The 254535-nt window shown below is 49.1% G+C and overlaps 18 protein-coding genes and 2 pseudogenes across 28 annotated transcripts; 10 read left to right on the forward strand and 10 right to left on the reverse strand.

Moving 5' to 3' along the window:
- Positions 1–12207: 12207 nt before the first annotated feature.
- Positions 12208–16079, forward strand: LOC309967748 (uncharacterized protein). Its single transcript, XM_082848572.1, has 2 exons — positions 12208–12596; positions 15189–16079. Exons 1-2 carry the CDS (start codon positions 12430–12432, stop codon positions 15799–15801), a joined length of 780 nt encoding a protein of 259 aa, XP_082704698.1. The 5' UTR covers positions 12208–12429; the 3' UTR covers positions 15802–16079.
- Positions 16080–16206: 127 nt separating this feature from the next.
- RPS18 (ribosomal protein S18) lies at positions 16207–164861 on the forward strand. Of its 2 annotated transcripts, none has more exons than XM_082848580.1 (6): positions 16207–16248; positions 160536–160635; positions 164147–164233; positions 164322–164423; positions 164531–164622; positions 164745–164861. In XM_082848580.1, coding segments are annotated over exons 1-6 (459 nt in total). In that variant the 5' UTR covers positions 16207–16246; the 3' UTR covers positions 164821–164861. The 2 variants fall into 2 exon arrangements, with proteins under 2 accessions (XP_082704706.1, XP_082704705.1); XM_082848579.1 differs by lacking the exon at positions 16207–16248 and adding an exon at positions 160029–160068 and having other exon boundaries at positions 160537–160635.
- On the forward strand, positions 16261–24276 carry BRD2 (bromodomain containing 2). Of its 3 annotated transcripts, none has more exons than XM_082848564.1 (12): positions 16261–16517; positions 18135–18438; positions 19043–19180; positions 19693–19831; positions 19918–20132; positions 20230–20604; positions 21119–21247; positions 21433–21684; positions 21818–22083; positions 22581–22885; positions 23190–23312; positions 23420–24276. In XM_082848564.1, the coding sequence occupies exons 1-12, from the start codon at positions 16489–16491 to the stop codon at positions 23554–23556; spliced, it is 2412 nt and encodes an 803-aa protein (XP_082704690.1). In that variant the 5' UTR covers positions 16261–16488; the 3' UTR covers positions 23557–24276. The 3 variants fall into 3 exon arrangements, with proteins under 3 accessions (XP_082704690.1, XP_082704691.1, XP_082704692.1); XM_082848565.1 differs by having other exon boundaries at positions 16262–16422; XM_082848566.1 differs by lacking the exon at positions 16261–16517 and adding an exon at positions 18686–18777 and having other exon boundaries at positions 18380–18438; positions 23420–24274.
- LOC309967755 (polypeptide N-acetylgalactosaminyltransferase 1-like) lies at positions 28351–29708 on the forward strand (annotated as a pseudogene). The gene has a single exon. The product of its transcript is annotated as a polypeptide N-acetylgalactosaminyltransferase 1-like (transcript).
- LOC309967751 (HLA class II histocompatibility antigen, DO alpha chain-like) lies at positions 49846–52342 on the reverse strand (the record flags this gene model as incomplete). The annotated part of the gene is given in 5 exon segments (XM_082848575.1): positions 49846–49863; positions 49866–50023; positions 50122–50403; positions 50845–51093; positions 52261–52342. Coding segments are annotated over 5 exon segments (789 nt in total).
- On the reverse strand, positions 73289–100154 carry COL11A2 (collagen type XI alpha 2 chain; the record flags this gene model as incomplete). The annotated part of the gene is given in 67 exon segments (XM_082847710.1): positions 73289–73429; positions 74135–74341; positions 74705–74817; positions 75379–75646; positions 75759–75812; positions 76013–76048; positions 76347–76400; positions 76554–76661; positions 76892–76945; positions 77085–77138; positions 77233–77340; positions 77612–77665; positions 78194–78247; positions 78364–78417; positions 78579–78632; positions 79018–79125; positions 79469–79522; positions 79663–79716; positions 79946–79999; positions 80251–80304; positions 80529–80548; positions 80551–80636; positions 80818–80871; positions 80971–81024; positions 81167–81274; positions 81406–81513; positions 81668–81771; positions 81941–82030; positions 82177–82284; positions 82677–82730; positions 82957–83010; positions 83103–83156; positions 83295–83339; positions 83462–83515; positions 83600–83644; positions 83747–83800; positions 84076–84129; positions 85146–85253; positions 85615–85668; positions 85791–85835; positions 85965–86018; positions 86251–86295; positions 86536–86589; positions 86692–86736; positions 86929–86982; positions 87170–87214; positions 87625–87678; positions 87802–87846; positions 87939–87992; positions 88178–88231; positions 88389–88442; positions 88550–88603; positions 88688–88741; positions 88908–88964; positions 89226–89312; positions 89781–89855; positions 90140–90202; positions 90434–90475; positions 90576–90635; positions 92775–92954; positions 93633–93695; positions 94315–94392; positions 95198–95389; positions 96862–97024; positions 97501–97711; positions 97846–97989; positions 99932–100154. Coding segments are annotated over 67 exon segments (5394 nt in total).
- RXRB (retinoid X receptor beta) lies at positions 103164–108726 on the reverse strand. 2 transcript variants are annotated; one of them, XM_082847923.1, is made up of 10 exons: positions 108395–108726; positions 107476–107723; positions 106825–106981; positions 106281–106460; positions 104984–105156; positions 104461–104590; positions 104128–104260; positions 103921–104012; positions 103497–103602; positions 103164–103385 (listed from the first exon to the last, which is right to left on the reverse strand). In XM_082847923.1, the coding sequence occupies exons 1-10, from the start codon at positions 108633–108635 to the stop codon at positions 103238–103240; spliced, it is 1608 nt and encodes a 535-aa protein (XP_082704049.1). In that variant the 5' UTR covers positions 108636–108726; the 3' UTR covers positions 103164–103237. The 2 variants fall into 2 exon arrangements, with proteins under 2 accessions (XP_082704049.1, XP_082704048.1); XM_082847922.1 differs by having other exon boundaries at positions 103921–104024.
- Positions 109017–113358, forward strand: SLC39A7 (solute carrier family 39 member 7). The gene is made up of 8 exons (XM_082848076.1): positions 109017–109097; positions 109404–109818; positions 109908–110076; positions 110238–110291; positions 110427–110570; positions 110719–110859; positions 111053–111249; positions 112367–113358. The coding sequence occupies exons 2-8, from the start codon at positions 109408–109410 to the stop codon at positions 112637–112639; spliced, it is 1389 nt and encodes a 462-aa protein (XP_082704202.1). The 5' UTR covers positions 109017–109097; positions 109404–109407; the 3' UTR covers positions 112640–113358.
- On the forward strand, positions 113461–115537 carry HSD17B8 (hydroxysteroid 17-beta dehydrogenase 8). Its single transcript, XM_082848160.1, has 9 exons — positions 113461–113529; positions 113715–113932; positions 114035–114151; positions 114264–114356; positions 114459–114544; positions 114636–114720; positions 114892–114934; positions 115102–115176; positions 115360–115537. The coding sequence occupies exons 1-9, from the start codon at positions 113484–113486 to the stop codon at positions 115374–115376; spliced, it is 780 nt and encodes a 259-aa protein (XP_082704286.1). The 5' UTR covers positions 113461–113483; the 3' UTR covers positions 115377–115537.
- On the forward strand, positions 117274–121281 carry RING1 (ring finger protein 1). Its single transcript, XM_082848570.1, has 7 exons — positions 117274–117410; positions 117532–117666; positions 118574–118734; positions 118836–119051; positions 119749–120138; positions 120321–120594; positions 120875–121281. Exons 2-7 carry the CDS (start codon positions 117589–117591, stop codon positions 120974–120976), a joined length of 1221 nt encoding a protein of 406 aa, XP_082704696.1. The 5' UTR covers positions 117274–117410; positions 117532–117588; the 3' UTR covers positions 120977–121281.
- On the reverse strand, positions 138787–159914 carry VPS52 (VPS52 subunit of GARP complex). 2 transcript variants are annotated; one of them, XM_082847712.1, is made up of 20 exons: positions 159559–159914; positions 158639–158723; positions 158433–158485; positions 158177–158252; positions 157920–157987; positions 157453–157628; positions 156919–157069; positions 156536–156636; positions 156292–156424; positions 156088–156145; positions 155587–155720; positions 154988–155143; positions 154411–154529; positions 154010–154133; positions 153624–153719; positions 153406–153513; positions 153114–153179; positions 140032–140143; positions 139696–139814; positions 138787–139490 (listed from the first exon to the last, which is right to left on the reverse strand). In XM_082847712.1, exons 1-20 carry the CDS (start codon positions 159646–159648, stop codon positions 139344–139346), a joined length of 2172 nt encoding a protein of 723 aa, XP_082703838.1. In that variant the 5' UTR covers positions 159649–159914; the 3' UTR covers positions 138787–139343. The 2 variants fall into 2 exon arrangements, with proteins under 2 accessions (XP_082703838.1, XP_082703837.1); XM_082847711.1 differs by having other exon boundaries at positions 159454–159914.
- Positions 164862–165554: 693 nt separating the features above from the next.
- On the forward strand, positions 165555–167169 carry B3GALT4 (beta-1,3-galactosyltransferase 4). Its single transcript, XM_082848077.1, has 2 exons — positions 165555–165610; positions 165790–167169. Exon 2 carries the CDS (start codon positions 165813–165815, stop codon positions 166947–166949), a length of 1137 nt encoding a protein of 378 aa, XP_082704203.1. The 5' UTR covers positions 165555–165610; positions 165790–165812; the 3' UTR covers positions 166950–167169.
- Positions 167170–167504: 335 nt separating this feature from the next.
- WDR46 (WD repeat domain 46) lies at positions 167505–174410 on the reverse strand. The gene is made up of 15 exons (XM_082848161.1): positions 174309–174410; positions 173997–174209; positions 173808–173888; positions 173552–173664; positions 173340–173427; positions 173160–173221; positions 172834–172938; positions 172578–172728; positions 172317–172452; positions 171895–171994; positions 168591–168904; positions 168351–168445; positions 168130–168225; positions 167889–168002; positions 167505–167801 (listed from the first exon to the last, which is right to left on the reverse strand). The coding sequence occupies exons 1-15, from the start codon at positions 174375–174377 to the stop codon at positions 167703–167705; spliced, it is 1836 nt and encodes a 611-aa protein (XP_082704287.1). The 5' UTR covers positions 174378–174410; the 3' UTR covers positions 167505–167702.
- A 400-nt stretch (positions 174411–174810) lies between these two features.
- PFDN6 (prefoldin subunit 6) lies at positions 174811–176115 on the forward strand. Its single transcript, XM_082847094.1, has 4 exons — positions 174811–175114; positions 175384–175454; positions 175536–175660; positions 175907–176115. The coding sequence occupies exons 1-4, from the start codon at positions 175051–175053 to the stop codon at positions 176034–176036; spliced, it is 390 nt and encodes a 129-aa protein (XP_082703220.1). The 5' UTR covers positions 174811–175050; the 3' UTR covers positions 176037–176115.
- A 308-nt stretch (positions 176116–176423) lies between these two features.
- Positions 176424–184493, reverse strand: RGL2 (ral guanine nucleotide dissociation stimulator like 2). 2 transcript variants are annotated; one of them, XM_082847739.1, is made up of 18 exons: positions 184404–184493; positions 183971–184179; positions 182622–182705; positions 182188–182366; positions 182007–182057; positions 181620–181917; positions 181098–181349; positions 180912–181015; positions 180733–180817; positions 180581–180649; positions 180339–180413; positions 179718–179750; positions 179476–179576; positions 179284–179379; positions 179090–179201; positions 178691–178981; positions 177718–177832; positions 176424–177613 (listed from the first exon to the last, which is right to left on the reverse strand). In XM_082847739.1, exons 2-18 carry the CDS (start codon positions 184136–184138, stop codon positions 177402–177404), a joined length of 2325 nt encoding a protein of 774 aa, XP_082703865.1. In that variant the 5' UTR covers positions 184139–184179; positions 184404–184493; the 3' UTR covers positions 176424–177401. The 2 variants fall into 2 exon arrangements, with proteins under 2 accessions (XP_082703865.1, XP_082703864.1); XM_082847738.1 differs by having other exon boundaries at positions 179476–179597.
- Positions 184494–185230: 737 nt separating this feature from the next.
- TAPBP (TAP binding protein) lies at positions 185231–195895 on the reverse strand. 2 transcript variants are annotated; one of them, XM_082847741.1, is made up of 8 exons: positions 195694–195895; positions 195391–195561; positions 194897–195157; positions 188169–188567; positions 187425–187766; positions 187245–187334; positions 187074–187111; positions 185231–186379 (listed from the first exon to the last, which is right to left on the reverse strand). In XM_082847741.1, exons 1-8 carry the CDS (start codon positions 195728–195730, stop codon positions 186368–186370), a joined length of 1350 nt encoding a protein of 449 aa, XP_082703867.1. In that variant the 5' UTR covers positions 195731–195895; the 3' UTR covers positions 185231–186367. The 2 variants fall into 2 exon arrangements, with proteins under 2 accessions (XP_082703867.1, XP_082703866.1); XM_082847740.1 differs by having other exon boundaries at positions 187239–187334.
- A 566-nt stretch (positions 195896–196461) lies between these two features.
- ZBTB22 (zinc finger and BTB domain containing 22) lies at positions 196462–198629 on the reverse strand. Its single transcript, XM_082847341.1, has one exon. It carries the CDS (start codon positions 198612–198614, stop codon positions 196704–196706), a length of 1911 nt encoding a protein of 636 aa, XP_082703467.1. The 5' UTR covers positions 198615–198629; the 3' UTR covers positions 196462–196703.
- A 1314-nt stretch (positions 198630–199943) lies between these two features.
- Positions 199944–204470, reverse strand: DAXX (death domain associated protein). Of its 2 annotated transcripts, none has more exons than XM_082847390.1 (8): positions 204384–204470; positions 203249–203507; positions 202263–203094; positions 201923–202137; positions 201529–201763; positions 200892–201366; positions 200522–200732; positions 199944–200333 (listed from the first exon to the last, which is right to left on the reverse strand). In XM_082847390.1, the coding sequence occupies exons 2-8, from the start codon at positions 203453–203455 to the stop codon at positions 200274–200276; spliced, it is 2235 nt and encodes a 744-aa protein (XP_082703516.1). In that variant the 5' UTR covers positions 203456–203507; positions 204384–204470; the 3' UTR covers positions 199944–200273. The 2 variants fall into 2 exon arrangements, with proteins under 2 accessions (XP_082703516.1, XP_082703517.1); XM_082847391.1 differs by having other exon boundaries at positions 203249–203504; positions 204384–204464.
- Positions 204471–206974: 2504 nt separating this feature from the next.
- On the reverse strand, positions 206975–207217 carry SMIM40 (small integral membrane protein 40; the record flags this gene model as incomplete). Its single annotated transcript, XM_082847605.1, has 1 exon — positions 206975–207217. One exon carries the CDS (start codon positions 207215–207217, stop codon positions 206975–206977), a length of 243 nt encoding a protein of 80 aa, XP_082703731.1.
- A 17309-nt stretch (positions 207218–224526) lies between these two features.
- On the forward strand, positions 224527–226342 carry LOC309967624 (heat shock factor protein 1-like; annotated as a pseudogene). The gene has a single exon. The product of its transcript is annotated as a heat shock factor protein 1-like (transcript).
- The last annotated feature ends 28193 nt before the right edge of the window (positions 226343–254535 follow it).

Below are 254535 nucleotides of genomic sequence, written 5' to 3' on the forward strand. Positions count from 1 at the left end.
GAATAAGGCATATTCCTGCTTTCAAAGAGTTTCGAGTCTAACTTGGAGGGAGTGGGGGTGGTCACTGAATAAATAATTACATACAATGTAACATATTCAAATAAGACCAAGCCAAGTGTGTTTTGGAAGTATTTATTTCATGAGGATGGAGAAATAGGTGGGATGTAATTAGGAAGGCTACTAAGAGTCTTGAAGAAAAAACAGTTAGACCAGCAGAATGGGAGAGAAGAGAAAAGCCTTCCAGGGCAAGGGGTAGGCAAATGGGTGACGGTCAAAGGCCTTCACAGCTCCTTTCTTTGGAGACCTCTGTATAGTTGGGCATGAATGTTTGGAGGCTGCTCATGTTTCCTTGTTTGGTAACGGGCAGGGAGTGGGGGTGGGGTGTCAAGATGAGCTAGAAAAAAAATTTTTTTTCAGGAATTACTCACTTTTTATTTATTTTTTAAATTTTGATTGGGGTATAGCTGATTTAAGATGAGCTAGAAATTTAGGCAAGAGCCAGATCACATAGGCTCTGTTATGCCACATGGAGGGTGTTTTTGTTTTTTGTTTTTGGGGTTTTTTTTGCCAAGCTGGGCGGCATGCGAGACCTTAGTTTCCTGACCAGGGATGGAACCCGTGCCCCCTGCAGTGAAAGTGCAGAGTCTTAACCACTGGACCACCAAGGAAGTCCCAAGGAGGGTGTTTTTTATTTTACAGATGATAGAGACTTTAAACCGAAGGGCGACATAATCATTTTTAACATTTTAGAAAAATCGTTCTGATGCTTCCAATAATGGTCTGGAGCTTGAAAAGAACTGAGGCCAAACTTCTGGTCAAGAGTCCACACATAGACTTTGTGATGTATATGACAACAAAATTAAAAGTTGCACACACATACACACACACTGCCCTCTGGTAGCAGCATAGCAATACTTTAGGCGAGACATGGTAAGAGCCTGAATTAAGTCTTGTACAGAGGAGATGGAGGGAATCAAATATTGATGTAATTAGGAAGTCGAATCTAAAGCACTTGGCTGATAATTAGATGTGGAGGGGTCAAGGAGAGGTAACACCAAGGTCTCCAGCCTAGGTGGCTGATCAATGATGGACTGAGTTGAAATAGAAAAGAAAGTCATAGAAGCAGAGAATTAAGTTCAGTTTTGTGTTGAATTTGAGGTGCCAGGGTAACCAGGAGGCATGAAGTAGATGGGTATGGATCTCAGGTGTGGGCTGAAGAACCTTAATTTGGGAGTCATCTGCACAAATGCTGAAGCAGAGGCAGTGGACAAGATCACCCACGTAGACTGTGCAGAGGGAGGGGGAAGTGACACAAGGACACAGGTCAGATTGGGTTCAAACCCCAAACTCATACCAGTTATTCAGTATCATCCAGGATCCAGTCAGGAAGGTATGATCATTCTAGGTATTTCAGACTGAGGGGATTTAATATAGAGATTGGTTACAAAGGTATTTTTAAAAAGGCAAGACATGCAAGAGGGAAAAAGAGAGAGGCTGGAGGTGCAAATAGGACAGAGGAAAACCTGGAAATCAGAAGCAGCTCTCGCCCCTGAGCTGGAATTCATGTCTACACCTGCTGTTGTCCTGGAGGAGACACCATCACAGTCACTTCTGGATCTACCAAAAAGGCGCCATCTCCATCAAAGCTGGATCACTGAGAAGGTATTTCCTCTGCCCAGGAAGCTGGAGTCCAGAATCACCCATTCTTGCTGCTGGTACCAGGAGCTGCCACTCTCTTAGAAACTAAAGCAGGAAGCTTCTTGGTTTCTCCTGCCATCTGATCTCCCACCCATACCTCCTACTGAGAGAATCTAACAGGAAGCCAACCGTCCAGGAAGGCTGGAAAATACACGGCCAAGCAGTCCATAACACAGTATAGGAGGCGGGGCTTGGCACTGATGCTAGATAATAAGCAGGTCACTGAAATACACTAATTTGTAAGAATCTGGTGGCACTAGGAGCACCCAGAGAGCTAAGAGAAGAATAAAGAAGAAGCGGATGTAGAGAAATAGAAGTGTTCCATGAAGAAGGGCAAGGTCAGCATTATCAAATGCTACTCAGAAGTCAAGGGAGGACGGGAAAGTGTCCTTAGATTTGGTAATTATGAGATGGGTGACAAATGTGTTGAGAGCAGTTTCAGCGTTGGAGTGGGAGTGGACTCCAGATTGTGGTGGGCTGAGAAGTAAGTGGGAGGTGAGGAAGAAACTGTCAGTGTATATGCTGCAAGTTTGATAGAGAAGAAAAAGAAAGACATAAGGGGTGGGGGAAGAGGCAGTGAGAAAGATCTAATGTGGCAATTAAGTAATCTTAGAAATCAATCTATGTGAATATGGTCCTTTCAAAATCCATACTCCCTTTTGAGAAACAAATAACAGCAGCCATAACAGCCCCAAACAAAAACACCCCCATGACCTCCTGCATATTCTGAAAAGGGTACATATGTGTGTGTGGGTGTGTGTATGTGTGGTGGGGGTGGGCAGGGTGCCAGGGTTAGGCTGGGCTTGGAAATCATTGTGTTACACTCCAAGAAAAAAAAAGTAGAACATTTTCCTAATGTCTCATCCTTTGTGGATTAATCCGTCAGTAGCTCCTGCGGTGGGGAAGATTCAGCCCTTAGGAAAGTATTGATAGAAAGGAGGTCTATTGACATCACCAGAACTGCTGGTGGAGACAGATGACACACAGCCACCTGGAGTTCTAAACCAGTGGTGAGCAAATATTTTCTGTAAAAGACCCGATAGCAAATCTTTGTTCCTCGGAGTTTTGTTCTTAACCTTTTTACTAAGGAACACTGAAACTTAAATTTCATATAATTTTCATGAGTCAAAAAATAGAATTCTTTTGCTTTTTTTTTTTTCAACCATTTACAAATGTAAAAACCGTTCTGAGTTCTTGGGCCATATAAAAATATATGGGCTGACTCTTGCTCAGAAACCACTGTTTGCTGAACATTGTTCCATGTGTGGTCAGAAATGGGATGGGGGACCCAAAATAAACGCACCCTCCAAAGAGCCCCATTCCTTTTTGGGGGTGGCAATTGGTTAATTAATGTATCATGTCCCAGATACAACACTGTTTGGAAGGATGTCTGCAGGAGGAGTGGGCACAGGAGGAAGAGGACTGGTGGGAGGGCTAGGTACAGTTAGAGCAGACCCTGCAACCACTCTGGGTGGAAGGAATGAGGCAAAGGGGGTCCAAGTTCTCCACCGAGAGTACAGTGTAGACAAGTCCAGCATGAGGAGAAATATAACTACCCATCATCAAGATGAAGGCAAGGTTGTGGTTAACTCCTTTCTCTCCCAGAACAAATGGGAACCAGTTCAAACATTTATAACTACCCTTCCCTCTATGTAATCCTCTTCCTGTCAGGACCCTGCAACAATCTCCATTAATACATATCTCAAAAACAGTCTCTCATCAGTTTGGGAAAGTGGGAATTGTGGTCAAGAGAAGGGCAAAGCACCAGTTATGCATGCCAGTAACTCAGTGTCTTTGGTCATGAGACATGAATGCCTCTGAAAATAAAGGCATCACACCTGTAAACCCAGTAGGTCACAGCTTTCTAACACTCAGCTCTCCATCCCTTCCTAGTCCTGCCCCATCTTCTTTCTATTGACAGAGCCAAGTTTCCTGAAAAAGCCATGGGCAACCATCTCTCTACTTTCATACTTTCCATTTAATCCTTAACACTCAACAATGAAGTGGTTCAACATCTTTGTGTTGCTAAATCAAATGGACTCTTTGCAGTCTTGGCAACATTTGACACTGTTGGCCATGCCCTCCTTCCTAAAACGGTCTATTTTTTTTGGCATCCCTGACCGCACTCTCTCCTAGTTTTTCCTCCCACTTCTCTGGCGTCTTGTCACCTTCATGGACTCCTTTTTTCCAGCTACCCCTTAAGTGTTGGTATCCCTGGAGTTTTGTCCTCATCCTCTTTTCTTCTTATACTATACCCCTGCTCTCAATGGCATCTACTCCCACTTGTCTTCCGTTACCATCTATTTGCCGATGTTTTCCAAATTTCCCCCTTCAGCTCAGATCTGGCTCTGATTCCACACCATCCATACACCCAACTGCCTTTAGGTATCTCCACTTGGATGCTGTACAGCAGTTTTAAAACTGTACTCTCCACAAAATAGGGTCCCTCAAGAAATTGTTTAAAATGTAAATTCGATAGTAGCAATTTTTCATTTTTAAATTTATTTCAACACAGATGTAATAAAACACAAAACATGTTTACACAGTAATTTTTATGTAATAATTTATTATATTTAATAAGGTCATTTTTGGTTGTAAGCAACAGAAACCAACTCTAGCTAACTTAACTTTTAAAGGGACGATTTATTGGACGGATACAGAGCTAGCTCAGAAAATCAAAAGATGGGTGGAATCAGCTAGGCTCAGGAAGAGGAGCCACAGGGTCCTTAGCAGCAAGGGTTGAGTTGCCATTAATATGCCGCACCTTCAAAGTCCTCTAGCCTCTATCTTTCAAATTTCACGTTGCTGAGAGGGACAATCAGACGGGCTCAGCTTACATCAGGTGTGGACCTCGGGATCAATTAGTGATGGCCAGGTACAATATCACCTCTGTGTCTTAGAGCTATTCCCAGAGAAGCGAGAATTACCACGAACCAACCACCTCAGTATAATTATCTTAAACATACGGCATCCCAGACAACTGTATTAGATCACCTGAGGCATAAACGTGAGGGTAAGTCTGTGCATTAACACTCAGAAAGCATCTCCCAATTAACTGCCCAAGTGATACATGTCATCTACTTGACCTCTGGTCTGTCACAAGTCTTGCCACAAATTCAAAATATACTTATGACCTCAGTGTTGATTAATTATATAATTATAATATTTGTATTCCACTAACTGATTTCCTTTGGATCTATGACTAAGTTTAATTTTTTTTTTTTTACTATGGAAAATTTCAAACATACACAAAAGAATCTATTAAGCCTCCACGTACTCTTGTTTAAGTTTCAACAATTTTCAACATTCTAAAAGTCTTCCATTTTTGTTTCATCTATTCTCCTGTTCCACACACTTTTTTTTTTTCTGGAGTATTTAAACAAATTCTATCATTATATTTCACCAGGAAACATTTCTACAGGTATCTATAATGACTTTTTCCTTAATGTAACTACCATCCTATCACCACAAGCAACAAAATTAAAAATGATTGCTTAACTTCCTTTAACCCAATCTGTGTTCATTTTTCCCCTACTATCTCAAAAATGTCTAAGGGTAAGTTTTAAATGAAAAGCAGTCTTGTGGTTTTCAAACTGTGCCTTCATATTTTAAAATTTAGTGAGTTTTCTATTTTACATGATGTCTCATAAACCTCTGTTGAATGTTCAATAATGAATTTTTAGGCAAATTAAGTTCAGGAATTACTACACTAAATGTAGCTCTATCTCAAAATTTACAAAGCTAAACTCACGACCTTCCCTTCCCAGCATGTTTAAGCTCCCGTATTCAAGACCTCAGTGTGTAAGTTGACCGTCCACCCAATCAGATGAGTCACAAATACGGCAGTCAACCTTGACAACTTCATCTTACTCAAACCTTCTCAACCAACTGTCCACCAAGTCCTATCAATTCTACCTCTTCCATATCTCTTTAGTCTGTCCTCCATTCCCACTAGTTCAGGCCCTCATTGGTTTGCTTGTCTTTGTCCTGGATCACTGCAATTTTCTTAGAACTGCTCTTTCTCCAATCTTATTCTTATTTTCCAGTGCTGCCGCAAGGATCTTTTTATTAGGCACATTTGATCACATCATACTTTTGCAAGAAAGCCTTCAATGGCTCTCTACAATCTGCTTTCCTTGGCATGATCCTTAATGATCTGGATCCACTTAACCTATCTCTATACATCATTTGAGACGAAATCTCACCTCCCTCAGGGAGCCTTGGAACCCAGAGTGGAGATGAGTGACTTCTTCAGTATGCTTCCACAGCACTGGCCTGTCCTTACCATCATTTGTATTGTATTATGCTCTTCTGTTTATGTCTGCTTCGGTCACCTCACTTCCACTGCAAGGTCTCAAGGATCTCTTCCTGGTATTTTTCCATTTTCAGCATCTACCAAGAAGGCCCACCAGCAAGTGACTACTCATTGGATGAATAAATGGGCTGTTGGTTACTGAAGGTGTTGAAGCTGGGCCTAGAAGAGCCTTCAAGCATTAGATGAATGATAGGTCATTCCTTCTAACGTGGATATTTCAACAGTAAATCTGGGGTTCCCTGGTGGTGCAGTGGTTAGGAATTCACCTGCCAAAGCAGGGGACACGGGTTTGGGCCCCGGTCCAAGAAGATCCCACATGCCTGCCACAGAACAACTAAGCCCATGTGCCACAACTACTGAGCCTGTGCTCTAGAGCCCACAAGCCACAACTACTGAACCCTCGTGCCACAAATACTGAAGCCCGTGGGCCTAGAGCCCGTGCTCTGCAATAAGAGAAACCACCACAATGAGAAGCCCGCGCACCGCAACAAAGAGTAGCCCCCGCTCACCGCAACTAGAGAAAGCCCGCGCGCAGCAACAAAGACCCAACACAGCCAAAAAAAAACAACAACAGTAAATCTTACCAGGCATGTCTGTGGGCCACTCTACAGACATCTTCACTCCCACTGCCTTCCCTGTGCACCCCACTCATCTTCCCATTTTCTTCCTCCTCCCTGCCACAGCCTAATTCAGAGAGTAAGACTGCCCATCCAGCTCCCACCTTTACCCTCATTCCCAGCTCAGTGATCTCTTCACATCCATATTCATTGTTCCCTTTTAGCTGTATTATTTGAATACAGCAATCCTGCCAACTACACTACAAGGTTGGAATTTATTACTGCCATTATATAAACAAGAAATCTGTGGCTCAACGAGGTTAATTCATTTATTTATTTAGCAAATATTTACTGATTACCCTCTATGTACCTCGTAGTATGCTGGGCACCAGACACCTACATGACCAAACTTATAATCTAATGAAAACAGAGGCATTAAACAAGTAATCATACGAACCTACAAAACCAAATTGTAAAAGGTACTGTGAAGGAAAAGAACTGAGATCCATAAGAGACACTAAGTGAAACGGGGAACCTAGTGATATTGAGATGGGATCTGAAGGGTGAGTAGGAGTTAGCCAGGCAGAGGGGGAAGAAGAGGAAGGCCCTGAGGCAGGCAAGGAGCTGGCTCCTTCAGGGAGGTGAAGACCTGTGTGGCTGGCATATTATTAGTGAATAAGAGAGCACAGACAGCAGATGAGGCCAGAGGCAGGAAGAAGCAAGACCACGTGGGACCTCGTGGTCCACAGCGAGGTTTGCATTCTCCTCTAAGTGTGATTAATTCTAATGCTATGACTTTATTCCTTTTCATTCCATGGGTGAATGTGTGCTGTGATTCCTACCTGACCTACCTCCAGTCTCTCCAAAGCCAATCCATGGTGCACACTGATGCCAAGTAACTTCCTATAAAGGTAGCTCTTCCTTCCCCTCTCAAAACTTAAACAGCTCCCCCCTTTCTATGAGATTCAATCTGAATTACTTGGCCTGGGTTTTTCAGGTTCCCCATACTCTGAATTCTATCCCCAGACTACAAAACTGCTCTCCAATATCGGTAATGATCACCAACAACCTAGTGAGATTTCCCCTTTCTTCATTCTCTCACACCCTCTGCAGGATCTTGTCTCTTCATTCAATCAGAACAGGGGTTTTTGGGAATTCCCTGGCAGTCCAGTGGTTAGGGCTCCGTGCGTTCACTGCCGGGACCGGGTTCAATCCCTGGACAGGGAACTAAGATCCCGCAAACCGCACGGCATAGCGAAAAAAAAAAGAAAAAAAAGAACAGGGTTTCTTAACCTGCAGTCCACATGCCATAAAATTCAGGGGTCCATGAACTTGGATGGAACAAAAAGAGTCACCTTTATTTTTAAGAACATCTAATTAACTGAAACTTAATTTTATGAATGTAGAAAAAAGTCTTTGTAGTACTAGCAGTACCTGTAATGTCATCAATAGAAATCACCATCAACGAATATTTTCATATAATAGCCATCTCAAAATACCTCTAAACTATGAGTTTAGACCTGCAATAAATCATTTTATTTATTGTATTAGTATTCTATTATTAAGGCAACACATTATTACTAGATCATCACACATTTCTTTTAATATTTTGATAACTGTGTATTTTATTTATGCATTTACAAATGTTATTGTCAGACAAGGTCCAAAGGCTCCACCAAACTGCCAAATAAGTGCATGGCACAAACAAGCTTAAAAACTCCTGATTAGTCATTCATTCAATAAACATGAAATCCTCACTGCAGCCCTCTCTTGTTCTGGCTTCCTCATATTATGTTGTTCTGCTTTTCCTTGTTTGATGCTCTTACACTGGTTTCTCTTCCTATTCTTGCTGTGTGAGGATGCAACCCAGAGCGTGATCTTTAACCCACAACTAAATTGTTCCATACTTCCTCACTTATAAATCTCACCTACTTACCTGCATGATTGATTCAAACTACACCTCAAAGGTGACTTCCAAATCTACCTCTACTAATCTTTTTTTTCCTGGAACTTCAATCTTTGATTTTAAAATACCTGCTGTGGGGCTTCCCTGGTGGCGCAGTGGTTGAGAGTCCGCCTGCCGATGCAGGGGACACGGGTTTGTGCCCCGGTCCGGGAAGATCCCACATGCCGCGGAGCGGCTACGCCCGTGAGCCATGGCCGCTGAGCCTGCGCGTCCGGAGCCTGTCCGCAACGGGAGAGGCCACAGCAGTGAGAGGCCCGCGTACCGCAAAAAAAACCCTGCTGTGCCTAACAACCAGAATAACATACCACCCAGAGACAGACTGCCTGGGTTCAGATCCCAACTCTGTACACTTATTAAACACGTAACTGTGAGTAAATTATTTAATATCTCTTGCTTCAGTCGCTTCATTTGAAAAATGGGAGTGATAACAATAGTATCTACTTTATAGGGTTATAAACATTAGAAGAGTTCCTACATGTAAAGCATTTATAATAGGGCCTGAGACATTTCAAAAACTCAATGAATTTTAGCTATCACCAGTCTCACCTCCTTCCAACTCGTGGCATTTTTATTTGGTGTTTATTAACAGGTATAGTGATAGCCACTGGGGATATGAAGATAGGATTCCTATCTAATGACATAATTCCAATCAAGCCATTGCTCAAAAAATTTCAGAGGCTCTCCACTAGGTCCAAACTTAACAGCACCGGAAATCATCATACTGCCTCAAATAAATGTGACTTCCAATCTCCTCCGGCTCTACTTCTTGTAGCTTATATTTTACTCGGGCCAGATTGGACTGCAGTGCTCTGTGAAAATGACCTGCTCTGTTCTGTCTTTCCTCACACCATCCCAGTGTCTCAAATGTTTATCTGACAACAATAACTTTGTCTATGATTATTTCCCCAATACTATGCATGGAGCCCCCGCTCCAAACACATACATTACAATCTTACCTAAGTCACATACTTATGTAAACATCAACTTCCTTCAACATTTGCTCACTTTGTGAGCACCTCATATTGGCCAGGTCCTGAGCCAGGAGCTGGGGGCATTTAAAATAAAAACAAAACAAAACAACATAGCCCTGTTCTCAAGATCAAAGTCTAGTAAGGGAGAGAAACATGTGGCATCACATATATGCCATTCACTGTGAAAGGTGCAATCATAAGATAAAGGGACACCAAGGGATGAGCAGTCAACTCAATTTGGAAGGCAAGGATAGGCTTTTCAGATGATGGTATTTGGGCTTAGATGGACTGGAGAAAAGCATATTTCATGTAGTGAGAGCAGTATGTGTAAAATACAGTGTAAAACTAAATGATGTATCTGGGGAACAGTTCAATACGGCTGGAATATAGGGCCCAAGAGGAAGTGGCTAGACATGACACTGGAGAGCTGGGCAGACCTCTCTGGCAAGCACAGGAATTTGGACTTTATCACACAGGCAATGAGAAATTAATACGGGGCTTAAACAGTAGCATATGGCTAGAGTTGTATTTTGGAAAGCTCATTCCTGGCAGTATTGTGGCAGAGGCAGAGAGAAAAATCTAGAGCAGCACTGTTCGAGAGAACTTTCTTCAATGATAGAAATGTTCTATAATTTGTGCTATCCAATATGATGGCCACTAGCCACACATGGCTAATGAGAACTTAAAATGAGGCTAGGGCATCTGAGGAACTAAATTTAAAACAGTATTTAATGTTAATTTAAACAGCCACTTGTTGCTACCATAGTGAACAGTGCAGCTTTAGAAATAAGGAAATCAGTTAGGAAGCTGTTGATACAGCTCAGGTGATAGGACTAGGGCAGAGTGTGAGTCAATGGCTGTACTAGAGGCACAATGATAAGCCTAGGAGATATAATGTTGTGAGAAAAAGAAATCAAGAATGGCTCCCAGATTCCAGGCTTTTTGATTGAATAGCTGCCATCAGCCTGGATAATACAGACGGAGCAGGTCTAGGGTACATACAGATTGTATCAATTTTGAAAACGTTGAAGTGTCTGAGGATTATCCAAGTGGTAAAATTCAGTAGTGAGTTTCGCTCAGCAGAGTCCTCTGAACTAAAAATACAGATCTGAGAGGCTCTGAGCCACTGAGATTACTTAGAGACGATGAACAGAACTAGAAGCAAACTGAGGCAAAATCCTGGCAAACATCAACAGGGCCGAAAAAGAAGAGTCCACAAAGGAGACCAGAGGAACAGTTGGACTAGCAGGAAAAGAAACAAGTGAGAAGTAGTCACAGAAATCAAGGGTGTAGAGAACTTCAGGAAGGAAGCGTGATCAAATGTCAAATACTTCAGAGAGGTCAAATAAGGTGAGAACTGAAAACTGCTTCCTGACTTTGCCAATTAGGAGGTTCCTGGTGACATTTGCCAGGACAGTTTCAGTAGTGGAAGAAACGAGCTAGAGTGGGGAATGAGGCAGAGAGAGAAACATTAAGATGACAATTTCAGGTCTTGACTGCAGGGGAGCTGAGAGTTAGATAAGCGAGTCCACAAGGGAATACAATATTGATAAGGTTGTCTTTCTTATCTTCTTTTTAGGCTGGGAAACCCGTATTAAGGGATGTTAAAAATACTAATTGGTAGAAAATGGAGGAGAGCTTCAGAGTAACAGATAAGATTGACCAGGTCAAAAGGAAAATACATTTCTTTAATCCGAAGAGAGGACTTCGAGTACAATGGTGGTAAAGGAACACAGACACGGCCCAGTTTACAGGTAGGAGATGGAAAGCCAAGAACTCTCGCGCAAGCTGGCCTTTCTGTTCCGTTCTGCGGGTGGGGGGGGGGAGTTATGAACTAGAGTGAACATTTGAACCACACTGAGGGTCAAGGGAGGGATTACTGCCCATGAACAAGTAAAAGGTCGCCTTTAGGTGGCAACCATCCCTAGATTAGACTTTTATGGGTTTTATTCAACATGAGCAGAGGGTAAAGCCTTAGAAAAAGCCTAAGTGTTTTAACTCAAATGGTCGAGACGAGCCCAGTAAAGAAGTAAAAGTGATCAAAAGGCCGGAAAGTTTTGCAGCAGGCAAAGGAGTCCAGGCTCCGGCAGGTCTCAATAAAGTAAGGAACTCCAGGTAGACTCAGGGGAAATGAGAGATTAGAAAGCGGCCTAAGACAATGAGACCGAACAAAACGCCCACACCAACCGCCCGCACCTCCTCTCCCCGCCGCAAGCACAACGAGGGCGGTGACAACACTCCCGTCGTGGAACCACACTACAGCCGGGAAGAGACCCCACCCTGCAAACCCTCACAACTCCAGGTCCAGGCCCCATTCTCCTCCACTGACAACAGCACGGCGGCGCGCGTTCCCACTGCACTCCGGCTCGGGCGTCCCAAGCCGCACCCTCCACCTGCGGAAAAGGAACCGAGGCAGGGCTCCCCCGGCTGCCCCGCGAGGCCGCCCGCACCGGGGTAAGGCCTGCTGAGGCAGGAGGTCGGTGCGCCGCGCCCGCTTCCGCCCCACCCACTGCGCGCGCTCCGAGCCCCGCCGCGGGAGTTACGGAACCCGCCCTCACGCCTGCGCACTGCTCTCCCCGCGGCCTCCCGCTCTCCTTTCCCCTCCCCCAATCCGGTCGCACCCATGCGCCTGCGCTGTGCACGTTCCCGGGCTGCGGCAGCCATGCTGAACCCGTACGGAGAGGCGAGTGGGGGGGATAGGGTCGATGATAGCGGGATGGGAAGCCGGGGATATGCAGAAGCAGCGGCATTAGAGTGCTCTGGGTCTTTGGAGAAATGCCTGGGCCATGCGGCCCCCTTGGCCCCTTGAACGACCCCTAGGAACCTACGGAAAACGCCCCCGTGGCGGGGGGGGGAGGGAGCGGCTGGCACGTGACCCGGGTCAGCCAATCTGGATGTTGCTGACGTGGCCGCGCGGCCCCGATGCTCTCCCCACCCCCCAGCTCAGTCGGGAAGGGAGGGGCTGGGGGCTACGCCCCCTCCCCCAAAGCAACCTCAGTTTCCGGGGGGGTGACACCCCGGATTACATCCTCCCCCCGCACCAAGACAAGGGGAACATTGGAGCCCCCCTGGAAGGTTCCAGGATCCAGGTGAGACGGGGCCTTTGGCGGGCGGGGGCGTTGTCAGTCATTTAAGTGCCTAACCAATGGTGGGGAGTCCGGGAGGGAGATTCTTGGGGTGCAGAGAAGAATCCTGAGGGTGGGAGGATTTGTCCTTCAAACAGTTTACAGCCAATGGGAGTGTGTAGGGGGGCGAGCAGGAGAGGGTCCCTCGGGTGGGGGAGGGGAATGGCCAACCTCTGTCTCAATACCAATTGGAGGGCAAAGGGGCGTGGGGGCGGTGTTCCCCCCCCCATTCCATTCGTCCCCTGGGGGTACAGGAGCTTGGAGCCAGGTGAGAAGGGATCCTTTTGGCGTTTGGAGGGTGGGGTGACCTAGTGGGCTGAGGAGTGGGAGTGGTGACTGTAGTTCTTACTCGTAGATGGGAATGCTGAGAGTTGGCAACCCGGGTTGTAAACTGAGATTGTTCCCAGGCGCCCACTCCCTTTCTCCGCAGAGACTAAGGAGCATTTCTGTGCTTCCTTTGTATCAGCGGTAGGAAGCTGGCAGTCGCCACATGGCACGGTGGAGGTTACACTTCGAGTCGCTTATCGAATTTGTGTGCATTCACGTGGACATGACCTGCGGAGCCTTCCGAACAAAACCTTCTTTGCCGCGGCGGGGGTCTTAGCTGAGCATGTGTCCACCCCAGGCTGGGGAGGGCTTGCAGGCTGGAAGCTTGAGGTCCTCTTGGGAGCAGAAACCGGCCCAACCGGCGTCTTGGGAGGGGTTGGAAATCGTGGCCTGAGACAGGAGAGAGTGAGTCTCAGGACCTGGAACGATTTCACAGCTCCCAAGGTTTCGGGTTTCTCCTGGGTGGCGTCTTTTGCCTCCTTCATCCCCTCCCCCATTCCTGAACAGTTCTTTCCTTGTGTATTGCGGGGGAGGGAACGGAAAGGAGGGAAGAGTTACTTTTCCAAATTACTGAGTAGCAGTAGCCTCCCCTGTGACTCATGTAGGGGAAGGGAGAACTGGGAGGGAGCGGAGAGCAGTGATTTTCCGGAATGCAGGGAAATAAGCCAGAGTACTGTCTGGCTGCCCTTTTCCTTTCTAATAAGGCCCTGTATACTCTCGACCTCCTAAATTTTCTTCCCTGGCCAGCCCCTTGATGGGCCTGTGTGCAGACTTGCAAGGCCCCGGGTGGAGAAAGGCAGATTGGGGAGGTTGGGCCATTAGGGGGAGGGGAATGGGGGAGGGGAGAAGGCCTTTGCAAAGTTGCTGTGTCATTGCTCTCTTTGCTGCAGCCACCCGGGCGGGCCCGCTTGTACTTTTGGGGCCGAGGTCTGATCGGAGGTGGGTGGGGGGGAGGAGAGAGACTGCTTTCCCGGTGCCCACTACCCCTCCTCCGCAGGGTTTGCCGGACTCGGGTGGTCGAGAATTGATGGCCATTTTAGACACAGTAAGCGAGGTTAGGGTTCCAGGGCCGCTACGGAGGGAGGGTGACCTAGTTGGAGTTCAAGGACCTAGGCCCTCACGAAGCCCTGGGTTTGCGGGGGGAGGGGGCTCTTATGTTCCTTAACTTACATTAATTTCCTTATTCAGATATGCATAGTCTGTTTTCTTCCTTGGTAGCCAGAAGAGGGGACGTGGAGGAGGGGAAGGCCCCCCACTAAAGCCCAGGTGGGGGAAATTCTTTCACTCTCCGGTAAGGGGGCGGGGGAGCCCCAGAGGTGGCTTTAGAGATCTTGACCTTGTGCTTTGGCTCTATTCACACTTAGTCTGTAACCCTAATCAGATTACTGTACTAGATTGTGGGAAAGATGTAAGTTGAGTGGGTTGGGGGGAGGGGGCGAAATTGAGTTCCCAAAATGGCTCCTGCCCCTCCTCGGAGGCGGACAGCCCGGGGGGAGGGGGGAGGGGAGAGGAGGGGGAGGGCTAGTCTGAGCCGCAGCCGCCGCCTCCTCCGCTCGCCCTCCTCCCTGGCGCTGACCGATGGACCAGCCGCTCCGTGGGGAGGACTCCGAACCCTGGTGGGGGGGATGGGGGGGCCCTTCCGCCCCCGCGACGCCAGGACCCTTAGAGGGTGTGGGCCTGCCTTCGGGGTGGGGGGAGGGCGGGGAGCGTGGGGAAAGGTCTGAGCTCGCCAGGAGGGGGAGGGCGTTCACCCTGATTCGCCCCTCGCGGGACTTGTTTTTTCCGCTCTGAGCCAGACACCGGAATGAAGTTTGGGGAGGAGGTGGGTTTCATTTTAAAGGGTATATGGGTGCGTTTGGAGATTTTGCTCCCAGTTAAGGGTTGCCGAGGTTTTGTCGAGCAGGCAGATATTTGTATTGGTACCTGAAGGTATGAGTGGGAGGGATTGGAGAGGTCCTTGGGGTGCAAGTGTTTGGAACGTATTCTGTTTGGTTGCCTTGTTGGTGAAAAGCCTTTAAGAGTTCACAGATGGTAGATTCTGGGGAGAGTTTTGCCTTTGTCTTTCGATTGTTTGGCTTGGGGAAGGAAAGGGAGGATTTTAATTATCAATTCTGTATTTTTGATTGCGGAGAACGGGAACGTTCGGTTCCTTGCTGCGTTTGGGAGCCCTTAGCTGTTTGCCAGTGCCAGGCCGCGGCTTCTAAGATGGCGTCTCCTTCCTCATTTCAGATTCTTCACTGCGGCGGCCTCCTCACTGCCGAGAACAACAAGCCGCGGGCGTCCTGTGACCACACCCCGGCGGGCCCAGGCTGACTACGCCCACGCGGCCGCCTCCAGTCCTGCCAGTCTGGCCAATGGAGGAGCTACAAACGGCACGACCTGCCCGAGCTTGGCAGTCACCAGTCGCACTGGGCTTGGACGCCTGGGAAGACTTTGTTGGAAGGGGAGGCGGGGAGAGGGTGCTGCACCCCTGCCAACCTCGCTCTTTCCCTGGAGTTGCCGAACCACAGCGCAGCCAATTGGCTCGGAGATGTGGCGGGTTGCCGCTTCCCTGTGGGTCTATGCGGCATTCTTCTGCCTGGTGACTAACGCGTTGGAAATGAGGCTTATGACGTCATCGCATCCGCCGACCAATAGAAAACGCTCCCGCGGAGAGGTGTTCCTCCCCCTTCGACTGCGCTTCTTCACGCGCGTGAGCGAGCGCGCGCGCGCGGAGGGGGTGGGGGAAGTCGCGAGCGCGGTGGCGCGCATGAGCGGCGAAGCTCCGCCCCCCTGCCTATATATAAAGGGCTGGCGCGGGGCTCGGCGGCGCCATTTCGCGCTGGAGTGGAGCAGCCTCTAGAACGAGCTGGAGGATTCTGCCTACCTATACAGAGCCTTCGAGTCGTCCGGGGCCGCCATTACAATCCACGTCCATCCGCTTGGAAATGGCCTTCGTCTCGGCCTATGACCGGTCCCGGCGGACAGTACAGACCCCATAGAAGCCCCCGAAGCTCCCCTTTTTCGAGCCCCGCCCAGTCCTCGGAGTCTGTCCACCCCCTCTACTCCGCCCTCAAGAGGATTTCAAAGATGGAGGCGGCGGCTCCCTAAACCACTTTTCGTGTTCATCCGCCTCCATCCGAGATCGAAACGGGACCTCGTCCGCGCCGGACGGTCCTGGCAGGAAGAGGGGATCCTTGCAGACCAACAGCGGGCAATATTGACGACGGTGTCTGGGATCGGGGACTGTCCTGGGGTTTGAAGAGTCCGTCCCCCTTTGCTCGCCCGCCTCAGCTGGGGCCGCCGCCATTTTCTCGCTGTCCGCCTCCTGCGGAGCGCGCCAAGCTGCCGGGAGTTCTCCGAGAAACAGCGGAGGAGACTGCTTTCGTGCCGGCCCGGCGGGGGGGGTTGTTGCCTGGAGGGCCGAGGGCAGCGGCCCCCGACCCCCCCCCCCTCCACTTCCCGGGTTATGCTGGACTGGAAGGTAAGGGGAACCGAGGCCACCCGGACTTTCCGCGGCTGAGGGCAGCGCCGGTTCCCCGTGGTCAAGATGCTGCAAAACGTGACTCCCCACAACAAGTACGTTCCCGCGAACGGCGTGTGGGAAGGGGACGTTTGCGAGTTGCAGCGCGCGGGTGTGGGGCGTCGGATTCGGAGGGAGTGCGGGACCGAGTGGGGCGCGTTGTTGTTCCGTGGCGCAACTGTTGGCTCGCCGGGCTCGCGCAGGGGGTAGAGCGGCGGTTTGGGACTGAGGCAGTGGCCCAGATCCTGAATATGGAGGGAGCACAGGTTGTCAGTTTATATGTTGTTTCTTTCTCTGTGGTTAGATCTTACCCGAGTCGGGCAGAGGGAGGTGGCGGCAGAATGTAATGGGGAAGGACTTTGGTTGAGGAGCAGGTCCTGCGGGTCGTGGGTTTGGTGTCTAGCGACGGTTTGTCAGGCCTTTTGGGGGAGTGGGTTCGTGGCCGTATCTTGTGCTTTACAGGGTTGCCATGGTGATAGAGCTCGAGGACTGGAAACGGAGATTTCCTGAGTAGGGTAGAAGGTAGAAGGATCACTCTTTCCTGATGGTTGGGGTAGGTCATTAAGTTCCTGCTAGTCTTTCGTTGACTGGTGCGGTTTTGTGTTGAGAGTTGTGTGTCTTGTTGCAGAGGATTGGGGTTTTTGCTGTGTTTTTTTTTTTGTTTTTGTGATACAATTGGGAGTTTCATTCAGGGTAGGAGGGTGGAGCTAAGGATCCTCTAGTCCAGTTCTGCGGATGTAAACAATGAGATTTCGGTATAACGTCTTTAGTCTTGGGCCTTGGGAAGCACCTGGTCTCGAGGAGCACCAGAGAGAATGTAAACTTGGTGCATTATTGGCGTTTGATCTTCAGAGTTGATGCTGTAGTGGGAACTGTTAACGGCATCGCAGTTTTTGTTAGGGGTTGCAGGGGAGGTCTGTATCACTTTTCTGAGGGAACTTGCTGACCTTGACTGTTCGGACAGCTCTATTTTTTGAGTTCTTCAGAGGCAGGAGACGAATTTGTGAATAATTTCTGGAGGCTGGTAGCTTGGGGTATTCCAGGCTGTGAAGTGTGACAAATGCTCCCTTGTCTGATTTTTTTCTTTTTTTGAGTTGATAGGGTTTTCCGTTAGATGTCTGATCTGTTTGGAGTTAACTATCCAGAGCTTGTGGAGGATGCTGATTTCTTCTGCACAGGTGGATTCTTAAGTGTCTGTTTAATTAGCATTTTATGAAATTTTTCTATTTTGTTTCCTTTTCACCCGCTTCTCTCAGGCTCAACCACCATGGCAACCACCAAGTCCCTAGTGAGGAGGAAGCTTGGGGCTTGAGTTTCTCGGCTCCACCCATTTTGCTTAAGTCCCATCCCAATAAGGCTGCGATTCTCAAATGGCTGTGCTTTGTGAGAAATTACCTTGGGCTTTTTCACTTTAAATTTTAAAAACAGATGAAAGAGTCCATCAGACTTGAGAATTCAGAATGTAGGACTAAGAACAGAAGAGGTGGTAGGAAGTAGAAGAACAAAAGCTCCATGGATTGTTTGGATACTGGTTTCATTTTCATAATCTTGACCACCTTTCACTAGATTCCAAGCCTGGATTTATTGAGGGTACGTAGTGTAAATTAGTGTAAATTGTACTCTCTCAAGTTCCACAAGATTATCACATATGGTTTTGTTCCTTGTCTTCACAGGCTCCCTGGGGAGGGGAATGCAGGGTTACTGGGGCTGGGCCCAGAGGCAGCAGCGCCTGGGAAAAGGATTCGAAAGCCCTCCCTGTTATATGAGGGATTCGAGAGCCCCACAATGGCTTCAGTGCCGGCTTTGCAACTAACCCCTGCCAACCCACCACCCCCGGAGGTGTCCAATCCCAAAAAGCCAGGACGGGTTACCAACCAGTTGCAATACCTGCACAAGGTGGTGATGAAGGCTCTGTGGAAACATCAGTTTGCATGGCCCTTCCGGCAGCCTGTGGATGCTGTCAAACTGGGTCTGCCGGTGAGTAGAGAGATTGGAATGGGGAGGTATGGAAATGAACAAGAGTGTGTGTGCGTGGAGGTGGGCTGTCTAGTGTAGCTGCTGCGGCCCCTAGGAGTTCCCATTTCTACCCTGTAGGGCAGATAGCCACCAGATTTCTGGATTCTTGGTCCTTTGTGTTTGATCCAACCGCTTGCTATCTTAGCATCTCTCATTGTGCCCTCCATGTGTCCTTCCTTAACTTTTGTGCCCTGGCTCCATTTTACAGATTCCCACCCCAGGTTGGGAGAGGACCACGGTGGCCAAAATTCTTAGCTTCTTCCTCTCCCTCATGCAGCCCATGGATAGCCAGCCCCAGAGGTAATGTCACAGGATGGGAAGCTTTTCCAGAGTGGGTGGGAGGTGGGTGGTTAGAGAAAGGCAGTAGGGGCCTCCCTATGGGTGACAAGAATCCTGTTCCATTTTTTTCCTATCCCATAGATTTAATTGGGGCCGCAGTTTAGGAGACTTTGTATTCTTGACGCATAGGGGGTGTGTATGTGCGTGTGTGCTGGGGTCGGTAGTTTGCTTAGGAGAACAGGCGTTTATCTTTTTGTAGCTCTGACCTACCATTTCATTTTTTTAGGATTATCACAAAATTATAAAGCAGCCTATGGATATGGGTACTATTAAGAGGAGACTTGAAAACAACTATTACTGGGCTGCCTCAGAGTGTATGCAGGATTTTAATACCATGTTCACCAACTGTTATATCTACAACAAGGTGAGTGTTTTTGTGTTGTTAGTAGTTGGGGGGAGAGAGTGCATTTTTTATCACTACTTTATCAATGAAAGGTTTAAGTGTTTTACTGTAGGTGTTCTCAGTAGTCAGGATCCTAGAAAGTCTGAGTTCCAAAAGGTACCACTAAAAGCAGTGATGTGGTTTCAGAGATCCAGAGTTAAGAGATGTTTAAATAGAACACTTTTTATTCTTGTGGATAGTGGCCCTGTTTTTCAGAGAAATCTCCAGAGATCTGAGTAGAGCAGGAACTTTTTTTTTTTTTAATCAGCTCTCATTCTTTTACCTCTGAACTTTATTTCTTTGTTGCATCTTGAGGGGCAGAGTTGGAAGAGAAAAGGGAATTTAATGGCCCAATACAGGTGATTTTCAGTACTTGATGGTGAAGTTTTGTAAGGGGGGGTGGTGGTGATGCCTGGGGCTAGGAATTCCTCAGAGAAAAATGGTTTTGCTTGTCTTTTGCTGGCATTTGAACTTTTTCTTTGTGTTTCCTGTAGCCTACTGATGATATTGTCCTGATGGCACAAACGCTGGAAAAGATCTTTCTACAGAAGGTGGCATCAATGCCACAAGAGGAACAAGAGCTTGTGGTGACTATCCCTAAGAACAGCCACAAGAAAGGGGCCAAATTGGCAGGTAGGAAGAGAAGGAGTTTTGCCAATGAAGACCTAAAGATGGGAAAGATAATCAGACTAAACTTTTTTTCTCTCCCCCCACCCCAGCACTCCAGGGCAGTATCACCAGTGCCCATCAGGTGCCTGCTGTCTCTTCTGTGTCTCACACAGCCCTGTATACTCCACCACCTGAGATACCTACCACTGTCCTCAACATTCCCCACCCATCGGTCATCTCTTCGCCCCTTCTCAAGTCCTTGCACTCCGCTGGACCCCCGCTCCTTGCTGTCTCTGCAGCTCCCCCAGCCCAGCCCCTTGCCAAGGTATACATCTGTGGATATCTTTGGGACAATGAGGATGGAAAGGTCTTGAATGGAGTGGACCCAGGGTAAAAGGCTCCTGTCTTGTTTTTCTCTGCAGAAAAAAGGGGTAAAGCGGAAAGCAGATACTACCACCCCTACACCTACAGCTATCCTGGCTCCTGGCTCCCCAGCTAGCCCTCCCGGGGGTCTTGAGCCTAAGGCAGCACGGCTTCCCCCTATGCGTAGAGAGAGTGGCCGCCCTATCAAGCCCCCACGCAAAGACTTGCCTGACTCTCAGCAACAGCACCAAAGCTCCAAGAAAGGAAAGCTGTCGGAACAGTTAAAACACTGCAATGGCATTTTGAAGGAATTACTCTCTAAGAAGCATGCTGCCTATGCTTGGCCTTTCTATAAACCAGTGGACGCTTCTGCTCTTGGCCTGCATGACTACCATGACATCATTAAGCACCCCATGGACCTCAGCACTGTCAAGGTACCCACTGCATGGGGCAGATGGGATACTCAGGCAGTGATTGGAGCCTAGGGATCAATAAAACAGTCACTTTTTCCGGGCACACAGCGGTCTCGGCATTTTATTTTTACAAAATAGTAACGGGGCAGAAGGTCAGGTACTTGTTAGGAGTCCATATTTTCTGGAGTTTGAGACAGTGTGGTGGGTTTTGTGTTCAGAGCATTGCTATTCATCTACAATTAGGTCCTACCTATTGGGAATATTGGGTTAGGATAGGAAAGTTAAGGGATGGCTGCTTAGAGGCCACCCACCCTCTCTTTCCCCTTAGAAATGATTTTTTTTCCTAGACATAGGTATTTCTTCAACCCACCCAAATTCCTTTGACTTCAAACTTGAGCCCCAGGGCATAGATCCTTAAGGCTACCCCTGCCCCGCCCCCGTACTCTCGAGAGGGCTAGCCTTGCGGTGTCTGGAGCTGGCAGGGAAAGGTGAGTCTTCCTGCCTGTGCAGCTTCTGATGCTGCCTCCTTCTGCAGCGGAAGATGGAGAATCGTGATTACCGGGATGCACAGGAGTTTGCTGCTGACGTGCGGCTTATGTTCTCCAACTGCTATAAGTACAATCCCCCAGACCATGATGTTGTGGCCATGGCACGAAAGTTACAGGTGAGTGTCAAGGTCGGAGTTGGAAGAATAAATGGGTCTGGGGAGAGAAATTTTGCTGTCTGTGGTGCACAACCTCAACATGGGGCTCTCCCAGTCTCTACAGTTGTAAATTGGAGCTGCCATATGGCTGGGTATGATCAGGGCATATCCACTAGCATGGTTTTGAGTCTGCTGTCTCTTTCTAGGATGTATTTGAGTTCCGTTATGCCAAGATGCCAGATGAACCACTGGAACCAGGGCCTTTACCAGTCTCTACTGCCTTGCCCCCTGGCTTGGCCAAATCATCTTCAGAGTCCTCCAGCGAGGAAAGTAGCAGTGAGAGCTCTTCTGAGGAGGAGGAGGAGGAAGATGAGGAGGATGAAGAGGAGGAAGAAGAGAGTGAAAGCTCTGACTCTGAGGAAGAAAGGGCTCATCGCTTGGCTGAACTACAGGAACAGGTATTATTTTGATTTGTCACTGTTTACTGGGTGAGGTTTGTGCGCTGTTTTGGCCCTAAATTTTTTTTGTTTCAGTCTTTATTGCTTTACCTATTTATTTTTTCCATTTCACATGATTCTTTTTCCTCTTTAGCTTCGAGCAGTACATGAACAACTGGCTGCCCTGTCCCAAGGCCCGATATCCAAGCCCAAGCGAAAGAGAGAAAAAAAAGAGAAAAAGAAGAAACGGAAGGCAGAGAAGCATCGAGGCCGAGCTGGGGTTGAGGAAGATGACAAAGGGCCTCGGGCACCTCGCCCATCTCAGCCCAAGAAGTCCAAGAAAGCGAGTGGCAGTGGGGCTGGCAGCGCTGCTACCCTAGGCCCTCCTGGCTTTGGACCTTCTGGAGGAAGTAGCACCAAGTGAGTACTATCTAACATGGAAGCAGAGACAGCTCAGTTATGTCTCTAATCTCTCCGGGGAGGATGGTTTCTCCCACTCCTTGCAAAGGTTTCTCTAAATCAGGGTCCAGCGAATTTTTTCTGCAAGTGGCCAGGTGATGAAGTAGATTTTTGAAGACTGTAGTCTCTCAAAGCTGCTTAACTCTGACAGTGTAGTCTGCCTACCCCTTCTCTAAACCAGTGAATCTGTGGTTTTTCGTGTTTTCTTCTGTGGTCGGGGGTGGGTTAGTGCTTTAGGGAGCAAAAAAAAGTGGACCTGTGCCAGTGTACTTATATTTAGTTCTCAAAGTCCGAGATTAATAAAAGTGTTTGACGTGTGGAAGCTCTGCTCCCCTGATACAGTGTCTAGTAGCCCACTCTTTTGCCTTAATGGAAAACAGTTTTTCAGGCATGAAATCCAGGTCACTGGTTTGAATAGTGAGAATATCCCACAATTGACAATTTTCTTTTGCCCGTAGACTCCCCAAAAAGGCCACAAAGACAGCCCCACCTGCCCTGCCTGCAGGCTATGATTCAGAGGAAGAGGAAGAAAGCAGGCCCATGAGTTACGACGAGAAGCGGCAGTTGAGCCTGGACATCAACAAGTTGCCCGGGGAGAAACTGGGTCGAGTTGTGCACATAATTCAAGCCAGGGAGCCCTCTTTACGTGACTCAAACCCAGAAGAAATTGAGATTGATTTTGAAACGCTCAAGCCATCCACACTTAGAGAGCTTGAACGCTATGTCCTTTCCTGCCTACGAAAGAAACCTCGGAAGCCCTATAGTGAGTATGAAATGAGGCCCACCAGTTAACTCAGCAAATCCTTGCGAAGTTCTGAGGAGGATTTGTTGCATCTAGAGGGGCAGAGTTAACTCAGTTAACTCAGCAAATCCTCACGAAGTTCTGAGGACAGTGAGAGAAGGATAGTTAGGCATATGCTTGATGGACTTGAGGTCATCAGCTCCTGGGATGATAAGGGTTGGATTAGTTGCTTCCCAATGTTCAAGAAAGGAATTTGGCAACAATAGGGGACAGAGAAACTAGGGTGCTTCTGGCTATCTTAATCCTGGTATATTTGTTTTTCTAGCTATTAAGAAACCTGTGGGAAAGACAAAGGAGGAACTGGCTTTGGAGAAGAAGCGGGAACTAGAAAAGCGGTTACAAGATGTTAGTGGGCAGCTCAATTCTACCAAAAAGCCCCCCAAGAAAGGTGAGTGTTCAGTAAGCCACTGTGAATTCACTACATCCTGCCCTCTTGACTCTTGAAAAATGGAAATCAGACTGAAATAATCTTTAAACTTCAACTTTGTTCTGCAGCGAGTGAAAAAACAGAGACGTCATCGGCACAGCAGGTAGCAGTGTCCCGCCTCAGTGCTTCCAGCTCCAGCTCGGATTCCAGCTCCTCTTCTTCATCTTCCTCTTCTTCAGACACCAGTGATTCAGACTCAGGCTAAGGGGCCAGGCCAGATGGGGCAGGAGGCTCCGCAGGACCGGACCCCTAGACTACCCTGCCCCACCCCTACTCTCCCTTTGCTGTGACACTTCCTCATCTCACCCCCTCCCCCCACTGTAGGAGAGCTGGCTCTGCAGGGGGGAGGAATGCAGGGACAATTACTGAAGGAGGGACATAAATGGACAAAATACAACTGCGTTCCCAGCCCCATGGAGAGTGACCTCTTAGGCATAGAGCCCCTATTCAAAATGACTGTGGTGGGGCAGGGGTAAAGGGTGGGAATGGGCAAAGGCCCTGATACAGGGTTACCTGAGGCCGTAGCTGCCCTGTTCACTTGTAAGGGCCCTGTTTTGAGGTTGTTTGTTCTAATTTATTTTAAGCTAGGTAAGGCCGGGGCAGGGTGGGGCCGTGGTCCCCTCAGCCTCCATGGGGAGGGAGGAAGACGTTCTTTTTTTACGTTGACTTTTTTTTTCTACTCTGTTTTCCCTTTTCCTTCTGCTCCATTTGGGGCCCCTGGGGGTTTCAGTCATCTCCCCATTTGGTCCCCTGGATTGTCTTTTCTTTGTCTGTTGATTCTAACTTGTAAATAAAGAAAATATTATTCAAGTTTTGAGTTTATTACTTTAATGACATTTCTTTTTCTAGTGCTTCAAAATGAATGTGATACAATTGAGATTTTGAAGAAAGTACTCTGAGGTGAGGAAAAAGGACCATCCTGTTTTAAATAAACCAGTAGGCTGTTGCTGTAGTGATAGAAGTGCATCTTCCCTTTGTAAAGTGAATCCCCCAGAATAACCTTAAAGTTTGCAATTTGCTCTGGTTTTAGATGAAGAAAATAAAATTCTCTGGCTCATTCATATCTTAACCAAGTTTCAAACTCAAGATTTGGAATAGGCTCAAGTTTTCCTCTGGTGCTGGATATGTGGGTTGTTTCCTGACACTTAGCAAGATGTGAAAGGGATGGGAGGTAGCCAACAGTAGGTACTTCTTGCATTGGGCATCTGCCTTAAAAAGGCAGTTGTGTCTACTTTTATAATTTGCTGCTTTGGCCTCAAGTTGCACATGTACATAGCTTTGCAAAGTTGGTTAATACAATGCCAGTTCAGAGAATTCCAGTGATCCTTACCAAAATGAAATCACAAGAACTCATTTCCAGGGCTTCCCTGGTGGTGCAGTGGTTGAGGGTCCGTCTGCCGATGCAGGGGACACAGGTTCGTGCCCCGGTCCAGGAAGATCCCACATGCCGCAGAGTGGCTGGGCCCGTGAGCCATGGCCTGTGAGCCTGCGCGTCCAGAGCCTGTGCTCCGCAGCGGGAGAGGCCACAACAGTGAGAGGCCCTTGTACCACAAAAAAAATTTCCAGAAGTCCAGCCTCTTCTCGTGCTGTATAGACAGAAGGGCTCTATAGTTGAGAAGTATGAGATGTCTGGTTTCTGGAATTTGGGGGGCTTTACACCCTACAAAAGGGGACGGTTTAAAATAATGTGCTGTAGTAGAAAACCTGAATTTTTAAATGGAAGGCTGGGAATGTAAACCTAATGGTTTATTCTGCTGTAACGTTGCTGGAAACAGGTGGAAAGTGGAATATGGTGGAGATGGTAGTGATGATTTTGGAGGTAGCAATAAACTGGGCTCTAGCAGTGACTCTCAACCCTTGTTGCATACTTGGACTCCAGAGCTGCTAAAAGCTTGTAATGGGTTTCTGTCTGAATCCTTTTTTTGGCCATACCCCGCGACTTGTGTGATCTTAGTTTGCCAACCAGGGCTTGAACCCAGACCTGCAGTGGAAGTGCAGAGTCCTAACCACTGGACTACCAGGGAATTCCCTGAATTCTTAAGTTGAGGCCCAGGCAACGCAAAAGCTCAGAGATGGTAATACCCAAGCAGGGCTGGGAATCACTTGTTACCATTTTGCAAGGCTCTTAGTTTTTTAAAGGGGAGGAGCCCCCTGATTGGGCTTTTCAGCCCACTTAATTGTAGATCTCAGTGAGTGAACTCTTCAACTCCCTTTGAGCTCTGTTCATCTAGAGAAAAGTGATGGAAAGGATTTGGAAAGTTCAGTAGTACTTAAGAGTTGTGGGTGTGGGATAGGATTTATTTAAGTCCAAAGGGATAAATGTTGATTTCAAATAGATGTGTGTCAATCTAACACTATATCTCATTTAAATGGGCATTTAAGGTGTGAGATTAGTTTGGGGAGGAGACCAGGCATACAATCTTGGAAGACTGTGGCTGCATCCCCTTCTGTTCACGTCATTTAAGTATTTTAAAATTGTGGTTTGGGAAAATAAAGACTTCAACTCTCAGAAGATGAGTTTCTGACATTGTACCTGTGGAGGCAATTTAATATTCCCTATAGACTGAATCCAGAACAGTCTAAGTGCTATAAAAGTAGGTGGCCTGGCTTATTCCCTTGACTGCAGAGCAGGCTGAGCCTGGGCAAGAGTGCCTCTGGACCTGGTTTACACCTCCCTCTTTACCACCTCACTAGACAGCTTACAAACGTTCATGGATTTCCTGATGGTAAGTCTGTTGGTGAAGAGTCCTTTCCCTGGTTCCTGACCCTTGAGGTTGCCATTTAGCCCTTTGATTTACCTTTTCCCTTAGTCGAATTTACTGATCAAAACCTTAGCTGTATCCCATCCTCTCCTTGAGGCATTGTAATAGTTTCAGGAGTCTGATCCCCATTTTGGTTGGAATTATTGTCTTCCAAAGTAACAAGCACAGTCCCCAGCTCAACCAGAAGGAACAATTATGGAATCCTACCGTGGGCAGTATTACCTCCCATGCTCTTTCCAGCTCTTGTAAGCATGGGTTCCACTGTCTCTCTTTTTTTTTTTTTTTTGCTACCTCTTGCCGTTTGCTCCCCTTTAATGTTTCCATAGTAATCATTTATTCAGAGTTCCTTTGATTGTCTTATTTTTCAATAAACACCACTGATCTAGACGTCAAACTGCTCAGTCAGGAGGTGTGGCAGTGAAGATATAAAGGCAAGGCCCTTGCCTTGTCTTTGAATCTTGCTTTATCAGTGCAGTTAGCTCGTGGTGCAGTTACTGGGCTGATTTGCTCTAAGATGAAGGCATGACAGTCTTCCAGATGATTCTTTCTAATTGCACCCAAATGTGTGCACCCCAGTCCAGCCCTGCCAGCCTTGCTCTTGGATTCTCTCAGCACTATCCTGACTGAAAAGCCCTGCTTCCCTGAGGGGTTCCCAGGACAAGAATCAAACAAAGCTGGTGGGAGTTACTCTCTGAGGCTGGCCAAGAGTAACACAGGGGAGGACTTGCTGATCAATGAGAAAAGGACTCCCAGAGAGCCAGGAAGGGGACTGGGAATGGTAGATGGAACTGCTATATGATGATTCCATGATCTCCGTCTTTGCTTCTTTCCCCTTTCCTGGATCGTCACCCTAGTTCAAGCTCTGCAGAATCCCACTAGCAGGTCTTGCTGTCCCCATAGTTTACATTCTGGGAGCAGGAAAAGGGGTGACATTAGACAACAGATCACAGTTTTTAATAAAAATTATAAGTTTTAGCAGTGCAATATGCAAAGATCTGTAAAGAATTTAGGAGGGTTCTGATCTGAGAGATTCCTGAGAACTGTTCAGATATATCTGGGAAGGATGAGTAGTGTTTGTGTCAGGGAGGGCGGGAGTGAGCACTGCCAGCAGAAGAAAGTGATGATAGTTCCGTGGTGGTCTAGTGGTTAGGATTCCGGCCTTCCACTGCCGTGGCCTGGTTCAATAACTGGTCAGGGAACTGAGATCCTGCAAGCCATGCAGCATGACTCAAAAAAAAGAAAGGCGCGGCGAACGGCGGCCCGAGAGTAGCGCCCGCGCTGCGGCCCGCGGGACCGCACCGCGACCGCCCGGGCCGGCCCCGAGGAGCGCCCGCCGCCGCGCGCGGACCGAGGAGATGTGGGACATGAGGATTTGGGATATGAATTCATTTGAAAAACCACTTTGGGGTTATGAACGTGATTTCTGATGAAACTGGATTGGAATAATTTTCATGATCTTTGTATATTTTTATATATATATATATATATTTTTTAATTTTGCATTTGACTTAAAGTGCCATGAGAAAATTTGCATATTGCAAGGTGGTCCTAGCCACCTCCTTGATTTGGGTACTCTTGGATATGTTCCTGCTGCTTTACTTCAGTGAATGCAACAAATGTGATGAAAAAAAAGAGAGAGGACTTCCTGCTGGGGATGTTCTAGAGCCAGTACAAAAGCCTCATGAAGGTCCTGGAGAAATGGGGAAACCAGTCGTCATTCCTAAAGAGGATCAAGAAAAGATGAAAGAGATGTTTAAAATCAATCAGTTCAATTTAATGCCAAGTGAGACGATTGCACTCAACAGATCTTTACCAGATGTTAGGTTAGAAGGGTGTAAAACAAAGGTGTATGCAGGTAATCTTCCTACCACAAGTGTGGTGATTGTTTTCCATAATGAGGCTTGGAGCACACTTCTGCGAACTGTCCATAGTGTCATTAATCGCTCACCAAGACACATGCTAGAAGAAATTGTTCTAGTAGATGATGCCAGTGAAAGAGACATTTTTTTTTTTTTTTTTTTTTTTTTTTTGCGGTACGCGGGCCTCTCACTGTTGTGGCCTCTCCCGTTGTGGAGCACAGGCTCCGGACGCGCAGGCTCAGCAGCCATGGCTCACGGGCCCAGCCGCTCCGCGGCATGTGGGATCTTCCCAGACTGGGGCACGAACCTGTGTCCCCTGCATCGGCAGGCGGACTCTCAACCACTGCGCCACCAGGGAAGCCCGAAAGAGACTTTTTGAAAAGACCTCTAGAGAGTTATGTGAAAAAATTAAAAGTACCAGTTCACGTAATTCGAATGGAGCAACGTTCTGGATTGATCAGAGCTAGGTTAAAAGGAGCTGCAGTGTCTAAAGGCCAAGTGATCACCTTTTTAGATGCTCACTGTGAATGTACAGTGGGGTGACTGGAGCCTCTCTTAGCCAGGATCAAACATGACAGGAAGACAGTGGTCTGTCCTATCATTGATGTGATCAGTGATGATACTTTTGAGTACATGGCAGGACCTATGGTGGATTCAACTGGAAGCTCAACTTTCGCTGGTATCCTGTTCCCCAAAGAGAAATGGACAGAAGGAAAGGTGATCGAACTCTTCCTGTGAGAACACCTACAATGGCAGGAGGCCTTTTTTCAATAGACAGAGATTACTTTCAGGAAACTGGAACATATGATGCTGGAATGGATATTTGGGGAGGAGAAAACCTAGAAACTTCCTTTAGGAGTTGGCAGTGTGGAGGAACTTTGGAGATTGTCACTTGCTCACATGTTGGACATGTGTTTCGGAAAGCTACACCCTACACGTTTCCAGGAGGCACAGGGCAGATTATCAATAAAAATAACAGACGACTTGCAGAAGGGTGGATGGATGAATTCAAGAATTTCTTCTATATAATTTCTCCAGGTGTTACAAAGGTAGATTATGGAGATATATCATCAAGACTTGGTCTAAGACACAAACTCCAATGCAGACCTTTCTCTTGGTACCTAGAGAATATTTATCCCGATTCTCAGATTCCACGTCACTATTTCTCTTTGGGAAAGATACGAAATGTGGAAAGTGTCTAGATAACATGGCTAGAAAAGAGAATGAAAAAGTTGGAATTTTTAGCTGTCACGGTATGGGAGGTAATCAGGTTTTCTCTTACACTGCCAACAAAGAAATTAAAACAGATGACCTTTGCTTGAATGTCTCCAAACTTAATGGCCCAGTCACAATGCTCACATGCCACCACCTAAAAGGCAACCAACTTTGGGAGTATGATCCGGTGAAACTAACCCTGCAGCATGTGAACAGTAATCAGTGCCTGGATAAAGCCACAGAAGAGGACAGCCAGGTGCCCAGCATTAGAGACTGCAATGGAAGCCGGTCCCAGCAGTGGCTTCTTTGAAATGTAACCCTTCCAGAAATATTCTGAGACCAAATTTACAAAAAAAGAAAAAAATAAGGATTGACTGGGCTACCTCAGCATACATTTCTGCCACATTCTTAAGTAGCAAAAAAGGAAAAGTGCTTTCCTCCTGCAGGATGTAAGGTTTATCAGCCATTAAAACTTAAACTGCTCTCTCTTTCACTAGCTGTGAACCGGCCTTCCTGTCCAAGGACGTGAAACTACATAGTAGCGAGATTGTGCACACTGATGTTTACAAGATTAAGAGTCTTTCATCAAGAATCATTGTAAAGAATATTCAGACTGAAACAATCTACGAAATGTGCTTTCCAGAGAGCAGCACCTTTTATGGTTTGCTTGCACATCAGTCATTTCTGCTGAATGTGCTGTTATAATGAAGAGATGTCCAAGATTTTTTTTTCTGATTAGAACTGGTACCCAGTATATTAAATATTGATATAAAAATAAATGAAAAAGAACTGGAACCAGATTCAGAATCATGAAAACATTTTTACAACAATTTAAAAAACTATATTAAACAGGGTTTAAAGGAAATTAAAACAGAACTATGAGAAGTACAATTTGTTATAGTATAGTATCAAATTTCTATATAGATTTTATACCTCAGTGGGGGAAAATAACTGATTCCAATGACATTTCATTCTGTTTCATCTGTGATAGTCATGGACGCTTATTTTTTCCTTGGGGTGCTGAAATTGAGCTGAAAAAGTGGCTCCTTGAACGTAGTTTTAATTGCTTTCTACAGTTTTTTTTTAAATTTGGTTTGTGGGCTGTTGGAATTGTAATTTTTAATTGCCTTCAAAAAATGGAGATTTAAAATAATGTGTGGTTTCACTGAACAAGTTTGATATCTCAGTTGCTCTTGGGTCAGCTGGCTTATAGACTTTCTCTCACACACAGATTTCTTATTAGATTTTCAACTTCCTAACTCGATTCAACTGATTATGTTTAATACCCAAGATTCATACTACTGTACTACAGATTTGTTTTCACAGCGATAAATCTTCTTTCTTTGTTTATGATTCCACTCAATAGACGGCCTGCAGAAGTGATTTATTATTTGGGTATTTGGAGATGATACGTTTGATGGTTTTTTGGAAAAAACTTTTTTCACTCCATACTCAGATGTGCTTCATTGTCAAGTGCATATTTAGATTAGGTTCTTGAATTGTAATGTTGATCTGCTGCTTTTTTTTTTTAATAAAATTTGACTGAAAATGAAAAAAAAAGAAAAAAAAAACAGTGATGGTAACTGTCTGAGAGCAGGTGGTGCTGAAGCAGCAGAAAAGGATGCGTGCTTCCAGATAAAGCCAGAAAGTTGGGAAAAGCTAGATCAAGGAGATCACCTAGGCCACAGTAAGAATCTGAATTTTCATCCTGAAGACTTTTAATAATAGCTCTCATCTATTGAGCACTTACTGTGTACCAAGCAGTGTACTAAAAACAAACTGTAAACTCATTTGGTCCTCATTATGGTCCTTTGAGGTAAATCTCTTTTTCTTTTAATTATTTATTTTTATTTTTGGCTGCATTGGGTCTTCGTTGCTGCGCACAGGCTTTCTCTAGTTGCAGTGAGCGGGGGCTACTCTTCATTGCGGTGGGCCGGCTTCTCATTGCGGTGGCTTCTCTTGTACGGAGCACCAGCTCTAGGTGGGCGGGCTTAGTTGCTTCACCGCATGTGGGATCTTCCCGGACCAGGGATCAAACCCGTGTCCCCTGAATTGGCAAGCGGATTCTTAACCACTGCGCCACCAGGAAAGTCCCTGAGGTAATTATCTCCATGTAACAGATGAAGACCTGAGGCAGAGAGTGAAGGAATTTGCCCAAAATCGCAACACAGCCAGCGAGTGCTGGAACTGGGATTTGAACCCAGCAATCTGGCTCCAGGAACTGCTACACTAAGAATTCCAGTACTGTGGTCTGGTGGGAAGCTAGGAGATATACCTACTTGGAAGAAATTGCAGTGGGAAGAGTCACACTGGGTTAGCGGGGCATTGAGAATGAATGCAGAGTGACACTTTAGAAAGCATCGGCGGTGGTGGGTCCCAGCAAGTGAGCATAGTGGTTTGCAATGGAACTATGAAAAGTTCCATAATGAAAAGACGTGGGTAGATTTGAAAACTATGTAGGAAATAAAATGGATGGGACTATTCTCTGAAAGTTCTTATTTTATCTTCACATACCAAAGGAAGAGCAGAGGGGTGTGTGTGTGTGTGTGTGTGTGTGTGTGTGTGTGTGTGTGTATCCCTCAGAGCTTTCCAGTAGTGGAAGTTTGATGGTTCCTTGACTAAAGGAATGCCACCTGGCTGACTGTCAGGTTTAAATGCAGCCGCCGCGAGGCTCGCCTAAGGGGCAGGAGTCCTAAGGCCCGTGTTAATCGCCACGGAGGGTCTTTGGCGCCACCTGGTGAGCATATTACCAATGACAGCCTCCTGAATCTCCGTTCTAGATATTTTTGTGCCCACCCTCTCATCTTTTGTTTTTCATTTTTTTGTCTGCGCTGTGGGGCTTGTGGGATCTTAGTTCCCCTACGAGGGATTGAACCCGAGCCCTCGGCAGTGAAAGCGCGGAGTCCTAATCTCTGGACCACAAGGGAATTGCCTCCATCCTCCGACGTTTAGGTCTTTCTTGCCTTCTTACCTCCAGCTTCAGCTCTTGAAACATGAGCCTTCACTTTTCTGACCCAGAGACCATTATCTCCCTTTACCTCTGAAGCATCCCTGGTTCTTTGATACCCCAGTTCCTAGCGCTCATCCTCTGTAGACAGCCCCTCTTGGTCGGCTTCTCTGGAGTCCCTGCCTCAGCCTTCCATGAGATGTTTGTCATGTTACCGTCCTTGCCCTCTTCTCCTTATTTGCACAGTATTTCTAAGCAATTTCATCCATTCCTCTGGAGGCAACTCCCACTCATAAAATCTATCTCTTGTCTAGACCTTGCTCCAGAGTTCCAAATCTGTTTTTCAGGGACCTCATAGCAATGTCCCATAGGCCCCTGGCACTCAATGCATACCCAGAAAAGATCCTGTCTTTTCCCCCAAACATTTCCCTCTGTGAGTTATCCGTTTATGTAACAAGCATTCGTACAGAACTCATTAATGTGCCAGACATTTAGAATGCCTTTAAAATTAAGTCCTCATAGGGAATTCCCTGACGGCCCAGTGGTTAGGACTCCACGCTTTCACCGCCTTGGGCCCGGGTTCGATCCCTGGTCGCGGAACTAAGATCCCGCAAGCTGTGCTGCACAGCCGAAAAAAAAAAGTAAGCCCTCATAATACTCCTACGAAGTAGATACCCATCACCGTTTCACAGATGAGAAAACTGAGGCTCAGAACCATGCTGTTCTACAGCGGATAAGTAGCAGAACCAGTATTGCTAAGGTATCATTACCTTCCCTGGTGACCTGCCTGCTGGTCTCACCCTTGCTCTCCGCTTCTCTGCTCAGCCATTGAGCCCTCCTGAGCCTTCTTCTTCTCTCCTTTCAGTGCCCCCACCACCCCGGCTGGACTGTCACAACTCTCTTCTTCCTAGTCTTTTTTTTTTTTTTTTTTTTTTGCCGCAGCACATGGCATGTGGGATCTTAGTTCCGCCAGCAGGGATCAACCCACGCCGAGTTCTAACCACTGGACCGCTGGGGAATTCCCCTCTTTCTAGTCTTCTAGCCACAGTCCCATTTCCATGGAATCCATCCCCCACACTGTTGCTGCCAGGGAGATCATTTAGAAAAGAAATCTGGTCATGTTGCTTATTACCTTTAAGGATTAAACTCCTTTGCAAGGCCTCTCTCTAGCCCTTGTCACCTCTATAAGGTTATATCCATCATCCACCCTTCCTTGAACCCTGTGCTCAACTCGGAGCTGAAGAGAGGCCTTCCCGGATTCTCCCATACTGTTTATTGCCACTGGACCTTGGCACGTGCTGTTCTCTCTGCCTGAAATATGCTCTTTCCCCCATCAGCAAATCCTACACAATCTCCTACATAGTGTTAACTCCACTATGAAGACTTTTTTTTTCTTAATTAATTTATTTATTTTTGCCTGCGTTGGGTCTTCGTTGCTGCCCGTAGGCTTTCTCTAGTTGCTGCGAGCGGGGGCTATTCTCTGCGGTGCGCGGGCTTCTCATTGCGATGGCGGAGCACGGGCTCTAGGCGCATGGGCTCTAGGTGCACGGGCTTCAGTAGTTCTGGCTCGTGGGCTCTAGAGCCCAGGCTCAGTAGTTGTGGCGCACGGGCTTAATTGCTCCACGGCATGTGGGATCTTCCCGAACCAGGGCTCAAACCAGTGTCCCCTTCATTAGCAGGCAGATTCTTAACCACTGCACCACCAGGGAAGTCCTATCATGGGCACTTTTCATAGTGACCTCTTTAGTCCACAGAACATCCCTGTCGCATATGTATTGTTCCTATTTTAGAGATGAGGAAATAGTAACTATGTGTATAAGATCGTAGAGCTGGTGAGACCGTGTAGTGCTGATTTCAAAGTTTATATTCTTTCTTCTATGCCCAGAGTTTCCGGTTATATTATAGATATGAGCAAAAAAGGAATTCAGAAGTGAAATTTTTGTTAACTCCACCAACCGGAACTGAAGAATAAGGAGATACATACACACACACACACACGCACATGGACAAACACACGTTTGTCTATCTATCATCTATTGATCTATCAACATCTTTTTTTTTTACATCTTTTTTTTTAAATAGATCTTTATTGGAATATAATTGCCTCACAGTACTCTGTTAGTTTCTGTTTCACTACAAAGTGAATCAGCCATATGCATACATATGTCCCCATATCCCCTCCCTCTTGAGCCTCCCTCCCGTCCTCTCTAGGTCATCGCAAAACACCAAGCCGATCTCCCTGTGCTATGCTGCTGCTTCCCACCAGCCAACTATTTTACATCCGGTAGTGTATATATGTCAATGCTACTCTGACTTCACCCCAGCTTTGCCCTCCCACCCCATGTCCTCAAGTCCATTTTCTATGTCTACCTCTTTATTCCTGCCCTGCAACTAGGTTCATCAGTACCTTTTTTTTTTTTTTTAGATTCCATATATATGTGTTAGCATATGGTATTTGTTTTTCTTTCTGACTTACTTCACTCTGTATGACAGACTCTAGGTCCATCTACCTCACTACAAATAACTCAATTCCATTTCTTTTTATGGCTGAGTAATATTCCATTGTAGATATGTGTCACATCTTCTTTATCCATTCATCTGTCAGTGGACATTTAAGTTTGTTCGATGTCTGTCTATTGTAAATAGTGCTGCAATGAACATTGTCTTGCATGTCTCTTTTTGAATTATGGTTTTCTCAGGGTATATTCCCAGTAGTGGGATTGCTGGGTCATATGGTTGTTCTATTTTTAGTTTTTTAAGGAAACTCCATACCGTTTTCCATAGTGGTTGTATCAATTTACATTCCCACCAACAGTGCAAGAGGGTTCCCTTTTCACCACACCCTTTCCAGCATTTATTGTTCCTAGATTTTTTGATAATGATAATGGCCATTCTGACCGGTGTGTGGTGATACCTCATTGTAGTTTTGATTTGCATTTCTCTAATAATTAGTGATATTGAGCATGAAATGTCTATTTAGGTCTTCCACCCATTTTTTAACTGGATTGCTTGTTTTTTTTATATTGAGCTCCACATGCTGTTTGTATATTTTGGAGATTAATCCTTTGTTGTTTCATTTGCAAATATTTTCTCCCATTCTGAGGGTTGTCTTTTTGTCTTGTTTTTGGTTTCCTTTTTGTGCAAAAGCTTTTAAGTTTAATTAAGTCCCATTTGTTTATTTTTGTTTTTATTTCCATTACTCTAGGAGGTGGATCAAAAAAGCTCTTGCTGTGGTTTATGTCAAAGAGTGTTTCCCTCTAAGAGTTTTAATGGTGTCTGGTCTTACATTTAAGTCTTTAATCCATCTGGAGTTTATTTTTGTGTATGGTATTAGGTAGTGTTCTAATTTCATTCTTTTACATGTAGTTGTCTAGTTTTCCCAGCACCACTTATTGAAGAGGCTGTCTTTTCTACATTGTATGTTCTTGCCTCCTTTGTCATAAATTAGGTGCCCATATGTACGTGGGTTTATCTCTGGGCATTCTATCCTGTACCAGTGTTCTATATTTCTGTTTTTGTGCCAGTACCATACTGTCTTGATTACTGTAGCTTTGTGGCATAGTTTGAAGTCAGGGAGGCTGATTCCCCCAGCTCCATTTTTCTTTCTCAAGATTGCTTTGGTTATTCGGGATCTTTTGTGTTTCCATACGAATTGTAAAATTTTTTGTTCTAATTCTGTGAAGAATGCCATTGGTAGTTTGATAGGGATTGAATCTGTAGATTGCTTTGGGTAGTATACTTATTTTCACAATATTGATTCTTCCAATCCAAGAACATGGTATATTTCTCCATCTGTTTATGTCATCTTTGATTTCTTTCTTCAGTGTTTTATAGTTTTCTGAGTACAAGTCTTTCGCCTCCATAGGCAGGTTTATCCCTAGGTATTTTATTCTTTTTGTTGCAGTGGTAAATGGGAGTGTTTCCTTAATTTCTCTTTCTGAGTTTTCATTGTTGGTGTATAGGAATGTCAGAGATTTATGTGAATTTTGTATCCTGCAACCTTACCAAATTCGTTGATTAGTTCTAGTAGTTTTCTGGTGGCATCTTTAGGATTTTCTGTGTATAGTATCATGTCATTGGCAAACAGTGACAGTTTTACTTCTTTTCTGATTTGGATTCCTTTTATTTCTTTTTCTTCTCTGATCGCTGTGGCTAGGACTTCCAAAACTATGTTGAATTACAGTGACGAGAGTGGACATCCTTGTCTTGTTCCTGATCTTAGCGGAAATACTTTCAGTTTTTCACCATTGAGAACGATGTTGGCTGTGGGTTTGTCAAATATGGCCTTTATTATGTTGAGGTAGGTTCTCTCTATGCCCATTTTCTGGAGAGTTTTTATCATAAATGGGTGTTGAATTTTGTCAAAAGGTTTTTCTGCATCTATTGAGATGATCATATGGTTTTTATTCCTTAATTTGTTAATGTGGTGTATCACATTGATTGATTTGCGCATATTGAAGAATCCTTGCATCTCTGGGTTAAATCCCACTTGATCATGGTGTATGATCCTTTTAATGTGCTGTTGGATTCTGTTTGCTAGTATTTTCAGGATTTTTGCATATATGTTCATCAGTGATATTGGTCTATAATTTTCCTTTTTTGTGACTTTTTTTCTCGTTTTGATAACAGGGTGATGGTGGCTTCATAGAATGAATTTGGGAGTGTTTCTCCCACTGCAATTTTTTGGAAGAGTTTGAGAAGGATCAGTGTTAGCTCTTCTCTAAATGTTTGATAGAATTTTCCTGTGAAGCCATCTGGTCCTGGATTTTTGTTTGTTGGAAAGTTTTTAATTACGGTTTCAATTTCATTACCTGTGACAGGTCTGTTTATATTTTTTAATTCTTCCTGGTTCAGTCTGGGAAAATTGTACCTTTCCAAGAATTTGTTCATTTCTTCGTGGTTGTCCATTTTATTGGCATCTAGTTGTTTGTAGCGGTCTCTTATAATCCTTTGTATTTCTGTAGTGTCAGCTGTGATTTCTCCTTTTTCATTTCTAATTTTATTGATTTGTGTCCTCTCCCTTTTTTTCTTGATGAGTCTGGCTAAGGGTTTATCAATTCTGTTTATCTTCTCAAAGAACCAGCTTTTAGTTTTATTGATCTTTGCTATTGTTTTCTTCATTTCTATTTCATTTATTTCTGCTCTGATTTTTACGATTTATTTCCTTCTACTGACTTTTGTTTTCTTTGTTCTTCTTTCTCTAGTTTTTTTAAGTGTAGGGTTAGATTGTTTATTTGAGATTTTTCTTGTTTCTTGAGGTGAGATTGTATTGCTATAAACTTCCCTCTTAGAACTGCTTTTGCTGTCTCCCATAGGTTTTGGGTCATCGTGTTTTCATTGTCATTTGCTTCCATGTATTTTTTAATTTCTTCTTTGATTTCTTCAGTTATCTCTTGGTTATTTAGTAGTGCACTGTTTAACCTCCATGTATTTGTGTTTTTTACAGATTTTTTTCCTGTAATTGATTTCCAGTCTCATAGTGTTGTGGCCAGAAAAAGTGCTTAATATGATTTCAATTTTCTTAAATTTACCAAGGCTTGATTTGTGACCCAAGATGTGATCTGTCCTGGAAAATGTTCCATGTGCACTTGAGAAGAAAGTGTATTTTGCCACTTTTGTGTGAAATGTTCTATAAATATCTATTAGATCTATCTGGTCTCTTGAGTCATTTAGAGCTTGTGTTTTCTTATTTATTTTGTTTGGATGATCTGTCCACTGGTGTAAGTGGGGTGTTAAAGTCCCTTACTATTATTGTGTTACTGTCGATTTCTCCTTTCATGGTTGTTAGCATTTGCCTTATGTATTAAGGTGTTCCTATGTTGGGTGCATAAACATTTATAATTGTTATATCTTCTTCTTGGATTGATCCTTTGATCATTATGTAGTGTCCCTCCTTATCTCTTGTAACAGTCTTTATTTTAAAGTCTATTTTATCTGCTACAAGTAATGCTACTCCAGCTTTCTTTTGATTTCCATTTGCATGGAATATCTTTTTCCATCCCTTCACTTTCAGTCTGTATGTGTCCCTACGTCTGAAGTGGGTCTCTTGTAGACAGCATATATATGGGTCTTGTTTTTGTATCCATTCAGCCAGTCTGTGTCTTTTGGTTGGGGCATTTAATCCATTTACATTCAAGGTTATTATCGATATGTATGTTCCTATTACCATTTTCTTAATTGTTTTGAGTTTGTTTTTGTGGGTCCTTTTCTTCTCTTGTGTTTCCTGCTTAGAGACGTTTCTTTAGCATTTGTTGTAGTGCTGGATTGGTGGTGCTGAATTCTCTTAGCTTTTGCTTGTCTGAAAAGCTTTTGACTTCTCCACCAAATATGAAAGAGATCCTTGCTGGATAGAGTAATCTTGGTTGTAGGTTTTTCTTTCATCACTTTAAGTATATCCTGCCACTCCCTTCTGGCCTGTAGAGTTTCCACTGAAAAATCAGCTGATAACCTTATGAGGATTCCTTTGTATGTTATTTTTTGTTTTTCCTTTGCTGCTTTTAATATTTTTTCTTTGACTTTAATTTTTGTTAGTTTGATTAATATGTGTCTTGGAGTGTTTCCTAAGATTCACCCTGTATGGGAGTCTCTGTGCTTCCTGGACTTGGGTGACTATTTCCTTTCCCATGTTAGGGAAATTTTCAACTATAATCTCTTCAAATATTTTCTCAGACCCTTTCTTTTTCTCTTCTTTTTCTGCGACCCCTATAATTCGAATGTTGGTGCATTTAGTGTTGTCCCAGAGGTCTCTGAGATTGTCTTCAATTCTTCTCATTCTTTTTTCTTTATTCTGCTCCTCAGCAGTTATTTCCACCATTTTGTCTTCCAGCTCATTTATTCATTCTTTGGCCTCAGTTATTTTGTTATTGATTCCTTGTAGTGTATTTTTCATCTCAGTTATTCTGTTGTTCTTCTCTGTTTGGTCTTTAGTTCTTCTAGATCTTTGTTAAACATTTCTTGTATTTTCTCAATCCATGCCTCCATTCTATTTCCGAGATTCTGGATCATTTTTACTATCATTTCTCTGAATTCTTTTTCATGTATATTGTCTATTTCTTCTTCATTTATTTGGTCTTGTAGGTTTTTACCTTGCTCCTTCATCTGTGATATATTTTTTTGCTGTCTCATTTTTTTTTTTTTTTTTTTTATGAGTGGGACTGTGTTCCTGTCTTACTGGTTGTTTGGCCTGAGGCTTCCAAAACTCGAGTTTGTAGGCTGTTTCGTAGAGCTGGGTCTTGGTGCTGAGATGAGGAACTCAGTGAGACCTCACTCCGATGAATATTCCCTGTGGTCTGAGGTTCACTGTTAGTCCAGCGCTTGGACTTGGAGCTTCCACCACAGGAGCTTCCGCCCAACCCCAGGCTCATGAACCAAGATCCCGCAAGCCACCTGGGGCAGCAAAAATAAAGGGTGTGTGTGGGGGGGAAGGCCTTGGCTGTGGAGGGCAGGGCCAAGCAAGGGTGAGGTTTGGGTGGTGGGCGGGGCCAATGCTCAGGACCCACAGGGATGGAAAAGGCCCTGGGGGCTGTGGGGGTGGGGCTTAGGCTCAAGGAACAGAAGGGGCCCAGGCGTGCCCCCCACCCCTGGTCTCAGAGGGCAGGGGACCTCACTTGGGAGCCCAGCAGGCTTCGTGGGCTCGAGTGGGTGGGGCAAACACCCTTCTTTCCTCTCCTGCTCCTCCGATCTGGGATGGCCCCTCCCGCCTGTCTCTCCTTATCTTCCCAGCCTTAGGTGCACCAATCCTGTCTGACCTCCACTTCTCCTCCCCCCTCAGTCCCCCTACATCCTATGTGTTCACTTTGGGGTTCCTCCCACTCCCTGGGTGTCAGAGTCCCCCACCAGCAGCCGGCAGGTGCCCTAGTTGTGGGAAGACCCTAACTCTGCGTCTTTCCGCACCTCCATCTTGACTCTGCCTCCTCAACATCTTTTTTTTTTTTTTTTTTTTTTTTTTTTTTTTTTTGCGGTACGCGGGCCTCTCACTGCTGTGGCCTCTCCTGTTGCGGAGCACAGGCTCCGGACGCGCAGGCTCAGCGGCCATGGCTCACGGGCCCAGCCGCTCCGCGGCATGTGGGGTCTTCCCGGACCGGGGCACGAACCCGTGTCCCCTGCATTTGCAGCCGGACTCTCAACCACTGCGCCACCAGGGAAGCCCCTCAACATCTTTTTAAGTGTAGCTTTGCCCAAGATTTCACCATGTTGTAGAAAAATAATTTTTTTTCACCAAGCCCAACTAAATTGAGCTTAGCTGAAGAAATATTAGGAAGTGTGAAGACACAAAAGGAGAAATGAAACAACATTGTTCCATCAGTACAGGTGAGGGAATCCCCAATGATGACTTTTGCTGTGTGAAGAAGAACCAAGATGAGTGGTAATTATTCACTTTGAGTGGTATTCACTCAGTAATATCACTGAGTAATGTCTGAATGGTGACTATTCACACTTACCATCCTTCAGGCTTGGCTTAGAGACTGGGACCTTTGTGAAGGAAAAAGGCTGCCAGGGTATAGGTGGTGGATGTGAAGGAGATGGGGCTCTGACCAGCTGGACAGGGTCCACAAGAAGAAAGTTGGGGAGGGGGATATCTCGGCTTGTATGGACTGTGTAAGAAGGAGAGAAAAAGGATGAAAAAATTATAGACCAGGGCTTCCCTGGTGGTGCAGTTGTTAAGAATCTGCTTGCCAATGCAGGGAACATGGGTTCAATCCCTGGTCCAGGAAGGTCCCACATGCCGCAGAGCAACTAAGCCCGTGCACCACAACTACTGAGCCTGAGCTCTACAGCCTGTGTGCCGCAACTACTGAAGCCCACGTGCTCTAGGGCCCACGTGCTGCAACTACAGAAGCCCACGTGCCTAGAGCCCGTGCTCCACAACAAGAGAAGTCATCTCAATTAGAGAAACACGAGCACCACCACAAGGAAGAGTAGTGCCTGCTCGCTGAAGCTAGAGAAAGCCCGTGAGTAGCAACAGAGATGCAGCCAAAAAATAAATTAAAAATAATAATAATAATAAAAATTACATGAACTTTGTAAGACTTTGGAAATTTTGTATCTTCTCCTTTTTTAAAATATTTTGATTAATCTTCTCTCTTTTCTGATTGGGATTGACAATAAAAATCTCGAACATGGATAAAAGTACAAAATTACAAACCATCTTAATATTTTTACCGTTGAACTTAACTCTTGGTGTTCCTGAGATGACTATAGGCAGTGTGATAGTAACTTTTGACTACAGAACATTTTCTCAAAGGATAAGATATTGAGGAAGCAACTGTAGGGCTTCCAGGATAAAATGAGGCTGTGCTTTGAACCTGGGGATGAAAAGGTTGCTGGAAGAAATGGCCAAATTTTATGTGTGTATTTAATAACCATGTAATGTAACAACAACAAAAAAAAGGCATTACATCACACTTACTTTATTTTAATTTAAAAAAAGAACAAACGATTAAAATTATTTATATTTAAAGTACAAAATATCTATTACAGAGGAGTAATTATTCAATCAGTAGCATATATCAACTCATGGGTTCAGGAATCCAATGATCTCTCATTTAATTTCCTGCTATTTTCAAAAACAGCACACACACACACACACACACACACACTTTATTATGAAATATTATGAAAATTTCAAATGTAAAGAAAAGCTGGAAAAAGCACGAAGAATACTTGACTACCCATAACATAGATTCAACAGCTATCAAGATTTTGCCATATTTGTTGCAACTGCGCATGTATGTGTGTGTGTGTGTGTATATCTGCATCCATTTCAAAATAAAGACATCATGGCATTTTTTCTAAATACTTAAAGTTGTCTTGCTATATAACCACAGTACAGTAATCATATTGAAAAAAATTGAAAATAATTTCCAAATATCACTGGTTACCCAGTCTATTTTCCCATTTGTCTCAAAAGTGTCTTTATATCTGTTTTCCCCCAAAGATGTTGCCAAGAATCACCCACTAAATCTGATTGTAATGTCTCTCAAGTCTCTCTTAATCGCCCCCTCCTCCTTTTTTTTAATGTTGTTTTTAAAGAGACCAGGCCAATTTTCTTACAGAATATCTCACATTCTGAATTTGTATGATTATTTCTTCCTGGCTGCATTTGACTTATTCCTCTATCCAATGTATTTTCTATAAACTAGAACTTTGAACAGAAGGCTTGATCAGATTCGGATTAAAGATCTTTTTGACTATAATTCTTCATAGGTGATACTGTGTACTTTTCATCTCATCAAGAAGGATGTGATGACCGTGTTGTTGTCTCATTACTGGTGAAGACAAGTTGGATTGCCGAGCTGAGGCAGTGACAGCCAGATCTCTCTCCTCTGTGAAGATATTTTCTCCCTTTCATCAATAGCAAACAATCTGTAGGCATGATACTTTGGTGTAATGGGACTCTCCCGTTTCCAGTCATCTGTTCTCCTAACATCTAGATGCCTTCCCTGAAACAATTCTCATATTAGGGTTGCAAAATACTGATTTTATCATTCTATTTTTTCCCAGCTGGCCATCATCTGAAAGGAAGACATTTTCTCAACCAGGGAACTATAGAGTTCCTTCTGAAAAGTCAGGATATCTGCTTGGTTTTTCTTTTGTTTGTTTGTTTTTTGTGTGTGTGATTTTTTATTTATTTATTTATTTATGGCTATGTTGGGCCTTCGTTTCTGTGTGAGGGCTTTCTCTAGTTGTGGCAAGCGGGTGCCACTCTTCATCGCAGTGCGCGGGCCTCTCACTATCGCGGCCTCTCTTGTTGCAGAGCACAGGCTCCAGACACGCGGGCTCAGTAGTTGTGGCTCACGGGCCTAGTTGCTCCGCGGCATGTGGGATCTTCCCACACCAGGGCTCGAACCTGTGTCCCCTGCATTAGCAGGCAGATTCTCAACCACTGCGCCACGAGGGAAGCCCACTTGTTTTGTTTAAGTACCAATTTTCTTTGTTGGAAATAGAATATTACACCCAGTGGTCATAGAAAAGTCTTGTTGTTGTTGCTTGTTTGCTTTATCTTTATTTGATTATTATTAGGGACTCATGCGTTTTTATCCATTCAATGTGTTTAAGTTGATTATAGTAATTTTTTTTAATCCTCAAATTGTCCCAAATTTGGCCAGTGGGACCCCTTCAAGGTGGCTGCTCTTTTCTTTTGACATGACTCTGGTAGTCTTTGAGCACTTTCTTGTTTTCTGAAACAAGCTTGCTTTGTGTTTTCCCTAGCCTAGACTTGAAATAAGTCACTTCTCTAAGAAACTCCAGTTCCTTTTATTGGGTAATGGTATTAGGAAACCACAATCTGTGCTCTAAGGATGCCCATCGCTCCTGAAGGACCATTGCTTCCAGGTTCTTTCATTTGCTAGAGCTAGAAAATATATATATTTATAAATCATTAGTTTAAATTGATGTTTCTAATTCAAATTTAATATTAGGGTTTTAATTCAGCTACATTTTTCTTTCCTTTTATACGCTAAAATCATGGTTCCCAAATACATTACATCATTCCTGAGTTGCTTTATCCTATAATATATATAAACATAGTTTCAAAATAACAATACAATATTATTACTGATGATAAAACTACTGAATGACTATCAACGCTTTTAGTACTACTTTTTATCCTTAGAATATAGTCCACTAAGAATATACAGTACTGTTTTCTAATAGGAGTTAAAATAAGTCTTCTCTCTAGGTTCAGTTGTTTATGTTTGTTTTAAATTTTAGGGCTTTTTGTTTCATGTTTATAAAAATTGTAAAGCATTTGTATATTTCAAAAGTCAATATTCACTTTTATCCCTGTTGCCTCAAACGCATTCCCTCAACTCTGCTCTTCCCCCCTACCAGTTTTTTAACAATTTCTGGTTTATCTTTTCAGTGTGGCTTTCTGCAAACATATATCTTCCCTCTTTCTTACCCCAAGGTAGCACACAGTATGTACATTCTTCTGTATCTTGCATTTTTCCACTGCATCCTAGGGATCCCTCCATATCAGCGTAAAGAGATCTTCTTCATTCTTTCTAACAGCTTAATATTTCTCCTCCTCATGGAGGTACCGTAGCTCTTTCAGCGTTTCCATTCTTGTTGGACATCTTTCCAATCCTTTGCTATTACCAAACATGGCATGTCATTTTTGAAAGGCAGATTGCTATATACTAAAACCTGCATACTTACGTTTGGCATTTCCTTACCCATATTAAAATATGTTTTAGAAAAAAAAAAGGTTACTTACATTGATTTGTTTTTAATTAAGTTATTAACATCCTTCAGAACATTTGAGCTCCATGGAACAATTTAGGAAACACCATGGTAGGTGTGCAAACTCATAGCTTTGACAGATGTAAGTGTTTAGTGCTTGGCACATTGGAAGTGCTCAATACATGAAAGCTAATAGTAATCATAAAAGCAATCATGTCAATAACAGCAGAAAGTTTTTAAATGTTTTCTTCATTTGGGTGTGTCATCAAGGAATCTGAGAGCTGAGCAGACTACATCTTACTCTTTGGTCAGTTACTGAGTAACTGCCGTGTTCCAGGCGTTATGGTAAGAACTTGTGCCTGGAGCAGAGCAGGCCTGAGGGAAGGAATGAAGGAAAAGTGGGAATCCAACCGAGTCTCAGGAGTGGCGCTGGGGCTCTGGGGACGGGGCAACAGAAAGTCTCCGGGAGGCAGAAATGCCAGGGAGTCTTCTCCTGGGAAGAGGAGGTGTACTCAAATTTGGAGCCTCCACAGGAGGTAGAATCAAACCACAAGACAGCCAAACCACAGTTAATGGAAATGACTGGAGATGAGGGGAGAGATGGAGAGAAGGGAGGAAGTGACGTTTCTACATGACGGGTCACGCCCCCGAAGGAGGAAAGAAAGCCTGAGAGGAGGGCCTCCATTCCAGGAGAGATGTCGGGCCACAAAGATAAATGGAGTCTTGTGATCGAAAAGGACTGGAGATGGGTGGTTTATTTAGCAAAGCTGATCAGGGAAGCCTCTGAATTTTTACCACATGTGTTGTGAATGAATGATGAGTTGGAAGCATTGATGTTAAGATCACAGGCAGGAGGAGTCTAAGGAAAGAGAGTGTGGCTGTAACTTAATGAAAGAAGGAAGGCGGGAGGAGGGGTGAGGTTGGAGAGCCTTAGCCAGTAAGGAATCGAGAGTCTATCCTAAGTGAGAAAGTCTGAACAAGAGGAGTTGCATGAATGGTTGGGAGAAGTAACATCTCGTCAGTAATTCCAAAACCTGGTCATTCTTCTAGCTGGATATAAGAAACAGAATGTCCAACACAGAGGACAGGTAAACCCTGACAAGGATGGTAAATGGTGGCCCCAGGATGACAGCTGTCTCACTGAGAGCAACTAGTTAAGATCGAAGCTGACACAAGGTTCTGGGAGTTTTATCTGACAGTAAAATGGACAGAATACCCAGGGTGGCTGATTGTATGTGAGGAAATTTGTGATTCATTAATGACAGGTACCAAGAAAACCAAGCAAAGAGAGAACAGGCCGATTATTCATCCCAGGGAAATCACGAAGTTGTCTAGGAAAGGAAGAGCAGGCATGGTTTACTCTGTAGTTTGGCTATGAATACCCTTCATAAGATCATAATAACATAAACACTGAACACCAACCTAGCCAAAATTACAATATAACTATATTAGAGGAAGGGGTGCATGTGTGTGGTGTGAGGATGAAAAAATTTAAATCCTCTTCTTCCATAGCAGGAAGTAAAGAGAAAAGGCCTGAAGCTGCAAAATCAAGATATAGCAAAGCAAGAATACTATTTAGAGACAGAAGGTCAGTATTAACAGAATTAGTTAAAAACAGTTGAAAACTTATCAACTCTGGGGACAAGAACATGATAGGAGAAGGGGCTAGAGACTGGAATTTTTTTTACACAAATCTGGTAGAACTATTGGATTCTCTAAACTATGTGGATAAAATTACGTTGTTAAAAATTAAAATTTTAAGAAAGAAAGTAGATTGGAAGAGGGGATGTGGATGCAGCCCATGCAGAATCCTCTTTCAGAGAAAGTGATGGGAGGAGCTTGTGAGGTATGGGTTATAGGACAGAGAGGAGATTTAATGTTCTCAGTATATGAGAGTGATGATATGTTTATTATCTGTGGAGAGGGAACTCTGCAAAGGGGGAGAGTTTGAAAATACAGAAGAGAAGGTGACTGTCTATTCTAAAAGAGACTGAAAGAAGTCAGATCAAGAATGCAGAACAGGGCTTCCCTGGTGGCACAGTGGTTGAGAGTCCGCCTGCCGATGCAGGGGACACGGGTTCGTGCCCCGGTCCGGGAAGATCCCACATGCCGCGGAGCGGCTGGGCCCATGAGCCATGGCCGCTGAGCCTGCGCGTCCGGAGCCTGTGCTCCGCAATGAGAGAGGCCACAACAGTGAGAGGCCCGCGAACCCCCAAAAAAAAAAAAAAAAAAAAAAGAATGCAGAACAGGGCTTCCCTGGTGGCTCAGTGGTTAAGAATCCGCCTGCCTATGTAGGGGACATGGGCTCGATCCCTGGTCTGGGAAGATCCCACATGCCGCGGAGCATCTAAGCCTGTGCACCACAAATACTGAGCCTGCGTTCTAGAGCCCGCGAGCCACAACAACCAAAGCCCGTGTACCACAACTACTGAAGCCTGCGCACCTAGAGGTTGTGCTCGCAGCAAGAGAAGCCACCGCGGTAAGCCTGTGCCCCACAACGAAGAGTAACCCCCGCTCGCTGCAACTGGAGAAAGCCCGCACACAGCAGTGAAGACCCAGCGCAGCCAAAAATTAAAAATAAATAAATTTATTTAAAAAAAGGAATGCAGGACAATTTTTTTTTTAATGAGAGATAATTTACTTTGAGACTAGAAGAAAAAAAAATGTGAGTGTGAAGGCAGATACATAAACCTAAAAGTTTTGGAATAGCTCCATATTCCTTCCAAATTGTTTCTAGTGATTTCTGGGTAATATATTCATAGTGAAAAAAAGCACACTTCTGGTCAAAAGAGGACACTTTTTTTTTTTCTGAAGTATAGTTAATTAACAATGTTGTGCTAATTACTGCTGTACAGCAAAGTGATTCAGTTGTACATATATATACATTCTTTTTTTAATATTCTTTTCCATTATGGTTTATCATAGGATATTGAATATAGTTCTCTGTGCTCTACAGTAGGACCTTGTTGTTTATCTATTCTATATATAAGAGTTTACATCTGCTAACCCCAAACTCCCACTCCATCCCTTCCCCAACAGCCCCGCCTTGGCAACCACCAGTCTGTTCAAGACAGGACACTTTTATGACTTTATTAAACATTAGGACAGAGATGAGAGAAACACGTTTCCAAGGATGCATTAAGTTAAGTTTTAAGTAAAAGATCAGCAGAGATCAGGGCACTATGGGGACAGACATCTCTTGCGGTGTCTTCTGAGATCTTTCTCTGAGAACGACCCGACTCCTCACCCCAGAGGTGGGTGCCAGCCACCACCATGTTTGTACTATGGGATCTTGGTCCCCTGGTCACAGTACATTGGGCTGGGGTGGATACTTTCCCCCAGTTTGGGCAGTCGTTTGTTTTTTCAATGATTTAAAATTGTGACTGGGAGACACAGTCTCTGTGGGCGGCTAGAGCTGAGGTGACATACAAACACAGGACCTATAGGGTTGACATGTCGGCTGAAAAGGACAGTCAGTCCATAGGGAGAGAATATGGCTGACGTACCGAGGGATCTAGAAAACAGGGACCATATGGCCCAGAGAGAGAGAGCAAGACGGACTGCTCTGCGTTCTGCTGGCTCTTCCACTCTGAGTTCTGTTCCTTGCAGGGCCTGGCTCAAACCCACCCTTGGGTTCTGAATACCACTCTTGTGTCTTTATTGTAAACACCCTCTCCTTTTGTCTATAACCATTTTAATAGGGTTTCTGTGACTGGCAAGCAAAAACCTGGATTAGAACAATCTTCTCCCACTTCCATCCGAGTCCTCTTCTGGCCATCGATTTCCCCCCACTTATTCTCTCTTGGGAAATCCACAGAGTCCCCATAATCTCTTGGTTTCTCTCTTTTCCAGGACCAAATGCTCCCAGTTCCAACCCCCATCTTGCCCCTACTCACCTGTATCTTGCTCAACTTTTTCTTTTTTGGCTGTGTGGAACAGCATGTTCCCTAACCGGGGATCGAACCTGTGCCCCTGCATTAGAAGCACAGAGTTTTAACCACTGGGAAGTCCCTTCCTCAACTTTCATGCCCTAAAAAAACCAGGTTTTCCAGAAAGCCCTCCTGGACTACTCAGACCTCAGGGATCCCCTCTTCCAATGACCTCCAATAGCACCAGACTCTGTCCATGGGTCCCTGTTCCCAGACCACAGCCTGGGTCCAGGATGGCTTCATCGGCACCATCTAGAGCATGTTAAAATATTACAGACTCCCTGCCACCACTCTCCCCAGCCCCGAGATTCTAATTCAGTAGATCTGGGAGAAGCCTGTACTTTTTAAAAGGCTCTCAAGTGACTCTTCTCTGTATTCCAGTTTGAAAACCATTAATCTGTACCACTCACTTGGTACTTGACATAAACTACTTTGTATAGTTAGTTACCACTTTGTGTGCATTTTAAATTTTGTTCACAGTAACCTAAAACCTTCCAGGCCACAGATTTAGAGAGCATTCAGGTGGATCTCTCCTAGACCTTCCTCTTACCAGATACCTTGATGATCTACACTGCTACCCTCCTACCTGATATGATTGACCCCAGGCAGAAGATATGGCCATCCTACCCAAGCCTTGGGCCTCTTTGCCATGCTTGGGACTCTAGGGAATGTAGAAAAAGGAGATGACATTGTAGATCATGGCTGGATACCAATGGCCTCTTCATGACAGAGTAAATCTGGACAAGACTGAAATTTCCATGAACGTTTCCTCTCCTGGTGCCCTGTAGAACTGTCATTGGTTGCGGGGAGTTGCAATGAACAGGATACTCTGCATCCCTTTTGGGGCAAATCCGAATTCAGGATGTTGATTTCATGATGTCCATGTGAAACAGTCCGTTCACACGTGACACACAAGGGGACCCAAACTGATGAGTCAAATGGAGCAAGACGTAGCTAGACTGGCCCGGGAATGATTGTCAATCCCCAGTAGCAGGTGGTCATGCTCAGTAGTCATCCCCAGAAGTCCCCACTTCCAGATCCCAGCATCCCTTACACCCTGAAAGAATTGGCCAAGACCTGGTAAAATGAATACAGTGCAAACACTGTTTAAAATTTTACTGCTGCTAGCCAGGGCTTTGGGTAGAGCAAGAAAGTGTGTGTGTGTGTGTGTGTGTGTGTGTGTGTGTTTTGGGGGTGGGAAAGGGAACTCCTTGGTGCCCCACAAGTCCCTGCCTTGAGTACAGGAGCCAAAAAGGAGGAGACCTGTAGGACAGAGGTTGATGCCATTCAAAGTCAGCACGGTGGGGATGAATGTGGTAGGCTCTGACACTGAGCATCCAAGGGCTGTCAGACACTTGCCAGGAAGCCGTAGGGTGTCTCCCCTACCTGTTTCTCTCAGAAGGGCCATTACCTAAAGTAGCAAAAACCATATGACCAATGTTGTCCCAGCTCACACTTCTGGGATCCCATCTCTGCCCACCTCCCCCAAACCTGACACCCTCGCCTCACCTCTTCTCTTCTATTCCCTGCCTACCACTCGTCCCTGACCCCACCCCTCCCCACAGAATCTCTCATCCTCCACCCTAGTCCCATGCAGAGTCATCTGCTTTCCTCCCCACCAGACTCCCGGGTCCTGCGCACCTGGGGGTGCTGGACAGGCATGTGCCTGTGACGATGAGGATGACGCCCACGAGGAAGCCGGTCAGGCCAAGGGCCAGGCCGAGGGTGAAGACCAGGGTCTCTGTGGTGTCAGGCAGCAGGGTAGGCACCTGGGGCTCTGGGAGAGAAAGAGAGGGTCAGGGGGTCGGGCAAAGGGATTCCAGAGTGAAGGACACACGGGTGTGAGAAGGGGGGCCTGGGGAGGGGGCTTCGTACCCCAGTGCCTAAAGAGCGGCTGGTCCAGGCCCCAGTGCTCCACCTTGCAGTCATAGAAGTCATCCACCGAGGGCACGAAGGGCAAGTAGTGGAACTTCCGGAACAGATGGTTGGGCTGGGCATAGAAGCTGGTCTGGGCCACCCCCTCGGTGATGGTCTGACCGTTGCGCAGCCAGGTGATATTGATGACAGGGGGGAAGATGTTCTCCACGGCGCAGATGAGGACGTTGGGCTGGCCCAGCTCCACGTGAGACTTGGGCAGCACAGTCACTCTTGGGGGCACTAGGAGGAACCAGGCCCTGAATCCCACAGGCTCAGCCCTCCAGCTGGGCCTTATCAGGGCTGGGATTGAAGGGTGTTTCCTCCTATTAGCTTTCCGAGAGCAGGGAATGGTCTAGGATGGTGACACCAGGATAGAAGCAGGGGGACAGAGGGATGAGAGATTGTGGAGGGCAGAGGGGGCCCCTGGGGGTCCTGTATCTGCCAGGTCCCTGATGGGGAGTACAGCGGGAGGGGTCATTTCTCAAGAGGAAGAGGTTGCTGAAGGAATCTGAGAAGATCCAGCACCTCCTGGGAAGGAAAGGGCCTGAGCACAACAGTCTCAGATTCCGAGAGTGGAGCCCAGGAGTCCATAGAGGCCTGTGAGGGGGAGAGGAGGCTTCTCTGGGCCTCCCCTGCCTGCCAGGGGCTTAGTGGAGGGGGGCACAGAGGAAAGGCCGGTACCGTTGGCGGCTCTGGTACGGTTCGAGCGCTCCACCAAGACGTCCAGATGCGCTTTGATCATCGTGATACTGGCCAGCCCATGCTGCGGGTCAAAGTAGGCGAAGTTGCCAAATTCAGGCAGACGCCACACAGCCTCCCTCTTCTTCAGGTCCACAGAGAACAGCTGCTCTCCATCGAAATCGTGGGTGAACTGACCCGAGCCATCATAGGACTGGTAGAAGGCTGGTCCGTAGGAGCCCATGTGGTCAGCTGTATTGGGTGAGTTCAGGGGTCGGGGGAGAAAAGAAAAGGTATCAATCTCATCCATCAGATGTGATGTATTGAGTCTCTGAGCTGTGCCCCATCCTTGGTTCTGTGTGGGGGCAGAGTCCCGTTCTGACGCTGAGCTGGTCCTTGGAGAGTAGAAGGGTTGCCAAGGGACGGGAGGGAGAGGATGGAGGGCATGGGCACATCCCCTGCACACTGGCCAGCACAGAGTCATGGGTGCAGCCTGGCATACCGGGTTGGGAAGAAGAGAGGTTGCCTAAACTCAGGCTTGGGATCCCCAGAGTTAAATCTTGGCTCTGATGGTCTGCCCCAGCTGTGCTACCAGGTCCTGTGTGTGAGATGAGAGGTGAGTAGGGGTGGGATGAGGAGAAAATAAGTAAGGTTAAGAGCATCCATGGAGCTTTGGGCACAGAGATGCAGCGCAAGAGGATGTGAGGGAAAACAGGTGATAGCGGGCAGGAGTAAGAATTAAGATTTGTGACCAGAGACTGAAGGGATAGAAAAAGGCAGCCCAAGGTATTGCAAAGAGCAGTGGAAAAGGAGTCAGAAGTTCAGGGTTCATGTCACAACTCTTCTGTCTCAGATCATTATGATCAAATGTGTGTCTTCCCATGACTGAGGCTCAATTTTCTAGAAATTGGGAGTTAGGTGTTCGTTGATAAGATGCCTTTATAATTCTATGAAATTATTTGTGCAATGATCGTGAGAAACCACCATGTGCCCAGCACGATATCAGGCCCCAAGGATATACAGACAAACCAGCTATGGACCCCGCACACAAGGAGCTCAAGTCTAGAGCAGGATGAAGACAGATAAACAGCTACCTATTGACCTGGTGATAAATACAGCAATAGAAAATGGGCTCTCCCGAAGCCAGGAAGTGGTACAGAAATCAGGATGCTGGGCAGCAGTAGGACGGAGGTTTGGGTCTCAGAGAGGAGGGAGGAATGAGGAGGCACCTGAATGTGATGCTGGGCTGAGCTGCATCTATATTTTAGGTCCAGGACAGACCTGATAGAGGTGAGAGGGATGCGGGTAACAGAAGTTGCCCATAAACCAGAGGAAAGGAACTGTTCACTCTCTGTACCATCTGGCGTGTAACCCCACGCCCTTAATCTCCTCTCCTCACCCAGCACCCTCTGCACTCACCCTTGATGGCCCCAGCTTCCTGGGGGCTCAGGAGGGTCATCAAGGTGTGGAGTCCCAGGACCAGCCCCCCACTGAGGACCATTGTCCCCTGGTGCTTTAACCAACTAAGTCCCAGTCGGTGTGGAGGGTAAAGGAAGAGGGGGAAGGTAAAGAGGAAGAAACAGATTCTAGGATGAGGGAGCCCCCTGCTGTATTCAGCCAATCAGAGAAATTCTCTGAGTTAAATGTAGCTGTTGCTGGGGAAAGAAGTAGAGGAAAGAGCCTGGGTGAGAAGATGGAAGAATTCATTGGGCCCACGAGCACCAGGGAGGCTTGGTCCACAGGAAGTCAAAGGGATGGGAGGGGCTTAGATTAACTGTTTCTACATCCTCCAAGAATGTATCCTGTGAAGGGAGAGGAAAGGCCATCAGAGCACCGCATAGCTGAGCTCAAACAAATCCTCTATCTTAATCCATGGTGTAGGGACTCCTACTCGTCCTATACGTTTCTGTGGACCAATTTGGAGTTAAATAATAAAATAAATTTGGGGATTCCTTGGCTGTCCAGGGGTTAGGACTCTATGCTTCCACTTCAGGGGACATAGGTTCAATCCCTGGTCAGGGAGCTAAGATCCTGCAAACCACATGGCATGGCCAAAAAAAAAGGAAAGGGCTTCCCTGGTGGCGCAGTGGTTGAGAGTCCGCCTGCCGATGCAGGGGACACGGGTTCGTGCCCCGGTCCGGGAAGATCCCACATGCCGCGGAGCGGCTGGGCCCGTGAGCCATGGCCGCTGAGCCTGCGCGTCCGGAGCCTGTGCTCCGCAACGGGAGAGGCCCCAACAGTGAGAGGCCCGCGTACCGCAAAAAAAAAAAAAAAATTTTTTTTTTACTAAGAAACTTTAAAAGGGAAACACTGGCTACACAGTAGAAAAAATCTTTTAAATCTTTAAATCATGTTTTAAAATATTACTTTATTTCATTATGTGAGGAAAACTGTATAACTGTTAGAGATGTTTAGAGTGAAAAAGAGCCATAAGGAGTTCCAGTGGACCTTTCTGAGGAGGGCAGAGGGTGCTGGGTAACCTCCACGAGTCCCTCCATGTCCTCTATGCCCGTGTCTCAGCCTGGAGGTTGACCTGTGTGGACTGCATCACCCTTACTTTTGGCTTCTAATTGGGAGGCACTGGCAGAATTTAGTCTAAAGTAAAATATATATATAAAGTTAACTGTCTATCCTGGTAAAGAGAAGTCTAACCAAATATCTGAAGGCAATGTGTCAAAAGTGATTGAATAAATGATTTTCAACTTGGAAGGGATCTAAGAAATCATCTGAGTCTGTGTTTCCAAACCTGGCCACACAGGAGGATCAGCCGCGAAGTGTGTTAAAAATGCAGATTCCTGGGTTCCATCCTGACCTGAGTTAGAGTAACTTTTCCAAAGTAGGGCCAGGGGACCTGCGTGTTTAGCATGCTCCCTAGATGATTCTTGGGCAGGCAGTCTATGGACTGCTTTTTGGCACAAAAAAACAAACAAAAACCACCTGCTCTGATGCTCTTTCCTACACTGAGTGGCGTTGATTTACAATATTGTGTTAGTTTCTGTTCTACAGCAAAGTGAATCAGTTATACATATACATATCAACCCTTTTTTAGATTCTTTTCCCATATAGGTCATTACAGAGTATTGAGTTCCCTGTGCTATACAATAGGTTCTTATTAGTTATCTATTTTATATATATTAGTGTGTATATGTCAATCCCAATCTCCCAATGTATCTCCCTCCTTCCCCCTTAGTAACCATAAGTCTGTTTTCTACATCTGTGACTCTATTTCTGTTTTGTAAATAAGTTCATTTATACCATTTTTTAGATTTCACACATGAGTGATATCGTGATATTTGGCTTTCTCTGTATGAGTTACTTCACTCAGTATAACAATCTCTAGGTCCATCCATGTAATTGCAAATGGCATTATTTCATTCTTTTTTATGGCTGAGTAGTATTCCTTTGTATATATGTACCACAGCTTCTGCATCCATTCATCCATCGATGGACATTTAGGCTGCTTCCATATCCTGGCTGTTGTAAATGGTACTGCAGTGAACATTGGGGTGCATGTATTCCATCATCTTTTTTTTAAAAAGTGTTGTCTGTACCTCCCCCATCTTCCCTCTAACCAGATAAGCACCTTAGCATGCTTTCAAATACATTCAAATACTTCTCCTTCACCAAGGTATTTGATCAGTCTTACTTCCCATACCTTTTTGGCACCTCCTGAAATTTTCTCTTATTGGAATACTTCCTCCAAAAGTGTTTTCAATGTATTTGTGGGCAAACCTTCTGAAGCTTTGTATGCTTGAGAACGTTTTTATTATATCATCACTTTGAATAACATTTAGCTGTTGTATTAAATTCTAAGTTTGACTTTTTTCTCTTTAATATTTTAAATAATATTATCCCAATGACTTTTTTGCATCCATTGTTGGCATTAGGAAGTCTGCTGTCAGTGTATCTCTCCAGAATCTTTTAGAATTCTCTCATTGTCTGCTATTGTAAAATTCGTTATATTGTATCTAAAATGGGTTTGTCCAAATCTTACTGTAGGATATTAAGGAGGCTCTTTATGTTTTAATTCTAAGAATTTGTCTCTTTTATTTCTGTAACTATTTCTCCTCTCTATTTTTATGAAATCCATATTACCCACATTGGGCATGTCTCTCTTTCATCTCTTTCGGCTTTTCTTCTCTGTTTTCAATTTCTTTATCCTTCCATCTTTTATTCTAAGAGAGCTCTGTAGTCTAGTACTCCAGCTTACTAACTGTTTTTCAGTTGTACCTCTCCCAATATTTATTCTCATTAATGTGGTTTTTCTTTTGAAAGAAAAAACTATATATATATATAGTTTGTTTGTTTTGTTTTGTTTTTGTTTGGCCGCGCCTCTTGGCTTGCGGGATCCTAGTTCCCGGACCAGGAATCAAACCTGTGCCCCACCCCCCACCCCACCCCCGCAGTGGAAGCGCCGAGTCCTAACCACTGGACCACCAGGGAATTCCCGACTAGTATATATTTTTACACCTAGACCTTCTATATAGTTTTCCCTATATCCCCTAGGTTTTTTTCTTTTTACACAATAGCTTCTCTTATTTTTGTAAATGCACTGTTTATGCTCATTTTAAGTGGCTAGTCTATATTTACTAATACTTCTTTTAAGGACACCTGTCGTTTTTCTTTGGAGGTGGTGGTGCTCCCTGAACTGAGGGAGTTACTATTTTGGTAACTGTGAACCAGGACAGGACCAGAGGGTACGTGAGAAACAGGAAATGGCCTCCTCCTCCGGCTGCCCCTTATATGTAATGTATAATAATATCATGACTTCAAGGTTCCTGTATCAAGTCCTCATAGCACCTCTTAATTTCTAGTTCCAAATCACCACCAAGACCATGTGTAAGAGAACAGTGAAGTAGTTTATGTTAAAATTCCCCAAATTCAGGCAGATACTCATCCGTATCTCCATGCTTTGCTCTCGACCCTATGGGAGAGATCAGACCTTGATCCACAACTGCGATTCAGACATGAGCAAACTAGCTAACATGTTGGGGTCTCCAAAGGTGCTCACAGATGCCCCTGAAAGAAGTTAGCAGGAATAAAGTAAAGCCTGGCCGGGTGGGGCGGGGCTGTCAGAAGAGTAGTGACTACAGTGCAATATGACGTCGTATCAAAGATAACATTGAATCACTAAGGGCTTAACAACGTTTCTATGGGAAACGCCTGCAAAACTTTATGTCTACTGCAGAGAAAGACAAATATCATACGATATCGCTTATATGTGGAATCTAAAGAAATGATGCCAATGAACTTATTTACAAACGTAAATAGACTCATAGAGTTAGAAAACTAACTTATGGTTACCAAAGGGGAGTGGGGGAGGGATAAATTAGGAGTTTGAGATTAAAATATACACACTACTATATATAAAACAGATAAACAACAAGGACCTACTGTATAGCACAGGGAACTATACTCAATATCTTGTAATAACCTATAACATTAGAGAATGTAAAAAAAAGAATATATATATATAAAACTGAATCGCTTTGCTATACCCCTGAAACTAACACAAAACTGTAAATCAACTATATTTCAATAAAAATTTTTAAAAAGTAGGTCTCCTAGAAGATGGGGCACCTAGAGTAGGAGGGGCACCCCGGGGGTCTAGAGGTGATCAGAATTCTGGGTGAAATAAAAGGGGTGTCAAAGGAGGTCGGCAGCAGCATAGGGACAATGTGAGGAATAGTTCAGAGTAAATCAGCCCCGTAGGGAACAGCAACCATCCTTGTTCCCTCCACCTCCTGCTCTCGGCTAGGGAAGGACGCAGGGCAGAGCGAACATTCTCAAGACTTACCTCCTGGCAGGTCACAGACTGCAGTATCCGCACCCACATTACGTGTCCGAGATACGTGCTACTAGGGACTTGAAATTATAGCGAGACCAGGGACAGGCCCTGGAGTCACAAAGAAGGCACCAGAGATGTCCAGCTCTGACACACAGGTATTTATTGGTCTCTGGTATTTCTCAGGAAGGATGCTGTGTAGGAAGAAGTCCCAGAGGAGACCGAGGCTTACAGATCAGTGTGGGGATCACCTTGCCACCATACTTCAAATTTCAACATGTATTAAGTGCTTTCTATATGTCAGGCCCTTTGCAAGGGGCTAAGTGTGAGTGGAATCACAGATAGCCAGGATTTGGAGGAGTCTCTGGAGACACCCATCATTGGTGCTGAGGAGCACAGAGATTCAAAGGGACTGGAGGTTTAAAGGAGATCTGACCAAAAAAAAACATTAGAATTCCCTGGCGATTCAGAAGTTAGGACTCTGCGCTTTAACTGCTGTGGCCCTGGGTTCAATCCCTGGTCGGGGAACTAAGATCCCGCAAGCTGTGCATGCAGATGATAAATAAATAAATACATAAAGTAGATCTGATGCTGGGGACTCCCCTCTGTCCTCTTCTGTCACAGAAAGGTTGTCACCTGTAGTAGGACAGTGTGGTTAGGACTCCCCGGTTAGCAGTGCATCCTTCATTCCTTTACACCTGCTCCCTTCTATTTCTCCCCTCACAGGCCCCTAAGGAGATGATGATCTTTCCAGCAGATGAGGACCAGTGAGAAGTCAAGAGATACCCTAAGGAGATGTCATGTCACTCTCTCCGTCTCTCTCCACCTGTCCACCTGCTTGTTTTCCTCTTAGACCTGAAGGTTCTCTAGGGTAGGGCTCTTTATGATTAACGCTGGAAAGGACCTCAGAGATGATTTAGTTAAATCCTCCATTTATGGGGTAGGAAAACTTTGGACCAGGGGGTTCTGTGATTTCTCCGAGGTCACATGACTGAGTCCAAGAACATTGTATATTCTATCATTTCACACTGGGAGGTAATGGGTTTAGGGGTAGTCATCAAAATACCTTTATGTCAACAGGAATAACACTGAATTGATGTGTCAATGCCTTGAGAGAGAACTGCACAGAGGCTGGAGGTGAGGTGAGGGGATAGAGAGAAAACACTGAACACAAAGTAGTAATTGTGACTCTGCTCTGGACAGAAGGCAGAGGGAGGTCTCTGAGTTCTCCAATCACACACTCTGCTGAAGGAGGATGGAGACTTAGGAGAAAAGAGGCAAAAGACCACTATGTGGTCCTGGATGCAGCCACTCGACGTCACAGGGAAAGTGGGCAGAGTCTCTTGGGGGCATGGTAGCCTCTCCCAGCCCAGCTCTGCCCTGTTCTCTACCTTCCACAGAGCTGTACGTGTACAGAGGAGGAGTGACTGCTACTGGGAGTGATGGACCGCTACTGGAAGTGATACCTTTATAACAGAGTGGTGTACATCCAGTTTGACAGTGCCGTGGGGGCATTTGTGGCTGTGACCAAGATGGAGCACATCACTGCATGTTTACAGCAGAGCTTTTTACAATAGCCAAGACTTGGAAGCAACCTAAATGTCCATTGACAGATGAATAGATAAAGATGTGGTATATATAAAATGGAATATTACTCAGCCGTTAAAAAGAATGAAATAATGCCATTTACAGCAACATGGATGGACCTAGAGATTATCATACTAAGTGAAGTAAGTCAGACAGAGAAAGACAAATTTGATGATATTGCTGATATTGCTGATGATATTGATATTGCTTATATGTAGAATCTAAAAATAATGATACAAATGAACTTATTTATAAAATAGAAACAGACTTAGAGAACTAACTTATGGTTACTGGGGGGGGGAAGGGGGTGGGGAGGGATAGATCAGGAGTTTGGGATTGACATGTACACACTGGTATATTTAAAATAGATAACCAACAAGGACCTACTATATAGAACAAAGGACTCTGCTCAGTACTCTGTAATAACCCAAATGGGAAAAGAATGTGAAAAAGAATAGATACATGTATATGTATAACTGAAAAAAAATAATGGAAAAGAATATGCAAAAGGATATATATGTATAACTAAGTCACTTTGCTGTACAGCAGAAATTAACACAACATTGTAAATCAACTGTACTTCAATAAAATGTTTTTAAATGTAAAAAAAGAAAACCCTGCCAAGATTTGGAACATCCAGAGAGAGTTCCTGGGACTGAGACAGAACGCGGTGGACTTGCTGTGCAGACAGACTACACATGGACAACGGTTTCACCCTGAAGCACAGAGGTGAAAGGGTGGGTGGGAGAGAGAAGACCCTGGAAGGGGTGGGCTCGGGCAGCAGAGGAGGGAAGCACTCCCCATCCCATCTCCGAGCTCAGTGGGTCCCAGGCTGGGTGGCCTGAGTCCAGAAGGCTTCACGGTGCATGGGGGCCAGACCAGCATGGGAAAAGGCCAGACTCCCTGTTAATTAAACACACAAAAAATATTGGGTTTGTGGCTCTTGCTACAATTTTCTTTTTTTTTGGAGTTGGGGGAGGTGGGTAGAGGAGACCAGGAAACATACATTAAATGAAGAATGAATCAAGCTACTTCTTTTCTTCTCTTTTTCTAATGAGGATATCAGACCAAGAGATCAAAAGAATGCTATTGGCTGAATATATTCTGATTCTAAGATCATGTTTGGCAGTATGATACATCCCTTTGAACAAGATAGGAAAATGTCAATTTAGGTAGCTTCACCACTGGTTCAACATTTCTGTTCAAAGAATATTAGTTACCAGACTATACGTGTCTGGTGAAGGTGTTATAGAAAGTATTATAGTGCTGACTTTGGCCCTCTCCTGTTCCTCTCTGCTCTCTCTTTATTGTGTCTGACAAGGCCCTTCTTGGAAAAATTGAATGTTTTACTCTGTTTTTCCTACTCTGTCCCCCATCTTCTGCCTCCAAATAGCTTAATGGATGATATATTCATCTTTAAAATCTAAAAGTCAATTTGGCTTAAAAATGGTGAATCACTGTATTGTACAACTGTAACTTATATAATCTTATACGTTAACCATACTTCAATTTAGATTTTTTTAAAAATGTCAATTTGGCAAGAAAATCACTCAACGCACTCATTAGCTATCTCCATGGTCATAACAAGATTCTTTCCCGCACTCCTACTCCAAGCTAAAGTGAACGTCTCCCCCTCCAAGAAAGAGCTCTTGCAAGCACACAACCTGCTCGTCTGCCATGTGACTGATTTCTATCCAGGCCACGTGCAAGTCCGCCGGTTCCTGAATGGACAGAAGAAAACAGCTGGGGTTGTGTCCACCCACCTGATCTATGGTGGAGACTGGACCTCCCAGCTCCTGGTGATGCTGGAAATGACCCGTCAGCAGGGAGACGTCTACCCCTGCCACGTGGAGCACCCCAGTCTGGACAGACCTGTCACCGTGAAGTGAGTTACTCCCTTATGACCCTCTGGACTCCAAGCTCTGGGGTCCACTCACTACGCCTCGGGGCCACACCACCCCGTGTTTTTCCTCCTCAACCCCTGTGGTCTGGGCTAGGAGCAAAGGAGAGCTGGTGACCCTAGTGTGCGTTTATCCCTGCCCTGGGAAATCCTAAAGACTCTCTCCTTGTTAGAAAACCTCAGAAAGTAACCACCTTCGTGACTGGCCCTCAGACATGGGGACCAGCCTCTCCCCCCGGTCTCCCTTCAGCCCCTGAAGCTGGGACCTGATGGGCTGACATTGGCTCTTGTGGAAGTCTCCACTCCAAGATCCAGAACTTTGGGGGTGATTGCCACATTTTTAAAATTAATTTTTATTGGAGTATAGTTGATTTACAATGTTGTGTTCGTTTCTGCTGACAACAAACTGAATCGATTGTGCATATACATATATCCACTCTTATTTAGGTTCTTTTCCCATATAGATCATTACAGGGTATTGAGTAGAGTTCCCTGTGCTGTACAGTAGTCCCTTATTAGTTATCTATTTTATATATAGTAGCGTGTATATGTCAATCCCAATCTCCCAATTTATCCCTCCCTCCCTTTCCCCCTTGGTAACCATAAGTTTGTTTTCTACACCTGTGACTCTATTTCTGTTTTGTAGCCACATTTTTAAACTTAGTTTAAAAATCATTTTGACTATGCTAACACATATATATGGAATTTAAGAAAAAAAAATGTCATGAAGAACCTAGGGGTAAGACAGGAATAAAGACACAGACTTACTAGAGAATGGACTTGAGGATATGGGGAGGGGGAAGGGTAAGCTGTGACAAAGCGAGAGAGAGGCATTGACATATATACACTACCAAACGTAAGGTAGATAGCTAGTAGGAAGCAGCCGCATAGCACAGGGAGATCAGCTCGGTGGTTTGTGACCGCCTGGAGGGGTGAGATAGGGAGAGTGGGAGGGAGGGAGACACAAGAGGGAAGAGATATGGGAACATATGTATATGTATAACTGATTCACTTTGTTATAAAGCAGAAACTAACACACCATTGTAAAGCAATTATACCCCAATAAAGATGTTAAAAAAATCATTTTGACTGTTACCGTAGAATACTGAACAATCCATCCTCTGCTTATAAGCAGAACCAATAGATTAATATAGGGTTTGACAAAAAGAAGATGGTCTCCCTGACTTTCTGTTTGGCCAAGAATTCCTTCTAATGTGGTGTTATCAGACTGCAGTCATAAAGCTGTAAGTTAACTCAGGATTCTAACCATCAAATCGGGTTTTGAAGCTTGTCCTAGTGGGGGTAGAGGGTTGTCACAAGGAAACATGGAAGTTAAATGATTTCGTACTTCTTTCCTTTCCCTGTTTTATTGGACAACTATGGGAAACTAAAACTGTGGATGGGAGAGGGAAGGACTGGGAGTCTGGGATGAGCAGATGTAAACTATTATATACAGGATGGATAAACAGCAAGGTCCTACTGTATAGCACAGGGAACTATATTCAATATCTTGGATAAACCATAATGGAAAAGAATATGAAAAAGAATATATATATGTATAGCTGAATCACTTTGCTGTACAGCAGAGATTAACACAACATTGTACTTCAATAATACATTATACATTATATATATAATATATAATGTATAATACATTATATATACATTACATTATATATAATGTATAATAATACATTATACTTCAATAATACTTATACATGTAAGTATAATACATTATACTTCAATAAAAAATAATAAAATTAGGATCTTCCCTGGCTGTCCAGTGGTTAAGACTCTGTGCTCCCAATGCAGGGGGCACAGGTTTGATCCCTGGTCAGAGAACTAAGATCCCACATGCCACGCGATGTGGCCAAAATAATAATAATAGTAAATACATAAATAAATAAATAAATAAAAAGTAAAAAAAAAATTTAAATAAATACAAAACTTTAAGAAAAATAAATAAAACTGTGGGGTAATTTTTATGAGAAATAGTCTAAGATTTGAGGGAAAAGTCAGATTATCCATTGCCAAGAATCTGAATTTTACATGTTCTGTAAAGCTAGAGAATGTTCAATAGGCTCCCGTCTCCACCTAGTGGCCAACAGTGGGATTTAGCCTTGGAACAAGAAATCGAGGGATTTGTGAACAATTTGTTGGAATACGCCAACGGTTTTTTTTTAATATATATACATTTTAAAATTTTTTATTTATTTGGCTGCGTTTGGTCTTCATTGCTGCGCGCAGGCTTTCTCTAGTTGCGGTGAGCAGGGGCTACTCTTCTTTGTGGTGGCTTCTCTTGTTGCAGAGCACCGGCTCTAGGCGCGCGGCTTCAGTAGTTGTGGCTTGCAGGCTCTAGAGCGCAGGTTCCGTAGTTGTGGCGCACGGGCTTAGTTGCTCCGCAGCATGTGAGGTCTTCCCAGACCAGGGCTCGAACCGCGTCGGCTGCATTGGCAGGCGGATTCTTAACCACTGCACCACCAGGGAAGTCCCTACCCTGACTTTTATATATGTAACCTTTTCTCTAACTTTTTTGTAAAGAATGTTGGAGTGGGACTCCCCTGGTGGTGCAGTGGTTAAGAATCCGCCTGCCAATGCAGCGGACGCGGTTCGAGCCCTGGTCTGGGAAGACCTCACATGCTGCGGAGCAACTAAGCCCGTGCGCCACAACTACTGAAGCCCACCTGCCCTAAAGCCCATGCTCTGCAACAAGAGAAGCCACCGCAATGAGAAGCCCGTGCACCGCAACAAAGAGTAGACCCTGCTCGCCGCAACGAAGACCCAACGCATCCAAAAGTTTAAAAAAAAAAAAGTCGGGATAAATATGGCCAAATGTAGAGGCTTTGGCAGCACCAGCACTTCTGCAGTTTGGCTGTGCCTCGGACAGCAGCCATGAAAATATACTAATCATTGCTCTGTTGCAATATTTATATTTTTGTTAAATAACTGAACATAAAGAAATATACCAACAGAAGGCAACCCTTCAAAATTAACTTTAGAAAGAAGAAGGTCTACAGAAGTAGAGAGTCATAGTATCTATAAAGTGAGTGTGCTCATCAGAGAACATCTAGAGCAGCCCTGCCCAATAGACCTTTCTGCTTTGATGGAAATGTTTATATCTGAGCTGCCCAATAGAGCAGCCACTAGCCACATGTACTCTTGAGCACTGAAAATGCCCTTGGCTGGTGCAACCAATGGGCTGAAATTTTCATTTAATTCTAAACTAGTTAAATTTAAATGACAGCCATATGTGACTAGTGGCTACCATATTGGACAGGCACAGTTTACAATCTTTCTCTTAAAAAAATGTAGGCCCTCTCTTAGTAGCCTTTACTGGAGGCTGTAGGATAAGCTGCTAGAAAAATGAAAAAGGATTTGAGGGACTTCCCTGGTGGTTCAGTGGCTAAGACTCCGCACTCCCAATGCAGCGGGCCCTGGTTCGATCCCTGGTCAGGGAACTAGACCCCACATGCATGCCACAACTAAGAGTTTGCATGCTGCAACTAAAGATTCTGCATGCCACAGCTAAAGATCCTGCATGTGTCAACGAAGATCCCGCGTGCCGCAACTAAGACCTGGCGCAGCCAAAATAAATAATAAATAAATAAATATTTTTTTAAAAATAGAATTTTAGAAGCCAGGGAAGGTAGAGATAAAGAGTCTTCTCTGGTCATGGATCATTAGATTTGGGGATAGCAAAATCTCAAAAACATAAGAGGCCCACTAGCAACTTAATACATTTACAAAAGAGATTAAAGAAGCACAAAAAAAGTCCAATTCTAGCAGATACAGAAGCTACAGCCATAGAAGGAATCTTGGCAAACCCGCAACTCATGCAGTTGAAAAGCGCTGGGAATGAAGCCAAAGGGAATCTCCAAGACAAAGAGCTTACAAATTTTAAGAACATGTTTTCTCAGTACATACAGGAAAGGAAGCACTTCAACACACCTCCTCTGATTCACCCTCTGAGTTTAAAGAGCTTTGCCCTGAAGATCAAGCCAGATCCTCTCCTAGGACAGCACAAATAACTTTAATTTCCTTCCCTCCTGATCTGTTACAGTAGTAGATCTGTCTGGAAACACTACACTCTATTAAAACTTTGGACAAAGGACAACATTGCAGAATTCTAGGAACTTTGGGATACAGGATCAACAGGAACTTTTAATTAGGAAACCTAATCTAATAAGAGGGCTATTTTGACTGTTGGGGCATGTGGAGGAGAAAGTATCTAAAGGAATAAGTTGTGATAACATTAAATGAGGTCACAGAGAAACAAAAAAGTTCCTATGGTGATTTCACCTGCCCTTGGGTATGTCGAATTTACTACTGCAATTCCGGGAAATAGAAAAGCTCCCACTTTGAACCTCTGGAATTTCCCATCCCCACCAAAAAATGTAAATATGAAACAGTGCCAAGTCTCTAACAGAGTATGTAAAAAAACAATGATGATAAAATAGCTGGAGAAACTTGAGATAATCCATCCCACCAACAGAACTCTTTAACATCTCATTTTGGCCAGTCCAAAGGTAGGTGAATCTCAGAAGTTAATTGTGAATTATAGCAATATTAAGAATAATAGGTAGGGACTTCCCTGGTGGCACAGTGGTTAAGAATCCACCTGCCAATGCAGGGGACATGGGTTCGAGCCCTGGTCTGGGAAGATCCCACATGCCGCGGAGCAACTAAGCTGGTGTTCCACAACTACTGAGCCTGCGCTCTAGAGCCCGCAAACCGCAACTACTGAAGCCACGTGCCTAGAGCCCGTGACCCGCAACAAGAGAAGCCACCGCAATGAGAAGCCTGCACACCGCAACGAAGAGTAGCCCCCGCTCGCCACAACTAGAGAAAGCCTGCGCGCAGCAACAAAGACAATGCAGCCAAATAAATAAAAATTTTAAATACCATATAAAATATAACAGCTAATTCTTTTTTTTAATTTTTATTAAAGTATAGCTGATTTACAATGTTGTGTTAATTTCAGGTGTACAGCAAAGTGAATCAGTTATGCATATACATATATCCACTCTTTTTTTTTAGATTCTTTTCCCATATAGGCCATTACAGAGTACTGAGTAGAGTTCCCTGTGCTGTTCAGCAGGTTCTTATTAGTTATCTATTTTAGTTAGAGTAGTGTGTATATGTCAATCCCAATCTCCCAATTTATCCCTCCCCCCAAATATCTAATTGTAAATATTACTCAGTGATTTTAAAAAAAGAATGAAATATTGGACAATAAGGTCCTACTTTATAGCACAGGGAAATATATTCAATGTCCTGGGACAAACCATAATGGAAAATAATATTAAGAAAATAATGTGTAGGGCTTCCTTGGTGGCACAGTTGTTAAGAATCCGTTTGCCAGTTCAGGGGAAATGGGTTCAAGCCCTGGTCCGGGAAGATCCCACATGCCGCAGAGCAACTAAGCCCATGCGTCACAACTACTGAGCCCACGTGCCACAACTACTGAAGCCCGCACGCCTAGAGCCCGTGCTCTGAAACAAGAGAAGCCACCGCAGTGAGAAGCCCGCGCGACGCAACGAAGAGTAGCCCCCGCTCGCCGCAACTAGAGAAAGCCTGCGCACAGCAACAAGGACCCACAGAGCCAAAAATAAAAAATAAAATAAAAAATAAAGTGACTGTTAAAAATAATAATAATAATGTGTATATATATATATATGTATAACTGAGTCACTTTGCTGTACAGCAGAAATTAACACAACACTAAATCAACTATACTCCAATTTTTAAAAAGTTTTAAAAGTAAAACAAAAAAATTTTTAATTAAAAAATAAAACGAATGCCATTTGCAGCAACATGGATGGACCTAGAGAATATTATACCTAGTGAAGTCAGAGAAAGACAAATATATGATATCACTTATATACGGAATCTAAAACCTAATAAAAATGAATCTATATGCAAAACATACTCAGAGACATAGAAAACAAATTTATGGTTACCAAAGGGAAGAGGGAGGGAGAGAAAAATTAGGAGTAGGGAATTAACAGATACAAGCTACTATACCTAAAATAGATAAGCAACAAGGATTTACTGTACAGCACATGGAATTATACTCAATATCTTATAATAACCTAGAGTGGAATTTAATCTGAAAAAAATACATAACTGAATCACTTTACTGTACACCTGAAACAAACACAACGTTGTAAATCAACTATCAATAAAGTTTTTTAAAAGAATAATAGCTAATTCTTTGTTTTTTAATAACTAATTCTTAAATCGTGCTTACTAGATGCCAGGGATTGTTCTAAGTACTTTTTATATATTTCACTCATCTAATTTTTTAAAAATAGGGCTTCCCTGGTGGTGCAGTGGTTAAGAATCCACCTGCCAATGCAGGCGACACGGGTTCGAGCACTGGTCCGGGAAGATCCCACATGCAGCAGAGCAACTAAGCCCGTGCGCCGCAACTACTGAAGCCCACCTGCCCTAGAGCCCGTGCTCTGCAACAAGAGAAGCCCCCACAGTAAGAAGCCCATGCACTGCAACGAAGAGTAGCCCCGGCTCACCACAACTAGAGAAAGCCCATGCACAGCAACGAAGACCCAATGCAGCAAAAACTAAAATAAAATAATTTTTTTTAAAAGTTAAAAAGAATAAATAAATAAAAATAAACAAAATGTGGTTAGCACTGTACCTGATATTCTTTCCTTAGTAAAAGATCTTTCTAAGTCAATCCTTGATTAGCGTGTATGCATTCATCTGGCTGATATATTCTCCTCAATGTCAATAAACTATGTCCATCACCAGTTTGCTTTCCCTTGGCTGCCCCAACAAGTCTCATTTATTATATGACCTCAGTAGATTTTTTCACCCTGAGGCGCAATCCAATAAAGCAGAAGTTAAAGAGATGACCTAAACCCAATGTGAGTATTAAAATTGTTCGTTACACTTATGACACATTAACCAGGAGTGAACTGAAAACAATTATGCCTGTGAGGAACGTTATGGGGGTGGTAGAAATAGCCTTTATCTTGATAGTGATGGTGATTACACAATGAATATGCTTGTTAAAACTCATAGGACAGTACAGCTAAGGAGGATGAATTTCACCGTAAGTAAAATATATCTCAGTAAACCTGATTTTTTAAAAAGCAACTGCACCCCAAAACTATGTCTTCCCTTATTGATTTTATGATTAAAAGGAACGAACCATAAAATTTTCAGTAAATTGGGGGAGAAAAATTCTGCCTAGGATCAGGGAAAAGCCCTTGCCCTTGAAACACCCTACCCCAAAAAAGAAGACCAGAAATTAATTGGCATGTGTGAATTCTGAAATATGCATCTCCCACATCTGTATTAAACTTGGATCTCTTCATCATATTACTAAAACTGGATCCAAATCATATGGGCTGTGCTGTCTGATATGGTAGCCATTAGCTACATGTGGCTATTTAGATTAATTAAAATTTAATAAAATTAAAACTACAATTCTTGTGGGACTTCCCTGGAGGTCCAGTGGTTAAGACTCTGCTCTTCCAATGCAGGGGACACGGGTTCGGTCCCTGGTTGGGGAACTAAGATCCCGCATGCCATGTGGCCAAAAAACAAACAAAAAAATAAAATTCTTTAGGTGCACTAACCACTTTTCAAGTGCTTGATAGCCACATGCGGCTAGTGGCTGCCATATTGGATTGCACAGATGCAGAATATTTCCTTCATCACAGAATGTTCTAGTGGACAGCACTGCTCTAGAGGGCAAATAGATATATAGACCACTGGAGTTTAAGGACTGGAATACTGAATACATATCTGTATGGCATGAGTCTCTGAAAATTCAACTGGCTGACATTTCTAATTAAAATCATCTTGAGATGATACACATTCTAACTATTCTACTTATACTCCAACAAGGCCAATTACCTTCTCACTCAGAGGCAAGCACACCAATAGAGATAACTCATGGTGAAGTCAGGGAGGAATGTGTGACAACAAGAACAAGCTCTAGGGGCTTCCCTGGTGGCGCAGTGGTTGAGAGTCTGCCTGCCGATGCAGGGGACACGGGTTCGTGCCCCGGTCCGGGAAGATCCCACATGCCGCGGGGCGGCTGGGCCCGTGAGCCATGACTGTTGAGCCTGCGCGTCCGGAGCCTGTGCTCCGCAACGGGAGAGGCCACAACAGTGAGAGGCCCACATACCGCAAAAAAAATAAATAAAAATAAAAGAACAAGCTCTAAGTGCCTGTAACAGCCTGCAGAAACTTCAAGAAATCCCTAGAGGGAAGTTTGCAAAACAGAATACATAGTCTATTTGTTTTTAAATTTCTGCTTAATACTTTGCCTAGTGCTCTGGGGTAGATAATATTGGAAACCCCTCCCCTCGGGGCAAATATGTTCTTAAACAACTGATTTTTATGAAAATTGTGGGACTGCTTTATTGGTAAAAGCAACCACTGGAGAATCCCCCCTTTCTGGATCTAAAGAAATGATTTAGAGACATGGCAGGCAGAGAATTGTTCCCTAATATCCATAATTCCACAGTTCCTAATAGAACCTTCTGCTTTATTTGGGCACATGAACTTCCAGAATAAGTCCTAGTTTCCCATCCTTCTTTCCAGTTATGTGTGGCCACACGTAAGTTTTGTCCAATGCTCTGTAAGGAGAACTGCCGTGTGCGACTTCCAGAAGGTGGCCTTATAAAGAGGGTGATGGGTCCTTCTCTCCCTTTCCTCTTTCCTGCTGATTTGAATGCAAATCTGAAAGCTGGAACTCAAGCAGTCATATTGGACCCGAGAAGGAAGAGCCATGTTGAGGCTGGTGGAACAAGAAGATGGAAAAAAAGTCTGAATCTCTGACACTGTTAAACACCCTACCAGCCCTGGAGCTCAACATGAGAGAGAAATAAAAGTCTATCTTGGTTAAACCATAATTGTTCTCAGGGTATCTGTGTCTCACAGCTCAACCTAATCTGAACCAATATATATAGCATCTCTTGTTCGCAGCCAAGCTATAATAAGAGTAGATTCATGGAAATGTAAAATGGAGCTCTCAATGTACATATCACCCTCAAGCATCAGATACAGTAAAATGATGGAATGATTTCCTTCAGTCCCAGTGCAGGACTGTCACGAACAGCTCTCTCACAGCTGCTTATCTTCTTGGTAATCACACCTTACATTGTCCAATATGGCACCCTCCACGGTGCTTGTCAGTAAAGAGCCCCGAAACTGTGACTGACAGGATGGAGAAGGAATCCCAGACGCTGTTGTGTGGGCCCGTGGGCATCTGTTGAGTTTAGTGCCATATCAAAGGATTTCAGAAAGGAGCTGGTATAGATTTACTTGTGGTAATAAATCAATAAGACAATACAGTGGCTGATATACTTTGCAATACCCATGTTGCATCCCGAGCTGCCAGGTAGGAGACTTAGTATCTTCAAAGCTTTTGCAATAGCCATAAGACCACTCTTTAAAGACACAGCAAAGTGGAACTGGGCTTTTCTACCGCTAAGTGGTGTCAGGTATGTCTAATGAATGAATGTCTGCGAATGTCATGTGTGATAGTGACATAAACAGAACCACAACAGCTATAACCAAAACATGTGCATGTACTTTAGGCAAAGAAAATGTGTAAGAATTCACACAGTGGTACCATATTTCACTGACTTGATGACCAAGGGAAGACAGAGATATGTAGGCCATGGCCCTCTGGGATATGTGCTGCTCCCAAGTACAGTTACCTAAGTTGTCCAAATTTTACAAGTTTTTTGTTTTTTGGTTTTTTTGCGGTACGTGGGCCTCTCACTGCTGTGGCCTCTCCCGCTACGGAGCACAGGCTCCGGACACGCAGGCCCAGCGGCCATGGCTCACAGGCCCAGCCGCTCCGCGGCACGTGGGATCTTCTCGGACCAGGGCACGAACCCACGTACCCTGCATCAGCAGGTGGATTCTCAACCACTGCGCCACCAGGGAAGCCCTACAAGTTGTTTTTTGACCATAAGTCACAGATGCCACAAATACAGCTCAAGGCTAAGAAGCAGCTCCAAGATGTGACAGGCTAGAGGACCCAACCCCCCAGCCTTCACGCTATAATCTCATTGTCCTCCCCACTCCTAGTTCTCCCCTCCTAAGCCTCCCAACCTGTTGTTGGCTGTGTATGTGGTCTAGGACCTTCACACCCTCCTCCAACCTGGGGGGGCCCAAAGTCACTCCCACAAGTCTCTATTTCTCTCTCCTTTATCTCCTCCCCATCCCATCTAGAAGCCTCCACTGTCCACAAGCCACTGGAGCCCCTGCCAGCCCCCACATGTCCAGATTCCAGGACGCTTGCACTACCTACGCCCAGTCACACCCCAAAACTTCCACCTCTGGGTGCTTCCCCTCATCTTTCCTTAGAGCCAGGCCCCAGCTTGCTGGGTGAGGAGGCAGGAGATGCCCCACTGCAAGGAGAGGGCTGTGGTCCTGGCGTCCTCGGCTGCAGCTTGGCACAGAATTGCTCATAAAACCGTTTGACGGGGTTGCTTGGCATACTAGTTAAATAGGCTTTTGTGGATGGGCCTGGGGACCTAACCGCCGTGTATAAATGTTAGTTGAGTAAATGCATGGCTTTGTTTCCACGGAGAAAATCTCTCTGAGCTCAGAGCATCTGACCAAAAGTGACCTTTGGGAACACTCCCCTCTGTGCTCCAAGGGCGACCTCTGTGGTTTGGCTCCAACTGCAAAGAGAGCTCCGGAGAAACCTCAGCTCTGGCCCGGCTTGTCTGGGAGTGGGTGCGGGCGAGCGGTGTGAGGAGCATCTATTTAGGTCTGATCTTCTGTTCAGCTGAGGCCTGGGATTGGGGGGAGAAGGGTGCCTGAAGCCATTGAGATGGAGGGGAGGGCGTGGCTGATCCCAGAAACCACGACCATCGCCTGATTCCAAATAGACGAGGGCCAGGGGCTTCTGCTCCATTCAGCCTCCTCCTGGGTTGGGGTAGTGGGAATGAGGGTTCAGTTGGTGACGCAGGAGGGGCGGCGGTTTAGGGATGTCTTAGGGCGCGGAATCACTGCGCTTGCGCTTTAGCCGGGCGAGGTCTCCGCGCCGCCACCAGGGGGCCGCAGAGGCAGAGAGATGCGCGGAGCCCGAAGAGCAGGCGCGCGGAAGCGGGTTTTCACCTGCACTCGGTTTTCCTGCCCACCCGCCGCCGATGCGAGGCCGGACTTCTACATGCCCATAGGAGAGCTCCCTGGGATCGATACTGAGTTAGCTCCAACACTTCAGGGTTTCAAAGATCGGGGCTTTGTCCTTGCCGTCGGGGATCCGCCGGGAGGAAGGAGTACGGGGACGAGGGGCGGAGGCGCTGCCTACTGGGACTCCGGGTCTGGGGTGCAAAGCAGCCCCTCTCCGACCCGCACCGGGGGTTTGCGGAAGAGAAGCAGGGACACACATACGTGCACACGCTCGTACACCGTCCCCCTCCCGCACCAGCAGCCCGAGGAAAGGGGCGTCGTAATCAGGAGGCCCTGAAAGAAGTCTTCATCTCCTGCCAGGACGGGCGGGAGGCAGGATGTGCTGTGTGAGGATGGGAAGCCCAGGAGCTGCCAAGAATGCCCGGCTGTGCAGCCAGCCCTGAACAGAGGAGACACCTGACCCAGAGGGCTCGGAGCTGCTGAATAAACCCCGAGAGGGGCCGCCAGCGGGCGGCACGGAGTCGGAGGAGACACTGGGCGAGGATTATCTTGACACGGCACAAAGCCTGGAGTAATGTAGACGCTAATACACACAAGCATGAGGGGCCCCAGCCGCAGCCCTGGCTTTTTATGGCAGGACATTCGAGCCTGTACCAAAGGGACTGGCGCGGTAAACGCTGTCGTGAAAGTGAGCCCCGGTCTCATTTGCAAACAGTTCAGACTAGACATCTGAGGCTCCTTCCAGCCCTGAGGTCCCTAAAGCTGGGAGGCAATGGGGTGTTTGAGGTGAAACCAGGGAGGGCAGGCACACCCTCACACCGAACCAATCCAGCGCCAGCGTCAGGCAGAACCCTGGACCCCCACCTGCTGTCACTGGGGGATCTGTTTGAGATTCTGAACTCTTACGCCAGGCTTCATGAACTCTCTCTGCACCCTAACACCCCAGCTGGACAGGCCCTCCAGGAAATGGGGATTAAGCCATTCATTTCTGGTAACAGCTCAGCCAGAAGGGGCGCCTTTGGATGAGAGTGGGGGTGGGGATTGAAATAACAACACAAGCACCACACACATGCACCCCAGCAGGAGACAATCACATTTTTTAACCATCAGTCAGAATGGGCGCAGGTCATAGTGCTAGACAAGGCCCTGGGAGTCAGTCCCATCCAGATGCCACACATTAACCCTTCAATTGCAGGATCAGAGAAGGTGAGGGGGCACCCAGGGGAGGGATGGGGGTGGCCAGGATGGCAATGGTGTACCGGGGGGCTCAGGGCCACAGCGATTTCCCAGCTAATGTGGAAGAATTTCAATAGTTCAACAGTCTGCTGACCGCAGGCCATGCACACACCCCTCACTATTCCATTTCTCCCCTGAGGGACTGGCCTGGTCCCCAGGTAGCAGGCATTCCTGCAAGCCCCAGACCAAGTGAAAGACAGCAGGCACGCGGGCCACAGAGCCAAACACCCGGCAGGTAGAGATGAGCAAGGCCCACACTGGGCAGAGAGAGGCAGAGCCCTGAGACAAAGGAGACCGTGTATTACAACGTTCACAGGGGGAGCTGCAGGTGGGGCGTGAGGGAGGCGGGTTCGGCCCCCAACCCCCACAGTCTCTGAGGAGAGCCCTGAGGCAAAGATGAGGGTGCCAGGCTCACCCCTGGAGAGCCCTGTCTCCAAAGTCCGCTGATTTTTGTTGGCATTTCTCTCTTTATCTTTTTTGTCATTTTGTTTTCCACTCTTTAAATAATTAATATAATTACTTTTAAATACAAAATACACAGTGTCCTTTCTCTTCCACGTGTTTGGGGTGATTGGGAGGTAAATTTTAAATAAGGGTCTCAGCTGTCGAACAGGGCACAGGCTCCAAGTGGGAGGGCCGCGAGCCCCAGGTGCACCCCTCCCCTGCACTGCCCCTGACTGGGGGCTCTCGGTGCCCTGGCCCAAGGTCCCCTAGATGGCGAGGAGCCCTTCTGCGAGGTGGCACAGAGCCGATGCTGTGGGATTCCAGGTGGGCCTGGTGTCGACGGACAGGGTCAGACAGAGGAGAAGGTCTTAGCCCATGAAGCAGACAGGCCCCAGCAGCACCCCTCCCCGCCTCGGGGGGGCCCCCAGGTCTGAGAAGGAGGCGTCCAGCACTGGCAGCTGCTCCAGTACAGGTGTTCGAACCTCCAGCACCGTCCGGCCTTGCTGGGTCTTGAGGGGGAGACACCAGAGTGAGAGGAGTGAGCATAGGGGAGGCACACAGGGCCCGCAGACACCCCAACCTCAGGCCCAGGCTCTCCGCGCCTTCAGGTGCCCTGAGATGCTGTTCCTCTCATCCGTGTCCCATGTTCAGACTTTGCTGAAGTTTCTTCCAGCGAGTCAGGATTGGGGAAGCTGGGAGGGTTGTGCGTGTGCGTGTGCTTGCACACGCACGCAGTCTTGAGCCAGTCTGAGCAGCTTTGGGTTTGAGATTATTTGTCTGTAGTGGTGGTGTGAGCCTGTGTGACTCCACGGGGACGTGTGTATATGTGTTTGTGGGTGTGTGTGATGACAGCCAACACGATTCCACGTGTGTGTACCTGTGTGACCCTCTCCAGGCGACTCTGGGGATGTATATACGGATTGGGGGTGTCCGTGTGCCCCTGCGTGGGGAGGGGGCATTGTTTATACCCCGTGTGTGCAGAGGGCAACCTGTGTAAATGTGCTTACAAGCCCGCATGACTCACTCTGGGTGACACTGCCATGTGCACACAGGTGACACCCACCTTCCATCCTTCCATCCTTCCTGCCCTTCCTGACACCAGGAAGCTGGCCGCCTCATGCTCTCCCCGAGTGCCCCTGCCCGAAGGGTCTTCCCACCGCCTCCTCCAGCCTGAGTCTGGGACCCGCCCCCACCCAGCTCTCCCTGGTTCCCACCTGACAGCCGTCTCTGAATTCCTTGACGTAGGGGCTGGTCTCCGGGCTCAGCTCATCCTCATTGGCCCCTCGGAGCTTCAGGGGGCCATCCCGGATCTCCCCAGAGCAGGGGTACGAGATGTTCTGGTGGGCTGAGACGCTGAGCAACCGCAGGAAGGTGAGCTGGACCACGCCGACTGGGGAGCCTTCAGAGTCCACGTAAGAGAACTGGCAGGAGAGAGGGCTGTAGTCAAGGATGGACACGGGCCTGCAGGGCAGCTACAGAAGCAGGGCGGCTGAGCCAGGGTCATGGGTGGGGAATGGGTGGGAGGAGAGGGCTGGGGGAGAAATAAGGGGCCGGGGTGGGAACGAGGGGATAAATAAAAGGCAGACTTTTGTCTTAGGTTGTCAAGGGAAGGAGATGAAGTGAGCACCAGAAGACTGGTGAGAAGGAACGGAATAAGAGAAGAGCCAGCAGGCTCTGCAGGGTCAAGGGTCAGGGAACTTGTCACACAAACCCAGAAACCACTAGGCCCAGAGTGGGGCTCCACTGTGGGGCAAGGGACAGGGCAGTCAGAGGCCAGATCTCACCCGCGTGACATCATCCCTGGGCGTCACACAGGTTTCCCCTCCTGCCGTAAAGTTGCAGAAAACCCGGAAGGCATCCCGAGCACAGCCCTGGTTCGGGTCGACCCAGTACTCTCCTGTCGAGTGGGGGGGAGGGTCAGGGCCCCCGAGGTCTTGGACCCAAGATGCTCTTTGCCCCACTTCCCTCCCACTGCTCCAACCAGCCGCCCCCACATATGCCCTCAGACACCCAGTCCTCCGTTCCCCCGCCAGACCCCCAGAACACAGCTCTGGTTTCCCTCATCACCTTATGCCCCGTCCGGCTCTGCCACCCCTCCCCCCAGCAGCACCCCCAGGCTCGCAAATGGAGGGGGTAGGAGCACTGACACCCTCACGCTGGTCCAGCGTGTGGCTGTAGGCTTGCACACGTGTCTGTGTGTGTAAATGCCAGCATGTGTGTCCACGAGTCTATGTTTATCTATTTCTGTAGACCCTGAGCAGATAAGGAGCTGAAGAGCCTAGTAGGACCATGTCAGTTGCTAAATACTGAAGTACCTCTGACCCAGTTGGTAAACAGCTGCTGCCCCAAGCCCCTCCACCCTCACCCCCACCCCACAGCTTCCCCAAGCCTCCCCCGACAACCATCCTGCTTGTTCATGCCCATGCAGTTGTTCACATGTCGTGTCCCTGGCACTGACCGTCGGGCAGCTCTGGGTGGCAGAGCTTCAGGTCCTGGCAAGTGCGAGCGGGGCTGTCCTGGGTCCCCGTCGGCCGCCTCATCTGCTCAATCTCCTCCCGCAGCGAGTCCAGGGAGCCAAAGATCTCCTCCAGCCCCCCAGGACTGCCCGGGGCCCCGCCAGTTGGCATGGCCTCATCTTCCTGCATCAGCTGGCTCCCATCCACTGAGCGCCGAGTCTTCTTGGGCATCTGGATGGGCAGGGGCTGGATCACCTCGCCGGGGGGGCCCTGGTGGAGGGAAGGGCAGAGAGGGCAAGAGACAGGTCAGGGTGAGGGTGATGTGGAGAAACACCCAGACAGGGGGGGACCGTCAGAAGAGCAGGACCTGACGCTGACTCACCGGGTGTCCCGGAGGGCCCTGGATGCCCTTCTCTCCCTTAGGTCCGGCTGGGCCCTGCCAAGGGAGTCAATGAAGTCATGGAGGGGTCAGGAGGTCAAGAATGCGATCAAGGTCACAGAAGGGTCAAATCAGTCCCTGGGCTGGGAATGAGGGGCTCCACGGCAGGGAGTATGTTTGTCTTGAAGAGACAGTGTCAAGTCCACCTATGGAGGGCTGGGGGAAGGGAAGGTCAGAGCTGGCTGGGGGTCACTCACTGTGGCTCCTTTGGCTCCTTTGGGGCCAGCAGGTCCCTGTGAAACGAGGAACAAGAAAGAGATGGTCAGCACAGGGGAAGGTCAGGACAAGGAGAACCGGAGAGGCAAGGTCACGAGTTCACAGGACCCGGGAACCATCACAAGAGGGGCAGGCATGGGGACATTCGGGAGGCCCTGGAAGGACAGGAGTGGAAACACTGAAGGTGTAGGAACATATGGGGGACACGGGAACCTATGAGTGTTATGCTGGCGTTGTCATGGAAGCCAGTGGGGGATTACGGAGGGGGGCAGTGGGGTTTAGAGGACTGAGTTGAGGAACAGATGGGGTACTCACAGGGAAGCCGGGGGGCCCTCCAGGACCAATAGGGCCAGATGCTCCTGGGATGCCCTAGGAAAGGGAGGGGCTTGGTTCAACTGGGTCCTCCTCCCCTCCCCCTCCCTCACCCCACAGCTGAGTCTCCACCCCTCACCTTCCCACACCCCCATGAATCCCCACCCTCACCCCACCCTTAGACCTCCCAGGACCACGCCCTCTACTCACCGTCTCCCCCTTTGGCCCTGTAGATCCCTGAGGACCAGGAAGCCCTCGATCACCCTTCTCTCCCTGCTCCCCCGGGGGGCCAATCAGTCCAATGAGACCTGGGTGACCCTGGAAAAGGGGCCAGGTGGTCAGGGGGATGCAGAGAGGAGACACATGGATGGGGAGAAGGAGAACCACAGGGGTCAGAGCCCAGAAGACAAGAGAGGGACTTGGGCCGGGTCTGAGGAAAGAGCGGGGGCTGCCACGGCCCTGACTGAGGAAGGGCTCCCCAAGAGCACGAGGCCCCCCGGAGGTTTCAGGGGTGGGGCTGAGACACCTGGCAATGAGCGGTCACTCACCTTCTCTCCCTTGGCCCCAGCATCGCCCCGGAGGCCAGGAAGCCCTGGAGGTCCCTGTGGGGAGACAGGAAGTCACTCTCTCCTGGGGGAGGCGGGACCACACTCTCCCCCCACCACTTCCCACTTCCTCCAAGGCTGGATGCCCACTGCCCCAGGGCCCCCCCACCCACCCACCCTATCCACAGTCACTCACCACAGGGCCTGGAGGCCCAGCCTGGCCTGTGGCCCCGGGACGGCCTTGCTGACCCTGCAGATTCGAGGGGACCACGGGGATGAGGAAGAGTGTCCCCACACCGTGCGCCTCCCCCTCTCCAGCCAAGCCTCTCTGCCCCGTGACTCACCACTGCGCCCAGGAGCCCCCGCAGACCATCAGGGCCAGGTTTTCCTGCTGGGCCTGCAGGACCCACAGGGCCTGTCTTTCCCGGGGCGCCCACAGCACCAGGATCCCCCTGAAACACACCCAAAAAAGTGTCCTGAAGGGCAGAGGGGGGGGTGTGGCTGGGGGCAGGGGGCCCAAGGTGGATGGGGGTGAGGCAGGGAGGAGGGGTCAAACCCCAGGGACCCCTGGGGTAGGGACAAGTATAGGGAACCCTGTCCCCACAGGGGGCTCGGCGTGGAGATGGTGGATGTGGGGGAGGCGTTTGGAGGCTGCAGTGTGAGGACCAAAGGGGTGGGAAGATGGAAGGGATGTTCCGGCATCCAGGGCGGCCTCTCCCTCACCTTGGCTCCCTTCTCTCCTTGTCGCCCCTCAGGACCAGGCGCACCAGCAGGTCCCTGCAGGTGGAGGCGGCAGTGAATAGCCAGGCTCACCTCCCTCCCCCTCGCTGTCCTCCTGGTGCACATACACACGTGTACACACACACACGTGTACCCAAACACACATACCTGCGCATGCACAGGCACGATCGCAGAGGCCGACTCATGGATGGGAGAGCCGGTACAGCTGTATCAGCTGTTAAAATACTGAGTCGTTCTGTGCATTTGGTGAAGAGCCTCTTGCCCACACACCACCAGCAAAAAGAGGGTTAATCCTGACCCAGCAGGGACCTCCCCAGGAAAGCCAGCCCCTTCCCTCCGTGTCCATTCTGATTGGTTGGTACACAACACCACCCCTGGCAAGAACAGATGGAATATACAGGAACAAATATACACAGCACGTTTACAAACACACATGGTCACACACATACACACCTCACCCAAGGACAACCGGCACACCAGGCATCTCCCTCCACATCCCACCTGCCATTGCCCCAACTGCCATCCAGCCTGCCCCACAAGGTCCCAGGTGACGACCTCACTTACCCGCTTTCCAAGTGGTCCAGGAGGTCCATTCTCCCCAGTGGGACCAGGGGATCCCTATGGAGGGAGGAAGAGTGGTGGGTGAGGGACCCCTCAGGCATAGGGCATAGTAGAGGGGAAACAGGGCTGAGGGCCTGGTCTCAGTGATGGGGTAGGAGTCCCCGGGCACTCACAGGCTGTCCTGGCTCTCCATCTTCTCCGCGGTCACCCTTAGCACCATCCTGGCCCTGCAGGGATGAAACAAGGTCAGCGGGTCAAACTGCCAATCCTCCCACCCCTCCACCTGCCCTACCACAACCCCGGTTCCCATGCCCACGCCCATCGGCCACACAGAGCCCCTCCAGAGCAGAACAGCTCTTCGCCCCTCCCCTCCCCAGGTAAGACTCACCCGAGGGCCACTTTCTCCAGGAGGGCCAGGGTCACCAGGAAAGCCAACAGGACCCTGATCCAGAGGGAGACCAAGGGTCAGGGTCACAGCCCCCTAAGCCCACGCAGGGCCAACAGACCCCCATGGCCACATGCCACACTCTCCCTCTCTACAGGCAGTGCCCACCTGCACCATTTAGGAAGAGGGTCTCCGGCACCCCCTTTTCCCCACCTCCTGCACTGCCTGCACTCTAAGCCTTTCAGGTTATTAACTAGGGTTTCTCTCACTTTCTCTCTGGATCCCAGACCCCGTACATCCCTCCCAGGAGACCCCATTCGCAAAGCCTTCCTCCCAGGCATCCCCCACACTCTTGGGCTCCCCAAACTCCAAGATCCTCACACCCACATCCCCAGATCTCCATTCACAGGGGCCTCCTCGCAGCCCCTCCCCACAAACTCACAGGGTTCCCTTTGGGGCCATCATCACCGGTGGGGCCCTTAGGCCCTGGTGGTCCCGCCTCTCCTGGCTGCCCCGACTCTCCTTTCTCCCCACGTTCCCCGCGTGGACCCTAGAGGATGAGCGGAGGTTACAGATGGTCCCAAAGGGGTCCCAGAGATCAAAGATCCAGCCCCTGCTTCTAAAAAACCTTCAGCTTCCCCCTCGTGCATCACTGACATCGGGGTGCACACAGAAAGGCAAGTCCCTCGTGGGAGTCCCCGGCCCCTCTTCCCTTCAAGGAAAGGGGGACAGAGCCCACCCGGATCCAGGGACCAGGCCTCACAGAGAATGACCGGGAGCACAGACTCATGGGCTGTGCAGGAGTTCCAGCTCCAGGAGGTCAGAGGAAAGGTGGGGGTGGGATTGAGGGGGTGAAGGGGACTGAAGAGCAGGGCCTCAGAACTACCACTCACCTTGACCCCTGGCTCGCCCTGGACTCCCGGAGATCCTGGCTCTCCTGGCTCCCCCTGCAAGGAGATTGGGGTCAAAAACCTCCACCCCCCAAAAAAGAATCCTGATATTCCCCCTCACTCTCTTTTGACCCCCCAAAATTGGCAAAAGTCCAACCCTCATCCCTCCACACCATCTATGTACCCCTTCCCAGTACCTTCTCTCCAGGGGGACCCAGGTTCCCAACACCTCCAGGGGGACCTTGTGGACCCTGGAAGAGGAATAGAAATAGGGATCATTGCTTATGGGAGGGGGGTGCATGGGGGGGGCAGAGCCTGGAGGAGGGCCTAAGGTCAGAGCAGTGAGACAGTGTGAGACCTTCCCAGGGTCCACCGGCTTCTCTTGGCATCTGAGATGAGACTAGAGTTTACAGTCTGGGGAAAGGGAGGCAGAGGACTGGCCACACTGATCTGGAGGGACAAGGGGCCAAGAGGACTCACATCAGCTCCATTGGGTCCAGCTGGGCCTCGAGGTCCTGGGGGTCCGGGGGGTCCCTGGAGAAAAGATACACGTGATGGGAAGGGAAGTGAGAGAAAGCCAGCCGTGGATGCACGTGAGTGGTGGAGGGTGAGGGAGGCAGAGGTCCTGGCGGGGAGGGAGGCAGCCAGGCCAGGGAATGGCATGCAGGGAGCTGGGAGTCGGAGGCAGTGGGCTGCTGGGGTGGGGGCTGGATGAGCAGGGGTGTGCCTAGCGGGTGGGGCTGGAATCAGTCGGGATCACACCCTATCAATGCGGTCCCACTCACCATAGGGCCCACGTCTCCTGTTTCTCCCTTCTCCCCCGAGGGGCCTGGCAAACCCTGCGCAGGTGTACACAGCACAGACCCAGGTGACCAAACCACCTGGAGCACAGCCCTCGGCAGAGGGGTCCCCCCCATACAGATCCCACATACCCCCCACCACCCAGTCCTCTGCCCCCACCTCCCCAGACCTCCTTTGTCAGCAGGGGGCTGGGGGGGCTGGGGCGGACATCAGCTCCTGCGTGAACCCACCTCTCAGCCCCTGTCTCCACCCCCCAACTCACCTGTAGACCAATGGGTCCTGGGGGCCCATTGAACCCTCTTGTTCCCTCATCACCTTTGGCTCCAAAGTGTCCCTGGGGACCCCGAGCTCCAGGCTCCCCATCTGCCCCCTGAGGTGGGAGGAGGGCAGGACAAGGACACAAAGATGGTCGTGGGTCAGGTGTGTTCTAGCCACAAGCCCCACACAGAGCCAGGCACCAGGCCTGGAGCCCCCCACTCCCACCCCCAACCCCATGGGCAGAGGGAGACTGAGGGCAGAATCAAGGCTGCGCACAGGACATGGCCACTCACCGCAGTTCCAGGCTGCCCCACGGCACCAATGGGCCCGGGGGCTCCAGGAGGGCCCTGGGGAGAAAGAAGAGTCAGAGATGCCAAGACGGGGAGAGACCAGGTGGGAATGACGTTAAAGGCCAGAGGTGAAAAGTCAAAGGAGTGGACACTTACATGTTCCCCCTTGTTCCCTTTAGTGCCCTTCTGTCCGGGGTCTCCCACCTCACCCTGGGGGTAGAAAGCAGGTGGGACGTTAGAGGAAGGAGTGGGTGGGGCGGGGAGAATAAGCAGACAGGGATTGCGGGCCATGCCCACACCAGCAATCTCATGGGGAAAGAAGACTGAGTCCAGGGTCTGTGGGCTCCCTCACCTTGTCTCCATCCTCTCCTGCCATGCCCGGGGGGCCAGCAGGGCCAGGAAGCCCCACGGGACCCTGCACCCCATCGCGGCCAGTCGGACCGATGGGGCCCTTCTCACCCTGTGAGAAATGAAGGAAGGAGTCATGACCCAGAGATGGCTGTCCCCCTCAAACACCCCTACAGGAAATCCCCCGTAACCCATCAGCTCACAGACCCCTCCCCAGCATCTCCCCAGGGACCCCACACTCACCGGAACACCTTTCTCTCCTGCTGCTCCAGGGGGACCTTGCGGCCCTGGGCGCCCTGGGGGGCCAATGGGTCCCCCAGATCCTGCTGCACCTCGCTCCCCAGGGGAGCCCTGAGACAGGAGATAGAGTGAGACACCCCAAAGGAAGAGACCACAGCCCACCTACACCAGAGGACCGCTGACCATGGTTCCCAGGAGAAGAGCCCAACATCAGATGCCTTATGGCTGACCCTTCCCGGTCCCGCAGCCCCCCCAAAATCCAGATGCCGCACCGCATCCTTCCTCCCCTCTGCCCCCCAGGGACCCCAGACTTACTGCAGGGCCAGGGGGACCAGCCGGACCTTCATTTCCCTTCAAACCAAGTCCGCCCTATGAACCAGAAATCAGAGGCAACAGACATGAGACAGGAAGGGGGGACATGGGGTCCAGGAGACAAGCGGGGAAGGATGGGGGTGGGGAGACGGGAGGAGGGTGACGCTGAGGGGTGCTGGGAAGCCTGGTGACTCATTACAGGCAGCCAGGTTGGAGTCACACTCACAGCAGTGCCAGGGAGGCCTCTCTCTCCCGGGAAGCCCCTCAGACCAGCGGGACCATCCTTCCCTGGGGCCCCAGGGGGCCCAGGGTCACCCTAAAAGGAAACAGAGGTGATGAGCCACTTCCACACTCCCAAATTGGGCAGAGAGATCTCTGTTCCCTCAAATCCCCATTTGCCTGTTCCCTTAGGCACCCCAACCCTAGACCCCCAAGTTCCCCCCTGCCGGGCCCCTTACTGACCTTTGTCCCTTCTTTTCCAGCTGTTCCAGTGAGTCCCTGCTCTCCAGGGGGTCCCGGGGGGCCTGGGTGACCTCGCTCCCCCATGGGCCCGGTTTCTCCTGCGGCTCCCTGGGAAAGAGACAGAGAGACTCCAATCTCAGAGCCTTCACCTCACTCTGTCCACCTTAAATTTTCCCTTAGAACCCCTTCATGTCTGCCCCAAAGCTCCTGGGAAATTCCCGGAGCTCTCCTAGGCCTCCGCTCTGGTTTTCATTCCCCGGTGTGGAGTAACCATACCACCTGGTGTCCCTGAGGGGACCTTCCTCTTCTCCAAGATGCGAGAAGATGAGAACTGGTCCAGGAAACAGACTGAAATTTGGGATCCCTGCTCCAGATCCCAGTCCCAGGGGCCCAGCTCAGTCAAAGGAGGGGCAGGGGCCCGTGACCGGGAAAAGGGAGAAGAGAGGCAGATAGACTAACTCCAGGGTCTGGGGTCCTTTCTCTCCAGGGAGCAGGCATACCTGGGGTCCCACCACTCCTGGGGGGCCAGGGGGGCCGGTCTTCCCTTGGAAACCCTGAGAAAGGAAGAGAGGAGAGGGCAGTCAGAACACACAGTCAGGCGTGGACATTGTGGCACGGACCCCAGGCTCCCGGAGGGAGGGCAGGGTCACCACCAAGTCCTTGGCTGTGGTCTGAGCAGCGCCGAGATGCGCTCCACTCAGCCAGGAGAACCTTCCCAGAGGGCCTTCGGGACAGGACAGCTCGGGAGTGAGGGTCTGAGGAGGCCGGGGCACCACTTACCACTTCTCCTCTCTGGCCTGGGTGTCCCGGCAGCCCATCCTTCCCAGGGGGGCCCTGGAAGAGGTTCAGATGTCAGGTGAGCTCTAGGCTGGGAAGGGGGATGGGGAAGGATTCACAGTACCAAGGCGGGTCAGAGGTCAGCTTACTGGAGGTCCTTTGGGGCCAGGAAATCCGTTGGGGCCCTGAGGTCCAGGGAGACCCTAGAGACAAAGCTAGGTTGAGTCAGGAGAATGAGGAGGGGTGCTGGGCAAGGGGCCTCTCCCTGCGGTGAGAGGGAGCCGGCCCCACTCCAGTTCCCTGGGGAGAGCTGGGGAACAGGGGGCTCAGGCCACACTCACCCTCTCTCCGGGGGGCCCGTGGGGGCCATCACCACCCGATGTTCCCTGTGGGGGAAACAGTCAGAGAGTGAGAGGAGATGCTTTCTAGTCAACCCTGAGGCCAGAGGAGTTGAGAGCAGCTGGGCTACAGGGCAGAGGGCGGGATGAGCCCTGCCACGACCACCAACCTTAGCTCCAGACTTCCCGGTGGCACCTCGGGGTCCCCTCTGACCCCGTGGACCCTAGAGAGAGGACAGGGGCGTTGTCAGAACAGCCACAAAGCACCTCTTTGGATCTTGAGCCGCACGTCTCTCCCCTGCACTCACCGTGGGGCCACGTTCTCCCCGAGGCCCTGATTTGCCCGACACGCCCTGGTGGGAACGAAGCAGAAACAACACATCACCCAGGGCGTGAGGCCCCTGCTCCCAGAGCTGCCCCTCCCTCTGCCCCCCCCCCACCCTTCCCCAGCTTACACGGGCTCCCTTCTCTCCACTGGCTCCAGGAAAACCAGGAAATCCCAGAGACCCCTGGTGAGGATGGAGAAGGGGAAAAATTGACACGTCACAAAAGGGGAGGACCAAGGAAGGGCCAAGGGGGGTCAGGAGAGGTGGTGGAGGCAGCAGGGTGGGAGACCCGGGCTCTGCCAATAACTAGTGCTTCTGGCCTCTGCTCCCTCATCTGTAGAATGGGGGTGGGCTAAATTCTCTCTAGGGTCCCCCGCTGCTCTGTCAGTCTGTGCTTCCTGTAATTAGGGGTCAGGGACGGGAAAAGGAGGAGGGGCACATGCGGGGCAACGAATCACCTTGGGACCCTGGCGTCCGGGGTAGCCAGGCAGACCAGGAACACCCAGCTTGCCCTGTGGATGGACGGAGCGATCAGGAGCGAGAGGAACCACGGATGCCGCTCCATCCCTGGAGATCCCAGCCCTCTCCCCACCCAGAAAAGCCCCAGCCCCTGGCCCCTCATTTCCCACCTCCCAGGATGCCTGGCTTTTGTAACCTCTCCTTGCTGAGAGTGGATTTTCCCCGAACTCTAGTGCTGGAATCTCCCCACCCCTGTGTCTTAAAATCTGCAGCTCAAGTCCTGCAAGCGCTGTGATCCGGCCCCTGCCTACCTGTCAACCTCAGCTCCATCTTCCCAGCACACAGTCCTGCTCCACCAAGACCGGCCCCCTTGCAGGCAGCACCCACCCAGCCTCACTCCCTGGCTCCACTCTGCACTACCCCGGGCCCCCCCACAACCATCCACGCCTGCCCCCTGAGGCTTCAGGACCTATCTTGCCAAGGCAGCTGTGGAGCGGAAGTGGGGAGCAGGGGCTCTGCAGCCTGACTTTTGGGGCTCAAACCCTGGCTCTGGCCCTCACTGGCTGTGTGATGAACAAGTTTCTAAACCTCCTGATGCTTCAGGACTGTAGTAGCGCCCACCACCCAGGATTGACAGGACAAGATGTCACGGTGCTGGCGCACGGTGAGGGCTTGGTGAGAGTTAGCTCTGAAGATGTCAGAGCTCACCTCCTCTCTGACTCTCTTCCTTCTCGGAATGCCTACTGCTTGGAGTCTGGACACATTTTCACTCTGCCCGGCACCTTCAGGTATCCTACGACGGCCTCTCTGCCCTGTCCCCATCAATCTGTTGTAAAGTCTTCACGACAGAGACTTTTCCTTAACTTCTTATGTATTCCCCCCGCTTCAACGCATCAGTGTCTAGGAGGCGCCACGTACACACAGAGGAGCATAATGCATGGTCATCTTTGATTGACTTGCAGACTTCAGCTGTCGGCACCCCACCCCAACCCTGATCCCAGCGCCCCGGGCCTCACCCCCTCCATGCCCTACAGCATGTAGACCAGACCCCTCACACCCTCCCCATCACCTTCTCGCCCATGAGCCCAGGGGGGCCAGGGTCTCCAGTGGGTCCAGTGCGTCCCTTCGGCCCCTCGGGACCATCCTCTCCCCTGGAACCAGGGACTCCAATCTCGCCCTGGGTGAGGGGGTTGGAGAGGTTAGTGATAGGGACTAGGGTAGGGGCTGAGCCCTGAGAGGAGAGGCAGGCCCCAGTGAGGCTGAGTGGGGTCGGTGGGGGTCCCCGAAGCTACTGCAGAACAGGGAGCCCCACAGGGGCAGGGAGTGTGCTGTGATTGGTGAGCCGGTGGGTCACGGAGCACGGGGTTGGGTTCCTGCTCAGATCAGGCTCTAGAGGGTGATCAGATCCTCTAAAGCGAGCCTGGAGATGAGGAGTCTGGGGTATTGGGGGTGGGGGGAAGGCTGGTAACTGGGGGCTCCAAAGGAGAGGATCATCAGCACTTAGAGTTGGGGGGGCCACTGTGGGGATTTCTACTCACCCTGTCACCTTTCACACCCATGTCACCTTTGAACCCAGGAAAGCCATCCTCGCCCTGAGAAAGATTGGGGTGAAAGGACACCACAGATGATGGAGGGAGGGGGTGAGGCAGAGATGGACAGAAAGGCTGGTGTGGGGCAGGTGGAGGGGCTGGGAAGTTAGGGGCGCATTGCTCACCTTTTCACCCTTGTGACCCTTCAGACCCCGAATTCCATCCACACCCTGGAATTAGAGTGGGGGATAGAGACTGAGAGATCAGGGGAGGAGGCTGGGCTGGCAGGACCAAGCTCCTGGGGCCCCAGCTGGCTCCCCTGACCCCAGCCTTTATCTCCCAGCCCGGTGGTTCGTTACCTTGACGCCTCGAGGTCCTGGGTATCCCAGAGGACCCTGAGGTCCAGATGGACCCTGGAAGAAGACAGAGAGGCATCAATAAAGGGGTCTCAGGGTGTCACCACGGGGGCCCCCTAGGGGTGGGGGAAATGGAAGTTACAACGTTGGAGTCTGGAGAGGGTTGAGGGGTACGGGACAAAGGACTGTCAGAGCCGCGTGACGAGGTGAGGAAATCCCAGGGACTTGGAGGCCCAGGGTCTGGGTAGAGACCCCTCCAGGGGATGAGAGGAGGCGTGGAAGATCTCACCTGGTTTCCTTTGGTTCCAGGGGGACCTTCTTTGCCCGGGTGACCCTGGGGGTAGGGGAAGGAGAGCGTGACCACTGGCCCCTGTCACCTCCTGCACCCCTCCCTACACTTCTTCCACCCAAATGCCCCCCTGGGACCTAACGAAGCTGACCCACCATTGGCAGCACCACCAGTGACCTCCCAGTGCAAGGGACACACAGTACGGACACTCACTGAAGGTGCTTGAAAGTCATTTCCTGGTGGAAGGTCAAGGGGGATTTGTATTAAGAGGTGGTGGCCACTCACCGGGGGTCCATCTGAGCCAGGCATGCCAGGAAGCCCTGGTTTCCCTCGAGGACCCTGCAGGGGGATGAGGAGGCTCAGTCCCAGCCAGATATTTGGGGCCCACCCTACACCCCGCCTTGGTCCATCCACCATTCCCCTGATCACTTAGTCACTTACCTTCTCTCCATGAGGGCCGATGGCACCCTGGGGCCCAGGGAGACCCTAGACACAGGAGGGAGAAGTCACAGGGGGCCCCCCAGGGGTGAGCCGCTCTCTCTGCAGCAGTCCCCATTCAGAGCGTGAGCAGCGAAGGCTTGAGACCCTTCATTTCCTGTCCCCACCCGGGATCTGGCCCACTGTGGAAGCCCAGGGGAAATCACTAAAGTTGGGGAGGGGATGGACAGGACCACTCACCTGGGTCCCAGGAGTGCCCTGTTGTCCAGGAGGTCCTGGCTCTCCCTGGGGTCCCTAGAAACAGGCAACCAGGCAGGGGTCAGAAGGAGATGGGGACAGAACAAACAGGGCAGAGAGCCGAGTCCCGGCAGGGGCAGCCGAGACGGCAGGCAGAGGGTCGAAATGGTGGCAAAGGGAACAGGACTTTGGCAGAGACCCCAGGGGCTAAGGGTCAGGTGAGGTCTCCATGCCCAGCACTCACCAAGCTTCCTTTGGGACCATGGGGGCCATCCATGCCTCGGACTCCCTGAAACACGAGAGGGGCATGAGCAGGCTGGAAGGCGGCCCTGGGCCCTGGAGGGACCTGTGGTTTCTGAGGCCAGGCCATCCCAGAGGGTGGGACGGGTCAGGCGTACAGCAGTTCATCCCAAACCTAAGCAAACACAGCCGGTCCGGATCCACAGGGCGTGGGTCTCTGGGGCTCTGGGACTGTGGGGGTTTGTTTTGTTTTCTTGAGGATTTTTTTTTTTTTTGGCTATGATGAGAGCCTTTGGTGCACTACAAGACATGGTCCCGCAAGGGCACCAGGGGGTGAAGGCTGAAGCAGGGCTAGGTGGGGGCCGGGGATGAGGAGCTGGAGGGGAGGGAGGAGGGAGGCAGTCAGGGAAGGTGGAGAGAGGGAGAGGGCAGGGTCAGAAGCCAGGGACAGTCACTTACCGGGGGCCCAGGAATCCCAGGTGGACCTTTGGGGCCAAGGAGACCTCGAGTTCCCTGCATTCAGGTGAGGGGAAGATAGGACCCGCATGGGTGAGAGAAAACGTGTCCCTTTCATGCCCGCGTCCCTCCTCTGGCATCCCCAGAGCCACCCCCATCCCCAAACCCCTTGACACTCACCGACTCTCCAGGCAGCCCCCGAGGCCCAATCTCCCCATCGTCTCCCTGGAGGAGGAGGACGTGGTGAAGCAGGCTCAGCGTCCAGACCTCTCCCATACCCAGCCCCCACCCCTGCCCCGGCCGTCCACAACACTTACCCGATCTCCATCCTCGCCGGGGGGCCCAGGAAGGCCCTGGGCACCAGTATCACCCTGGAAAATGGTTGAACAGGTAAGAGGGGGTGCAGAGCCCCTAACACAGGCAGACACTGACTGTCTTCAATTAACCAACCAATTTCCTTCACTGAGCTCCTGCTGGGACCCTCAGCCTCCTACCTCCCCTCCCCTCCACAGAAGATCTACCCCCTCATCACAACACACCATGCCCCTATACTCACCCTGTGTCCTTTCTCCCCAGGTAGCCCTGGGAGGCCATCAAATCCTCGGTCACCCTGGGGAGAAGAGGGGCAGCGCAGGTGAGGTCCCAGTCCCGTTCCCACCCCACCCCTCTCTACTGTGCCCTGAGTGGGGTGGGGTTATCCCTAAAAACAAACGAGCTCAGGTGGGGCTGGGAGTTATGTGTGCCAGAGAGGGGCCCAAGCCTATTACCTTCACTCCAGGTTCCCCAGGCATCCCTCGGGCTCCATCAGCACCCGCTCGGCCCTGGGGGTGACGGGGAGGTGTCAGAGCAAGAGGGGGCACAGTCCTCCACACCCTGTGCTCTGCCTCCCATCCCCCACCCACACCCATCCTACCCTCAGGTCACTCACCCTTCGCCCAGCCTTGCCAGGGGGGCCCATGAGGCCCTGAGGTCCTCTGGGGCCCTGGGAGGGAGAGGCAGGGGTAGGGTTAGTGGGTATAGACGGCGGGGGCACTGGTTTGGGGATCAGGTGGGTGGGGGCTGTCACCTGAGGTCCTAGGTCTCCAGATTCTCCTTTCAGTCCAGGACTCCCAGGTTGTCCCTGTGAGAGAGAAGAGAGGGTGGCTGTGCTGAAGGACACACCCATCGGTGGCCTCAGAGCCCTCCCTCAAAGAAGCAAAAGACTTGCAACTTGGTCCTTTTCCAGAACTATCCATACCCCCCCACACAAATAAAGAATCCCCTATCCCAGCACCCCACTCACTCACCAAGGGTCCAGGGCGGCCCGTGTATCCCATGGGACCAGGGGGTCCTCGGAGCGCCAGCTGGGGGAGCAGGGGAGATGGAAGAGCTAAGCAAGAGGCAGCTGGAGAATTCCGGACCCCAGGTCACTTCCCAAAGTCACCCTTGTACCCCTGATCTTCATTCCACTGCCCTGTATCTTCCCCAACCTCCCTCTCAACCCCAAACCAACCCAGATCTCCGCCTGCCCTACATTCACTCCAACCTACCCTTCCAACTCTTCCTAGAGTCTTCCCCTTCCCACCACACCCCTCCCCCCACCAAGATCCCCCAGCCTTCCTCACCCGTGCCTGCTGCAGAATTGCCTGGGCCTGGGCCTCCTGTGCCGCCACCACGGGGCCCTTGTCACCCCCACCACTGCCAAACCGGAACTGCGGGCCAAGGAGAGAAGGTCTAGGGTCTTCCAGGAAATCCACATGACCCTCCCAGCCAGAGGCATCATCCAGCATGTCTGCCCCATCCCCCAGGGTCCAGGACCCCACTTCCCCCCATGCCCCCCTCCAGTGTCTCCCATGGGTTCCAGGTAGTCACTTAGAGGATTTCAGAAACTCAACTCCTGTCCTCCTCCTCCACTCTTGAGCCTCTTCCTCCCCAAAGACTCTCCTTTGGTTCTAGACCCTCTGAAATTTAGGATTTTCTGCCCAATTCTAGATGCTCCATGTTTGGCTCCAGGTCATCTAATGAGGCCCTAAACCCTCCACCCCTAAGATCAATCTCTTTGGGTGGATGGTCTTCAGAGACTCCTCCTTGGCGTTCCTGCTCCTCTGGTTCTTGGTGACACAACACAATTCTCCCTCCCTCCCCCCTCAGCTCGTTCCAAAGACCAGAAGACAACTCACTGGGAGCATGAGGGATGTGCCGGGAGGGCCAGGGGCCCCATCTGATCCAGGGAGCCCTGCTCGGCCAGGGGGGCCCTAGAGTGGGGGAAGAATGAGAAGGATACAGCCACAGGGGGTTGTTAGGGTCCTGGCATCATTTTGAAACCCTCCTCAACAGAATAAATATAGACTTCCCTACATCTTTCCCAAGCTCTCCCCACACGCCATGGAGAAAAATGACGGTGAGACACCACACTACTCCCCTCCCCAACCAGAGTCTACCTTCTTTTCTAATGAGAAATTACTGAGCATGGTACCCCTACTGGGTACCAGTGGCTCCTCTGCAGCCGTCCCCCCACCCCCACAGGATGTCCTCATACCCTCTCGCCTGGGTCTCCAACTGGACCTGGATTGCCTTGGATGCCAGGGGGACCAGGAAATCCCTGAAGAACACAAGAAGAGGGGGTAAGGTGTGGGCGTTCAGATAGAAGAGGGGTATGTGGCTAAGGGGTGGTCTCTACAGAAGAGATCTGAGGATCTGGGAAGCTTTGATTGGAAGGATGCTCTGAGTTCTAAGAAGGAGGCCTGGGCCTATGGGGGGAAGGCACAGGTGAGCACATAGGAAGCATCTCTGTGAAAAGAATGGAGGCTAGTGGGTCACAGCTAGAACTCACCGCAGGGCCTTCTGGACCAGGGGGCCCCTCCACTAGCATACCCTGTGGAGTCAAAGGTTAAAAGTCAGAGGCTATAGGGCTAGCACCCCCACCTGCTTCCCTTCATCCTACTGCCCTCAGCTCGGTGACCACGGTGACTTACAGGTTCCAGCACCGCAGGCTCCCCCTTCTCTCCTTTCAGCCCCCGGGGACCACGGGCAGCCTGAGAGAGACACATATGTAACCCCCAGGGGGGCCTGTAAGCATCCAAGACACCAGGACTGCCCCCATCCCGGAGGCAGTCTCAGGTCCTCTGGAGACCTCCTGACCCTATCCCCAAGTCCCCCCCTCCTCCTCTAAGACTCCCTCTTCACAGACCTCCCAGGTCTACTAAGGTAGACCTCAGGGCTCCCTTCCCCACAATTCCCAGCTCCACCTCAACAAACACTCCTCATCTCCCTGAGAACCTCTCTCAGGAAGGTCCCCAGACACTTCCTGGGATTCCAAACCCCCAACCTTCCCAAACCCTCTTCTGGAGGACTGCACCTTATTCCCCAAACTCCCTGAGAACCTTAAGAAACCATCGACTTTCTCACCTTTACCCCATCTCACCAAATAAGAATATCTTTAAGATTGTGGATAGATTTTTACTTGGGTTTAGGGGACGATCATGCATCCATAGGAGGATCTGATGTAATCTATGGAGCCCTTCTCCAGAGAAGAAAAAGTGTACGCCCTCATGCACAGAATGTTACTTAGAGTTTCAAGGGGTTCACAAGTTTAAAACTCCCTGGAGATTAGACATTCATACTGTAAGTAGATCTGGAGAGCAGTCCCCACCGATATCTCAAACTTAGACCACATAACTGGACTTTGGAAAAATACAGCTCCTGGGCTCAGTTGCTCAAGCCCCGAGCCAAGCCCCTCGAGTCTTCCCAGTTCCTCTCCCAGCAAGGATGCTACACCCGTCCTCTGACCCTCATTTATACTTCAAGCCCACCCGTCGCCTCTCTTCCTCACGTCCACTCAGATGCCCACTCCCAACTCTGGGGCCAGAACCAAGATAAGGACAAGGAGAATGGAGGATATTCACCACCCCCCCCAACTCTCCCAACAAAGATCTTCAAAATGCCCCCTTCTACCTCCATCCTGATCAAACAACAGTGATCAATTTCCAAACTCTCCCATATCCCAGATCAACCCTAAATTTCCAGAAAGCAGCATAAGGGAAAGGCAGCGGAGGGTCAAGGGTGGAATTATTAGAGCAGGGAGGGTGGGATGAGGCAGCGGGGTAGAGGCAAAAGATGAAGTGAGTAGACAGGAAATACCCCACTGACAGGGAGTGGTTGAAAACATGGGACACAATTAAGGGAGACAGAAAAAAGGGACAAACACTTGGAAGCAAAATGATGCCAGGGCCAAGAAAAATTAAACATGGCCAAGACGGCTAGCAAATGAACCAGATAAACAGGAAGTGGTGGGACAGACAGGAAGCAGCCAAGGAAAGAGGATCCAGGAAGTGGACCTTCAATAACAACATGGCTACCACAACCAAGAGAGAAAAGAAATTCACAAAACAGACAGAAAGTAACTCCGGGAAATGGATTATGACAATGAAAGGCAATTCTTCCAACAAACACAAACATCAAGGCTAGTACACACAGGAAGCGGCTGTGATAAATATCTAGGCCCACATGGAAACTTTATGATTTGGATGACCTGAGACACATAGGAAGCGGCTTATTATCAAAGTATAAGAGAGCATGAAAAACTAGAGCCAAAACACAAAGAATAAGTCCCTTCCAGTTCAATCTGACACAGTCACCAGAACGGATGCCATGACTGGAGAAGACAGGAGGGGAGCCATTGTAGAGAAGGAGAGAAGACAGGAGGGGACAGACAGGAAGTGGCCTGTAGGTTAGAAAATGTGATAGAGGAAGTTAGATCATTTGGCAGCAACATGGACAAGAAATCGTTTCGACCAAGAAGAAATGATCGAGACAGACGGAAAATGGACACAAGGTAGGGGCTTACTGACCAAAAGTTTTATAAAATCCAGCTTGATGGAGACAGGAAGTGACCAAGAAAGACAGAAAGTGGCCATAGGATTGAAAAAAAAAAAAAAAAACCAACAGCAACAACCAATTGCCCTGGACAGAAGGATCCATAGATGAAGACTTTTGGCAAGGGAAGGCAGGAAGTAATGTTTTCAAGCAACAGATACATCTTATGTGAACAGAAAATGGAAAACCACTGATGGGAAGTAGCTCACAGACAAGAGACAACAATCAAAAACAACAGGAAGCGATTCTTGTAGCTCCCACTGGAAGTCAAGGATGGAAGAGGAGCTCCTTTCACTTACGGCTCCCAAGTGGGCTGTCTCCGCAGAGAGTGCAGGGCCAAGCTCCGTCTCCTCACGAAAATCGTCCCCATAGCCATAGGTGTAATCGTAGGGCCCTGCTGTGGGGTCTGTGCCACCCTCCCCATATTCCTCTGTCAGGAACCTGTCAGCTGTGGAGGGGACCTGGAGATCTGTCTGCTCCTTCCCGGGGATGGGGAGGGAGAGGGGTAGACGGGGGCATTAGGGCTGAGAGGAGGTTCTCCCTGGACCCCAGGGTGTGACAACTTCCAGCCCAAAGGATTCTGAAGGGTAACAGGGACTGGAGTTTTCCTCCCAAGAAGAGCAAGGGGAGCCGTTGTAGAGAAGGGGGATGGCCATCAGAGCCCCCCAATGTGGAGGGAGGTCCAGAAAATGGGCCCGGTTGGAAGAAATGATGGGTAACAAGAAGGGTGGCCAGAGGGCTGGACACAGAGTGGACAGTCCATGGACATAATACTCGATGAAAGAATCCAAGGAATGACCAAAGAAATGGATGGAAAGAGGGGCAGAAGAGGAAAAGTGACAGCATTGGACAGAAACTGGCTCCTGGGAACAGAAATATGACAGAAAGTCAAACCATTTGACACCAACAGGGAGAGGAAGTTACTCCAGAATCAAAGAATAATGGCAGGAGACATGGACACTGGAGAAAAATGAAGGTTCTGAAAGAGGAAAGCAGACCGATAGGTCCGGAGTGACCAGGAAACAGGACACGAATGGAGATGACAAAGAGCCCTCCGGCCAGAGGAGGGGCTGGTTCATCAAGATGACATGGGGCAAGGAGAGTGGGTAACAGACGCCCACCGACCCAGCTAGGGCGAGGGTGGGGGATGGAGTTACCTCCTTAGTGGGTGGCAAGGGGCGTGACTCCAGGTTTCCTTCCTCTTCACCTGGGGTGGGGTCCTAACCCCAGGGGGAAGGTGTGGGGAGAGGAGCACAGGGCGGGAGGAAAGGAGAGAGGTTAGCGGAAAGGGAGGCCAAGCAGCAGTTCATGCCCCGGGGGGCAGTGTCTGTCTGTGCTGGGGGGTGGCGGCAATCTCAGATCTTGCAGCCCCTTAGGAGGGGAGGACGCTTGGGGAGAGTGAATCTCCGAAGTCACAGAGGTTTGGGGGCAGAGATCTGGATGCCCCGGCTCTACCTGCCGGTAACCGCTGCCTCTGGTCCTGGGGGGGGCCCGGGCAGTGAGGGGAGCTGCCATCCGAGCTGGGCGCCGGGAGAGGGGAGGCTGGCCCCGAGCTGGGCCAGAACCTCCACTTCGAGAGGGGAACGCCTGCCCAGCCGCTGATCTCTTGGCAGGTGGGGTAGGCTTTCGGGGAGGGGTCCGACGCCCCCTGGGGGGAGGGGGAGCCCTGTGGTTGGGGCTTGGAGGCCACTGCAGCAGAGAGACACGGGAGGGGGCAGTGAGGAAACACCCACAGTCTAAATACAAGGTGGCTCTCCCCGCATGTGGGGAGGGGAGGAAGGTGTCATAGATGTTTGCAAGGGGTGGTGGTGGGGAACGGGAGAAGTCCCTCAAGTTTACCTGATAATCAGGGGTGGTCACCGTAGTCATCACGTCGTAATAGGGGGGCTCGTAGTCATAGTAGAGAGACTCAATGGACTGGGGTTAGGGAAGGGGCGGTGGGAATAGGTGGGAAGGGGGGGCAGGCAGGTGAGGAGGTGGCGTGGGAGTTGGGGATGAAAGGAGGGGTGGGAGTCAGGAGAGAGAAGGGGTGGTGGGAAAGGGGGGTGGGTCCCACACGTGGGACAGAAGCAGACGTGATTAAGAGATTGACCCTCCAATCTTCAGGCCACTGACCCCTGTCACTGTCAAGACTCCACCCAATTCGTACCCTCCCTTCCCTTCCACCCCCCCAGTCCCTTATCCAGCACCTCCTCGTGCAGGGGGCCAGAGAGAGGGCCCCTGTATACACACTTGCACAGACCTACTCTACCTCCTACTCCTTCCCCTCTTCCCCTCCTGGTCTTACCATTTCAACTTTCTCCCTGTTTCTGTCTCTCCCCTCCTCTGCTCTCCCATCCTCCGTCCCCAGCTCTCACCCCCACCCTCCATGGTCTCGCAATCTCTTAATTCGAGGAAGGGGGATGGAAAGCCCAAGGGCACAGTCCCAGGAAGACTAGCAGAGGAGGAGACACAAGGAGGGGACACGGCTCCCAGCCACAAATTCTTCATGACGACTTTTTATTTTTAAATGAAAATAAAAAGGTTGATGAATGAGGACTGGGGGTGGGGGTGTGTGATGAGAATAGAGGGTACAGCTGGGGAGGGGCACAAGGGAGGGGAGAACAGGAGCCCAAAAAAGGATGGGGAGCTCTGGGACATTGGGGCAATTCCCCTGGGGAGATGTGAGGGTGTCTTCCCTCCCTGGGATGTGCTGCAGTTTGGGGTTCACCAGCTCCCTCACCTGTCGCTGGGGTTCCTGGCTTTGTGACCTATGAAGTCTTGGTGGTTGCTGCTTTGGAGATCTCTGGGCTCTGTGAGACTGTTGTCTCTGAGGTCTCTCCCTCCAACCCCCCTCACACTCCAGCTCCTTCTGTTCACAGGATTCATAGGCAGCTTGCACCCCCGGAACGATGGCAAGCTCCTGAACATCACCCTACAAAGACAAGAAGAAGGGACACCAATGGAGGGAGGCAGAGTGGGCTTCCAAGAGACACAGGGTAGAGTCTGGGACACGGGGTCGGAGGCCAATCCGAGATAAGACTATATAATGGAGAAGGTCATTACCAGCCCTCCCATATGCACAGTGCTTTTCAGTTTTCAAAGGACCTTCTCATTCATAATCCCATTGAACCTTCACAACAACTGGACAGTTGGACAAGGATTGAAGTCAGTAGGACAAGGATCTTTATGCCTATTTTCCAAGCACATTCCATTCGTAAAAGTTCAAAGAGACAATGACTGGCCCAAGGTCACTCGAAGTGGTAGAATCAGGACTAGAATTCAAGCCTTCCAACTGTAAGTTCAGCTCTTGGCCTACACCCTGCCCATGTGGCCATGCATGAGCCTGTTCACAAGGGCTTCTGGAGACAGTGGCCCAACCTTAGTTGCTTTGACCTTCCAATGACAGCGACGATGAGAAGTCTCAGGATCTCTGGAAATGGGGGGAAGACAGTTCTGATTTCCAGTGGCATTTATTTGTGCCCACATGTGGTGATAAGCACACCCTGAATTGTATTCTAGTTTGGGGATACTGTCTCGTCTCCACAGTGGAACTGGTAGTTCCTTGGGATGATAGAAATCTGATATTATTCTTCTGTGTTCCCCCTTAGTGTTGGGCCAGCAGGTGTTCAGAAAATGTTGACTGGCTGGGTGGGTGAATGGACAGATGGATGGCTGGATGGACAGATGGGTGGGTGGGTGGGTGGGTGGGTGAATAAGGGCTCGAGCACTTGACTGAATGGGAGCGTTGATGGATGGTGAATGTATGTGTGGGTGGACTGGTGGGTCAATAAATGGGAGGTGCAGGGTAGATACAAACAGTGTGTAGGTAGATGGATGGAAGTGAAGAAATGGTATGGTGGAGAGTGCGGTGGGTAAATGAGTTGCTAGCTGCATGCATGTATCCTATGCATGGGTAGACGGGGTGGGTGAGTGGATGGATGAGTGAATAGGTGGATGGATGGGTTAAAGAGGATGGATGGACGGAAGGATAGCTGAATAGATGGGTGGTTTACAGGAGGGAGTGACTGAGCAGGGGAAGAATGGGCAGGTGGGAGAATACAAGACTGAATGCTTGAGTGGGTGGGTGAGTGTGTGAATGGATGCGTGGGTGAATAGATGTGAATAGATCTGCCGATGGATCAGTTGAAGGGATGGATGGATGGGTGGACTAATGAAAACCGAGTGACAGAATAAGTGACTGTGGACAATCCTGCCACATAAGTGGGCATCTAATTCTCCTACAGAAAAAAAAAAAATAGCCCTGAAGATAGGAAATGGAAATATAAATTTATGAAAGGAAAAGTGAAGGGTAGGACATAGGAAGACAGAGTACTGAGGTCAGAAGGGGAGTGGATACAAGGCATAGGACCAGAAGTCACTCCTCTCTCTGGCTGCTCTGGTTACCTCAAAGACTTCTTCATCCAGGATCTGAGCACCAAAGATGATCACGCCTCGGGTGTCCAATACTGGATGAGCACTTCGGGGGAGGGGCCGGGTGACTCGCTTCTTGCAATCAATTATGAGGGTGACCGACTGGCCCTTCACAGCCACAGCCACACGGTGCCATCTGGTCATAGGGACAGGGAGGCGGGAGGTTCAAGCAACTGACTGAAGGGGGGAAAGTCAAGAGGGCTGAGCAGCCCTTGATGGAAGGGTTGACAAGTCAATGATAACAATAGTAGTAATCACAGTTAACTACCATGTACCGAGGGCTTACAATACACCAGGCACCATCCCATCACTTTCTCATTTGATTCTCATAATTCTATTGTCCCTATTTTTCAGACATAGAAACCAAGGCTCAAAAAAGTCAAGGAACTTGCCCAAGGTACAAGCTAGTCCTACTTGCAAGGATTTAAACTCTAAAGCCCAAACTCTGGGCTAGAAGTGACTAGGCAGAAGTTTGGGCAGTGGGTAAGTGAGTGGTGGCCCACAGGGTCGGCAGGGTTTCCTAGATTAGGGCATGGGGGCTCTGCGGGCAGGGGCCAGAGGGGAGATCCTGAAAGGGTAGGCCAGACAGGCCAGAGGAGCAAACTGACTTACTTGCCATCTGCTAGGCTGAGGCCTCGGAAGACGGGCTGAGCAGGAGGTTGAGGCCGTCCAGTCTGGTCCTCGTACAGGAAGCGGACAGGTTGGCCGAGCTCCAGGCCCAGTTGTCGGACGCCCTGGGCACTATAGACAGTCAGGAGGGGAGCCTGGAGGCCAGGGCGGGTCCGGACAGCAGTCAGTAGAGAGAAGTCTTTGGGAAAGCCTCCTGGTACCAGAGAGACATACACAGGTGGAGTGAGAGGCAAAGCGAGACATTAACCCCTTCCCTTCTCGTGTCTGATCCCAGACCCTGCCCTGTGACCTCGGCCAACTTTCCCTCCTCCAGCGTGTCACACATACCTGGGAAGAGCTGGCGGGTGGGTGCACTGAGCTGGGCGGGTCGGGACACTCGGTAAGCCACATCCGCTGGACAAATGCCTCTCGCCCTCCGGACACCGTCAGGGAGGGAGGGGAACCTCAGGGCCCACAGCACGTCCACAGGGGCTGCACCTGGGAGAGTCCACGAGGGTCAGGGGAAGGGACACACTCTCAGGAGGGCCCACACAGGGGACATTTGGGGTCTAGAGCTCAGCTTCCTGGGGCTCAAACTCCTTGGAAGATAAAAGTCACCTCTCCCTTACTTGCTCCTGAACGGGGCCTGAATGGATGGAAAACGAAAGTCACCTGGAAAAGGGCAGCGCTGAGCCGGTATTCAGCTCCGTGCCCACCACTGTCCCTGCCTCCCAGCCTCTGTCTCTGTCACTCCCTCCCTATCTCCGTCTTTCAGCCTATGAATCTCTCTCTATTCTCTCTTAACCTCTCCGTCCCAACTCTGCCTTCCCTTTACTCTAGCTCTGTCTCTGTATCTGTGGGTCTTTCTCTCTCCCCGGCTCTTCTGTCTTCCTCCGTTTCCCTCACACTCTGCCCAACTTTTCCTTTCTCCCTCTCTTCCTCCCTTTCCGTGTCTCTTGGTCTCTGGGTCTCTGGCCTCAGTCCCATGTCTCCAGCATAAACAACATCTGGGCAAACGATCATCCTGGGCACGGGAGGTGCAGGGGGGCCACGAGGGAGGGAACAGAGAGGCAGCTCTGTGGGGAGGGGACTGCAAGCTGCTGGGGTTCCCGTGTTTGGGGAGGTGGGGACACCTCTGACCATGCAGAGGAAGGAGATACAAGAAAGGGCCACCCCAGGAGCTGGTGCCCCTGGCTTGGGAGATGGGCTGGGGTGCAGGGGCGGGTGGGGAGCCTGAAGCTGCCACGCAGAGCCGGAGCAGGTCCAGGGCCTGGAGCCACACATCTGTGGATCCCATCAGGGTCCTTTGCCCAAAACCCGGGCAAGCTCCCCACACCTGGAACTTCGACCATGCCCGCCCCGCCCCCCCGCCCCCCCCCCCCGCCACGGTCCAAAGATTCAAGGCCCGGGCCACCAGCTCTATCCCCCTAGAACTTGGCTTCTGAGGGTTCAAACTCCTGAGAAGACAGAGGTCGCCTCTTCCTCACTTGCTCCCCAATACACATACTTCTCACTCCATCAGCTCCATTGGAAAAATCCCAAAGAAAGTTCCAGCAAAACCCTCACAGAAGTGTGGGGCAGGGCAGGGGCCAGAGTGATCAGGAGAGCAGAGCTGGGTGGGGCGGGTGAGGTGGGGTGGGCAGGCAGAGAAAAGGCCCTTTGAGTCCAGGAGCCGGGAAACCACGGCCTTGCCCCCTCCCACCCCCCTGCCCTAGCCTGGCCCCCACGTGTGGCAGCTCCGCAAACACCAACACACAAGGGCCGCTTTGAGAGACTAAGGGTAAGTGAGACAGAGACACAGAGACTCACAGAGACCCCAGGCCAAGGAGACCTCAAAGGGCCCCACCCTCCACCAAACCCCAGAAGAGTACAGTTCCATCCTATAGACAACCTACCCACAGGTCTGCCCACCCATCTTCCCACTTCAAGCTACATACATGCCCCACTGTCTCTGGCCTCAATCTGCCCCAGTCTCCCCACTGGTGGCCCCATCACCCCCACCACTCTACCTCTGGCCCCCCAAACACCCCTTTCTTTACTCTGATGAATTCCACACTAACCTATCTCCCGCTAGAGTCCCACCTCTACCCACTCAACCCCCAAATAAGAGACAGTCATCTCAGCCATCCCCCTGCCTCCATGTTAAAGGTCCCCTTTTCTCCCTAAAAAAGACTCCTAGAGTCTACAGACATCCCACACTTCAATTTTCTGTCCCTGAGCCGCATGCTCCTCCTATCTTGAAAGTTCTTCCTTCTGTAATCTAATCTAATCCTTTATGCTGCTTTTCTGACCATCTTGTCTCCAAAGCAGAGAAGAAATGAATAGTCAAGTTATATGCAAATCAGCCTCCAGTGTTTCCACGGGGGGAGGGGGCTTGCTCCAGCCTGCCTAGTACCCAGGTACTCCCAGCCTCCTCCCCTCCAACATCAAACCCCCTCTCCTAGGAACCAGGACTTCTGGATCCTGGGAAAAAGAAGGAAAAGATTGGGATTGTGGATGCCAGGGTCCCAGGGGAGCCCGGCTGGCCAGAGGGGGAGGGGCGGGGCAGGAATGCAAAGAGTTGGCTCCTGCCTCAGACACCTGATCCTGGCCTGTCCAGCGGCCGTCCTGTTGGCAGCCAGCCCCAATGCTCCCCAGAGCCAGCCGCGTGGCAGCATCGAGGGCACGGGGAGGGGGAAGGGGATCCTGTCGGGGAAGCTGATGGGACAAATAGTCCAGGTATCCCTTCTTTCTCTACTTTCGAGGCTCTGCTCTGACCAAGGATGCTCCCCCCCTCACCCCAGAGATACAGACAGAAAGACAGAAGACAGACATGCGCCTCTCACTCATCAACACTGGCATCTAGCCCTGACTCCAGCACCAGCTGGACCACAGTGGCCCTGCTGGAGGACCCCACCATCCAGCCCCACTCACCGCCCTCAGGTGATGCTCCGCCATTCAACCTTACCCGCCCTCCACCAGTCACTTCAAGGAGGGAAAGAGATCCCCACCCCGGCTCCAAGGATCCTAGGTGTCCTGCCCTCCAGTCTGGACCCCTGACCCCCCCAAATCCCATTCTTGGACCCAGAAGCTCTCCCCTGCTCCCCAGGCATCAGCTGTCCCCTGTCCCGAGGTGTGCGGAGATTCCGATGACCCAGGCGCTGGGACTCCCCTTACCTGCCCAGGCGGGGGCCGCGCTCAGGCCCAGCAACAGCGGTACCAGCAGGAGGAGGCGATGGCAGCGGCTGCACCGCTCCATAGCTGGCGCCCGGAACGCCAGGTCCCAGGGACCGCCGGAGGCGCCGGACACCCCGACGCTGGCAGGAGACAGCGAGCAGGCTCGCACGCCGGGGTCCCGGGGAAGTCGGAGGCTGCCAGGTGGCGAAAGCTCTCAGTGACCCAGCTCCATGCAGCGAGGCGCCGTCGGGGCTCCAGCGCTGCTCCCTCCTCGGTGGCCGCCGCTCCTGTGTGTCCCCGGCCACCCCGGCAGCCCAGAGCCCCCACCCCGCTCCCGCCCCCGGCCCAGCCCCTGCCTCCAGCCGCCCGCCCACAGCCACCGAGGGAAACCCCACCCCCGATCTCCACCTGGTGTGGGGGTGCGAGTGGGAACCCTCCCTCGCTGACCCTCGGACTGCTCTCCTCTGCTTCTCGCAGAGACTCAGTGGCCTGTACCTTAGGATTCTCTTTTCGGGAACCCCAATATCTCTTCCCCAGTCTCTTTCTTTGGGGGGGGCCAGACGTCCAGTCACAACACCCCTCCTCGTTACTCCCCCTTGGGGGCCCAGAGCCCCCTTTCAGCAGAGTCTGGGGCGGGATTTACAGCACAGTGGGAGGGGAGAGGCGGGCCTGGGGGTCGCTACCTCCCCTCACCCCATCGGGTCTCCATAATTATTTCCCCTCGGCCCGGCCCGCCCTCTGTAATTACAGAGCCTGGCCCGGGGCACGATATTTATAGACACGGCTATAGATAGCGACTGGGGACCTGCAACCGACGGCCGCGGGGAGCGGGGGTGGGGGGCGAGGCGGGAGGGCCGTTAGGGGGGAGGCCAGAGACTGGACAGACCCACACACAGGCTAATCAGGTCCCAAGGGATGGAAGTAGGGGGACGACGTAACGGCGCCCGGGAGCCCAGGTGGAAAGGCACCCAGTGGAGAGGCGGGGGCGCGGGGGGCCGCCGACACTGGTTGGCAGAGTACGGGAAACGGGGTCACTCGGGGACGAAGCCGCCTCCAGGCGGGCAACACAGGAGTAAGCCGCGGCGCTCGGCGCCCAGTGCGCCCCCACGAGCGGGCACGGCGCCGGGTCTGCCCGGAGCCCGCGGCGCGGCCGGAGGGAAGCCCGGAGCGAGCCGAGGCGCCGCCGCCCGCTGGCGCTGGGGAGGGCGCCCGCGAACAAGGCGCCTTTGAGAGTCAGCGCCCCCATCCCTCCGGCCGGCCCCGCCCCCAGGCTGGCACACCCTCTCCCCCCACCTCCGCGACAAAGCGCGCCTTGTGTCCCCCACCCTGCGCCCGCCTCCGAGGCCCCAGGGAACTTAGGCGGCGGCGGCGGCGTCCAGGGAGCCGGTCCGGAGCTCCCGACCGGATACCCTCCCACACGCGGCCCGGTGCGGCGCTGCCCCCACCCCCCATACAGTCACCTCAGTCCAGAAAACAGCGATTTTAATTTGAAAGCGATTTTATGTGCGTGAAAGAGAGGCTAAGGGAACCCCGGAGAGAAGAGCCGCAGGGCAAAAATCATGCAGCCCCAGCACCCCATCTCTGCAGGCGGGCCATCTCCCCTCAGTTCTGAGGCCAGGAGCCTGTGTCCCCAGCCTACAAGGTGTGTGCCCTGGGCTGGGGGGAGAGCTGGGAGGGGAAGGGTCTGAGGACTACTCACCAAGCCACTTCCCCCCACCCCGCCCTCACAGCCCAGGCCCCTTCCCCAAGCCACACGGGAAGAGTGGGGGAGGGGGCTGGGAAGGCCAGTGCTGAAGAGCCAGCCCCGCAGACCACCTCAGGGCCCTGCCTTTCCCGAACACCACCTCCACCACTGGCATTTCTTAGTCAACCTGGGAAAGTACAGTACTTCTTTGAGTCTAACTGCAAGTCTCTATCCTCAGAGAAAATTAAAAATAGCACATGGGTTCCTACATCTCCACCCGCCCCTTAGCCACCACCACCTTTTTCTTTTTCAGTCTGACGGCAGAAGGTGAAGCGTGAGAGGGGGCTCTGGACATGGGACAGCGACAGGGCCCCTCCTTATTCCAGAGAAGCCCCCATCTGCCAGGCTTGGTTGGAGGAAGGCCTGTCAGAGCCTTACTCCCATGTCCATCCGTTTGGGGGGCCTGCCCCCCAATATCCATCTCTGCGGGAGTTCCCATTTCCATTCTTCAGATGGGGGGCTAAGTGAAGCAAGACGAGAAGGAAGCCAGGTCCTGGGAGCAAGGCCAGTGCTCTGTGCTGGGGGAAGGAGAGGCCGTTCCAGGCCAGGGGTAAGAAAGCACCCCCAGATCATGGCGGAGCCAGACAAATTCAGAGACTCAAGGCCACTGAAGGGAGAGGTCCAGCCCTCAAAGTGGTCTGGGGTCCCCTCTGACTTGGGATGCCAAGCAAACCCTTGCAGGGTTTAGGGACCCCCCGTTGGAGGTCTCGGTTCTGCCCTATGCTCCTCACCCCACCAAGATTCTAGGAACATGGTCCCTCCCCACCCTGCCCCAAGGCTCAGAGTCCCTTGCCCATGTGCCCTCCTCAAGCATGAGGAACACCACGTCTGGGTGTGGGCTCAGGCCAGCTGGTGGGGAGCCTCAAGCATCTCCATGAGGAAGGTGTCGATGGGGGTGTCGCCAATGAGCTTGAAGAAAAACAGATGCTCTAGACACTTAAGGCCTATGGACCTGAGAGCAGGAAGACGCAAGAGCAGCTTGGCAAACCTGAGGAGGGAATGGGAGACATGGAGTGAGAGCTAGAGCCACATGGCACTACCCCCACCCCAGCAGGAGCCTCGGTTCCCACAGCCCCTCAGCCCCACAGCGCCTTCTCACCGGCCCTGCTGCTCAGGGTACTTCTGTTTGCAATAGGTCTCCAGGGACGCGTACACTTTCTCCCGCAGGACCTCTACCTCGCTGGGGTTGGAGAGGCCCTTGGCATCTGGGATGGCAGGGAAGAGAGGAGGAAGAGGAAGGAGGGCAAATCAAATCAGGACAAATGTGGAGGTGTGGCCCACACGATGTCCCTTTTGGGCCCCACCTACACGCCCTTCACCAGATGCCTGGCAAGGGAAGCAGGGCACAATGGGTTTGAGGGATGGGGTTGCAAAGGGAATGTTATCAGCAGATGTGGGTTCTTCTTTGTCAGCTGTGAGATTTCTAGGTTGAGGGGGATAGCTGGGTAACTTAGGAGTCTCCGAAGAAGAGGAGGCTCCAAGGCTGCCTTGGTCTTGAGAGACGGGGGTAATCCTCCTCTTACCTGGATTGAACAGAATGATTGCCCTCAGGCAGCCAAGTTCTGTCTTGTCCATCCTCATGTCACGCATTTTGGACACTAGCTCTGTCAGCACCCTGGAGAGGGACCTGCAGGTCACTCAAAGGTCACAGCTCAGCCAGCCTTGGACACGGACCAGCCTATAGCCCCACCCCCTCGACCGACAGGCCAGCCCAGCCGAGGGCCACTGACCGATCAAAGATGGCTCCCACGCCTGCGGAATGGGCTGAGTTGCGGTGCACGTGAAGACCTGTGGCGAGGAGGATGCCGTCTCGGACATCGATGGATCGGTGAGAGAAGGAGGCAATGAGGAGCTCATTCCAGCCTGGGGGTGGGAGGCGGCAAGGGTGACGAGCCAGGGATCAGGCCATGGGATTGAAAGCACATCAGGGGAAGAGAAGGGGTGGCGAGGTCAATGAGACTGGCTCTCTGAGTATGCAAGGTAAGGCCGCTGGGGTCCCTGAAGGTCAGGAGGTCCAAGAGGGGTCAAATGACAAGAGATTCAAGGAGTCCAAGGTCACTGACCTGCCCGTAGCAGTATGACCTGGTCATCCAGAGGCAAGGAGGAAAAGTGTGGGATCCTCTTTGCCCACTCAACAAGTGTGAAGAGCTGTTTGTCAGCTGCCTGGCAGATGTTAGTCACAGGATCGTTTGGCTGCAGGGGAGGAGGGGTGAGAGTTATAGAAGGTTTGGAAGTGCACTGGGAGCCCCCCCAACCCTATAAGAGGCTTTTGACACCCCCTCTTTATTTGTAGTCTCTCTTCAAGCCCCATCTGAACCAATTCCTCCTCTTCTAGCATTCAGGAAAACAGTTATTAATTTGGGACTTGCCTGTGGTTCTGTGAGTGGATTGTTTTGGGAGTGGGGACGGAGGATGCTATCACGCCTACCTCAGATGTCTAAGAGACCTTGTTTGGCGGCACTTCCGGTCCCCGGCAGTGTTAGATGGGTTGTGAGGGGAAGGGAGGGGAGGGGGAGGTAGAACAGACCTAGACTCCCGCCTCCCCACCCCCATCAGGAAGAAGAGTAGATTGACCCCAGCACTCACGCTGCTGCCGCTACCCGCCGTTCCCCCAGGACCCTCAACGCCCTGGTCACTCTTCTGCTCCACAGCAAGCTCTGCCTCCAGGATCCTGTCCACGGGCATCTCCTCGGGGGCTCCCCCAGCCCCCTCCCCATCCCCATCCTTGTCCTTCCCCCGCTGACGCTCCTCCTGAACCGCTGAAGGAGAAGGAGGAAGGAGAAAAAAGTAGAAAGTCAGCAGCCAGCCATGAGGAGATTCCAAAATGTCCTTAGGGTCTTATCAGGGTCTCATGGCCCTTAGGAGATATTTATAGAAATTGGGGAAGTCACTGGAAACCATGGCAGATTTGTGGCAGTCCAGAAGCAGGACTTATAAAAGAACAGATAAATAAACCCAGAAGAAGTAAAAGGGTGGGTAAAGGAATTACGGAGAAAGCTAGCATTTAAACTGAGAGCCTACTATATACTAGGAAACGTGCCAAGCACACTTCCACGTTCACTCAAGTATCATAACGACCCTGTGAGCTCTTGACCCCATTTTTAAAAATAACGATTTAGGGGCAGTTCATTAAACAGCTTGCCCAAGTTCACACAATACATGGCAAGTCGTATGTCCAAATGTAAGCGTGCCTGATGGCAAATCTGGTGCTCTTCTGACTCAACAAAAAAGCAGGAAAAGGAGCACTGGCCTGGGTCTTCAGAGGTGTGGCTTCTGATCCAAGACCTGCCACTCTTTTGTTGCATGACCTTGGGAAAGCCAGGCTTCAGGCTCATCTTCTCTAAAATGAGGGATGTGACCAACATATACTCCCTAAAGTATCTCTCTCAGAATTCCACAATCAAGCTTAAGAAGAAAAGATAGAGATATAAAAAAAAAGAAGAAGCAGCAGCCCTGAGGTCTTCAGTAAAGGCTGCAGCTTAAGAGGGTAGAGTCTCAGAGTTTGGAGGAGAGAACACAGATAATAGGGAGATGGAGACCAGAGTGGAAGCACTTGGTCAAAATGAGGAAGAATTACTCAGGTTAGAGAAGGGGAGCTAGAGAATCCCATCATGGGGAAGGAAAACTTATCCTACCCTAGCACCAGACCAGGGAGGGGTCAGAGGGGCAGAGGCCACAGAAGCAGAACCATTAAGAAGGAAACTCAAGGCACCAGGTCAAGGTACCAGAGAGGAGGGCTGATGAGCAGGGGAGAGGGAATCAAATATCGCCCTCTGGAGGAGAGAGAGGAGTCCAGCCTTCCTAAGAGGTATAGTCCCTGCAGTCTTCCCTCCCCCTCCTCCCACAGGGTAGACTGGGAGGCCTGGGTAGGGCAGGCTCTTACCCTCCCTCTTCATGCCGGTGGCCAGGCACTTCTGATAGCGGCAGTACTGACAGCGGTTCCGCTGGCGCTTGTCCACCGTGCAGTCCTTGTTGTCCCGGCATGAGTAGGTCAGGTCCTTACGGATGGTGCGCTTGAAGAAGCCTTTGCAGCCCTCACAGCTGTAAACCCCGTAGTGTTTGCCTGCGAGGGGACAGGAAGAGCAGTAAGACTGCAGGTAGACCCTGTGCCACTAGGACTCTTGCCCACCTCCCCCCAGCAAATTTAGTTGAAGTCTGCTCTGTGTTTGCCAAAGAGAGAGATGGGGAACCAGGACATGAGGCATGATCCAGTCCCACTCTTCTCACAGTTTGAAAACCCTATGCCAGCCCCCTCTTCCCTCTGACCACCCCCCCACACCAAATCTGAGCTGCAGGGTCCTTAACTCTCATCAGGCCTCCCCCAGCTCACTTGCTCTAACCAAACCTCAAGAGCCCCTGGGAATCCCACAGGTGATGGTAAATGGTACACGCTCTCTTCCTCTCTGCTGGTCCTCTGAGCCCCATACCTGAGCTTCGGTCCCCGCAGATTGCACATAGCCGTTTGCCAGCCCCAGGGCCACCTGGAGGGGGTGGACAGTGCAGGCCCCGGACCCCTAAGACTGGTGGCTTCACATCTTCAGGGGGGCCAGACCCACCCCCAGGGAGCGACACTGTTGAGTTAATCTGGGTTGGGGGAAATAGGGAAGTCACAGGGAGACTCATTGGGAAGGATAATCTCTCAGAGGGGAGGGACATCATTCCCTACCACCTAGGCAGGGCCCTGCATTGCACGTTACAAAGGACATTATTTACACTGCAGTGCCCGGGAAGGGCCACCCCTGGAGTACAACCCCGAAGAGATGAGACATAAAGGTCCCCCTGAAATTGTGCAACACAGTGGCCCTGAAGGGCTTGTATTTCAGAAGAGTAGATGGAACCAAAAGGGCAAAAAATCACTGATATATGAAAGGGACATCAAGAATAGCTGGGTTCTTTTACAGGGTTGGGGAGGAGGCGTGCACTGAAAGCTCAGTCACCTCAAGAAATGCCAGGGGTCACACAAGGACCACAGGCCTGGAAGGTCAGTGAGCCATGGGGAAGTTCACACAAGGATCTAGGTCACCAGGAAAACAAGGAAATGAAAATGGAGAGGCAGTAAGTGGGTCACAACCTCTCACCTGGGGACTGCTGACAGGCCCGGAGAATCCTGGGGGAGCTGGAGGGGGCAGACCAGGGGACCCCATAGAAGAGCTGATGACCGGGAAGGGGGAGCCCAGTGGCGGGGGTGGCATCGGGGGTGGGGGTGGAGCCCCAGAGCCTCCAAGGGATGCAGCTGCTGAAGGGGGTAAGGGTGGCCCCGGAGGAGAAGGGGGAGCGGCCCCCTGGGGAAGGGGATTTGGAGAGGAACTGTCTGGGCTTCGGGAGTCTGGTGAGGGGTACACACAGGCACAGACACACACAGACAGAAGAGACAAAAAGAGAAAATGAGTCTTCGATCATCCAACCGGAGCCTTTAATTCTCTCTCTGATCCCCCCACCGCGCCCCCACCTCACCCCACCCCTTCCCAAGTCCAGAGGCACCCTGCTGTCAAACAACGGCTTAACTCCTAATCGTGGTGAGAGAAGGGGGCTGACAGAGGAGGATCGTTCGGGTGAGGCAAATTCCAAACAATGCATTTGGTCACCCCAAGCCAGACGCATCTCGTGTGGGTGGGGCAGCACGTGGGGTGGACCAGTCAGCCCATCCACTCCCAGCTCGTAGCCAGAACGTGCAGGGAAAAGAGATAGGCAGAAGAGACCCCTCCTAGGACACAGAATTTGCCTTCAAACGTCCAGAGTCCTCAGTCTCGAGGACTAGTGTCCCACGCCTTGGACCTCCATAGTGCAGGGCCTCGAGTGGCCACCGCTAGGAGAGCGGAAGCTCCCCCTCCCCGCCCCGCCCCGGGGGGAGGGCACTAAGGCCCTCGGGAGGGAGGGGACGCGTGTTTACAAACAAGGGGGCGGGAGCGCCTGGGAAAGAACACCAGGGGAGGGGGGGGGAAGGGGTTGCTGATAACGCGGTCACTGGCTTGCCGGTCTGTCCGCTAGGTCACTCACCCCGCCCGCTGTCGCCCATCCCGTCCCGTCCAGCCTCCCCCGGCTCCGGCTCCGGGGTTTGTTGTTCTCCGGCTGCCACCGCCGCCGCCGCCGCCGCCGCTGCTGCGGGATCCAGCCAGGGCCGTCGCCGCCGCCACCGGGACGCGACCCCACAATGCATTTCTTTTCGCACCCCCACCGGCCCACACTGCCCTGCGGCATGCCGCTGGGGGAGGAAGGGCGGGCGAGCAGCCCAAGACATGATTCCTGGCTGAGTGTAGGAATACCGAAGAGGTACCAGGGGTTCCCAAGGATTGATCGTTGGACTAGCTGAGCACGAGGAAGCCCCAGAGAAAAAGTCTCTGGCCTTAACCGGGTCGAATTAAGCGCTTCGCTCTGCGCTGTAGCAAAATGACAGCGCCGATGTGGCAGCCATCTTGGTATAGACGGGAAGTCTCCGCGCTAGTTCCCGCCTCCTCGTCTGGTTGGAAACGGAGGAGGCGGTCTCCTCCCGCCTGTTAACCCGCCTAGCCCAGCGTCCCCTCAAATAACCTCCACACCCGCGCATGCGCGCCAGGGCTAGACGGCTTCACCACTACCGGAGTGCCGCCATATTGGTAAAGGTACTGGGACCAAGGTAGAACGGAACTCCCTGTTCTCGCGGGAGCTAGAGGCGGGACTGCCACGTCCGAGCAAACCGGGAAAGGAGAGGATCCCGGAGCCGGTGAGAATTCCCTGTTTTTCCCTACCGTCCTTTTCAGGCCTTTTTCTTCATTTAGTGGGTCATAGAGACGAGGGCGCAGAGAGTCCATATAGTGGAGGATCAAAGCCTAGAGCGGTGTCCTGGGGGCATCAGGGATGGGGTTCCGGATAAAGAAAACGAGTCTTGGGAACAATGTGGGTGGGGACAGGATGGAATGGGGAAGCAGCCCATAGAAGTGGACGGAGGGCGCGAACGGAGTAGAGCAGACCCCGCATAGGTATAGAGTTGAGGGTCAAGAGGAGTCACTATCTCTGTCCCTCTGGTCAGCGTGATGGCCAGAGGCCTGGGGGCCCCCCACTGGGTGGCCGTGGGACTGCTGACCTGGGCGGCCTTCGGGCTGCTAGTGGCCGGACACGGGGGTCATGGCGACCTGTACGAAGACCTGCACGAGGACTTCCAGGGCCACAGCCACAGGCACTCACATGAGGATTTCCACCATGGACACAGCCATGCCCCTGGCCACACTCATGAGAGCATCTGGCATGGGCATACCCACGGTCACGACCATGGACATTCGCATGAGGATTTGCACCATGGCCATAGTCATGGCCACTCTCATGAGAGCGTCTACCACCGAGGACATGGACATGAACATGATCATGAGCACAGCCATGCAATCTATGAGGAGTCTGGGGCTCCAGGCATCAAACAGAACCTGGACACTGTCACTCTCTGGGCCTATGTAAGTCCCCCGGGGATGGGGCAGAGGGGGACTGGTTCAGGATTGTTGGGAAACCCCACACCACTTGACCCCTGACTCTCCCTCGCCAGGCACTGGGGGCCACAGTGCTGATCTCTGCAGCTCCATTTTTCGTCCTCTTCCTTATCCCCGTGGAGTCAAACTCCCCTCGGCACCGCTCTCTGCTCCAGATCTTGCTGAGTTTTGCTTCGGGTGGGCTCTTGGGAGATGCCTTCCTGCACCTCATCCCTCATGCTCTGGGTAAGTGATCTCTAGCTTCTACCTTAAATCTTAATGTATTTCATGCTTTGGACAAGAGGGTTCTTTCCCCTTTGTGATCCCTGACCTTCCAATATTCTCCCAAATACACACCCCTTGGTTGGGGTATTTCCTCATCTGGCTTTGTCTCTCCCTTCCTCCAGAACCTCATTCTCACCACCCTCTGGAGCAGCCTGGACATGGACATTCCCACAGTGGTGAGGAAGGGGCAGGTGAAGACGTGGGGTTGGGGTGCAGGGGAAGCTCTGTGCCTCCCTATTCTTCTCTTGTGCTTGGGGAGGAAGAGTCTGAAATCAAAATCTCCCTTAATGTCTCAATGTATCCATTCCTAGGACAGGGCCCCATTCTGTCTGTGGGACTGTGGGTCCTCAGTGGAATTGTCGCCTTTCTCGTGGTGGAGAAATTTGTTAGACATGTGAAAGGAGGACATGGACATGGACATGGACACGCTCACGGTCACACATATGGAAGACAGGGTGAGCCCAGGAACAACTTTCCTGAAAGCCACCTTGCCATCTCTGAATCTGCTCATTTTATGGTTCTTAGGTGGGAGAAGACTACCCTTATGAGGACATATTGGCAAATCTCTGTTCTCCACTCTTACCAACTCCTTTCTTCCCTCAGGGCGTCCTTCAAAGGAGAAACAGAGCTCAGAGGAAGAAGAAAAGGAAGCAGGGGGGTCGAGGAAAAGCAGAGGAGGGAGCACAAGGCCCAAAGACAGGCCAGTGAAACCTCAGAACTCTGAAGAGGAAAAAGCAGGTTCAGGTGAGGGCCAGTGTTGCATACGCTTGGGCAAGGGGCATCATCATGAATCACGTGGAACAGCACTGTGGGTGATCACAGGTGTCTGGAAAATACTGAGGCTGGATGTGAAGTGGTCTCTGGGGGGCTGATCAGGGCTGAGACTAGGGGTGATGAATACCTCTAATCGTTTAATCTTCCTTTTCTCCTGTAAAAGACCTACGTGTATCGGGGTACCTGAATCTGGCTGCTGACCTGGCACACAACTTCACGGATGGTCTGGCCATTGGTGCTTCATTTCGAGGGGGTCGGGGACTGGGGATCCTGACCACAATGACTGTTCTGCTACATGAAGTGCCCCATGAAGTTGGAGACTTTGCCATCTTGGTCCAGTCTGGCTGCAGCAAAAAGCAGGTTGGTGATGGTGTGCACCAAACATGGTTGCCTCAAGCCTTTTATCCCCCGCTAACCCACCCCAAACCCAGACTGCCACCCGTTAGTTCCGAACAAGTTGTACTACAGGTATACCTCGTTTTATTGCACTCCTTTATTACACTTAGCAGATACTGCGTTTTTTACAAATTTATAGCAACCCTGCTTCAGCAAGTCTATGGATACAATTTTTCCAACAACACTTGTTTATTTCATGTCTGTGTCACAATTTGAGTAATTCTTGAAACATTTCAAAGTTAGTTATTATCATACTTGTTACGTTGATCTGTGATCAGTGATCTCTGATGTTACTATAGCAAAAAGATTGCAACTTGTTGAAGGCTTACGTGATGGTTAGCATTTTTTATCAGTAGAGTATTTTTTGTGTGTGTGGTACGCGGGCCTCTCACCGCCACGGCCCCTCCCGTTGCGGAGCACAGGCTCCAGACGCGCAGGCCCAGCGGCCATGGCCCACGGGCCCAGCCGCTCCGAGGCGTGTGGGATCTTCCCAGACCGGGGCACGAACCTGCGTCCCCTGCATCGGCAGGCGGACTCTCAACCACTGCGCCACCAGGGAAGCCCTCGGTAGAGTATTTTTTAACTAAGCTACGTACAGTGTAGGCATAATGCTACTGCACACTTACAGGATAGTGTAAATATATGCATTGGGAAACCAAAAAAATTCATGTGACTTGCTTTATTGTGATGCCCTGGGACTGAACTCACAATATCTCCGAGGTATGCCTGTATTGTTAACAACAGATCCTCTAGAAATGAGGGGGAAGAAGTTCTGTTTCTTTGTCTTATAGCTCAGTAGTTCTTGAACTGTGGTCCATAGCCATCTGAATGTTTTATGGGGGTCTTTCACACCATGCCCCTGACCCTGACCTATTGAGTCAGAAGGTCTGTGGAAAGGACCTTTTTGATCGAAGATTTTTCAGAAAGTGTCTATTCTAGATCCCCTTCTTTTTGCCTTACTATTTAGTTTCTAAAGACATGCATCTTATCCATGTACGCTTATACCCCTCCAGCCACATCTAAACCACTGATAACCTTTAGATGTTGGTGAGTGCCTCTCTCTCTCTTTTCTGCCCACCAGGCGATGCGTCTACAACTACTGACGGCAATAGGGGCACTGGCAGGCACAGCCTGTGCCCTCCTAACTGAAGGAGGGGCAGTGGGCAGTGAAGTTGCAGGTGGCACAGGTCCTGGCTGGGTTCTGCCATTCACTGCAGGTGGCTTTATCTATGTAGCAACAGTGTCAGTGTTGCCTGAGCTGTTGAGGGAGGCATCACCATTGCAATCACTTCTGGAGGTGCTGGGGCTGCTGGGGGGAGTTTTCATGATGGTGCTGATTGCCCACCTTGAGTGAGAGGTGGGGTAAACCAGCCCCACCCCAGCCCCAAACCTCTAGCCTCTAAACCCTCCAGGTCAGGGGTCTGTGGAAGTTGGGGGCCCTGGCCTGGGACATCTGCCAAAGGAGGGAGTTGTATCCTAGGGAGGTGGCAACTTTGTCTTGAAAGCTATCAAGATTTGGCAGTCTTACAGGGGCTGCAGAGGTGAGAATGACAGCCCAGGGGGACCATAGTGTTGGGCATGTGCTGACCATGTTGTTGGGTTTGGGGACTAAGTGGGGCCATGAAGAAGGCTGGAAGAGAGAGGAGTCACGGCAGCCTACCCCATATCCCCCACCCCACCTATTCACAGAGGACCAAGCTGCGACACACTGGCTTCTCCAGGGTCCACCTCCCTCTCTCCCACCGGTTGGTGGAAACTCCAGGGAAGACCAGAGCCCTGAAGTGGGTAGCAGGAGTCGGGGATAAACATCAATCGTGTGTCCTGATTTGGGAGTGATTGGGGGGGAGGGGGGCTAGTTGCTACTCTCATGGCCTGATTTTTCTTTTGTTTGTATTTTTTTATATCACTGTTTGAATGGGGAAGGAGGGGTGGTGACCGGAAATAAAATCCTTGGATCTTCCGCTCCACGCGCAGTCTTTGTCCTTTTTGGGGGGAATGGGGGCCCCTCTTCTCCCGGCTCCACTGGCCCCCAAGCTTTGGTGTCTGGCCACGCCCCCGCAGTTGGAGGTCTGCCTGCGCGGGTGGCCGCCAGTGGCCTAACGCTGGCGGGTCTTCGATTGGTCCGGCTTTGCTCTCGCCGCGCCCCCTCTGCGCTCGGATTGGCTCAGTGCTGGGGGCCCGCCCACTCGCCACCCGCCATGACGTCTCAGCTCCGGCTTCGCTTCGCGCTGGCTATGGTCACAGGTTGGGGGGGTGGGGTGTCCTCTCCCAGGGTGGGTTGGTGTGCTAGAGTGACGTCGGGGCGCGCCCTCGGACTCTACAACCGCTGTGGCCTGTGGTCCGAATTTTACTAACTTTGCGCCCTGTTGACCTCTGATCCCTGCCCACTTCTCCCTCCCCCGCCTCCCGCGTGTTCTCTCCCATCTCAGGTGCTGGTAGTGGCATCGGCCGAGCAGTAGGTGTGCGCCTGGCCGCTGAGGGGGCCACTGTGGCCGCTTGCGACCTGGACGGGGCAGCGGCACGGGAGACGGTGCGGCTGCTGGGAGGGCCGGGGAGCCACGAGGGGGCACCCCGCGGGGCCCACGCAGCCTTCCAGGCTGACGTGTCCGAGGCCGGGGCCGTCAGGCGCCTGCTGGATCAAGTGCAGGTGAAAAAGCGAGACGACGTCGCCCCCTTTAAAGCCCTAACGTTGCCTCCAGTGCCCTCGGCTCTACAAGGTTTTTTGGTGTGTAACCTACCCCTTACATAGGCCTGCTTTTCTCGCCCGCCATCTGTCGTTGTGTCCTGTGCGGGCATCACCAGGGATGAGTTTCTGCTCCACATGTCTGAGGATGACTGGGACAAAGTCATAGCTGTCAACCTCAAGGTGGTGATCTCTGAACCCATGACTTCTGGGCCCTCTAGCCTGGGGAGGGAGTTGGAGGAGTGTCACCCCTGCTGATCCTTTCTGCCTTGTTACTTTCTCTCCCCACCCCCAGGGCATCTTTCTAGTCACTCAGGCTGCAGCCCAAGCCCTGGTGTCCAGTGGCTGTCCTGGCTCCATCATCAACATCAGTAGCATCGTAGGGAAGGTCAGGTTGAGTTGGGACGAGGTCAGCCAGCCAAGTGGGCACAGAGAGGAGAGCCCCTCCTTAGGACTCCCAACTTAACCCCAATCTCTGGCTCACCCAAAGGTGGGGAACGTGGGACAGACAAACTACGCAGCATCGAAGGCTGGAGTGGTTGGGCTGACCCAGACTGCAGCCCGGGAGCTTGGACGGTTGGTCAGACACCTGGGGCCATGTGGAAGGTCTGAGGGAGGGTCAGTGTTCAGTCCTCTCTGGAGTCAGCAGCCACTCTCCTTTCCACAGACATGGGATCCGCTGTAACTCTGTCCTCCCAGGGTTCATTAAAACACCCATGACACAGAAAGTGCCACAGAAAGTACTGGACAAGGTAGGAGACTGTGGGTGGAGGGCAGAATTCATTCAGAGAGCCAACCTCTCCGGGCTTCAGAGAGAGGATGCTGGGCCCAGTGAGGGGCATATTCAGAGTCACAGACTCGGTCTACAAAAAAAAAAAAAAAACATGAAAAAAACCTTCACTCACACGAGTGTTTCCTTACAGGTGACTGGAATGATCCCAGTGGGACATATGGGGGACCCTGAGGGTGAGCACTGAGTGCAGAGGGGGCCTGAATGAAGAGATCCCGAGGTCTGTGGTATCTGAGAGGGTCTCACCAGGATTGGTGGTTGGGGGAGGGATGATTCTGGTAGGAGGCTACTTTGGGTCTGTGAGAGTGAGTAGGATTCTGCCCTCTCCCCACCATTCCCGTAGATGTGGCAGATGTGGTCGCGTTCTTGGCATCTGAAGACAGTGGATACATCACAGGGGCGTCAGTGGAAGTCACTGGTATGAGGCCATCAGGGGGAGGAAGAGGGCAGAGAAGTGGAACCCAGAAAGCAAATGAGGGGAGTCTGGAGCCACTGAGGGAAGGGCAGAAGTTCCCATAGGCCAAGGACAGAAGTGGATGCCTCCCCCCCAGCCCATTTGTCTCCACCTATACATCTGTCCAAATGTTTCTGCCCCTCCCAGGAGGTCTTTTCATGTAACTGCCTCAAGGACCCCGGACTCTGCTCACTATCCCACCACTCTGCCGGGCCTCCTGCTGATGAGGACTCAGAGTTCCCAGGCTACAAAAGGGGTGGCAGTGTATGGCTCAGGAATGCTGAATATGGGAGGCAGGGGTGCTTGTGACCCTAATAAATTCCAAATCCTCTTCCCTGCCACCTCCGGTTCTTCTTGTGTCCAAGTCCTCAGACCCTTCGCCACCTCCCCCTCCTTTCCCTTTCGCGAAGGATTGTTCCCTTTCACTGCCTGGTCTCCCAGGGCAACCCCCGCCGCCGGGTATGAGAGGAGAGAGTGTGTGTCACTGTGTGTGCGTGACACTCTGGGTCTTTTGGAGGGAGGGGCTCTCTGCCCCACCCCCTTCCACTGATCCTGCAGCCCCAGTCCCCTCCCCCAATTCCCTGGGTCCTTATGGTCCCCAAGGGTGATTTGTTCATGGCCCCATCGTAGTATCCAGTCTATCCTTGGGAGGGGGTCTTGGAACAGGTGGCCCTCCCCCACCCCTCTCCTTTCTCTGAGTCCCCCCCTCCCCTTTCTCTCCACCTTACAATAGCTGCAGCCGGCCGGGGGTCGGATGGGGGGGATTAGGGGAGGGGGCCAGGATTAGGGGAATGGGCCAGCCGATGAAAGGGGCTGGAGGAGAGCAGAAGGGAGGGAGGGGGCTGGGAGGAGGAGGAGGAAGGGGAGGGGGTCCGCGCTAATCGACTCTGGAGCCCACATAAGGACTGGCCACGGACTGAAGGCGAGGACAGGGAAGTAGGGGGGAACTGGGGGAGGGGGCGAGGGGACCCACTGCTGCCTTGTCCCAGAAAGAGGCCACCCCCTGGCAGTTGCAGCCCAAGTCCGGGAGCCCCAGTTCAAGCTGGAGGAGACAGACGCCCATCACGGTCTCTTTTCCCCCGTATCCCTCTCATCCCCTCCCCTCAATGGGGATCGCTCTGCCCCTTCCTCTTCTCTTCCCTCCCGGTCCCCTTCCTTTACTGGGAAGTCCTGGAGGAGACTTCTGCCCGCTTCCCACTCCAGACATTCGGCCCCTTGTGCCCCCCACCTACACGCGCACAACCCCTCCCCGATAGGGGCCCCATCGTGTGTGTGTGTGTGTGTGTGTGTGTGTGTGTGTGTGTGTGTGTGTGTGTGTGTGTGTGTGTGTGTGTCCCTGCTTCCGCGTGGTGTCTCCATTCCCCCATACCTCCCGTGTGCCTCCCTCCCCCGCCCCGGGCCGCGGCTCTTGATTGTCCAAACGCAATTCTCGAGTCTCTAGCTCTGGCCGAGAGTTGAGTCTGGACGTCCCGAGCCGTCGCCCCCAAACCTCGAAGGGAGAGCGGGTCGGAGGGTCTAGGGAGAGCCAAAGCGGAGGGTGGAGCAGGTCACCAGGGTGGTAAGGGAATCCCGGGCACGTCGGAACTTAGTTGCGTTCACAGGACTGAAGGACTGTAGCGGCAGAGGCTCCTCTGCAACTCTTTTTTCCCCGGAATCCCGGGCTGGGGTTATGGAGAAGTTGTGTGTGGGGAGGAGGGGCGCCCTTCCCCAGAGCCGCCAGGGGACGCGGGATGGGGGAGGTGGCCCCTTTTCCAATTCCCTCTGTCCCCTCCCGGGGTCCGAGAGATCCCAGGCCCCGCCCTCCAGAGCGGAGGCCCCGAGTGGGGGCCTTGGAAGGGGACAGTGGCTGAGGTCGGCCGCGCGACGGTGCTGGCCAGGGGACGGAGACTGCGATCCCCACGTAGCGTGGGACTCCGGGGACGCCGGCTGCTCGCGGGGGCCGTGGGGAACCCGGGCGTCCACGTCGCGTCCCACCCGCGCCGCGACTGGCGGGTGACGTCTCTGCTGGCGGGGGGTGGAGTGGAGTGGAGGGGCAGGCGGAAGTGACGTAGGGCCCCAGCGCCCGGGCCATGGCGGCGGCGGCGGCGGCAGCGGGAGCTGCTGTCTGAGCAGCGGCTGCGGACCGAGCGAACTCGGCCGGGGAGCCCGGGCCCCGGAAGAGGCGCTGTGGCGGCGGGAGCGCGGACAGCTGGAAGCTGGTGAGGGGCCGCGCCGGCGCGGAGTGGGGGGCGGAGGAGGGAGCCTAGGGAGGGCGGGGTCTCCGCGAGGGGCGGCCCCCCTAACACCCTTCCTCCCCTTCCCCCTTCCCCCACTCCCCAGCCTACCTCTCCTCCTCCCCGGCGGTGGAGCCCTCGTGGGGGTCTGTGCCCGGTCACCATGACGACGCCGGCGAATGCCCAGAATGCCAGCAAAACGTGGGAACTGAGTCTGTATGAGCTCCACCGGACCCCTCAGGTGACAGGGATTCTCCCTTTACAACTTACTCCTTTTCCCCAGACCCCCATCTCACAGCCTCTTCCATTTTTTGCCCCATTCTGCCCGATTTCACACTCCCTGGCCCTTTGAATTACCTTAATCTTTCAAAGCGTTTTCACATTTATCTCATTTAATCCTAAAAACAGACTTGCCAGAGAGGTAGAGCAAGTATTACTATCTTCATTTGAAAGATAGTAAACAGGCTGAAATTACCTTCCCCGTTCCTCAGGTCCGCATCATAGGTCAGTGCATTTAAGACTCACCTTGGGAGTTTATTAAAAATGGAATTCCCGCTGGCCCTACCTGTAACATTGTGATACAGTAAAGGGATGGAACCCCAGAATCTGCTTTTTTTTTTTTTTTTGCGGTACGCGGGCCTCCCACTGTTGTGGCCTCTCCCACTGCGGAGCACAGGCTCCGGACACGCAGGTCCAGCGGCCATGGCTCACGGGCCCAGCCGCTCCGCGGCATGTGGGATCCTCCCGGACCGGGGCACGAACCCGTGTCCCCTGCATCCGCAGGCTGACTCTCAACCACTGCGCCACCAGGGAAGTCCCAGAATCTGCATTTTTAACCTGCATCCTAGGGGATTCTGATATAGGTAGTACCAGGACTGCACTGTAAGAAATTCTGTTGACCAAGTAAGTCTTCCACAGATGGAAAATCTGTGCCACGCCCATCCCCAGGCCTATCACCAAACCTCAGATCCTCCTATTCCAAAGCTCCTACTCTTAGAATTCCCAATTTCCTCAAGTGGCCAACGTGAGGTACCCAGATTCTGACATCTCACTGTATTTCTCAAGACTCCAATTTCATGGACCACTTGTTTCTAAAACCCCTTTCCCCCCAACCCACCCACCACCTTTCCACTCATCGACGCCTCCAGGAAGCCATCATGGATGGCACAGAGATTGCAGTTTCCCCTCGGTCACTGCATTCAGAGCTCATGTGCCCCATCTGCCTGGACATGCTGAAGAATACGATGACAACCAAGGAGTGCCTCCACCGATTCTGCTCTGATTGCATTGTCACGGCCCTGCGCAGCGGGTAACAGGAGGGACAGGTTTGAGATGGGGGGAGGGGGACAATAGTTGGACCCTCCATGCCCTGGTGACTGACTCCTCAGGGCCTCCTTTCTCCCACACCAGGAACAAGGAGTGCCCTACCTGCCGAAAGAAGCTGGTATCCAAGCGGTCTCTGCGGCCAGACCCCAACTTCGATGCTCTGATCTCTAAGATCTACCCCAGCCGGGAGGAATATGAGGCCCACCAAGACAGGGTGCTCATCCGCCTCAGCCGCCTGCACAACCAGCAGGCACTGAGCTCCAGCATTGAGGAGGGGCTGCGAATGCAGGCCATGCACAGGTTCGGGGGCCACGAAGAAGGTGGCAGCGGTGCTGATGGGACAGATCCGTGGGTCAGACTCCTGGGGCTGTCTTTGCTTCTAAGCCTCAGCATCCTGAGTGCTGATCACAGTCTAACTGTCATGCCTGGAGACCATGGATGTAAACTGTAGCTTGTACTACTGTTCTTAAGGAAATAGCTCATCTTCTAACTTTCTGGAAGTTAGAACAGTAGAGTGCTTTTTGAGCATGAGCTCTGAGTTCACACTGCTGGGAATTAAATCACCTCCTAGTCCAGCATCACTCAGTCTTTAATGTGTATCTAAATTACCTGAGAGTCTTGTTAAAAATGCAGATTCTGATTCAGTAGGTCACAAGTTGGGCCTGAGATTCTGCATCTCTACAAGGCTGTGCTGCTGGTTCTTGGACCACGCTTTGAGAGGCAAAGAGACTATGGTCTCAAACTAGTTATTTAACCTCTCTAAGCCTCAGTGTCCTCAGCCATAAAATAGAGATGATATAATTACCTGTGTCCGTAGGATTTGTATAATTTGAGGCAATCAGTGCAAAATACTTAACAATGTGTTTAGCATGTAGTCAGTATGTAATAAATATTAGGTATCATCATTAAGATTTCCCTGATCTCTTAATTCTCTGAAGTTTAAAATCGAAACCCGTTATGCTTGGTGCTTTCTAACCTCAACCACTTGTTTCCACAGGGCCCAGCGTGTGAGGCGGCCGATGCCTGGGTCAGATCAGACCACAACGATGAGTGGGGGGGAAGGAGAGCCTGGGGAGGGAGAGGGGGATGGAGAGGATGTGAGCTCAGACTCCGCCCCTGACTCTGCCCCAGGCCCTGCTCCCAAGCGACCCCGTGGAGGGGGCGCAGGGGGGAGCAGTGTAGGGACAGGGGGAGGTGGCGCTGGTGGGGTGGGTGGGGGTGCCGGTTCTGAAGACTCTGGTGACCGGGGAGGGACCCTGGGAGGGGGAACCCTGGGCCCCCCAAGCCCTCCCGGGGCTCCCAGTCCCCCAGAGCCAGGTGGAGAAATTGAGCTCGTGTTCCGGCCCCACCCCCTGCTCGTGGAGAAGGGAGAATACTGCCAGACTAGGTGAGAGCTTCGTCCTTCCCCAGACCACTGAGAAACCAAAGGTCTCATGATCTTCCATCAGAATTGGGCTTCGCCCAAACCCAGAAAGAATCCCTAACCCAGAGGCCCTTTGGGAAATCCCCAACTTCCCTTCTCCATTTGAGGCTTCCTGTGCCCTCAACCTGCCCTCTCTCCCACTCCAGGTATGTGAAGACAACTGGGAATGCCACAGTGGACCATCTCTCCAAGTACTTGGCCCTGCGCATTGCCCTCGAACGGAGGCAGCAGCAAGAGGCGGGGGAGCCAGGAGGGCCTGGAGGGGGCGCCTCTGACGCCGGAGGACCTGATGGGGGAGGTGGGGAGGGTGGGGGCTCCGGAGGAGGTGACGGCCCTGAAGAGCCTGCCTTGCCCAGTCTGGAGGGTGTCAGCGAAAAGCAGTATACCATCTACATCGCCCCCGGGGGCGGAGCTTTCACGGTGAGAGCCTCTGAGGGCAGCGGTGTGAGAGGAGAGGAGGGAGAGTGGCCTGGGGACGCAGAACCGAGATCCTGACCTCCTAACTGACCAGCCCTCTTCTCCCTCTGCATCTCCCATCTCTCCCTTCTCTGTCCATCCTTCTTCCCCATCATCCGTGTCCGTGATTTGCCCCATTTATTATTCCTTCTTCCTTTTTTTTTCTCCTCTCATTCATTTCCTTTACTATCTTTCCCAACTTACTTTCCTCTTTCCTCTCCTCCCCCATCCACCCCCTCTGTAGACACTGAATGGCTCACTAACCCTGGAGCTGGTGAATGAGAAGTTCTGGAAAGTGTCCCGACCACTGGAACTCTGCTATGCCCCCACCAAGGATCCAAAGTGACCCCTCAAGGGGACAGCCAGGGGATGGGGACCATGGGGTGTCCCTGAGTCCTGGCCCACCACCCAGCTTCTTTGTCCCCCAGAGCCCCCCAGCCCGGCCAGCCAGCAAGAGGACACAAATGAGGACAAGTGGCTTTTATACAAAGTATCTATATCAGATTCTTCTATATTGTACAGAGTGGGGCCTGCGCCCCCATCTACTGCCTTTTCTATTGCCCCCAACCTCCCATCCATGCAAGATGTTGGGAAGGGTGAAGAGCCCTTCCCATCATGCCCTTCTACCAACAAGAACAAATTTGCTTTTATTCCTCTTTGAAACCTGTGGTTTTGTGTCTCTTTATCAGGGGGTTAGTAGAAGGAGAGGAAAACAAAGATCGGGGAGGGAACCCTAGAAATCATGTAGAATCAGCCTTGGAAATGGGGAGGAAATGTCAAAGGGTATTCACGGTGTGTAGATCCCATTTTCCTGAAACTTCAAATCAGCAAATGTGAACGAAAATTGGAAGGACCTGTGAAGCTGTAAGAGACAGGGTGGAGAGCCGAGAGGTGTGAAGTCAGATCCCAAGCTTTCCCCCTATGACCTGAATGCCCAGGCTGAGATCCCGGGTTTCAATACCACAGGGAAAGAAGGAAAGTGGCTCAAGAGGGTGACACGGCAGGCCCGAGACGTTTGGAAGGGGTACAATTCCTCGTCCCTGCGAGAAGCTGGTTTCTAAAGCTGGAGAGAAAAGGCGTGGATGGGGGAGGGCTGCGAGAATCTCCCTGCACATATCCCGCCCCCGGGTAGCCTCCCGAAGAAGACGGGCAGGGCCAGGGACTACAGTTCCCAGGAGCGAGCGAGCCGGTCGGTGCCCGCCGAGCCGCGGGGCTGAGCGGAGGGAGGGCTGCCCGGGAGTTGTAGTTCTGTGCCGGTCCCGGCGGCAGCGGAGAGCCCAGGTGGGGGCATCCAGTAAAGCGCTCGCTGCTCCGCATCCCCCACGCCTCGAGTTCCGCGGGCGGGGTCCGGGGCCCACGTAGCGCGCCACGCCCCGGCGAGGTGGAGAGGATCGCCTCCCCAGGAGGGACTGACGCTGCCTCCCGCCACCCGCTTTGGCTTCTCTGCCCCTCACTTCCTGTTTCCGTTGCCCTTCGCGCCCCCACCCCACTCCGCCCCAAATTCCCGTGGCTCGCTCAGTCTAGTCTCGGCCCTCCCGGCTGAGGAGTCAGCTTCGGCGTCAGACTCGCCGGCCCGAGGGCACCTCACTCCACGCTTGGCGTTTCTCGTTTGCTGCCCGTCGTCCCTTTCACCCTCAGTACGACGGACGCAGGGGGTACCCTCCAGCCCAGGTGACCGGGCGCCCACCCCCGAGACCTCTCGCCCTGTAGAAATAGACAACACCCACTTCACCCTCGTATATGCCCCTTTCTACCCCCGCCTCCCTGGATCCCCGATCCTGGCTCCCCTTTTCTCCCACCCCAGGCATCCAGGGGGGCGACGCTCCCGGGATGTGAGGGCGGGAGGAAGGTGGGTGTCGCTCCCGGAGTTTCAAGGGAGAGAAAACGATGGCGAGGAGTCGCGGGAGGTACCGAGGTGGAAGCCGAAGAGTCTGGAATGAACCCGGCTTCTCTTCTGGTTCCAGCGGCTGCCCGGAGCGACACTTCCTCACGCTCCTCGTTCTCGCCAGCCCTACCCGACCCGGTGGCCCTTCTGTCTCTTCCCCCGCCCTCTGGCTTCACTCTGGAGCCGCCTGCGAGCCTTGCTCCCCGGTCTCTCCTCTCCTAGGGCCCCAGTCCACACCACGGCCCACCCTCTCCGCCGTTCCGCTTCTCACGCTCCTCCTCGGGCCCCTCTCTGCTGCCAGTGCTCTGTCGCCCTCCTCTGCCCCCGAGACGCTGAACTTCGCAGGCTGCCTGTTTCTTTAGATGGCACCATGTGAGTGACATACAGAACTGTTGCTCCAGGTGCATCTCCTCTGCCCACAACAAAGAAAAAATGACTGCCTGACCTGACCTGACCAGGCGTTCCCCTTCCCCAGTGCTGGCAGAAGGGGGCGGGGGTTGCTCCAATTCTGTTCCACCCCCACTCCCTGAGATAGCTCCCCAAGTCTTTCAGCCTCTGTCCGTGAAGCCTGCACCTATGGGTGAGGCAAAGTGAGAGACACAAAGTATACAAAAGGAAACCTGATTATTTTGTTGAGAGACAAGATACAGAGGATAAAAGGAGAGTAACTACCCAGAGGAGCAAGGTGGAGAAAGAAAGACATTCGATTCAGACTGATCGGGGTCCAAATCTCCACCTCGCCACTTAGAAACCACACGACCTCGCATAGGAAAGGGACTTGCGAGGTGGGGCCCGCAGTTGTGTATTAACAAGCCCTCCATGTGAATCTGATGTGCTCGGGGCCCAGAACCCCTGCAGTAGATGCTCTGGTCCTTACAGTGAATGACAAGTGTCCCCTTGGAGGGATGCCAGGCCTCAGGGCAGGGGCATCACTGGAAGCCGCAGGGTGGTCAGGAAGAGCTTCTCAGAGGAGGTGCCACCAGGCTGGATGGACGGGAGGGAAGAAGGAAGTAGGTGGGGGGCCTGTGGGGGAGGGGAGCCTCTCTCTCTGTTAGTCTCCCCCTCATTTTATCTCTTTCAGGCTTCTTGGTCCCCAAACCGTAGCAGATTATGTGTCTAAGTGCAGAAGCTGAGCCCCAGAGCCCAGGACCAAAGGAGACCCCTGCCCAGGTGAGGCCTAACCCTGAGGGCTTGGTTGTCACCCAGCTGCCCTCAAAACCCTGGCAAACTGCTAACGGGAAAGTTGTGCCCTGGGTTCCTCAGGGCGGGGCTCAGCCTGCCTGCGCCACCTTGGTCTCTCTGCCTCCCCCTCCTCCTGGCTGCTCTCACCTTCATCCCCTCCCCTACAGGCTGGGAGCCAAGGCAGAGGAGAAGGAGAAGGCAGGACAGACCTCCAGCTCCCCATCTACCCCTTGATCCCTCTGCTGTCACAGCTGACCCTGTCCCACGTCCCTCCCAGCAGCCCCTGCCCCCACCCCAAAGCCCTTTTCTGGCCTGGACTGTGGAGCCTCCTTTTGTCATGCTCCCACCCCTCCCAGCACCGCCTGGTCCATTTGAGTGAGAGGCCCTTTCCCTGCCCCCAGTGTGGGAAGTGCTGCAGCCACGGGGCCACCTGACCCTGCCCCTGCACTCCCACACAGGTGACAGGCCCTATGGCTCTGGCCTCCATGGCTGTGGCTTCACTCAGAGCCCCCTTCTGCTTTGACCACCGTCCACACCCAGTGGGAAGGACAGGGATGAACAGAGCGGGCTGCCAACCCCGCAGCACTCCAGGAGGGCAGCCCTGGGGACAGACTCCCTCCACAGTCGGAGTGACTTGCCTCTTCTGTGGGAGGCATAATGGGGCACGGCTCCCTGACCCACCCCATCCCCGCCAGAGCCACCACATTAGGTGATCAGAGTGTCTCACCGGGACCTACTCAGGGCTGGAATGGCCAGGTCCACCTCACTTCTAGTCCACAATCTAATCCCCCAGGAAAAGAGCTTTTCCTGTTTCTTAGAAAAGAATCTGTACTTCCAATCTCCTGTCCTCCATCTGAGAAGTTTAACCAGGCTGCCTGAGACCTACTGCCATCACGGATGGATCAGATTTCCCGGGATTTTCTTGAAAGGATTTTTTAAAGAGATAACTGAATCCCCAGAGATCTCCATGACAACCGCCACCATCAAATTCTAGTTGCCCACAAATCCCACCCAACCCCATCACTTCCCCCAGAGGCCGCTGGCTGCTTCTTGCCTCCCGTGCTAAAGCTACACCCAGCACCCCATCGGATGAGGCCATCTCCCTGTGCCCACTCCTGGACCCACAGGCCCTGTTTCAGGGCTTTCTGTGACCTTCACTGCATTTCACACTAAGAGTAAAGCCCAGACGGAGGCTGCTCTTTCCAGCAGCACCATGGGCCTCTTATTGAAAGGTGAAAATAGGCAGAGGCATGTATCCAAGGAGAAGGAAGGGAAATGGAGGAGATGGAGACCAGTGGAAGAAGCCAAGGGAGGTTGGAGGAGAAAGTGGGAGGTTCTGGGTGTGGGAAAATGTAGAACAGGGCTGTGTGGGAGAAGACAAGAAACACCTGGCCAGTACAAGCACTTCCTTGCATTTGCACTTCTTCCGCAGGATTCCTCACTTACTGTCTTCTTCATGTGCTGGGAAACTGGTTTTGAACAAGAGTCAGCAGGGAGTCCCACGGAGCATCCCCTCCAGATTGGCACCCTGGGGCCCAGCGTGGCCCCGAGGATGGCACGTCATCATTCACTCTTGGAGGAGGTTCTGCTAGGGGAGTTTCCCCCTTGGGCGGCACCTTCAGTAAATTTATTGTTATTGTTCATGTTCAAGGATAAGGTAGACCTTAGTTCTTGTATTAACTTCCCCCAAAGAAAACTCTTTAGAACTTGGCAGATTTCTCCCGATGATGTATCAGAGAGGCTGATTATTGCCACATGCCGGAAGGGATGAAAGAACCTCTAAGGTAAAAGGATCACTTGGGAGACTGCTGGTCAGTTTCACCCTTTCAGAAACTATGTATTGAGTCCACCATGTGTCAGGACTGTTCTAGGACCTGGGTACCACAAACAGGTGTGTGATGTGGCCCCGCCTTTGAAGCATGTGATCCCAGGTGTTCGTGGTGAGCATCTCAATATTGAATCTAGTCCTAACGAGTGTATCCACTATAATATCTCTCAAGTCTGTCCACTCTTCTCCATCCCTCCACCTCCCTGGGCCAGCCACCACTTGGACTGTCTGGCTCTTCTCTGAATCACCGAGATCACTGGAGAGGCCAGAAAGACCTTCTCTGAAACAAGAGGCATGCCTGAGTAAGAGAGACCTTTCTGAAATGCAAATCTGATGGTTTCAGGCACCCTGCTGAAACACAGTCAATGGTTTCCCACCGACCTTAAGTTAAAGACCCAAGTCCTTAACCTGGCCTCTAAGGCCCCTTGGGGTGTGGCCCCACCGGCCTCTCCAGCCTCACCTCCCACTACTCATCCCTGTCACTCCCTAGCGCTCTACTCCACCGTGGCGTGCTTCCTCCCGCAGGCTGGGCCCTCCACCCGAAAGGCTTCTTCCATTTCTCTTTTAAGTTAGCTCCTGTGCATTCTTCAGATCTCAGCTCCTTTACCACATCCTCAGGGAAGGTACTCAGACCTTCCTTTCGGGTCAAATTCCCCTCCTCTGAGCTCCCACACCAAGGCGCACTCTTTCTCCGAGGTACTGTGTGTGGTCGCAGATCTGTGTTTTTTGGGGATTACTCGATTGGTGTCTGGCTCCCCATGGAACGTAAGCTCCTTGAGGGCAGGAGCCAGGACTGCAGATGCTCACTCTTGTCATTCCCTGGACCTGGAACTGGACACTCTATGAATATGGAGTTGAAATATTGGTTGAAAGGATGCATGCATGCCTGGATCTGGGGCAGGGGACGCATATTTCAGGATCTCAGGATGGATTGAGGCCGTGATTCTCCCTCCAAAAGCTGCAGCCCAGGAGTCCCATATGTCATTTCCTTAACACCATTCCTTCCTCCACACTTCCTGGCATTGTCCGTCCACGGTTGAGCCTCCGTCCCAGACTCCTCCACCTTGCCCATGAGACCCCTTCTCCCTTTGACTTCCTAATGCCCCTTCCTGGTTTTGCCTCCTTGGCTTCAGAAGGCAGCACGGAATAATATGGCAACAGCGGAGGATTCAGAACCAGAAATCTGGGTTCAATAACTAGGTAAAAGGATTAGCAGTGTGACCTTCAGCTGGCTTTTAAACCACTCTGAACCCTAGCCTTCTTATCTGTAAAATGGGAACAACTTCAGAATCAAGCAAGATGGAGGATGTGGAAAATCTAAAAGCACCATCACCTAGAAATACTGATAAAAAGGGAAAAAATTAAACATATAACTGAGTTCTCAAAAGGAAAGTAAAATCCCAGGTGCTAGAAACAAAGAGAAAACTGAAAGCCAGAGGGTGAGCTGACTGTGGCTACGGTTACTAGGAGGGGCTGGGAAGGAACAGGTTCTGTCAACCTGTTCTGTTTCACCAGCCACCCAGAGACAGATGAGGTCTCAGTCCTGAACAGGTGGGGAAATTAGATGAAAGACAGCCAAAGTTGACTCAAGAAGAAATAGAAAGCCTGACAGCTCTATAAATTCTAATAAATTGAATGAGAAATTTTAAGTACACACACACACACACACACACACACACACACACACACACACACACACACACACTACCCAAATGGTTTTATAAGTATATTATTCTGCTAACTCTTCAAGGAACTGTTTATTTATTTATATAGACCATCCCAGACAATGGAAAAAGAGCACCAATTGAACTTATAAGATTGAAAATCCTAAATGAAATATTAGCAAACTGAATCCAATGGAGTTTGTGCAAGTGCATGTATATATGCACGTGTGTATGTGTGACCAAGCAGAGTTTATTCCAGGAATACAAGGATGGTCTACTTTAAAAAATCTATTAATGATATTTAAAGCATTGACATATTAAAAGGAAAAAATATGATTGTCCCAATATGTAGAGATGCACCTGGATAAAGTTTAACACTAATGATTTAAAAAACAAATCTAGCTAACTAGGAATAGAAAATAACTTCCAACACTAATACAAAGATACTAGTTTTTACTGTTTCTATTCAACTTGTGCTGGGGGTAGTGGTGGTCTGAACTAGCACAATAAGAAAAAGTAGAAGTAAAGCCATAATTATACATAGATGATTGATTATTTACATAGAAAATTTATGAGAACCTACAAACAATTAAAACTAACACCCTTTTGGGGGGCAAGATGAATATTCAAACATCAATATGGCTATACAACAGCAATAAACAAATTTTGTTTTAAGAAAATACCATTTGTAATTGCAACAAAAACTATAAGATACTTAGGAATCAATATAGCAAAATATATGCATGAGCTTTATGGAGAAAATTATAAAACTCTATTGGGGAACATGAAGAGAAGACAAAAAAGAATGGAGAGATATGCCATGCTCATGAGGAGGAAAATTCAATATACAGCTGATTAGTTTTTCTCAAATCTATACATTTAGTACAATTCTAATCAAAATCTATACATTTAGTACAATTCTAATCAAAAGTACTAGAGGGCTTCCCTGGTGGTGCAGTGGTTGAGAGTCCGCCTGCCGATGCAGGGGACATGGGTTCGTGCCCCGGTCCAGGAAGATCCCACATGCCGCAGAGCGGCTAGGCTCGTGAACCATGGCCGCTGAGCCTGCGCGTCCGGAGCCTGTGCTCCGCAACGGGAGAGGCCACAACAGTGAGAGGCCCGCATACCGCAAAAAAAGAAAAAAAAAAGTTCTAGAATTTAGTACAATTCTAATCTAAATTCTGTTTAACAAGCTGTTCTTTAAATTCTTGTGGAAGAGTAAATGGCCAAAAAAAGTCAAAACAAGTTTGAAGCGCAAGAATACTGGAGTGTTTGCCTCACCGTATATCACAGCTTTAAAGCTGGAGTGATTAAAGCAGTGTAGGCCTGACACATGGACAAATAGATAGACCACGGGTCCAGAATCAGACCCGCAGAGATATGAGAACTTTGTATATGACAAAAGGAACATAAGTCAGTGGAGAAGGATGGACTATTTCTTGACTTGTCTGGGGTTAACTGGCTATCCAAATGAAAAACAAAATGGATCTGTGCATTACAACAGATCCAAAAATAAATTTCAGATACCTTAAATATGTGAAAAAGAAAACTTTAAGTTCTTCAAAGAAAATATAAGAGAATACATTGATGATATCAGCATAGGGAAGGATTTCTTAAACAAGATACAAAAACAGGCAATAAAAGATTGACACATACAACTACATTAAAAAAAATTTAACTTCTATGAGACAAGAAACAACAAAACAAAAAGACAAGCCACAGATTGTGAGACTATTTACAACCTATAGGACCAATAAAGGATGGGTATTCAGGATTTATAAAGAACTCTTGCAGATCAATTTAAAAAAAGACCGCAAAAAAAAAAAAAAAAAGGACAAGGCAGGGGGAAATGAGCAAAAGCTATGAACAGGTAAGTCATCAAAGAGGAAGCCAAATAGCTAATAAACATAGGAAAAGATGCTCAACTTCCCTAATAATGCAGAAATGCAAACCCAAACCATGAGATACTACTTTACTAAATCAGCAAAATTAAAATAACTCTGATAACACCGAGTGTTGACAAAAATGTGGGATATTAGGAACTCATCCATTTTGGCTATAACAAATTTGAAGGGAAATTTGGCAACACTTAATGCTGAAAATACACATACCCTAAAACCCAGTGCTCCGGCTTCTAGATGTATTCCTTAGGAAAACATTTATAGGGGCTCCCCTGATGGTGCGGTGGTTGGGAATCCGCCTGCCAATGCAGGGGACACGGTTTCGAGCCCTGGTCCGGGAAGATCCCACATGCCATGGAGCAACTAAGCCCGTGCACCACCACTACTGAGCCTGCGCTCTAGAGCCCACGAGCCACAACTACTGAGCCTGTGAGCCACAACTACTGAGCCCATGAGCCACAACCAATGAAGCCCGCACACCTAGAGCCCTTGCTCCGCAGCAAGAGAAGCCACCACAATGAGAAGCCCACGCACCACAACAAAGGGTAGGCCCCGCTCGCCACAACTAGAGAAAGCCCGTACGCAGCAACAAAGACCCAACATAGCCAAATATAAATTAAATAAATAAACAAACCCTGATCATGCATAACTCTTAAAAAAAATTTCTACATATGTACAAGGAGGCAAGGATAAGAATGGGCATCGCAGTATCATGTGATTGTCAAGAAAACGTGGAAACATCCTACTCTGTCCTTAAAGGAATGGATAAATAAAGTATGGTTTATTCTTACAGTGGACTGCTACACAGCAGTTAAAATAAATGACTTATTTACCAACATATAAGTAAAAGAAAGTTGCAAAAGTGGATGTTGTATCATATTTATGTGTTTTAAAATACACAAACAATGATACATGTTATAAAAAGCCTATTTGTTGGGACTTCCCTGGTGGCGCAGTGGTTAAGCAACTAAGCCCATGTGTCACAACTACTGAGCCTGCATGCTGCAACTATTGAAGCCCGCGCGCCTAGAGCCCTTGCTCCGCAACAAAAGAAGCCACCACAATGAGAAGCCTGCGCACCGCAATGAAGAGTAGCCCCCACTCACTGCAACTAGAGAAAGACCGCGCACAGCCATGAAGACCCAACGCAGCCAAAAATAAATAAATTACACTTATATTAACAAAAGCCTGTTTGTTAAAGTAGAAAATATGCATGGGAATAATTCCCAGTGACTTCAGAATGATAATTACCACCTAGAAAGGAGAGGAATGGGATGAGCTTTAGCTATAACTGTAATGCTTTTTTAAATTACTATTTTTAAAGAAAAAGATACAAAGCAACAGAGGCAATGCAGCCATGAAGATTTGCTCAATTGGGTTGTTGTAATGAGCTTCTACTGCTTAACGTCTCCCCACCCCCCAAAAGTGTGTGCTTTGGAATCTGGCAGAGACACAACCTCAAACTTTCTCAGGATTCGGTTGTAGTCATCTTTTGTTTCCAGGATATAGGGTAAGAGATTGCAGAAGCATTTCCCTGGGGCCAGAAGGATGTTAATTATGAGAGCAGAAGTTCAGGGTTTCAGGTTGTGCTGTGCCAGAACTGAGGGCCGGATCCCAAGTGACAAAGGTGCCCAGGTGTGGCTTCAGAAATGTGGCACATGATAGGTGAGGTCCCCTAAAGTCTGTGGACCAGAGCAGGGCCCCTGTGGTCCGGATCTGAGCATGACACTGTTTGTGATCATATTCATATTCACGTCGAATTCACTTTTACATATTCACTTTTGAATATGCTAAGTCTGTGGTACCTTTGAGACATCCAAGTAGGGATGCCAGGTAGGGAGTCAGATCCACAAGTCTGGAGATCAGAGGAAAGACATAAATTTGAGAGTGATCAGCTGATAGCAACTGAAGCCGTAGGTCAGGAGTGGTGGATCTCCTGGAGGCAGAGTGTAGCATGAGAAGAGGAGGGGTCTAGGGCTCAGGACCCTTGAGGATCTCCAATACGACCAAACAGAGCAGGATGAGCCAACAAAGGAGCAGGGAGCAGCCAGAGTGAGAGGGGAAAACCCAGGAGAGTGCTCAGTCCTGGAAGCCAGATAAAGGCTGTGTTTCAATGAAGAGTTGGTCAACGGCTTCCCTGGTGGTGCAGTGGTTAAGAATCCGCCTGCCAATGCAGGCAACATGGGTTCAAGCCCATGGTGGTTGTCCGGGAAGATCCCACATGCCGCAGAGCAACTAAGCCCGCGCGCCACAACTACTGAAGCCCACGCACCTCGATCCTGTGCTCTGCAACAAGAGAAGCCACCGCAATGAGAAGCCTGTGCACCGCAACGAAGAGTAGCCCTGGCTCGCTGCAACTAGAGAAAACCCGCGTGTAGCAACGAAGACCCAACGCAGCCAAAAATAAATAAATAAATAAAAGAATTGGTCAAAAGCATTGAATACTGGAGGGAGGTCAAGCAGAAGAAAGCTAAATAATGGATTTAATGAAATGAGGGTCATAAAAAAAAGCACCTGTGTGGCCTGGGAGAGGTGGACACCAGCCCAAGAGGGTTGAGGTGTGAGTGGAAGTGAGGGGCTAGAGAGAGAATTTTCCCCCAACTTTTTATTATGAAAAGTTTCAAGCATACAGAAAAGTTGAAACTATAGTATAATGATCACTTGTACATCCACCACTTAATTTAAAATCGTTATCATGTATACATACATACATACAAATATTTACATATTTAGAGATAGTCCTTGAACCATGTGAAAATGTAGGAGATGGTGACGCTTCACACTTGAACACTTCAGCACACATGGCCTCAAAATAAGGACTTCCTCCAGCTAAGGAAATAGCAATCAGTCCCTAATGCCACCTGATGTACAGAATATACTCAGATGAACCCCCAAATGGCTTTTATACATGTCTTTTCAAATTAGGATCCCATCAATGTACACGCGCTGTGTGTGAGAGAGTGAGGCTGGGTGAGGGGATGGAGAGGTACAGGGAGTGGTCAGAGGAGGAGGTGAGGTGGAGGTGGGGGTTGGTTTTTCGTGTTTTATTTTGAGAGGGAGAGGCTGAAGATTCAGGAGGTGAAAGGGGGGAGGGTAATCAAGGACATGGGATGCAGTCACAGGTAGAGAAACTGGCTTTGGGCAGGAGGAGGGCAGTGCCTCTGCTCCAGTGGTTCTCAAAGTGGGGTCCCCAGCCAGCAGCATCAAGCATCACCTGGAAACTAGTTACAACTGAAAATTCTAGCCACCCACCCGCTGAATAGGAAACGTGTTTTAACACGCCCTCCAGGCAATTCTGATGCGCCAAGTTGGAAAACCATCGCTCTTTTCTGAAGGAACAGGGAGAGATGGGCACAGGTGCTATGTGGATTTGGTAACACGTGATTGAAGGAGTCCACCTCCAATGGCTTCAGTTTTCTCTGTGATGTAAGAGCAAGATCATCAACTGAATGTGAGGTGGAGACAGAGAGGCATCTCATAGGCTCCAGGAACAGGAAGTTTAATGTAGCCAATGACCAGCCTGATGTGACTGGTTAACGAAGCAATGCCTCTTAGGGACCACGAATGAGGAGTGGTGACCATTTCCTGGCTCGAGACTTCCTCCAACACTCCTTAGCTTGAAGAATAAACTCCTGAGATCATTAGGCTCACCAGGGTTGAGGTTTTGCCTGAGACATACAAAGGACGGAAATATAGCGGGGCAAGGCAGTTCAGGATACTGTCGAGAGAGTTGATGAAATGAAGGACCACACAGGTGTAGCCACATAAGGTGGGGCTGATGGGCTGGAGGAAGGGAGGCACCAGTGACCCGGAGGTCCCGGGAGACTGAGAAATGGTTGCGAGAGGAGGAGAGACTGAAGGGGGGAAGCTTAGGAGATGGGGGTTGAGTGATTCTGGAGGAGCCGCTGCAGATGACAAGGTCCAGGGTGTGACAGTGAGGAAGGGTGGCCAAGTCGGAGTGGAGAAGGTCCAGGGCATGAAGTCACCAAGGTGTTCAGACGTCAGGTGGGCAACAGGTCCCCTCCTTGGACAATGAGATGGGAAGAGACAGTTTGCCGAGTGCCAGAGTCCCCCTGAGCGAGGTGGAGAGGTCTGGGAGGGGGCAGACAGTAGCAAAAAGGAAGACAGCAATTTAGCCCAGTGGCTGAGCCCCGGAGGCAGAGGGTTATTTTAAAGCAGAAACTGGGGGGGGGGGGGTGGAGGAGGAGGGTCTGGAGGCAGCAATCTGGAGCAATGAAAGCACCCTCACCTATAAGAAAATAAACAGCTGTCATTTCAGAAGCCTGCAGAGGAGGGAGTACCCTCCAGGGAGAGTTCAATTTCGGTTAAAGCCAGGAAGTGGAGGGGGCACTCCAAGGAGAAGTGAAGGGTAGGAGGAGACTCCCAGCTTATTAGAGGGCACGAGGGTGGGTTCAGGAGGGGGCACGTGGGTCAGAGCCAGAAAGCACAGAGTGTGGTGGAGACAACAACGCGGTAGAGTAGGTGGGCCAGGGAGTTTACATTTTCACTCTTAAATATAAAAACAGGGATGGGAGGCAGGCTGGATATCATCTCATTAGTCTCTGGGAAGCTATAAGAAGTGACGGTTCAGGATGTGGCCTCTAGAGAAGACCTGCTGGATTCAAATCCCAGCGTTGCCATGCACGACCTTGGGCAAGGTCTCTGGGCCCCCATTTCCTCTTCTGTAAAATGGGGATAACAATAGTTCTGACCTCACAGGGTGGTTGTGCTGAGCCAGTGACTTAGTGAATTAAATGTTGAGAACAGTGTCTGGACAGGCATTTCAGATAACTCGGTGGTGGCTCCCAAGCCCAGGGGAGCAGCCTCTTGGCTCACCTGGCCTCTGCCCTGTGCTAGGTAGGAAAGCCAAGTAGCCACCCCTTGGATGGGAACGAGGAGTTTGATGAGCAGCTGCAAATGCAAGAATGACTCCAAGATCAGAGACACCCGAGAAGATCCTGGTAGAAAAATGGACTCTTTGGGGGCAGCAGCTTGGGGTCACTGCCTACCTCTGGGAGGGGGGCTTGGTTCCCCAAGATCACAGAAGGTTTCATTGCTACATATCAGACCAATTATGGCTTCTCTAATGATAGCATGTCTAGCTCTACCGCAAAAATACAAGACGTCAATTCTAGGGATGCAGAGGAACTTCTGCAAGAAAAACCTCAAACCCACTGATCCCAAAAAGAGGGGAGAGAAGAGGAAGAAGCAAGATGGTCTCATGTCCACAAAGATAGAAATACAAATGTATTATATATCTAATTTGCCTCTAGACATTACAGTAGGTGAATTTACACAGCTGACATCCAAATTTTGCATTATTATGAGAGATCGTCAGAAGAATTTAAGGTCAAGTTTTACAAAGAAAATCAAAGAAATCTTAAAGGAGGTGGGCTTTGCTGTTATTTGAAGAGGAAATCTTTGGATCTTGCATCACAGCTCTTCGATGAAGATGAAATTGGAAGCTATAGAGAGGAATGGACAGGGAGTTTGGGGTTAGTAGATGCAAACTATTACATATAGAGCAGATAACAACAAGGTCCTACTGTATAGCACAAGGAGCTATATTCAATATCCTGAGATAAACCATGATGGAAAAGAATATAAAAAACTATATATGTATAACTGAATCACTTTGCTGTACAGCAGAAATTAACACAACATTAAGAAGCTACACATTACAGGTCAAAGTGGCAAAGTTTCAGCTGAAGGAGTGATATGATGCCTCAAATCTACAAGAAGAAGCTGTCTCTGCAACAGAAGCAATTGGACTGGAGACCTGAGAGGCAAGATGGGCCAACCAGAATGTACCATGAGTGAGTTGTCATCATCAAAAATATATTTCATCCAGTGGATTCAGAGGATGATCCATTGGTGCCGAAGGAGGTCAGAGAACACCTCTGAGTGGAGTGTTCCAAACCTGGACAAATTAAGAAACTCCTTTTCTTTGATAGGCACGCAGCTGGTGTGGACTACGTGTCCTTGAAGAATGCAGAGGAAGCTGGTTATTATATTCAAACCGTTGATGGAAGGTGGTTTGATGGCCATGAAATCATTGCCCACGCAGGGGATGGGATTACAGACTATCGGGTTGAGGAGGCCTCAGGAGAGAGGGAGAGTTGAGGGTAAAGGGGAATCTCCGAAGGCTAAGTGTGTGTATGTGAACTGAAAATAGTTAATTCTCCTGTGTGCGGTGATATACCAAGAGAGGTGGAGTGGGAGGGCGCTGCACCACAGGCAGCAGTGTTTTGTCACTATCATTGTAGAATTGCTGGTGCATGGTAACAATAAAAAGTCGATTTTAGTATTATTTAAAAATTCTCTACAGACAACTGAAGAAATACTGAATTTCACTTTGAGGCTAGTGAAAATAAAATGTACTTTTCCCCATCCTCATTCACAGATCCTTTGGGATGCTGATTAAGAGCCTTGCCTTAGAGCCAGCGATGTCTCAGAGTGGAAAGGAAGCCAGGTCAGGAGAACACGTTGCTCCCCGCCCACCAGTCTTCTAACCCTTGGTCCCTAAATCCTGGAATTGTCCTGGCTTCTGTCCTTTCTAAATCCTGCCTGTCCAGCTTTTCCCTCAGTTCTGTAAAGATCCTTCTAATAATTTACTCTTACTTCACCAGAGTTAATTTATTATTTCTCTGCAGACAGCTGCTTCCTCAGCTCCATGACTCCCAGCCTGGAGTCATGGAACAGGTGAATTTGGGGCACAGAAGTTTCGAACCACTGAACGGCTGTGTGGTGTTGGGCTCGTTACTTACTCCAGCACATGAACCAGGAAGAACACCTCCAAGGACAGGTGTGTGAATTCGGTGAGATGACATACCTGCTCTATGATTTCAGGGACCTTGATTTATTCTCTGCTGAATCTACAGTGCTTGTCACAGAACACAGAGAAGGGGATCAATACATATGCCTTGGTTTAATGAACTTTGTATCTGAAAACACTCTATAAACTCCAATGCAACATGAATTGCTACATCCATTTTCCCCAGGATGGAGAGAGCTGATTCTATTTTTCCCTTCAAAGTTGTCTTGGTCTTGCTTTCTCCTTCTTTCCTTGAATCTTTACCCTAAATCTATGTTGGAACCCAGCCAATTTGCCTGCTTCCCCTCATACCTGATTTCCTAAAATCTGAAAAGCCACCCTTCTTAAATAGAGGGTGGGTGGGTCCATATTGATAGAATGGGAAGAAAGGAGGAATCTCTTATTTCTTTTGTCCTCAGGGTACATATCCACATTCAATAGCTCTGAAATTGATGCTGAGATGGGCACCCCCATTTTACGCAGAAACAGAGCTGTTGGACACTGAGTAGATATTTCCCAGAGAGTCTAGTTAAGAAATAACTCAGGACAAGCTGAGGGCACAGAGGTGTAAAAATAGAGGGAAATGATATTTCTTTAAAGGACAGAGATCCCTTAGCATTGGGGCGCTATTACAATCCATAAGGACACCTCCAAGTCTTTCCTATATGACACTAGGTAAAGACAGGGACCGATGTGCCAGATACAGACACGAGTCTTACAGGTTAGCAAAGGGAAGGAGGATATTGACACAGTCCCGTCCTAAGGAGTGATCCCTGATGCTTCTGGGTCTGTGAGGCCAGTGTGTCTGTCATCAGCAAAAGGAAAAAAGTGAAGGAGAAGCTTGAGGGGCGGTGATGTTAGCCAGAAGTTATGAGTTTCAGCCTGGGGATCACAAGGACCCATCGAAGCCACAGGACTGAATGTTGTTAGACTGAAGGAAAAGTCCCTCAGTTGCTTCAGCTTGAAGGGAGCATGAAGGGGGCTCTTCAGCAGTCGGCCAAGTTTGAGCGGATGAAGAACTCCATCCCCTGGTCGATGCTGCCCCCTGGAGGTCTATATAGGTATCGCGGCTCCCTTTCACGCGATTCTGTCGCCTTTTCGTGCCCTCCTGGGACCGTTGGGTCAGAGGGCTCCTGTGGATTCCCGGAGCAGTTCAATGTCCCCGAAAACTGTGTGCTCCAATGTAACTTTAATGCCTCCAGGCTCCAGAATATGAGCCTCCTCATATTCCAGCAATGCTCCTCAGTGAGGCCTGCAAGAAACCGTGCTTATCAGTCCAGCGTATATACTTAGGTTCAGGGATGGACAGGAGAAGGGAAGGGCCGAACTTCGAAAACCAAGGTGCCAGCATGCACAGCCCTTCTCCCATCGGAGTATTAGTTGACTTTCGATGAAGACACCTGTCTCAGGAATCTCCCTCGTGGGATATCCAGAGACCCCCTTCTCAGAAACCGCTCTGTCAAAGCAGCGTATGTCTCCCTAGTCCCAAGTCCCAAATCCTGGGCCCTTCTGTGCTCCTCGAGCTGGGGCAGGAATCAGGTCAAATGTGAGAATATCTGGATCCCCCTGGTGGTGGTGGGGTTGGTGGGTAGTAACGGGACAGGAAGGTGGAGGCGCCCAGCGGTGAGCTCGCGGTCCCCCAGAGCCCAGCACACAACCGCCCAGCACTGGGCAGGCCTCAGGGAATGTCTGGGGCGAAGAGTCAGGCAGGGTAAACCTGGAAGGACGCCGAGTGGAGGGGGAAAGTGGTGGTGACACCGGGTGAGGTCAGTTAAGGACACTGTCCTGGTTCTGCCCCGGAGGCGTCTGAGGCAGTCAGGAGCCGCCCTCAGTCCCCACCATCTCTGCACCCTCCCCGGCTCTTCAGTCCTTGAGACTGAAGCTCAGAGATATGGGTCCCAAAGCCAATCAGAGCGCTGCTCTCAGAGATGGGGCGGAACCCCAAAACGGCGGGAGCCGGAGAAAGCGGCTCCAGCGACCCTGCCACGCCCCGCCACCGCACCCCCCCCCCCACACCCGGCGGCAGCCAATCGGCAGGGCCCGCGGGCAGAAAACGGTCCAGCTCTGCCTCGCTCTGCGCGGTCCTCGCTTTCAGCCACCCGCGCTCAGGCCATACGCGGGACCCCTTTGTACTCTTATTCTCTCTGCCTCCGCGGGCGGGCTGGGCCTGCATCCAGAGTGCCGAAGCGGGGCCTGGGAGGGAATGATTAGGCTATAGGGGCGGAGGAAGCGTCGCCAAATTACCATTTTCCCCTGACTGCCCAGGCCTTCCCCCTTAGGAATTAAGGCGCCCCCATGTCTCCCCAGTCTAGAGTCTGAGTTCAAACGAGGTGTACAGGCAGCGGCAGCAGGCAGGCGCCAAGTCATAGAAATGGATGAGATGGTCACACTGCAAACCTGGCCTACTAATGCCCCAGTGGTGTGGGTACCGCAGCCCTCTAGCAAGTGGCTGTGACAACCACATCAGAGGAGCTAGGGAGCTGACAATGAAGGAGAGGAGGCAATCCCAGGGTCAGCCTGAGGAGGCAGGAGGCAAAGAGAGCTGGTGTTGGTGTCAGGGAGCCAAGGCAGACCTTGGACAGTGCCCAAGGTGGCACAGCCGTTGATGCATCTGCCACCTTAACCAGGGCCATTTCCTCCACCAGGCTGGTTACTCATGAAACAGTCTCCACCCTAAAAGCACTACAGCCACTCTTTTGGCCTGAGGTAGCTAGAGGTGAGAGGTAACCGTGTGCCCCTACTTTCTGGACACCCACCAGAAGGGATGTAGGCCCAGGAGGTAGTCAGAGAGCAAAGATGACCCTGGAGCAGAGATGTGGCTACTTGAAGGCCCCAGGAGGAAGGAGAAAAGAAATGGGAAAAGAGTGTTATGTCATGTTAAATATTTATTGTTTTCTGCAGACTGACCTTGGTGTAACTCTCAAGCCAGGAGGGGACTGGTTAGTGTTCAAGTTGCTGAGATCTTAGGTCAAAAAGCTACAGAAAAGAACTCACTTTGAGGGAAAAGAAAAAAAAAAATCAACCATTATGAGGCAGTCTCCCCTTGCCACACCAATTCGAAGAGTCAAGGCTTCACACCTCATAACATGGTGACAAGAGCTCAGTGAACCAGAAGGTTTTACTGGGAGAAGAAAAAAGCCCTGGGGGTGGGGCAGTGGAGGGAAAGAGAGGAATGACAAAACTGGAAAAATAATAAAGGTCATTTTGGAAGCCCAGGAGGAAGTGGTCCTGGGAAACCTGAAGACATGGGAGATTCTGAAAGCCAAAGGGATTCAGCTTATCCTGATGAGGCAGGGTCCTGGGAATGAAGGAAGGGTGAGGCATGTCAAGGACCTGGGAGGCAAGGGAAGAACTGGAAGGGGGCCCCCAGGTGAAGAAAGGTATGGGATGGGGCACAGAAGTCCATGGAGAGGGCTGGTGGCTCCCAGGGTCCGGCGCATCAGAAGTTGGGCTTGTGCTTCTTGAGCTCCACCATGAGGTGGTGGATGTTGATGAGCTCGGCCCGGGCAGGCAGGGCTCGGAGCTGCGGCTGAGACAACACCCGGTGGAAGCGATGATAGAGCTGGATCAGCTGGGTCAGCGCTCCCTGCTCAGAGAAAGTCACAGAGGGATGAGAGTTGGGGTGGGCTAAGGATGATGATTAGGAGTCAGGTTAGGGCTCATCCAGAACTTTGGGCACAGCTAGTAGTTGAAGATCAAGGGTCATTTGTATGATTCTGAGCCCAGAGAAAAGAGGGGGGAAAATCAGTGATGGGGTAGGGTGGGAGTGGGGACTGGGAACTGCAGGTCACCTGGATGATACTGGTTCCATTTTTGAAGTTGGTGAAACTCCGCATTACATCCTGACTCAGAGACTCCACTGATGATTTCCAGGAACTACCAAAGCCACGGATTAGCTGAGTAACCCGGGCTGAGAGTAGGAGGAAAGAGATCATGGCTAAGTGATATTTGATCCCTCTACGTCTTCCCCAAGGCATAGCCATCCTCACCATGCAAGCCCTCTTTCCTAGTGTTCTCCCAACCCACTCTTTCCTGCTCGACACCCTCCCCATGTAATCTGCATCCTTGAATTTTTCTTTTCCATTCACCCTTCCACTGACCCCATCACAACCACCCCATTCTCAGACCTTCTTCCCCTCGAAGTCGTTCGGCTTGTCCACGCTCAATCAAAGCCTCAGCTTCCTTCACAAATGCCACCAGACCCCCAAAGGGGGGAGACAGCAATTCTTCAATGAATTCCTGTAGAAACATACACACATACAGAGTTGAGTTTACTGGTGTTGGCAGATTTTCCCCAATTCTGGCATCATGCCCAACTTGGTCCTTAGAAAATTCCCATAACAGAACAGCTAAACTCTGCAAAGGTCATATACTTTAAGATACTGCCAGACTCACAAGAAGTAGGGGAAATCTCCAAGGATTACCCTCCTCAAAAAAAAAATTTTTTTTAATTACATTGGAAAAAAATTGAGCTGGGAGCAGAGGGCTGGAACCAGAGAAGTGGACAACTGGGAGAGGCAGGGCTACCAGAAGGCAAGTGGCCATGGCAACTCTGCTATCGGGAAGCTAAGCCTGATGCTAGCCTTGAGTGGGGATGCTGAGCCTGGTCTCTCACAAGAGCCTCAAAGAGGTGCCAGTGTAGACCCAGGTGGACGGCATCTTTCAGCTATTGCAAAAGGAGAGGTAAATCTTCTCTGAAATCTCCTCGATCCCAATTTAGGCCCCTATGACTGCTTAAGACCAAGAAAAGAACTCAAAGATCACCAGTCACAGAAGAAAGCAAGCTACCACGAGAGTCAGCACAGACAATAAGCAATGGACTTAGACCTCCAAAGACTGCCAATGTTAGAACTGTCAGATACAGAGCAGCTGTACATTCTGTAAAAACTGTTCAAAGAAGTTAAAGGTACAGACACAAACATGACCAATTAACAAGATTAGGAATGGAAAGACTTGAAACAAAATGGAATTTTAAAGAAATGATTTAAAAATTTTTAAAAAGTCAACTGGCTGAATCGCAGATTAGAAATACCTGGAAGCATGATAGAGCAAACTGGAATTTATAATTAAAGAACTGACTCAGAATGCAGCACAGACAGATAAGGAGATGGAAATTTTTGAGACACTGATAAGTACAGAAATCTAATGGTCTAGGCAGTGATCATTGATGCTACTGGCAAAAAGAGAGCCAAGAAGACATTATGTGCCCCTGATAGACATACACACCACTACCTCTCAAATAGCCCTGTAAGAAAAATCTAATTGGAACCTGATCAAATCTTTCCATCGAATTACACATTTATGGGAAAAAAGGAATAGTTTAGGCATGCCACGGAAGGCAGTCAGCAAAATCCAGACTGTACATCATTCTACATGACAAATGACTCCATTTCTTCTACAAATAAATTGCAGAGCGGGGCAGGGGGGTAAGATGGAAGGGAAATCTATAGATTAAAAAGAGACATGTGAAAAAAAAGAAAAAAAGAGAGACATGTACGGACGCATATGGATCCTGACTTGAACCACTGTCTATGAGATAACTGGGGATACCTGAATACTGGCTATTTTGAGAGTGTTTTTTTTCTTTTTTTGGCTGCACCACACGGCTGATCTCAGTTCCTCGACCAGGGATTAACCCTGGGCCACTGTAGTGAAAGCACCAAATCCTAACTACTAGACCACCAGGGAACTCCCTGAAAGTGATCATTTTTTTTAAGTGTGATAAAGTATTGTGGTTTTTAAAACACATCCTGATACAGATGAAGTGATGGGGATGTATGGGATTTAATTCAGGGACTTCCCTGGTAGAACAGTGCTTAAGAATCTGCCTGCCAATGCAGGGGACATGGGTTCAATCCCTGGTCTGGGAAGATTCCACATGCTGTGAAGCAACTAAGCACGTGTGCCACAACTACTGAGCCTGAGCGCCACAACTACTGAAGCCCGTGCGCCTAGAGCCCACGCTCAGCAACAAGAGAAGCCATCACAATGAGAAGCCCACACACCACAATGAAGAGTAGTCCTGCTCGCCACAATTAGAAAAAGCCCAGGCGCAGCAACAAAGACCCAACGCAGACAAAAAAAAAAAACTTTTTAAATTCAAAATCACTGTGGGTAGGGGGGACAGGTGGGAGAAGGATGAACAGTGAATGTTGATACAGATGAAACAAAACTGTCTGTGAGTTGTTATTGGTTGAAGATCTGTGATGGCCCCTGGGACTTCACCATGCTATCCTCTATATAGCATGTACATTTGAAATTTCCCAGAACACAGAGTTAAAATGAAAAAGCAAACAAACAAGTAAAAAACAATGGAAGGGAGGAATTAAAATAGGAAAAGAAAAAACAAAAAACCCAACCCAAATAGTAAGATCTGGTAAGGTGAAAATGAAACTTTTATTCCATTTAAAAATAAACTACTTCCACTTAAAAATCTTTTGTGGAATCTAATATGGTACAAATGAACCTGTCTACAAAACAGAAATAGAGCAGAAGCAAGAAGAACTACAATCCTGCAGCAGGTGGAACAAAGACCACATTCACAGAAAGACAAACAAGATGAAAAGGCACAGGGCTATGTACCAGATGAAGGAACAAGATAAAACCCCAGAAAAACAACTAAATGAAGTGGAGATAGGCAACCTTCCAGAAAAAGAATTCAGAATAATGATAGTGAAGATGATCCAGGACCTCGGAAAAGAATGGAGGCAAAGATCGAGAAGATGCAAGAAATGTTTAACAAAGACATAGAAAAATAAAAGAACAAACAGAGATGAACAATACAATAACTGAAACGAAAAATACACTAGAAGGAATCAATACCAGAATAACTGATGCAGAAGAAGGGATAAGTGACCTGGAAGACAGAATGGTGGAATTCACTGCTGTGGAACAGAATAAAGAAAAAAGCATGAAAAGAAATGAAGACAGCCTAAGAGACCTCAGGGACAAAATTAAACGCAACAACATTCACATTATAGGGGTCCCAGAAGGAGAAGAGAGACAGAAAGGACCAGGGAAAATATTTGAAGAGATTATAGTCGAAAACTTCCCTAACACGGGAAAGGAAATAGCCACCCAAGTCCAGGAAGTGCAGAGAGTCCCATACAGGATAAACCCAAGGAGAAACACGCTGACACACATAGTAATCAAATAGGCAAAAATTAAAGACAAAGAAAAATTATTGAAAGCAGCAAGGGAAAAATGACAAATATCATATAATGGAACTCCCATAAGGTTAACAGCTGATTTCTCAGCAGAAACTCTACAAGCCAGAAGGGAGTGGCATGACATACTTAAAGTGATGAAAGGGAAGAACCTACAACCAAAACTACTCCACCCAGCAAGGATCTCATTCAGATTCGATGGAGAAATCAAAAGCTTTACAGACAAGCAAAAGCTAAGAGAATTCAGCACCACCAAACCAGCTCTAAAACAAATGCTAAAGGAACTTCTCTAAGTGGGAAACACAAAAAAAGAAAAGGACCTACAAAAACAAACCCAAAACAATTAAGAAAATGGTAATAGGAACATACATATTGATAATTACCTTAAACATGAATGGATTAAATGCTCCAACCAAAAGATATAGGCTTGCTGAATGGATACAAAAACAAGACCCATATATACGCTGTCTACAAGAGACCCACTTCAGACCTAGGGACACATACAGACTGTGAGGGGATGGAAAAAGATATTCCATGCCAATGGAAATCAAAAGAAAGCTGGAGTAGCAACACTCATATCAGATAAAATAGACTTTAAAGATTGTTGCAAGAGACAAGGAAGGACACTACATAATGATCAAGGGATCAATCCAAGAAGAAGATATAACAATTATAAATATATATGCACCCAACATAGGAGCACCTCAATACATAAGGCAACTAACTGCTAACAGCTATAAAAAAAGGAAATCGACAGTAACACAACAATAGTGGGGGACTTTAACACCTCACTTACGCCAATGGACAGATCATCCAAACAGAAAATTAATAAGGAAACACAAGCTTTAAATGACACAACAGACCAGATAGATTTAATTGATATTTATAGGACATTCCATCCAAAAACAGCAGATTACACTTTCTTTTCAAGTGCGCACAGAACATTCTCCAGGATAGATCATATCTTGGGTCACAAATCAAGCCTCAGTAAATTTAAGAAAACTGAAATCATATCAAGCATCTTTTCTGACCACAACGCTATGAGATTAGAAATCAATTACAGGGGGAAAAAACATAAAAAGCACAAACACATGGAGGCTAAACAATACGTTACTAAATAACCAAGAGATCATTGAAGAAATCAAAGAGGAAATCAAAAAATACCTAGAGACAAATGACAATGAAAATACGATGATCCAAAACCTATGGGATGCAGCAAAAACAGTTCTAAGAGGGAAGTTTATAGCAATACAATCCTACCTCAAGAAACAACAAACATCTCAAATAAACAATCTAACCTTACACCTAAAGGAACTAGAGAAAGAATAACAAACAAAACCCAAAGATAGTAGAAGGAAAGAAATCATAAAGATCAGAGCAGAAACAAATGAAATAGAAACAAAGAAAATAATAGCAAAGATCAATAAAACTAAAAGCTGGTTCTTTGAGAAGATAAACAAAATTGATAAACCATTAGCCAGACTCATCAAGAAAATGAGGGAGAGGACTCAAATCAATAAAATAAGAAATGAAAAAGGAGAAGTTACAACAGACACCACAGAAATACAAAGCACCCTAAGAGACTACTACAATCAACTCTATGCCAGTAAAATGGACAACCTGGAAGAAATGGACAAATTCTTAGAAAGGTATAAGCTTCCACAACTGAACCAGGAAGAAATAGAAAATATGAACAGACCAATCACAAGTAATGACATTGAAACCGTGATTAAAAATCTTCCAACAAACAAAAGTCCAGGACCAGGTGGCTTCACGGGTGAATTCTATCAAACATTTAGAGAAGACTTAACACCCATCCTTCTCAAACTCTTCCAAAAAATTGCACAGGAAGGAACACTCCCAAATTCATTCTATAAGGCCACCATCACCCTAATACCAAAACCAGACAAAGATACTACAAAAAAAGAAAATTACAGGCCAATATCACTCATGAATATAGATGCAAAAACCCGCAACAAAATACTAGCAAATAGAATCTAACAACACATTAAAAGGATCATACACCATGATCAAGTGGGATTTATCCTAGGGATGCAAGGATTCTTCAATATATGCAAATCAATCAATGCGATACACCATATTAACAAACTGAAGAAGAAAAACCACAAGATCATCTCAATAGATGCAGAAAAAGCTTTTGACAAAATTCAACACCAATTTATGATAAAAACTCTCTAGAAAGTGGGCATAGAGGGAACCTACCTCAACATAATAAAGCCCATATATGACAAACCCACAGCAAACATCATTCTCAATGGTGAAAAACTGAAAGCATTTCCTCTAAGATCAGGAACAAGACAAGGATGTCCACTCTCACCACTATTATTCAACATAGTTTTGGAAGCCCTAGCCATGGTAATCAGAGAAGAAAAAGAAATAAAAGGAATACAAACTGGAAAAGAAGTAAAACTGTCACTGTTTGCAGATGACATCATACTATACATAGAGAATCCTAAAGATGCCACCAGAAAACTACTAGAGCTAATCAATGAATTTGGTAAAGTTGCAGGATGCAAAATTAATGCACAGAAATTTTTTGCATTCCTATACACTAATGATGAAAAATCTGAAAGAGAAATTAAGGAAACACTCCCATTTACCATTGTAACAAAAAGGATAAAATACCTAGGAATAAACCTACCTAGGGAGACAAAAGACCTGTATGCAGAAAACTATAAGACACTTATGAAAGAAATTAAAGACAATACAAACAGATGGAGAGATACACCATGTTCTTGGATTGGAAGACTCAATATTGTGAAAATGTCTATACTACCCAAAGCAGTCTACAGATTCAATGCAATCAAGATCAAATTACCAATGGCATTTTTTACAGAACTAGAACAAAAAATCTTAAAATTTGTTTGGAGACACAAAAGACCCCGAATAGCCAAAGCAGTCTTGAGGGAAAAAAACAGAGCTGGAGGAATCAGACTGCCTGACTTCAGACTATACTACAAAGCTACAATAATCAAGACAATATGGTACTGGCACAAAAACAGAAATATAGATCAATAACAAGATAGAAAGCCAGAGATAAACCCATGTACCTATGGTCAACTAATCTATGTCAAAGGAGGCAAGGATATACAGTGGAGAAACGACAGCCGCTTCAATAAGTGGTGTTGGGAAAACTGGACAGCTACATGTAAAAGAATGAAATTAGAACACTCCCTAACACCAGACACAAAAATAAACTTAAAATGGATTAAAGACCTAAATGTAAGGCCAGACACTATAAAACTCTTAGAGAAAACATAGGCAGAACACTCTATGACATAAATCACAGCAAGATCCTTTTTGACCCACCTCCTGGAGAAATGGAAATAAAAACAAAAATAAACAAATGGGACCTAATGAAACTTAAAAGCTTTTGCACAGCAAAGGAAACCATAAACAAGACAAAAAGACAACCCTCAGAATGGGAGAAAATATTTGCAAATGAAGCAACTGACAAAGGATTAATCTGCAAAATTTACAAGCAGCTCATGCAGCTCAATATCAAAAAAAACAAACAACCCAATCCAAAAATGGGCAGAAGACCTAAATAGACATTTCTCCAAAGAAGATACACAGATTGCCAACAAACACATGAAAGAATGCTCAACATCATTAATCATTAGAGTAATGAAAATCAAAATCAAAACAATGAGATATCACCTCACACCAGTCAGAATGGCCATCATCAAAAAATCTACAAACAGTAAACGCTGGAGAGGAGGTGGAGCAAAGGGAACCCTCTTGCACTGTTGGTGGGAAAGTAAATTGATACAACCACCATGGAGAACAGTATGGAGGTTCCTTAAAAAACTAAAAATTGAACTACCATATGACCCAGCAATCCCACTACTGGGCATATACCCTGAGCAAACCATAATTCAAAAAGAATCGTACCACAATGTTCACTGCAGCTTTGTTTACAATAGCCAGGACATGGAAGCAACCTAAGTGTCCATCAACAGATGAATGGATAAAGAAGCTGTGGCACATATATACAATGGAATATTACTCAGCCATAAAAAGAAATGAAAGTGAGTTATTTGTAGTGAGGTGGATGGACCTAGAGTCTGTTATACAGAGTGAAGTAAGTCAGAAAGAGAAAAACAAATACCGTATGCTAACACATATATATGGAATCTAAAAAAAAAAAAAAAAAAGGTCACGAAGAACCTAGGGGCAGGACAGGAATAAAGACACAGACCTACAAGAGAATGGACTTGAGGACACAGGGATGGGGAAGGGTAAGCTGGGACAAAGTGAGAGAGTGGCATGGACATATATACACTACCAAATGTAAAACCGATAGCTAGTGGGAAGCAGCCGCATAGCACAGGGAGATCAGCTCGGTGCTTTGTGACCACCTAGAGGGGTGGGTTAGGGAGGATGGGAGGGAGGGAGATGCAAGAGGGAAGAGATATGGGGATATATGTATATGTATAGCTGATTCACTTTGTTATAAAGCAGAAACTAACACACCATTGTAAAGCAATTATACTCCATTAAAGATGTTAAAAAAAAACTGCAGTGAAAAACTGATAAACTTATGAATTTCAAAACCTCTCAACTACTGATAAGTAGACAAAAAAAAAATCAGTAAAAATATAGGTGATGTGAACATCAGAATTAAAGAGCTTGATTTCCACACCTGACAATCAAAGAATACACAATCTTCTCAAACATACATGGGGGACTTTCCTGGTGGTCCAGTGGCTAAGACTGTGCTCCCAATGCACGGGGCCTGGGTTCGACCCCTGGTCAGGGAATTGGTTCCCACATGCCGCAACTAAGAACCGGTGCAGCCAAATAAACAAATTTTTAAAAATTAAAAAATTTAAAAAAACATTGGACATTTACAAAAGTTGGTCGTGTCCTAGGCCAAAGCAAATATAAACAAATTTCAAAAAATTTTCAAATTTCAAATATTCAGTACCAAAAGGCCACATTCTCCATCCACAATGCAATTAAGTTAGACATTAATAACAAAAAGATAAAAAACTACTTTTGGAAATTTTAAAACACTCCTCTAAAAAATCTCATGGATTGAAGATGACTGAAATATAAAAATTCTTAGAACTGAATAACAAAATTGCTACATACTCAAACCTACAGAACTCAATAAAAGGAGTATGTAGAGGGAATTTCATAGTATTTTTTTTTAAATGGCAGTGCCACAATTTTTTTTTTTAATTAATTAATTTATTTTTGGCTGCGTTGGGTCTTCATTGCGGTGCGCGGGCTTTCTCTAGTTGCGGTGCGCGGGCTTCTAATTGCGGTGGCTTCTCTTGTTGCGGGGCACAGGCTCTAGGGCACACGCGGGCTTCAGAAGTTGTGGCGCGGGGGCTTAGTTGCTCCGCGGCATGTGGGATCTTCCCGGACCAGGGCTCGAACCCATGTCCCCTGCGTTGGCAGGCGGACTCTTAACCATTGTGCCACCAGGGAAGTCCAGGAATTTCATAGTTTTAAATCTTCCTGGATGTGTGTGCTGGCAAGTTCTAAGATACTTCCAAGGAAGAGATCATTTCAATCTCAGACTCTTTCAGAATAAAAAGAGGAAGGTGTTTCCTTCCCACCTTCTTCTACAAATCCAGTATGACTTTGGTACCAAAACCACACAAGTACAAGTACAAGAAAAGAACATCACAGGCCAATCTCACTTCTGCACAGAGAAGCAAAAATTCCATATGAATTAGACCAAATCCAGAATGGTTTAACATTCTAAAATCTACAAATGTAATATATCACACAGTAGATTTTTTTTTAAATTGAAGTATAGTTGATTTACAACATTGTGATACTTTCAGGTGTATAGCAAAGTGATTCAGATATAGATATATATACAGATAGATATATACATTCTTTTTCAGATTCTTGTCCATTATAGGTTATTACAAGATATTGAATATAGTTCCCTGTGCTATACAGTAGGTCCTTGCTGTTTATTTTATATATAGTTGTGTGTATCTTAATCCCAAAGTCCTAATTTATCCCACCCATGACATAATAGATTTTTAAAAACTTAAATATATGATTACCTCAATGTATGCAGAAAAAGCACACATTCTTGATTAAAAATTCAATACCCATTCATGATTTTTTAAAAATTAATAACTTTTGGCATACTAGGGATCGAAAGGAATTTTCTTCACCTGATAAAGGATATCTATAAAAAACCTACAACAACAGTACTCTTAATGCGGAAATGATGAAAGCACTCCTTTTAAAATTAGGAAGAGATAAGCATTCTCACTATCACCACTTCTATTCAACCATTCAGCTTTGTACTGGAGGTACTAGCCAATGCAGTAAGAGAATAAAGACATAGAGAAATTAAATACATAGGGATCAGAAAAGAAGAAATAAAACTGTCACAATTCAGAGATGATGAATGCCTACAAAGAAACACACACACACCTCCAAAAATATTATTAGAAATAATTTAGGGGACTTCCCTACTGGCGAAGTGGTTAAGAATCCGCCTGCCAACGTAGGGAACACGGGTTTGATCCCTCGTCCAGTAAGATCCCACATGCCGCAGAGTAACTAAGCCCATGCATGAGCCACAACTATGGAGCCCGAGTGCCACAACTACTGAAGCCCACGCAACTAGAGACCGTGCTCCACAACAAGAGAAGCCAACGCAGTGAGAAGCCCGCGCGCCGCAATGAAGAGTAGCTCCTGATTGCCGCAACCAGAGAAAGACCGTGAAAGCCTCCACGCAGCGAAGTAGACCCAGCACAGCCTAAATAAGTTAAAAAAATAAAAATAAAGTTAAAATGATACTTAAAAAAAAAGAAAGAATTTAGGAAGGTGGCTGGCTATATAATCCATGTACAAAAATCAACAGCATTTCTACACACCACTTCAAACAAGTAAATTTCTTTTTTAAAACACAATCTTTAAGGAACAACAGTTTATTTAAAGGACAAATCCTAAAAGAATAAAGTCCAAACAGAGAGAAAAAAAATGTAGTTATTATTTCTAGTAATTCCTAGTATTATTCTTAGTAATTATCCCTAAATAAATGTAGATTTACTTCTAGTAGGAAAAACTATGATAAAAACTCTTAGCGCAAGAGTGATTAAAAGGAATTTTCTTAACCTGATAAAGGGCATCTACAAAAAAACCTACATCTACATTACTCTTAATGAGAAAATGATAAAAGCATTTCTTTTAAACTCAGGAACAGGATATTATTCAACTATTAAACTGTCACAGAGTAAAAGATCAAAGACATAAGAAATTAAAGGTAAAGAATTGGGAAGGATTTATGAATTCCTAGTAGGACTAAAGCTACATATTACACCTACCTAGGAGCAATTCTAACAAAAGGTTTGCAATATCTTTGTGCTGAAGACTATAAAAGGTTATCAAAAGACAATAAAGAATATATTTAAAAGTGTAGAGAGGGGCCATGTTCCTGGATGGGAAGTTTCAATATCAAAAAGTATCAATTCTTCTAAACTGATCAATGCAACTACATTCAAAATCATTAATGAGCTTTTCTGAAAACTTATAAGCTTATCATAAAATTTACATGAAAAATCAGAAGGCCATAATACTCAAGATAATCATGAAAAAGAAGGTAGGAGAGGGAAGTCCCTGGCAGTCCAGTGGTTAGGACTCCGCACTTCCATTGCAGGGGCATGGGTTCAATCCCTGGTTGCGGAACTAAGATCCCACAAGCTGCATGGTGCCACCAAAAACAAAACAAAACAAACAAAAAAGAAGGTAGGAGAATTTGTCCTAAAAGCATGATAATTAAAACTGTTTTGCAGGTAGACAAATTGATCAATGGAATAGACTAGAGGCAAGAGGCACATGTTTGTGGAGTTTTGCTGTGTGACACAGACAGGACTACAGATCAAATGGGGAAAGAAAGGGACTTCCTATAAATGGTTCTAGGCCAATCATTTTTCCAAATAGAAATTAATTAGTATCCTACCTCACATCATACACAAAAATCAATTCTAGGTAAATTTAGGGCTTAAAAGTAAAAACCAAAATTCTACAATATTAAGAAGAAAATGCAGTATAATATTTTTCTGGCGTTGGGGTAATTAGGGATTCCTTAAACAAGACACAAAAATAAGGATTATTAAATCCATCAAGTTACAATTAGAAATTTCTGTTCATCATAAGACAACATAGAAAAAGTAAAAAGGGGAATTCCCTAGCAGTCCAGAGGTTAGGACTCTGCACTTTCACTGCAGAGGGCCTGGGTTTGATCCCTGGTCAGGGAACTAAGATCCCACAAGGCTCGCAGAGCGGGCAAAAAAATTTCTTTAAATAAAATTAAATCAAAAAAAAAAGTTAAAAGATAAAACACCTCCTGAAAGGTATCTGCAACCTATACAATCAACAAAAGATTAGTAGGTAAATGTATTAAGAACTCTTATAAATCAGTAAGAAAAACACAAACAGCCCAAGTTTTAAAAGGTCAAATGCTGACAGACACTTTACAGAAAAGAAAAATTTGTATGGTTATTTAACATTTGAAATGATGCTCAATCTCATTAGTAATCAAGAAAATGCAAATCAAGCTCCCAGTGAGACACCTACCAGAATGGCAAAGATAGTCTGATCTACCGTATGTTGGAGAAAATGTGACTCATTGAAAATTCTTATACATTTCAGGTAAGGAATAAACTGGTCCCATCACTTAGGAAAACAATTTGGCATTGTCTCATAAAGTTGAATACTAGCATTCTCTAGATGGAGCAAGCCTACTCCTACCTCCAAGAGAGATTCTTTTTTTTTTTTTGCGATATGTGGGCCTCTCACTGTTGTGGCCTCTCCCGTTGCGGAGCACAGGCTCCGGACGCGCAAGCTCAGCAGCCATGACTCACGGGCCCAGCCGCTCCGCGGCATGTGAGATCTTCCCGGACCGGGGCACAAACACGTGACCCCTGCATCGGCAGGCGGACTCTCAACTACCGCACCACCAGGGAAGCCCCGAGAGAGATTCTTGATAAAACTTTTGATATATCTATGTGTGCTAAAAGACATAATTGTTCATAAAACAATGCTCACAGGAGCAAGAAACTGAAAATAATCCAAATGTCCTCTGTTATATTCACACAATGTAACATTATATTGCAGTGAAAAAGAATGAGCTACATGGGCTTCCCGGGTGGCGCAGTAGTTGAGAGTCCGCCTGCCGATGCAGGGGACACGGGTTCGTGCCCCAGTCCGGGAAGATCCCACATGCCGCGGAGCGGCTGGGCCTGTGAGCCATGGCCGCTGAGCCTGCGCGTCCGGGTCCTGTGCTCCACAACGGGACAGGCCACAACAGTGAGAGGCCCGCGTACCGCAAAAAAAAAAAAAAAAAAAAAAAAGAATGAGCTACAGCCATATGTCATAACAGGACAATACTAGAAAAATTATGCATGAAATAATCCTGTGATTCTCGCTTTTATGGCACTCAAACCCAAAACCAAATAGTTAGTTTTTGCATACCTATAGCTCTATTTTTTTTTTACTTTTTTTTTTTGGCCACACCATGCGGTATGCGGAATCTTAGTTCCCCAACCAGGGATCAAACCCGTGCCCCCTGCAGTGGAAGTACAGAGTGCTAACCACTGGACCACCAGGGAAGTCCCTATGGCTGTATTTTTAAAAGCCAGGGCATGATAAAGACAACATTTAGGTCAAGAGGTGCCTCTATGTGAGACGCAGGGTAATGGGGTGGGGTTTATTGCCAAGGTGTGTGGTAGGTTCATGGATGTCTATATCATTAAAAAAATACAAAAGAAGGGCTTCCCTGGTGGCGCAGTGGTCGAGAGTCCGCCTGCCGATGCAGGGGACACTGGTTCGTGCCCCGGTCTGGGAAGATCCCACATGCTGTGGAGCGGCTAGGCCTGTGAGCCATAGCCGCTGAGCCTGCCCGTCCAGAGCCTGTGCTCCGCAACGGGAGGGGCCGCAACAGTGAGAGGCCCACGTAGCTAACGGCCCCTTCTGTCTCTCTCTCTCTCTCAACTAAACAGCACATGGGACTATTCCTTTCCTCTTCCCCATACCCCTACCTGTGTCCGAGCATTGAGCAGCTGTTGGAAACTTTCAACCTCTTTGCTGTCATCCGCAGCCCGCTCCTAAGGGAAGACAGAGGGAAATCTCAAGTTTGGGGAGAAGCTGCCCTTCACGTCAGAATATCCCCTTCTCCCCACATTTACTGTACATAGCCAGACGCTGTGCCAGTCTGCAAGAATAAAACACCAAACAAAGCCAGCATAATCTTTGCCCTCGTGGAGGTAACGGAGCAGTGGGGGGAACCCAAATTCTCCAGGGACGGAGACAAGGAGAAAGGGCTTCAGGTACCATCAGCACCCCCAGCATCATGTCGTAGTTGTTGATCAGAAACACAAGCTGCTCCTTCCTTGAGGAGAACTCGGCTGCCACTCGGAGGACAAAATTCTCCACCTCCACCTGAAAAAATGAGAGGAGGAGGTGATAGGAGCAGGCAAGGGCCCCCACCTCACACTCCAGCCCCCTGCAGCAGCGCTGTGGCTCGGAAACCTCTCCCAGCCGCCCCTCACCTGTAGCTGGCCTAGCAGCTGCATCGTCCGTTCATTGGGAATCGTCTGATTGATGCTGACAAGAGCCGAGGAGAACTCTGCATAGCGGCGTGTGATCTGGGAGAAAGAAGGTAGGAAGAAAAATCAAGCCAACCCCCTGACCCAACCCATGAAACCCCCAACTCCCTTGAAGCTGGCCAACCGGTCTCTGGGTGACTCCCACCTCCAATCCCTCCCCCCACAGTGCCCAACCCACCCTGAGTCTGACCACACTCCCAGACTGCCCCTCACGCAGTGTGGCTAGCTGTCCAGCCAGGCCCATAGACACAACCGTGAACCTGGGTGACCCCTGCAGCGAGGCTTCGAGCCCTGCCTTTGAACGGCCCATTACCCCTGCCCGCCCTCACGTAGTGAGGCCGAGTGTCCAGCCCCCCGAGGCGCTGAGGGTCAGTGCTGCGGACACTCTGGACGTTCATCTCCAGGATCAGTTCAAACCGTGGCCACAGCAAGGTAAGCACTTGTTCCCAGTACCTGTGGGCTTGATCAGAATCAGAGATCTGGCAAGGAACGTCAGGGGTGGGGGCCAGGGGGAGGGTGTGTGTGCGGGAACCCTGATCGACAGGTGATAGCTGGTGGAGGCTGGAGTGGGTGTGAAAGGTGAGTCTGGAAGCAGCAGTACTGCCTCTAGACAGACAAATGGGAACAGGGTCAATGGTTCAGGTCAGGAGGAGCCCACGGGTCAGAGCAGGCTGGTGCAAGACCAAAGATTTCAAGGCCAGTGGAACATCAAGGACCAGAACTCAGCGACCTGTCCAGGGCAGGAACATCCCTCTTGGCTGCAATGTTGCGGAATCGGAGGACAATATGGATACAGAGAAAAACAGCAATGGCATCGTAGCAGTCAGTGAGGTAAGACTCCAGGTGTTTCTGTGATTTAGGAACAGGCAGGGGATTGGAAGAGAGCATCTGTTACTTTGCTTTTCTCAGTGGCCATGGACAGATGCTTGTGCTCCCCTAGGGACGTGGCACTGGGGAGGGGATCTAAATGGGAAATGCTCCCTCCTTCCCTGCCCACTGGCCACTCGGGTGGTCCTGCAGCCTTGCTCCCCAGATCTAAGATCACAAGCCCATCATAGCAGAATTCAGGGCTGAGCACCAAGGTTTAGGGGCCCCTGAGTTTTCAGGTGCTGTCACCTGTGTGTCCCCAGGAGCCTCTGGGACCCCAAGCTTTGATGGTTTCATGGGGAATCACACAGCGAGGACGTGCCTCATGCATTTTAGAATGAAGGGATCCTGGTTTCAGTAACCCCAGGACTGTGACCTCACTGTGGTGCTGACAAGAACTGGGGACAGAGTTTTAAGAGCCCGGGAGCGAGGGAGCCTACCAGGGTCATGCTGAGCGTGCGGCCCATGACTGCGTGGAAGAGGTCGTGTGCAGCCGAGCCAGACACAACAAAGAATTCACAGATGAAAAGGTATTCACGGCAGGAGTTGTCGAGGAGGGCGTAGTGCTGGCTGCGGAAGAGGGCCTCGAAAGGATACTAGGATGGAAAGGGTAAGAAAAGAGACAGACGGGATGGACCCCAGTACCAGCAGTCCATGGACACAGCTGGGAAATCAGCAAACCTGGGTAATGGGAGCTCAGGAGACCCTCCCCATCTACCCCTAGTCCAGGCTGCGAAAGAGCATCCTGAATGGGTACTGAAGAGGTAGGGGGAGGGGGGGGCACGAGAAGACGCCGCCTCCACCTGCTGTTGCTGCTCCCATATCCTCCTTCACACCTGCCTCATGACATATCACCCACCTCTCCCCTCTGTACACCCTAAGTCAATGGTCCCAACCCTCTTATCACAGAACACTGGGGTGACTGGAGAAGGGGACTCCCACGGGCCTGCAGTGGGGGAAGCTTTGCCCTGAGGTCTGTACTCGGAGTTCTCCCGCCCCCACCCCCACCCCGTTGGCTAAGGCTTGCTCCTCCTCCTACCCTCTGTTCTCCCCGCTGGGCGGTGTGGGGCACAAGGATGGGGGCTTCCAGTTCAGTGGGGGAGATGACAGAGCCCCGGGTCCCCAGGGTGAAGATGGTGTTCCTGCTGCGGAGGGACGGCTTTGAGAAGAATCGTGGCGAGTCAGAGTCAAGGAAAACAGTCACATCACAACTGTGATGGAAGGTCAAAGACTCAGGACCTCCAGGGGCCCTCAGCAGCCAGACACAGCCCCAGGGTCCCTCTTTCCCAGTTCTGGGGCCCCACTTCACCTCACATCAGTGAATGAGCCCTAAGGAGCCTCTACACCCCCTAACATCATATGCAAAACTCTGTGTCAAGATGATCTGTGCATTTTTCTGGGGAGGGAGGCCACAGCCTTGATCACATTCTCAAAGGTTTTGGTCCCACAGAAAAAGGTAAGCAGCAGTGCCTTGGAGGCTGGAGCCCGAAGCCCCCTCACTCTCCAGACCCAGCATGAGGGCCCCTCAGCTCCAGGATATCTTTCTTGGCTGTATCTTCTACACCCATTAGATCATCCTTCTCAGCGACCTCCTCATACTAGAGAAAAGAGCAGAGAGAACTGGGAACCATCGCTTCCCAAAGTGCAACAAAAAAATGTCTTTTTATCCTGTCCCCCATTGCCCCGTAGCTGCCCCTCCCCGCAGCCCAGGGGCCCAGGACTGCCTCTCCCTCCGTGACCTCACCTGCACCTTCATGAGCCGCCCCAGGTAAGAGCGGTAGTAGGACAGGTAGATCTTGCTCAGTGTCTCCACATACTCATCCCTGATCTCCTTTGCGGTGGCCCGTTCGTTGCCCAGCAAGAACTGATAGAAAAACCTGGAGATGCCAGGGACCAGTCAGTCTCCCTGACGGCCCAAGATGCCTAGCATCATGCTGGGCTGCTCAAGGGCTCCGAGGCCACCCCCAGCCCTTCGTTTGGGCGACAACCTGTACTTCAGCAGGGCCGTCTGGGGGATCTGATAGTTGGTCATTGGTTTTCTGAAGGAATAGATCTTCTGAAGGATGAACTCTCGGATCTTCGTCACTGCCTAGACATGGGGGACCAAACACAGGGCATGAAGCTGCAACCTCACTGTTTGGGAATTACTGAGGGAAGGAACAAATGTTGGATATGGAAGGAGGAAGAGTAGAGAATACCTCTTTGATATTTCTTAAGACTTTCAGGGGAACCCAGAGATGTGCTCTGCTAGGTAAAGGCAAGGTGAAGTTCTTGGGCACAGGCTACAATGAGCTTTGCCAGGGCAATTCAGGGTGGACTTCTCAGGGAGGCTGGTTTGAGTAGTCTCTAGGGTATCCACCCCCCTCCCCACCTTGATCCGGAGCCTGTCGAGCACGCCTCGGACGTCTGCACAGGCCGCTGTGCCCCTAGCCTCCTGCTCTCGGACTGCAGCTGCCTTGGCATCCAGCTCCTGCAGCTGCTCCAGGAACCGGGGCTCTGTGACTGGTGCCTCCAGAATTGCCCTGGGGAGCAAGGAGGGGTGGGATGGGGGAGGAGGGAGACCCAGACACCCCTAGACTCTAAACCATACCCCTGGCATCCAGCCTCTGTCTCCTCTCCCTTCTTACACTGCATCATAGAGTCAGGACACACATACAAAGTTTTCTGTTCCTAGACACACACACCTCCACCACCCACATAAGCCTTGGACCCCCTTCTCTACGCCCAACCCTGGATGATTCCTAATCTTTGATGCCTAAAGCCTGCATCAAGGTTAGGAAGCACTGTCAACCCACTCATCAGTTTCTGGAAGTGACGTGATGGAGACCCATGTGGTAAGTAGGGTAGGTCGCTCCAGCCCATCTACTTGGTACAGACATTATGCCCCTTCAAACTGATGACTCACGTGACCAGAGCAGAGGGCACCACCAGACCATCGACAAGCTCCCCGAGTTTCCCCCGGACAGCCTGGCGGTTTCGAAGCCGAATGTTCATGGCTCCTGACTGTTCCTGCAGTGTCCGGATCTCAGAGCTGATGGAGCTGAGATCACTCTGAAAAGCTCCCAGCATCTGCTCCATGCGCTGGGGGAAGGTGGAAGTGTTACTGAATGGCCATAGGGTTGGTAGGGGACGAGGGGGCCACCCAAGTTTCTTGGTAAAATCTCCAGTATCTATCAGTCCAAGGGTAGTGGATGATAAGGGAAGAGGTACCTGAAAGATCACTGGCAAATAACATCAGTCATAGCGGCAACAACAAAAACAGCTGCTGAGGTCACCCTGAAAGTGACTCTAACTGTCCCCGCCTGAGGCTGATGATGTAAAGAAAGGTCCCAGAGACCATGATCTGGGCTCAGGATTATGAGGGTTACTAACCTCAAGGACAGCATCACAGGCTGTGATCTGGTTGTGCAGAGATGCTATGTTTTCACTCTCTTGGATATCTGACTCACAAAAAGTCAAGGGGCCTCACTGTGGAGATGGAGATCCTCAGACCCGCAGGACCCTCCAATTTCTCCCTAAGTTGACATAAACCTCAGAGAGAAGATGGCAGCCCCAGCTGGGCTGTCAGCACCATGCCCCCCAAAATGCCCATTTTAATAACACCACCCTTTTTCTCTGCTGGAGGATACAATCCCGAATGGATTTCTGCTCAATCTGCTGTAGCTCCAGCTCAACCTGCTTTGAATAGTGACGGAGATCCACACCCTGGGAGGACAGAAACGTGACAGGTCAGGAGGGAGTCAGTGAAGGGATGCTGGAACACAGTCAATGAAGGACTAGAGAGTAAGACATCAAGGTGGTATTAGAAGAGCAAGAGATTGTTTTCTTCTTTTCTCTGAGGGGAGAGTAAGTGGAGGGACAGATTAGTATAGTGGAAAACCTCACCGTTTTAAGAGCTTCCTTTACTAACTCATCCTCCAGATTCGCCTGAATGTGAACTGCAAATAGAAGTTCATCATAAAGGTCCATCCAGCTCCTCCACAGCTCCATCCCCACATTGAACATCCACTAACCCCTGCCCTAGTACTTCCAGCCCCCATGCCTCTCAGGTTATAGGAACTGCATCCCCCCACCCCCGTGCCATCACTTACCATCCACTTCATCCAGGATGAATTCATCAGAGGTGATGTCCAACTCTCCAAGCTGCAATGGCTCCTGAAGACCCGGACCACCCTCCTGGAGAGGGACAGGTTAACGGGAAAGCAAGGGGGAGAACAAAATACAATGGGATAATCACCAACCCTTCAAGTGGGGGAGAAGGACTTTCACTGGGGAGCCATAGGTAAATACTGAGTCCAAAAATTCCAAAAGCCTCATATTGTCTCAGTCTTACTGATTGGGGCTGATGGGTAGGGAATATGACCAGCAGACAGGCAACCCAGAAAGGGCGGAGGTGACCAAATGAGGAAAATTAGGAGATGCAGAGGACAGAGCAGAACCTGCAGTTGAATTTAAGATCTCTAGACTCCTGCTATCTTAGGTGTTCTATCACCATCCCACTCGGGAGCCCCAGCCTTTCTAGAAATGCCAACTAACCTATAGTGTTTACCTACCTGCCAGGTGCCATCTTATTTGTATTCATTTGCCTAATCCTAACCGACAATCTATACAGTAGGTCTTATTTTCTTCACCTCATAGGTGTGGAAAGTGATGGCACAGAGGGACTAGTTAACTTGCCCAAAGACACACAGTGTAAGTGGCAGAAATGGAATTAGAACCCAAGCAATCTAATTCCAGAGGCCATGTTCCTAGCCGTTACTCTACACTGCTTCTCTATTCTGCCCAAACATCTGGAGATTAACTGAAATTGTGGCCCCAGAACCTGAGTCTCGGCCATTCTGGTCCCCGCTCAGGTTCAGGTCCGATTCCAGGAAGGTGTATGGAGAGCCAAACCGGGTAGCATCACCGGTAGCAGCCGAGCTCCCAACCTTGTGCCTAAACCCAGCCCAGGCCTTTCTGACGTGAGGAGATCGGACGAGACTCTGGAGGAGAAACAGCCCTGCGTTCTCACCAGCGGGCCCTCCTCCTCCTCCATATCTGAGGCTCCGGCCCGCAACACCAGCTCCCGGGCGGCTGCAGCCATGGTCGCAGCGGCGGCCATTCCGCGCAGCCTCACTTCCGGCAGCTGTCAGGCGAGTCTGTTCCCCGGAGTGGAACTACAAGTCCTGGAGTGTCTTGCACTGCGCGAAATCGCTCCCAGATATTTGAGTTAAATTGTTTGCCTCCAGCCTTTCCCTTTCAGCTCTAACCGCTTCACCCAAGTGCAAATGGGAATCGGAAGTCTTAAGCACGATCTCAATCCGGAACCCTCGTTGCTCTCACACCCAAGAACTTTACGAACACGTAAAGAAAAACCGCACCGGAAGTCTTGGCTCCCAACTCAGACTCTTGCACAGTTTCCGGAAACTCCTCATCAAGATCGCTCCGCCCCTTCCGACGGGTAATGATATAGTGCTGGTACGTCACTTCCCCTCTCTCTTCCACTGGAGGCCTACACGCCGCCGCTGGGGACGCCGCCATGGTAAGACTGGAATCGGTACGGGGATCTGGCGACATCGGAACCGGGGCAAGGAAGGTCTGCTGTCAGGGGGCCGAAAATGTCCTACTCTGGGGGCCTGCAACTTTCTGTGTGGAGCCTTGGATCGCACCCCTGGAAAAGGACGACTAAAGACATCCAGTTCTGGGGAGTGGGGCCGGAGGAAGTCATTCCGCGGGGCTGGAAAGGCTTGGGCGTGAGTGGGGCCCTCCGGCCTCCGCCACTCAGAGTGTACTTTGGGAACGGGCAGGAGACGTGCTTCCTCCCGGAGGTTGCGTTTTTCCAAGCCTGAACACTTGATGCTCCTGCTGTCTGCAGGACTGAGGAGTTTGTTGTGTCGTGAAAACCTGACGGGGGCTTCTTGCTCTCTGTGTGACAAGCTTAACGCTCGTGTTTGAGGTTACAGTTTAATAGTAGTTCACGGTGTCTAATTTCTCCCCGAATCTCTATCAGTCTCTAGTAATCCCCGAGAAGTTCCAGCACATTTTGCGAGTACTCAACACCAACATCGATGGGCGGCGGAAAATTGCCTTTGCCATCACTGCAATTAAGGTAAAGTAGGGTAAGGACTACTTGGGTTGTTAACAATTGAGCTTTCGTTAAGGCAAGGTGGAGGAAGTCCCAACCAGATCACCACATCTGCTGGGTAAAAAAAGAATAGTTAAGAGTGCAACTAGTTCCCTTAACCCCTTAACAATATTTGCCCGAAAAGGTAAGTGATAAAAGCCAAAGAACAGTCTCAGGTCAAGCCAATGTGTTTCACCTAGGGGATGGAGAATGGGTTTGGTTGTCTACATGAATTCACTAAAAACTTTCTGGACCATCAGCCATCAATCAGCTTGTAAGGTCCGTGCTAGATTTGGTTTCTGCTGCTCTGCCCCAGTGCATCATAACAGCAGCTCTTCCTGGGAAATGTGTATATCCTAGGAATTGGATTATTGTACATTTTGAAGGGTGAGTAGAAATGCTGAGAGATTCTAAGTTGGGAGATGGGAGGTGTCACTATGTCATGACAGGACACCATTATAAGTATTTTATAGATAGGTTGTTAATTTAAAACAGTATATCATAAGCTTTTCTTTATAAGATCCATCGCATTTACTTTTTCATTCTGTAATTCAAGGAGCACAGCTTTCATACTTAAATGGTACATATGAAGACTGCTTCCTTCTGTTCTGTGAAACTAGTAAGGCAGTGTGGAATACAGTACAGGCTTACCTCATTTTATCGTGCTTAGCAATAATGTGTTTTTTGTGGCAGCCCTGTCTCAAGGAAATCAGTTTTCAATAGCATTTGCTCACTTGGTGTCTCTGTCACATTTTGGTAATTCTTGCAAGATTTCAAACGTTTTCATTACTGTGTTTGTTAATGGTGATCTGTGATCAGCGGCCTTTGGTGTTACTATTGCAAAAATATTTAGACTTGAAGACGACTCAGCTGATGGTTACCACTTTATAGTAATAAAGTATCTTTTAATTAAGGTATGTATGGGGTTTTTTGAGACATAAAGCTATTGGCCCCCTTAATAGATTACATAACTTTTACATGTGCTGGGAAACCAAAGTATATTGTTTAGCTCCCTTTATTGCAATATTCACTGTTTGGCATGGTCTGGAACTGAGCCCGCTGTATCTGTGAGGTTGCCTGTTCCCTTTTTAAAGGCTGTAGGTGAGATAGTGAAAATAAAAGATGAGCATGGTTAGTAGGATACTTCTGTTAAACCCTTCCTCTGCCTCTTTGAAATTAATTAGTTTGTTATTTGTTAGCTTAAGTATGTGTCAACCTTTGTAGTCAGCTTAAAACAGTTTAACCAAAGCAGTTTCCGATACTTAATGAGTATTTTGATAAATCTTTTTATTAACTTGATGCCCTACTTATCACTGGGAAAGATTAGATATAGGCAGGTACTAGGGCCGTTGCTAATTGTGTGGAAAGTCAGCCTTTGCTGGCTCTTCCTCTGGTGAGACAACTGAAGCTTGCAGGTGGTCTTTTGGGGGGGGCAGTTTTTAGCTATTACATATAGTGCTATTACAAATGTTCTAGTACATGTACATATACATTCTTAAAGAACATCCATTTACATTTCTGGTAGGTATATAGGACATGTATATGTTTAGCTTTAGTAAATACTGCTAAACAGTTTTCCAAAGTGGTCGTATCAATTTACACTTTCTACCAGAAGTGTATGGGAGCCCTGTTGCTCCACCACCTTTGCAGGTGGTCTTTTGTTAATGATCTGGAATGTAGGGCGGGGTAATACTTAGAAATTGGAAGAAAGTTGCCGGGGGGAGGTTGAGTATAAGGAGGGGTTCCTTAAAAAAATGTAGTTAGAGGAGCAAGGTTAATTGGCCAGGGAAAGGTGAAGTATTGAAGTTGGCACAAGCAGAAGAGGGTATTTGCTGAGAGGTAGTACACACCTGCAAGGTTATTCTGTGCCATGATCCCTTTGTTGTTTTGTTTCCATTTGTCCACTTTGGCTATGAATATTTCTTAAGGCTGGTTGTTCTGCTCTTTCTCTAAATCAGGATGATAACTGTTGTCTATGGATTGTTTGGAAACATGGAGGGGGTTGGAATTGGTCACAATGACTGGGTTTCAGAGACTAGTATGAAGTTAGTATCAACTCTTCTGTTATAAGGTCCAGGCTCTTGAGCTACAAAGATGAGAAAGTGATGATTTCCTGTAGTGTACTCTGGATGGAGAGAATAAGGGTGGTCTGCTTGGGGCAGAGTAAAGGGGATCTGTGGGTCTAACTTAGGAGGTTGGCAAGCCAGTATCTAAATAGGGCTTTCAAAAATCTTAGCTTGACAGCAACTTTTCAAAAAACTTGTTAATGGAAAGTTTTAAACACTGAAAAGTAGAAGGAGGGGCTTCCCTGGTGGCGCAGTGGTTGAGAGTCCGCCTGCCGATGCAGGGGACACAGGTTCGTGCCCCGGTCCGGGAAGATCCCACACGCTGCGGAGTGGCTGGGCCTGTGAGCCATGGCCGCTGAGCCTGCGCGTCCGGAGCCTGTGCTCCGCAACGGGAGAGGCCACGATAGTGAGAAGCCCGCGTACCGCAAAAAAAAAAAAAAAAAAATAGAAGGAAGAGAAAGTTTGAGAGAGACTGAAGATCCTAGTCTCTTCCAAATCAATCTGGTAATTTGACTTCCTGGTCACTTTCTTACAGAAAGGAAATGCCATCTATTTCAGTTTCCTGGGGCCCTTGTAACACAGACTTGTTGGCTTCAAACAACAGAAACTTAATCTCTCAGTTCTGGATGCCAAACATCCTTGGTTTCTTTGTGTTACAGCTGCATCACTCTAGTGTCTTGCCTCTTATCACATGCCTTCTTCCCTCTGTGTCTGTGTCCTCTCCTTTGATAAGAACACCAGTCATTGGATTTAATCCAGTATGACCTCATTTTAACAAACTATATTTCAAAATAAAGTAACATTTTGAGGTTCTGGATGGACATATATTTGGTGGGACACTATTCAACCCAGCACACAGTCCTTCACTATCCAAGTCAATTTGGCTTGTGAATTCAGGTGGCAAGGAGTACCAGTGGTGGTGGTGATATGATGCCACTGATTTAAGTGTTTGTTTAGTTTGATCGTGCAGTGACCTGCCCAAAGGATCATGGCCCGTCGCCCTTAGACATCGTGAGCAACTGACATTCCTACCCCTTAATCAACCCTATTAATTCAAAATACCCTAATCTTGCTGCCTTGGTGCTACATCAGCTCTGAGGGACATCAGCTTCATTCTCCACGATGCAGAAATGAGGAGGTGCCATTCTTGGATGCTGCTGTATTGTCTGAACAGCAGCATTTACACTATGTCCGTATGCTGGGCAAGTGGGGAAAAAAGATTCTGCTTTCAAGGGGTATATGCCCCAAGTTCTCTGGTCCAGCCCTGCCTCTGAACAAAACTTCTTCTCTTTTAATGATTAGGCTTTGTATCTGGAAAAGTATAAGGCATTAGGTTATTTTAGGACCTACCTTTCTGTGCTTTTTGAATCATGGGTCTATAAAGGAAACCCAAAAAATCAGACTCATCCGACTCTGAAACCTTTTCTCAGGGTGTGGGGCGAAGATATGCTCATGTGGTGTTGAGGAAAGCAGACATCGACCTCACCAAGAGGGCAGGAGAGCTCACTGAGGATGAGGTGAGGACAAGGAAGGGGGGCTGGGGGTTGGGCCTATGGGGAGGGGGCGGGGAGACCATCTGGACCTGACCCTTGTCCTGCCTGCCAGGTGGAACGTGTGATCACCATTATGCAGAATCCACGCCAATACAAGATCCCAGACTGGTTCTTAAACAGACAGAAGGACGTAAAGGATGGAAAATATAGCCAGGTGTGTATTAAGATGGGGGAGATTAGAGAAAAGCAGGGTGTCCAGTTAGAATTGGTCATAGGCCAGGGGGTAGAACAAGCATACCTCACCATCTCCTCCGTATCCAGGTCCTGGCCAACGGTCTGGACAACAAGCTCCGTGAAGACCTGGAGCGACTGAAGAAGATTAGGGCCCACCGAGGGCTCCGCCACTTCTGGGGGTGAGTGGGGTGGGGGTTCATCTCTGCCTGTCCCTAGACTCCCAGGGAATTCTCATGCTCTGTCTTTTTCCAGACGTTTGTATGGTGTAAGACCTGTAACCCTTCTCTTTTCTCACCTGCAGACTTCGTGTACGAGGCCAGCACACCAAGACCACAGGCCGCCGTGGCCGCACCGTGGGTGTGTCCAAGAAGAAATAAATTTGTGGGCGTTGTCTGTTAATAAATAGTTTATACAGTTATGGCTTCCTTCTTTATGGTTCTTTGCATTTTTCTGGAGACACTAATAGGGAACATGTTCTCACACTGGGGCCTGTTGGTCATTTTCCCTCCTGCCTGATTTCCCCACTCAGCTGCCCAGACAGTGTCCTTGGTCTTGGTTAAAGCTATGCTGTTGCCACTGCCCACTGCGGGAAGCAACATTTTACTTAGTGGTGCCCTGCTCTCCAGGTGGGTGGGAGAAGGGGCAACCAACACGCTCATCCTCGAGGAGGAGCCCTCACGATTTTCAAGACTAGGCTCCCTATTGTCTTGCAGGGTGTTGAGGCTTGTGTAGGTAGTTGAGCCTAGCCGGTTGCCGCTTAGGCGAGTATTTCCAGGTCTTTACCACCCTAGGTTTCTGAGAGTTGGGGGGAGATGCTGATTTTGGTGACCCGGAAGAGCTGAGCGGCAGGGGGGGGGTGGGGCGCATTGTTGCCAGGGAGCCGTTGCCGTTCCGGCTGCACAGCGTTCGCCCGCTGTGCCCGAGGCCCGCGGGTCCAATTCCATTCTTGCCCAGTTTCGGGGAAGACCCCACTTGTACACCACACTCCCCTCTGCATTCTGGTTGCCGCGCGGCTGCGAAGCTTCTGACAGGGTTCCCGGGGGCGCGCACGCCACGCCCTCCCAGCGAGAGGGGCGGGGCTAGGCCGCTTCCGCGGACGGAGGAGGTGACTGTTGAAGCGGAAACCCGCCGGCCATGGAGGCAGGCCTCGGCGGCCGAGCCGACAAGGTAACCTCCCTTCAGCTGCAGCGATGGGCCCCGCCGCGCCGCCTCCCGCGCCGGCACCGTAGGGCGCTGGCACAGGCCGTGCCCTCCGCCCGCCCCAGCCCTGGCGTGGCCGGTTAGGGACCGAAGTGTCCTAGAGCTGCACTCTCCGCCCTCTAACCGCGTTCCATCTTTCTCTCCAGGTCCCCTCTGACTGCGCCGCACCATGCGCCTCAGCCTCTTCCGGCGCCTTCTCCTGGCCGCCCTGCTGCTCGTGATTGTCTGGACGCTCTTTGGGCCCTCGGGCATCGGGGAGGAGCTGCTGAGCATCTCGCTAGCCTCCCTGCTCCCAGGCCCGGCCTCGCCCGGGCCGCCCCTGACCCTGCCCCGCCTCCTGATCCCCAACGAGGAGGCGTGCGGCGGTCCCGGTCCCCCGCCCTTCCTGCTAATCCTGGTGTGCACGGCCCCGGATAACCTGAACCAGAGAAACGCCATTCGGGCCTCGTGGGGCCGGCTGCGCGAGGCCCGAGGGCTCAGGGTGCAGACTGTCTTTCTGCTGGGAGAGCCCAGCTGGGGCTCGCGCGGGAACGACCTGGCGCGGGAGTCAGCGGCCCAGGGGGACATAATGCAGGCGGCTTTCCAGGATTCCTACCGCAACCTCACTCTCAAGACCCTCAGCGGGCTGAACTGGGCCGACAAACACTGCCCCGTGGCCCGCTACATCCTCAAGACTGATGATGATGTGTTCGTCAATGTCCCCGAACTGGTATCAGAGCTGGTCCGGCGAGGAGGCCGCTGGGAGCAATGGGAAAGGGGCATGGGGCCCCCGAGAAAGGCGAAAGTTGGAGATGAAAAGTGGGAAGGAGGCCCCACCTTGGCGAGCCAGCCTGTGCCTCTCTTGTACCTGGGCCGTGTGCATTGGCGGGTGCACCCCTCTCGGACACCAGGGGGCAAGCACCAGATATCAGAGAAACAGTGGCCTCCCACCTGGGGCCCCTTTCCCCCCTATGCCTCAGGCACGGGGTATGTGCTATCGGCTTCTGCTGTGCAGCTCATACTGAAGGTAGCCAGCCGGGCACCCCTTCTGCCACTGGAGGATGTCTTTGTGGGGTTAAGTGCCCGACGAGGAGGCCTCGCCCCAACCCACTGTGTCAAGCTGGCTGGTGCCACCCACTACCCCCTGGATCGGTGCTGCTATGGGAAATTCCTGCTGACATCCCACAAGCTGGACCCCTGGGAGATGCAGGAAGCCTGGAAGCTGGTGGGTGGCTCTGACGGGGAAAGAACTGTACCCTTCTGCTCCTGGCTCCAGGGAGTCCTCGGCATCCTCCGATGCCGGGTAATAGCCTGGCTTCACAGCTGAGAGGGCATGAGCGCCCAGGAGAGGGGTGAGGAGCTGAGAGTCCAACCAGCACCCTCACCACCTTCTCTCTCCCGGGCCCAAGGCAGGGGCTCTAGCTGGCTGCAACTGATTGGTTGCCCTACACCAGATGCTCAGTCTGTCACTGAAGACTGAGGGATACAGGACACACCTAGGGGGCTGCCTGGCCTGCCAGCCCCAAAGATGGTCATCAGGAAGAGCCGCACATGCTGGGTTGTTCTCTCCAGCCACGGCAGGGGAGGGGCACAAGCCCCTCAATAAACTTGTCTCTTTTCCTCTTCGAGTACAGTGTGGTCCTCACCAGGAGTCTCAGATCACAAACCTGGGGAACCTGAAGGCTACCAGAGCCTGCTGGATGGAAAGGACATCTCCAGGGATGTGGGAGAGGGAGGACAGCCTCTCCCTGGAGGAAGGCCCTAGAGAGCCAGACTAAAGCCACAGCGACCACAAGATAGGGGTGAGGGTAGAAGCAAGACACCACGACCTCTCGCGTCTGAGAGCAGCCCCAGGCCGGACGTGGGAAGGGAACAGGTCCACAGGATGATCCAGACATGTTATCCAAAAACCCACCTTCCTGTTTAATACCAAGCCCTCTCCCCCAACCCCCAGGAGTCAGCTTTCCACCCCCTGTGGGGGAGGGGGCTCACTGCTCCCTCCTCATTCCAGGGAACAGGTCATTCCCCACAGGTGCTCTTGGGGAGAGAATGTCGTTCCCAGGAACCCCTGGAGCCTGGCTCAGCGCACAAATCTGTCCAGGGCAGATGGCCGGGCCCCCATGGGCTTGGCCTTCTCTTGCTTCTGCGGCTGCTGCTCCAAGCTCTGCCGGACTTTGTCCTGGGGTGGGGAGAAAGGGGCGAGGTGAGAAGTGGCAGGAGGGCATAGCCCACAGGCCACCCGGCCCATCCCCCAGTGCTCACTTACCCTGTGTTCCTCATCCATGACCTTCCTCTTCCTCTTCACCAGACTTGCTGTGGAGCTGCGGCCCTTCTGCTTTGGCTTTGGCTGGAAGGGAGGCTTGGTGTCGGGATCGTAGCCCTGAGGGAGGGGACAGGAGTGAAACCTGAAACAGACTTCCAAGGCAGGGAACTGCACTTCTGAGGACATGGTGGGGACAGGATGTGGGGGTGAGGAAGGCCCAGGCCCTCGGGGGCCTGCTCCGTACCAGCCTCTCAAGCCGTTCCTTCTTTTCCTGCTCCAGAGAGATGACATCAACCTCTGCCAGGGCTCGTGGGTCCAGACAGATGAGCTCTGCAGGTACCTGGGTGTGTCACAGAGGGACAGGAATGCGTAAGGAGCCACAGGAGGGTGACACCAAAGAGATGCCGCTGAAGCCCACTCTTCCCAAGACCCCCGGCCCCAAACCACACGCAGACACTTCCTCACCTTCTCCAGTAGGGCCTTCACCTCCCACTCCTGGCGCTGCTTCCGGCTCCTGTATGGGTTACTCTCCAGGCCGTCGAAGTTGGGCTCAGCAGCCCCTGGAGGGAGGAGGGAACACAGAACTGTAAACAGGAACCTACTCCAGCCTGAGCAAGCCCCTGGCCCCAGCTGTCGCAGGGTCAGGCCCACTCCAGCTTCCATCCCAAGGTCATCCACTTAAGAGCCCCAGCCCTGCCCACTCACCAGGGACCAGCATGCTGGTGATGCCCCCGCTGTGCCCCACTCCCAGCACATCTTCAAAGGGGCAGAACTGAAGGCCATGCACGTGGCCTGAGAGCCGGTGGGTGAGGTAGGGCTGCTCCAGGGACGGGGGGCTGGCCTTGCCCTGTCCTGCCCATATGTTGACCACATCGCCCGTTCCTGCAGCCAGCAGTCCCCGCTGGGAGAAGGCCAGGTGCCCCGCTCCCTGGGGCAGGGTCCGAGCGCTCAGAGGCTGGAACGTCCCTCGCAAGTCAAAGATCTTCAGCTGGTGGTCCAGGCCAGAGGTGGCCATGTGCCTGGGGGCAAGGGGGGCTGATTAATCCATAGTATGAGCTTACTGGGCAGGCCTGTGGCCAAGTCCAGGCATCAGGGCTGGTTGAGGAGAAGACGACCAATAATGACAGTAATCACTACCATCACACCACACACTCCACGCACCTCTTCTCAGTGAGGCGGCTGTACTATTTTCATTTCCCTTTTACAGAGAAGAAACTGAAACTAGCTCAGAGAAAGGAAATCAGGGTGAGTGGTAGAGCTAGAATTCAAGTCAGACCTGTGTCTTTAGTGTCTGTGCTCTTACCCACTCACGACATGTGAATGAAAGGGAGGACACGACAATCTACACCCAGGTGTGAGGTCCCACCACATAGACAGGCAGCCCATCGGTAAGCAGCGGGAAGGGCTCACAGCAGTGGTCAGGGAGGGCTTCGTGGGATTTGAGCCATTCTAGGTAATTCTCAAGAAAGCACAAAAAACAGAGATGCATGTATAAGCAGGTACAAATGAATTAACATCAGAGCATGGAGACAGGGAGATGGAAGCAGGGGTTTGTTTTCCAGGCTGGTGGGAAATATGGCCAGGAAGGCCAGGAGGGGACAAATTGCAGGGGCTCCTGAAGGTCGGATGGGAGATAGTTCCCAAAGCTGCTCTCCGGCAATGACAGACCACAAGATGGAGGCTGCATGGACCTGAAAAAACCTCCTTAGGAAGCAAGGAAGTGATGCACTAGAGGGCCCTGCCCCGCCCCCTTCCCTGGAAGGAGGGTGGGCAATGTTGGTGACCAAATCCTCTCAAGGAAGCATGTACCATGCAAGTCATTTACTTGCTGAGGTTGGAGTTTCTATTGATGTTCAAGTTGCTCCTCAGGGAGGCTGAAGGGGGACCAGCCAGGCCAGGGGATGTATGTTTGCCAGAAGCCAAAGACCCTCCTCTTAGCCTTGGCTGTGAACCCAGGAGGAAGACACTAAGGAGTTCCTACTTGAGCAGAGACTTGGCCTGTGATGGCGCCGAAGAGAGGCCCAGCTGGATACCTGTCCTGACAAGACAATCAGGGCCCAGCTCCACCTGAGGGAGAGGCCATCAGCACAAACCAGGACTTATGGAGGGCTCCTGGGACACAGGGTCACACCCTTCACTGAGCCAACAACTGAGGAGCACACGCTGGCTCCTGCCCCAAACACACCCAGCTCTGGGATCCCCTGTGCAAATGCCCACCCAGTGGCCAGATGGGTATCCAAGGCCACACTACCACGCTACTGAACTTGCAAGAAACACTTCAGCTTTGTGAGTCCAATCCAATCCTAATGCAAGCTTCCAGAAAGCCAGCTGAGGACGACAGTCAGCCTAATCTCTGGAGCCCCTGTGGCTGGTCTGAGGCACCCCTGAGGAGGACCAGAGCTAAGCCGGGGTGGGCCTAAGACCAAGGACCAGAGCCGTCTGGTGTCAGGCTGTTGACCAAACCTCCGTGAAGGAACTGATGGAGCCCTGAGCACAGGAGTAGCTGACCCAGGCAGCCTGGGGAAGGCCAAGTCCAGCTCAGGTCCAATGGCCCACAGAAGGCAGAAAACCTCAGGACAGGCCCCCTGACAGTCCTAGCACCAGACTGGCACAGACATGGAGTAAACAGGGCAGAAGCAAACCACCAGTCCACAGAGACACAACTATGGGGGGCCCAGGAGGCGTGAGCATCTGGCAGGCTTTCATAAGTTGGTAGCCACTGGGCTTTTCTTCTTCCTGATTTTCTATCAAACAACTTAAAAGTAAGGTTATGGAGTTAATACTTAATGTAGAAGATTCCTGAACAATGGTGTAAAAGGAGGAAAGCCATGTGGGAAAGAGTATTCTAACATCAACACCCAGGACACACAAGAAGGAGGAAGAACTGAAGGCTAGAAACTGTGAGACATTGAGAATGGCGAGAAACAGACCTTGGAGGGACCCTGGAGGGGAAAAGCAGTCAGGACTTCACAGCGGTCGTGAGGCGGAAATTCAAAGCAGACCTGCCACCCCCAACCCTTCACATCACCAGCCAGACCTAAAGAGGACAATCGTCTTTGACAAAGATGATGAAATACAGCGCTCCCTACCCACCAGGCACCATGATCAACTCTATAGGCCTTAACTCGCATTCACGCCTACAACAGTTTTCTAAGCTAAGCCCCAGGCTTGGCAAACTATGGCCCATGAGCCAACAAAGCCAGCGCACCACCTATTTCTGTATAGCCCACAAGCTGTAAAGAATGGCTTTTACATTTTTAAGTGGTTGGGAAAAAAAATCAAAAGAAATATATTTTGAAACATGAAAATTATTTGAAAACTCCAATGTCAGCATCTACAAATAAAGATTTATTGGGACACAGTCACACTCATTCAGTTACTTGTTCTGTGGCTGCTTTTTGTGCTAAGACAGCACGGTATTGTGGTCAAGACTGACACCACGTAAAGCATCTCACTTGAGAGCATTTCAAGTTCCAAAATCTCTCCACAGATCGGCATCTGTAGATAAACATTTGCAATTGGGTTGGATGATTTGGGACACTAACTTTCAACCTCAATTAAACCAAATGTTATTCTCAAAAACAGGAATCCAATTCTTCCCATGAGTAGACCTGTATTACAAAAATATTGTGCTCAATTATTTTTCTAAGTTCATTGCTTAAAAATTTGCAATCCTGTGTTTCCTCTTGTTATTTAAGGACCTACATAAATCACTCAGATATGCCCCATTGCCAACAAGCCTAAAATACTTACTATCAGGCTCTTTACAGAAAAAGTCTTCTGGCCCTTGAGCGAGACACTCATATCCCCAGTCTCAGGGTGAGGACAATGTGTGGTACACCGAGGTCACCTAACATGCTCGCTGACATGGCTGGTCAGGAATAACGCCAGGATTTAAACCCAGGCAGCTTGGCTGCAGCGTCTGTGCCCCTCCTCTCCTTTCTGCTGAGCTGTGACACACACACCGCCTCTCACCCCCCAGCACCTCAGGCCCAAACAAGTGACTTACGTGCCTGTAGAATCTACTGCCACAGCCCGGACCCCACCACGGTGACAGAGAATCTTTGCCAGTGGCTCCTTCATGGCTGGGCTCCATAAAGACACAGTCCCTAGGCATCAGAGGAGAACTTTAGTTACTAAAAGGGCGCTGAGGTGATTAACCCTGGGAAAGATGGGGACTCAAGGCCAAGAAGTAACAAGAGAGGGAAGCAGAGGAGCAACCTGAAGGGGCCCGTTAAAAGCAAATATAGAAGAAAAGCAGGGGCATTCCCTGGCGGTCCAGTGGTTAATACTCAGAGTTTTCAATGCCAAGGGCCCAGGTTCGATCCCTGGTCGGAGAACTAAGATCCCTCAAGCTGAAAAAAAAAAAAAAAGAAAAGAAAGGAAAAGTAGGACAGGATGGTCAGGCTCAAAGTTCACCCAGGGACCGACCATTGCTGTGTCCCAGATGGATGACGGCGTTGTAAGGGTTCTGAGTCATGACGTTGAGCCGTCCAGCCCGAGCATTCAGAGCTGCCACAATCTTTCCCACTGACACGTCCAGGTAGGTCAGAAACCCTGTCTCTGACTAAGAGAGAGAGAGAGAAAATGAGTCCTGATTGCCCTCTGTCCTTCCTCTACTGGGGCCCCAGGGGAGGATGGTCAGTCTTCTCAGGGCCTGCCACCCGGTCCCTGTGCTCCGCAGCCACTCACAGCTGTGGCCAGGAGAAAGTGGAAAGGCAGGAACTCAAGTTGCGTGATGCGGTCACAGCGGCGGATGCAATGGAGCTCGATGCCCTGGTTGTCGTAAATGTGAAGCCAGCGGTTCTGGGCGACAGCAAGCAGTGCCTCCGAATGCAGAAACCTGGGAGGAGCGGAGTAACAGTACAACGTGAAAGGGAGTCACTGGCTGTCATTCGATCAGGGATGGGCTGTCTCAGCCCCACCGCTGCTAACCGAGGCCACTGACCGGATGTCCCGCACTGCCTCCATGACGTTGATCTCGCACATGAGCTTCTTTGTCACCCAATCAAGGGCGGCCACATGACCCCGGCGCCCTCCAAAAGCCAAGTGTCTGTTGGAGTTGGAGGACAGGCAGGCTGTCAGTTCAGGGGGACACCTGGGCTCAGACGTCTGCCCCACGCCAGCTCCTTCTCTCCAGGTGAGAGCAGAGATGCTGCCATACACGCGCACCCTCACATGCAAGCAAATCACAAGACCCTCCCCACATCAACAACCCAGACACACACTGGTATGGCTGAGATGAGCAAGACTGAAGTAACTGGAATTCCTTACCTCCCAGTTCGAGAGTAATTAAGCTTGTAGGGTCCAAACTGCCTCAAGTTCAAGTCAAAATGCTAGAAAAAAAAGAAAAGAAATAATTGGCTCCCTTTGGTAATTTTTTCTTCTAGTCCCCACTCCCATCTTACTGTGCATCCATCAACCCATTGACCCTTTTTCCATCCTCAGGCTCACTTTGGCTGCACTTGCAATGTCCACAGCCTCCACGATGTCAGCCTGGCATATCTTTGCCGTGTCCTCCCCATCCTCTCCTTCCAGAAACCTGCAAGTGAGCATCAGGGATGAATTAAGGCTTCCTAATATGAAGTGGGTGTACCAACATAAATAAGAGAAATGAGAGCCCCATAAAGCAGGCGCTGGGGAGGCCCACATTAGGGTCCACTCACCCAGGTTCCTCAGCAAGCAGCAGCTCAGAACGAGCAGCTTTGACACTTATTTCTTCTTCTTGAGCTTCAGCCGCCTCAAGTCGGCTCCGGATTTTGGTCTCAGAACGTGGCAGCTACAACATCGTTGGTGGAGAAGGAGTGGGAGAAGAACCAAGGGATATGGGGGTCGCAGGAGAGCCACCTGGCCCCGCCTCCATCCAACTCACCCAGACACTCCCTGCCTGCACCCCCTCCCCACTCTCCGACTGGTCCTCACCTTTTTGGATTTGTCAATGCGACAGAACTTCTGAACCACCTCCACAGGGACGGGGGCGGGGCCTGTAAATGGGTCCTGGGCCTGGGGCAAGGAGGAGGCAATTAGGAAACAGGCTCAGGTTGACCCCAACCCTCGTACCCTCAAGCACAAGGCGACTTGCCTTGCCACCCTATCAGGTCCCAGGCTCACCCCAGACAAGCTCCGCTGAGGCCCTGGACTCCTCCGTTCCCGGGGTTTCTTCGGGACCTGGGGCTTCTTGGAGATCCGAGACTTCTTTGTGCTGTGAGTGTTCTTTGGCTTCTGGGGGCGGAACTCTCGATTCCTCTTCCGTTTACGAGGTGGACCTGGAGAGGCTCCGGCAGCAGTCTGAGTGGTCTCTTCCTCCCAGTATCGCCGCGGTTTCTGCCGGCAGATCAGGATACCCGATAGTGCGCTGCCCCTCGCCCCGCCCCTCCAACCCCGCAGCTAAAAACTTCCCTTCCACCCCAAGGAGGTCTCTACCTTCTTCTTGCCCTGAAGTTTGTCTTTCTTGGGCGTGACATTATTGCCCAGCTTGGGGACCGTCTCCATCTAGTCCACTCGAACCACGATACACGTGCAAACTCTTCTCAGCTGTCCCACAATCGGATGGAGAACTCCCGGAAGTTCTCCGACCCTCATCCAATCAGCGTCGCCCCAGGTCTGAAGTCTTCTAGGCGCCATCTTGACTGAGGGCGCGCTCGCCACTGAGGGCCTCCGCGGGCCTTGGCCCCGCCCTCCCGTGCAGCAGCTTATGCCCGAGTAATGAAAGAGAGGCTGTCCGGGGCCAGGACCCAAGCAACCGTGCAGTTTCTTTTACCAGCTTGGTTTCCCCATCTTGCCTAAAACCTTCCAAATCCAGTCTTTTCAGCGGAAAGCCGCTCATTAAACATGTTAGAACTACATTTCCCGGCATGCACCAGATGAAAGCTTCCGGCGCCGTCTTTTCCCGGCATTCGTTGTTTACTTCCGGGTTTACCAATACTGACGGGAGAACGTGAGTGGGTCAGGGATTCGGTTGAGGGGTTTGGGGTCCTGTTTCGCCCGCCACCCCTTGGGGCAGGGGTGAAGCAGATATTCCGGATCCGGAGAGACTGCGGTGTTCCGAGAGGCTGCCTGTCAGGAGAGCTGACATTTCCGCAGGCCAGAAAAGGGAGCTCGGGTACCTTCCAGAGTGTGAGACCCAGCGCGCCCCTCCCGCTCCCCGCAGGCTTTCGTCCCCGCCATGGCTGAGCTAATCCAGAAGAAGCTACAGGGAGAAGTGGAGAAGTATCAACAGCTACAGAAGGGTAAGGGAGCAGGGTCGGTGTGGCCTCGCCCCAATTCCCTCAAAACCCAAAGCCATACCCAGACCATGTGTTCTGCACTGCCCCCACCCCACCCCCCTACTCCCGGCCCCAGCGTGCGGGTCCATCCCCACCTCTATACTCTTCCCATCCACTGACTTGCCGCCCCGTCCTTGGCCTACTTCCTCAATTGCATCTTTTTCTCATCAGGATTTTGGGGGTCGGGTGGCGCATGTGATGTCTCTAATAAAGTCTTTCCTCCCACCCACCAGACTTGAGTAAATCCATGTCAGGGAGGCAGAAACTAGAGGCACAACTAACAGAAAATAATATCGTGAAGGAGGTGAGAGACTGGGATTTGTGGGGTGAGGAGGGATCTGTCCTGGCAGTAATTCTGATCATGTATGTCCCACCCCTCCATCAGGAACTGGCCCTGCTGGATGGATCCAATGTGGTCTTTAAACTTCTGGGTCCCGTGCTGGTCAAACAGGAGCTGGGGGAAGCTCGGGCCACAGTGGGGAAAAGGCTGGACTACATCACGGCTGAGATGTGAGTCTTTATTCCACGCCCCGTGATGTACCTGACGCGTTGGGAAAAAGGTGTTGAGGAACCATCGTAGAGTCGCTCTCCAGAGTATCCCCCAATTGTCCAGTTCCTCCAACCCTTCCCTTGTAACTCCTCTCCTCCATCCTCCCCTTAGATCTCAAGTTTTCCACCAATCTTCTTCTTGCCTTCAGCACCCTCAACAGTAAGTCTCAGTAACTTCTCCTTACTTGCTTTTTTGCCTTTCCTCAGTAAGCGATACGAATCCCAGCTCCGGGAACTAGAGCGGCAGTCAGAGCAACAGAGAGAGACCCTTGCTCAGCTGCAGCAGGAGTTCCAGCGGGCCCAGGCAGCAAAAGCAGGGGCTCCTGGGAAGGTCTGACCCTGTCCTGGGGGCGGGGGAGGGGAGCAAATGAGGCAGCTCTAGGGTCTATACTGTAGCTAATAAAATGTGAAAATACCTGGCCGTTTTCTGACCAGTCGCTTCTGTTATAATTGTCTCCATCCATTCTCCTGGTCCCTTCCACCTTATATGTTTATCACTTGCATTACTCTCTCAGGTCCAGATCCTTGCACTGGAATCTCTGTGTGGCAGAGTAACCCTTCTTTCTTGAGACTAAAATCCGAAATGTCTCAAACCTAATTCTTGCCTGTATGTGGAACCCTTAACTCTTCCATATCTTGGTTGGAAACATGAAAAGGGCATTTACAACACAATAATTTCAGGGAAAGTGAGTTTATTGAAGAACTCACAATTCTCTGACCCCAGAATGAAACATGGTGACCCTCCTTTGCTATGATTTCTTGTCATCCTCAAAATAGCCCTGGCACATTAGTTCTTTTTAGTCTCTTTCTTCCTAGAATTTGAGTGTAGCTTAAACTGATTTCAAGCCCCAGCACATAATGCATTGTAATATGTAAGGTCTCCCAGTTTGTACATTGTCCACAAAGTTGTTCTTCCATTTCTTTGTCCTAAAATTGTTTCTTACAAATTCAGAGTCAGGGGTGTTCTTCATGCTGATCACTTTAATTGGGATGGCTAGTACTTGACATGGGTTTGTAGCAACTGAGGAGAAAAATGTAAGAGCAAATAAAGGGACCAGGGATGGCGAGGTTGCTGGGGAGGAACAAACCATTCTGAGGAAACCGTTTCCACCAAGTCCTTGCTTCCAGCTCTTCATGGATAGAGAACATTGGGCCCCTCTTTTTCCACGGTGTCTACCTTCAGCCAACTCCCCACCCCCACTCCAAGCAGCTAGTTCGTACACACTGCAAGGACGGGAGTAGAGTTCAGGTAGTATTTTGGTTTATTAGTGTTGTCACAGTGACAGGAACCCCCAGACTAGGAAGAGGAACTCCTACTAGAACCTTTTTCTTACCATTCCCTTCCCCTGGGGCTCAGAGCCTCTAGGCTTTTCCTTTCCCCCTACTTCCAGGCCTTTCCTTGGCCCTTAGCATGTTAGGATGTGGCCAGGAATCAGAAACGGATCCTTTTCCCAGCACTAGCTGTGTGCTGCATTCATGGAAAGTGGGAAGCTATACACAGGTATCCGTCTTGGGTACCAAGATTACCAGTTCCCATAGGGCTGGATCTCGGCTGGCTGGTAAACCAGTGGCGCTTCACTGCCCCAGGGTGGTTGGCCATCCTTCTGGATTTTTCCCCAGTGCGGCAACTGCCACCATTCAGGATGGCTCCCCACATCTGGCACGGCCACCATGAGTTCTAGGAGCCAACAGGGCTTCGTCCTCAGAACAGTGCTCGGGCAATCTTCCTCCCTTTGGCCTTGATCCTGGGAAAAGAACCCCCTCCTCCCTCACTTGGGGGAGTTCCCGAGGCAGAAGGGCCACTGGCACGGCCCAGTGTAGCAGTGGAGGGCCGTCGCCTTTGCCGCAGGAGGAAATCGAGTGAAGCTCCATCCATAGCGTAGAAGACGTTAGCCGAGGGGGGGATGGTCAGCTCTGTAGGTTCAGAAAGGGTGTCAAACACAAACACAGTCATTCCCCGCACAACCCCCCGGATGTGGACGCACTCTCCTCCAGAGTCTGCCCTCCCAGCCTCTGACCTCGCTCCCCTGGGAGCAGCTGCACTAGCTCATACTCTGAAGCCACCGCAGAATCACGATTGTTTTTCTTAAGGACACGACTGATGACACTTGGAGCCTTGTCCTGGCTTGTCACCTGGCAGGACAGTAGACCAAAAGAGCAATCAGTTGGCCATGATGACCTGTGCTTTCCATTTTTCCAACCCTAGCCAGTAATCCCAACCAGAAAAGGTAACCCGCACCCAAACTTTCAAGCGAAGAGGGAAACCCAACATGGTGGCTCCCTGTACTCCATCCGCCAGCCCACATAGTTGCTGGGCTGCTTCCTGCTTCCTGTGGGGAAACTGCTATTGGTTCTGAAAATCTAATACAGCCACCCAAAGTTCAAGGTGCACCAGCAAAGTAACCTTCAAAAGAAAACATGGTTGCTGGGCTTCCCTGGTGGCGCAGTGGTTGAGAGTCCGCCTGCTGATGCAGGGGATGCGGGTTTGTGCCCTGGTGTGGGAAGATCCCACGTGCCGCGGAGCGGCTGGGCCTGTGAGCCATGGCCCCGAAGCCTGCGTGTGCAGAGCCTGTGCTCCACAGCGGTAGAGGCCACGACAATGAGGGGCCCACGTACCGCAAAAAAAAAGAAAACATGGTTGCTAAAACCAAAGGTCAATTAAAAGTAAAAACAGGGCTTCCCTGGTGGTGCAGTGGTTGAGAGTCCACCTGCCGATGCAGGGGACACGAGTTCATGCCCCGGTCCGGGAAGATCCCACATGCCGCGGAGCGGCTAGACCCGTGAGCTATGGCAGCTGAGCCTGCGCGTCCGGAGCCTGTGCTCCGCAACGGGAGAGGCCACAGCAGTGAGAGGCCCGCGTACCGCAAAAAAAAAAAAAAAAAAAAAGTAAAATCATCCTCCCATTTGGCTATTGACATCTACGACATCATCTATCTCTAGTCCCTCGGGGCACCATCCTTCACTCCACCTCCCAGCCCACAGCTCCCTCACCAAGATGCTCTTGTAGACACTGCCGTCTTCCCCCAGCTCCATCTGGACTCGGATGATGCGGCAATCAGAGGCCCCTGGCCCAGGCCCCCCTCCCCCATATCCAGGCCCCCTGGAGGCCCCTTCTGCACCCCCACTGAGCGGGGAGCCACAGGAGGCTGAGCGGCGGTGACCTCGAGAAGGCCTCGGGGAGGAAGCTGGGGGAGAGAGGTGGCTGGGGTCAGCGGGACTCTGCAGGGCTGGAGTGCTTTCCAGGGCGGAGTCCAGAGATGAGACAGACGGCCACTTCATGTGCTGGGGACAAACGACACAGGGAACTGGCACGAAGGCAGGGAGGTCAAGGAAGAAGGATTCACGAAGTCAGGGTCAGTGTTGAGGTCAGAGGTCAGGAGCGGAGCTCACCTGGGCCAGCCGGGTCAGCAGTGGAGCGGGGGTTGCAGGCACCTCCTCTGCCCCCACATTCGGCCAGTCCCAGGAGACAAGGGGTGTGGGACCTCCAACAGAACCCAGCACCCTGGAGTGGCAGGACATTGGGAAGGTCAGAGGGAGAAGGACAAGTCCCCAAGAGACCACCCTCCAACCACTGACTCCCTCACTCTGTCCACTGCGAGATGACAAGCGTTGGCCGAAGCACCCGCGGGGCAGGAGGGTCACTGCTACTGGATGGCTCCACCTCACAGGACACCTGATGGCTGGGGATGGGGGCAATGGGCAGAGGTCAGTGCATGACATACTGACCCCCACGCCCAGCCTGAGCCCTGGAGTCCCAACCGCACCCAGCCAGTCACCTCTGGGCCTCTGTCAGTGGCCGGAGCCCCTGTAGCCACCGCTGGATATCGGGGTCAGGTCGGAGGTCATAGCCACGACATTTGTTCTGGAGCTGCCTCAGCTCAGAAAGGACAGCAAACTCCTAGGAAGGAGCCCACAGACTGCAGGCGCCAAAATTCAGGAACCCCTGACTCTGCCCTCCTCTCCCCTTCCTGGGATGTAGCTAGGGACAGCTAGCATCCAGCCCAAATGCTCCCCTCACCTTCCTCCGCTTGTCAAAATTGATGTATCCGTTCTGCAAGGATAAAGGGGATGGGGTGAGGGTCCCAACCCTGCCACAGAGAGAACATCCCCTCTCCCAAACACTCACTTCACTCGGCCTCTCTGACTCCTCTGGCCCTCCCCCTCCTCCCCCTCTCATCCATCATGCCCCAAGCCCCCTACCTTACCCTTTAAATAGAACATCATGGGTCAAAATTGTGTCCACTTTACAGTTGAGAAAATTAGAGCTCAGAAAAGATAAGGAACTTGCCCAAGATCCCAGTATTGATTTATTTAGCAAACTATATATGCTTACATCTCAGGCATGTTCTGAGCACTCGCCAAACATTAATTCATTTAACTCTCATAATAAAAGGTTGATGTAGAGACGTCACTAGTTTCCCATTTACAAATCTCTAAGGCACAAGGAGGTTAAACAAACTTGCCGAAGTAACAGAGTCCTGGCAGTGCTTCTGCCTTGCAGCCCCTTCTGGAAGGAGGTCTGTCTGACCCTGAGGCGTACTCATTCCATTATCGCAATGCATACACACACACACACACACACACACACACACACACGCACACACGCACACACACACACACACACACACACACCACTGACCTCCAGCTCATCCTTGGAGGCTGCGTCCAGCATCACAAGGTCCTTCAAGAAGGTGCCAAGGTATGGGACCACACCCTGAGATCAGAGGTAAGAGTCAGTCACCCCTGCCATTGATCCAAGGGCCCTCCATCTCTCCGCACTTTCCTATCCCATTGCCTCAGAGAACAAGTTGAATTCTCCTCACGCTGCTGTGCCTCCTCTTCCATCCCTCAGACTGCTTCCACCCCCAACTAGTCACTCACCCCACCCCGGGAGCCAGACCTCGGGGACTTCTTGGAATTTGGCTCCAGAGAAGGCTGCAGCTTCACCTCCTGGTGGTGACAGAACAAGGAGACATGGGGGTGGGGGTGGGGGGGTGGGGGGGATGTCTGGGAATGCTGGGAACAGGCCTCACCTGCAGGAGGAGCTCCCGGCTCTGGGAATAATTATCCTCCTCGGAGAAAATCTGGCAGAGGCTGGAAAAGACTCTGAGGCTGTCCCTGGGGAGCAGGAGGAAGTGGTCTTGAGGAGGGGCCTGGCTCAGTTGCCCCCCCTCCCGGCCCTTACCCGACTCCAGTGCCCCATCCTCCCCACCTGGCTGCTTCCCCCCAGGCTGCCCGAAGCCTGTGGATGGGGCTGGATTGCAGGGCCGACACCACAGCATACACTGAAGAGAAGTTTCGGAGCAGACGGCACTCCTGTGGGGTTCACAAGAGGGGGCCGCAGCTGTGGGCCTCTTTCCACACCACAGTCCCCAGTAGGGCCGAGCCTCTCTCTTACCTCTGCCACACGGATCCACTTCTCCAGCAGTCGGGCCCTCTGGGGGGGACGGAGTGGCCGTATGGTCACCTCCCCAGGCCCCTCTCCGGTTGAGGTAGCCCCCAGGACAGAGCTGACCACTGCCCCTGCCACCTTGTTGAACTGTATGACAGTAGCCCGGACAGACGGGCAGAGGTGGGAATGTCCTGGCCGGTCTCTGTGACCCCACAGGCCCCCCAGGCACTGAGAGGGGACCAGATTGAGAAATAGCTCCTGTGGGGCAGAGGTTAGAGGTTAAAGTTTGTAGTCAAGTGAGGTCAGCCTTCCAATATCGGGGGTGTGAGGATCTCAGGTGGCCAAGGAACCAGAGGGGCACAGGGTTTGAAGGGCAACAATCAAGAGGAAAGGGGGCAAGGTCAAAACTGGGTGGGCGAAGGAGACTGGGAGCTGGATCAGGAAGGATTGGAAGCACGCTAAGGATCTGGAGTCAGGGACAGGTTAGTAGGGGGCAGGGGGCAGGGGGGTCAGAGGTCAAGGTCTCACCGCATCTAGCAGGGTCAGCTGTTCGGCCAAGTGGTCAGCGAGGAACACCAGGACATCCGTGGGGTCAGCAGGGGGATCGCCGGGGAGGGCCAGGGGCTTAGGAAGTTCGGGGGTCTGGGGGTCCACCCGGGACCGGAGGTTGCGGATGAGGTCAGCGCCGCCCCCCCCAACACCCTCCCCTGCTGCATACCCTGTCCGAAGCAAGAAGCTCTCAAGCCGGTCAATCTGACCCTTGACCTCAGAGCCAAAATCCTCAGGGTGAGAGGCCAGCCAGGTTGACAGTACAGAGATGGCTACCCTGGGAGAAGTGGAATCCGCCAGGGGTCAGATGTCAGGCTGCAGCCTGGGCGGAGGGAACTGTGAGGTTAAGAATCAGGGGTCACTCACCCTTTTGTCCTCTCTAGCTCATCAGTAGGATGAGATTCAAGGGCTTCCAGCCTGGGGAGTGGAAGAGATTCTATCTGTCCATTTTTTCCAAAATGCTAGTGGCTTTGACTATTTGGGCGGGATATTCCGGCTTTAGAAAGTCCAGACATGTCAATGACCCTTGGTCCCTTATGACCCTGACCTGTCAGCCATAAGCCCTAGCAGGGCAGGCGTGGAGGTGAAGGCCCGGTGAGTAGCCAGGAAGGCTGCCGTGAAGGTCACGTCAGTCCCTGATGTCCGGGCGTCCAGCAGGTGTCTGACCAGGGCCTCCAGAGTGCCAGCTCGGAGCCTCCGGGAGGAACGCGGGGGAGGCCTCGGGGCCTGGGGGAGACAGAGGGCCAGTCACTGACCCTTTTTTCAACTCTGCCCCTAGATATCTGGGGGAAATCCCAGACCTAGGAGATGATCCAGGCTCACTGTATTAAGATTCAGAGAGGGCAAAAGACTTGACCTAAGTCACACAGCAGAGTCCAGTCTGCAAACTTCCAACCTGGCACTCTGGCCAGAAAGTTGGCCGGAGGAAGGGGAACTGGGAGGTGGAGGGTCAGAGGTGTGAAGTCAAAGTTATGATCTCACCAAGGGATCAACAGGCCGATACTGGCGACTTGTGACAGTAAAGGTGGCACCATCCTCCTCCTCGTCCCAGACAGACACAGGGGCCTGGAGGAGCAAGGAAGGGGAGGTCAGACAGTTCCCCACCATACCCCACTGCCCAACCCTCAGCCCCAGGCCCTACTCCTCCCTCTGTACCCCTCACCTGTTGCGGCGGGGTACAGTACCAGCGAGTACGAGGGGTGGGGGGGACTGGTGACCCCAGGTCTCCCCCACTGGGGCCCAGACAGCCCCCCGCAAGCCGCCTCAGGGCCCGGTGGAGTCTAGGGGTTTGCCGTGGGGGGCTGGATGGAATGCAGGAACCCTGGTCCTGGAGACCGCTGTAGCCCCTTCCCCCCAGAGCTGAACCCCAGAACGCGGAGAATCAAGGTGCAAAGGGTAGGAGACGGGAAGCGAGAGAGGCAGAAAGCCTGAGGCAGAGACCTTGAGAAGCTGAAACCTCAGTCACAGGCACAGCCGCATGCTCCGCCCTCCCCCGCAGGAACTGACCAAGCCCAAAGAGTTAGTCCTTCCCCTTAGCCCCCTTTCCCCGGGTCCCTCAGCCCTGGAGACCCCCCTCGAGGTGGCGGCTCTGATCCCAGTACAGGAAGAAGGGGAAGTGGGGATGATGTGGGGGAAAGACTCAGAGTGTCATGTGACCCAGCCCCTCCCCCAACCGATCCCGAAAAACCAGCCCTGCTAGTCACCCAGCCCTCACCCAGACTCTGGACCCAGGAGTCCAAAGCCTCGGGGCCTCAAATCCAACTTTTGGCGCCTCCCGAGGCCCCAGTCATACTCCTGGCCACCGCCATTAGTCCCGGAGAAAAGCAGGTGACCACCCGCCACTCAGCCCGGGATGGTCCCTCCAAGGTCCAAGAACCTTGGCTTCGCGCCTCCACCCAGAGCCCGGCAGGAGAGGGGGGAGGGGTCACGAAGTCAAAGGGTTCCCTCCCCAATCCCGAATCAGAGGAGCGGGTTACTGTGGAAACAAACCCCTCCCCGCCAAACAAAAACAGGGAGGGAGACAGGGACCTAGACACCAAGCCCAGAGAGACGGGCACACTCGGGCACAGGCGGAGAGGGCCAGAGACCCGCAGGACAGCCAGCCAGACGCTCCTGGCAGGAACAGGGCAGGTTCCTGCGGGCAGGTCCTGAGTCACACTGCGGCACAGAACCACAGAAACGCCGGGACTCCCCGCAGCGGGGAGACAGGCAGACACCAGCGAGAGGCGCGGAAGTAGCTGAGGCAGGAAGAGATGAAGGGACACAGACACCAAAAGGTGGAGAGTCTCAGAAATATACACGCCCCCTACCTCCCACCTCCCGCGTCTCACCTCGTCGTCTTCCTCCTCCTCCTCCTCCTCCTCCTCCTCCTGCCCCCCGCCCACGCCCCGGCCACCTGGGCCCCCACCCTCTTCGGGGTCTCGACTCCGGAAGCTGCTCAGCACGACTCCCCCGGGGGGGCTCGTGTCCCAAAACAGCCGCAGGGGCCGCGGGAGCATGGCCAAGTGAAGGAATCAGCGGGGTCGGGCCATGGGGGCGCCTGGGGAGAGACAGGAGGGGTCAGGTGGAGAGTCAGGTGGGCGCGGGGGATCCGGAGGGGAGGTAAGCGGGTGGGTTCTAGGTAACCGGATGGGAGTCCTGCAGGGAGGCTGGGCGGGGGGGAAGGAGGGATACAGGGGTGGAATATGGGGGGCCTTGCATTTTGGGGATGAGGGGGTCACGAGTACGGGAACGGGCAGGGTCACAGGGTGCTCTGGCTCTGACCTGCTCAGGAGGGGTGGGGGCAGCGCGGGTCCCGGGCCGCTGTTCCCGTAGGTCTCCGGCCCCTGATCAAGTTCCCGGACCGAGTCCCTTCCCTGGCTTTTCCGCACCCCCTTGTACCCCACCCCCTCGCCAGACTCCCGGGCCCTCCCGCCCTTTCCGCTCCCCCCACGTCCGCCCGCTCCGCGAGCAGGAGCCAAAAAGGGAAGGAAGTGAGGACAGGAGCCAGGGCCGCGGACGAGAGGAGCGCTAGACACTCAGGGGCCGGGACCCAGGAGCCCGGGTCTCCAGCTCCGCTGTCCTCGGGCCCCCTGGACTCGGGGATCCTGGAACCCAAGTCGCCCCGCACTTAACTGATATAAAGATTTCAGTCTCCAGCCCCCGGGGAAGGGCAGGAGCCAAATTTGACATTCCTCTCCCCTAACACAACCACTAGGCTAAAACTCCCGCGGGAAGCGTTTTAGGCGGGGACGGACACAGTTACTCCAGCCCGCAGGGTTCCACTCCCACCCCCACCCGCGCGTGTAGAGGGCCGAAATCCACTCCGGCTTTTCCTGAGAGCCCTGGGTTCCCGCCCCCTCGGAAAGGGGCGGAGCAGGAAGCCGCCACGTCCGGTTAGGGACTCGGCGCTCGGGGGTTTCCGACGCCAGGGCCTGGATCTCGGTTCACGTACTGTCACCCCTCTAGGGCCGGCTGCTTGAGGGCGTCCTGTCCGCCATTAGTGGCGCCCGACCCCAATCAGTTCCGAAGGGGGATTGGGTGCAGCCGAGGCATTTGAGAGGCGGGGTCGTTGGAAGGAACACGCGATTGGAAGTGTTCTCGCGCTTGCAAAGGGGATCCCTGGGGAAGAACTAAGGCACCCGTTGGAAGCACTGAACAAGTTTATTCCCATACGATTAGACCCGCTCCCCGCGTCAGTCTGGCCGACCGTCCTGACCTTCGGAGGTCCCTAAGCCGAGCCGCTGCTTCCTTCCTCCAATAGTTATTTGATCCAACACCTGCTTTTGAATTCTTAGGACGCAAAAAGACTAACTTCTTATATTGAGCGCCCTCCAGCGGGCGCCAGGCCCTGTGCCGGCGCGGGGGATACACCAGGGGACGGACAGGCTCATCCTCGCCTTCGAGGAGACGACAGTCCGGGCAGGGAAACAAGCATTTAACAACGACTCGCACAATCACTTAAATACAACCGTGGTGAACCGCACAAGAGGGACACGCGGCGATCTGAGGGAATGACAAGGCTGACCTGGTCTGGAGCCCAGGAAGGGCGAGGATGGACCAGGCAGAGGGAACAGCGCTCTGGGACCCAGGGAGGGTGGGAGGCTATTGAAGAAAAGGATCAGCCGTAGGTGTGATAAGCATTGAGAAGAGGGCCGGAGAGAGCACGAGGCGGGCTTGAAGAGGTAAGCAGTGGCTGGAGCGCAGGGATACACAAGCCAGGACAAGAAGAATGGATTTTGCCTCTCGAGCACCCGTTTCTGTCCCAGAGGTCCCTGAGACTATTTCAGGGGGTATGCGAAGTTTGGGCTATTTTCATAACAATCGCAAACTGTTATTTGCCTTTTCATTCTCATTCTCTAAAAAACGTACAGCGTTCTCCTGAAGCTACATGACGTGTATTGACATCGTCCCCACAGCTAATGGAACGTGTGCTTGTGTCTTCCTGTGTATTAAATTGTTCTCAGTTTTAAGTTCTAGTACAATAAATATCTATAGTTTATAACCCACATAAGCAAAAGCTCTGTAGGGTCCTTGATAATTTTTAAGAGGTCCTGAGAACAAAAATTTTGAGAACTGCTGCTCTAGAGCCCTAAGAAGGTGAATGTCTTTTGTCTTTTCAGAAAGCAGCTGCTCACTGGAGAGAGACTGGAGGGGGCACGAACCAAGGGTATACAATTTGGGGGAGTTACTACAGTGGCTCAGACCAGAGATGATGGTGGCTTCCCCAGGATGGTGGTGAGTTGGCCTCACTGTGTTTTCTGGAAGAGAAGTAAAAAGGAGGTGAGGAATTCGGGGCAGGGTGAAGTGCTTATGGTCAATCCAGAGACAAATGAACATCATGGGCACAGAGGATGGCAGATGATAGAGGCTAACATTTTCTATGTGTTTTAAGCCTGGCACTGTGCCAAGTGCTTTTGCTCCTGCATCTTCCAGAGGAGATGCCCTTTCTCTTTTAATCATTCCAAGAGCCCTCTGAGGCTCTGCTGGCCGGAAGGGTAGCCACCACCCACTTGTGTCTGTTGAGCATTTGAAATGTGGCTAGTCCAAATTCAGGTGTGCTGCCAGTTTAAAATAAACTCCTGTTTTTGAGGACTTAGAATGGAAAAAACACTATAATTTCTTATACTGATGACATGTTGCCACGATAACATTTTGGATATATTAGATATCTCTTTACCTTTTTAAAGCAGTCCCTAGATTATATATTTAAATTTACGTATGTGGTTTGCATTATAATTCTATTGGACAGCACTGCCTAAGCAGTTTTTTTTCCCCCTACACCCAAGGAAACTGAGGTGTAGCACGTTTGAGATGGCAGGATTTAATGCAGGTCTGTGTGAATTCCAAGTCTGGGTTCTGCCCACCAAGCCAGCAGCCTCCCTCCTGGGTGAGGAGTTGGGCAGAGGGGATAAAATGAGAAGGGAAAAATAAAGGAAGGTAGAGTGTTGTTACCTTTTCCACTGAATCCTTGGAAGTTGCCAGGTAGGCAGCTGTGGAGAGAAATTTAGAAGGGATGGGATGGGGCAGTAGAAGGGCAGAGGGATGGGTGTCAGACTTCTTCTGGGAGGAGGAAGAGAATGTCTGCCAGTCAAGGGTCCCAGCCTGGGTGGGACTTACACTCACCGGCCCAGCCCAGCACATTGATGAGCCCAAGGAGGAGAAAGGCAGACAGGAAGAGGCCTACGCCATCCTCCAGAGAGGGCCCAGAGAGACCTGGCAGGCAGAAGGAGCAAGAATGAGTCTGAAATTCCCAGGCACCTCTCCCCACACCCCTCCCCGTTTCTCCATATTTCAGGCTCTTACCAGCTACCTGCAGGGTTACCTCGGCGCTGCGCCCCAAGGCGGGCAGGCTGGGGTGGTGGACACGACAGGCATAGCGTGCCCCATGCTGCCCGGTGGTGACCGGGGGTGGCTGCAGGTGTGCAGAGAGGCTCACGGAGCCATCTGAGTGATGGCTTAGGGCGGAGAGCCACCTCTGCCCCTCGGCCTTCTGAAAGCGACCCTCTGGGCCACCCCAGAGCTCCCACTCCACCTCCAGGCCCTCGGAGGGGTAGAAGTGGGACACGAGGCAGAGCAGCTCCGGGGGTGCCTCCCTGGGGGCAGCCCATATAAGAGGTGCTGGTGTCAGGGTCACCTTGGGGGGCTCTGGGGAGAGAGTAAGAAAGCAGCATGAGGGAATCAATCTACACTGTCCTCTCTCAGAGGCCCTCAGTGTGCCCTCTGGCTTCCCCAATACTGAGGGGTTTGGGTTTTCTCCTCCCAGGATGGGGAACCTGCCATCTCTCCATTGGTGTTTCACAGGAATCTCCATGCCAAAGCCCCCATTCTCAGGGACCCCTACTCCCTCAGATTTGGGAACCTTCATCCCAAAGCCACTCAGATTCCCAGGGACCCTCTACCCATTGCCCCCCTGACTCTCAGGGACCCCCAATCTGTCTCCCTCTACTCAACCAGCACCCTTTTCTCCACCATCCTTCCCCCATCATGGTGTCCCCATAATCCCAGTGATCACCCTCTACCCACAGAGACCCCTGTCCCCTCACTCACTCTGTACGGCAAGCTCCAGGGTGGTCTGCCCTTGTAGGTATGGCAGGTGTACAGTAGCCAGATAGGTGCCCTCCTGGAAGGGCTGCACTGCAGGCAGCCAGAAGGTCCCATTTCCGGTCCACGGCCCCAAGGGCTCATCATCATCCCAAGCAGCAAATGCCACCGCCCCCTCTCGGGCAGCTGGCATTTGCCCACTCAGCCCAGGAGTCGCAGCCAGCATCAGGTGCCCCTTACCCAGGTGCTGGCGTCGCCATTCCAGCCCAAAGGGAGGGGGACCTGGGGCCAGAGAGGTAGCAGCCTTGGGGGTGGGGGGCGAGTAGGCGAAGCTCAGGTCCAGCAGGGCATCTTGTCCCAATCGGATGCGAGGGGTGGGGGTGTGAGTGAGGACAGTCAGCACAGCTGAGGAAGATGAGGAGAGGAAGGTGGGGAGGGGGAGAGGAAGAAAGAGAATAAAATAGAGAAATGGAGTTACGGGGGGGACTCGACTCTAATTTACCCACCCCTCTGACGACACCTCCTTTCTGACACTCACCATCTTCCAGCCCTCCCTGCAAATCCCCTTTGCCCTGGGACTGGGTGGGACCCAGTGAGACTCAGAGTGAGCAGAGAGGTCTCACGGTGAATAGAGGCAGTGAGTGGGTACAGCCCTTGAAGGCTGCTCGGAACACACAGCCCGTGCTGCACCACCTCTGGGGTCAGCGGGATCTGAGTGTGCCCTGACACAACCTGAACCAGCCCACCAGCTTCCACGCCCACCTTTGAAGAGCCAGGCCCTTCTTGGTTTGCTGGTGAAGAAGTGATGATTCATGACTGTCAACCCTATGGTGCTATGCAGAGTATTTACTGACTCTGGAAGGTTCTGGCTCTAGACTAGACCTGAACACAGACAACTGTGATCTACTGAGGCAGTATATGCTGGTTGAGTGCCTGGAGCCTGGCTGCCCTGGTTAATCCCCACTCTGCAGCTATTTATATGGCCTTGGAACAGTTACTTTACTCTTCACTTTCTGAATCTCCTAAATAGGGATAATAATGATGATAGTACCTATCCCATGAGGTTGTAGTGAAGGTTAAATCATTTAACACCTGCTACTCAGACGTATGCAGTTCCTGATTCTGGATAACAAAGACATCTATATATGAAAGCTGCTTAGAACAGTGCCTGGAACACAGTATGACTACAAAAGTGTTTGCTGTGATTACAGCCAACCATCTGCCAGGCAAATGTAACGTGCCCCAACTCAATAGCATCACTAGAACATTTCCCCACTCGGCTCCAATGCCCATCTTACCTGCCTTGACCAATGATCACCACCAGCCCCCAGGCGCTAAAGGCAAGCATTTGGAGTCCCTAAGACTCCTTCTTCTAATTAATTCATTCAACTAATATTTATTGAGCACCTAGGATGTTCACGGTTGACGAGAGTGGTAAACAAGACAGGCAGCCCCTGCCCTCAAATTGTGTAGGAGACAGATTGCCAAATATAATGTGCTATGTGCTCTCCCCACCAGGCCCTAATTCTGTCTCCCAAATAGATCTTACATGTTTCCTACTCAAGTTCTTATCAATATACATTTGGACAATTACAACAGCCTCCTCTCAGGTCTCCCTATCCTCTATCAGTATCTCTCTCCCTTTCATTTCATCCTCCACACTGAAACCAAATAGCGTGGCTACAAGTCTGATCTGGGCACTTGCCTGTTTAAAAATCCCAGCTACCTAGGAAGCCAGCAACTAAAGGCACACGCTGGAGCTAGATGGCCCAGGTTCAATTCCTAGCCCTGCTTCTTACAAGTTGTGTGTCCCTGGGCAAATTACCTAACTGCTCTGTGTCTCATATATCTTCATCTGTGACATGGGAATAACATCAGTACCTAGTTCTTACGGTTGTTGGGAGGAATAAATAAGATTATGCCTATAAAGTGCATAGAACAGGAGCTGGCATATAGAAAATGCTTAGCTGTTACTATTTTCATTACTGTCATCATCATCATGATGGACTTGCTGGGTATCTTGGGAAAAGGACTTAATCTCTATTTTCCCCATTAGTCCAATGATCTAATCCTTGCCACCTTTTGTAGGAATCAAGTAAAATAACGGGCTTTTGGAAAAATGGCGCACACACACACACACACACACACACACACACACACACACACAAAACTCCTGATGGTTCACTATCATTTATAAACTCCAGCTTTCACAGTACTTGGTAATCCAGCCCCCAACCCATCTTTCCAGACTTCTCTTGCACCCTAAGAACCAGCCACATAGAATCCCTTTCTTGCGACCAGCAGAAACTCTAGTCACTGGGCTTTTCTTTGCTTTGGTTCCTTCAGTTTCTAATGTCCCTCCCCCATTTTCTCCAACATCTAACTACTTCATGTCCTTCAGATCTGTTCCACTGCCAGAAATGTCTGGGTCTTCCAGGTAGAAGTAATTTTTTTCTCTTGTGGTTATTTTTTTATTTTTTTTTTCTTTTGCGGTACGCGGGCCTCTTACTGCTGTGGCCTCTCCCGTTGCAGAGCACAGGCTCCGGACGCGCAGGCTCAGCGGCCATGGCTCACGGGCATAGCCGCTCCGCGGCATGTGGGATCTTCCCGGACCGGGGCATGAACCCGTGTCCCCTGCATCGGCAGGCGGACTCTCAACCACTGCGCCACCAGGGAAGCCTCTGTGGTTATTTTTATGTAATTTTTTTTGGCCATGCCACGGGGCTTACGGGATCTTAACTCCCCAACCAGAGATTGAACCCCAGGCCCTCGACAGTGAAAGAGCAGAGTCCTAACCACTAGACTGACAGGGAATTCCCTATTTTTTTTTTTTTTTTTTTTTGCGTTATGCGGGCCTCTCACTGTTGTGGCCTCTCCCATTGCGGAGCACAGGCTCCGGACGCGCAGGCTCAGCGGCGCAGCCACTCCACATGTGGGATCCTCCCAGACCGGGGCACGAACCCGTGTCCCCTGCATCGGCAGGCGGACTCTCAACCACTGCGCCACCGGGGAAGCCCCCCCTTTTTTTGTGTAATTTTTAATCCTAGCTTCTAAGGCCTATAAGGTTAAACTTCTCTGAACTTCATGGGATCGTTTTTGTTCAATAGAGTAAAAAAAAGTAAGCAATTTCATTTAGTTTATTAAAATCCAAAAATACAGTTTTGAATTGTAAGAATCAATCTGTAGGATTAATAAACAAAACCTAAAGGTTTTACAGTTCAACCTTAAGCTAACAGTGCTCTTTAATATGGGATTATGAAGCAATTTTAGACCTGCATCCCACAACCTGGACTCTGTAAAAATACAAATGTAAACACAACAGGGCCAGAACCTGTTGGTAAGGAAATTTCTACCTGTTTTGCAGCTTGTATTATATAGGCTTATGCTCTTCTGTTAAAAAGTGAATGGTAAAAACTATTATAAAATATCACTGGGGCTTCCCTGGTGGCGCAGTGGTTGAGAGTCCACCTGCCGATGCAGGGGACATGGATTCATGCCCCGGTCCGGGAAGATCCCACATGCCAAGGAGTGGCTAGGCCCGTAAGCCATGTCCGTTGAGCCTGCGCGTCTGGAGCCTGTGCTCCGCAACGGGAGAGGCCACAGCAGTGAGAGGCCCGCGTACTATATATATATATATATATATATATATAAAACTGAAAAAATTTAAACCCAAATCTAATCAAGCCTCTAGCTCTAACTACCAATTTATAGGAAATATGGAGGGAAAAGGAACAAAGGAAATGACAGGATGAGGAAACAATTGGCCAAATATAGAATGTGGGAACTTCTACAGAACAAATGACAAATCAATAGCATTTAAAGGGGTGGGGCAATTACAAATAAAAGAGACTTAAGAGACAAAACTGGGACCTCCCTGGTGGCGCAGTGGTTAAGAATTCGCCTGTCAATTCAGGGGACAAGGATTCGATCCCTGGTCCAGGAAGATCCCACATGCCGCAGAGCAACTAAGCCCATGTGCCACAACTACTGAACCTGCACTCTAGAGACCGTGAGCCAAAACTACTGAAGCCCGCGTGCCTAGAGCCCATGCTCCACAAGAGAAGCCACCGCAACGAGAAGCCCGCACACCGCAATGAAGAGTAGCCCCCACTCACTGCAACTAGAGAAAGCCCGCATGCAGCAACGAAGACCCAAGGCAACCAAAAATAAATAAATTTTTTAAAAAAGAGAGACAAAACTGTTATAGACTGAATGTCTGTGGTTCTCCCTCCCCCAACCCCCCCAATTCAAATGTTGAAGCCTTAACCCACAATGTGACTGTATTTGGAGATAGGGACTAGGAGGAGGTGATAAAGTTAATGAGGTCATAAAGGTAGGCCCTAACCTGATAGAGCTGGTGCCCTTATAAGAAGAGGAAGAAACACCGCAGCTCTCTCTCCCCTCCATGTGGGGACACAGCCAGAAGGCAGCCATCTGTAACCACAAGGGGAGAGTTCTCACCAGACAACAGCCCTGCTAGCACCTTGATCTTGGACTTGATCTTGGACTTCTAGCCTCCAAAACTGAGAAAATAAATTCCTGTTGTTTAAGCCCCCTGGTTTATGATATTTTGTTTTGGCAGCCCAAGCAGCTGCAACAACCAAATAGAATATATAGACCTCTTTTTTATCCTGACTGAAGCAAACAGACTGTAAAATAACATCATTGAGACAATCGGGAGAAATTTAATATGAGCCAGGAGTTAAATGATACTAAGGAATTATTGTTTGTTTTGTTAGGTATGATAATGCTATTGTGTGTGGGGGGGGTTGTTAAAGTCCTTATATGATAGAGATGCTTACTGAAGTACTTATGAGTAAAATAATACGATGGGATATACTTAAAAATACTTCCAAAAAAGAACAGAAGTTTGGGGGAGGATAGGTAAAACAATTTGGTAAAATGTAATAACTATACCAGTAGATAATGGGTATATGGGGGGTTCATTTTACTGTTCTCTACTTTAGTGTGTCATTGAAACTTTCTATAACAATTTTAAAAGAACGATGAGAATTAAATACTATACACACAAGTATATTACAAAAGTATATTTCTCAAGAAACATTTTAGAGTATTTGACAACTAATTTGGTAAGAAATAAAGTATAAATGCATACTAGCAAAATTACTGATGATCTGTGACCCTGGAAAGAGTTCATTTTTAACTTTACATTGAAACAACAACTTTCACATTCTTAAATCCCTAATCAAGTAGGAATGCTTGAAAAGGAGGGCTGAACACAGCAACTAGTTTTCACCCCTGGTGGTGGGTGAGATGCAATAATTTTCTCTCCTGGGCACATGCCCATGGCTCCCTATCTGCACTTCTTTTACGGTCCAAGTCACTTTCTACTCTACAATTACCCAAGACAAATCTGATGGGAACCTTCCTGAGAGTAGACTCTACATCCGATCACCTTTGTGACCCTTAAAAGTAACCAAGGCCACCCAGAGGTTCTGATTTAATTCATCTGGAGTAAAACTCAGATTTCAGTATAACCTCCAAAAGGATTCTTATTTGCAGCCTGGACTGAGAACTACTGGGCCCTAATTTATTCTTGGTGATAATAAATATTTAATCAGTGAATAAATTAACAAAGTGTCTCGCTTGATTTTTACAACAATGGGAAGGCAGATGGGAAATAACCATCCACATTTTACAGTTGGAAAAGCATATTCAGAGAGAAAAGGACATTCTCACCCCACCTTGTGAAGCCAACAGCCTGGGAAATATTCCTACCCACTAGAGAGAGCTACTGTCCCCACAAGGAGCAGTTTGCCTCTGCCCCTGCCCACAGCGAGGTCTGGGGACTAAGAATGGAGGTGTAGGCAGATGTGAGGGTTTCAGGGTGGGTGCTGAGCCCCGTGGGTGATTCTCTCTCAGTGATGAGGGTGGCAGGGAGAAGGTACTGGGGACGGGAGGGTGTAGGGCTCGGCTGGGGTTGACCAGCCGGTCAGGCTGTATTGTTTCCATAAAATCGCACAAGACTGAAGGAAGCCGAGGACTCTGTTAATATCCTACCTACCCTCTCGAGAAGACCTCCGAGAAATCCCAAATCCCGGTCATATCTTCCCCATTCTTGCTTTATCGGCCCACTCCCTCCCTGCGCCCCAGCCCAGCAAGGTGCCTGACCCCTGGGCCTCAAACTGCGTCACACAATGCAGTAAGTGGCCCTTGCAGCGGGAACCATTAGATCTGCCGCTTCCCTTCCACGCACTCAAGCCCACCATTCGGTGACCACAGAGTCAGGGCATCATCACGCGCCATAGAGAAGGGTCTGTCAAGGGAGGTCGACGCGCTAGAGCTCAAGAGCCTGCGCTTTGCTGGTTGCCGCAGTGCCGGATGTGGGCGCGGGTGGGGCGCGAAGGCTTTTTTTTTAAACTGGGTGAACCGCAAATGTGGGGGAGCCTAGCAAGATCTAGGAGGAAAGGTGCAAAAGTTCCTGTTTCTGAGACCCTCCCAACTCTGTCGCCTAGCGAGTTTCTTAAGGTCGGGTGTCAGGAACCCCCGCCTGGCTCCAAAGCCCCGCCCCAAACTGCACTTTTGTTTAAACTAGGCTGGGACTAGAAGAACCGGTAGAGACATCTTAACTTCAGCTGAACTGCCTCGATTTATAAATAAAGAAACTGAGACCCGACTAGGGAAATGACTCGCTCAAGTCCACATAGCGAGTTAACGGCTGATCTGGACCCTTAGAATCTACCCGTTTATCTCTACTTCCCCTCGGTAGCTACCTGTCGCCATGGTGATGAGAGCAGGCTCCGGCTGAGGCTCGGACTGTGGTCGAAGGAGGCTGGAGAGGCTGAGGACCGGGCTGGACATGCTGACCATGAGCCACCTCCCATCCAGGGCCCGCGGGCAGCTCTGCTCCGGGGTCAAGCCGCTGAGCCAGATCGCCGAGGCAGGAAGCGGGACGTAGTGGCTCATTTCGCAGCGTGGCGCGGGGGCGTCCCGCGGGTATCGCCTGAAGGCGGCCAGGAGGGTGCCCGCGGGGTCTGTGAGCACAGAGAGAGAAGTTGCTGCCTTAGAATCTCCGCCAGGAAAGGGGTGGGGAGAGCAGCGTCCAGGGAATTTTAAAGGTACAGACTACCCGGTAGCGAGAGATTTAAAAGTGATCCAGTTTCATTTTACAGAGGGGGAAACTGAGGCCCGAGGTCACTGTGAGACCTAAAGAGCAGGGAGTTTCGGTGGAGGCGACAGAGTTGGGAGCGAGTCCAGCATGACTCACCATGCACTTTGAGGTAGCGCTCTGGGTCGAGGTCCGGCCGGGGAGGTGGGCTCTCCGAGCTCTGGCGCAGCAGCAGTGCAGAGGGTTTCTTGGACAACCGGCCCCCGCCCGCATCCTCCACGAACCAGCACTCTACCACTGCGGGTCCCGCCGAGACGACGGTCGCCGTGCCTGGGGGGTATGGGCGCGAGTGAGGGGACGGCCCCAACGTCAGGTGACCCGATCTCCTCCACCCCACCCCCAGACGTGGTGGCAGTCACCTCCCACCGCTTCCCTAGGCTAAGAGTCGCGGGGTTCGCTCACCCAGAGCCACAGCGAGGAGCAGGGACAGAGGCTTCATGGCGCCGCGATCTTCTCAGCTCCGAAGCCGGCTTTCCCCCTTTAACTTTCACTTTCACTTTCCTCCAAAGGCCGGCAGGAGGGGCGGAGGAAATCTCCGCTCGGGCTAGGGGAAGGCTCGGGGGAGGCAGGTGCTTCCTCCGCCGGCTGGGCAGGGATCCCGGAACATCCTCTCCAGTTCTGATCTGGGGAACTCAGCCCCGCCCAGCCCTCCTGAACCACCCAGCACCACAGAGTTCGGGAGCCTTCCCACACCAGAGGCACCCCCTCCTGTCCACCCCAACCCCGAATCCACTTCCCTGAGAACCCTTACTCCACCTTCCCCGAACTGGGCCAGGTCCCCAGCAAACACATAGGGGTTGTCGGGAAGGCAAATGAAATGACCAATAAATATTTTAATCACCGTTTAAAAAAAATAAGATTTAAAATAAAACCCTTGTACTCCTACGACTTACTCCTTGTCTCCACTCCCCAGTGAGAATGGAGGTGGGGGACCCCCAAGGTGGAGGAAGAGGGATTAGGATAGAAATAAGGGGCACATCCTTTTGGGGGGCAGGGTATGTTCTAGGACAAGGGTGGGGCTCAAAGTCCTGGTCCCCACAACTACGCAAACACAGACTTCAGGTACAGACTACAACCACCTGACCCTCGACCCAGCGACTCCAGGATGCTCAACAAGTCCCCTCTCCCTCCCCCCCCCACCACCACTTGCACCCTACTCGGGAGCTGGGGCTTCAGTGTACCCATCTGAAGGGAAGGAAGGGCTGAGTTCCGGTGATACTTTAGGGAGGAGGGGCTGAGGAGTAGAAAGGGGTGGCCCATGGTGCGAGGCGGTTCCCTCTCCAGAATATATACAAGCCCATAGAGATAGGAAGACAGTAAGTGTGTTGGGAGATCACCTACGGGCCACAGCGCCCCTGGCTAGTGATCCCTAATCCCTCTTCCCGGAAAGCTACCCCCAGTAGCTCGCCTCTTCAGTTTGCTCCTCCGCCCCCACTGAAGCCCATCTCCACCTTGTGGACGCTGGGCGGGGACCAGACCCGTCGACTGGCCGGGGGCGTGGCCCCACTCGCCTCGTCGCCGCTGCCCCCGCCGCCGGGGGACTCTCTCTTGGGCTGCAAGGCTGGCCCGGTGGTCCCCCCGGGTCCGGGTCCGGCCCCGCCCCCGCCGCCTAGGCGGTGCCGGCGCTCACAATGTCCCCGATGGCGCATGAAACTGTCTCGCCACATGAACTTCTTGGCGCAGACGCCGCACTCATAGGGCTTGAGGCCTGTGTGTGTCTTCATGTGCTCTGTCAGGTGATGCTTCATCTTGAACTTTTTGTTGCACACGGGGCAATCAAAGGGCCGCAGGTTGAGGTGCATGTTCACATGGCGATCTCGCATGCTCTTGTGGGAGAAGGCCTTTCCGCAGTGGCACAGAAAGATCTTATTTCCATCCCCACTGCCTGTCCCTCCAGGAGTCCCGCCGGTGCCACCCGGCATGCCCAGGGCCCCTGCCGATGTGCTCCCCAGGGTCACTGCCCCATGTTCAGCTTGGTTCCCTGGTGGCTGGCCTGGAGCCTGTGAGGAGGAGGAGGAGGATGAAGAGGATGGGAAGACCAGGATCTGGTTGCCTTGCATGTCCAGTGGAAGCAGGGGCCTCGAAGGATGGGAGGGAGCATAGGAGGAAGGGGTTGGTCCCCCTGAATCATCAAGCCCTGCCCCAGGACCCCCACCTTCATAGGGGCCAAAGTCATTGGAGGACTCACAGAAATTGACCTGCTCCTCTCCCTTGTCTGGAGGCTCAGACAGGGTCCGGACGTCACTTATGCTAAGGGTAGCCTCAGATCCTCCCCCTGGTGGCACCCCGGAGCCACGCCCCAGCTCTTCATCTTCATCATCCTCACAGGTCAACACCAAGTCTTCCTCCTCCTCATCCTCTTCCAGGTCTGGGTCTTGGGGAACGAGGGGCGCTGGTGCTGGGCAGTTTCCACCCCGTTTCACATATACCCAGTGTTTCTGCGGCACAATGCTGGGGGGTGCGTAGGTGGGCCGGCGGAGCCCAGCCCCAGGGACCACTGCACCCCTCCCATCCCCACCGTCATCACACAGCTCATCTGCCTCCAGCAGCAGCTTCCCAGAGGTAGCCCCCCCACTGCCAACCACAGGGGCGGGGAATACAGGGCCACCTCCTTGACGCTCCCTACTGCCCACTGCAGAAGCTGCAAAAGCCTCCTGGGAGGAAGATGAGAAATCAGTGGACTCCCGAGGGCTGAAATAGTTGCTGCTGCTGGGGGACTGATTCTCACTGGCCCGGCTGGAGGCATGGAAGCGTACGGATCCCACAGTGGCAGGGGCCACGGTGCCCCCACTCCCTGAGGTGACCCCAGCACCAGGGACAGTGACCGATGTGGCTGCAGCAGTGGTGATGGTGGTGGTGGTGGCTGAGGCCCGGCCCTCTCGGAGGAGTTCAGTGCACTTATCCACGATGTGCCACATTTGGAGCACAGACCCCACTGTGAGGAAGTTGACAATGTCAGCAGCGGCCATGCTGAGGCGACCAGTATAAGCTGAAGCCAAGACAGTCTCGAAGGCGCCTGGGTCCATGACGCTAGGCAGCGAGATGGAGGTCATGCCCTTGAGTAGGACCTGGTCGTGGAAGTAAGGGGAAGAGGCAGCCAGGACAGCACGATGAGCCCTGAACTCCCGTCCCTGCACTCGGATGGACACATCACAGAGCTGGCCCTGCAGCCGCTGCTGATTGAGAGACTCCAAGAGGGCACTGGTCACCTCGGGGAAGGACACGTGCACTACTGCCGCTGCAGGCAGGGGCAGTGGTGGTGGGGCCAGCGATAGAGGCAGGGGGAGTGCTGCCCCGCTGGGAGACAGGGGAGATGGCTCCATGGTGTGGAGGGAAGGGGTACCCCCCCAGCCACAGGAACAAGGGAAGGAGGAGGGCGGCCGGGGGGGTCTCTGGAAAGAAAGAGAGAAGAATGATAACAACCCATAATGACACAGCCCTTTACAGTTTAAAAACATGTTCACACATTATCTGAGTAACTCCCCACAGTGACACTATAAGGTAGGTATTCCTTTCAACTCCATTTGACAGATGAGGAAACTGAGGCTCAGAAAGATTAAGAGATTATCCAAGGTTACACCATTAAGTGGCAGCACCCACAAATGCAGGTGTCCTAACTCCAAATCCAGTGATCTTTCCTTGGACGTTACAGAAATAAGGTGCTCTTGGGGAGTGGGGTGCCTCCCCTCAGAAATTCCCATTTGCCTGAGAGCCTGACTTTACAAAATTTACCTTTCTGGGGTTTTGTACCCTTTTCTTGGGAGGGGGGCAGGTTGGCTCTGGTGTTGAAAACCACCCCTCTCTCCACTTCCCTTTAGGCCGTGCCCCCCCACCCCACGGCTCTCTCGCAGGCCACGCACCTTGCCCCCAGTTATCCCCAACCCCGCCCATTTAGGCCCCGCCCACCTCAAGACCCGCCCATGGCTTTTGGGCTCCGCCCCTTATCTACCCCCGCCCACATCGGACCCCGCCCCCTTCTGCTCCGCCCCAAGCGCTACTTCGACCTCCTCTCCCACCCGGAAGGCGCCCCCCAACCCCGCGCGTCCCCGCTTACCGGGCCGCGCGCCCCCGGGCCCCCCCGCCCCTCACTCGGCGGCCAGAGCCGCAGCCTGGGCCCCTCCCGCCGCCATCTTGCGCCGACTCCCTCCGCCCTCCGCCTCCGCTCCGCCTCCCGCCCCTCAGGCTTTAAAGGCACAGGCGGGAACCCCGCCCGACCCGCTGGGCAATACTCGGCCGACTCGGCCACTTCTCCTTTAAAGAACAGCTTCTTCCTTCCACCTTAAGGGTACCAGGTCTCTTTCCGCCGCTGAGGACGCAGGACTCGGTTCGGCCGAAGTTCTCATTCCCCTTTAATTCGGTAAGCCTGCCTCTTCCCATTGGCGATGGGTCTAGGCCGTCGCTGCCTGGGCTCCGCCCCTGAGCTGTGGCCATTAGCGGGTTTGCGGGATCTAATCGCCCCGGTCTCCCAGCTTCTGACAGTCCCCCTGAAACCCCGCCCCCTACCTCCGGGCCTGGATTGGCTAAATAACCTTGAGTCGGCCCGTGATTGGCCTTTTTACTGCTACCGCTCGAAGTGAGAAAGTAAAGCGCGTTCAGGAGGCTGAAGTACATTTTTTCAGCGCCTGGCAGAGAGCAAGGAGAAGGCCTGAGGGCGAGAAGAACTCCGCGAGAGGCGTGCTGAAGGCAGCTGGAAAGGGCAGATCCAGGGCTATCCCGGGGGAACGGCTAACCCTGAGCCAGAGAACAGCTCATGCCAATCACCAGCTGGTGAGAGCAGGACAAGGAAAAGACAGGAATACAATAAGAAAAGAACTTTATTGTTTATTAATGTTTCTGTGTAAAACTTAAGCTTTTTTTTTTTTTTTTAAAGAAACCACCAAAAGGCGATTAGCTCAGTCCATCCCTTCCTCAGTCGTCTGGTTCCCACCGTCCTCCAAATACTATCCCAAAACATTTTGGAGGCAGGGAGGAGGGGGAGGCAGTTAATCAGAGTCTGAGAGCACGATGATCTCCTCTGGATCGCACTGTGTGGCCACACTCATCTGCAGGGGAGTGAGAGACAGAGTCAGAGAGGTCTGGAACACAGCGGACGAGAAGCCAAGGGAAGGACTTATCAGAGATCAAAAACTGGGGTGGGAAGAGAGAGGAGGTGATGAGTGCAGCAGACAGAATACCCCAAACTGAACAATGAAAGAGAATGAAGTCAGGAAACACAGCCTCCCCCTCTTACCTTAAAAGTACCAGGTCTGGAGGGTTGTGATTGTGGGGTGTCGAACAACCGGGCTGGAAATGGGCTACAGAGGGAGCTGGTCACCAGGCCGTGGCTAGGAGAATCCACCCTTGTGGAGGAATCAGCAACTGGAGCCATGGAAGCCAAGGGGGAAGGCGGGCTGGGCAGAGTATGTGTCTTCTCATGCACTGCCCTTTGCCTTTCCACATAGCTAGAGACAGAAACATATGTGGGTGGAAGGGTATGTGGAGACTGAGGATGGAGGGGGAGCTCCAGTTTCTCCTCGCAGACTCCGTTCCACAGTATTCCTCTCAGAAAGCCCCCGCAGTCCCTCCTTGGCTTCCCTCTTTCTCCTCCTTATTGCTGTTACCTCTTTCCTAATGGCCCGGCTTCTGTTTGCTTCTCCTTCCGAGATTTCTTGTGGGGAGGACTGGAATCTCCCCAGGTGTGAGGAGAGACGCCTCCGTTGAAGGAAGTGGAGGTGACCATGGCTGCTCCATTCTCCAAGACAGTGGTGAGAGGGTCTTCTGATTGCTTCCTGGAAGAGGAAACGTCCCTCTCCTCAGGGGAAGGAGTAGTATCCAGGGGCAAGGCTTCAATCTCTAGCTCAAAGAGCTGAGACATAGGGCTCTCCTCCTCCAGGGGCAACTCCTCGAGGTGCTCTCCACTGCTTTCAGCAACTACGCTGGAGGGGGCCGGGGGATCTTCTGCCAGTGAAGATGGTGACACTGTGAGTCCTTTGTTTTGCATCTCCCCCAACGACCCGCTGATCCCTTTGCGAGGTTCCAGGTTCTTTTCAGTGGAGATCTGTAGTGGGGACATGGGGCTCTTATCTCCATCCTTCCCTGGAAAAGAAGAAAAGAGGGGAGGGGTAGCAAAAGAACTAGGGGAAAGAAAACTGCTGAGAGGACACTAGGAGTAAGAGGAAGAAGGGAAGGATCTCAAACAGGAGGCTCATGCCCAACAGAGTAGAGGGAACCGACAAGAATACTGTTTCCTTGACATACCTGCTTCCTCGTCCTCCTCCTCCTCCTCCTCCTCCTCCTCCTCTTCATCGTCCCCCTGACCTTCCTGCATCTGTTCCAGATCCTCCTCTTCTTCGGAATCTGTGGCCTCCTCGTCTTCCTCCTCATCTTCCTCTCCCTCCTCTTCCTCCTCCTCCTCATCACTTTCCTCATCTTCATCATCGGTCTCAGCCTTGGAGGTGGTAGGGCACTCCTGGGATGCCATCCCACTAGGGCCCTGCAGGGGACAAAGGAGTTTCTCTATGGAATCCCTTGCCCCAGAGGGGCTGCTTCTTGCATTCCTTCTGCACACGCCATGATCAGTCACCACGTACTCCCTCCTGGCCAGTGCAGTGGAAGGACAAGGTCTCTCTGAAGGGTGTATTCCCTTCCATACCTCACCAGAATCCAAGGAGGCTTTGGAGGGGTCTGCAGAGTGGGAAGAGGTGGCTTGGGGGAGCCGCGCTCTTCTCTTCTGTCTCTCGCCCTCCTCGCTCTTGTCTTGCATCATTGCATACTTGGAGATGACCTCATCCAGCCGGCTCATAGCCAAGCTCCGGTTCTCCCGCAGGCGCCGAGCCAGGGCAGGATCTGACAGTGCGGGATCAATGCCTATGTGGGAAGATATAAAGTCAGTGTACTCACCCAGAACCCTAGAAGAAGGGACTAGAGAGACACCCCCTCCACCACACACCTGACGAATGAGGGTTACCAAGGAGCATCTCACTAATGCCTACCTGGCCTATAGTCATCTGTGAGGTGACAGCCAAAGTTGTAGATGAGATCAAGGTGGCGACGCTCCTGTAACCTGATGCCCACATCTCGGAAGGCATCCTGAGCCATGAGCTGGAGCTGCTGTCGGGGGAGGCCAAGGCTGTGCCGAGCAGCTGCCTTCTCTACAGCCCGCAGTACGTCTCCATAGTCAGGGAAGGTATCAGGCCCTGGCTTGTTGATGAGCCGCTCAATGCGCCTGTTGACCTCTGGGTAGCGGGTACCACGGTAGGGGATGCGCTGCTCTATGACCCGGCCTGTCAGTGAAGAGCAGTCTTTCAGCTCACACAGCCGCCCAAAGAGGCGGATCAGCTTACGCTTCAACCTCGCCTCCTGCAGGTAAGTGGAGTCTGGGTCATCCAATTCTGAGAGATCCAACTCCTTTTCCTGCAGCCGCCGGATCTCTGCCACGTAGAGTGCCAGCAGCTGCTCCAAGCGCTGGATCTGCCGCCGGGAACCATGGGTCCTTGGGGCCTCAGAGGCAGTGGTCTCAGCACTTGTGGGGTCCAAGGAGGGGTCTGCGGGAGGGTTATTCCCAGAGGGCTCACTAGAGGTGGTGGCAGCAGGGGCCAGGTTCAGCTTCTTCTTGGCTGAGTGGGCCTTGAGAACAGTGCAGAGCTCATTAATGTAGACATAGAGCTTAGCCGGCCGGCTCTGGGCCCGAGAGAGGACCCGAGAGAGGATGTTGCAGAACTCCGCCGAGGCCAAAAACAGAGAGTGGGCCCGCTGCTGCCGGTTATAGAGGAACGGGACCACCTCAGGGTGGTCCGCCGTCTGCGTCTTACACAGTTCAAGGAACTGGAAGGTTCAGGAGAAAAAGGGAGGGGGAAAGAGACAAGGGATGGGATTGAGAGAAAGAAGGTGAGGTGGGGTTAGTGGGGAAGAAAGGACAGGAGAGCCAGTCAGCCATCCCCCTCCCTGGGGTACGAGAATCTTCTCCCCTAAAGCTCACCTCTTCAAACAGCTTCTCATTCTCCAACTTGTAGCATTTCTTGCCGCCCGAACTACTGCTTCCTCCAGCCCCATGGGGCTGAGAGGAGCCAGGGGCTTCTGCCCTGGGTGAGGCCGGATTGGGGGGTGGGTGGGAGGGCCCTGGCAGAGCAGCTGCTTCATCTTCATCATCATCATCCAGCACGATGATGCTGTTAGCGGTGGCCATGGGGGATCAAATCCCCCGGAGGGAGGAAGTGTTGGGGATTTCGTAATTCCTGCTGGAAGGGGATGGGGCCTCAGACAGAGCCCCTCCAGCATAGCCCCATCCCTTCATCTCACACATTTTTCAGTCTTCTTGGGTTTCAAAACACCCAGCCATGCCCAACAGTGTCCTCACTGCCTATCTTCAGCAACCATTAGTACCATCTGTTTTTTGGGCCCTTTACTATGGGAGCCCCAAACCATCAGAAAACCTTAAGTCCCACCCCCAGCTCCACCCCTCACGTCGATATCCGGTCTTTCAGTTGCATTTCCCCACTATTTCTCATAGTTGGCAAGTTGATTCTTCCTCTCAACCCCTGGACGACCTCTCACTCCGGATTTCCTTGACATCCCCTCGAACAGATACCACACCCCCGCTGGCACCACCTCAGGTGTTCTCACACACATCAAATCCACACCCTCACTCCATCCTGAAGGTTCACCCCAACTCCGAGACTCTCTGAGGCGAAGAAGGTTCCCTCCCAACAATCCATCCCCCTTTCTCCTACTTAAATTATCTCCATATTCCACCCTCTGATGGCTCTCCTCAAACCGGGCCGTTAGGTTGGAGATATTTCACCTCAAGTCCCCCGCCCTCTCACCCCACCCTAATTTTCCCCATTCTCTTTCTGGGACCTGTAACCGATAGTGAGCCCCACACTGGGCTCTCCTGCTTCCACTCAGATTCCAGCCCTGAGTCCGGTCCTTCCCCTAGATGAGCTTCCCGCCAAGTACCCCTCCCCCAGTTCAGCCCCCGGCCGCCCCACTCCCCTTCAGGGATAGGAAGGAAGGTACCACAGCTTGCCCCTCAGACTCAGCGCCCGGAACCCCCCAGTACCTGTCCCTCGACATTCCCGCCCCCGCCTTCGCTCCCCGCACCGTCCGGCCCCCACCTCAGAAACAGTCTCTCGAGAAGACCCTCGCCGCTGATCTCAGAACCTCGCAAGGTTCCCTCCGTCTTCCTTCCCCCTCCCACCGCAGGCCCTACTCCGGACCGGAAGCCGCGGAGTTTCCGGCTACAGGCACCTAGGTGCGGCCATATTGTCGTACGGAATCCAGTCCCCCCCCCCCCCCGCCCCCGGTGGCCGGAAGTGACGGTGGACCCGCCCCGCGAGGGCTTCTAATGCCGCCCACATAGACTGCGGCTCCCTTCCCCTGACCTGCAGGGGACGGAATTGTCCCATCCGGGCGTCCCAAATGCTTGGAGGACGCCATTTTGCCGTACGGCGCTGGCTACGCCCGGATTGGGGCGCGCCGCCAGTGGAGCTCTTTTCACCGGGTGCTTCTGCCACTCCGCCAATCAGAAACTTCCCGCATCCTGGCCCAGCTGCCGGCGAGTCGCGTGCCGGGAGGACTGAGCCACCTGTCCAAGCAGGGGAGGGGGGAACGGAACAGGGCAGCTGAGGAATCGGCCCTCCAAGGCTGCACAAGGGTGCACGGAAGGGCGCGAATCTCTTAAGAGGGAAATAAAACCTTTTCCATCCACTGGGCTATTGACAAGCCTTCTGGCGCTGCTTTCCTACCTGCCAGGTACCAGTTTCCACGGCTTAATCGAATGTGCCTGTCATTCCTTTCTATGGGCTGTGCGCTCCCTTGTCGCTGTCCAGAAGCTATTTCTACATCCAGTTGCCTACATCTCCCAATCTTGAAGTCATAACACATGCATACAAATGAACACAACACGCTGTACAAATGTGTTATTATTACTGCTATTGTTGTTGGTTTGCTTTTCAAGCTCCACCACAGAACTAATGACCAACCAAGTAGGTGGGACCTGGGTGGTTCTCCTTCCTTTTCTGGAGGGGATTCCCGAAGCGCAGGCGCTGATGACCAGGAGGCCGTGCTTTGTCCAGGGGCTCCAGGGCCTGAGGACGGGCGATGTGGGGAGGGGGTTCTGAGAAGAATCTGTGCCAATTGCCGCTGTGAGGGCTGTGAGACGAAATGAGGCTCGTAAAATACCTCGAGTCTCTCTCGTCCTCTTCCTCTGAGAGAGCTGATGAAAGAAGGAAGAGAGAAGAAAACGACTTTGACGCCCGCCTCGCCCGCCCCCCCCCCAACCCAGCTTTAGGGAAGCTGGAGGGACTCGTGGGGGCAGAGCTGGGTCCAAAGGTCAGCTTCTGGGGAAACCGGAAATGTTAATACGGTTCCAACTGCTGAGTTTCCCACCTCCTGCATCCTTGCGAATTCCACAGATGGTGAGCATCTTGCCACTTTCTGGGACCACAGACCCTTACATCCCCAAGCCCTCAGAGTCCCAGAACCTCAAACTCTCCCTTCCATTAAAGAATCCCACACCACTTCTCTCCAGTCATCTAAGTCTTCAAATTGGGGGACATGAAGACTTGCCCAAGGGTACTCGGATTTGGGAGATATAAGGGACTTAATTTCCAGATTCTCAATTTTCCCAAAATTTGTTTTCCTCAGTAAATTCCTGCAGTAGAGCTTCTCCTTCTTCCTTTTCTCTTTTACAATAGACTTTCTCCCTCTTAAAAAAAAAAAAAAAAAAAGGATACTGTAGTTCTCAATCATGAAATCTCAGGATGTTACCTTGTTCTTTGTTGTTTGTTTTTTGGTTTTGTTTGTTTGTGTTTGTTTTTGTTTTGACCACTGGACTGCCAGGGAATTCCCTTACTTTGTCTTAAATAAAGAGACATGTAACCTGTTTCTTCAAGGCACCATGAGCACCACCTCGTCTATCTCACTTAAAATGTACTTTTAGGTAGTTCCCTGGCAGTCCAGTGGTTAGGACTCTGTGTTGCCAAGCAGGGCGCTGGGGTTTGATCCCTGGTCAGGGAACTAAGATCCTGCAAGCTGAAATAGAAAAAAAATGTACCTTTAATATTAACAATTATGAAAATGTGTACAATCTTTATGCTATTTAATCAGTTCTGCTCACATAATAATTGTAATGATAACCCAGAAGAAATTTTTCTAAAAAACTAGAGTCTTATGGTCACAAGAAAGAAAAATATTTTTCATCTCAATTAATATATATATTTATGTAGGAAAGAGTGATAGATTGGTCAATAAAAGACTTTCAAGTATAAAAGGATAAAATTGTCTGTGGAGAAGTAGAATGGTAATAGAAGTTCTAGGAGAAAAGAGAATGATGGAAGAAGAAAAGGAAGGATTCCCAATTATATTTTTAAACGAGTGGTGGTGAATATCAAGTCACTCTGATATTTCAACTCCCCTGGACACACAAAAGATTGATTTAATTGTTTTATTTTAAAATGTGAATATTTTTTGTATGCCAGGAATTACATCCTTGAAACAATGTTAATGTATGATGAAAAGTTTTAGGTGCTTACTTAAAAATACCTGAGGATTATAAACTTTTTCAAAATTAATTCCCGGAGTATAGGTGCAGAAATTTTAAGATAGCTGCTCTCAGCTCTCCAAGTGTCCCTCCAAAGCCCCCATTTCCCCCTTTCTCCCCTCTCACCTCTGTGGCAGGGAAAGAGGACGTTTATAGGAAAGGCGGTCACAGTTCCAGCTCCTCCTCCATCTGAGGTGTTCTCAGGAGCCAGTCCCCAAACTTTGCCCATGGTAACAGCCATAGCAGCTTATAAACAGCCTCCAGCGTCAGTAGTGTCAGGGTGAGGACCAGGAAGATAAAGAAGGCCTTGTCCATGGCCTGCCGCAGGGGACCCCTGGGAGGAGAGGGCCTCCGGGCAAACGCCAGGAACACGTCCTCCTCATCCACATCACCCTCCTCCTCAGCCATCTTAACCCACTATGTGACAGCTGGCTGGAGCACGGAGGCTGGGATGGAAGCCCTTACTCAGCCTGGCCAGGATTAAGGGACGTGGTGTTGGCAAGTCCTGCACCTGCGGAGCTTGACCCTAATTCCCCCAACCAAGAGAAAGAAAGGAGAGGAGGGCCTCTGAGCCTTTGGAACAGTCAGTGCAATGTGAATGGTCTGGATTAAACAATTCCTAAAGTCTGTCCAGCTTTACCGTTTTATAATTCTGTGTTTCGGAAGCTGAAGGCCCAACAGAGACATGCCAGCTGGAGCTGACCAAGTCATTCTGGGCCTCTAAGCTTAAGGCTCAAGGTCTTGGGCCCCTACAGACACAGTGAGTAAGTGTACCTAGTATGCTAGTCAAGCACCTAAGGCCCTTTTCAGCTTTACATTGGGTGGTTGGGGGGGGTGGGGGTGGGACACGCCTAACCTAGGTGGGGGGAGGGGGGAGAGCGAGCAGCGGTGGCTACAGTCCGCGCAGGCTCGTAGTTCTTCCCCAGGTCTGTGGGGCCCCGAGGTTGCGGCGCTAAAACCCCGCACTCTTGCTTCGTGACTTTGAAGACGATTATATCAATCATTGGACTGCAGGAGCCAGGGCGGAGGTTTATAAAAAGAGAAAGAACATGATTGGCCAGCGGTGCGAAGGAGAATGATTGGGACTTAACTATTGGGGCAATAATAAGGAAGAGCGAGCTTGTGCGTGAGGGGCGTGGTCTGAGAGTTGCTGGTGGGAAATGTCCAAGAGGCTGTATTGTGGCACGGGTTGAAGGCCTTTTCTGGACCCTGTTCCCCAGGCACTGGCCTGAAAGTTCGTGAGGGAAATCGAAGTCCATATGGAGACCGGCCCACACCCGCCCCGTAGGTGGTGGTTGGGGGGTGGAGTGTGGACAGCGGAGGAAAGGGTCCATAGTGAACCTCATATCTGGAGCCTCTATGGTCTCTTACCTAAACTCCAGTTCGATCTTAATAAGAAGACATTGTTTTCTTGGGAAGAACTTGTTTACCCCAAAATGGTACAAAGGATGTCACAGGTTTTTTGTTGTTGTTGTTTTTAAAATATTTGTTTATTTATTTTGACTGCGCTGGGTCGTAGTTGTGGCATGCTGACTTCGTTGAGGCATACATGTGGGATCTAGTTCCCGACCAGGGATCGTACAGTACCCCCTGCATTGGGAGCGTGGAGTCTTACCCACTGGACCACCAGGGAAGTCACAGTTTTGTTTAGAGTCAACTCGTGTTATCGTTTGCTACCGCCACAGGAGGTCATTACAAGTCAAAAAAAAACTGGATCAGGGTCCAAACTAATCATTTATTAGTTGTGTTAATTAAACAAGGAGGCCATCAGACTGAGTGGCTCTAATGTCATGGCGGCCTACTTAAGCAAGCCAAAATCTAAACCTGTAAATGCCTCAAGGTCATGTAATCAAGATGCCAAGGGAGGGAATTCCCTGGCAGTCCAGTGGTTAGGACTCAGCACTTCCACTCCAGGGGGCACAGGTTCGATCCCTGTTTGGGGAACTAAGATCCTGCATGCTGGGAGGCACAGGCAACACAAAAACAAAATCAAAACATCAAAACAAAACAAAAAAACACTGAAGGACAACCAATCACACACAGCCAACTAGGCTAAGCTATAGCCAATCAAATAATTCCCTTTCTCTGTTTCCACACTTTCTCCATTTAAGTTTTTCCTCTGGCTGAGGTCTGAGGAGCGCTCATAACCACTTCTAGTTTGGCGCGGGCCCATTTGAATGCATTTTTTGCTCAAACTTAAAATTTTAACATGCCTCAGTTTACCTTTAACAGTTGTATGATGGAGACCTTGGGCCAGTCAGCTGACCTTTCTTTAGTTTTTTTATAAAATTGAAAAAGTCTTGCCTCACAAAGTTGTCAGGAGGGACAAACGAAATAAGATTTTTTTTTTGTAAATTATGAAGTGCTGTGTAACCATAATGTATTAATTTCTGATACCCTCACTATGTCTCAGGCAAGTTTGCAATAAGGCCACCCAAACACCTTTATCATCTCCTTATAGTTCCTTCCCCATAGTAGGTTCAGCACTAAGATCTTGTGTAATACATAAACTCAGCACTTTATTGAATTTAAAAAATTTTTTTTTTTTTTTTTTTTTTTTGCGTTACTTGGGCCTCTCACTGCTGTGGCCTCTCCCGCCGCGGAGCACAGGCTCCGGACGTGCAGGCCCAGCGGCCACGGCCCACGGGCCCAGCCGCTCCGCGGCACGCAGGATCCCCCCAGACCGGAGCACGAACCCGCGTCCCCCGCATCGGCAGGCGGACCCCCAACCACCGCGCCACCAGGGAAGCCCTAAAAAATTTTTTGAAGTAATTTCAAACTTACAGAAAACACTTAAGAACAGTATCGGGAACTCTGGTATCCTTTTCACCCTGATTCCCCATTTGTCAACATTTGGTTATATTTGCTTATTTCTCTCAACCCCAGTATAACCATCTATTATGGGTTGAATTGTGTCCCTTCAAAATTCAGATAGTGAAGCCCTAACTCCCAGTACCTCAGAATATGACCTTATTTGGAAATAGGGTTGTTGCAGATGTAATTGGTTAAAATAAAATGAGGTCATACTGCAGTAGGGTGGACCCTTAATCCAATATGACTGATGTCCTTATAAAAAGGGGAAATTTGGACACAGACCTGTCCAGACCAGAACATCACGTCCAGACCAGCATACGTCAAGACCAGAATGTCATGTGAATGTGAAGGCAGAGATAGGGTTGATGTGTCTACAAGCCAAGGAACGCCAAAGATTGCCAGCAAACCACCGGAATCTAGGGGAGAGGCATGGAAGAGACTTCTGTCACAGCCCTCAGAGAGAACCAACCCTGCTGACTCTTTGATTTCTGACTTCTAGCTTTCAGAACTGTAAGAAAATAAATTTCTACTGTTTAAGCCACCCCGTTTGTGGTACTTTGTTATGGCAGCCCTAGCAAACAAATACACCATCCTAATCAGGAAGTCAACACCACTATCTAATTATAGGTACAATTCAGAGTTCATCAGCTGTCCCACTAATGCCTCTGTCCTTTTTGGTCCAGGATCACAAATCGCATTTGGTAGTCACATATCTGCAGACTCCTTCAATGTGGGGAGTTCTTCTTTCTCTTTCATGAATTAGTTTTAAAGAGTACAGACTTTTCATTTCTGTACAATCTCTCCAACCTAAGTACATGTTGGGGCAAGAGAGAAATGATGCGGCCTTTGTGTATCACATCAGAAGTTGCTGGAGGCAAAACCATCTCACTCCTGATGCTGCCAAACCAGTCTGGCAGGTTCTCCACCTTAAAGTCCTAACTGTCCCTTTGTAATTCCTAAGTATCTGGCACATCACCAAATCTCCACCTACCTGCCTTAGCATCCCTTTATGACTCTCATCGGAATAAGCATGACGATGTTTATTTTTATTTTTAAAATTTATTTTTATTTATTTTTGGCTGCGTTGGGTCTTTCGTTGCTGTGCGCACGCTTTCTCTAGTTGCGGTGAGCGGGGGCTACTCTTCGTTGTGGCTTCTCATTGTCGTGGCTTCTCTTGTTGTGGGGCACGGGCTCTAGGCGTGCAGGCTTCAGTAGTTGTGGCACGTGGGCTCAGTAGCTGTGGCTTGTGGGCTCTAGAGCTCAGGCTCAGTAGTTGTGGTGCACGGGCTTAGTTGCTCCACGGCATGTGGGATCTTCCCGGGCCAGGGCTCGAACCCGTGTCCCTTGCATTGCCAGGCAGATTCTTAACTACTGCGCCACCAGGGAAGCCCGATGATGTTTATTAAATGGTGATTTTTTTTTTTTTTTACTCCGTCATTTCTTCTTCAGTATTCAGTCAACAATCGACTATAAAAGAACATTTCTTTCTCCCTCATTTATTCATTTATTTATTTATATCATATGGACTCATGGATTCCAATTTTACTCAATAACTTGTAATCCATTACTACCATATTTACTTACATTGCCTGGACCCATGCATTTCTATTTTATTTAATTAATTGTAGTTAGTTACTATCATCATTAATTTCATGCACAAATTATCCCAAATTTGGGGAGCGCCAGACTCTGGGATCCGTGCCACCTGGCGCCCACCATTCCCACGGGAGAAGATGGGAAGCCCATGGGCTTGGTGGTGCAAGTGGAGTTCATAGGCCGCAGCCGCAGCAGCTGCAGCATCGGAGCTAGAGGCTGCCCCAGCCCCAAGGGCCCCCAGCTGGTGGGGGGCGGGGAGGGCTGTGAGGACTTCCCTGATACTGGCTCGAACCACTCTACTTGTCGTCAGGCACCACGGAGAAGGAGCTCCTGCAAGCTGGACGAGCAGCTGGACATCCTGGCGCTGATGGAGGTGAAGATGAAGGAGATGAAGGGCAGCATCTTCACCTGTGTCTCACTGAGGCCAAGCTCTGTGAAGAACTCCTCGAGAGGGATCGGCTGCTGGCTATGGCTGTCATCCGCAAAAAGCACAGGATGTGAACGAGTGCCATTTCGGCCTTCGGAACTCCCAGACACCTAGCAGCTTAGTGGGGACCTTAGGCTGCCGCTGTTGAACTCCCTCATACTCCTGGGGCACTGGTTGAGAGTACTGAGGCTTAGGGCAGTTGGGCTCTTGCTGGTGACCTGGCACCCTCTCTTGTTTCCTCCTGAAGCAAGCTCCTGAAGTCTGGGATCTCAGACTCTGCACCGGTGACACCAGCAATTATGATTTTGTCTACCCCTCCCCACCTTCACCCCCACCCCCAAATTTACGTTGCAGGTTCTGGTGAAGCAGAGGCTTCAGAACCATTGAACTTGAAACTTATCCCCTACGGATGCAGGCAGGATGCCCAAGGACTATGGGTTTGGGAAGACGACACCTTGAGTTTGGCCAGTAATCAGAACTCTTCCACGTGTAGTGATAAGAGATCCAAGTAACATCAGTTCTACTTTTTGTGCTTTTCCTTCCCACGTGCAGCCTGTGCTTCTGATAGGGACTGGCAGATCTGTGCCTCTCCCGCCTAGGACCTCCCTCCCAGGAGGCCATCTACAAGGCAATCTATGGGATCTCGTGGAGATCCAGCTTGCCAGGGACTTAAGTCTATCCTGTTATGTTTGCTACAAATTCTATTTTCTGCACAATTAGTCAGATTAAAGTTTTCACTATGTTTGTTTGGCAAAATGAATTAAACAGAAAGTAAGGTTGAAAAAAATTATCCCAAATTTGGCAAATAAGAAAGTGCTCCAAGCTGGTTCCTGTGTCCTTTTGCAATGTCTACAACATTATTTGATTACTTTCTGGTACAAGAGGTAATTCAGGCTCAATTTGTACTTTTCCTGACTCAGCCCAGGAATCAACCATTTCTTCAAGAGCCTCTGGCTTCTTTTTTTTTTTTTTTAATAAATTTATTTATTTTATTTATGGCTGCGTTGGGTCTTCATTGCTGTCTGTGGGCTTTCTCTAGTTGCAGTGAGCGGGGGCTACTCTTCATTGCAGTGCGTGGGCTTCTCATTACGGTGGCTTCTCTTGTTGTGCAGCACAGGCTCTAGGCTTCAGTAGTTGTGGCTCGAGGGTTCTAGAGCGCAGACTCAGTAGTTGTGGCTCACGAGCTTAGTTGTTCCACGCATGTGGGATCTTCCCGGATCAGGGCTCAAACCAGTGTCCCCTGCATTGGCAGGCGGATTCTTAACCACTGTGCCACCAGGGAAGCCCTCTCTGGCTTCTTTTAACAAAGGGTAGTATTTGGAAACCAAGATCTGGATGCCAGATATCTTCATTGCTACTATGATGCCATCGTTCCTAGGCCTTCTCAGCAAATAGAGCTAGGAAATATATGAATGTATATATGTATACACATACATACATACACACACACACACACACACACACACACACACACTGTTCCAGTTACTATAGCCACCTAACATACCACCCCAAAACTTGGTGTAAAACAACCATTTTATTATACTCATGGAATACTTGTCAGAAAGGACACAGTAAGGATGGCTTGTCTTTGCTCAGTGATGTCTGGGTCCTTATCTGGGGAGACTTAAAGGCTGAGGGTGACTTAACCACTGAGAGCTGGGATCATCTGGAGGCATCTTCTGTCACATTTCTGGCAGTTGATGCTAGTTGTCAGCTGGCTCTCTAATGGGGATGTTGGCCAGAACACCTGCACTTGTCCTCTCCATGTAGCATGAGCTTTTTCACAGCATGGCAACCTTGAGATAGTTAAGATTCTTACATGGCACTCATGGCTCCAAGAGCATGTTGAAATGAGTAAGGCAGAAGCTGTATAATCTTTTCTGAGCTAGCCTCAGAAATCATGCAGTATGACTTCTGCTGCCTTCTGTTGGTTATAAGACAGTTACAAACATGTTTAGATTTAAGGGGAGGAGGTATGGACCTCATAACCCACTTCTTTTTTAAAATTACTTTATTGAAGTATAGTTGATTTACAAAGTTGTGTTAATTTCTGCTGTATAGCAAATTGATTCAGTTATACATACATATATATTCTTTTTCATATTCTTTTCCATTATGGTTTATCACAGGATATTGAATATCGTTCCCTGTGCTATACAGTAGGACCTTGTTGTTTATCCATCCTACATATAATAGTTTGCATCTGCTCATCCCAAACTGCCAATCCTCCCCTCCCCCATTCCCCCATCCTTGGCAACCACAAGTCTGTTCTCTATGTCTGTGAGTCTATAAACCAACCTCTTGACAGAAGAAATGGAAAGAGTTCAAGACAAAGTAGTAGATGAGAAAGACAACAAGAGTACAGCCAGTCCTTTCAAAGGATTTTGCCATAAAGGGAAGGAAAGAAATGCAGCATAATGTAGAAAGAAATGTGGGCTCAGAGGAAGGATATTTAAAATGGGCATATATTGGTATTTTTATATGCTGATAGGAATGACAAAGTAGACAGGGACAGGGACCAGGGAGTGCAATTGTAGGAGTGATGCTCTTGACTGAGAAGGACTGGGATTCAGTGCACAAGTGGAGGGGGTGACCCTAGATAGACACATTTGTGATGCCTGGAGGGAGACAGAGTCTAAGGGCAGAAATGTAGGAGAAGGTGGGAAGTGGAAAAAGAAGTTCTTTTCTGTTGTCCCTGGTTTTCAGTGAACTAGGAAGTAATGTCATCAGCTGGGCATGAGGGAGTTGATTTGAGGAGAGAAAAGAAGGTGCCCCAGGGCAAGAATAAAAAAGGAGGCTCACATATCATAGGTCTAAATTTTTTAAAGTTAATCATCAAGCTAATAAACTGTTAGGTATGTTCTTTACTCTTACTTTACCAAGTCTACTTTCATAACAACAAAAGAATGTGTGTAAAGCAACACAGCTGGAAAAAATATCAAAATGACTACATTTAATTATTATCGCATGTACCTAGGTATTCTTTTGGTGGACCAGATATGGCTGGATGAGTAACAAAATAAAGCTGTGCATTACTGGAGAAAGAATAGTCTCTTCAATAAATGATGCGGAAAACTGGACAGCCAACCTGCAAAAAAAAAAAAAGAGAGAGAGAGAGAGAGACTAGACCACTACCTCACACCATTTACAAAAATCAACTCAAAATGGATTAAAGACTTGAATGTAAGACCTGAAACCATACAACTCCTGGAAAAAAACATACACAGTATGCTCTTTGACATCGATTGTAGCAATATCTTTCCGGATATGTCTCCACAGGCAAGGGAAACAAAAGCAAAAATAAACAAAGGAGACTATATCAAGTTAAAAATCTTCTGCACAGCAAAGGAAACCATCAACAAAATGAAAGGACAACCTACCGAATGGGAGAAGATATTTACAAATCATATATCTGATAAGGGCTTAAAATCTAAAATATATAAAGAACTCATACAACTCAAAAACTACTTGATTTTTTTACATGGGCAGAGGAGCCAAATAGACATTTTTCAAAAGAAGACACACTGATGGCCAATAGGCACATGAAAAAGATGTTCTACATCACTAATTATTAGGGAAATGCAAATCAAAATCACAAGATATAATCTCATGCCTGTCAGAATGGCTATTATCAAAAAGGCAAGAAATAACAAGTGTTGATGAGGATGTGGAGGGAGAAAAGGAACTCTTGTACATTGTTGGTGGGAATGTAACCTGCTACAGCCATTGTGGAAAACAGTATGGAGATTCCTCAAAAACTTAAGAATAGAATTTCCATATGACCCAGCTATTCCACTTTTGGGTTTTATCCCCAAAATATGAAAACGCTAATTAAAAGAAATATGCACCCCTGTGTTTATTGCAGCATCATTTACAATAGCTGCTCTATGGAAACAACCTAAGTGCCCACTGGCAGATGAAAGGATAAATAAGATGTGGTGTATGTATATTAAATGGAATACTATGCAGCCATAAAAAAGATTAAATCTTGCCATTTGAGAGAATATGGACGGATCTTGAGGGTATTCCACTAAGTGAAATAAGTCAGATGGAGAAAGACAAATACTGTATGATTTCACTCATATGTGGAATTAAAAAAAAAATAAATGAATAAATAAATGAACAAACCAAACCAAACAAAAACAAACACATAGATACAGAGAACAGAGCAGTGGCTACCAGAGGTGAAAGGATGAGGGGAGGGTGAAGAGGGTAAAGGTGGTCAACTTTATGGTGATGGATGGAAACAAAATTTTTGGTGGTGAGCACACTATAGTGTAAACATAAGTAGAAGTATAATGTTGTACCCATGAAACTTATGTTATAAACCAATGTTACCTCAATTTAAAAGAGACATGCATTATTTACAAGTTAATAAATATATATTTCAAACCATTTATTTTTCTTATCTTCATTTTTGCAAAGTCACTAATTATGTTGTTATAACTGAGATTTTCATATAATCTATGTTCTATTAACAGTAATGGGCTAAATAATTTAAAAGTTAAATGCAGGACTTCCCTGGTGGCACAGTGGATAAGAATCCGCCTGCCAATGCAGGGGACACGGGTTCAAGCCCTGGTCAGGGAAGATCCCACATGCCGTGGAGCAACTAAGCCCATGTGCCACAACTACTGAGCCCACGTGCCACAACTACTGAGCCCACATACCACAACTACTGAAGCTCACATAACTAGAGCCCATACTCCGCAACAAGAGAAGCCACCACAATGAGAAGCCTGCACACTGCAATGAAGAGTAGCTCCTGCTCGCCACAACTAGAGAAAGCCTGCACGCAACAACGAAGACCCAACGCAGCCAAAAATTAATTAATTAAAAATAAAATAAAACTTAAATGCAACTGACTTCAAACTTTACATAATTTCAATATATTTTCATGAAGACATATAATGAAGTTAATGTAAAATTAAAATTATTATCATGCTTTCAAATGTTATTTTTCTAATATTTAAATCATCTATTAAAATCGAAGTGTAAATTGCAAATTATACTGAATAAATATTAAAAGTTATTTATAGAAAGCTGCCATTTGAAGGGAGGGCTTCCCTGGTGGCGCAGTGGTTAAGAATCTGCCTGCCAATGCAGGGGACACAGGTTTGAGCCCTGGTCCAGGGAGATCCCACATGCCACGGAGCAACTAAGCCCATGCACCACAACTACTGAGGCTGCACTCTAGAGTCCGTGAGCCACAACTACTGAGCCCGCGTGCCACAACTACTGAAGCCTGCATGCCTAGAGCCCGTGCTAACAACAAGAGAAGCCACTGCAATGAGAAGCCTGCGCACCACAAGGAAGAGTAGCCCCCACTCGCTGCAACTAGAGAAAGCCCACGAGCAGCAGCGAAGACCCAACACAGCCAAAAATAAAATAAAATTAATTAATTTAAAAAAAGAAAGCTGCCAGTTGAAAATTTAACTTTTTGAAATTTTAATTAAATCCTATGAAATATTTTTATAAAAATAAAACTATTCAAGTATTAGATGCCTATTTAGTTGCCAGCGTAACTTCATGTGCCATATTTGTTATACATACATATGCATATATACAAATTGAAGAGTAATATTAATTGTTTAGTACAGGAACATGTTCCTCAGCCACTGTGGTCAACTATGACCCTACTGGGAAAGGATACATCATTATGTAAGAAGGTACTACATTCATACTGACTGAGAGAAGGTTTGACAAGTTGATTGATTTATCTTTTCTGTTACTTAATCACTATCACTGCTAAATTCTCCCTGCATCCCAAACAAGTGGCCATCTGCAGGGTCAGCAACAGCAAAACCTAGGAATCTTCACAGCATTTGGTCACCATCACCTTTTGTTTCAATGATAAAGGACAAGAGGTAAGGAGACACATTTCCTTGCAACTTGAATAGTGTTAATTATAGCAGCAGATGTTTAGACTTATGGTCATGCTGTGTCTAGTAGGCTGCCTTCTAAAATGGCTCCCAGTGATCTCCACCTTCTGATGGTTATGCCCATATGTAATCCCCTCCCCTTGAGTGTGGACTGAATCTAGTGACTTGCTTCTTTTTCTAGTTGCGGCGAACGGGGACTATTCTTTGTTGCAGTGCACGAGCTTCTCACTGTGGTGGCTTCTCTTGTGTTGCGGAGCACGGGATCTAGGCGCGTGGGCTTCAGTAGTTGTGGCCCACAGGCTCTAGTTGTGGCTTGCAGGCTCTAGAGCGCAGCCTCAGTAGTTGTGGCGCACAGGCTTAGTTGCTCCACAGCATGTGGGATCTTCTCAGACCAGGGCTTGAACCCGTGTCCCCTGCATTGGCAGGCAGATTCTTAACCACTGCGCCACCAGAGAAGTCCCCTAGTGACTTGCTTCTATTGAATAGAATTTGGCAAAGAGTGACAGGATGTCAATTCTGAGATTAAAATTCATGACTTTTGTCTTGTAGGCACTCTATTGCCGGCTTTGAAGAAGCAAGCTGCCACTTTGGAGCGGCCCACGTGGCAAGAAACTGAGGGTGGCCTCTGGGAAATAGCCAAAAAGAGACTGATACCTTCAGTCCAACAACCTTTAAGGAACTGAATCCTGCCAGCGATCCATGGAGCAAGATTAGAATCAGGTCTTTCCCCAACGGAGCCTTCTGAGGAGACCACTGGCAACACCCTGATTGCAGCTTCATGGGAGACCCTGAAGCAGAGGATCCAGCTAAGCTTCTCCCAGGTTTCTGACTGACAGAAATCATGAAATAATGTGTGTTGTTTTGAGCTACTAGTTTTGGGGTAATTTTATATAACAAGAGATAATTAATACACTGAGCCAGAATTAAGTGTCAGATCCTTAGTAACAGAGATACCCCTATGTCCCTTCGAAATTGTTTGTGTGTGTTGACATGAGGTGTCCTCTTAAATGTGGGCTCAAGGCAGAGTCCCTTCTTGCCTGGGTGTACTAATAGTACCAGGACTAGTTCATTAGTCTTCAATTTTTTTGCTTGCATGTTCCCTAAAAACATTTTGGAAAACTATGTGACCTCCTGCATGTCTTTTACTTCATATCTAATTTTTTCCTTGTAAATTTAAATAACTACAAACAGTGTAAAAATTTTAGTATCTTATAAATATCAACATTTAAAAATAAGACTGTTTATATTACTGTTTTAAATGTAACCAATAGAACCTAAATGCCATAGCTTTTTTTTTTTTTGGCTATGCCGTGAGGCATGTGGGATCTTAGTTCCCCAACCAGAGATTGAACCCGTGCCCCTTGCAGTGGAAGAGCAGAATCTTAACCACTGGACCGCCAGTGAAGTCCCAATGCCATAGCTTTTTGATATTCAACATCATCCTTTTGAAAAACATATGAATAGGGACTTCTCAGGTGGTCTAGTTGTTGAGACTTCGCCTTCCAATGCAAGGTTACAGGTTCAATTCCTGATCGGAGAGCTAGGATCTCACATGCCTCAGGCCAAAAAAACAAAAAACATAAAACAGAAGCAATACTGTAAAAAATTCAATAAAGACTTTAAAAAAAAAAAGGATGGTCCACATCCAAAAATAAAATCTTTAAAAAAAAACCAGATAGAACATATGAATAAACTCTTCTTCAACAGCTGGACATTTTACATTATTTACTTTTTCCTTGAATTTATATTTCATTCACTTCCACTACATAATTTTTTCTTAATGTATTTTATATGTGAAAGTCTTGTATTGATCTTTCTATATTTCTCTGTAACAAAATATATTTTTTAAAATTAGTTCTTTTTAATTTCTTTTAACCATAATACTCTAAATGTTTAAACTTTTCTTTTGGATTGAACTATTAGCAACAAAGCAAATTGATCAAAATCACATAAATATATTATACATTTTGATAGCTATCAATAAACATATAAAATTTTATTTACAATGCGTCTTTTAATGGGTTTTTAGCTAGTTCTGTATTAAGGAAGAACAAATCTGACTCCATATTAGATCTGTTCCTTTTACTTTTTTCTTTTATTTTAAAATTTTTATTTATTTATTTATTTATTTATTTTTGGCTGCGGTGGGTCTCTGTTGCTGTGCGCAGGCTTCCTCTAATTGTGGTGAGCGGTGGCTTCTCTTGTTGCGGAGCACGAGCTCTAGGCGCATGGGCTTCAGTCGTTGCAGCATGCAGGCTCAGTAGTTGTGGCTCTGGGGCTCTAGAGCACAGGCCCAGTAGTTGTGGTGCATGGGCTTAGTTGCTCCACAGAATGTGGGATCTTCCAGGACCAGGGTTCGAACCTGTGTCCCCTGCATTGGCAGGCGGCTTCTTAACCAGTGCGCCACCAGGTAAGTCCTCCTTTTACTTTAATCTTTATGCTCTGTTGCCTGTGCTTAGTCATGCTGGCTCTGCACCTTTTGTAAAAGAATGTTGCCTATAGCTTCAAGTATACAGGATAGACTGACCTTGACCTGACCTGAACACAGAATAACATTTGTCTTGTTGGAGGTTTAGAGGAACATCGTGACCTGTGAACTGACCTACCTGGACAGCTGCAAGAACAAATGATCCCACACCAAGAAGTTTGCAACAACTAACCACGCCACTCCCTCATCTTGCCTTTAAAAGGGCTTTGCTGGACTTCCCTGGCGGTCCAGTGGTAAAGACTCCACACTTGCTTTCACTATATGGGGCACGGGTTCAATACCTGGTCAGTGAACTAAGATCCTGCAAGCCCTACAGTGTGGCCAAAAAAAAAAAGAAAAAGAAAAAGGCTTTGCTTGAAAGCCTTTGGGGAGTTTGGGCTTTTTAAGTCATGAAAAAGCCCTTTGCCTGGCCCTGCAATAAACCTTTCTCTGCTCCAGACTCTGACAACAACAAGTTCTGGTATTGTTTGGCCTCACTGTGCCTCAGGCACCTGGGCTTGCTTTAGGTAACAGTTCATGTAACATTGTTACATGTAACAATCGTAAGAATAGCATAGCTGGAATGAGACAACCTTCAGTAACAATTCTCTATCTATTTTTCTTTTCATCAGAATAAAAGCTGAGAGTTCTTGTTCACATAAATAAGTAAATGGGAATGGAAATAATTTTATTATAGCAATGACACTCACTTCTTTGAACTCCTTCTGAATTATATGCCAAAAATCACATAATAAGCCATCATTAAATGTATTTTAATGATATTCAAGCTGAAAACTCAATTAGATTCTCTATTAATTTTGTTGAAAGCAACGAATTGAAAACCACCTGACTTGCTAAAGGATTCATTACTCAATTATTAGAGTCATTTACTTTCAAAAACAATATTTCAAATATTTCAAATTGGGCTTCCCTGGTGGCGCAGTGGTTGAGAGTCCGCCTGCCGATGCAGGGGACATGGGTTCGTGCCCCAGTCCGGGAAGATCCCACATGCCGTGGAGCGGCTGGGCCCGTGAGCCATGGCCGCTGAGCCTGCGCGTCCAGAGCCTGTGCTCCGCAACGGGAGAGGCCACAACAGTGAGAGGCCCGCATACCGAAAAAAAAAAAAAAATTCAAATTGTACTTTAGTTTAGCAACTCAGATGTTTTTATATTTCCCCATCTTGGGAGAATGGCAAATGGGCAATGGCAAAAGAGGAGGAGAGAAATGAAAATATGCACAAAAGTTCACAGGTAAATCAGTTTTAGGAAAAGGATATACAGAAATAGAGAATGTGAAAATGGATACATTCATAATTGGCCATGTCCTCCTGTCCCTTGTAGGACTTTGTGTATTCCTTGGAGTCTGCACACTCCAGGGTGAAGACCACTGGACCAGGGACATGTAGTATGATTGTCAGCCAGCACAAGGTGTACTTGAGACTTAACCAAAAATTCAAAATGAGACCAGTCAGCATGGTATGTGTTTTCCTTTCCCTCCAGATATGTTCAGCCATGTGCATGCAATGGCAGAGTTGGCAGAGAATTAGGACTTTGCCAAGAGTGCTGGGAAAGGATAAAGGAGCAAAGGAGTCAAGGCTATATGCAAGGTAACATCAGGATTATTGGTGAAGTCCAGACAGGAAGATGAGTCCTAAAATTTCCAGTTCTTAAGGATGAACTCTCCCAGAGTAGCAAAATGAGAAGAGAAGGGGGTTCAAGCTTTGGACAGCTCCAATATTTAATGTCAGTGGGGCAGGAAGTAGATGGGCTCCAGGCTAGGCATTTACAACAGGCCTCCTGTTTGCATTTCCTGAAACAGGAGATAGGTGGGCTCCAGGATAGATATTTACAACCAGCCTCCTGTTTGCACTTCGAAATAGGAATAACAACAGAAACAGGGTGCTTACACTTTAAGATAACAGTCATGGCAGGAACAGAGAGGGGCTAAACCCTGTTTGAGTAAAAGATCAAGAGGTCCTATATTTCCCATCTTTGGGGCAAAGGAGACACCGTACATGCACAGAAAGGCTCCTTGGGGGTCAAAAAGAAGGGGTCACCACCCCAGAATAGGTGATGCCAAGGGCCCCCATAGGCCTCTGGGCTGGAATCCATCTTGGAAAAAAGTTGTGCATGCAAGTTGGGGAGGGTCCTATGACAGGTCAGGTGTGGAAAAAGAAACCAGATAATTGGCCAAAGGTAAACAAAGGCTGGGGAGAGCCGGGCTGTATAAATGATTTAACCGACTCTTTACTCCTCCTCATTAGGGAGAATGCCCACACCCTTTCTCTCTGGGTGTGTTATCTCTGCCTTGCTTCTGTCTTAACTAAACAAACTGTTTCTCTGTGTGCTCTCCCACTTGTTGTGCTGTGTCTCTAATAATAAACTTCATACCTGTTTTTACAGTTTTTGTCTCCCTGAGAAATGCATTTTTCAGTGGAGGCAAGAGCCACAGAAAATTTACTTCTAGTCTCCAGCCCTTGCTGGTCTAGTGGCTAGGATTCCTGGTTTTCATCCAGGATACCCAGGTTCAATTCCTGGGCAGAGAACTAAGATCTTGCTTCAAGCCACCACTCACTGCTGCTGCGTCTCCAAGATCATCAGGATAAAGAAGGCAGTGGAGGTCAAGAGTGATCACAGAGGTGGATATTAGAAAGTGTTGGGTCTTGGAGACCAAGGAAAGTGTCCCAAGAAAGTGGAAGTCCACTTATCTGGTGCTGGGGAAATCAAATAAGAGGAGGTCTGGAAATTTATTGTATTTAGTTACATCCAAGTCATTGGGGGATTTAGGAGAGTAAGAGGCAGAAGCCCAACTGGAGTGGGTTGTGAAAAATGAGTGGGAGGTGGGGGATGGGAAAAGCCAATACTAACAATTCTTATTTGGAGGAGGACAATAGGATTATTCTTTATCCCTTTTATTGGTTTTCATTATAATGTTTACTGCAGTTTATTATATATATATATATATACATATTGTCTTCTCTTCTTTATCTGTGGGTCTCCTTTCTCAAAACTGGAATCATAGGCTTCCCTGGTGGCACAGTGGTTGAGAGTCCGCCTGCCGATGCAGGGGACACGGGTTCGTGCCCCGGTCTAGGAAGATCCCACATGCCGCGGAGCTGGGCCTGTGAGCCATGGCAGCTGAGCCTGCGCATCCGGAGCCTGTGCTCCGCAACAGGAGAGGCCACAACAGTGAGAGGCCCGCGTACCGCAAAAAAAAAAAACAAACAAAAAGAAACTGGAATCAAAGCTCTATGAGGCTGGCAACCAACACTGTCTTGTCCAGTCTGTGCAGTATACTGGACACTTGGAAATATTTTTGAATCAATTGATGAAAAAACCAATGCTAAACAAAAGGTTTACAGAAGTAGTCCATCCCCAAACAAAGATATATCTTGATCCAAGGACATATTTGTGCTTCATTTCTTTGAACTTGAAAGAAATTTTAAGCTCTTTTGGTTAAATCTTGAGAATTGGACATTCAAATTCCTCTCACCTCATGCCGCAAACCTCCCTGAAATGGGATAAGAAAGGCACAAAGAGAACAGGGGAAGAGACAATATCAGACAGGAGAAGACAACATCTTAATTGGAAAGCTGGTGGAGCTGAGAGAAGAGTGATTACTGACCTTGTCAATCCGAAAAAGCAAAACCTAAGGGTGAGAGCAGGAGCTGTGGGCGACAAGAAGCAATTCCTGAGGCACAACTTCGGGAAGATGTAGGAATTTCACAGCTCTAGTTTCCCGTGAAAGCAGAGGTGCAAGGAGAGGATGGATTAAAAGTTTTTGAAGAAGCTGAGATACCTGCAGTTAATTCCCCCCCACAGTTGGTAACCAGGCAACTCCCAGGCCAGCCCATCATGCTGAGAGAAGACTGGGGAAAGGTCAAACCAGACAGATTCTGGCCTTGGGGACACCAAGCCCAAATGAGCAGAGAGCAGGCTCCATTCTGAACACAGGGGCCTTTAGTGAAGACCTATATCCCAAGCAGTGAACCACCAGCCCCCTTTCCCCATTTGGTTCCCAGAAGACTGACAATCCACTCTCATCCCCCAGGAGGCAACTGACTCCCTCAAGAAAAAATACCCACAGGTACTGACGTTTGAATGTGATTCAAAAAATTTGCCATTCTGCGTGCAGGAAAGCGCGGAGTCCTAACCACTGTCCTGCCAGGGAATTTCCATGCTTCAAAAATTTAAAAGTCCGGATTCCCACTCAATTACCTCAAGGCCACTAGTTCCCACCTAGGTTCCAGAGTGGCCCACCAGCTTGTGGGTGTCTTGCTTTTAAATAGGAGTGCTCAGGTCAGGACTGTATACTGTATTTGAGGGAGACTTTGGACATGAACAAAAAATCAAAATAAGAAGTTAAAAAGAAGCCGGTGGTCGATGCCGTTGGGAGCTCGCCCGTCGCAAGATGGCGGCGGCCATGTGGGCCGCAGGCCCCGGGCCGGTTCACATCCGGGCGGCCCGCGGTGGCGGCCGGCCCGTGGTCTCTCCTCGTGGTCACTCCCTCCGCCTCTTCTGCCTTGCCCGGGATGGATCTGCCCGTGTGCCTGGGCACGGCAGAGCCCAGCAACGTCCAGGTCTTCCTGACCAAGTTGTGGACCTTCGTGAGCAACCAAGACACGGACGTTCTGGAGCCCGAGCAGGAACAGCGCCCACGTGCTCACCCAGGGCCCGTCTGCCAAGGAGGTGCCACCTAAGTCCTCCAAGCACAGCAGCACGGCCAGCTTCGTGGGGCAGCTCATGTGTGGCTTCCGGAAGGTGGTCCGCATTGAGCAGGGCAGCCTGGTCAAGCCAGAGGGGGACGACACCGAGTTCCAGCACCCGTGCTTCCTGCGCCGCCAGGAGCAGCCCCTGGTCAAGAGGAAAGTGACCAGCGTGTCCACTCTGTGGAGCGAGGACATAAAGATTCCCCAGGACAGGGTCACCAAGCTGCTGACCGACGTGCAGCAGATGAAGGGGAATCAGGAGAGCATGGATTCCAAACTGCTGACCGTGAAGCAAGAGAGCGAGGCCCTGTGGCGGAAGGTGGCTGGCCTGCAGCAGAAGCACGCCCGGCAGCAGAAAGTCGTCAACAAGCTCATCCAGTTCCTCATCTCGCTGGTGCAGTGGAACTAGATCCGGGGGGTGAAGAGAAAGATCCCCCTGATGCTGTATGACAGCTATTCCATGCCTAGTACTCCCTGGAGCACATCCACGGCCCGGGCCCCTACTCGGCTCCGGCATGGCCTACAGCGGCCGCAGCTTCTGTTCCCCAGATGCTGTTGCCGGCTCGGGACCCTTCGTCTCTGACATCACTGAGCTACCCCAGTAGTCCCTTGGCCTCTCCAGGCAGGAGCATAGACGACTAGAGGCCCCTGTCCAGTAGGACCCTGGTTCGAGTCAAGGAGGAGCCCCCCAGCCCACCTCGGAGCCCCCGGGCAGAGGATGCTGGTCCCGGGCACCCGTCCACCATGGTGGATACGCCCCTGTCCCCAACCACCCTCATTGACTCCATCCTGTGGGAGAGCCTGCACCGGCTGCCTCGGCCACACCCTTCACAGACGCGGGGGCGGAAAGGGGTGACCCCTCTCGCCCCTGCCCGCCTCGGCCCCACACCCCATCCCTCCCAGAAGTGCCTCAGCATAGCCCGCCTGGACAATTTGACTCGCGCTCCACAGATGTCTGGGGTTGCCCGCTTCTTCCCCTGCCCCTCCTCCTCTCTGCGTGTTTGAGTCCAGCCAGGGGACCGAGCTCAGGGACCACTTGGACGCCATGGACTCCAACCTGGGCGACCTGCAGACCAAGCCGACTAGCCACGGCTTCAGCGTGGACACCAGTGCCCTGCCGGACCTGTTCGGCCCCTCGGTGACATTGCCCGACAGGAGTCTGCCTGACCTTGACAGCAGCCTGGCCCGCGAGACCCCCAGGCCTCGCGAGGCAGAGAGCAGCAGCCCTGACTTGGGGAAGCAGCTCCTGCTGGACCCGGGCTCCGTGGACGTGCGGGGCACCGGTCTGCCGGTGCTCTTTTTTTTTTTTTTTTTTTTTTTTGGTACGCGGGCCTCTCACTGTTGTGGCCTCTCCCGTTGCGGAGCACAGGCTCCGGACGCGCAGGCTCAGCGGCCATGGCTCACGGGCTCAGCTGCTCCGCAGCTTGTGGGATCTTCCCAGACCGGGGCACGAACCCGTGTTCCCTGCATCGGCAGGCGGACTCTCAACCACTGCGCCACCAGGGAAGCCCCGCCTGTACTCTTAGAGCTGGGGGAGGGCTCCTGCTTCTCGCAGGAAGACAACCACACTGATGACCCCACCATCTCCCTGCTGATGGGCTCTGAGCCCCCCAAAGCAAGGGACACCACTGTCTCCTAGAGGCCCGGGTCTTGGCGTGGCCCCCCAGACCAAGGGTCCGGCCCCGTGTGCCAAGGCTTGCTTGGGGCTTCATAGCCACACTTGGACTGACTAGTACACGGGTGTTCATAGAACTGTATTTTGGATTTTTACATGAGAAACCCCCTTTCCCCTTCCATAGAGATATACAGATACATACGAGAACGGACGGGTGGATGGACAGACGGACAAGACAGGCAGAGATCTAAGAACAACGGGCTCTGTCTGTGGCAAAAAACAAACAACAACAAAATACAGAGCAAACAGAGGCAGAGAGAAGAGGGGAATGTCACATAAACTATAATAAACTTCCTCATAGATAAGCTAGAGTATCTCTGAAAGAAGAACAGGATGCTGTGAAACATCAGCAAGGAGGTGCTGTAAGATGATCAACAGTATATGAGAAATAAAACCTTAAGGCCCATTTTAAGATCCAGACTTTTCTTCTTATGAGGGAAAGAAGCTACTGGTATTTAAAAAACAACCGTTGGCATTATTATCCTTAGCTCAACCAACCAAAAATGGTATGTATCTTCTTTTTGTGTCTTGAAAATGAAGGGAGTCTCTAAAGAAAGAAATGTATCTTTCTCTGAGAAATTACTCTTTGTTCTGGTTATTTAGGAATTGTATTGGTTTGATACTGCAATTAATTTACAAAGGAATTCTTCCTATTGAATAGGTAACATACTGCAAAATCCCACAGGGAGAAAGGTGCATCTCTTGTTTTCTCGTGTCCTGCAGCCGCCCAGTCCACCTCTCAGGAGCCAGACTCTTTTATTGGTTTCTCCTGCATCTTTCCAGATAGAGGCAATTTACTGTGAAGCCAACTACGCTTCTGCGTCAGCGTCCTTTGCTTGCTTAGGCCTCTTCCCAGGCCTTATACCGAATTTTGTATTTGTACTTTTTGTATTCTTTTTCTTAAAAAGGGCCACCAGAATTGTACAAGTTTCAGAGCCCCTCAAACCTGAATCTGCAAGCTTCCAGAGACAGTGTCTTCATATACAAGCGTGTATCTGCATATATTCTATAAAAATACGTAAACAGTAGTATATCATATTCATTGTTCCCTGCCTTGCTTTTTTACACTTCATATCTTGAAATCAGTATTTACAAGAGTTGCCTCCTTTTTAACCATTGTGTTACATTCTATTGTAGGGATAATGGTACTTTTATGTAAACATTCATCTATTGATGAATAATTGAGTTATTTCCACTATTCTACCAATACACACGGTGCTGCAATGAATAACCTTGTATGTAATTCACAGTCAGAGTGACCATACCTGTAGGTGTCTGGGGTAGTCCTTACTTGCAACAGTGCTCCCTTAGATTCTCAAAAATGTCCAGTGTAGATGTATATTCTTTGAAGGAGAATCACTAGATTAAAGAATATGTAAATATTTAACTTCAGTAGATATTATAAAATTGCTGTCTGTAGAGGTTGCACCGGTGTACCCTCCCATCAATGTGTGGACAGTACTAATTTCTTTCCCTGGCCCCTGCCAAATGAGTGTTATCAAACTTCTATATCTATATGATGGGCAAGAAATAGTGTGTCATTCTTATTTTAATTTACTTTTAAAAGTTAGTGAAATTAAGTGTATTTCTTTCAGTCAAGTGGTTGAAAATCTATTTGAATTTCCTTTCCTATAAATAATCTATGTCTTTGCTCATTTTCTATTGGTTGTCAATATTTTTCTTATTGATTTGAAAGAGATTTTTATATGTTGGGGAGTGCTGCCTGTTATTTAGAAATAACTTCGGGAAAGTAAAGGCTGGAAGTAAATATACACATACTTTATTTTAAACCATGCTTTTCAAACTGGTTTACACACATCCCAGGAAATACTTGTCAGTGTGGCAGGGAACAGAGTAGATGGTGTTTAATAGCATCAGCTCTGGAGCCAGACTGCCGTGTTCATGTTCCAGTTCTGCCTCTTGCTAACTAAGTAACTTTGGACAAATCTTTTAAATTTCATTGACTCAATTAACTATCCATAAAGTAGATAATAATCTCTACTTCACAAAGTTGGAGTTAAAGAGCCTATGCCAAGAAAAGATAGTTAGCTTGGAAAACCAAAATAAACAATAATTCTGGTCCTGTTATTTGGCTTTTAAAAAAGAATCATAAGGGGCTTCCCTGGTGGCGCAGTGGTTGAGAATCTGCCTGCTAATGCAGGGGACACAGGTTCGAGCCCTGGTCTGGGAAGATCCCACATGCCGCGGAGCAACTAGGCCTGTGAGCCACAACTACTCAGCCTGCGCGTCTGGAGCCTGTGCTCCACAACGAGAGAGGCCATGACAGTGAGAGGCCTGCACACCGCGATGAAGATTGGACCCCGCTTGCCACAACTAGAGAAAGCCCTTGCACAGAAACAAAGACCCAACACAGCAAAAATAAATAAATAAATTAATTAAAGTACCCTTAATTTAAAAACAAAAATCATAAGGACACACACAAAATTAAGGTAAAGTGATAAGAGTATGCCATGCAAATTTTGAACAAGAATCCAACTGGCACAGATAACTTCTTAACAGACTGTATCAGTTAGCTAATTGCTGTTTTTATTTATTTATTTATTTTTGGTTTCAATTAATTAATTTATTCATTTATGGCTGCGTTGGGTCTTCATTGCTGTGGGGTTTCTCTAGTTGTGGCGAGCAGGGGCTACTCTTCGTTGGGGTGCGGGCTTCTCATTGCAGTGACTTCTCTTGTTGCGGATCACGGGATCTAGGCACACAGGCTTCGGTAGTTGTGGCACGCGGATTCAGGAGTTGTGGCACATGGGCTTAGTTGCTCCGTGGCATGTGGGATCTTCCCGGACCAGGGCTTTAACCCATGTCCCCTACATTGGCAGGTGGATTCTTAACCACTGCGCCACAAGGGAAGTCCTAATTGCTGGGTTTTTTTTTTAATTAATTAATTTATTTATTTATTTATATTTGGCTGCGTTGGGTCTTCGTTGCTGCGCGCGGGCTCTCTCTAGTTGCGGCGAGCGGGAGCCACTCCCCATTGCGGTGCACGGGCCTCTCATTGCGGTGGCCTCCCCCGTTGAGGAGCACGGGCTCTAGGCGTGCGGGTTTCAGTAGTTGTTGTGGCTCACGGGCTCCAGAGCGCAGGCTCAGCAGTTGTGGCACACGGGCTCGCTCCGCGGCATGTGGGATCCTCCTGGGCCAGGGCTCGAACCCATGTCCCCTGCATTGGCAGGAGGACTCCCAACCACTGTGCCACCAGGGGAGCCCTAATTGCTGTTTTTTAAAAAAGAACAACAGGCCCCAAATGGAGTCATTTATGCTACGCCCCACCGAGACTTAGTACCTAACTTAATTGTACTTTCAACTTCTCCCAGGAGTGGAATTTTAAACCAATTAGTCTGAAAGTACCTGATCAACCCTAGTGAAGTAATCAGCTTGATAAGACCCCCTGCCTTTCCCTAACGCAAGGGGATCTTCCCTGGAAAATTCACTTAACTTCCTTGTCTCATCCTCCTTCTGCTTTTAAAATCTTTCCATCTTGAACATCTCCTCAGAGCACAGTTCTCTTTGTTTTTTGGTGGGTTTTGTTTGTTTGTTTTTAAATAAATTTATTTATTTAATTTATTTATTTATTTTTGGCTGCGTTGGGTCTTCGTTGCTGTGCGTGGGCTTTCTCTAGTTGCGGTGAGCCGGGGATACTCTTCATTGCGGTGCGCAGGCTTCTCATTGCGGTGGCGACTCTTGCTGCAGAGCACGGGCTCTAGAGCGCAGGCTCAGTAGTTGTGGAGCACGGGCTTAGTTGCTCCGCGCCATGTGGGATCTTCCAGGACCAGGGATCGAACCCGTGTCCCCTGCATTGGCAGGCGGGTTCCTAACCATAGCACCACCAGGGAAGCCCCAGTTTCTTGATGGTGTTTTTTGGCCCTGCTGCATGGCTTGTAGGATCCTAGTTCCCTGACCAGGGATCGTACCCGGGCCCACATCAGTGAAAGTGCTGAGTCTTAACAACTGGACCACCAGGGAATTCCCTGAGCACACTCCTCTTTGTTAGATAGGATGCTGCCCAATTCATGAATCATTGAATAAAGCCAATTAGATCTTCAAATTCTCTCTGTTCAGTTTGTTTTCTAACACTGTGTATCTCACTATCCCAATATTTTGTGCCTTAACCATTTAATTAACTCACGCTTCTGTGGGTTGGCAGCATGGGCTGGGCTCCTGTATGGATTTCTTGTAATCTCAGCAAAGCTCACTCATATGTTTGTGATCAGCAGCTGGTCAGTTGGACAGCTCTGCTTCTGAAGGTTGCCTGGGTGTTGCTGCGGTGATAAGAGGTGGCCGGGCCACAGGTCTTGTCATCCAGAAGACCAGCCTGAGGTTGTTGGCTGGCAGGGTTTCGGGATTGAGAGCAGAAGTGTACAGGGCTTTCTGAGGCCTTGGCTGGCACAAGGTTGCTTCCACCTGGTTTTATTGACCTAAGCCAGTCACAAGGCCAATCCAGATTCCAGCAGTGCGGCAACAAGCTCCACCTTTTGATGGCGTAGCTGCCAAGAGCACATTGCAAAGAGCTCAGATAACAGGAAGTGGGGAGCATTGCAGCCGATTCCACACCTAGATAAATTTGAAGTTTGGGATACAGAGTGCAGGTGAGAGATAGCCAGCAATCATGGGGCTATGCAAACCCACAACGTCCCACAGAGCAAAAGTCAATCTGAACGTCTCTCACAGCCAGAGGAAACCAAAACTGCTTCTGGTCTGTGCTGGTTAAGTAAAGCATTTCCTCCCCTGCATCTGGCACTGATGGGTATGGTGGGATGCTGCGGGAGTCTGGAAAGAAATTCACAAAGAAGAATCCGGCCACACTGTCTTTGTTCCCCAGCACAACTTTCCAAGTCAAGCCAGTGATGGCTGGCCGAGGGAAGAAACTTAATTTAAAATGAAGTGTGGAGGACTTTTCATAGAGAGATAGAGCAGATTCGCTCTGTGACCTTCCTGAGTATTGTTCAAAGGCAGAGAAAGAACTAGCTCCACAGGGCAGGTTACCAGGGACAATGGGGGAAAAGGATAAAGCTATTATCTGATTACAACCTACAAGCCCACAGACTCCATGTACTGTTACAGAGATTAAAAAAATTATAGATTGTAGTAAGTGATATAAAGGAAATAAACAGCGTGAGAGAGAATTAGAGCTATAGAGAGAGGGGAGGCATTGGGTTTCTTGATAGAGTTGCCTGGAAATGACTCCCTGGGGCGACTTGAAGTCGGAGAATGAACTGTCCCAGTGTTTCAGGCAGAGGGACTGGCTAGTGTCAAGTCGCAAGACAGGGAAGACCTTGGCACGTTCTCGGGCAATGACTTGTTTTTTCTTTTTTAACTACAATTTATGGGATAAAAAAAACAGTTTATTACTGCAATCCAGAACACATGCATCCAAAACAAAAATTTCATGAAATTCTCCTTCTACATAAAGTGCTAAAATGCACTCTTGTATTTTCTTTTACTTCAGGTTCATTGAGACATAATTTACATACAGTAAAATCCACCCTTGTTAGGTGTACAGTTCCATCTGTTTTGACAAATGTATGCAGTCGCAGACATCACCACAATCAAGATATAGGACATTTCCATCCACCTCAAAATTCCCTCAGGCTCCTTTGTAGTCAGTCGCCTCCCCCAACATGAAGCCACTAGCAAGCGCTGATCTGATTTCTGCTCCTACAGACAGATTTTTAAAAATAGCTTTTCTTAGTATCTGTCTATAGGTTTATTGATTTTAATGATCTTTTCAAATAACCTGGTATCATTAATTTTTCTCTATTTTTCTGTTCTCAATTTCATTGATTTGTGCTCTAATCTTCCTTATTTCTTACTTATTCACTTTTTTTTTTTTTTTTTTTTTGTGGTACGCGGGCCTCTCACTACTGTGGCCCCTCCCGTCGCGGAGCACAGGCTCCGGACGTGCAGGCTCAGCGACCATGGCTCACGGGCCCAGCCGCTCTGCGGCACGTGGGCTATTCCCGGACCGGGGCACGTACCCTTGTCCCCTGCCTTGGCAGGCGGACTTTCAACCACTGCGCCACCAGGGAAGCCCCCTTACTTATTCACTTTGAATTTAATTTGCTCTTCTTTTTTCTGACTTCTTAAGATGGAACATAGATTAATAATTTGAAACTTTTTTTGTTTTCTAGTTTAATGTTTAAATTTCCATTTAGGCACCACTTTGGCTGTGTCCTGCAAATTTTGATATGTTATTTTTCCATTTTTATTCAATTCAAAATATTTTCTAGTTTCCCTTGTGACTTCCTCTTTGACCCATGGGTAATTTAGAAGTGTGTTGTTTAACCTGCAAAAATTTGGGAGATTTTCCAGATATCATTCTAATTTAATTCAGTTGTGGTCAGAGAACATACTTTTTATGATTTCAGTTATTTAAAATTTGTTGAGTCTTGTTTTATGGTCCAGACTATTATCTATCTTGATGAATGCTTGATGTGCCCTTGGAAAGAATGCTGTTTTTCTGTTGTTGGGTGGAATGTTCTATAAATGTCAATTAGGTCAAATCTGTTGATAGTGTGTTCAGATCTTTTTACCTTTGCTGATTTTCTGTCTACTTGTTTCATCAATTACTGAGACAGGAGTATTGAAGCCTCCAGCTATAACTGTGGATTTATCTATTTGACTTTCAGTTCTATAAGTTTTGCTATATGTATTTTGGAGCTGTGTTCAACGCGTGAACATTTAGGACTATTATGTCTTCTTCATGAATTTTTGTTTGTTTTTGAGATTTTTTTAAACTTTTTTTTTAATTGGAGTATAATTGCTTTACAATGTTGTGTTAGTTTGTGCTGTACAATGAAGTGAATCAGCTATATGTATACATATATCCCCTCCCGCTTGGACTTGCCTCCCATCCCCCAATCCTGCCCATCTAGCTTATCCCAGAGCGCCGAGCTGAGCTCCCTGTGCTATTCCACAGGTTCCCCCTAGCTATCTATTTTACACATGGTGGTGTATTTGTGTCAAACCTAATTTCCCAATTCATCCCACCCTCCACTTCTGCCCCTGTGTCCATACGTCTGTTCTCTACATCTGCGTCTCTATCCTTGCACTGGAAATAGGTTCATCTGTACTATTTTTCTAGATTCCACATATATGCATTAATATATGATATTTGTTTTTCTCTTTCTGACTTACTTCACTCTGTATGACAGACTCTAGGTCCATCCACATCTCTACAAATTACCCAATTTGTTACTTTTTATGGCTGCATAATATTCCATTATGTATATGTACATCTTCTTTATCCATTCATCTGTTGATAGACATTTAGGTTGTTTCCATGACCTGGCTATTGTAAATAGTGCTGCAGTGAACATTGGGGCACATGTGTCTTTTTGAATTATGGTTTTCTCAGGGTATATGCCCAGTAGTGGGATTGCTGGGTCATATGGTAGTTCAATTTTTAGTTTTTTAAGGAACCTCCATACTGTTCTCCACAGTGGCTGTATCAATTTTACAGTCCCACCAACAGTGTAAGAGGGTTTCCTTTTCTCTGGGATGCTTGGTACAATTTAAATTATCTGAGGCTTGATTTGTGACCCAGGATGGATCTATCTTGGAGAATGTTTTGTGTGCACTTGAGAAGAAAGTGTAATCTGCTGCTTTTGGGTGGAATGTCCTATAAATATCAATTAAATCTATCTGGTCTATTGTGTCATTTAAAGCTTGTGTTTCCTTATTTATTTTCTGCCTGGATGATCTGTCCATCGGTGTAAATGGGGTGTTAAATCCCCCACTATTACTGTGTTACTGTCTATTTCCCCTTTTATGGATGTTACCATTTGCCTTATGTACTGAGGTGCTCCTATGTTGGGTGCATAAATATTTATAATTATGATACCTTCTTCTTGGGTTGATCCCTTGGTCATTATGTAGTGTCCTTCCTTATCTCTTGTAACAGTCTTTAAAGTCTACTTTATCTAATATGAGTATTGCTACTCCAGCTTTCTTTTGATTTCCATTTGCATGGAACATCTTTTTCCATCCCCTCATTTTCAGTCTGTATGTGTCGCTAGGTCTGAAGTGGATCTCTTATAGACAGCATATATACGGGTCTTGTTTTTGTATCCATTCAGCCAGCTTGTGTCTTTTGTTTGGAGCATTTAATCCATTTACATTCAAGGTAATTATTGATATGTATATTCCTATTACCATTTTCTTAATTGTTTTGGATTTGTTTTTGTGGGTCTTTTTCTTCTCTTGTGTTTTCCACCTAGAGAAGTTCCTCTAGCATTTATTGTAAGGCTGGTTTGGTGGTGCTGAATTCTCCTAGCTTTTGCTTGTCTGTAAACCTTTTGATTTCTCTGGTGAATCTGAATGAGATCCTTGCTGGGTAGAGTAATCTTGGTTGTAAGTTTTTCCCTTTCATCATTTTAAATATATCCTGCCACTCCACTCTGCCTACAGAGTTTCTGCTGAAAAATCAGCTGATAACCTTACAGGGATTCCCTTGCATGTTATTTGTTGCTTTTCCCTTGCTGCTTTTGATATTTTTTCTTTGAATTTAATTTTTGTTAATTTGATTAATATGTGTCTTGGTGTGTTTCTCCTAGGGTTTATCCTATATGGGACTCTAGCTTCCTGGACTTGGGTGGCTATTTCCTTTCCCACATTAGGGGAGTTTTCAACTATAATCTCTTCAGATATTTTTTCAGACCCTTTCTCTTTCTCTTCTTCTGGGACCCCTATAATTCGAATGTTTGTGCATTTAATATGTCCCAGAGGTCTCTGAGACTGTCCTCAATTCTTTTTATTCTTTTTTCTTTATTCTGCTCTTCAGCAGTTATTTCCACCATTCTATCTTTGAGGTCACTTATTTGTTCTTCTTCCTCAGTTACTCTGCTATTGATTCCTTCTAGAGTATTTTTCATTTCAGTTATTGTGTTGTTCATCAGTGTTTGTTCTTTAGTTCTTCTAGGTCTTTGTTAAACATTTCTTGTATTTTCTCGATCCATGCCTCCATTCTATTTCTGAGATTTTGGATCATCTTTACTATCATTACTCAGAATTCTTTTTCAGGTAGGTTGCCTATTTCCTTGTCATTTATTTGGTCTTGTAGGTTTTTACCTTGCTCCTTCATCTGTAACATATTTTTTAGTCGTCTCATTTTTTTTGATGAGTGGGGCTATATTCCTGTCTTACTGGCTGTTTGGCCTGAGGCATCCAGGACTGGAGTTTGCAGGCAGTTAGGTAGAACCATGTCTTGGTGCCGAGATGAGGACCTCCGGGAGACCTCACTCCGGTTAATATTCCCTGGGGTCTGAGGTTCTTTGTTAGTCCAGCAGTCTGGACTCGGCACTCCCACCACAGGAGCTCAAGCCTGACCTCCCAGCCTGGGAGCCAAGATCCTGCAAGCCATGAGGCACAGCAGAAAAAAAAGGCAGAACAATAACAAAGAATAAAAAATTTTTTTTAATTAGAAAAATAAGGACTTCCCTGGTGGTGCAGTGGTTAAGAATCCACCTGCCAATGCAGGGGACACGGGTTCGATCCCGGTCTGGGAAGATCCCACATGCTGTGGAGCAGCTAAGCCCGTGCACCACAACTACTGAGACTGTACTCTAGAGCCTGCGAGCCACAACTACTGAACCCGCATGCCACAACACTGAAGCCCACATGCTGCAACTACTGAAGTCTGCGTGCCTATAGCCTGTGCTCCACAACAAGAGAAGCCACCGCAAGGAGAAGCCCATGCACCACAATGAAGAGTAGCCCCCGATCGCTGCAATTAGAGAAAGCCCACATGCTGCAACAAAGACCCAATGCAGCCAATAAATAAATAAATAAATAAATGTTTAAAAAGCCTTTTATAAAAAAAGTAAACTGCTGATCCCTACTTTTTTCTCCTCCTGTTTAGAGGTCCCAACCTTATTTCACTTAGCTATTTATTTTGCTATTAATTTCATACTTTTATTATTTTTTAATCAAAGTTATTCATGCACATAGTCGAAAGATTCAAATAGTTGGGAAAAAACATACCTTCTCCCACCCATCTGCCCATTTCTCCAGTCCAACATAGCCCATTTTTTTAAACTATTTATTTATTTATTGAATTATAATTGACATATAATATTATATCAGTTTCAGGCATACAACATAGTGATTTGATATTTTTATACCTTATGAAATGATCTCCATGATAAGTCTAGTTATCATCTGTCACTGTACAGAGTTAGTACATTATAGCTCATTCTGCTTAGATGGATATTCATCATTAACCTATTATGACTGCACAAACATTACTCACTGAATAAACTCTCATTTTCCCTTGACCTAATAATTACCTTTTTGTTTATTGTTTCTATGTTCTTACCATTAATTCAACCCCCACATATCTTCCAGTATGTATTTCTTCTCAATTTGTTCAAACACATCAAGTAGTCTATCACATCTTCTGAATGAAATTCCCTCTCGAAGCCTCTGATCAGCTCCAATGGGAAGTGGCTGCCCTCCAGTCCTGCTGAACAGCTCTGGTGTTTGGGGTCTCCCTTCACTGTCCCCTAGGAATTTTCCTCCTCCCTTGTGTTTGACCTCCTGTTTCATACATATCAAGCCTTCTTCTTTTTTGTTTATCTCCTAGTTGTGGTGGAGCACATCCTGTAAAAGTTGCCAGAGCAAAGGTGCACGAGAAGTAAATGCTTTGAGACTTTGTATGTCTGGAAATGTATTTATCCTATTCATAGTAGTTTGGTTTGGTACTGAATCTTAGTAGTTTGGTAGTAGTTTGGTTTGGTACTGAATCTTAGATTGGAAAAAAATTTCCTAAGAAATTTGAAAGCATTGCTCCACTGTGTTCTTGCTTTCAATGAATGGCATTCTTGCTCTTCATTCTTTGTATAAAACCTTTTTTAGGGGACTTTCCTGGTGGTCCAGTGGTTGAGACTCTGTGCTTCCACTGCAGGGGGCGCAGGTTTGATCCCTGCTTGGGAAACTAGGATCCCTCATGCCACGTGGTACAGCCAAACCAACAAAACAAAACCTGTTTTATCTTCCTTCAGGAGTTGTTAGGATCTTCTCTTTTTCCTCACTGGTGAAATTTCAAAATGGTATAACTCTGGAACGGGCATATTTTTGTTTAATGTGCTGGGCCCTGTCATTCTAGAAACTCATCTGCCAGTCCTGGGAAATTTCTTAAATTATTTCTTTGGTTATATCCTTCCAGCTGTTTTCCTTCTTTATATAACTCCCAGAATCAGATACTGGACCTCTTGGACTGATTCTATAAATTTTTTAATCCTTTTTTCCCCTCATTTTTTCACATTGTTTTCCTTTTGCTCTATATTCTGGGAGATTTCACCAACATTATCTTTCAAATCTCTATGTTTTTCACTTCTATCATATATTTTTTTTCATTTTCAATAGTTCTGTTTTGTTCTCTGAATATTATTTTTTATAGTATTCTGTTATTGTTTCATGAATGTAATTTCTTTTCTTAACTCTCTTGAAGATTAATAATAGATATTTTGGCAAGTTTTCATCCTCCTTTTTAGTCTCTGTTTCCTATGAGGTATTTTCTTATTTTGATCTCTATATTTCCAGTTAGAGATTTTTCTTAAATTTCTGATGATCCTTGGCTGTCTGCCTATATTTAAGAATGGTGGGACTTCCCTGGTGGCGCAGTGGTTAAGAATCCTCCTGCCAATGCAGGGGACACAGGTTCGATCCCTGGTCTGGGAAGATCCCACATGCTGCAGAGCAACTAAGCCTGGGTGCACTAGGAGCCTGTGCCCCTAGAGTCCGTGTTCTGCAACAAGAGAAGCCACCGCCTGCAGCAACTAGAGAAAGCCCATGTGCAGCAATGAAGACACAGTGCAGCCAAAAGTAAATAATTTTTTTTTAAATGGTGCACTAAAAAGCTGATTAGAAGATCTGTTCACTTTGCATGGGGCTTTTCAGCTTTAACATGATAATCCTAGTTTGGGTTCTCCCAAAAGAGAACCGAAAGCCATGTATTCAAGTGGAAGTACTTGGTGGAAACATAAGTAGGGGAGTAGGAAAGTGAGACAGGGAAGAGAAAACAGCTGTAAAGCTAACTATGATTGAGGCTTAATGCTATGGAGTAACTTTGGGAAAACGGTGTAAAACACACACCTCAGAATTATTGCATACAAGGGCAAGAGACCTGGAGTATTTATACATCAAATTCCGACAGTCATTGGTTGAGAGCTGCTCCTGTGGAGGAAGGTATCAATTCCCTAGAACCTCTGGCCTCTGCCTTGTACCTGGGCAAGGTCGCCTTACCTGGCTTTGGAGAGAGACTCCAGGCAAAGAGGCTCAGATTTTGGCAGCTGGAAGTCAACAGGAGTACACTGAAGTGGGATTGCCCAGAGGATACGAGTGGGGGCAGTGATGTCTGCTGTAGTGACCTAGCTGGGCTGTTACTTGGGAACTTCCATCTGTATTTTTAGGTCTTTTCTTTTGTCCTTGTCATATCTTCTGGACAATCTCTTGTCTGGAGGGTTACAGTCTGGTTGTCAGGGTCTGTGAGCTAAGTGGGGGGAAAGGCGGGGAATCTCAACTTTCATTGGGAAACTCTAAATCTTCACTTAATCCTCCTATTTCAGGATGACACCCTTGCTCTCTGATGTCCTCCAGTCTAGAGACTCTCTAATTAGTACTGTTGACCTAAATAAACAGACTGCCAGATATTTCTCCAGCAAAGATAGGCTTATGAGGGATCAGCAGAGAGTTGCAGTTCGGGATCTGCAGTCTGGTGAGGCACGTGCAAGTCCCTACACGGCTAAGGGAGGGAGAATTCTTTTACAGAGAGGAAAAGGAAGTTGGGAGGGCTATAGCAAACAAAGAATCCATGGCTTTTCACTGGCGGAGTCCTTGCCAGGAAAGGAGTCTTTCTTCTTCCTATTGGTCTCTGCTGTTGTCGCAGGGTGTGAGAGCTCCCCCTGCTGGTCTCCTGACTGTATTTAATTGAGGTTTCTATTTATTGATACTACTTTTTTTACATTTCTCCCTTTTGATCAAGATCATTCTCTGAAAGCATTGCAGATCCAGAGACAGGTTTTCTAGTTTCAACGGCTTTTTGTCCCTCAGTATCAGGAAGGATCTTTCTTGGGTGTAGTGTCTTATGTCAGAGAGAAAATGCACAGATTGAAAACCTATCAAGGTCACATTTGAGCAACAAGAAGGGGCAGGAGGGAGAAGTCTCATGTACCTTTTATCTAAAGTCCATATGCTATCAAGATCATAGACACTGGATACCATCTGAAGTTTTTTTTTTATATAAATCTATTTAATTAATTAATTTATTTATTTATTTTTGGCTACATTGGGTCTTCATTGCTGCACACAGGCTTCCTCTAGTTGCGGTGAGCAGGGGCTACTCTTCGTTGAGGTGCACGGGCTTCTCATTGCGGTGGCTTCTCTTGTTGCAGAGCACAGGCTCCAGGCACGCAGGCTTCAGTAGTTGTGTCACATGGGCTCAGTAGTTGTGGCTCGCGGGCTCTAGAGTGCAGGCTCAGCAGTTGTGGAGCACGGGCCTAGTTGCTCCACGGCATGTGGGATCTTCCCGGACCAGGGTTCGAACCCGTGTCCCCTGCATTGGCAGGCAGATTCTTTTTTTTTTTCTTTTTTTTTTTGCAGTATGCAGGTCTCTCACTGTTGTGGCCTCTCCCATTGCGGAGCACAGGCTCCGGACGCGCAGGCTCAGCGGCCATGGCTCACGGGTCCAGCCGCTCCGCGGCATGTGGGGTCTTCCCAGACCGGGGCATGAACCCGCGTCCCCTGCATCGGCAGGCGGACTCTCAACCACTGCGCCACCAGGGAAGCCCAGGCAGGCGGATTCTTAAGCATCACGCCACCAGGGAAGTCCTGAAGTTGGTTTTTTTTGTTGGTTTTTTTTTTAATATTTATTTATTTATTTGTTTGGCCATGCTGGGCCTTAGTTGCGACACGTGGGATCTTTTAGTTGCAGCATGTGGGACCTTTAGATGCAGCATGTGAACTCTTAGTTGTGGCATGTTGAATCTAGTTCCCTGACCAGGGATCGAACCCGGGCCCTCTGCATTGGGAGTGTGGAGTCTTAGCCACTGGACCACCAGGGAAGTCCCTATCTGAAGTATTATGTCATCAAAAAGGTTTGGGGAAATTTTTTCAACAGGCCTGGTCTGGATATCTTGGGAATGCTGTCTCATCAGATGTCATCTGCTTCAATTCTGGGAATCTTTACTTTCAGGTCACCAAATGATGTGCAGCTACAGTCAGGGTTCAGTACTTTCTTTAGGTGTGTCAGATAAATCCAAGAGTCTATTCCTTGGAGTTTGGCAGCACGAGGGTTGGTAGAAGTACCCGATAAAAGCCTTTCCGGAGAGGCTGAAGAGAGTCCTTCTGGAGGTTTCTTTTCCAAGAGATGATGTCTTCAAGTTGCAAGGTGTGATGCTTAAGGTCTTCCTCTCCTGAGTATGCACTGTGGAAAGCTTGCTCTACCAAAGCACGGTTATTTTTAATAGAAGCAATTAGGCCTTTGCAATATTGGGTGTCTCTCCTTTTATCAGTTGTGAGTCAAAAGAAGCAGAAGCCAAGTGCATTGGGCATCCTGTGACTATCTCAAAGGGTGAGTATTTATGAGTTCCAAAAGGGGTGGATCTGAGACTTAGAAGGACCCATGGCAATGCTTTTGGAGGGTCTCCCCAAGGTAATTTAAGGACCTCTACAAATTTTGCCAGTTAAGTCTTAATGATGCCATTAGTGCATTTAACTAAACCAGAGGATTGAGAGTAGTAAGCACAGTGAAAGCATTGTAAAACTGGCCAAACAGTGCAGACTTGTTGAGGTATCTGGCCAATATAGTGGGTTCCTTGATCACTAATGAAGTTTGAGAGGAGTTTCCCCAGGTAGGGATAATCTTTTCCAAATGGATTTTAGCCACAATAGAGGCAGTAGCTCATCTGCAAGGGAAGGCTTTGGTCCAGAGTGAAAACATACAGACCATGACTAAAACATATATCCATGAGATGGAGGAAGTTGTTTGAAATCCATTTGCCAGATCCTGAATGGTCCATTAGGCAGTTTAAGTATAGAAGTATGAATAGGCTTCCCTGGCTTATACTTCTGACAAGTGGGACAAGTGAAGTGGGCAGTTTTTGTGGCCTTGTTAATGCTTCCTCACCAATATGGATTCATGAATGCTGTCATTTTGTCAGTAGCCTAGTGGGTTAATCCACGTACAGTGGTGAGGAGTGGGAATTTTAGAGTCAAAGCAACAACGTTGAATTCCTAATCTTATTTTTCCTTTTCTGAGGTCAATTGGTTGGGCTTCTCTAGCCAGTTTTTCTAAGTTATCATTTGGGAGAAATATCCCTTTGGACTGTGACAGAAGTTTGGCTGCTGGCAGTCCCTTTAAGGGCAGCATTTCTTGTGGAAGTATCAGCAAGGTGATTTCCCTTAGCTTCCAGAGAGTCAAGTTCAGAATGCCCCAGAATTTTACCAATAGTTAAAGTGGCAGGTAAAAGTATTGCACCTAATAATTTCTGAACATAGGGGCCATTTTAAATTTTATTTCCACTGGAAGTAAGGAAGCCACAGTGCTTCCACAACATTCCAAAATCATGAACTACTCTGAAAACATATCTACTCTCAGTATAAATATTGGCAGTTTTGTCCTTGGCTGAAGTACAAGCCCATGTAAAGGCATAGCATTCAGCCTGTTGGCCGTAGGTAAAGATGCTGCCTCAACATCAAAAGGAGTTGTAGTAGCATACCCAGCACAATATTTACTGTTGTCACCTTCTAAATAAGAACCACCAGTAAACCGTAAGAAACCAGAATTACCCAGAGGAATTTCCTCAAGATCATCAAGAGGAATCACAAGGTGGTCCATCAGCGTTAAGCAGTTGTGAGGGATTTCATTGGTGAAAAGGGGAGAAGAGTAGCAGGGTTAAGATTACTAGAACATAAATGAGTTACATGAGACCATTTAACAAAAGGACTTCATAGGAGGTGAGGCATCTGGCTGAGAAATGTTCAGTGTCATGAGAATTCGGGGGCGCTTCTACTGCATGAGGTACAAATGGCTAAAGGGGATCCACACCAATTTTCTCAGTGGCTTCAACCTAAAGGGCAGTGACCATAATGGCTCTAAGGCAAGGGGCATGATGGGTCGATGGTGGTCCCCGTATTTTTGGGTGAATACCCCAAGGACATTCCCTTAGTTTTCATATACAAAAAGGAAAAAGGGAATCTGATAATTGGGATGCCTAACGGTGTGTGGGTTCCTTACACTCTCCTTTAAAACCTTAAATCTGAGTCCTCCGGTGCTTTCCATAAAATTGGGTTGGAGTTGTTATTGTTGAGTAAAACATACTGAGGTTTGGCCGTAAGAGAGAAATTTGGAATCCAATTTTGGCAATAACCAGTTATCCAGAGAAAACCTCACAGTTGGCACTTAGTTTTGGGTTTTGGGAAACTTAGGATACCATGAAGTCTAACTGGATCTAGGTGTAGCCCTTGTTCTGATAGCAGATGCCCGGATATCAAATCCAGGTTTGGGCAAACTGCATTTTCTCCTGGCAACCTCATGTCCCTTTAAGGCTGAAAGCTTTAGCAAACTGGATGCTGTCTCCCTGGGAGGAGCCTCTGGAAAGAGAGCAAAGAAGCAAACCATCTACGTATTGCAGCAAAGTAGAACCTCTAGGGAACTTTCTGTCATCCAGATAAGCCTTCAGGATTTGTGATAAATAAGGACTCTCAGTGAAACCCTGAGGCATTACTGTCCAGGTGAATTGTTTTTCTTCCCAAGTGAAGGCAAAAAGACATTGGCTAGTTCATCAGGAATGCATTGCATAAACCAATTATAGTAAAGAATTTACTTCCAGTGGGAATGGATGTTAGTGAGATATGAGGGTTAGAAAGCAAAACTTCCTTGAGTGATTTTGAGAACTGTGGGCATTGAAGCAGAATAGAAGAGGAAGAGCATTGGCAGATGCTTCAAGGTGGCCACAGCTGATGTTTATGAACACATGTAAGGCCTCTTGTGGGCTCATCTAGAAATACCAGGAGAGAGAATTGTTTGCAGGACTGGCCGATGCAGGTTAAGACCTGTGGTGGTCTGTGACATAGGTGATCCCCAATGGATACCTCCCAATATTCACAACCTCGTGTAGTCACCTCTCCTTGAATCTATGCTGGCCCTGTGACCTGATTTAATAGAGCACAGTGGGCGTGACTATGTGCCAGTTCTGAGCCTAAGCCTTCAGAAACCTGATAGTTTCTATTTTTCCTCTCTGGGAACTCTGAATCTCCAGGTAAGAAGTCTGTCTACCCTGTTGGAGTGACTGCACGGAGAGGCCACGCGGAGAGGGAGAGACCCTTAGATTTCATGACAAAGCACTGAGAACTGAGGCCTCAGAAGTGTAACCACGGTTGAGCAGTTCTAGTCATCCCCTGGCCACTGGGAGGCCTCTGAGCTGAGGCTCTAGACACATGAGTGAAGACATCCTCATGGATCTTCCAGCCCCAGTGGACACTACAGTGTTCAGAGGCGAGCTGTGACCTGCCAGAATTCCTGACCCACTGAATTGTGAGAAACAATAAAATGGTTACTGTTTTAAGACACCATGTTTTGGGGCAGTTTGTTATATATCAACAGATAACCAAAACTGAACCAGAAGAGGAACTTTGAGTTCTCAGTGTTTGAGGGACTTCCTCTACAGACCAAGAAGGTCTGACAACATTTAGACTGTACTTGAAAAGAGCCAAACATACAAGGCAGCTAAAAGCATATGCTGGTCTGGAAGAAAACATACATTTTAGAATTTTTAAAAATCTTTAAGAAGAATGAACCATGGGTATTGTTTTCTTCACCCATGGTTATATGCTTCAAAAGCCTAAGTTTAAAGAGAAGAATAGGAAATGCTCCCAAAAGTACCTCCAGACAGGGTGACTTTTGGATCCATCCTAGTATGAGCTCCTTCTAACACATGGCAAGGGAGCTGGGGCCTCCCTCTCCACTTGTGATTTTTTTTGCAGCAGCAGCAGCCGCAGCAGCTTAAATCCGATCCCTTTAGTTTAAAACAAGATTAGGTATACTTACTTTTATGCTTGTTTTAAAAATAAACTTCTACAAGGAAGAAAATACTCACCTATTTTTTAAAAAAAATTTTATTTATTTGGTCGCACTGGGTGTTAGTTGTGGCAGGCGGGCTCCTTAGTTGTGGCATGTGAACTCTTAGTTGCAGCATGCATGTGGGATCTAGTTCCCTGACCAGGGATCGAACCTGGGCCCCCTGCATTGGGAGCATGGAGTCTTATCCACTGCGCCAACAGGGAAGTCCTAAAAATACCCATCTTTATAGAGTCCTCCCCATGTAGTGCCAGCACATTCTCTCAAGAGGCACCTTAACATAGGGAAAGGATGGTGAGGTTAGTAGTCACAGTGGATAGGGTTTGAATCCCACCTATTTCACGTTTTAGCTGTGAGGTTTTGGAGAAGTTATTGAACCTCTTTCAGGCTGTGCTCCCTCACCATTAAAAAGTAAGAATGATAATACCTACTGAAACCAAGCAGGACCCTGCAGGGCCTTCCTGGGGATAGACCTTCCCCCCACCACCCACTGTGTCCCCTGCCTCTTGTTTGTAAAAAATAGCCTTAGCCTCCTAGGCCTTCCCCAAGTTTCAAAGAGCAAATTTCATCAGAGAAGTAAAAAAAATGCAGAAACAAAGGAAAACAGTCAAGCAAGACAAAGTGATAATACTTTAGCCATAAGACAAACTCAAGGACATTTAGTTCCTCCTCAGGGGCTACAGATCATATCCTGAGCCATATCCTTGAGTTGTTTTGCAGATACTAAAACCCCCACCAGGTGGAAGACGTTAACTGCATTCTGACCACCAGCACAGAGACGGTTGGAAGATCCCACATGCCGAGGAGCAACTAAGCCCGTGCGCCACAACTACTGAGCCTGCGCTCTAGAGCCCATGAGCCACAACTACTGAAGCCCGCACACCTAGAGCCCGTGCTCCACAATAAGAGAAGCCATGGCAATGAGAAGACCACGTACCACAACGAAGAGTAGCCCACGCGCACCGCCACTAGAGAAAGCCCATGCGCAGCAACAAAGACCCAATGCAGCCAAAAATAAATAAATAAAATAAATACATTTATTTAAAAAAAGAAGCAGTTTTAAAAGAATAAAGAGTTCATTTTTCTCAACACTGTCACACATTTGATACATTCACACACATACATATGCACATATTGACACACATGTGCATGCACACAATCAGAGGACTAGATAAAAATTCACTAGACTTTGGAGAAGGGAAGTCAGGTAGAAACAGGGAGCTGGAATGAGTAATGTATGGAGAAACTATACATGTGCTTTTCTCTTTGCCCTTAGCAACTAAACGACCTCCTTATTTGGTAGTGGCATCAATCTGCTTGTGAGAAGATTAGGGTTGTTTCAGACGGAATATAAAGTGAAGAAAAGAGCTAATATGCATCTATTGAAACTCAGAATAGGATTGTTCAGAAAGACAATAGGCTTGAAATTGGACTCAGAGAGAAATCATTTTCTTTATTCATTTAGCTCCCATTTAACATAATCAAGATCCAGATCTAGATCCAAGTTTCTACCAAAGGAAGAGTTAATTTTATCTCTCGTCTCTGATTGCCTCATCTGTCCATAATGACAATCATAACATCTACCTCAAAGGATTGCTTCCAAAAGGAATTCCTGTCCTCTGAAGTGGTGACTAGAGCCGGGAAACCAAGGATATGGTATGAAAGGAAAAAAAGAGAAGCCTGCCCCTTCTTGTCTTGGGGACTGAAGAAGAAAGCCGGAGGTGACAAGGAGATAGACATCAAAGAGGCTTACCTTGGAAACGGGGAAATGACTTCAAAAACAGCTAGAAAATAGAAGAAATCACTGAAGTTGGTACAAACTTGTGTCCAATATAGATATATGGGCAAACCAGGGTGAACGAGAGGGAGAGAGGGTCTAGTTTTCACTTTTAGTTCTTCCCTAGGTGGGTACTGAGCTGAGAGCCATGGGCGTGGTGTGGAAGGAAGGTGGTCAATGGACAACAGAGGTGTGCAGTTTGGACAGCTTGGGTCAGGGGCTAGATTGGGGACATGGTAGATATTCAGGGGGTCCACTGGGCTCTCCAGAGCCACAGGGAGGTTGAGTCAGCCAGGGAGTACCAGTGAGATCAGACCCAGCCATGAGAGACCCTTGAGATACTCTAAGTGCTGACATTAGCCAAAGAGCAACAGGGTGAACATGACCAAGTACATATTGACCCATATACTAGAGGAGCCAAAGGACGCAGTGAGATCATGAGGACCCTGATTCTCCTCCTACACCTGTCCGCCACAAGAGAATTTAAGCCTCTTCTCTCTCTTCATGCACTCCCAACAGCTACTTGGCAAGAAGCCTGGGAGGAGGGAAGACTTCTGAAAAATCTGAGATTCTCAGCATTTTTACCTAGAGAGACTAAGAAGTATCTGAACAGCATGTTTATTCTATGGCATTGTACTGAAACAGCTCCAGCTTTTACTGCTACCCAGTAGATGAGGGTTGTAAGAAAGGCCACATTTCTTAGAGGTAAACTTCATTTCCTCACACCTCTGAGTTTTGGTGTAAGATAATTGATCCTGACAAAGAGCTTAGACATTGGTAGGGCCCCCAAAATGTCCTGCAATAGTTAGTTTTTGCTGCGTAAACAAACATCTCCAAAATATCAATGGCTTACCATAACAACAATTATTTTTATGTTCATAGTGCTAGAAGTTGGCTGTGGTTTGGCTGATCCAAGTTGGGCTTAATCAGGATAGATAAGGCTCCAAGCTTCTGGTTGTGTTTAGTTCTGGTCCAGGGTCTTTATTCTGGGGCCCAAGCTGAAGGGACAGTAGAGGTCTGGATTTTACTTTTCTCTTGTCACATCACAGGAGTGTAAGAGGCCAAGTCAAATTACAAAAACCCATCTGCCTATATCATGTCTTCTGACATCCTGTTGGCCCAAGCAAGTCATGCAGCAAAGGACAGGGATGTATACTTAAATTATAAGGGAGCAAATAACTGGGAATAATAATCCAAATCACCACAAGGCCATTGTCCCCTCCCCACCCCCCAAGAAGTAATACTCCCAAATTGATCTGGGAAATCCAGGGGCAAGGTTTCCCATGTGCCAAGAGAATCATGGAGTATCACAGGGGTCCCAAAAGCCAGCACACCAAGGGTGATGGAGCAGGATGAGGAGAGCCTAGGTCTTGTTGGATGATATATGTGAGTGGCTTTACCAGCTGCCTACCTCCAGACCTTTTTGTAAAATGAAACAATTTAATGTCTTCATTATTAGCTGAGTTTTCTGTTGCTTACAGCTGAATGCATCCTAACTGAGACAAAACTCTTATTAGCCCTATTTTTCCATGAGGTCCAGAGAAGTAAGTGCTAGAGGTTGGATTTGAACGCAGGATTTGTCTCCAATGCACATGCTTTTACCTAGTATGATATCCTGCCTTCCAAATCTTGTGTGAGGCCTTCAAGTCTACTCTACAGATCAACATTTCTGAGTCACATGGAAACAGCTCTCTAGGTAGATACCAGAGACTGACCCAACCATGGTCTCCCATACAGGAGGTGTTCAGGCAGGGTTAATTGGATGAATGAACAAACGGTCTAGGAGCAGGGCCTAATGAGCCTTATGGCAAGTCTAAAGGTCCATTTGCCAGTGTACTCGGTTATTGAAGCTCAAGGGGCTAACGGATGCTATTCAAAGTCACATGAGACAGATAAGCTAGGATACCCGGCTATCATGTCTCTCCACTGACTGAATTTCTTGTACCTCTGTACAAGGCACTTATGGTACTGAGGTGCAGGTGTAGGATAAACATAATAGTTACTGAGCATGAGTCAGTGGGGTCAGGACATGGTGAGGGAGGTTTCTCTAGTGGCCCGCAGAAGCCATTGAGCTATCTCTGCCTTGAGTAGACTTGGGGATTTTTTTAAATTTTATTTTAGATTTTTTTTTAATAGAGGTAAGTTTCATGTGTACAACATTATATTTCTACTTCTGTTTACACTAAAGTGTGTTCACCACCATGGACTTGGGAATTTAAAAAATATAACCTAATTTCTGAGGTTTGGATATAATTTGGTCATACAGTACAAAAATATTTAAAAAAAAGAAACTTTTAAAAACTATCTTTTATTGAAGTATAGTTGATTTACAATGTTGTGTTGGCTTCAGGTATACAGCAAAGTGATTCAGTTATATATTTTTCAGATTCTTTTCCCATATAGGTTATTACAAAATATTGAGTATAGTTCCCTGTGCTATATAATAGGACTTTGTTGCTTATCTATTTTATATATAGTAGTGTTATATGTTACTCCCAAATTCCTAATTTATCCCTTCCCCCCACCTTTCCCCTTTGGTAACCATAAGTTTGTTTTCTTTGTCTGTGAGTGTTTCTGTTTTGTAAATAAGTTCATTTGTATCTTTTTTTTTAGATTCCACATATAAGTGATATCATATGATATTTGTCTTTGTCTGACTTACTTCATTTGGTATGATAATCTTTAGGTCCACCCACATTGCTGCAAATGACATTATTTCATCCTTTTTTACGGCTGAGTAGTATTCCATTGTGTATATGTACCACATCTTCTTTATCCATTCATCTGTTGATGGACATTTAGGTTGTTTCCACGTCTTGGCTATTGTAAATAGTGCTGCTATGAACACTGTGGTGCATGTATCTTTTCTAATTATGGTATTCTCTGGATATATGCCCAGGAGTGGGATTGCAGAATCATTTTTAGTTTTTTAAGGAACCCCCATACTGTTCTCCATAGTGGCTGTACCAATTTACATTCCTACCAACAGTGTAGGAGGGTTCCGTCTTCTCCACACACTCTCCAGCATTTATTATTTGTAGACTTTTTGATGATGGCCATTCTGACTGGTATGAGGTGATACCTCACTGTAGTTTTGATCTGCATTTTTCTAATAATTAGCGATGTTGAGCATCTTTTCAAATGGCTTTGGTCATCTGTATGTCTTCTTTGGAGAAATGTCTCTTTAGATCATCTGCCCATTTTTTATTGGGTTAAAAAAAACAAGAAACTTTAACTGATATTTCGGGGGACTCTGCCTGCAGTAATAGGAGAAATCTAACCCTGCCCAAGCCCCTCCCTCTGTCTGTGAGAGAATCTTGAGGAATCTCTGCTGTCTTCCCCATGATCCTGCATAGCACTTGGCTCTCAGGTGGCATAATGACCCTCCCAGAACATCTTAAGTGTCCAGAGCCATCTTTGGTGGAATCCTGGGGTTCTAGCAGGCCTCCAATAATGGTGGGGTCCCTGGTGCTGCCATGTCTCTGCCCCCATCACTGTCTTTTCATACTGAGCTTCTGCACAGAAGGACCTGGATGGTGCCTCCACTTCCTTCCATATTTCTCTGCTCCCACAGCTGGGGCTGCAGTCTTTCTTGGTTCTTATCTTCTCCCTTGTTCTAAAGCAGAAGGTCTTCACAGGCAGCTCAAATTTTTCCATATACAGGGATAACTTGATTCATGTCCCCTTTTGCGGCTGTTTCCTTCACTCATTCATTTAATCAAACAGTCAACATACATTTATTGATGGGTAATGTTGTGCCATCCATGTGCCAAACACTGGAGTAGTGGTGAACAAAAATGAGGTCGCAGGGAATTCCCTGGCAGTTCAGTTAGGACTCCGCACTGTCACTGCCAAGGGCTTGGGTTCAATCCCTGGTCAGGGAACTAAGATCCCATAAGCCATGTGGTGCGGCCAAAAAAAAAAAAAAAAATGAGGTTGCAGCTTGTGGTCCAGCTGAGAATACCAACATTCAGTGAGACATTACAGTGAAATGTGAAGAGAGTTATGATAGAGGAAATAAAGTGTGCTATGAGAGGCGTGGAACACAGACATCTAACCTAGTGTGGGAGGCAGCAAAGAGCTTTCTAAGGATGTGAAGTTCACAATGAGAACCGAAGGTTGAGTAGGAGTGAACCCAGTAAAAGAGTGGGAGGCTGAGGGGCTCACTGTTTTGTTTTTTTTTTTAAAGATTTTATAAGCATGGCTTTTTATTTATTTATTTATTTATTTATTTATTTATGGCTGTGTTGGGCCTTCGTTTCTGTGCGAGGGCTTTCTCTAGTTGCGGCGAGCGGGGGCCACTCTTCATCGCGGTGCGCGGGCCTCTCACTGTCACTGTCACAGCTTCTCTTGTTGCAGAGCACAGGCTCCAAACGCGCAGGCTCAGTAGTTGTGGCTTACATGTCTAGTTGCTCTGCGGCATGTGGGATCTTCCCAGACCAGGGCTCGAACCCGTGTCCCCTGCATTGGCAGGCAGATTCTCAACCACTGCTCCACCAGGGAAGCCTGGGCTCACTGTTTTGTACAAGTTGTTTCTGATGGTAGAAGAACACTTCATCAGATTACTATTACCTGCATACAGAGTTACAACCAACATTAACAACAACAACATACACCTTTCCAGAGAAGAGATAAAAGAGTATATACTTTAAAACTATTTGGGGGAATCCCCCTGCGGTCCAGTGGTTAGGACTCAGCGCTTTCACTGTAAAGGGCCTGGGTTCAATCCCTGGTTGGGGAACTGAGATCGCACAAGCTGTGCGGTGCAGCCAAAAAAAAAAAAAAAAAAACTATTTCATGAAACTCACTGACAAGCATAGTGGGAAAAATCCTAAACAAAAGTTTTGCAAATCAAACCAAGCAGTGTTTGTGTGTGTGTGTGTGTGTGTGTGTGTGTGTGTGTGTGTGTGTTATCAATACTAACTTGACAATTTAAAAAAAAACATAAATAATGATTATGTTGTTTTTAAGAATTTGATTATCTACATAGAAAACCCAACACATGGACTTCCGTGGTGGCACACTGGTTAAGAATCTGCCTGCCAGTGCAGGGGACACGGGTTCAAGCCCTGGTCCGGGAAGATCCCACGTGCGGCGGAGCAACTAAGTCCCTGCGCCACAACTACTGAGCCTGTGCTCTAGAGCCCGCGAGCCACAACTACTGAAGCCCACGCACCCTAGAGCCCATGCTCCGCAGCAAAAGAAGCCACCGCAGTGAAAAGCCAGCGCACCGCAATGAAGAGCACCCCCGCACTCACCACAACTAGAGAAAGCCCGCGCGCAGCAATGAAGACCCAACGCAGCCAAAAATAAATAAATAAATAAAATAAAACCCAACAAATAAATAAATAAAAGAAAACCCAACACATTATTAGAATTTATAGGGAGGCTTAGAAACATTACTGAATAGAGATTAATAAGTAAAACAATTAGTTTCCTTTATAGCAGTAGCAGATAGAAAGAAAACATAATTTAATTAAAGCCCTTTACAATACAACAAACATTTTAAGATAAGCAGGAATAAATCAAAAAATTTTCAAGAAATTTCTGAGAAAAATCACCGTATTTTATTGAAGACCTAAATAAATAGACATACGTGTTAATGGATAAAAAGACATAATATAACAATGACGTCAACTCTTCCCAAATTAATTGATAAATCTAAAGCAATTCTAATAAAAAGTCTCAGTAATAATTTTTCTGGACTTCATGAGCTGATTCCAATATTTATATGGATGAACAAAGGGCCAAGAATAACCAAGAAAACAAGTTTGAGGGTTTGCCTTACCATATATTCCCTTGACCCTAACCTCTAATCTGATCTATATGTATAGATTTGCCTATTCTATATATACTATATAAAAGTAATGATACAACATGTGACCGTTTGTGTCTGGCTTCTTACACTTACCATAATGTTTTTGAGGTTCATCAAAGTTGTAGCACATATCAGTATTACATTCCTTTTTATGGCTGAATAATAGTCCATTCTATGTATAAATCACAATTTGTTTATCCACTTAACCAGCTGATGGACATTTGGGCTTTTTCCACCTTTTGGCTATCATTAAACGATGCTGCTGTAAACATTCTTGTACGAGTTTCTGTGTGGACATATGTTTTCATTTCTCTTGGGTATATGCCTAGGAGTAGAACTGCTGGGTTATTCAAAGATAAAAAAGTTGGACACTAGTTAATATGGTAAGGACAGACTGTAGTCAGTAGTATACTAATGCATTAGGGAAAAGAGTCCACCATGAACAGAACTCAACTTGGATTTGTACAGAGGTAACTGGGCATTTTAAAAGGAGAATAAGGGAATAGAGAGGGGGGTGAGTGGGAGCTCAGTAGAGTCAGGGAAGTGAAAAATTACAAAAAGCAGGAAGTGGGGGTTTGGTCCGTGTGAAATCCATTTGGGTTTGTTAACTGGTGCTTATCCAATTTAGACTCCTACCCTCCCAGAGAGGCCAGGAGACAAGGGCCCTATCTTCAGGTGTTGACTGGAACAAACAAAAAATTATTTTGGCAGCTTTGTGTTTTCTCTGGCAGACACTTTAAGGGGGGCAAAAGTCATCCTGGGGATGTGGCCTTGAGCTGTTAGAAATTATGTTCGTGTTTAAGTCTTTTTTAAAAAATATTTATTTATGTGGTTGTGCTGGGTCTTATTTGCGGCAGGCGGGCTCCTTAGTTGCACCTTCAGGGCTCCTTAGTTGTGGCATGCATGTGGGATCTAGTTCCCTGACCAGGGATCGAGCCCAGGCCCCCTGCATTGGGAGCACAGAGTCTTATCCACTGCGCCACCAGGGAAGTCCTCTGTTTAAGTCTTTGCAGGCCAAAGTAGAAAAAGAGCTTAGAGGAACGTGGCTAGAGTTTAGTCAAGGAGAGAATATTTTTCAGTCAACCCTAGTTATCTTTGTGTACCTTTTGGAATACATGTGAATTATTGCTATTCCAAAAATTAAATGAATAATAAAAAGAACATTATAGTAGTCATCATATATAGGCATATAACCAAGAAAGAATTACCACCTAGAATTTATGGAGAACTTCCACAAATCAGTATGAAAAAGACAATCAACTCAAGAGAAAAATGAAGACAGTATGAAAGACAATTCCTCAAAGGAGAAACAGAAAATGCAATTTAAAATAACAGTGAGGGACTTCCCTGGTGGCCCAGTGGGTAAGACTCTGAGCTCCCAATGCAGGGGGAGCTGGATCCCGCATGCATGCTGCAACTAAGAGTTCACATGCCGCAACTAAGAGTCTGCACGCCACAACTAATAAGTCCGCATGCTGCAACTAAAAAAGATCCTGCATGCCACAACGAAGACCCAGCGCAGCCTAAATAAATAAATATTTAAAATAAAATAAAATAACAATGAGACAACATTTGACGTCAATCATATTGGCAAAGATAAGTCTGGTAATACCAAGTGTTGCTGAGGTTATGGGGAGATAGGGACCCTCTTACATTGTGTAAGCGTGTAAACTGGAAAAACCACTGTGGAGACCATTTGGCAATATTTAGTAGAGGTGACAATATAATTCCACTTATAAACTAATATCCAAATTCTCCCATATTTGCATAAGGAGGCATAGAGAAATATGTTCATTGAAGCATTTTCTTATATAGCAATAATTTGGAAATAACTTCAATATCTGTAAATAAAAGAATGGAAAAATTATTTGTGGTCTTTTTATATAATTGCATGTTACAGAGCTGTGCTCTCCAATATGGTAGCCATCAGCCACATGTGCCTACTTAAACTTAAATTTAAATTAATTAAAAGTAATTCTAGGGGAATTCCCTGGCAGTCCATAGGTTAGGACTCGGTGCTTTTACCACCCCCCGGCTCGCGGCAACTAGAGAAAGCCCGCGCACAGCAACGAAGACCCAACGCAGCCAAAAATAAAGAAAGAAAGAAAAGAAAACCCAACACATTATTAAAATTTATAGGGAAGCTTAGAAACATTATTGAATAGAGATTAATAAGTAAAACATTTAGTTTCCTTTATAGCAGTAGCAGATAGTAAGAAAACATAATTTAATAAAAAGCCCTTTACAATACAATAAACATTTTAAGATAACTAGGAATAAATCAAAAAAATGTTCAAGAAATTTCTGAGAAAAATTACCGTATTTTATTGAAAGATGCTAAAGAAGATCTAAATAAATAGACATACGTGTTAACGGATAAAAAGACTTAATATAACAATGGTGTCAACTAAATTTTTTTTAAAAAAAGATAAAATATCAATCTGTGATTATGGTGTTAAAAGACATCTCAT

Source organism: Leucopleurus acutus, assembly GCF_964270905.1.
Source record: "Leucopleurus acutus genome assembly, chromosome: 10".
Lineage (NCBI taxonomy): Eukaryota > Metazoa > Chordata > Mammalia > Artiodactyla > Delphinidae > Leucopleurus > Leucopleurus acutus.

Coding starts and splice junctions, on each gene's coding strand:
- LOC309967748 (XM_082848572.1), top strand. CDS start 12,430: ATGCTCTCCCCACCCCCCAGCTCAGTCGGGAAGGGAGGGGCTGGGGGC. Junction 12,597..15,188: donor TGGAAGGTTCCAGGATCCAG/GTGAGACGGGGC, acceptor TCCTCATTTCAG/ATTCTTCACTGCGGCGGCCT.
- RPS18 (XM_082848580.1), top strand. Junction 164,424..164,530: donor AGGATGGAAAATATAGCCAG/GTGTGTATTAAG, acceptor CTCCGTATCCAG/GTCCTGGCCAACGGTCTGGA. Junction 164,623..164,744: donor GGGCTCCGCCACTTCTGGGG/GTGAGTGGGGTG, acceptor TCTCACCTGCAG/ACTTCGTGTACGAGGCCAGC.
- BRD2 (XM_082848564.1), top strand. CDS start 16,489: ATGCTGCAAAACGTGACTCCCCACAACAA. Junction 20,605..21,118: donor TGGACCTCAGCACTGTCAAG/GTACCCACTGCA, acceptor CTCCTTCTGCAG/CGGAAGATGGAGAATCGTGA. Junction 21,685..21,817: donor TGGCTGAACTACAGGAACAG/GTATTATTTTGA, acceptor TTTCCTCTTTAG/CTTCGAGCAGTACATGAACA.
- RXRB (XM_082847922.1), bottom strand. CDS start 108,635: ATGTCTTGGGCTGCTCGCCCGCCCTTCCTCCCCCAGCGGCATGCCGCA. Junction 107,724..108,394: donor GATGGGCGACAGCGGGCGGG/GTGAGTGACCTA, acceptor ACCCCTCACCAG/ACTCCCGAAGCCCAGACAGT. Junction 106,982..107,475: donor GGCCTGTCAGCAGTCCCCAG/GTGAGAGGTTGT, acceptor CCCCCAACCCAG/ATTAACTCAACAGTGTCGCT.
- SLC39A7 (XM_082848076.1), top strand. CDS start 109,408: ATGGCCAGAGGCCTGGGGGCCCCCCACTGGGTGGCCGTGGGACTGCTG. Junction 109,819..109,907: donor CTGTCACTCTCTGGGCCTAT/GTAAGTCCCCCG, acceptor CTCCCTCGCCAG/GCACTGGGGGCCACAGTGCT. Junction 111,250..112,366: donor CTGGCTGCAGCAAAAAGCAG/GTTGGTGATGGT, acceptor TCTGCCCACCAG/GCGATGCGTCTACAACTACT.
- HSD17B8 (XM_082848160.1), top strand. CDS start 113,484: ATGACGTCTCAGCTCCGGCTTCGCTTCGCGCTGGCTATGGTCACAG. Junction 113,530..113,714: donor CGCGCTGGCTATGGTCACAG/GTTGGGGGGGTG, acceptor CTCCCATCTCAG/GTGCTGGTAGTGGCATCGGC. Junction 114,721..114,891: donor CACAGAAAGTACTGGACAAG/GTAGGAGACTGT, acceptor GTTTCCTTACAG/GTGACTGGAATGATCCCAGT.
- RING1 (XM_082848570.1), top strand. CDS start 117,589: ATGACGACGCCGGCGAATGCCCAGAATGCCAGCAAAACGTGGGAACTG. Junction 117,667..118,573: donor AGCTCCACCGGACCCCTCAG/GTGACAGGGATT, acceptor CGACGCCTCCAG/GAAGCCATCATGGATGGCAC. Junction 120,139..120,320: donor GGAGAATACTGCCAGACTAG/GTGAGAGCTTCG, acceptor CTCCCACTCCAG/GTATGTGAAGACAACTGGGA.
- VPS52 (XM_082847711.1), bottom strand. CDS start 159,648: ATGGCCGCCGCTGCGACCATGGCTGCAGCCGCCCGGGAGCTGGTGTTG. Junction 157,988..158,176: donor GCAGAAATCCATTCGGGATT/GTATCCTCCAGC, acceptor TTTGTGAGTCAG/ATATCCAAGAGAGTGAAAAC. Junction 156,425..156,535: donor ACGGCCCTGCTGAAGTACAG/GTTGTCGCCCAA, acceptor TGGCATCTCCAG/GTTTTTCTATCAGTTCTTGC.
- B3GALT4 (XM_082848077.1), top strand. CDS start 165,813: ATGCGCCTCAGCCTCTTCCGGCGCCTTCTCCTGGCCGCCCTGCTGCTC.
- WDR46 (XM_082848161.1), bottom strand. CDS start 174,377: ATGGAGACGGTCCCCAAGCTGGGCAATAATGTCACGCCCAAGAAAGAC. Junction 174,210..174,308: donor AACTTCAGGGCAAGAAGAAG/GTAGAGACCTCC, acceptor ATCTGCCGGCAG/AAACCGCGGCGATACTGGGA. Junction 173,889..173,996: donor CTCAGCGGAGCTTGTCTGGG/GTGAGCCTGGGA, acceptor TCCTTGCCCCAG/GCCCAGGACCCATTTACAGG.
- PFDN6 (XM_082847094.1), top strand. CDS start 175,051: ATGGCTGAGCTAATCCAGAAGAAGCTACAGGGAGAAGTGGAGAAGTAT. Junction 175,115..175,383: donor GTATCAACAGCTACAGAAGG/GTAAGGGAGCAG, acceptor CCCACCCACCAG/ACTTGAGTAAATCCATGTCA. Junction 175,661..175,906: donor GACTACATCACGGCTGAGAT/GTGAGTCTTTAT, acceptor GCCTTTCCTCAG/TAAGCGATACGAATCCCAGC.
- RGL2 (XM_082847738.1), bottom strand. CDS start 184,138: ATGCTCCCGCGGCCCCTGCGGCTGTTTTGGGACACGAGCCCCCCCGGG. Junction 182,367..182,621: donor ATCGGCCTGTTGATCCCTTG/GTGAGATCATAA, acceptor TGTCTCCCCCAG/GCCCCGAGGCCTCCCCCGCG. Junction 177,614..177,717: donor GCTGCTCCCAGGGGAGCGAG/GTCAGAGGCTGG, acceptor CTGAACCTACAG/AGCTGACCATCCCCCCCTCG.
- TAPBP (XM_082847740.1), bottom strand. CDS start 195,730: ATGAAGCCTCTGTCCCTGCTCCTCGCTGTGGCTCTGG. Junction 195,158..195,390: donor GCGCTACCTCAAAGTGCATG/GTGAGTCATGCT, acceptor CTGTGCTCACAG/ACCCCGCGGGCACCCTCCTG. Junction 187,112..187,238: donor GCTGGGCTGGGCCGGTGAGT/GTAAGTCCCACC, acceptor TTCTCTCCACAG/CTGCCTACCTGGCAACTTCC.
- ZBTB22 (XM_082847341.1), bottom strand. CDS start 198,614: ATGGAGCCATCTCCCCTGTCTCCCAGCGGGGCAGCACTCCCCCTGCCT.
- DAXX (XM_082847390.1), bottom strand. CDS start 203,455: ATGGCCACCGCTAACAGCATCATCGTGCTGGATGATGATGATGAAGAT. Junction 201,367..201,528: donor GGAGGAGGACGAGGAAGCAG/GTATGTCAAGGA, acceptor CTTCTTTTCCAG/GGAAGGATGGAGATAAGAGC. Junction 200,334..200,521: donor CCAGACCTGGTACTTTTAAG/GTAAGAGGGGGA, acceptor ACTCCCCTGCAG/ATGAGTGTGGCCACACAGTG.